The following is a 288,358-nucleotide window of genomic DNA, read 5'->3' on the forward strand; positions in this document are numbered from 1 at the left end:
CAGAGGGGAAGATTCCCTGGAGAAGGAAATGGCAACCCACTGGAAATGGCAATCCAGTATTCTTGCCTGGAAAATTCCATGGAGAGAGGAACCTCGTGGGCTACATCCATGGGATTGCAAGCATCGGACATGACTCAGTGGCTAAACCACCAGCAACAGCAGTGCCTACCTGACAGGGTTGTCATCAAGGTTAAATGAGTTAATATGTGAAAAGCACTTGGAATTGCCTGGCACAGGGAACATATGATGAAATGTTTTTCTCTCACTTCTTCCCCTTTCGCCTCCTCCTCTTTCTCCCCATCCTCTCCCCTCCTCCCTCTTCCTTATCCTCCAATTACAATTATCATCACCATTACGATATAATTACTGCTTTTTCCAGTAAAACAGAGCCTTGGAGCCCCACACTGTAGCTCCCTCCCGGGGTCACTAACAGTGACTAAGACTTCTGTGACTCAGCTGTGGTTTGGTGGCTGTGTGGGGTGGGGGGTAGAGCTGAGCCCTGGCAGACTGTTCTCAGGTACGAGGTCAGACCCTCCAGTGCTAAGGCTGAATTTGTAACCAATAAACGGGCATATGTTCATGAACGTGACCTTCAGCGCTCTGTCTCTGGGGTGGGAGGGCATACATACAAACTGACCATGGACCATGGTTCAGATTGTTTTTAGAATTTCTCTGATGCTTCTCCCATCACCATCTCAACCTGAATGAAGGTAATCACCCCTTCAACATTTTGGTGAGAGCGCCTGTTTTTACACATTAAACATAGCTATGCTGAGGTCTACAGGTGTGTGGTCAGACGCTCAGTTGTGTCCCACTCTTTGTGACTCCATGGACTGTAGCCTGCCAGGCTCCTCTGTCCATGGGATTCTCCAGGCAAGAATACTAGAGTGGGTTGCCATTTCCTCCTGCAGGGGACCTTCCCAACCCAGGGACCAAGCCTGTGTCTCTTATGTCTCCTAGGTTCTTTACCACTAGTGTCACAGTTATTTGTGTCCAAGCCTGCCTCTCAGCCTGGGTTGCGACCCCCTAAGGACAGCAGCCTCCTCTCACTCACCCCTGTGGCCTCACCCTTGTACAATGTCAGTGCTCCAGAAATCCTGGCTTCCTTGATGAATTGCATTGAACCTGACTTTGGGAAGTTCCTTCAGCACCCTCAGAGTCCTCTTCTGAATCTCCCTGGTGTGGGCAGTCTGTGTCCTTTACGGGTAGATATGGCTCTAAGAAAACACAGAAAGTAGTAATTCTACCCCAAGTTTGGTGAATGAACAGAGCAATGCCAATCCTGTCATATAAATAAATTTACAAGGCTGGGTTCCTTGCGCAGCTCTTAAGCCAGGTCTAGCTGCCATTTCGTTAGAAGCTTTCCAAAAAGTATCTCGAGCAGAGCCTTCAGAACAGGAGGGCGGAGTCCCAAGATCAAGACTCCTTTGGACGCAGCAGGCATTCCTGTGTGAAGCTGTAATGCTGAGATTGGCCACTAGAGGGAGGATGCGTTCTAGGCCCCAGGGGAGCCTCGCAGTTGCTCCAAGAACTTTATAAAGCCTTGCGGCCAGTGCAGCTGCAGTTCACGGCTCAGTCAGTACCTAGCGGAGCCGCTGGTGCCTCCACAGAACATCTCGAGCGCTGCCCGAGGCTGAACGAGGCCAGACACCAAGACAGGGACTCCCACTTGGTCACAAGGTTGAGTCTTGCCTCCTGATCTGATCCTCCTGGAGAAGTGACCCCCGAGACCCTGGGCACCGTGCAGTCTCTATGACTCCGTCTGGATTCGGCTGGCTGTGGGGACAAGCTCTGAGGGGCTGCCTGGGTCTCGGGGTGGGGACAGTGGCCAGCTCTCCAGCCACCATGGCAAATGCCAGGAACTGAGGGGACAGGTTCTGCAGCTTCACTGGGGGCACTCAGGTGAGTCTGGGCACTGACTGTCCTAGCACCTGGGCATGGCTTCTTAAAGGCAGCCGGAGGACACAGGGCACAGGTTTGGGCATCGCGTGGAGGTGCAGGTCCTGGGAGGGGAGGTTGTAACTGTCAGCCTGGGGGATCTGCCAGGTTTTCATCCATCTGTCTGGGCTGGTGAGTGTGGGTATTTGGGAGCCAGAGAAAGTGATCGCTTTAGTGGCAACTCTGCCTGGGTTGTGTCAGAGCTCCAGAGCCTCTTCAGGAAGCAGATGGTACAGGTGACAGTCTCTCCACATGTGTGGTGAATGTGTGTGCATGTGTGTGCCTGTGGGTGTGCCCAGCGGTGGAACGTAGGAAGGCAGAGCTTATTTATAAACCATCTGCACCTCTCTAGTTCTGAGTGATGCTTCAGATGAACTGAGTACAGTTAGAGGAGGAAAGGGCTCAAAACCTCCTTAGCAATTCTCTCTCCAGAGAGGACCTTGTTCACAGTGGTCCCTATCTGATTTTGAGGAGTTACGAGCCCTGTAGTGTTAAATGCTGGAATCCAGCAAGGATGGGCCCACCCCTCTGCAGGAAGAATTGAGTCCTGCTGCTGCCTGGAAGGGGGCTTTGAGAATTAAGGTGCGGCTCTCAGGTCTGGTCTGCATTCACCATTGCTTTCGCAAAGGGGTCCAAATAGCATTGTTTCTGGGACTACTAGGTGGGAGGGAGGTCGAGGGAACCCAGAGACCCCTGTACCAGGCTGCGTGGCAGGATCAGAAGATGCTGGGGGGCTGTGGGTGGTCACCAGGCTCCACCACCATCTTCCTACCTGCCCCATCCATACAGCCCTCCCACATGCCCTGTTCCACATGAGACTCACAGAGACCGGGTGGTTGGGAGGTGTGTCCTCCCTATCGCAAAGGCAGAGGCTGGATGTGTTAGCTGACGGACCAAGCTCCCCGGGGATAAGATGTGGTGCCAGCTTGGGACCCATGTCCTCTGAGCCCCCACTCCCCACAGGTTACTTTGGTGTCTACTCCCTGCCCAGGTTTCCATGGCACTGGCCCCCTCCCTTCCAGCTCTCTTAGCTCCAGGGTCCCCACCTGGCCCTCTTCCCTGCATCACCGTGGGACTGAAAGGTGGCCACCGAAAGGGACCGACACATGCATCCTGGCCAGAGAAGCCTCGTGCGGAGCCAGTGCCCTGGGTGGGGTTAAATGCTGGAACTCCTCCTCTCTGACATTCTTCAGTTCCTGCTCCTCTGGGCTTCACTTGGCTTATCTTTAGAATGGGAACAACGGACCAATGCCACCTGCCCCCTTGCAGTGCCCCTGGGAGGTGGGGAGCTCCTGATGGCGTACGATCTGTACAGTGTGGGACGAACACACACACATGCTCCAGGGGTGGGGGTGGAGGGTGGAGGCACTGCTCTATCATCACCACACTTGGCAGTCAGTTGCTCAGACTTGGCCCAAAGGCTATACAACCAATGACTGGAAGGTCTAAATTCCTGCCCCCCATTCCTCAAGAAAGAAAAACAGCCCCAAATAAAACCTGGGGCAGACAGAAAGCTCTTAGGTTTCATTCTCCAGTAACAAACATTAGCAGAGTCGGCTGAGCACTTCTCATCTCAGTGCGCACTCACATCTGGCCCCTCTCCCTCTCCCCCGCCCCCAGGCTGCAGCTCCACCAGCTGAGGGGTGTGGAGAGGGGGCTGGGAGGGGCCGCCCGACAGACACATTCCAGATAAGGGGCCCCGCCTTCCAGCTCTGGTCCAGGAGCTGATGGGCAGAGAGAGAAGGCAGAAAGGCAGATGGGGAAACTGGAGCAACCCCAGCTCTGCACCTCCTCCCCTGGCACTCGGTGCCCCCACAGGCTCTGGGTGGCAGCTGCTGTTGCCTTTGGCAGAAAGAGGGTTCCCCCTCCCAGAGGAGACACTGGCCTCCTGCTTCGTCGCTCCCCAGGACTGAGGCCAGAGGGTGGGGTGCCGCACAGAGGGCTCGTGAAATGAAGGCGTGTCCTCTATAGCTTAGCAGCAGTGGAGCCGCCTGGGGCCCCACCTCGAGGCCCTCCCTGGGTGGAGGACTTGGACGGATGGCCGGCATTAGAGACTCGAAAACTGGACATAATTGCAGCCCAGGAGAAGCTGGGTGCAGGGCTCCAGGAACCCCAGGGGGCAGGGAGGAGAGATGCTGGCAGGCCTGTGGGCCCCCCTCCACCCCTTCCTCCCAGAGGCTGGAGGAAAGGCCCGCAGGGTCTAGGAACACCCTGAGTGGGCCTGTGCATACAGGCATATGTGTGTACACGTGTGCAAGGCATGTGGCTTCTCATCACTGGAGGTCAAAAGCAGACACCCCATCGTCCCTCCAGGGCCAGTGGAAAGACAGGTGGATGGCCACTGTAGGCTCTGCCCTCTTAGCCCTCCTCCTATGACCCCGAGGTCATAGGTCCCTGAAAAGAAAGGTCAGGTCACGAAAATAGGGGATTTGTGTTTGCTGCGTCTGGCAGAGGGATCCAGCCAGCCTCTTCCTTCACTGTCCCCGTTTACTGGAATGGGGGTTGCCTCTTCCCTTCAGTCAGTGGCCGGTGTCCCCTTCCGGCCACCTGCCAGGCCCTACCCCCTCTCCCAGCCGGCTCTCTGGTCCTCAGGGTCGAGTTGGCTCCATGCTGGGCCAAGGACCCCCCCATCGTCCCAGGGCATTTATCTTCCAAAGAATTCACTGTTTAAAAGTGGATTTTTTTTTTTTGCTTCAATATCCACATAGCTATGGGCTTTCCTGGTGGCTCAGTGGTAAAGAATCTGCCTGCAGTGCAGGAGACCTGGGTTTGATCCCTGGGTTGGGAAGATCCCCTGGAGAAGGGCATGGCTGCCTGCTCTGGTATTCTTGCCTGGAGAATTCCATGGACAGGTGAACCTAGTGGGCTACAGTCCACGGGGCTGCAAACAGCTGGACCCAACTTGGTGACTAAACAACAACGACCTACAGAAAGAGCACCAGAACCGAAAGTCGACGTAAACGAATGACTGGAAATGAGCTGAAAGCAGAGGCATTTGTGAAATCACTGAGCGTCTATGCAGGAAAAGGATATCCAGTATTCTATGTAAATAAACACTTTGTGATCCAGCGCCACAAATGAATTCTTCTGATTATACAAAGAACGCAAACATATCGTAGAAAACTCCCAAAATACAGAGAACAAAACTAAACGCAAATCCCCACAAGCCCCACCAGATTCCTGCAACACGTCTCCCCCGGAGAAACCCAGAGCATCTCCGCATATAATCTCCCGTCGTGCACTCTGGAATGTATAGATATTGCAAAATGGGATCGTGTGGTGCTTGCTTGTGTAAACGGGGCTGGGTCATTTCAAATAGCGTGGCACTTCCCCGTGTCGAGGGGGCATTCCTGGAGTTCCACGGGGTCGACTCAAAGCCCCAGCCACCCAGGAGACCACCCGGACACCAGAGCCCTCTCCTGGTCTAGGGCTGCCCAGGCCTTGGTGTCTAGGGGACCCCACCTGCTCCCCAGGCTCCCACGGGGGCCAATCCTGCCTGTGGCCCTCTGAATCCAGCTCCTTTGACCATGCCATCCCAGCCAAGTTTGGGAACAGTTCTGGTTTTAGCTGTGTTGGTTGGTGGTCTCTGTACTCTGTTTCATGCCTAGCTTCCCCCCATTTCCAACACAGAGCAGAAACCCCAGTCTCCCTGCCATGCCCAGGACTCCAGAAGCTTGGAGAGGATTCTGTTTGGGTCAGGAGGTTTGGCTCCTCCCGGCCCCACTTGGCACGGCTCTCGGTGCCATGGACCCCACCAGCTCAGGGATCCAGCCCCACCAGAGCTATGAGAGGGAGAGGATAGATCCCATGGTCAGAAAGGTCAGGACTGTGACCGCTCCAAGCCAAGGAAGTTGAGGAGGGGACTCGGATCCTGGTGGCTGATGCCTGCCGATGAGGAAGGGTCCCTGTGTTCAGGCTCAGGGTCATCACGGCGATGCCTTGCTCTACAGATTCATTTCCATCTCCAACTACAGCTTATTCTCTCTCCCCTGTATCTGCCCTCTCCTCTCCTGCTGCAGGACGTGATGGAGAACAAAGCCATGTACCTGCACGCCACCGTGAGCGACCGTGACTCCAGCTCCATCTTTGAGGAGCCCTTTGATGGCAGGAGCTTGTCCAAGCTGAACCTGTGTGAAGATGGTGAGTGCCATGGGCTCGGTCTTGGCTGTGAGGTCAGCCCTGCCCGCCCCCACCCTCCCACCCCACCCCACACCGCCGCCTACTACCGCATAGGTCGAACTTCATGCTCAGAAAGGTCTTTCCTCATTCATGTGTCTCAACACACCTATGTGACCACAAAATGAGACCCATTTCACAGATGAGCTAGTGGACTCTGAGAAAAGCATTAGGCGTCACACAGCTCGGGCTTCCCTGGTGGCCCAGTGTTAAAGAACCCTCCTACCAATGTAGGAGACCCGAGTTTGATCCCTGGGCCAGGAAGATCCCCTGGAGAAGGGATTGGCAACTCACTCCAGTATTCTTGCCTGGAGAGTCCCCATGGTCAGAGGAGCCTGGTGGGCTACAGTCCACAGGGTCACAAAGAGTCTGACGTGACTGAGCAACTAAATGACAACAATCACGCAGCCCATCGGTCACAGAGCAGCCCCAGCACTGAGTCTCCTCACTCCTAGCCCAGTCCTTTTGCCTCTCTGCCATCCTTTCCTCTTCAGTGAGGCTGGGGTCATGCAAAAGGCAACTGAACCAAGAAGCTCAGACCCTTTCAGGTGACAGATCTTCAGTTCACTTCCCAGGGCTTTTGCAAGGAGGGCTGCATCTCTCCAGGGTGCTCATCCTCCCCCGAGACTAAGGCCCAGGTCCTGGTGCAGAAAGGGACCCCCTCTCAGTGCACTGTGCTGCATCTCTGGGGGCTAAAACCCTGGAGCAAATGGATGCAGTTTCCTCCTGAGGAGCTCAGAGCATCTTGCCAACAGCTGACTCCTCTGCATCCAACACAGAGCTCCACACTGCTGCTGCTACTGCTGCTAAGTCGCTTCAGTCGTGTCTGACCCTGTGCGACCCCATAGACAGCAGCCAACCAGGCTTCCCCGTCCCTGGGATTCTCCAGGCAAGAACACTGGAGTGGGCTGCCATTTCCTTCTCCAATGCATGAAAGTGAAAAGTGAAAGTGAAGTTGCTCCACACTGAATAGGTGCTTAATAAATGCTTGTTGCCTGCATGAACACACTCCTCTTTGCAGTTAGTATAGGAGAAGAGAGCTTCATCCTCACTTCAAAGATGAACTGAAGGAAACTCACGTGAGAGTTTTGTGAAGCTTTGTGATCAATGAGATGGAGATTGGCTATCTTAGTTAGGCTTCTGCAGGGAAACAGAACCAGTATGATGTCTACACTTATGAAGAGACCGATTATGAGGAATTGACTCACCTGGCTATGGAGGATGGGAAGTCCCATGATCTTCCCTCTGTAGGCTAGAGACCCAGGAAAGCCAGTGGTGTAGTTTAGTCTGAGTCAGAAGGCCTGAAAATCAGAGAAACCAATGGTGTCAGTCACAATCTGAGGGCCAGAGAGGATGAGATGCTATGTCCCAGCTCCAGCAAGCAGACGGGAAGTAAAAAGCAAATCCTGCCATCTTTTGTTGTATTCAGACCCTCCAACCCACACTGGGAAGAACAGTCTGCTCTGATTCCACCAATTCAAAAGCTAATCTCATCCAGAAACACCCTCAGAGACACCCAGAATGTTTAATCTGGGTACCCCACGGCCAACCAAGTTGACATAAAATCAACCATTCCAGACGCCTTCATTCAAACTTTCTCTCAAGCACTATGTTTCACTGTGCTCCACTCTGCCAGCTGCCTTTGTCTTGAAATTCCTCAAAATTAGAAATGACTCCTCATTCAGCCCCATCTTTCCTCCCACCAGGTGCTGAGAGCAGGGAGGGAAGATGGGTGGCTCAGGCAGGACTGGGGATTGTCTCAGCAGGGAGAGGGGAGAGGAGATCTGGGCTCCTTTCCAGGTGGTGCTAGTGGTAAAGAATCCGTTTGCCAATGCAGGAGACATAAGACACTCCGGTTTGATCCCTTGGTTGGGAAGATCCCCTGGAGGAGGGCATGGCAACCCACCCCTGTATTCTTGCCTGGAGAATCCCAAGGACAGAGGAGCCTGGTGGGCTACAGTCCATGGGGTCTCAAAGAGTTGGGCACAACTGAAGTGATTAGCACGCACACACCTGCCCTAGTAAACTTCCCACCATCAGAACTGTTTCTCTGGATTCCAGTTAACAGACACATTTTGAGGACCCACAATGTGTCAAGCTATGGGTTAGATGCCAGAGATGCTCCAGAGAGAAATTAAACCATTCTTGCCTTCCAAGGGCTTCTGATCCCAGTGGAAGCAACTGGCATGGAGAGTTACCCACCATGTAAAGGAGGTAAAAATATGTGATTATTAAAGTCAAGAAGGATGAACACCTTCTGGTAAAGGCCTTAAAGACTGAATATCATTTTATAAGAGAAGAGGTAGATGGGAAAAATATTACCAGCTGAGCTGCACTGAGATGGGCCAGTGTTTCTCTCAAGTTAATGACTCCTGGGAAGAGATGAAGGACCCTGGGGTGTTGATTCACTAGTCAGTGCTCAGCTGTTCCCCATCATCACATCCACAAAGGTCAAGGTGGCTTTTATATCCTTCAACTGCCCTCTCTCCCCACCAGCCCATCAATAGGCCTGGTTTGGCAAGAAAGAACTGGGGTACAGCTCAGAGGGGTAATTGTAGGACCGTGAGGGCCAGTATTGGGCACCAGTGGGGAAAGTCATGGCAGGGAGACCCTGGGGTGGGAAGAGGCCTGGGGGGCTGCTGTTGGGTCATCATTTCTCCTTCTCTTGACCTCTTTGTACCCCCCCCCCTTTACCGAACCTGGGATTTAAAAGGCCATTTGGGGCTTCCTTGATACCTCAGATGGTGAAGAATCTGCCTGTAGTGTGGGAGACCCAGGTTCAATTGCTGGACTGGGAAGATCCCCTGGAGAAGGAAATGGCAACCGGCTCCAGTTGCCTGGAATATTCCACAGAGGAGCCTGGCGGGCTACAGTCCATGGGGTTGCAAAGAGTTGGACACGACTGAGTGACTGAGCACGTGGATGAACAAAGACAGGGATCCTTGGAATCTAAAGGAGGCAGAACAAATCAGTTCTAAACCTGATTTGCACATTGTCTGGCTCTCCTGCACACTCATTCCTTACCAGACATGGGGTGGGGGCGTGAGGACTGGAGTATTGAGATGAAACAGCCACCTAAAAGCTCCTGGGTTTCTTGGATTTCCCCTTCCCTGTCATTTCTAAGAGGAAAATGGTGAGCTCTGACTTGGGGAAATTCAAGCCAGATTTGTTCTTTTTCCCCAGCACTTGGCTTCTTTGTCCCTCATCTCTGGAGAGGGAGGAAGGGGTGGGGCTGACAGGGGCAGAGAGAGGTGGACAGAGGTGAGGACCAGCCCGCCCCCCAGGCTTTGAGTAAATGAAAGCAGAGTTGCTGGGACTCCAAGTCCCTCCCTGTATTTTCCCCCTGAAAACAGGGAGGTGGGAAGAGAGGCAGTGCCTCCACTGGGCCCCAGGGATCTTAGGATCAGCGGAAGCAAAGCTGAAAAACTGCAGCCTAGATATTGAGGTAGTGTGTGTGTCTCTGCGACCCCATGGACTGTAGCCCGCCAGGGTCTCCTGGCCATGGGGATGTTCCAGGCAAGAATACTGGAGTGGGTTGCCATGTCCTCCTCCAGGAGATCTTCCCAACCCAGGGATTGAACCCCCGTCTTCTGTGTAGGACTCGGGCTTTAACGCAGGAGGGACTTTAAAGTGTTAGGCTGTACATGCCTTATTTTCAGGCACTGGAAACCCCTCCCCCTTCTCCTCCTTTACCTTTTTGTCCATCTGTCTTTTCCTCCTACCCTGCCTCCACCCCTTTCCTTCTGTTCACAGGCCAGGTGAGAAGGAAGCTGAGGGGCTATTCAGGCTGCAGCTCCCCATCCCCGCCATGACCCTCTCTGGCGTGGTGCCTCCCACATCCTTCCAGGCTCTCTCCCTTTCACCCTCAGCTCCAGGGTGACACCTTTGGGACCTCTCCATCCTCTGCACCCCTTGGCCGGGCCCCCTCTTAGGACCCCACCTGCCTCCTCCCTGTGTCTGAGCCCCACTGTGGACAGGAACGCGCCCAGGGCAGGGGCCTCATCACCTCTGGGTCTCCAGTGGGGAACTCACCTGTGTGGTTGGAATTCATGGGCAGGCTCACGGCAGAACGTGACCTCCAAGGTCTTCCAGCCAAACCCTCTCTGACCTTGGTGCCCACTGACGCCTCCCACGGAGGAGAAACCCAAAGAGAGGCTGTCTGGGCCTCGACCCCTCCTCCCCCAGCTCCCTCTGTGCCTGCCCCCTCCTCGCTTACCTCCATGGTCCAGCCTTTCTCTTCCCGCCTGAACCCCTGAAGCCTCTCCTGTCTGGCGCCAGTAGGCGGAGGGCTGGGCGTGGGTGATGTTTGGCAGGGCCTGGCTCCTCCACGGCCCTCTCCAAGGGCCAATGAGAGGTGTTAGTGTCAGAAAAATATTGCAGTCATGCTCACCCCGCGGCCTCGGGCCCTCCACCACGCTCCGAGCATCATCCACCGGCTGCAAATGGGCGGCCCGCGGAGGTAATGAGTTACACATGCGACGCCTGCAGCCAGGCCGCTTGCTGAATGTAGGGTCCGAACTCCCTGTTCCTGCGTCCCTGCCCCATAAAATTACATTATTCTCCTCGGGGAACCCCCACGTCCACTTTCTCAGCCATCAAACCTCCTCAGTTCATACGGCGTAGCTGAGGGCTGGCCGGCAGCCGCCCAAGGGTGGATTTCCAGGCAGGCCCCCAGCTATCTTGGTCCCGCCCCCTCCACAGGTTGGAGAATCAGGCACCCAGGCCGGAGAGCAGAGATGTTAACTCGTGCGGTGCCGCGGTGCGCTCAGCTCCGTGCGCGCTGACTCCGGCTGTGCTCACTGGGGCTGGTGGGCAGGTGCGATCCTGGGTGTCTCTGGCCCCTTTCTTTCCACAAGAGGGAGGGACAGCCAGGGAAGGTGCCAAGAGCCTGGAGAGTGAACTTCGCCCAGCCTAGGATCTGTGCAGTGTGTCTTCCGTTGCCCCTCCACGTCCACCCCCTGCCACTCAGCTATCTGCCTTGTGGGGAGCCACCGCAGCATGGAAGATGGGAGATTGGTGTGTTTATTTCCCAGATCCTGTCCTATGGGGTCACCTTGGGCTGCTGTGTCCTTCCGCCTGAGTTCACAGCTCCTTGTAACCACGCTCTCCACGTGGCTTTCTGCTTCCAGGCTCCAGAAAGTGCAGCCCTGGTGGGCTCTGAGAGCCCAGGACATAAGCCTGAGGACACCACTCTGGCTCTTGTGGGCGTCTCACACCCTTGGCTACACCTTTGCACATATTCCCTTTTTAAAATCCTGTGACATTCTCTGATTTGAGCGGGCTGTCTGCCTCACTGGGGTCCTGACACCCTCATCCTCAGTGTTCCCATCTGCAAAATGGGAATAATGTTACTCAGCTCTTGGGACCTTGGAGGAATCAGGTTATATAACCTGAATGAAGCACTTCGGACCTAGTACACCCTCAGTACACAGATACTTCACCTCCTTGCCCTTTGGGGAGTCCCCTGAACACCTTGGGGAAGTGGAGAAGGATGGGGGAGACAGAGAGGTCAGGAGCAGCGGCTGTCACCCAGGGTCTCCCAGGAAGCAACCATGCCACTTCTCAGAGACCCCCGGCCCAAACAGTGTTTTAAGGTTGGTTCCTCCCTTTTCTTAAAGAAAGCAGCGTTTGGGTAGTGGGCTTCCCCATGAAGCCTAGATACTCAAGGAAACCGAGCAATTTCTTTTAGTCCTATTCTCCAAATAGTAGAATCTGTAAGGAATATTCTGGGTCCCCAGGGCAGCTGGTTCTGTGGCAAGTCCGTGTCTGTCCACTCCCCACCTCTGTCAAAGTCACTAGGTCCCTGAGGTTGCCTACCGGAAGAGTTAGGGGTGTGTTTCATGGTCGCTGGTGGAAGCTGGCTTTGCTTCAGACCCACGGCCTTGCTTGCCCTGGGTACCTGGGGGCACGTATAACATCTCTAACATCCATAGTAGTCTGCCTCATCCATTACAGGATGGCCTTGCAGGGCGGCAAGAAGCACTGGCCCTGGAGTCCCAGGGACTGGGCTCCATGTCAGGCTCTGACACTTGCAGCCTGTGTAATCCTGATCAGGGGCTTCCCATGTATCTCAGGAGTAAAGAATTCGCCTCCCAAGGCGGGAGATGCAGGAGACCTGTGTTCGATCCCTAGGACAGGAAGATCCCCTGGAGGAGGACATGGCAACTCACTGTAGTATTCTTGCCTGGAGAATTCCATAGACAGAGGAGCCTGGTGGGCTACAGTCCACGGGGTCGCAAAGAGTTGGACACGACTGAGCACGCAGCATGCAACCCTGTTTGAGTTCTTAGCTCCCTCTCCTCTGTACAATGGAATAATAATGGCTCAAGACTCAGGGTTCTTGCCAAGCGACATGAGTTATTCCACATTTAGTCCTTGCAGTGCCTGGTGTATGCTGAGTGCTCCTAACCATTAGATCTTAGGTCGAGTGTTGTCGCAGCCTTTCTGTCTGCCTGGGTCCACCCTGGGGCCCACCCAAGGCGCTCCAGTTCCTCCTCATGCTCTATTTTCAGTCTTCAGGACAGAGAGCTTCCTCTCTTCCTCGTTCTAGGTTTATCTGGGGTTGATTCCTGGTGTCAGATAACAAGCAGTGTGATGGATGCCTCCTGGCTTTTCTCCATGTCTTTCCCGGACCATCGACCTGGCCTTCCTGGCCCCTGTCAGCCTGTCCATCCACAGTCATGCTGAACTGTGGGTATGTTCCCTCTGGCTGGCACTGCATGCCTTGGACTCATCCAAATGTCCCAGCACCCAGCGCTGTGTGTTGCCCATAGAAGGTATCTTTACTTGCTGAATGGCCATCCACATCCTTGTTCACCAAGCGCAGAAGCACCAGAATAAAGGAGGGCTGAGAGAGTTGAGTTTAAGACATAAGGAACTGGGACTTAAATCATCCAGAGAGGACAGGGTTTTATAGTGCTGCTGATGCAAACAGAAGTGAAAGATCTTGGGTCCTGCCTTCAAGGGGCTCAAAGTCCCCAGAAGAATTCGCCTGCCAAGACGGGAAACGCATTGACTGCTGACAGACCCTGCCTTACAGTGTGATTCATTCTCTAATGGCAGTGCAGTTAGAGGGGAGAATTTCACAGTCTACCTGGGGGAGAGAGGAAGTTCTCCTGTGACAAAGGAGTATGGAGGTGTGGACAGGAGCAGTTTTGGAAAGGCAGTGGGGTTCATGGTTAGTAGGTCCTGGTGAGATCAGGGAAGCCTGAGGGGATGGAGAGCACCGGGAAGACGGGAGGGGCAGCTCTCACTTGGGATGTGTGAAGTCGGGATTAAGAAAGGGCCTCGCTTATTGGTAGAGCCAATCAGAGTCTAGTGTGAGCCACATGAGCGATTCTAAATTTTCTAGTAGCCACACAAAAAGATACATCTGAAAAAAATTTAAATACAGGAACATATTTAATTTAATCCAATATATTCAAAATAGTTGGTTGGGCTTCTCAGGTGGTGTTAGTGGTAAAGAACCTGCCTGCCAATGCAGGACATGTAAGAGACATGGGTTCAATCCCTGGGTTGGGAAGATCTCCCGGAGGAAGGCATGGCAACCCACTCCAGTATTCTTGCCTGAAGAATCCCATGGACAGAGGAGCCTAGTGGGTTAGGTCCATAGGACTGCAAAGAGTCAGACATGACTGAAACAACTTAGCACGCAGCACACATTCAAAATATTATCATTTTGATTTGTAATCAGTGTAAAAGTGATGGAGATATTTGTATCTTCTTACTCAGGCTGAGCCTTCAAAATCCAGTGTGCATTTTTGCATTCCGAGCCTGTCTTATCTTTGGCCACATTTCAAGTGGGTCAGAAAAGATGTGACATCAGAAGAGAAAGAGTCAGAAGTGGAGGTTGAGAGACAGCAACAGTGATTGCAGAGAGGGGTAGGGGAGCAGTGTGCTCTAGCAATGAGGAAAAAGTGTACAGTCGTGTGATGTGGAAGCTGGGGCTTTTAGGAAGAAGAGAGAGAAGGTTCTGGAAGTAACAATGAGGAGCAAAGAAAAACACCCCCTGCACCTTTAGGTTGGTTGCATGAGCATAGGAAACAGAAATCTACACTTAAGAGAAGCAGGTTTCAGTTGAAACAAGGAAAAAAAAAAAAAAAATCTTCCAAGCAGAGGTTGGGGGAATCAGGAATTTTTCAGATGACTGGCTGTGAGGTCTGGGGCCACAGTGGGAAGTTTTCAGCAGACTGGGAGGGAGATGTTAAGGAGGATAAACAGGGCTGCCTGGGGATTACAGTGGGTGATGGGGAGCCCTGGGGCTTCATGGAGCTGGTAGAAGCCAGGACCAAGGCTGGGATGCTGGTCTTGTGGCAGAGCTGCTGGCAAAGCTGAATGTTGGTGATGGGGGTCTTGGCAGGAGTGCAGAGTCCTAGAACTCCAGCACCCCCTCCCTGGCGTGTGGGCCGAGGGAGGGAGGGGTCTTGTCCTGGAGCACCAGGAGCCCTGGAGATCATTTTGGCCTTTGTGGAGGCAGGAAGATCGGGGGAGGCCAGGGCAGGTGATGGGAGGATGGCAGGGTCCAGTAGAAGTGATGATGCAGTGTGATATGTGCAAACTACCCCAGTGCAATGGCTCCCCTTGATGGAGCTCGTGGCACAGGCAGGCACTGTGCCTGGGGCTTCAATACACCGTCTGCATTAAACCTCAGGTTGTATTATTAGTCCCAGTTTGTCAATGAAAAGATGACGTCTTAGATGAAGTTAATTGCCCAAAGTCACCCAGCTAGTCAGAGGCAGAGCCTGGATTCCAGTCCACAGCTGCCTGATCCTTAAAATCCTGCCCCTCAGCACAGCTCACCTGGTTCACTGCAGTTCTAGGACTCAGAGACCCTGTGCATTTAAGAACCAGGCTGCTTGTGGTGAAGGGCTCTGAGCGGATTCTTGGGAGTTTCAGAGGTGGAGCTGTCCTGGGTTATGACATAGCTAGGGCAGGGCTGTGGGAATAAATGGCTGTGATGCAGGAGACAGATGGGATGAATTATTCTAAAAGGTGCCGCTGGCAAGAAATAGATATAAACCCAAATAGGTTTGGACAAGAGCATAAGGACGGAGTCTTAAGTGGCTTTGGCGGGAAGCCTGGGACAGTAACCTCTATGGATATTAGGTCAGAAAAATGCCCCTCCCTCCCTCTTCACTACACCATCTCCTGGGGCTTCTGGAGTCCAACCTGCCCATGCAGAGTTCAGCAGGAGGATTGGGAAGACATAAATCCAGCCATGACGAGGGGGCCCAAAGAGGTAGGGTTGTCGGGGACCCTGCCCTGCAGACACATATGCTGGCTAACCTAAGATCCAGCCACAGAGCTGGTGGGGACCTGTGATGGTCCCAGCCTTCTGCATGGCGTCCTGAAGCCCACCTGCTCCCTGATGCCTTCCCACTTCCAGTTATCTGGCTTGAGGTTGAGTTCAAGTCAGGATAACCAAGATGTTCACAGTGGGCAGAAGAAACCCTGTCTTTAGGAAATCTTGTTAAAAGAGTCTATCACACAGAGTGAAATAAGTCAGAAAGACAAATATCGTATATTAACCCATATATGTGAAATCCAGAAAAATGGTAAAGTTGAATTTATTTGCAGGGCAGGAATAGAGACACAGACGTAGAGAATGGACTTATGGACCCAACAGGGGAAGGAGAGGGTGGGAGAGATTGAGATAGTAGCATTGACATTAATATATACACTTGGAATTCTCCAGGCAAGAATGCTGGAGTGGGTTGCCATTCCCTTCTCCAGGGGATCTTCCCGACCCAGGAATCAAACCTAGGTCTCCCATCTGCAGGCAAATTTTTTACTGTCTGAGCCACCAGGGAAGCCCCTAATATGTATGCTATCATGTGTAAAATAGATAGCTAGTGGGAACCTGCTGTATAGCACAGGGAGCTCAGCTCGATGCTCTATGATGTCCTAGAGCAGTGGGACGGGGGTGGGTGGGAGGGAGACTCAACAGGGAGGGGATATATGTATATATACATATAACTGATGCACTTTGTTGTACAGCAGAAACAAACCCAACATTGTAAAGCAATTATATTCCAATTAAAAATAAGAGAGAGAGGCAGCTCCAGGGACGGGGCTGGCTCTAATCTCGGAGATGCAACAGTGAGTGGTAGCGTGAAGCAAGATATTAATTTCTCTTCCTGGGAATTGAACCTGGGTAGCCTGGATGGAAACCAGGAATTCTAGCCATCAGATTAGCAAGGACTAGAGGCTAGAAGCTGTTTTTCCTGGATCTTTGCCACCAGTGAAAAATGCATTTATCCTGGAGGCAGAAACTGTAACCTGCCTGCCTGCTAAGTTGCTCAGTCGTGTCTGACTCTTTACCACCCAGTGGACTGTGGCCCACCAGGCTCCTCTGTCCGTGGGATTCTCCAGGCAAGAATATTGGAGTAGGTTGCCAGCCTCCTCCAGGGAATCTTCCCTACCCAGGAATCGAACCCACCTCTCTTACATCGCCTGCATTGGCAGGCAGGTTCTTTACCACTGGCACCACCTGAGAAGCTCTAGAAACTGTAAATGCAGGTATGAAGTTTATTATTAGAGACATAGCACACCAGCAAGTGGGAGAGAACATAGGACAATGGCTTGTTTAGTTAAGAGGCAGAAGCAAGGCAGAGATGCACTCGGAGAGAGAAAGGGTGTGGCGGTCCCCCTGGTGAGAAGGAGCCCAGTAAGGAGGCAGTTAAGTCATTTATACAGGGCAATTCTTCCGGGTCTTTGTCTTCCTTCAGGCCGATTATCTGGCTTCTTTTTCCACACCTGACCTAGCCTAGGACACTCCCTGGGTGCACACATACCCCTCGGGCAAGATGCATCTCAAAGTGAAGGCTTCTAAGAGGAGTCATTATGACCTGGTGTTATCCCTTGACTTTTGACCCACAAGGAGCCTTTCTGCACAAGTATAATGTCTCCCTTCTCCCAAAAGAGGAGGGAGCAAAAAATCCTTTAATCATTTACTCACTCAGGGTTTTGCCCCTCTTTGTCCCTGCCACAACTATTACTTTGACTTTTGCCATGACTGTCACCTCAACGTGTTTACAAGAGACAAAGCCTGGCTATCTACCCTGTTTCTGTTGTTACTTCCATTTCGGAGGGCAAAGAGGAGGCTGATTGTAAATGCCTTAACTGGAGCCCACCCATCTCAAGAAATGCTGACAGTTGTTAAGTATCCAGCCTGAAGATCACTTCTTCCTTCCCCATGAAATGCAAACAGGAGGCCAGTTGTAAATGTCTAACCTGGAGCCCATCTATTTCCTACATCAGCTTGGGTCTCCTCTCCTGGCACTCAGTGCAGGTTAGTTTCCATCATCCGTGGTCACCTTGGGGAGCACAGGGAATCCAACCAGTGGAGGAGGGAGTTGGAAGATAGACAGTGCCAGGGACAGGGGGCAGAGGGCAGCAGTCAGGTCGTGAGGTGCAGACTGAAGAGAATACTGAGCGTAAGGGGAGACAGGGCAAGCTTCCTGTCTGCAGCTTGCAGGAACCCTTTGGTTTCCACTTGCCCTGCTCTCCTCATATGTTGATTCATTCAGCACTCTTCACTTTTTTTATTTTTCAAACTTCTATTTTGCATTGGGGTATAGCGGGTGGCTCAGTGATGAAGCATCTGCCTGACAATGCAGAAGATGCACGTTCAATCCCTGGGTCTGGAAGATCCCTTGGAGGAGACCATGGCAACCCACTCCAGTATTCTTGCCTGGAAAATTCCATGGATGGAGGAGCCTGGTGGGCTACAGACCATAGGATTGCAGAGTCAGACATAACTAAATGATTGAGCATGAAATAGTCAGTTTTTAACAAACAACGTTGTGACAGTTTCAAATGAACGAGGAAGAACATATCCATTCTCCCCAAAACTCCCCTCCCATCCAGGCTGCCACATCAGACTGAGCAGAGTTCCCTGGAGCACTGTTCACCGTGAACAGCGTCTCTGAAAATGATCTTATAGTTTGTCTACAAGTAACAGTGAGCTTGATCTTGTCCCTTTGCCAGATAAGTTCTATCTTGGCATCTTAGTTCTCTGGCCCTTTTCTGACCTCAGTGTACTCTGCCAGATGTACGAATTCACTCCTTCCTTCTGGAGCTGGAAGGATGAAGTCCTTCCTGATGTCCAAACCTGGATGAAAGATGATGTCCCAACCCTAAGGGCGGCTATTAAAATGTAAATGTGACATCTGAAGTATTCTAAGCATTTCCAGGACATCCAAGGGGAGCTGCCTTTTGTGTGTAGGTTTATGGGGCTGGGGATGGGGGCCTCTGAAGGATGCTGACAGACTAAAGGTGAAAAGGACACTGTCACGCCAGGGGGTGGAAGAAAAACCAGCCTTCCAGGAACCTCAGCTTATAGGGTATGTCCTTTCCCTGCCCTCTGTGAATGGCCTTCCTGCTAAAGGCATTTTGTTTTGTGATCAGGAATATAAAAATGGTTGTTCTGGTTAAGTTTTCAAAGCCCAGAGTTATTTCTGGATAGTTTAGACCCTAGGGGGCTTCCTTGGTGTTTCAGATGGTAAAGAATCTGCCTGCAATGCAGGAGACCTAGGTTCAATCCCTGGTTTGGGAAGATCCCCTGGAGAAGGGAATGGCAACCCATTCCAGTATTCTTACCTGGAGAATTCCATGGACAGAGGAGCCTGGCAGGCTACAGTCCATGGGGTCGCAGAAGAGTTGGACACAACTGAGTGACTGAACAACAACAATTAAAAATACAGTGAAAAATAAAAGAAACAGCACAATACCTGGATACAAAGATGAATTGTGTGCAGAGAGGAAGCTGTTTCTTATCCCAAGGCCCCAAGATGTCAAAGTATCAAATACAGAAACTAGAAGACACATTTTTAATTTAATTTTGTTTGTTTTTAAGTTGGCTGTGTTGGGTCTTAGTTGTGGCACATGCCCCTTGGCATGTGAACTGTTAGTTCCCCTACCAGGGATCGAACCCACATCCCTGCACTGGAAGGTGAAGTCTTAAGCACCCGACCACCAGGGAAGTCCCTGAATACATGGTTATTGCAAAAGCCTAAACAATGGCTTGGAGGGCCCAGTGTATCTGTGTTCGTTTACTAGACTCTCTTATCTATGCACAGCCAACAAATGTTGATTGAGTATCTACTACATGCCAGGACCTGGGGGATCCAGAGATGAATCAGGGATCTCACAGACCCTGCCCTCTCGGAGCTGACTTAGGACAAATCTGTGTTTTCATTCATTGATTGATGAGTGTGATTCTGTTCCCATTATTGGCTATCTGATCATTGGCCATCTGCCAGTGAAGCTCTATACATGACAACCGTTGGTTCCAGCCCTTACCAGGGGGCAAAGGTTCAGTGGGTCTGAGGACAGTCATCTTTGCTCAGACCCAATAAACTTCCTTCAGTGGCCCAGTCTCTACTGCTTCCTGTGCGGAGGCCAGAGCGGGGATGCTTCGAGCCTGGAGGCTTCAGAGATGGTTCCAGTTCAATTCCATACAGGTGATATGGGCTGTGGCCTTAGGCTTCCTGTCTTTAAAACCAGATCCCCAAGCACCTACATGTCCATCGACAGAGGGATGGATAAAGAAGCTGTGGAACATGTATATAATGGAATATTCAATTCAGTTCAGTTCAGTTCAGTCGCTCAGTCGTGTCCGACTCTTTGCGACCCCATGAATCGCAGCACGCCAGGCCTCCCTGTCTATCACCAACTCCCGGAGTTCACTCAGACTCAAGTCCATTGAGTGAGTGATGCCATCCACCCATTTCATCTTCTGTCGTCCCCTTCTCCTCCTGCCCCCAATCCCTCCCAGCATCAGGGTCTTTTCCAATGAGTCAGCTCTCGCATGAGGTGGCCAAAGTACTGGAGTTTCAGCTTTAGCATCAGTGATTCCAATGAACATCCAAGACTGATCTCCTTTAGATTGGACTGGTTGGATCTCCTTGCGGTCCAAGGGACTCTCAAGAGTCTTCTCCAAGACCACAGTTCAAAAGCATCAATTCTTCAGCCCTCAGCTTTCTTCACAGTCCAACTCTCACATCCATACATGACCACTGGAAAAACCATAGCCTTGACTAGATGGACCTTTGTTGGCAAAGTAATGTCTCTGCTTTTGAATATGCTATCTAGGTTGGTCATAACTTTCCTTCCAAGGAGTAAGCGTCTTTTGATTTCATGGCTGCAGTCACCATCTGCAGTGATTTTGGAGCCCCCAAAAATAGTCTGACACTGTTTCCACTGTTTCCCCATCTATTTCCCATGAAGTGATGGGACCAGATGCCATGATCTTAGTTTTCTGAATATTACTCAGCCATAAAACATTATACGTCTGAGTCAGTTCTAGTGAGAGGGATGAACTGATACCTTGTTATACAGAGTCAAGTCAGAAACAGAAAAACAAGCATCGTATATTAACAAGCATCGTATATTAACACATCGTATGTATGGAATGCAGAAAAATGGTACAGATGAACCTATTTGCAGGGAAGGAACGGAAGCGCAGAGGCAGATAACAGACTTGTGGACACAGTGGGGAAGAAGAGGGTGGGATGAACAGAGAGAGTGGCATTAAAATGAATGCATTACCATATGTAAAACAGATAGCTAGTGTGGGAAGTTGCTAAGTAACAGAGGGAGCTCAACTCAGTGCTCTGTGATGACCTGGGGGTGGGAAGGAGGTTCAAGGGGGAGGGGACATATGTATACATAGAGCTGAAACTAACACAACATTGTAAAGAAGTTGTCTTCCAATTAAAATGAAACAGAACACCCCCCTCCCCACCCCCACCAGATACTTATATGGCCCTTCCAACTCAACTTTCCAACTCAACTGGTGGCAAGAGTTGGGGCAGTGAGACGGGTGGGGGTGGGATATTTAAGGTAACCATTCCTGCCCCGAGGACTCACCGATTCTTCAGACCAAGGCAGACCAGGGCAGGGGCTGGATGTTGCTCCAGCAGCCAGGAAAGAGTAATGATTTAAGTGTGGAAATAGCTGAGCCCTGGCCTCCACGTTGCAAATACATCATCAGATGATTTATTTCCTCTGATGAGATGCCAGGAGAGGAATTGGGAATCTTTTTGAGAGGGATTCCAGGGTCACTCCACTGGAGGAGCGTTTCTGGCCCCACTTTAGACCGAACCCTGAGCCCACTGTTGTTATATATATATACACATATAAGTTTATTTATTTATTTTCGGCTGTGCTGAGCCTTCTGGGGCTACTCATTGCAGTGGCTTCTCTTGTTGCAGAGCATGGACTCCAGGTGCTTGGGCTTCAGTAGTTACAGCTCCCAGGCTCTACAGCACAGGCTCAGCAGCTGTGGTGCACAGGCTTAGTTGCTCTGTGGCTTGTGGGATCTTCCTGGATTGTGGATTGAACCCATGTCTCTGCATTGGCTGGTGGATTCTTTACCACTGAGCCACCAGGGAACCCCAACCCTCACCTTCACTCCCTTTGTTGTTTTGGGTCTCTCGGCATTGACACAGCCTTCCTTCCAATCCACGTACTGCCCATGTTGGATAAGAGTACAGGCATCTCCCCTGAGCCCCAGGACCTCATTCTTTTCCTAGCCCCTCCCCTCCTCCTGGGTTGCGGTGACCAGCCAGCTTACCTTGACTGCCCTCTGTCCCCTCCCACCTGGCTTTCTCTCCCAGTCCCTCAGCCCTGGTTGCAAAATTATATGCACATCAGCCAGTCTCTTCCCACTGCTGCAAAATAAGCACACAAGCCCCTGATTTTCTCAAAAATTTTCATGCAGAGTAACTTGAGAAACAGATAGGGCCGGAGAAAAATAACAAATATTGCAAGGAAGTTACAAAATACCTCTACGAGTACTTGAAGAAACTGTCCTAGGTCATCATAACATCTAAATTGAATTAGCTCCACCCTCCCTCCCTCTCCCTTTCTTAGAAATGGGATCCCATCTGATCACACGGAATACTGTATTTTCCTTTGTCTCTCGCCCTCACAGGGCTGTCTGCCTCGAAGACTCAGGTGTGAGGGCCAGTGGGCCAGTTGGTGCTGGGTGCTCACCCGGACCCCACTGGTGGTGTGGGACCCTCCCAGACTCAGGTCCGGTGAAACTGCTCTGTCGGGTCCTCGCCTCACACCCTCCTTTATTGAGGGAAAGTAAACAGAGGTCCCCGTGAAAGCCAGAAAGCCGTGGTGGTTTCAAAGACAGAGGTCATTTGGGGCTCTCTATTACAATGAACAATGTGGGTGATGAGTAACCAAGTGAGTATGATGAAATCAGCCTTGGGTGGGTTTAACAAGATCCTTTGATGAAATGAGTGCCAAGGTCCCTCCCAGCCATAAAAACCTTATCTCCACCTGCTGTGTAGGAGCTGTGGGACCACAGAGAACAAAAAAGAAACAGGCTGTTTGTTGTGTGTTCCTGTGCTCTGCCGCTTTAGTCGGGTCTGACTCTGCGCCCCATGGACTGCAGCCCTCCAGGCTCCTCTGTCCGTGGGATTCTCCAGGCAAGAATGCTGGAGTGGGTTGCTGTGCCCTCCTCCAGGGGATCTTCCTGACCCAGGGATTGAACCTGTATCTCCTGCATTGCAGGCAGGTTCTTTACCCACTGAGCCACCTGTCTGTTGTTGCTGAAACTCAAGTAGGTGTCAGTTGAATCATTTCATTCTGTTTTATTTTATTTTTTTAATATTATTTAGACTCAGATTCTTTGGGAAGAAGTTAATACCCACTTTTTTTCTGTTTTTTTTTTTTAAATTTAAATATATATTAAAACATTTACAATGTTATGTTGGTTTCTGCCATACAGTAATGCAAATAATACCCACTTTTGGTCAAATGCAATTTGTGAGTATTTTTTCAAATGGGAGGCAAATAAATTCAAAATAACTCCCCAAATGCCTTAAAATTATAGTTAAGAAATTGAAAAATCAGGGACTTCCCTTGTGATCCAGTGGTTAAGACTTTGCCTTCCAATGCAGGGGGCATGCATTCAATCCATGATTGGGGGAACTAAGATCCCATATGCCCCATGACCAAAAAGCCAAAACATAAAACACAAACAATATTGTTAACAAATTCAGTCAAGACTTAAAAAAATGGTCCACAGCAAACAAAATCTTACAAGAAAAAAAAAAGATACTGAACAATCAGTTTTGCAAAGAAAGGCTAAATTGATGCAGGGGCTGCCTCAGCGTGCTTTCTCAGGCTCTCCCAGCCAGTATGAACAGAGGCAGGCTTTGAACCAGCCTGCTCAGAGCCCCATACCCATGTTTGTACGCCTGAGAGTGTCAGGAACCCTCACCTGCCTAATACAATACATCCTCCAGGAAACAAAGGCCCTGTGGTTCCGGGGCTCCCACTGACATCCGGACACCATCTCCAGACTCTTCCTCAGCTCAACTGTTTGGGGCTGAGTAGTTTTCAGATAAATTTTCCTTTTCTGTTCTTTAACCTTTGCTCCTAATCACCTCCCTGCCCTAAGCAGACAGTATTTTAACAAAAGCTCTTTAGGGTGTCCTCTTGTTCCCATGATTAAAAGGAATGCTTCACAATTTTAACCTCAGGGAATAATAGTTTTAGGCAACCCCCTTTTGTGTGTATCCTGTTAAAGAGAAATCAAAGTTTTAAAATGAAGCTCTGATAATAGTGAGACTTCATTGATTTTCCAAAAATATGTCTTCATGTTGTTTTGATAATGACAAATGCCTTACTTCAGAACTGGGTACCTGTTGCCATAGATATGTGATTTCATCATTGAATTGGAATTAAGACATCCAGGGGAACAGCTCAGGCTTCTAGATATCTAAGAAGAGCTATGCCTGATGATGCTACTCAGCCAGGATTAAGTGTCAATTCAGTTCCAATGAATTTCTCCCACAATTCACCTCTACAAGCACTAAGTAGCAATTCCAAATCATGGGTGAATAAGGAAAGCCAAGATTTTATTTTTTGGGACCAAAATTTTGCTCAAAAAATATCTTTTGCAGCCAACAGAAATGTGTCAACTATTTGCATACAGTAACTTTGAGAACCAGTCTTTGCACCAAAAATAAATGGATTACACATGTCTTTGTTCTTGCAAAGAAACTTATTGCAATGGTTCTGCTGTGTGCTGATTGATGGATAGGGAGATGAGTGAGTCTCAGGACACCTTTGGAAGACAAAAATGGAAATCAACAATTGTGAATAATGAGATTAGTACCAAAGGTAAGGGCAAGGTTCTGAAATGGTTATTTCAGTGGCACTTAACTTCAACATTCTACCTTCTGGATTATTATCTTGAACATACAAAAAAGTTTTGTTTTGCTTCTCAAGAAGAGAAGTCTTCTGTGAAGTACATCAAAATTCTTCCCCCCACAACTTTCACTGAACTGTGATTTAATTACTTTTACTAACATCAGTGACTCTCAGAATATGACTATATGCAAGACAGCAGTATTCAAAGTGATCTATGGGTGTGAATTTGCTGTTTTAATAATTAGATATGTCCACTGAGTCGGTGATGCCATCCAACCATCTCATCCTCTGTCATCCCCTTCTCTTGCCCTCAATCTTTCCCAGGTTCAGAGTCTTTTCAAATGAGTCAGCTCTTCACATCAGGTGGCCAAAGTACTGGAGTTTCAGCTTCAACATTAGTCCTTCCAATGAACACCCAGGACTGATCTCCTTTAGAATGGACTGGTTGGATCTCCTTGCAGTCCAAGGGACTCTCAAGACTCTTCTCCATTCTCCAACACCACAGTTCAAAAGCATCAATTCTTTGGCACTCAGCTTTCTTTATAGTCCAACTCTCACATCCATACATGACCACTGGAAAAACCATGGCCTTGACTAGATGGACCTTTGTTGGCAAAGTAACGTCTCTGCTTTTGAATATGCTGTCTAGGTTGGTTATAACTTTCCTTCCAAGGAGTAAGTGTCTTTTAATTTCATGGCTGCAATCACCATCTGCAGTGATTTTGGAGCCCAGAAAAATAGAGTCAGCCACTGTTTCCACTGTTTCCTCATCTATTTGCTATGAAGTGATGGGACCAGATGCCATGATCTTAGTTTCCTGAACGTTGAGCTTTAAGCCAACTTTTTCACTCTCTTCTTTCACTTTCATCAAGAGGCTCTTTAGTTCTTCTTCACTTTCTGCCATAAGGGTGGTGTCATCTGCGTATCTGAGGTTATTGATATTTCTCCATTAGTAATAGTGTAATAGGAAGACACTAATTTTTCCACTTATGAAGATGATAGAAAACTCCCTTCTTACATAAATTTCAGTTTAAAAAAAGTGGAATGAGGGCTTCCCTGGTGGTCCAGTAGTTAAGAATCCATCTTGCGATGCAAAGGTCACTGGTTCGACCCCTAATCGGAAAGATCCCACATGCCCAGGGCAGCTAAGCCCAGGAGTCACAGCTACTGAAGCCAGGGCGTCTAGAGCCTGTGCTCCAAAACAAGAAAAGCCACTGCAGTGAGAATCCCACACACCACAACAGTCGCTCCCATCTGCTGCAACTAGAGAAAGCCCCCATGCAGCAACAGAGACTCACAACAGCCAATAAATAAATTTTTTAAAATGGGGCTTCCCTGGTGACTCAGATGGTAAACAATCTGCCTGTAATTCGGGAGACCCAAGTTTGATCCCTGCATTGGGAAGATCCCCTGAAGAAGGGAATGGCAACTCACTCCAGGGTTCTTTCGTAGAGAATCCCCATGGACAGAGGAGCCTGGAAAGCTACAGTGCATGGGGTCTCAAAGAGTCAGACACGACTGAGTGACTAACACACACACACAATAGAGAAAGAAAATAATAGCCCAGGAATACTCAGCTCTGGCAAAATGGTGCAGGCTTCATGTGGATGTGGTGTGTAGAGTCTGAGAAACCATCCACTGACTGTTTCCAGCCAGCCATCAGGAAGCATGACTCCCCACTGAGATAAACAACTCTCCCAGCCTGGCATGCAGAACCCATTCTGCACATCACTTGGTACTTATTTTTGACTTGTTGTTTGCTGTTTTGAAGCCACGGTCTTCTCTAAGGCTCTTGAGCCTCCTTCTCTTGGCTCCTTGATCTCCTGAGATGACACCCTCCTTTCTGAAGGCCATCGAGAGGTGAAAAACTTTTCCCTTGATTCTCCTAGACCTTGGAAGAGCTTTTGCTTTGTTTTGGTGGTGCCCTTCTCTCTCTAGATCTGGTTTTGTGTGTGACCAAACAACTATGTTTAATAACTAACAGCTTTGTCTGGTACGTTCCTCAGAACTGTTCTCATATGGAGGAAGAAAGTTTTCAGTTTTCTTCTTAAAGTCAAATGCTCAGTCGCTCAGTCATGTCCAACTCTTTGTGACCCCATGGACCATAGCCCACAAGGCTCCACTGTCCATGGGATTCTCCAGGCAAGAATACTGGAGTGGGTTGTCATTTCCTGCTCCCGGGGATCTTCTGACCCAGGCATCGAACCCTCTTCTCCTGTGTCATCTGCCTTGGCTGGTAGATTCTTTGCCACTGAGCCACCTGGGAAGCCCCTATTCTTAAAGATGCTTACTCCTTGGAAGGAAAGTTATGACCAACCTAGATAGCATATCAAAAGCAGAGACATTACTTTGCCAACAAAGGTCCGTCTAGTCAGGGCTATGGTTTTTCCTGTGGTCATGTATGGATGTGAGAGTTGGACTGTGAAGAAGGCTGAGCACCAAAGAATTGATGCTTTTGAACTGTGGTCTTGGAGAAGACTCTTGAGAGTCCCTTGGACTGCAAGGAGATCCAACCAGTCCATTCTGAAGGAGATCAGCCCTGAGATTTCTTTGGAAGGAATGATGCTAAAGCTGAAACTCCAGTACTTTGGCTACCTGACTCATTGGAAAAGACTCTGATGCTGGGAGGGATTGGGGGCAGGAGGAGAAGGGGACGACAGAGGATGAGATGGCTGGATGGCATCACCGACTCGATGGACGTGAGTCTGGGTGAACTCCAGGAGCTGGTGATGGACAGGGAGGCCTGTCGTGCTACGATTCATGGGGTCACAAAAAGTCGGACATGACTGATCGACTGATCTGATCTGATCTGATAAACCTACATCTTAAAGTCATAGTTTTCAAATTTACAAATAAGATGATCAAGCTAGAGAAAAAGAGAAAATTTCAGCCATCTAGGAAGGCCTGGGCTTCAAAGCCTTGAGTTACTGCTCCTCCAGCAGACCCTGGGATGAGCTGCTGACACAAAGAATCATTGCCTCTGCAGTACCACACTTGGCTTGTGCCTTATCACCCCACTATACTACTTTATTCCACCTCTGCAATACTTATCTGTTTATACATCTTCTTCCCCTCAGATGTGAGCATCTGAAAGGCAGTGATTGCATCTTCATCTCTCATTCAGCACATTTTCTGAATGCCTGCTATATGCCTGTGCTGGTTTAGGAACTGAAAAGTTGGACATAAATGATGCTGACAAAAATCCTTCCCTCAAGCAGCTGCTGTCTTTGTGTTTCCCACTGTCTATCATAGTGTATTAGTTATCTACTGCTGCGGAACAAATTACCCCAAACCTTAGCAGCTTAAAGCAATAAAAATTTCTTGTCTCACTCTGTTTCTGAGAAAGCCATGGGGGTGAAAGGACATCTAAGATTTTTTTTTTTCAGATCCAAAATGTTGCTCAGAAATATGTGTATATACATATTTATAATCCCATATATTTAATTTATATATGTATAATCCTATCTGGCAGAAGTCTGGGAGCAACTTAGCTGGGTTGCCCTGGCTCTGGGTTTCTCATGAGACTGCTGTCGAGATCTCAGCCAGAGTGTAGTCATCTGATGTCTTGATTTGGCTGGAGAAACTGCTTCCAGACTCACTCACGTGGCTGTTGGCTGAAGGCCTCAGTTCCTTAGTATGTAGCCTCTCCATAGTGTATTCATGACATAGAGGCTGGCTTCCCCCCAAATGAATATTCCAAGAGAGATAAAGAGCAAGCAAGGAGGGAACAGCAGTGTCTTTTGTCTCATCTCAGGAGTGACACGCTATCACTTATGCCATATTCTATTGGTCACACAAACCAATCCCGGTGGAGTGCAGAAAGAGACTATGCAAGGGGGTGGCATCCTCTGGAAGCCATCCAAAGATGGCTTCCACAGCAGGACAGTGGATGCTTAATAAAAGTCTATTAGAGTTTTTACTGTTCATGGGTTTTCTCGAGGCAAGAATACTGGAGTGGTTTGCCATTCCCTCCTCCAGTGAACCACGTTTTGTCAGATGCAAAGAGCTGACTCATTGGAAAAGACCCTGATGCTGAGAAAGATTGAGGGCAGGAGGAAAAGGGAGCAATGGAGGATGACATGGTTGGATGGCATCACTGACTCAGTGGACATGAATTTGAGCAGACTAGCTTGGTTGGTAAAGAATCCACCTGCAATGCAGGAGACCCTGGTTTGATTCCTGGGCCGGGAAGATCTACTGGAGAAGGGATAGGCTACCTACTCCAGCATTCTTGGGCTTCCCCTGTGGCTCAGCTGGTAAAGAATCTGCCTGCACTGTGGGAGACCTGGGTTCAATCCCTGAGTTGGGAAGATCCCCTGGAGAAGGGAAAGGCTACCCACTCCAGTATTCTGGCCTGGAGAATTCGATGGACTATACTCCATGGGGTCGCAAAGAGTCAGACACAACTGAGCAATGTTCATTTTTCTTTTTCTGGGAGATAGTGAAGGACAGGGAAGCCTGGCATGCTGCAGTCCATGGCATCGCAGAGTTGGACACGACTTAGCGACTGAACAACAACAGAGATTTTATCTCAACAATCCATAAGTCAAAACCTTTACTTTTTTTTAGTAGACTAATTTTTAGAGCAGTTTTAGGTTTACAGTAAAATTAAGTGGAAACTACAGAGAGTTCCCACATGCCCCCTGCCCCACACATGCACAGCCCCCCTTACAATCAACATCCCCACTAGGGAGGTACACCTGTTACAACTGATGAGCCTGCATTGACATCATTATCATCCAAAGTCCATGGCTTACATTAGGGTTCCCTCTTGCTGCTCTGCATTCTGTGGGTTTAGACAAATGTGCAATGTTTTAGACAAATGTGCAATGATCTGCATCCGTCATTATAGTATCACACAGAATGGTTTTACTGTCCTAGAAGTCCTCTGTGCTCTACCTATCCATCCCTCCTCCTTTGGTGTCCACTGATCTTATTATTGTCCTCATAGTTTTGCCTTTTCCAGAATGCCATACAGTTGGAATGATACAGTAAGTAGCCTTTTCAGATTGGCATCTTTTACTTACTAATATGGGCTTTCCAGATGGTGCTATCAGCAAAGAACCAGTCTGCCAGTGTAGGAGACATAAGAGATGTGGGGGTTGATCCCTGGGTCGGAAAGATCCCTTGGAGGAGGGCATGGCAACCCACTCTAGTATTCTTGCCTGGAGAATTGCATGGACAGAGGAGCCTGGCAGGTTACAGTCCATGTGGTTGCAAAGAGTTGGACCCGACTGAAATGACCTTGCACACATGCACACATTTACTAAAAGGCACTTAAGTTTCCTCCATATCTTTTCATGGCTTGATGGCTCATTTCTTTTACTTTTATAAAAAGTCAAATAAATGAATATATTACTGACTGCATGGTTTCGGAGCGTTTTCAATTTTCCAGTAAACTTAATACTTTGAATGGTTTACTCAGTTAACATGCTGCTGCCATACTACATTAAAAATTAATAAATGTGTTTTGAGCAGATTTAGTAACTCGTCTTTACCCTATATTGTCTCCTGTCTTTCCCTTATAATCATATTCACTAGCCATCTTGCCAGAATCATTCAGTGGAGTTCTGCTTGTCTAACCATTGGTGGAAAATCTCTGTCTGAAACCCTTGTTCTGTTTAAAACAGATTTTGTATAATGTACAGAGTAATAGTTTGTTAAAAGGACTGAGCTGTCTCAGAGGAGGTTCTGTGTCGTGTGTGTTTGTGGACAAAGGGACCTGTCACCAGTGGCACTTATTAGACAGAAGCCTCAGGTAGAGGAGAAGGGAGCTACTCATTTTTTTTCTTAATTAAAAACAGTTTTTTGACCAGGCTATGCACCATGCAGGATCTTAATTCCCTGACTAGACATCAAACCTGTGCCCCCTGCAGTGGAAGTGTGGAGTCTTAACCACTGGACCAACAGGGAATTCTCTCCTCTTTTTTGGGGGGGGGAAAATTAGAACTGTATCATTGCAGTTTGACCCACTCTTACAATGAGCTAGAAACAAACATGCAACAACAAAACAAGATGCAAGTCTTCTTGGCTGTGTGATTTTTTCTCCCCTTATTCTGCCAACACTGAAAGTCAGCACAGACTTGACAATCAAGGGATGATGTTCTTATTAGTGGGAGTAAAGGAAAAGAAGCTTTGCCCTCGTAACTCATTGGTTTAGGAAAATGTTTTCATCCCTAGAGGAAGGAAGAGGTCCTGATTATTTTGTTTTCCTTCTCAAGCTGAAAAATTTCAAACTGAATGGCAATTAGCACTAACCCATCCCTTTATAAATCATGAAGTAGCCTCACTAGTCAATCCATGACTCTGTATTGTTGCCCTTAATCCTTTACTGTATTAATGCTCAACTTACTCAATAGACTTCCTCAAGCTCAGGCAGGAGAAGGCAATGGCACCCTACTCCAGTACTCTTACCTGGAAAATCCCATGAATGGAGGAGCCTGGTAGGCTGCAGTCCATGGGGTCGCACAGAGTCGGACACGACTGAAGCAACTTAGCAGCAAGCTCAGGCAAGGTATAATGTAGTGTTGTGCCTTAGTAAAAAAAGTTATGTGCAAAAAAAATTATATCAACATCTTTTTGAGAGAATAGATTCTTTTTATAATGAACATATAATTGTCCAGTGAAACTGGAACGGTTAACAGAATTTGGTTAAACTTAATTAAACCTTCAAGAGAAATAGGAAGGGGTCAAACAAAGCCAACGAATGGAGAAGCCCAAGATGAATTTGGGATAAACATAAAGATAATGGCGTTTCAGCCTGGGTATCTTCTGGTCCCTCCCGATAGCTAGGCTGGCATCCTTATCATCGTCTCAAGAGGAAGCAGGGCTTAGAGCAGGAGAGCTGATACTAATATTTAGGGACTTCCCTGGTGGTTCAGTGGTTAAGACTGTGCCTTCCAATGCAAGGGCTATGGGTTCGATCCCTGGTCACGGAGCTAAGATCCCACATGCCTTGGGACCAAGAAACCAAAACATAAACAACAGAAGCAATATTGCAACAAGTTCAATAAAGGCTTTAAATTAAAAAAAAAAAAAAAGTTGTGCAATACATGATGCTATGCCTATGTTCCTGAGGGAAATAAACTCAGGTTTCTGAAGGAAATAAACTTTTCTCTACTGAGTTGCAACTGGCCAGCCAGCTGTTCTCATTAGAAACAAACAAAAACAACAAAATGCTACAAGAAGCTGGCATATTTAGGAGCAAAACAGGTTATAGATAATACTGTGGGGGAAGAGATAGAACGTTCTGGAAAAGAAGATTTAGCGTACATTAGAAAAATGTATTTTGCGCAAGACTTAGTGGAAAATCAGTTTAACTCTTCAAAATTTGCTAACACTTGAGGGTTGACGAGAATGGTAATTGAATTTGTATTTCTCGACAACTTGTTCCAAGTTGTACCCGATGTTTTATGGAAGTATTGTGTAAGAGTTCTACTTAGCTGTTTTAGCAACAGTATTTTCAATAAAATAGAATAAATGTGTGGGAAAATTTTCTTCACCGAACAATACCTCTGGTGAGCTATGGCAATGCTACCTGATAGGTAGTAAGGAGCCCCCGAAGCACCTCCCTGGTGAACCCCAAGGTACCAAGGATCACAAACATCTCAGCATCTTTTTTTTTTATTAAATAAAAATTGGATATCTTTTGGCTGTGCCTCATGGCATGTGGGATCCTAGTTCCCTGATCAAGGATTGAATCTGTGTCCCCTGCCTTGGAAGCATGGAGTCTTTGCCACTGGACTGCTAGCAAGTCCTATCACAGCATCTCTACAAATGTTTTTTGAATACCAATTATTTCAACATCTGTTGTCAGCCTTTTTGGGCTCCCACATCTGCCTCCCTGTGCAATGAACAGTTCTCCAGTTGGCAATACTCTTCCTTGCAGGGGGTGGGGATTGAACATAATATGGGCATGTTATGAAAAAAAAAAAAAAAGCCCTCCATCATTTCTTACCTGCCATGCTGGGAGTCAGGGCAGGATGGCATCTCTTCCTCTCCACTGTCAGTCAACCGAGGAGGTGGAGATGGGTGAGCTTGCTGGCCTCTGTAGCAGTCGTCTTAAGGAGGGTTGAAGAATTCTCGTGGAAAGATGACCTGGAATCAGGACCTGGCATCCTCACCCCAGGGTCTATCCCTTACATTTGACAACCTTTATTAACTGAAGGGGTTGAATTAGACAATCCATGGGGTCCATTGTGCTCAGACACTCAGTCGTGACCGACTCTTTGAAGCTCCATGGACTGTAGCCAGCCAGACTCCTCTGTCCATGGGATATTTCAGGCAAGAATACCAGAATGGGGTGCCATTTCCTCCCCCAGGGGATCTTCCCGACCCAAGGATCAAACCTGCGTCTTTTGCATCTCCTGAGTTGGCAGGTGTCTTCTTTACCACTAGTGCCACCTGGGAAGCCCCAAGGTCCGTTAGAACTCTGGTATTTTGCTGTTCCATTTTGACCAGAACCCGGTGAGCCTTGAATAGTTTCACAGGAAGAAGTTCTGTACTATGTTTTCCTGTAAATCTAAACCCAAGGTTGTAAACTGGTGGTCAGCCCTGCCGTATAAATGTGTTTTGTTTACACTCCCTAGTGGTTTTTCCTTTCCTTTGTCTTTTTTCTCCCCTAATTAGTTGTCAACACATAAAAAAGGGAGATTTCTCTAAATAATCTCTGGCTTGTCTTAAAATTTTTGGACCTGTCAACACCTGGCCCTCATTCTGACATAGCCACCGCTTCCAGATGGGGCATGCACTGCTGGGTTCCCCAGGCCCACCTGGCCCACCTCCCTTCCCTGGAGTTTGCAACCTCTTTTTAAAATGCTCTCCATCTTCTCCTGATCACGGGGGACAATAACATTTGTAAAGGGCAGCCTATCCTAGCTTTCTCTGCTACTTGCACTGGCTCCAGGAGGGTGGGTTTGTATGGCCATGTGAGCTGTTGGGATGCCTTCTGGCTCGTTCATGAGCAGAGGTTGGGAGGAGAGAGAGAAGCTGAAAAGCTTATCACAGTTCTGAGATGCTCCCTACTATTCCACCTGCATTACAGATGTGCAGAAGGTGTGTGTGGTGACGGGAGGTGGGGGTGGGGAGTGCTGCCACATGAACATCCACATGCATCAGGGAGCGATGAGACAAAAAGAGCAAAGCAGCTTTGGGAATTCTCAAATGTCTTTTCCCCTCTTCTTCCTACCCTTCTTGTTAGGTCCATGCCACAAAGGACGAGCAGGTGGCTGCTGTACCCAGCTGGGCTCCCTGTCAGCCCTGAAGCATGCAGTCCTCGGGCTCTACCTGCTGGTCTTTCTGATTCTCGTGGGCATCTTCATCTTAGCAGGTAAGAGCATCCTTTGCCACCCTGGCCTTTAAGGAAGTGAGCAAGAGGTGAGAGCGGATGGGAAATGGGGAGTGGGAGCCTCTGCTGTTCATTCCCACAGTCAGGAGTCCAAACACTGCCCTTGTTAACATGGAAACCACAAAGGAATAAGCTGGCTGGTCTTTCTGACCAGGCATGATCCCGAGCAGCATTGCTTATGTCATGTTGGGTGAGTTGGATGTGAGGGTGAGAAATCTCCAAGTCCCAGAGCAGAGACCTAGCCACTCTTAAGAGGCTTCTGCCTTGTCCTGACTCATCGTGTTGACATTGCGCGTTACCCTGGGCCTCCCCGGAGCTCTGTGCTGTGGTTTGTACTGAGCAGGCTGGTTCCCCTGTCCTGGGATATGATGGAAATAGTTACAAGACACTTCATTGCTGAGGTTAATCAGGGTTGTGGTCAACTTGCTGCCCCTCTGTGATTCCTGGGGGTGGGATGAATTTGCCCCAGGTCAGCCGGGCTCTTCTCCCCAGTTTCTGCTTATAGAATAGGCTGGTGATGGTCTGGATTTTGGTCCACCTTCTCTAACCAGGAAGAAGCAGAGCTCATGGACTCAGGAAGGGATCAGGTGGAGGATCTCATACTTTGAGCATCCCAGCTCACACACAGGTCATCCCACTGTGATGGAGATGATGGGACACAGGCACGGAGGCCATGGTGGTCTCTCCTGACTCCCACCCAGAGGGAGGGATGCTCAATTCCCACCTATCTCTATGGAGATATGAAAGGCTTGACAAAGTGAGGCCAAGGCATCAGCTCATTTTGGCATCATTCATCCTACGTGAGTGCGTACTTTGTGTCAGATTCCATGCTAGGATCGGAGACACTGATAAATAAGACCCAGGGGCTCCCCTCCAGGAGGTCCCAGTCTAGGGGACAAGGCAGGAGCACAGAGGCAGAGTCCTGTCTCAGGGCAGAATGCAACAGGGACTATGATGGTGCCTGTGACATTGACACACAAGTGCTATGGTGATCCAGTGGATATGCAGACAGAGGAAGTGAGGGTGTTGCATGGAGATCCTGGTGGGGAGTGTGTGGGGGGTTAGTCAAAGAAAGTCTTCTGACAACGCAGAGCTGACTTGGAGTGCCGGGTGGAGTCCTTGACTTAATTCTTAATTCCTGCCCTTACCTCTGGGGCAGGAAAAGGGAGATTAAACCCTTGCAGATGACCCCTCAGGAGCGACCCCTGGTCTTGTGTCACCTTCTGTCAATGAGTCTAATCACTTGGACCCTGTGCTGGGATATTCAGTGCTGCCTTTGCCCTCAGATTTCCACACTCGGAGCAGAGGGTATCACTAGGGGTGGTATCTGTCTCATCAACCATCAACTTTGACCTGGGGGGAGCAGCCAAGACCAACAATGAAAGAAACTTATGATTCATCCCAGGGACCAAGAGATGATGTCCAGCCAAAGGGTTTTCTTTTTTTTTTGCACATGTTCTTGGGCTGCTCAGTGAGAGATTGGGATCTGGGTTTTGTGGGCTTGGCAGCCATGACCATAACAAATTTCCAGAATTTTTGGAAAGTGTTTCAGCGCAGCAGGAAAGCTGAGCTATGTTGTTACAACTACTCAGCTGAGTGAGAATTTTTAGGTGATGGAAGAGGGTCTAGAGGTGAGACCCAGGCTGGTGGGGACCCTGGGGCAGGTCCCTGGAAGGCCTGGGAGGCCTGGAAGGGCATCACCTCTTGGGCAGAGAAGGGTTGCTGGGGAATGAAGTTTCCCTTCTGGTGTCTGACAGGCTGCCAGGTGGGAAAGGGTGGGCATAGTTCTGTGTGGTCTCAGAGGGTAGAACTAAGTGAATGGGTGGATTTTGTAACGAGACAAATTCCCATTCAAAACAGAGGAGGGTTTCTAACCAGACAGGATACCCAGCTCAACACAGAGAGTTGTTGTTTTTTTTTTTTTTCTTCCTGTCTTGAAGTTGAATGGGATTTACGATGACCATTCTGGAAGTTTCGGAAAGGAAAGTGGTGCATGGTTTCCTAATCTCATGGAAAGTTTGCCTTGCTTCCTTAGTTATTCCGTGTGAAAACCTGGGGAGGATTTTGATCATCATAATTACCTTTGAACCCGAAGTTCATGAATACCATATTGCCTGTGGGGGATGAAGATTTAGGGGGTGGATTGGAACCAATCTGATGAAGCAGAGGGTTGGGCTTTATCTCTTGGCTCTGTAGCCTGGCCACTGTCACCTCCCCAGGTTCTTGTCTGGAGAATCATGTGGGCCTCTGGATGGGTTTCCCAGGTGACTCAGTGGTAAAGAATTTGCCTGCCAAGCAGGAGACTCACGTTCAATGCCTGGGTGGGGAAGATCCCCTGGAGAAGGAAATGGCAACTTCTTGCTTGGGAAATTCCATGGACAGTCCATGGGGTCGAAAAAGAGTTGGATACAACAACTAAACAATGACAACAGCCAATAAAGGACTACCGTCCCCAGCTACCTGTCCCTTGGAGAGGGGACTTAGGAATGTGATGGATAAGCCTGCAGTTCTTCAAAGGGGCTCTGCCTGAGCTTAGGTAGGAAGTTTCTTCCGATTGCCCTGATTGGAGACCTCCAGGGATGCTCCGTTTAAATCCCAAGGTGATGGGAGATTTATGGTTCAGAGTAAACCAGAGCTAGCCTGGCCTTCTGGTAGATGTCCTGCTGGGGCTGCTCCCTCTTTTGGGACAGAACATGTTCTCCAGTGCCCTGCAGAGGTCACCTGGCACAGGATGGGCCATGGACTGAATTGTGTCCCTTCCAAAATGTATGTATGAAGCTCTAACCCCCAGTGTGATGGTATTTGGACGGTGGGGCTCTAGGGAGCTAATTAAATTATGAGGATGGGGCTCTCATGATGAGATTGGTGACCATATAGGAAAAGAGGAGAGAAACACAGAAAGAGAAAGACAGAGATCTCTGCTAAGTGGAGACAGGAGACAGGGCCCTGTGAAGCCAGTAACAGAGCCCTCATCAACAACCAAATCTGCCTGTGCTTTTTTTTTTTTTTTGGCTGCCCTGGGTCTTTGTTGCTGAATGAGGTCTTTCCGTAGTTGCTGCGTGTGGGCTTCTCCTTGCATTGCAGAGCATGGGCTTCTCCTTGCATTGCAGAGCGTGGGCTTCTCCTTGCATTGCAGAGCGTGGGCTTCTCCATGCATTGCAGAGCGTGGGCTTCTCCATGCATTGCAGAGCGTGGGCTTCTCCATGCATTACAGAGCGTGGGCTTCTCCTTGCATTGCAGAGCGTGGGCTTCTCCTTGCATTGCAGAGCGTGGGCTTCTCTTTGTGTTGCAGAGCATGGACTTTAAGGACACACAGGCTCAGCAGCTGCAGACTGTGGGCTCTAGACCATGGGCTCAGTGGTTGTAGTGTACGAGCTTAGCTGCTCTGTAGCATGGAATCTTCCCAGACCAGGTAAAACTGGTGTCCCCTGCATTGGCAGTGAAATTCTTAACCACTGGGCCACCAAGGAAGTCCTGCCTACACTTTGATCTTGAACTTCCCGGGCTCTACAACTGTGACAAATGAATGTCTGCTGTTTAAACCACTGGCCTGTTATTTTGTTATGGCAGCCCTAGCTAACTAAGACAAGAGGAGTTCTGTTTGAACCAGTCTTAGGCTTCAAAACCTCCTCATTGACACAAAGCTTATACATCTGACAACTGGATGATAAAATCATCCACTGCAGTAAGTGCCATGTCTGAATACCTAGTGGATAATATCTCATTGTAGAACAAATGCTTGTTCTTACTTCAATATTACAAAATTAAAACCTCGTTACATAAATTATTACTCTTTTTTTAAAGGTTTTTCCAATGTGGACCATTTTCAAAGTCTTCACTGAATTTGTTACAATATTATTCTGTTTCATGCTTTGATTTTTTGGCCATGAGGCATGTGGGATCTTAGTTGCCCTACCAGGGATCAAACCTGCACCCCTTGCATTGGAAGGCAAAGTCTTAATCACTGGACTGCCTGGGAAGTCCCTATAAAGTAGTACTCTTATTAAACTTCTCATGGGCTTCTCTCAATTTCTTGGTTTATCCAAGTATTAAAAATTAAAGGCAAATACTATACCAGTGTTTATGCAACATCTCAGCATCCCCTCTCAGAAGGTTAATCCAGCCATTACTCAAAATTTGTTCTCAATTGAGCTTTCTACCCAATCTACCTAACTATCCGTACCCCCACCAGCATCCTCTTGGGAGCTTTCCTCTGATTCTCCCACATCATCACTGGGTTCTATACCCATGGGATTTCATCATTTCCCAAGGAACCAGCCATTCTTCCCAAATTCCTCTAAGTCTTTCTATGTCTTCAACTATGTGTATGTCTTCAACTCATTTTATTACCTGGACTGATGGTTCCCCTATTATGTTTCCATTCTGTTCTGGGTTCATGTTTTAGACAGTACAGACTGTCAGGCTTTAGGTTCATGAACGAGAGAATTGAGATTAGATGGTCATGTGGTCAGAAAGTCCTCCATTTAGCACTTTAGGGAAGATGTCCCCTGTGATGGAGTTCAAGGGTTAGAGGAGGTTCACCCTTATCCATGACTGTTGTGAGACAGCACTGTGATGATAAAGGGTGGTCATCAGGACCTATGTCTTCTTCCCCTTGTCTGTCACAGCTCCACTGAGAAATCTGAATTCCCATCACGGCAATGATACAGCAGAAAGGGGAACATCTGGGGATCTAGTCTGGTGGAAAGAGGGAGCGTTACAGCAATGCAGACTGCAGAGCTGTACCAGCAAGAGCTCCTGGTGAAATATGGGCTCCTCTCATGCCTTAACTTAATCCTTCCTTAACAGCAGCAGTCAGTTATTGCCATCAACAGCCTCAGGAAGTGCTTAACTTGCACGTGAGTGCTTAGTGAGTGCAGAGTAAGCCCTGGTGTCTTAGTCTGTTCAGGCTGCCATGACAAACTACCACAGACCAGATGGTTTAAAACGCAAGCATTATGGCGGGCTGTGGGGGATAGGCAGGGAAGGAGAAGGCGAGAAGAAGTATGAGAGAGTGGCACTGAAACATACGCATTCCCATGTGTAAAACTATTAGGTTGGTGCAAAAGTAATTTCGGTTTTGCATTGTTGAACTTTGCCACTTGATATTGGAACACATTCTTAAATAAATGTGGTTCTGTTATTCAAAAAAGAAGAAGAAAACAAATTAAACCCAAAGTAAGGAGTAAAATTTAAAAAAAAAAAAAAAACAAACATTAATTTCTCACCGTCCTGGAGGCTAGGTAGTTTGAGTTCAACGTGCTGGCGCATTCTGTCTGATGAGGGCTCACTTCTGGTTAAAAGATGGCTGTCTTCTTGCTGTGTCCTCATGTGGAGGAAAGAGCAAGGAATTTCTCCGGGGTCTCTTTTATAAAGGCACTAATCCCATCCAGAGGACCCCACCCTCATGACTTAATTATCTCCCCAAGGCCCCACCTCCTTGATGGTAATACCTTCACTTTGGGGGTTAGGATTTCAACATATGAATTTGGGAGGAACACAAACATTTGTCTATAGCTGGGGAATAAAAGATACAATTTTTGCTCTGGGAGGATTTAAAAACATAACACACACATGCATTAAAACAGTATGATGTAGTAGCTCACGCTCCATGCCAAATTCTGCAAAGGAGAGCCTGGTTCTGGAGAGCTAGAGGGTTGGGGCAGTGTCAGCTTGAGAGAGCTGAACACCAGCTGACCCAAATGTTGTTTAAACTGAGCACTCCTTTTCTTTTTAACTTTTTATATTGGAGTATAGCCAATTAACAGGGCTTCCTTGGTGGCCCAGGGTAAAGAATCTGCCTGTCAATGCTGGAGACATGGGTTTGATCCCTGGGTTGGGAAGATCCCCTGCAGAAGGCAATGGCAACCCACTCAAGTATCCTTGCCTGGGAAATCCCGTGGACAGAGGAACCTAGCAGGCTACAGTCCTTAGTGACTAAACAACAATAATAGCCAACTAACAATGTTGTGATAGTTTCAGGTGGACAGCAAAGGGACTCAGCCGTGCATACACATGTATCCTTTCTCCCTTGAACTCCTCTCCCATCCATGCTGCCACATAACATTGAGCAGAGTTCCCTTTGCTATAACAGTATAGGACCTTGCTGGTTATCCATTTTAATACAGCAATGTGTACATGTACACCCCAAACTCCCTAACTGTCCCTTCCTTACACCCTTCCCACCCAACCACTGCAACCATAAGTTCCTTCTCAAAGTCTGTGTGTTTCTGTTTTATAAATAAGCTCATTTGTATCATTTCTTTTTAGATTGTACATATAAAGGCATCATATTTCTTCTTCTTTATCTGACTTACTTCAATCAGTATGACAGTCTCTAGGTTCATCCATGCTGCTGTAAATGGCATTATTTCATTCTTTTTTTAAAAAATGTTTTATTTATTTATTTGACTGTGCTGGGTCTTTGTTGCTGCACAGACTTTTTCTCTAGTGATGGAGATTAGTGACTACTCTCTAACTGTGGTGCCCAGGCTTCTCAATACAGTGGCTTCTCTTGTTGCAGAGCAGGAGGGGCTCTAGGGCATGAGGGCTTCAGTAGCTGTGGCTCACAGGCTCTAGAACACAGGGTTAATAGTTGTGATGCACGGGCTTAGTTGCTTTGTGGCATGTGGAATCTTCCTGGACCAGGGATCTAACCCATATCCCCTGCATTGGCAGGTGGATTTTTTACCACTGAGCCACCTGGGAATCCCTATTTCATTCTTTTTTTTATGGCTGAGTGATATTCCATTGTATATATGTGCCACGTCTTCTCTATAGATTCCTCTGTCAATGGAAATTTAGGCAACTTGTCCATGACTTGGCTGCAATGAACACTGGGTTGCATCTCTTTTTAGATCACTTTGTTTCAAGCAAGTCTGTCCCTGAGTTTGCAATCAGAGAACAGTGTGCTCAGAGCCCATATCCCTTAATACCACAGATGACTGATACCATCATGCATCTTGGAATTTAAAGCGCGATGCCCTCAACCTTCCCTGGGACACTGGCAGAAATAGCATGCACAGTGCCATCCTGTGCTTCCTGTGAGGCTGCCCTTCAGGACCGTGTTTGTTCTGTCACGTAATGTCCATGAAGAGGGCCTGTAGAGAGAAGTTTCCTGTCTTAGTCTCAGAAGGAGAAGTACTTATCCTGAGGCATGAGTTTGTTTTCATCCGAAGGAGGCTGTGGATCTTAAAGTAGTTAAAATCACTTTCAGGGAGGTAGTTAATGCAAACTGAGAGCTGCTATCATCCCCTCGTAGGATGTGTGAATTTGTAGGCAATTAAAATGGGAACCTGGAGACCTTCATGGTCCACCCACAGCAAGTGTATTGACTTCCTGCAAAGTGTTTTTTCTGCTGGTCTCATTTTTGCCTTCATTTAGCGTCTCCAACTTTTTCTTCCTTTACATTGTTCTCATCTCCTGTTATTTAAGAGTATTTCACGTATCCTCATAAACTGCCTTAATCCTTTTTTGGAACAAGGTAGGGTGTTAGGCCCAGTTTGGTCTTTTAAAGATAATTCTGGGGACTTCCCTGGTGGTCCAGTGGTTAATACTCTATATTTCCAATGCAGAGGGTTCAGGTCTGATCCCTGGTTGGGGAGCTAAGATCTCACATGTGGCAAGGTGCTGCCAAAAGGAAAAAGCAATGATCTTACCTACTATATTCAGTGCTGCAAGTGCGTGTTGTCTTAAATATGTGAATGAGCGAATGAATGACAGAGACAAGGCAACTTGGAGGGGATCTTATTCATGCAAAAAAAGATGGTTTTTCTGTCTTAGCCAAGTATCTAAAGGACATGGAAAATATGGAGTTACTGTCCAAGACCATGGCTCATGGAAGACGTAGATATATAGGTATGTTATATTCAGATACACACTTCATGGTATCTACTGTATTGGCATCACAGCCTTCAGGGAGAATATTAGGATAGACAGGGTCATGCAGTACTTTATTCTGGTTAATGCCATGGACTCTGAAGCCAGCATGTCTGGGTTTGAATCTCCCATTCTCTGTTATCAGCTATGTTGCCCAAGGGACCTGAACTTTCTCTACCTGACTTTCTTCATTTGAAAATTAGAGAAATAATTATACCAGCCTCATTGGGTTGTTCAGTTCAGTCGCTCAGTCGTGTCCGACGCTTTGCAACCCCATGGAGTGCAGCATGCCAGGCTTCCCTGTCTATCACCAACTCCCAGAGCTTGCTCAAACTTGTGTCCATCGAATCCGTGATGCCATCCAACCATCTCACCCTCTATCGTCCCCTTCTCCTCCTGCCCTCAATCTCTCCCAGCATCAGGGTCTTTTCCAATGACTCAGTTCTTCACATCAGGTGGCCAGAGTACTGGAGTTTCAAACTCAGCATCAGCCCTTCCAGTGAATATTCAGGATTCACTTCCTTTAGGTTGGACTGGTTGGACCTCCTTGCAGTCCAAGGGACTCTCAAGAGCCTTCTCCAACACCACAGTTGAGAAGCATCAGTTCTTCAGCTCTCAGCTTTCTTTATAGTCCAGCTCTCACATCCATACATGACTACTGGAAAAACCATAGCTAGATAGTTTTGACAAGATAGACCTTTGTTGGCAAAATAATATCTCTGCTTTTTAATATGTTGTTTAGGTTGGTCATAGCTTTTCTTCCAAGGAGCAAGCGTCTTTTAATTTCATGGCTGCAGTCACCATCTGCCATAATTTTGGAGCCCCAAAAATAAAGTCTATCACTGTTTCCATTTTTTCCGCCTCTGTTTGCCATGAAGTTATGGGACCAGTTGCCATGATCTTAGTTTTTTGAATGTTGATTTTTAAGCCAACTTTTTCACTCTCCTCTTTCACTTTCATCAAGAGGCTCTGTAGTTCTTTCCTGCTTTCTGCCATGAGGGTGGTGTCATCTGCATATCTGAGATTATTGATATTTCTCCCGGCAATCTTGATTCCAGCTTGGGCTTCATCCAGTTTGGCATTTTGCATGATGTACTCTGCATATAAGTTAAATAAGCAGGGTGACAATATACAGCTTTGACGTACTCCTTTTCCTATTTGGAACCAGTCTGTTGTTCCACGTCCAGTTCTAACTGTTGTTTCTTGACCTGCATACAGTTTTCTCAGGAGGCAAGTAAGGTGGTCTGGTATTCCCATCTCTTGAAGAATTTTCCACAGTTTGTTGTGATCAGACAGTCAAAGGCTTTGGTGTAGTCAATAAAGCAGAAATAGATGTTTTTCTTAAACTCTCTTGCTTTTTCTGTGATTCAACAGATGTAGCAATTTAATCTCTGATTCCTCTGCCTTTTCTAAATCCAACTTGAACATCTGGAAGTTCATAGTTCATGTACTGTTGAAGCCTGGCTTGGAGAATTTTGAGCATTACTTTGCTAGCATGTGAGATGAGTGCAGTTGTGTGGTAGTTTGAACATTGTTTGGCATTGCCATTCTTTGGGATTGGAATGGGTTGTTAGAGTTAAATAAGCTAATATATATCTAAAGCATTTAGAAAAGTGCCTGGCACACATTAAACATGATAAAAGTAGGGGGAAAGGTGTGGGATGAATTGGGAGATTGGGACTCATACATATACACTATTGATACTATGCGTGAAATCAATAACTGGTGAGAACCGACTGTATAGCTCAAGGAACTCTACTCAGTGCTTTGTGGTGACCTAACTGGGAAGGAAATCCAAAAAGAGGGGATATATGTATACGTATAGCTGATCCACTTTGCTGTGCAGTAGAAACTAACACAACATTGCAAAGCAACTATACTCCAATAAAAAGAAAAACACAATAAAAGTAGTAGCTATTATAATTGTTACTATAGCAATACTACCCTTGGTGGCTCAGATGGTAAAGAATCTGCCTGCAATGCAGGAGACACAGGAGATGCAGATTCGATCCCTGGGTCAGGAAGATCCCCTGGAGAAGGGAATAGTAACTTCCCTTCTCCACTCCAGTATTCTTGCCTGGAGAATCCCATGGACAGAGGAGCCTGGTGGGTTAGTCTATGGGGTGGCAAAGAGTCAGGGATGACTGAGCGACTAATACACAAACAAAACGCAGTATTACCGCTGCCGCTGCTGCTGCTGCTAAGTCGCTTCAGAGTCCGACTCTGTGTGACTCTGTGCGACCCCATAGACGGCAGCCCACCAGGCTCCCCCGTCCCTCAGATTCTCCAGGCAAGAACACGGAGTGGGTTGCCATTTCCTTCTCCACTGTCAGTATTATTACTCTTGCCTTTTCTTGCAGTCAGTTAAGCTTAATAATATAAACTGAGAGTCAGAAAAACTTGGGTTTAGCCCCATTTCCTCCACTAACACCCTGTAATCGTGGGAAAAAATCACTTTGCCATCTGAACCTTTGTACACTCATTTACAAAATGAGCAGGTTGGACTAGATCAATGTTTCTCAAACTTTGACCGTTACCTGCATTAACAAATACATTTCACATGACAAGTAGTTCACACATATATTCATAACTGAAATAATCTTAAATGTGTGATGAATACCAATGACTTTTTATTCTATTCTGTTCACTTAGCAAAAAATGGTCACAATCCATATGTTTCTTTTCTGATCCACAAATGGGGTACAAACCTAAATCTGAAAAACAGTTGGCTAAAGGAGAGTTCTGCTGGTCTATGTGTCTTTCAAACATTCTATGACAAGAGTTATATTCTTTTCGGTATAAGGGCTTCCCTGATGCCTCAAAGTAAAGAATCCACCTGTAAGGCAAGAGATGCAGCAGATGTGGGTTCGATCCCCAGGTCAGTGAGATAGCCTGGAAGAGGATATGGCAGCCCACTCCAGTATTCTTGCCTGGGAAATCCCACGGACAGAGGAACCTGGCAGGTTACAGCCCATGGGGTCGCAAAGAGTCGGACGCGACTGAGCACTTCAGTATATGGATTTTGAGAGAAAATTTCTGAGTTCAAGTCCAGACTGTGTCTCTGAATGTATCTATAATCTTAAGGCAAATCATTTAACCTCTCAAATCCTCAGTTTCCTCTTCTATCAAATAGGATAACAATGGTACCTCCCCACTAGGACTGTTGTGAAGATGAAATTAATTCATGCATGAAAACTCTTAGTGCCTGGCACATAGAAAGTGATCAATAAACATTAGATATGATTTTGGTTTTACTATCATCATCATCGTCATTATTGGAACAAGCAGAGAGATTTTGCTGTCAGAATAGCAAAGGATTAGAAACCTCTTCATTTTGCCTGTTCACCCAGTGCCTTTGTGTATAGACAGAGGGAACTAGGCATGCCCAGTGCCGTAGGAGGCGATGTGCTCAGAGCCCACACAGTTTCAATAAACTCACTGGGGTAGGAAGCCTGGAGACCCTGAGGGACCCTGGACTTGCAAAGGCAACGATGGGGTCAGGATGCCGAGAAACAGAACAGTGTCTCCAGCAGTGCGGGTGAGCCAGCTCTGCAGTGCCACTTGGGAGCTGAGCCTTGGAAGGGGGTCTCAGGGGGATGCCGTGAACACCCTCCCTCCCAGGGCAGGAACCTCCCCCCTGACTTCCAGACAGAGGAGGCAGTGTGCTCTTCAGAACAGCCATGGACAAAGTCACCACAGCTCCTGCTCTTACGGACAGGAGCCACAGTCCTAGTCACTCTCGACTGTCCCATACTCGCTGTTTCTCATTTCTCTGGCAGGAACAATTCACAATGAGGCTCTTCCCTCACCCTCATGATTATTCTTCCGTGAGTTGAAAACACCAGGCTCAACAAGCCTCATTCCTTCAACAGTCATTCATGATACTTGGTTTGCAGACCTCTGTGAGATTCCCCGGTCTTGCACATTATAAGTTACAGCTTGTGTGCCTGCTGCTCCCCTTCTAGGCCTTCCCAGGTGGTGCTAGTGGTAAAGAACCTGCCTGCCAATGCAGGAGACATAAGAGACATGGATTTGATCCCTGGCTTGGGAAGATCCCCTGGAGAAGGGAATGGCAACTCACTTCAGTATTTTTGCCTGGAGAATCCCATGGACAGAGGAGCCTGATGGGCTACAGTCCATGGGGTCACAAAGAGTCGGACATGACTGAAGTGACTTAACATCATCTTGAGCATCCCCTTCTAGTACAAAAGAAAGCTCCTTCACGATAAGGCACTGTGCCTTGATTGTCTTTGCATTCCCAGGGCCTAGTGTAATACCCTGCACACATAGTAGGTGCTCATTTAATGTGTGGCCTAAACTGAACACCTTAATATAATGGCCATCCTTCCAACATGTGTGCATGCCCAGTTGTTCAGTTGTGTCTGACTCTTTGAGACCCCATGGACTGTAGCCTGCCAGGCTCCTCTGTCCATGGGATTTCCCAGGCAAGAATACTGGAGTGGGTTGTTATTTCCTTCTCCAGGGATTGAACCCGTGTCTCTTGTGTCTCCTGCACTGGCAGGTGGATTCTTTACCACTAATGCCACCTGGGAATACCACAGGTTTTAGTGATAAACAGAATTAGACACGGGACTGCTGGTGTGGTCTGGCCAGGACAGGGTGTGCTGGGCTGTGATCAATTTTGGTTTTGTTTTGGCCGTACCACATGGCATGTGGGATCTTAGTTCCTTGACCAGGGATCGAACCTGTGCCCCTTGTGGTGGAAGCTCGGATTCCTAACCCCTGGACTGCCAGGGAATTCCCAGATCACCTTTGATCTGGACCCTCTGTGTATGCTGATGTAGCCTAAATTTGCATGAACCTTCCTGGCAGTGACTCACTGTAACACATGACACCACCTCCAAGTGATGGAGTGCTGGGCAGTCATGAATAATCAGGTCCTCTGCCCACCCACCCCAAGCCCAGATTTCTCCAAAAATAAACGTTGCCTCCTGAGGGCTCCTCCATCCCACATCAGTTCAACTGGCTTTTGGTGGCTTTGTTGTTGCCTTTATTTAAATGCAGATCTTGTTAGTGATCCCAGTTCAATGTCATCACGCTGCTTTCTGCCAAGTGTTGGAGCCTGTTGGATGAGTTTGAATCCGGAGTCAGACTTCTGTCACTGAGCTTTGCCTTGCAGCAGTGTGTCATCAGTCATTTCTGGGCCAGCATCCCAAGCTGCTCCCCTCCCTGCAGCCTGCCGCCACGTGGATGGCTCCCAGGAAGACAGGACCCAAGGCATGCCAGCCCAGGCGCATGAGCTGCTGTCCCGTGAGGTGAGGCAGGGAACACTTCACAGACCCCCACCGACCTTCAGCCTTAAACCTAAACCTTCCCCTCCTGAGAGACCACCTTTCTTCTGCATCACACCTTGGGCTTCCCACCTTCTCATGATGTCAGGGCTCCCCTGGAAGTACTCCAGCCTCACCTTAGCTCCAGGGCAGAAGGATAAAAAGGCAGAAGAGATTTGACATCCTACAGCTCCACACAAGATTCCACTGGATGGGGGAACTTTATGTCTCTCTGACTCTGATGGAGGCTAACCATCCCTGAGATGAGAAAAGTGGGCCCCTGGGAAGGTCACCTACAAATTTGACAATATGCTGTCTCTATCTTTAGTCAAATTGTTATAATAATTGGATGGGACAGGGCAGAGGACCTGTCTCACCTACATCCCCTAGAATCCTTCTTTTAGATGAAGTGCCAAATCTAGCCACTGCCTGTTTTTGTCAATAAAGTTTTATTCACACACAGTTACACCCATTAATTTGTGTCTTGTCTACAGATGCTTTTGTGCTACCAGGACAGAGTTGAATGGTTATTTCAGAGACCAGGGGTTTCCCCGATGGCTCAGCAGGAGACACAGGTTCAGTATGTGGGTTGGAAAGATCCCCTGGAGAAGGAAATGACAACCCACTCCAGTCTTCTTGTCTGGGAAATCCCATGGACAGAGGAGCCTGGTGGGCTACAGTCCAGGGGGTCGCAAGAGTCAGACACGACTGAGCACAGCAACAACAGAGACTAGATTGCCTGCAGAGCTAAAGATAATTACTCCCTGGCCCTTTACAAAAGTTTGCCAACCCCTCCCGGGGCTTGTCCTGACCACTAGCAAACCTTTCATCGTTCGCTTCTGGGTTGTGCTTCATGGTTTTCAAAGAATTTTCGCATATGCAATGTCATCTAATCCTTCAAACAACTGAAGGACTCCAGAAAACAGTTCTCAGTATCTGGATGAGGAACCAAGCTCAGGGCAGTTGCCTGTGGACCCCCACCAGGCAGCAGGAACCTGGACCAGGACAGCAGACATGGGTGAATCTGGGACTGCTCTCACCCCAGATGCCAGCTTGTGGCACCACCTACTGCTCAGCGTCCAAGTGCACAGGGGCTAGAGGTGGACTGCCAGGGTACCGATCTTGGCTTTGCCATGTACTGTGTGACCTTGGGCAGGTTATTCAAGCTTCCTGAGTCTTAGTGTCCTCCTCTATAGAGTGGCAGTGGTACCACTCTCACTTAACAGTGCTGTGGTGAGGCTTATGTTAATCCATCCATATATTCTGCTTACACTAGCCTATGGCATGTAGTTATGAGTAAATATCATCAGTTCTGTTAAATGATTGTGATCAAGAATAATGCCCATCAACTGGGGAATTCCCTGGTGATCCAGTGTTTAAGACTTGCTCAGTCATTGCCCAGGGCCCAGGTTTAATCCCTAGTCTGGGAACTAAGTTCCCACAGCCACAGGGTATGGCCAAAAACCAACCAACCAACCAAAAAAACAAAAAACAAAAAAACCCTTCCCATCAACTGTACCACAATCCAGCCCTCATTTCACATGGTTCTGGAAAAGACTCCTGAGAGTCCCTTAAGACAGCAAGGAGATCAAACCAGTCAATCCTAAAGGAAATCATCCCTGAATATTCATTGGATGGACTGAAACTCCAGTATTTTGGTCATCTGATGAGAACAGCTGACTCAATGGAAGAGTCCTTGATGCTGGGAAAGATTGAAGGCAGAAGGAGAAGAGGGCGTCAGAGGATGAGATAACTGGATGACATCACTGGTGCAATGGACATGAACTTGGGCAAACTTCAGGAGATAGTGAAGGACAGAGAGGCCTGGCGTGCTGCAGTCCATGGGGTCCCAAAGAGTCGGACATGACTGGGCGACTGAACAACAGAAGTACAGAAAGTATTGAGAGATACTTGTGAATTGTTTTGATTTCTCTCCCAGAAGCCAGTATTGGAGGAAACTTTAGAGGCACTGTAACATAGCAGCCAGGTCTTGCTAAGAAAAGAGCTTTCTTATTTAAGCAAATAAGCCTGCTTGAGTAAGGCTATTGCTTCCTTCTGCAGCTTTTAACCCCCTCTTCATGGCTCAGTATTTGTACCTGTGAAGTCTACCTTTCCGTCTGCTTTCTGGTTCTATCTTCTGCTGTGCGTGCCCTGAGCTATCACGTAGATCTCATCACTAATTGATGACTAGGAGAGTGGTCTGGAATTGAAGCTGAGCCACTAGCTCTTGTTCTCTGCACTTTTGGAGAAAAGTTATAAACTCTGGGAATTTTTTGCAATGATTCTAGGCATTATGCCTCATCTGCCCCTGCCCAGGGGCTTGGAGCCCTCTGGCATCAAATCCAAAACAACAAATGCTTGTTCAGTGCCAACAGCGTGCCTGAGCACTGTGTTAGACACAGCAAGATGTCAAGAGGAATGAGGAGAGGCCCTGGCCATAAAGATTGTACCAACTGGAAGAGCAGATGTGCACAGATAAACTGTAAAACACAGCATAGAGCAAAGAACAAAAGTTTTGGAACCAGGCAAACCTGAGTTCAAATATCAGTTGATCATTTTTGAGTTGTGATCTGGGAAAATTATTTAAACCTCATTTTAAAAAAACATTACATTGGGGATAATAATGATCACTTGACTGCAGGCATGGAATTAAAAGACACTTGCTCCTTGGAAGAAAAGCTATGACCAACCTAAACAGCCTATTAAAAAGCAGAGACATTACTGCCAACAAAGGTCCATATAGTCAAAGCCATGGTTTTTCCAGTAGTCATGTATGGATGTATATGGATGTGAAAGTTGGAACTTAAAGAAGGCTGAACACAGAAGAATTGATGCTTTTGAACTGTGGTGTTGGAGAAGACTCTTAAGAGTCTCTAGGACTGCAAGGAGATCAAACCAGTATATCCTAAAGGAAATCAGCCCTGAATATTCATTGGAAGGACTGATGCTGAAGCTGAAATTCCAATACTTTGGCCACCTGATGTGAAGAACTGACTCATTGGAAAAGACCCTGATGCTGGGAAAGATTGAAGGCAGGAGGAGAAGGGGATGACAGAGGATGAGACGGCTGGAGGGCATCACTGACTCAATGAGTTTGAGCAAGCTCCAGGAGATGGTGAAGGACAAGGAAGCCTGGTGCACTGCAGTCCATGGGGTTGCAAAGAGTCCTTTGAGACTGAGCGACTAAACAACAACCAGTGTTATGAGGAATCAGTGAAATAACACATAAAGTGTCTTGCACGATTGATCCTGGTTTAGGGGCTCCCTTCTATTGTCTCTAAGAAATCCCTCAGAGCTGGGAAACTGAGTTTTTTGGCTCCAGCTGTCCTTCCAGCTGAGCAGCCCAGCATGGTCTGATGGCTGGCAGGCATCTCTGTGCTCCTTTGTGAGATCTTTTTGAGAGCAAACCAAAGGATGCAAGGAATTGGGGCAGTGTGTGTGCTCAGTCACTCAGCCGTGTATGACTCTCTGAGACTCCATGGACTGTTGCCCACCAGGCTCCTCTGTCCATGGGATTTCCTAGGCAAGAATACTGGAGTGGGTTGCCGTTTCTTCCTCCAAGCGATCTTCCCAACCCAAGGATCGAACCCCCATCTCCTGCACTGGCGGGAGGGTTCTTGCCCACTGAACCACCTGGGAAGCCTGTAATTAGGGCAGAGGGTGGGGTATGGCCCCTTTGTGTGTTCTCGGCTCGCCCTGCTTGGGTGGTCTCATTCCGCAGTCTCCCCTCCTCGGGAAATCCCTTAAGAGAGGCAGGTTGGGCTCTGCTCCAGCTTAGGGCACATGGGTAGCCTCTCCCAGTGATCCCTCACCACACTCCTCTCTGATGAGAGCATCACTCAGGGCTCAGCTGTCATTCTGGGGGCTACCTGGAGGCAGCTCTCCTTTTTCAAGATCTCCTCTCTATGTGGGGTCTTTGGAATCTCCACCCCGACTTAGCACCTGCATGAACATGGAGGAGGGCAGCGAAGGTGTCCGAAGTGACTTCTAGGAGGCGATGGTGCCAGTTCCGAGGGCGGAGAAGTCGGGAATCCTTCAGAGTCCTGGCCATGCTGAGTCACCCTGGGAGGGATTCCTTCTACAAAGTGCTTTGTTTCTCTTTCTTGCTGTTGTCAATGACAACAGGGTCTGGCCAGTTGTCCTTGGACTAACAGACTAATGTTTCAGCATATTATCTGCCAGGGTTTTGGAAAAAACACATCTTCCTGGGAGGAGCCGGGGGGGGGGGGAGGTGTTTCTGGTTTTACCAATTAACACCTGTCTCCTGCCCATTAGCAGCCCTGGAGCCTGAATAAACAAGCAGATTGCCTCGGGGAAATCAATGCCCTTTCAGGATCTATAAAAAGCAGGGAGTGCCCTTTGGCTCCGAAATCTACTGCTTGACTCAGTGCAATGATTTCAAAGGAAAACAGCAGGTGTCCAGAAGTCCTAGTATGTTATTCAGCATCACTCAAAACAGGAGAAACCTTGAATGTCCAACCTAAAGGGATTGTTTCGCTAAACGACTGTAAATCAACATAAAGGAATAGTACACAGCCATTCCAAATGATAACTATGAAGCAACACAGAGAAGTGTTTATGAAATCGTGTGTCAAGGGAGAAAAGACTGCCCAGTTGCATGTGTAGGCTGCAGTGCGATTGGGCAAGTAGATGTGTGCATGAAAGGAGAAAGGGTGGAAGGGAACTTGGAAGAAGGAAAACAACTGTGGTAGAGCGAGGCTTATTGGTACACATTCTTCTTTCCCAATTTCCTCTAATGTTGTTGGTGATTTAATAAAACCACCCTTTAAAAAAGCCACAGGAATCCTGTAACCCGGGGAACACAACACCCAGCTCCCAGCGTAGTTTTGACAGCCCTGGATTCACCAACACGCTCTTTTATTGTTGTTTAGTTGCTAAGTTGTATCTGATCTTTTGCGACCCCATGGACTGTAGCCCACCAGTCTCCTCTGTCCATGAGATTTCCCAGGCAAAAACACTGGAGTGGGTTGCCATTTCCTTCTCCAGGGGATCTTCCTGGACCAGGGATCTGGAGTCTCGTGCATTGGCAGGCACGCTCTTTACTGCTGAGCCACCTGGGATGATTAGGACAGAAGAAAATTGTCTGCACAGGCCAGAGAGAGAAGCTGTGGCTCTGGGTGGGTTAGTTTGCATCGGGTTGGGCTCTTACTATCACCTCTAAGGACTGGCTAGCCCAGGAAAGGGCAGTCTCTTCCCAGCCAGGAAGAGATGTCAGAACATTGAAATATACAGAAAATTAAACACATAGACAAGACACAGCCTCCCGTGGGGAAGAGGAAGGACCTGGCTTCCTTGGTCTCAGCTCACATGCACCAGTGCAGTGTCCCCAGGGATGGGGGGCACCACTAGTGGGGGGCACTCACGTTCTAGGCTGGGCTCTGTCTTCAGTCTCTCCTGGGCAAGTCAGCAGCCCCCCTTGGAGGACAGGTCTCCACACCATGGTCCAGCCTTTGGCTCTTGGTCTTAACACCACCACTAGCTGTATGGCCAGGGGTGGGAGGCCTTGCCCTGGGGAGCCTGGAAACCTGATCCTTTGGTTCATCAGTGATTATCAGCTGTTGGCTACCTAAACACCTATTCTACTCTTGAGGCTCTTTAGAGGTTATATCAGGGTCTCCAGGTTGATCATGTCTGGACTAGACCTTTGACATATTACCAGCTCGGAAAAGTTCCCCCAATCCCATGACTGTACCTGCTTTGTATCCACTTACCCCATCTTTCCCCTCACTCTTGTATTAAGGCTGCTGGTTTCTGTCACTCACCACTAAACCATGACCTGTTAGGGCCACATGTGAATACCTTTGAATCAAGCACACTAGATTTTGAAGTTACACAGACTTGGACTCTAGTCCCAATCTGCTCTTTTTCACTCTGTCACTTCTGGCAAATTACTTAACTTTGAGCTGCAGTTTGCTTCTTAGTGAGTGGTGATCCTAATGCCATCCTCCGAGCAATGTGGTGACCCTTGGATTGAGGCAGTGTATTGAAGCACCCACCATTTCTCTTGGGAGGAGTCCCAGTACACCATACATTATGGTAATTCTTGGCATGGCCCACATTATAAGCTATTTAGGCCATACTAACCTATTTTTTTTTTCTCTTAGACCTGAGTGCTCAAATAGGTATTTTGTAAGAGATCTAAAGTGTAGAGTGAAAAAGTTGGCTTCAGCTCAACTTTCAGAAAACTAAGATCATGACATCTGGTCCCATCACTTCATGGGAAATAGATGGGGAAACAGTGGAAACAGTGTCAGACTTTATTTTTCTGGGCTCCAAAATCACTGCAGATGGTGACTGCAGCCATGAAACTAAAAGATGCTTACTCCTTGGAAGGAAAGTTATGACCAACCTAGATAGCATATTCAAAAGCAGAGACATTACTTTGCCAACAACGGTTCGTCTAGTCAAGGCTATGGTTTTTCCAGTGGTCATATATGGATGTGAGAGTTGGACTGTGAAGAAGGCTGAGTGCCAAAGAATTGATGCTTTTGAACTGTGGTGTTGGAGAAGACTCTTGAGAGTCCCTTGGACTGCAAGGAGATCCAACCAGTCCATTCTGAAGGAGATCAGCCCTGGGATTTCTTTGGAGGGAACGATGCTGAAGCTGAAACTCCAGTACTTTGGCCACCTCATGCGAAGAGGTGACTCATTGGAAAAGACTCTGATGCTGGGACGGATTGGGGGCAGGAGGAGAAGGGGATGATAGAGGATGAGATGGCTGGATGGCATTACTTACTTGATGGACATGAGTCTGCGTGAACTCCGGGAATTGGTGATGGACAGGGAGGCCTGGCGTGCTGTGATTCATGTGGTCACAAAGAGTTGGACACGACTGAGCGACTGAACTGAAGAGATCTAAGTGGGGTTGATTGAGTGGGTGTATCCAGGGTATCTCTTATATTCCAGGGAAAGAGTCAGCATCAGTGTTTTGGGCATTGCTGAGATGGATGAAGTTATCACCACTTTGAGACCCAGGCTCCTGGCTTGGAGCCCCTGCCCTGCCCCCATACTTTAGAGAGCACCCCCCCACCATCCCTCTGCTGACCACATCCCTTCCCACAAGGCGAGGAATCCTGGGGACCAAGAGAACGTGACCGCCTGGAGCCCTTGACTTGTCCCCCCTGGTTTCTGCACCAGGGACCTGGCACTGAGAAATTTCCTGCCCTGAAGGCCCAGATCTCTTCCAGGACTTTTGGACCATTTGCTGAGGGCAAATCACATTGCTGGCCAGAGGGTGGCAAAGCCTGAGCTGTTTGCAGGTGTTGAGGGGATGGGAGGGTGGAATCAGGATGTTGGGGTGTCCCCAGGCATGGGCGTGAGGCAACACTGTGGTACAGGACCTCTTGGGGGTGGGAGGGTGAGCGTCCCCTCACTAGACGGGGGCCTGAACCAGGTTCCGGGAAGGCGTACACGTTCTCTGGCTCTTGTCAAAGCCCAGGCGTGGGTCAGTTAATGGCTACGAACGTGCTGGTGTCACTGCCTCAGACCCCAAGGCTGCATCCACTTGGCAGTGGCCGTGTGCTAAGCCCAGCCACTTCCTGGGGGCTCTGGACCTCCACTGGCCGCAGGGACTCTGCCCAGAGACAGTGGGAGCGGGATGCGGGGGGCGGGTAATGCTCTCAGCCCAGGCCTCGCAGGGAGGAAGGGTGCTCAGAGAGCCACATGTACTCCCTGGGCCTTCCAGGTCTCTGCTGGGGGCCCTGTTGATGCCCTCAGACTTGCGCAGGAGCAGCCTGCTGGCCCAGCTCTTGTTCTTTCAATGGCAGCTCTGCTCCCGTCAGCTGGGGCAGTGTCCACCCCGCCCCCGCCCCCCGTCCCTCTGCAGGAGCCGTGCCTGTGCCCATCAGCCGTCTTCACCAGGCCGCCTGCCGTGGAGGGTGCAGACCCAAAGCACTGCCAGGCTTCAGGCAGGGTGGCTCCCCTCTGGCTCCAGTCCCTGCGAGCGTAATAATTGGTTTCTCCCACGACGAGCTCTTTAATGCGCTGTGGTCAACGCGGAAGGGGGTGGATGATTTATCGGTTACGCTGCCCTCTTCTCGCCTTCTTTGCTCTCTGAGCTTTCACGTGGCAACTACGGCCTGATGCCCAGCTACCCAGTTTGTGGTGCCCGAAGCCCCCGCCTCCCCACACGGCAGCTGCCACCCTCACCACCACAGCCGCCACCACGTCACCATCACGCTCTATTTTACATCTGCCATTTCACTTGGTGAGGTGAAAATTGTCCCCATTTACAGATGAGAAAACCGAGGCTCATGAGACTGCTGGTTCCCACAGGTGGCTAAGTGTCCATTAAGTGTATTATTTATTTATGTATTTATTTTTTACTGTGATGTGCAGTGGCGGGGCGGGGAGGCCTTAGTTCCCTGACCAGGGATCGAACCCACGTCCCCTGCATTGGAAGGCGGAGTCTTAACCACTGGACCACTGGGGAAGTACCTTCATTAAGTTTAATTGGCACCTGTGGTAGGAGTCAGAGCTGGGCTCAGCCCCGGGTTTTCCAACTAAGAGCTCGTTCTACATGCCCGTGTGGTTTCCACCTGGCCCCCAGTGAGGGAAGGAAGCTCAGCTTGGAAGCAGAGTTCTGTCCACAGCTCAGGTCTCCCTGAATTCAACATTGCATCTCCACGGCTCACAGCCTCTGGGTAAGAAGTAGATAGAGAAACTGAGGCATCTGGTTTGAAGGGCAAGGAGGATGGTTTTCCACGAAGAAGGCTATTTCCAAGTCAATCCACAGTTCCATCCATTTGAAACTTGTTCCCATAGCCTGGCCATGCAGGGTTGTTTTTTTTTTTTTTTTTTTAATAACATCTGCTTTTCTAGCACACATTATACAAACAGATCCACAGAACGGGTTGTAACGTATCATAAATGACAGTAAAAAGCATGAACTCTCGAGGATGAATTTTAAAATTTTCTTGATAACACAGGGGGTGATGGAGACATTCTCGTTCCTTTCTGCAGCCCATTGCTTTTGATTTAACTAGGCGTTTGGACTGGAATAGTTGTTTTCCGCCCCCCCCCGCTCTCAATCTTGGAAAATGTCTCACAGCTGTAGCCGCCTGCTCTCAGCTGTTTGTTTTTCTTCCTTGGAGAGGGACTTGGGAAGGTTACCCACCAAACCCCAGGGGAAAAGGCAGTTTGAAGGCGTACCAACCCCGAACACGTGGGGCCTAGGCTGCACTCTGTCTCCCAATGAGCAAAAAAGCTGTTGAGGGGTCCTGACCGCCCCCAGAGTGGGGCTGGCTGCAGGCCCCTCCTCCTTTACATTTAACGGCAGAGAAGGTGGGGGAAGGGGAGAAGGTTCCAGCCCACGGGCCCCAGGCCAGGCCCTGAAACTTCAGTTGTAAAAGCTGAGCTGGGGCTGCATCAGTGGCTCCCAGTCGGCCCATTTATCATCTGGCCTTGGGTGGGACTGACCAGAGCCTGAGTAATGTTTGCCTGGGGCGCGTGTGTGGACCAGCGGGACACGCCCCTCAGCCCCACCCTCACCCCAGGGGACGGGTCCCCAGACCCATCTGAGGCTTCTTCCATCTTCCTGCCCCCACCCCACCCCAGCTCCTCTCTTTAATTCCCCTTAAGCATTTTTTAAAAATTGTGGTACAATAGACCTAAAGTAAAACTTAGCATCTCAACCATTTTAAAGTGTACGGTTCAGTGGTATTAAGTACATCCACATTGTTGTACAACCATCTCTACCATCCATCTCCAGATTTCTTCTCAAACTGAAACTCTGTAGCCTTGAAACATCAACTATCCATTTCCCCTAGCCCCTGCCCCTGGCTCCCACCCTTCTGCTTTCTGCCTCAACAGATTTCTCTATTCTAGGGACCTCATATATGTGAGATCTACAGTATTTGTCCTGTTGTGACTGGCTGATTTCACTTAGCACAGTTAATAGCCTCAAGTTTCATCCATTTTATAGCATGTGATAGGACTGCCTTCCTTTTTAAAAGGCTGAGTAATATTCCTTTGTGTGTGTCTACGTATTTTGATGCTGGGAAAGATTGAAGGCAGTAGAAGGGAGCAACAGAGGATGAGATGGTTGGGTGGCATCACTGATTCAATGGATGTGAGTTTGAGCAAGCTCCAGGAGATAGGGGAGGGCAGGAAAGCCTGGTGTGTTGCAGTCCATAGGGTTGCATAGAGTCAGACACGACTTAGCAACTGAACAACAAATATTGCTTTGTGTGTGTCTGTATATACCTTGCTTTCTGTTTATCCATTCACCTATCAGTGGATAGTTGCTGCTGCTGCTAAGTCTTTTCAGTCGCGTCCAACTCTGTGCGACCCCATAGACGGCAGCCCAACATGCTCTCCTGTCCCTGGGATTTTCCAGGCAAGAACACTGGAGTGGGTTGCCATTTCCTTCTCCAATGCATGAAAGTGAAAAGTGAAAGTGAAGTCGCTCAGTCGTGTCCGACTCTTAGTGACGCCATGGACTGCAGCCTACCAGGCTCCTCCATCCGTGGGATTTTCCAGGCAAGAATACTGGAGTGGGGTGGATACTTGAGTTACTTCCAACTTTTGGCTGCTGTAAGTAAAGAGTATGGGTGTGCAAATAACCATTCAAATTTGTTTTCAATTCTGTTGGGGGTATCCCCCAAAGTAGAAATGGCTTACCCTTTGGGTTTTTGTACTTGAAATTTCCACAAGACAGTCTGACCACCTGAGACCTCTGTTTGCTGGGAGAGACAGCAGAGGTTGAAGGAAATCTGAGAAGAAAACCAAAAGCCATGGAGATAATAAACTTTCATTCTCCCACATCTCTCAGCACAATGATGTCACTGAAATAGAAATGGGACAGGGTTGTTATTAGAAATGCAGACTGCCAGGGCTCAGTGTATGTAAGTCTCTCAGTCATGTCTGACTCTTTGTGACCCCACAAACTGTAGCCCACCAGGCTCCTCTGTCCATGGGATTCTCCAGGCAAGAATACAGGATGGGTTGCCATGCCCTCCTCCAAGGGATCTTGAACGCAGGTCTCCTGCGATGCAGGCGGATTCTTTACTATCTGAGCCACCAGGGAAGCCAGGGTTCATCCCATCCCTAAATCGGAATATCTCCAGGCTATCATCTCAGAGTGACTTGTGTGCGTCTGATTTGCAGCAAGTCTTAGAGCCATTGCCTGTGGACATTCCACTTACCCGGCTGAAGATGGTTAAAAGGACCTCGTGAGATCCTCTGTGGTCCTGAGCACACTTGGAGTGTGGATAACTGCCAGTCTGCCACACCGGGTGTACTGATTGCCAGATCCTTAGCCATAGCAGCCTGAACCCTCCCTGGTTGGGTTGTCTGCAACAGTCAGTTCAGGCTGCCATAACAAAATACCGCAGATCGGGTAGGTTAAACAACAAAAATTTATCGTCTCATGGCTCTGGAGACTGGAAGTCCAGGGTTAAGGTGATGGCAGGGTTGGTTTCTCTTGAGTCCTCTCTCCTTGGCTTGTAGACCGCTCCCCTCTTGCTGCCTTTTGAAAATTTTTAATTAAATTTTTTAAATTAGTGAATTAATCTTGACTGCCTTCACTTCTGCGTGGACTTTTCTCTAGTTGCTGTGAGCAGGGTGTGGGCGGGGCGCTTTATTCTTTAGTTGCCGTTGGAGCGCTTCTCATTGTGGTGGCTTCTCTTGGTGCAGAGCACAGGCTCTAAGGTGTGTGGGCTTCAGTAGTTGGGGCTTCCAGGCTCTGGAGCACAGGCTCAATAGCTGTTGAGCTTAATTACTGAGCTTAGTTGTTCCTCACTATGTGTGATCTTCCCAGACCAGGAATCAAACCTGCATCTCCTGCATTGTCAGGCAGATTTTTTTTCCCACTGAACCGCCAGGGAAACCCGCTGCCTTTTGACCAGGTCTTATGCCCCTGGTATCTTTCTTCTTAGGAGGACACAAGTCAAATTGGATCCAGGTTCCACCCTCATGGCCTCGTTTGAGCTTACCCCTTTACAAACCTTACCTCCAAATACAGTTAACATTCTAAGGTACTGGGAGTTAGGACTTCAACACATGAATTTGGGGGGCACAGATTTGGCCTATAGCACAATCCTTCCCTCCTTTATTCAATAGATGATTATTTTATTTTATCTCTTTTTTTTTTTTTTAGGGAAACACATGGAGTATTTAATGGGAGGGAAAAATAGTACAATACATGTTGTTAGACACATGGGCAGACTCAGAGAGAGAGAGTGGTATCCTTGTGGTGGTTTGAGTCACTTTTATGGGTCATTTCTTCCGGGTTTCCTCTGGCTGATCACTTTAAGTTGTCTGGTTCAGAGTCCGTATTTGGTACCTCAGTATCCTCCCATGTGTGTGTGCTCATCAACAGATGATTATTTTAAAAAATTTTACTTTGCTCAAACATAACAATACCATCAGAAAATAGGATAAAAATGACTCATAATTCTACCACAAAAAAGTCAATTATTTTTAAGCATCCCAGTTTTGATCCTTAGATATGTGTGTGTAGATGCTTAATTTTAAAGCAGGTGCATTCCCCACGTTGTTGCATGATAGACCTCACAACTGTCATTTTTAGGTCATCATCAAAGTCCACCTAGTGGATATACAACTAGGTAATTATTTCCTAAATGGATCAGTCACAACTTTCCCCAGTTTTTCACTCCTACAAATAAGAATACGATGAATTTCTTTGTGCTATTCCATTTCTCTTCTTTTGGACTCTTCCTCAGGGTAAATTCCCAAGTGTGAGATTATTGGACAAAGGATGTGAACATTTTTGTGGCTCTTGATACATTTTGCCAAATTGTTTTCCAAAAGTATTTGACACTGTCATCAGCAGCGTATAAACACACAAGATTTCACCCGATTCTCGCCAGCATGATGTAGCACTGTCCCACTATTTTTAGAGAGTTTTCATTTTATTTTACATTTCTTTGATAATGAATCATCTCATAAAGTGTTTTTATACATTTGATTATTAACTGTATCATCTCTTAAGAAACTGCCTCTTTAAGGCTTTTTCCAGCTTACCTATGTGGCTAAATAAGTATCTACTACATGCTCATGGGGGACTAAGGCAGTTTAAGGCTTAGTTCTTAACTTCCAGAAGCCTAAAATCAGAAATCACACTTATTTAGTCATTGCTGATTTCTTTGTACTCAGTCCACTGCTTTGCACATTTTGTGTGTTCAATAAAAATTTTGTTGCATGTAGTTTAATCCCAGATAATATGTTTATTTTTTTGCAGTTCAGAGATCTGTATTCCATTCAAAGAAATGCAGGCTCTGAATCCAAAAGGAGTCTGAATCCCAGAGAGATAGCCTGGACCTGATAATCTTACATGCATAAGCGTGGGGTCCTGTGCTCCAGCATAGGGAAGGTGTGCTTGACAGTAATTTTAAAGATTCAGGGTTTGAGGTTGGCAGAATGAGTAACTGTGTGATACAGCTGCTCATCAAAAGCTATTGCAATCAAGGCCATATTAATAGAGGTGCAATGTGTAGAATAAGGGAGGTGACAGTCCCATCTAGACAGCTCCTCAGTGTTTGCCCTTTTTGTTTCTGTTTTCAGTTTTTTATTTTGAAAATCATTTTAAACCTACATTGTATTATGAGTGTCTATGTACCCTTCATCGGAGAAGGCAATGGCACCCCACTCCAGCACTCTTGCCTGGAAAAATCCCATGGATGGAGGAGCCTGGTGGGCCACAGTCCATGGGGTCGCTAAGAGTCGGACAAGACTCAGCGACTTAACTTTCACTTCTCACTTTCATGCATTGGAGAAGGAAATGGCAACCCACTCCAGTGTTCTTGCCTGGAGAATCCCAGGGACGGGGGAGCCTGGTGGGCTGCTGTCTGTGGGGTGGCACAGAGTCTGACACGACTGAAGCCACTTAGCAGCAGCAGCAGCATGTACCCTTCATCTTGGTCCATCAATTGTTAACATTTTGTTGCTTTTCATTCTCTCCCTCATCCTCTCTCATTGTTATTACTATTTTTTTTTAATTGTAGAACCATTTGAAAGTAAGTTGTAAACTTCACCCCTAAATACTTCTGTATGAATTTCCAAGAACAAGGAAGTTTTCTTATATCACCACTTAGAGTTTTTACATTTAGAAATTTAGTATAGGAACAGTACAATCGTAAATATATAGTCCATAATTAACTTTCTTCAATTGTTCCAGTAGCTGAAGCTCCAACACTTTGGTCACTCAACGCGAAGAGCCGACTCATTGGAAAAGATCCTGACGCTGGGAAAGATTGAGGGCAGGAGGAGAAGGGGGCAACAGAGAATGAGATGGTTGGATGGCATCACTGAATTAATGGACATGAGTTTGAGCAAACTCTGGGAGATGGTGAAGAACAGGGAAGCCTGGCATGCTGCAGTCTATGGGGTCTCAGAGAGTCGGACACCACTTAGCGACTGAACAACATCCTTTATAGCAATTTTTTAAACCTACTACAGGATCCAAGCTTCTGCTGAAACTCAGCATCTTTTCACCAGGTGCTGAATTACAAACCCAGAGAGAAAGTTTTGGGTGAAGTAGAGAAGAGTAGCTTTTCTTGCTTTGCCAGGCAAAGGGGGCCATAGTGTGCTAATGCCCTCAAGACAGTGTGACCCACCCAGGGGCGGGCAGGGAGGAGGTTTATAGTGCTCAAGGAGCAGAGCGTGATCAGCTCATAGACAGTTCTCGGACTGGTTGGCATCAAGGTGAAGTTTCAGGCATCATCCACCCTCTGGTTTCAACTAGTCTAGGGTCCATGCTCCTGTGGTCAGCAGTTTTCATCTGGAGGGGGCGGTCTGCTTCCCGTAAAAACAGCTCAGGAATGTGTGTCAGACCTTTATATCTTTCAGGGAGCTGGGTGTTTGGTGACTCTGTTATGTGGCAGATTTATAGTCTAGATTATTACTAGTTCCTTGCCCCGACAGCTATTCTTTGTTTAAACATCTTCCCTTTTCCCAATCATTAACTCTCGAATCAGCATTTTACTTCAGAAGATGAGGATGCAGGGGCTTGTACAGTTTCAAATCCAGGACTACTCATTCAGTTACCATGTTCCTTTAGACTTTCTTTTCTCTAAAATAACTCCTAGCCGTTGATTGTTTTTCATGACAAGGATATTTTTGAAGAACACTGGTCTGTTGCTTAGCATAATATCTCTGTTTGAGTTTGTTTCTTTCTCTGTGATTAGATATCAGTTAAACATTCATGGCAGGACCATTTCATAAACCTTGCTCAGTGAATCCCACTGGGGGAGTATTATGTCATTTTATTCCTTTATTGATGATGTTAACTTCGATCACTTGGTTGAGGGCTTCATTTACTGTAAAGGTACCTTTTATTTCTTTTCTAATTCAAAGTCATGGAGACTCTTTGGTACTGTCTAGATATACTGTAGATATACAACAGTCTCTCACTTAATCATTTCATCATCCATTGATAATTCTTGCCTGAATCAGTTATCACGAATCTGGTCATAAAATGGTGTTTTCCCAGCCCACCCCAGTGACACTAGAGTGGAGGTAGACCCTAGAGTGCTGAGGTTGGCTTCAGTTCTGTGCCATCTTTCTTCAGTTATGAATTGGGATGTCAATAGCTCGATGTTCGCCATAGCAAGGGTATTTATTAATACACCTCAGAAGTTGGCAAGCGCTACAAAGTGGGATTTTTGCTTTTCCCTCGGAGAACTGGTTGTTAAACATTTACTGCAGGATGCAGATAAGCTGAGACACATTCAAAGGAGAATGGTTTTGGTGGTGAGGGACTTTGAAACCTTAAGGAAAGGGAATCTGTAAAACTATTATATTAATTTAAAAAAATAATAAAAGGAGGGACTTCCCTGGTGGTCCAGTGGTTAAGACTTCACCTTCCAATGTAGGGGGTATGGGTTCCATCCCTGGTCAGGGAACTAAGATCCCACATGGCGTGTGGCCAAAAAAACCAACAGAAGCTATACTGTAACAAATTCAATCAAGACTAAAAATTGTCCACATCAAAAAAAAAAAAAAACCTTAAAAACAAAAGGAAAGGGAATCTGTCTTCAAATATTAAAACGATGACCTTGTGGGGAATCTTTGTTATTGAGGAGAGAAGAGAACCCATTAACACCCCAGACACTGTGCATTCCCACCACTCACTCACCTTCCCGAGCAGAGCTGAGGGGCGTGGCACCAGAGGGCGGAGGTGGGTGGGGTAGGGGATGCTTCTCACTCTGATCTTGGAGAAAACAGTGTGGGTGCAGGTCTGCGAGGTGCAGAGGACGCAGAGCTCATGGCTCTCCTATCCTTGGTGGATAGGGTAAAAAGTGGGTACAGAAAAGTGGGTACAGAGTTCCTTCTAAGGATGAGGGATAAAGCAGGCTTGGGTGTCAAAGAACATGAAGACAGTTTTGAATAGCAGCTAAGGGGACTTCTTCCAGCCTACCAACCCACACAAGCAGATCGATGCCAGGTATATTCCAACAGCACAAGGATGGGCCAAGTCAGCACAGTTCTTCTTCTCTGAGGTCCAAGGGGTTAAAGCAAGGGATGGAGGGTGATGCAGCTGCCTGGGGTTTGTCGCTGATGAGTACAAAGTAGGAGAACTCCCTAGAGGCCCCAGGCATTTGAAAATAGTTCTGACTCCCGGTGCAGCCGGGAATCAGGCATAGCCGGAGGAGGTCGAGTTACCAGGATCGATCTGCCTATTGACAGTGGCAGGTCCCCTCTTGATGGGAAGCTGACAAGCTTGGTGGTGCTGGTGGTAGGAGACAGGGGAGTCAGTGTCCGATTTCTCTGGAAAGCATCCAGTGATTACCAGGTCCCAAGGGAAGCAGTAGGGAAGGGTCATCACCCTTTTCATCCCACAGGGCCCCAGTGGGTGAAGAACTGTGGGTTCAGAGTGCCAGTGAGTCACCAACAGGAGGAAGATGAGGGATAAAAGGTGTGTGGGACTGGATGTTACTGGTTGATGGTGGAGAAAACATTTCTTTTCACTTCCCTCAGTTCTTTATTTAATGTAAATGAGGCTTCCATGCTGGTAAAAAGTATAAGATCAGGTAAGGCACATAACAATGTTTTGTAAATGTCAAGCTCTATACAACTCTTCAAAGTACCATTATGACTGTTAATGTCAACTAATTTGATAATCAGGAAGAGAAGGCACCTAGAGTAAAGGGTTACCTGAATACCAATAGTGTGAATTTGAATAGGACTTCTCCATAGATCTGGGGTTTTCTTTCCACATGTTTGATTTCCTCAAATGAGGAAAACATCTACATAAAACACATACCAGAGTGCCTGGCCAGTCGTAAGTGCTCAATTAGAGTTTACCCTTATCTTCAATCTCACAACCACCTTCTGAGATAGATGTTGTTAATTCTATTTTTAGAGGAAACACTCAGAACAATGACTTCTCTTGTCTAAGAACAGAAAGTGAAATCGTGGACAGGATTCAAACCCAGGCCTTTGCACTCTTAAGTTTGATATTCCTTCCAATGACTTCTCTTGTCTAAGAACAGCAAGTGAAATTGTGGACAGGATTCAAACCCAGGCCTTTGCACTCTTAAGTTTGATATTCCTTCCTTTCTAATCTATGTGTGAGGATCCATCCAATTTTCAGAGTCTATGAAATCCTCAATCTAATTCCTTTATATAATCTGCACTTCATACTAAGATGTCAGTTTTTGAAGAACTGTATACATGAGGTGCATGCAGTGTTCTTTTTAAAATTATAATATGTTAAAAGTCATCATTAAAATTGTTCGCTTTTGTAGAAAAGACTCTGAACCCACATAATCCCACATCCTGATTGGTGATTGTCACTGGCACAATTTTCATATGACTCTTTCACAATACTAAATATTTTTGCAATACTAAAGATATCCAATCTCATCATGCAGGATACTCTGGGGACCAATTAATATTTCAAAATAATTCATACTCGTGGAGTAAGTGTTTTTAATTGGAAAAAATCTGCCTCTTTGGGTAAAATGCTTTTCCATTATTATCAGTGGTGATTCACATGGATGGATGGGTGGGTGGGTGAATGGGTGTTTGACCAAAAAAAGATGCACAACATGTGAGAGCTATGAGTTGTTTTATTTGGGGGCAAAATGAGGACTGCAGCCTGGGGAACAGCACCTCAGATAGCTCTGAGGGACTGCTCCAAAGAAGCAGTGGGGGAAGGTCAGTATATAAGATTTTGATGAAGGGAGAGTTTAAAATAATCAAGTCCTTACTTTCGAAAAGGTTTTCTGCGAGTCACGAGGAGCTGATATCACCATGAGGGATTTAGTGCTTTTCTAGATATGAGGTGATGCAAGGATTGGGATCATGAAACCAATTCCTAAAAATATCTATCTGAAGACCTGTGCCACCAGCTTCCCTAGAGCACAGAGTGCTTCACTCTCCACCCTGAATTCCCTTCAGGGCATGTTGAAGGTTGGCAGCTGCAGCAGCAAAGGGTTCAATCTCTGCAGGGGCAGATGGCAAATGCCCTTGGCAACCACCAGTTTATAGTTGACAGGTGGATGGATGGATGGGTGGGTTGATAACTTATTCTGGTTTCCTGGACAGTGGTGTGGTACCGTATCAATAGAATGAGATAGGAACTGGGTCTTGTGATATGTGAGCCCTAGCCCTGATTCTGCCACCAACTATTAGATGACCTGGGATATTTTCATATCACCTTTATCAGCCTTCGTTTCCTCTTCTGAAATTGAGAAGTACGTGATTCTTAAAGTCACTTTTAGCTCAAAGCATCCATGATCTAACTGTACCAGGGGTCCGAATTCTAAAGAACAAAGATACGAGATATCTGACACGTTGGCTGCAAATGTCATGCTCTGAAAAAGGAAACCCAATAAGTGCTGAGATTCCTGGCAAGTCTGGCCCAGATTCCTCACGTGCTTCTTTGTGAGAATAACTTCCAACCTCCTTAAAATACTCTGACAGGCTCAAGAAGCAAAGAAAGATGGATCTGAGGAAACCTGCCAATGGGAAGAGTTCACATCACTCCAACCAAAAGCCATGTGGAAACCCTAGGGGACTGATCCTGAGCTGTTTGAAAACAAGCACTGATGGAACAGATTGTCCAGAAAGATAGAAACACAGAAACATCCTCGCTGCCTTCACTGATTTTAGACGATAGCCTCATGTGACTGTTGCTGGGGAGGCAGGCTGGAGAGATGGAGGGGAGCATCAGGAGGGCCCCACTGGAGCCTGGGGATGATCCATGCATGGGATACAGAAGAAAGTCATATAGTCTTTTGCATTATTATCAGTGATAATTCACATGGATGGGTGGGTGGATGGATGGATGGATGGGTAGGTGGGCTGACGGATGGATGGATAGGTGGATGGATGGATGGGTGGGTGGGCTGACGGATGGATGGATAGGTGGATGGATGGATGGTGGATGGGTGGTTGGATGGATGGATGGGTGGATGGATGGGTGGATGGGTGGGTGGGTTGATGGATGGGTGGGTGGGTGGATGGATGGATGAATGGGTTAAATCTGGATTTGCCATTCACTAGTAGTGTTTTTTTGAACAAGCCACTCAATCTCTCTAAGCTTCATCTGCAGAACTGGGCATATAAACATGTCATGTATTCTTTTCTGAAATGGCCAGGTGGATGTGGCCCTGAGAGGAGACAGGTTCAGGCCGAGTTTCTTGTACTCACAGATACCAGAGACAGGAGGCATGCAGGCCACACAGAACCTTATGGGGAAGGGGGGTCAGAAGGCAGAAAACAGGAGTGAGGGGAACAGTCAGGCCCCAGCCTTTATTGGGGTTTCTGTGAGAAAGACAAGGCAGTTCATGCTAGTTTGAATAATTTTGGTGGACTGTGGGCTATAGACGTGTTCTCTAGTTGCCTTGGGACCAGCCTTGGGAAGATTGAGGCAGAGAAATGTTTTTTGGGGGCAGAGAAAAGAAGTGTGGCTCCAGATTGGATAGAAAAGGGATGCTCCCAGCAGGGCCCTTTGCATCTCTGAGAATTGGCCAGCTTCAGGAGGAGCAGTCTCTCCCCAGCCAGAAAAGTTTCTTAAGATGTCAGAATATCATAATATACAGAAAATAATTACATATACAGGCATACCTCAGAGATCATGTGGGTCTGGGTCCAGACCACCACAATAAAGTGAATATTTCAATAAAGTGCATCACAGGAATTGTTTGTTTTCCCGTGTGTATAAAAGTTATGTTTACACTATCCTGTAGTGTATTAAGTATGCAATGGCATTGTGTCTAAAAAAAACAATGTACGTACCTTAATTTAAAAATACTTCATTGCTAAAAAATGCTAGGACTTCCTTGGTGGTCCTGTGGTTAGGATTCTGTGCACTTCCACTGCAAGGGGAATGAGTTCAATCCCTGGTCAGGAAACTTAGATCTCACAATATGCATGGTGTGGGCAAAATAATAAAATAAAAAAATGCTAACCATCATCTAAGCCTTCAGAGAGTCATAATCTTTTTGCTGGCAGGGCAGGGGAAGGAGGGAGGAGAATTGAAATATGGCAAGAATCACCAAAAAGTGATGCAGAGACACAAAATGAGCAAATGTTGGGAAAATGACACTTGCTTGATGAAGGGTTACCACAAACCTTGAGTTTGTACCAAGCACAGTATCTGCAAAGTGCAGTAAAGCAAGGTGTGATAAAACAAGGCATATACACGCACATACAATGCAGGACACATCTCATCTGAGAAGCTAGATATTTGAATGGTAATCTCAAAGGATCTCAAAAGTTAAAATACATGTCAACACCCAAATTAAAAGATTGAAAATATTAATTTATTTTTGGCTGTGCTGGGTCTTCGTTGCAGTGCGGGCTTTCTTTAGTTGCAGCGAGCAGGGGCTACTCTCTACTTGCAATCCATGGCTTTCTTATTGCGGTGGCTTCTATCGTTGCAGACCACGGGCTCTAGGCACAAGGGCTCAGCAGTTGCAGCTTCTGGGTTCTAGAGCTCAGACTTGGAAGTTGTGGCCCATGGGCTTAGTTACTCCTCAGTATATGGGGTCTTCCTGGACAAGGGTTCGAACCCATGTCCTCTGCATGGGCAGGTGGATTCTTATCCACTGGACCACTTGGGAAGCCCAGGTTTTTATTTCTTTATAGCTATGTTCCACTAATAAGTCTTTGAGGGCCACTTTCTAGAAATAACTGCAATAAAGAGGCTTGGAAATCAACACCCACTTTTACTGTCTACCCTAGCTTCTTTCCAGTTAATCTCTAGTAAAGGCCTCACTTATATGGGTTAAATTGCATCCCCTCAACATTCAAGTGTTGAAGTCCTAACCCCCAGTACCCCAGATATGACTGTATTTGGAGACAGGCCTTTTAAAGAGGTGATTAGAGTCAGATGAGGTCACCAGGTTGGGCCCTAAATCAATATGATTAGTGTCTTTATAAGGAAAGGAGATTAGGACACAGACATGCACAGAGGGAAGGCCACGAAAGACACAGGAGGAATGAAGCTACAAGCCAAGGAGAAAGGCCTCCAGCAGAAATCAGACCTGCTGACACCTTGATCTTGGACTTACAGCCTCCAGAACTATGAGACAACTAGTTTTTAATTTCTGTGGTTTAAGCCACGCAGTCTGTGCTATTTTGTTATGGTAGCCCCAGCAAAGTAATATACCACTTATTTGTTTTTTAAAAAATACATTTTAAAAAGAAGGCAAATATAAGGACAGATAAAGGGAGTGTTAGGGAGTTTGGAATGGACGGGTACACACTGCTATATTTAAAATAGAACCAACAAAGACCTACTGTATAGCACAGAGAGCCCTGCTCAATGTTATGTAGCAGCCTGGATGGGAGGGAAGTTTGGGGGAGAATGGATACGTGTATATGTATGGCTGAGTCCCTTTGCTGGACACCTAAAACTGTCACAACATTGTTAATTGGCTATATTCCAATATAAAATAAAAAGCTTTTTAAAAGACCCATAAAAGGAAGAAAGGAAACAATAATAACAAAAAGCATACCCATGTATAGAATGATTTTTAGATCTGCTTCTCTCAGGATGGGGCTTCCCGTGTGGCGCTAGTGGTAAAGAACCCGCATGCCAGTGCAAGAGACGCAGGAGATGTGGGTTTGATCTCTGGGTGGGGAAGATCCCCCTGAAGAAAGGAATGACTACCCACTCCAGTATTCTTGCCTGGAGAATTCCATGGACAGAGGAGCCTGGCAGAGTACAGTCCATGCGGTCGCATAGAGTCGGACACAACTGAGTGACTGAGGACACACGCGTGCACCCCATCAAAATGCTGCATTTCCTGACATTGCTCGTAATGATTTCAGATACTCTGGCCTCTGAAGTGAGGGTCCTGGGAACAGCCTCCTCAAGAAGAGCCTTTTTCATCATAATTTGTCTTGGATCCCATTTCCACGGTCATCAAGACTGAATTATGAGAGACTCCGTTGGCTTGGACCACCAAAGGGAATGCCTGTGCCAGGAGCACAGAGTACCCAGCACACCTCTGGGGAAAGTAACCAACATATCGGTGGAGTTTTTCTTCCTCTGAGGTTGTGCCAGGCCATCCTAATGTGGATATCCATGGCTGTCTGCTGGCCGGCAGTCAGCCTCTTCTCCGTGCATCCCCCAGTTCAGAGTCTGTGCTCCTCCATGGGCCAGAGACAGGTCTGTGCATAAAGGCTGGGCATCTGGGTTGCACTGTTTCAGAGATGCCATCTGCATCCTTCATGCTTGTTTCTTGGATCCTGCCTGAAGGACCTAAAACTGGCCACTGGGCTTACTTACTTAGGGAGCCCTCTAGTCCCAGAACTGACAAAGGCCTCTGCACACAGGCATTCAGGACAGCACACCCATGTGGGTAAAGCATGTGGCCCTGGGAGCCACTGGTTGATGAGTCTTCTGGTGAACAGAGCATCAGAAAGCTCAGGCCACCTGGGCAAAGACGGAGCTTCTGGTGGTTTCCTTCTCAAAGGGCCTCCTGCTACTCTGCGCTGTGGCTGCAAACTCCTGGCTGTCTTCTGTGTGAGTGCAGGGGATGGTGGGCTGCGGACAAATAAGCCAGTCTCCAGCCTGTAGATGATGATCCAGGACATCCTGCTGAGTGAGCTCGGAGCGGGGACATGTGATATTGGGTAGGCCAGAAAGTTTTTCAGGTTTTTCCAAAACAGCTTACTGAAAAATCTGAATCAGATTTTTGGCCAATCCAGTACTTAAAAAAAAAAGTTAATAAGCTCACCCCAAATGTACCAGGGTGGCTCAGATGGTAAAGAATCTGCCTGCAATGCAGGAGACTTAAGTTCGATCCTTGGGTTGGGAAGGTCCCCTGGAGAAGGGGCCTCTGGGCTACCCAGTCCCATATTCTTCCCTGGAGAATCCCATGGACAGAGGAGCCTGGTGGGCTGCAGTCCATGGGGTCACAAAGAGTCAGGCATGACTGAGCAACTAACACTAACACTTTCAAACTTACCAATCTGCTGCTTTCCTCTTTGGATCCTTATACATGTCCTCTAATACCTCACCTGCCCCGTCTGCTTCATTTCCCCTGCCTCTGCCCTTCATTTGCAAAACACACATTCAAAAATAAAATAATCCAAAATTTCCAGAGAGTGAGAGCAGGGCAGTAAGCCCCAAGCATGGGGCCCTTTTGCATGTGGGGCCTTGTCACACACCACAAGGCTGGCCCTGGTTTTCTCCTACCTCTTGGAAACTGGGGAGCCCTAGTGAAAATGTGCATCACTTTAAGTGCTAAAGATCTACCGATAACCTTTTATGCAATTTGGAATGAGCATTATGGTCCAGTTTTAAATGAATTTTCTATTAAAGTCACATGTATTTAGATCTCAGGAAATCCAGCCGGGTGTTACGGACCTCCTGAAAGAAAGCCTCCTTTCTTGTCTCTTTCTTGGTGCTTAAATTGAGGTGCCTGACTTGCAGTTTCATTTCAGCCCCATCCTTTCCCAACTCTTCCCTCAATGTGTCTGCATGCGTGCTCAGTTGTGTCTGACTCTTTGCGACCCCAGGGACCCACCAGGCTCCTCTGTCCATGGGATTCTCTAGGCAAGAATACTGGAGTGGGTTACCATTTCCTTCTCCTGGGGATTTTCCCGACCCAGGGATCGAACCTTCATCTCCTTTGTCTCCTGCATTGGCAGGCGGATTCTTTTACCATTGAGACACCCGGGACACCCTTTAATGTGACGCTCTGTGAATTCTGACACCCACCTTCCTCCCATCAGCATCATGAGCCTAAATGAGGACAAGGCCAGGATGGCTGCATGGGACAGTGGAACAGCCAGGCAGGTCCAGCTCCTACTCACAGATGGTCACTGCGTCGCTTGAGTTTCAATTTTTGATCTGTGATATGGTGATATCATCTGCCTGTAGGCTTGGAAGGACCACACAGTTCTATGGCCCCTGACTGCATTCTAGAATCTGCTCCCTTCCTCCACCGGCCTTCTCCATCAGACTAGGATGCCAGTTCTCCATGCCCCGCACCCCCTGACACCCAAACCACTAACAAGTCCCTCTCACTTCTAAGGCTGATGCAGGACTTCTGCTCAGGTGGCCTGGAAAAAAGGGGGAGAGATACTTTCTGTTGTTTGTTTTGTGTAAGGGTGGGGCCAGCAGGGCCTTCATAAACCAAGCATCTTGAGCTTCCTTTCACTCTTTCCTACCTTCTCAAGCTCCTTCATCTGAACACAGGCAGAATTCCTACTTCACAAGTGTGCTGGGAAGATGAAACGAAGTCACTCCTAACAAGAGACTAAAGCTGTGTTTGGCATATTTTTGTTCCATCGCTAAGTTGTATCCAACTCTTTGTGACCCCACAGTCTACAGCACTGTCCTTCACCATCTTCTGGAATTTGCTCAAACTCATGTCCGTTGAGTCGGTGATGCCATCCAACAATCTCTTCCTCTGTTGCCCCCTTCTCCTCTTGCCCTCCGTCTTTCCCAGCATCAGGGTCTTTTCCAAGGAGTCGGCTCTTTGCATCAGGTGGCCAAAGTATTAGAGCTTCAGCTTCAGCGTGTGGTAGGTGCTTAAGAAATGTCATCTCCTAGCCTGCTCCCCCAAGTAGACTTTGGAGTTCAGTATGGGGCTGACCACCCCTGCCGCAGGTATGGAGGACAGAAGACTGGATAATGGGACAGATGACCCCAATCCATCCTTATTTATGCTCTGGCATCTCTGGCCTTCTCTGAGCCTCTTTTTTACCCTTTGAGGATATTAGGAATACTTGCAGCACTGCCTACCTCCCAAGATGAATTATATTTTAAATTAAGGGAGATAATGAGTGTGAAACTTTATACAAAGATAAAGGATTATTAACACAAGTGCTCAAGGCTTAGGTCGCCAAACCTCAAACAGAACACTTTGCTTTTCTTCCTCCAGCTCACAGGCACCTCCCCTGCTCTGCTGGCACAGTGGGTGTGTCTGATGTGTTTGGGGAACACAGCCTCTCTGGTCAGTCTGGAGCATCTTGACTTCACCAGCATATGATCATTTTTTAATGAACATAAAAGATGATTATGAAACAGGGAGCCAGCTCAGGGCTGGGGTCTGGGTGGGAAGACTGCAGGAAATGTGTTTGTGTGACTCACCTAGCCCAGGGTGTGGCCTGACAGATATTCATCCATCAATCAAACATTATTACAAAGTGTACATGAACACATTCATTAGGATTCAGCAATTAGTACTGAATCAGAATCTGAATTAGAATCCATGATTCCTGCCAAGCAGCCTAACTCCCACCTGGGTTTATGATGGGGAACTCACTACCTTTAAAGCTTATTCCCTATTTGTGCGTCTCTGTTAAAAAGTGTATTCTAGGGACTTCCCTGGTGGTGAAGACTCCATGTTTGCACTGCAGGGGGTGTAGTTTAGATCCGTAGCTGGGAAAAAATAAGATCCTGCATGCCACGTGATGTGGCCAAAAATAAATAAATAAGTAATAAAATAAATGAAAAGTTTATTCTGTGCTTTCCACCCTTTCAGTTCAGTTCAGTCGCTCAGTCGTGTCTCACTCTTTGCGACCCCACGGACTGCAACACGCCAGGCCTCCCTGTCCATCACCAACTCCCGGAGTTTACACGTCCATTGAGTCGGTGATGCCATCCAACCATCTCATCCTCTGTTGTCCCCTTCTCCTCTTTCCCTCAGTCTTTTCCAGCATCAGGGTCTTTTCCAGTGAATCAGTTCTTTGAATCAGGTGGCCAAAGTATTGGAATTTCAGCTTCAGCATCAGTCCTTCCAATGAATATTCAGGATTGATGGTGTCACAATGGGAGCTCTGAACCCTAATGACCTGAATCTAAAGTCAGTCTCCTCTGTCTACCAACTATGTGACCTTGTGAGTTACTCGACCTCTGTGTGCCTCAGTTTCCTCATTTGGAATATGAAGATCATAACAACACTTATAGGCTTATTATGGAATTAAATGCATTAATATGGGAAGTACTTAGAACATGTCTGGCACAGAGTGAGGACTTGGGAAATGCCAGTAATTATTGTTACTCTACAATTTATCTTCCCCTTTGTGAAAGTATGAAAGCTGAAGAATAGTTAGAGCAATTAAAAGTAAATACAGCAGGCAGAGAGATAAATGAACTGTTTGCATAAACATGAATTAAGAGAGTCACACTCAAGGAAGAATTGTTCCCTGTTGAGGACAGCAAACATCTGGAAGGGATTAAGTGGGGGTAAGAGGGGGTGGGGTAGTGTGAGCTGAGAACACACTGTGACTGCTGGAAGGAGAGAATTCATTTCTGGGGTGGGTAAGTGATCCCAAAAGAGGGAGGCTGCTCTGGGCTTCTACAGCACGACTGGATGCCCAAAGAGTATTTACTCTTTCAAATAATTTCGTTCTGATTAGACTGAGTACCTAAAATACCCATATCATTCATTTGAGCTAATTCATTAAATTAAAAAACCCAGAAATCAAATTGTAAAGATAGGTAGGTAATGCATTGCCTTGAGAAAGTCACTTCTAAAATGCAAATATACTAACATAAAATAACAGGCTACCATTTTGTATCTGGAGAAGGCAATGGCAACCGACTCCAGTACTCTTGCCTGGGAAATCCTATGGGCGGAGGAGCCTGGTGGGCTGCAGTCCATGGGGTCTGGAAGAGTTGGACACAACTGAGCGACTTCACTTTCACTTTTCACTTTCATGCACTGGAGACGGCAATGGCAACCCACTCCAGTGTTCTTGCCTGGAGAATCCCAAGGACGGGGGAGCCTGGTGGGCTGCCGTCTACGGGGTCCCACAGAGTCGGACACGACTGAAGCGACTTAGAAGTCACTTCATGGGATTTTCCAGGCAAGAGTACTGGAGTGGGGTGCCATTGCCTTCTCCGATCTGTGACATTAACCATATGAAAATTGTAATACTCAGTGCACTGAGGTTTTATTGAAACTGGCACATTTAAAAATCTATAATGTACATGTGTGTGCTAAGTCGCTTCAGTCATGTCCGACTCTTTGTGACCCCATGGACTGTAGCCTACCAGGCTCCTCTGTCCGTAAGATTTTCCAGGCAAGAACACTGGAGTGGGTTGCCATTTCCTCCTCCAGGCGATCTTCCCAACCCAGGGATCGAACCTGAGTCTCTTATGTCTCCGGTATTGGCAGCTGGGTTCTTTACCACTAGCACCACCTGGAAAGCCTATAATGTAATTACAAATAGGTATAACTTATGGGAAGTGATTTGGCTAGAATTTTTTTCTTTTCTTTTTGTGATTTGGTTGGAATTTTTAAGAGTTATAAAAATGTCTATAACTTTGGCTCTACTAATCCAGCTTCTAGGAATTTATTGGCAGGAAAAAATTCAAGAGAAGGAGGGACCTTTCTGCACTTTTTTTCCATGATTGAGAGTGGGTAAATTACCAGCATCTCCCTGATGGGCTCTTAGGCAGCCATCAGAAGGATAATTATAAAGGACAGATGGGGAAAGTGTGAAATAATCATTCACAAATTTAAAAAGCACAGGAATTGAATTATAAAGACTGGGTATGCATTTGGATGGAACTAGAAGAAAATGGAAAGGAAACCAGTGTTCTTTGTTGGAGGTTGTGAGATGGTGGAAGAATTTTTTCTTTCTTTCCTTTCAGTTTATGTTAAAATTGGTTGTGCAATGAAAAATGATCAAAGACTCAGATGGACTCTCTAGGAAGGGGTAGCTGATTGTCAACCTTCACCATATGGGCAAGTTTCAGTCCAGTTTTCTGAGAGAGACAGGGTCTCAGATCTGAAAGCTGGGGGCTGATGGGCAAGGCGGGTGGCCTCCCAGGGCACAGGGACCACCTGCAGAGGGAGGGAGGGAGGTGCTGGTGGGAGCTGGCGGAGAGTGGCTTTAAGGGAAACTGCCTCCTTCACGGGGTTGCCTCTGACAGGCCTGAGCTAATGAGCATTAAAATCAAGTACTTGCACTGTTCCTCTTAGTCATTCGCAATCCCAACGTTAAAACCAGAATCGACAAACCTAGTGTTTACTCTTTCTGATGAGCTGCGGTGTTTCTCTGAATCTCAGAGCATCCAGAGCACAGACTGACACTAGAATATCAGGCTTTCTGGTTTCCAACCGCCCTGTCTCAAATACTTGTCAATCAGTCTGGTCGAATATCAGACAAACACAATCAGGCCCTGGCCTGCGATGACTTCTTAGGCAGACAGTTCCTGTGGTTGCTTGGGTTGTGATTGCATCATGGATTCATTTCCCCAGAACCTTTACTTCTATTGACAACTCTTTTTAAAAAAGATTTCTTTATTTGGCTGCGTAAGGCATTATTTGCAGCAGGCGGAATATTTCATTGTGGCGCACGGGCTTTCTAGTTGTGGCTCAGGCTTAGTTGCTCTTCAGCATGTGGGATCTCAGTTCCCTGACCAGGGGTCGAACTCATGTCACTTGAATTGAAAAGTGGATTCTTAACCACTGGACCTTTCCAGGGAAATCCCTTGACGACTTTTTGACTAACTTTTCAGAGTAGTGGGGCATGAAGGGAACCGCTGGACCAGGAGTCAGGAAGCATGCCGTTAGGCAGATCATAAATATGCTCATGGCTTCAGTCTCTTTATCTGTAAAATGGGGAAACTTTTTACCAAAGACTGCCTAGACTCAAAATCAATGATGCAAGTCTGAAAAACTCAGTTTGGGCCATAGTAGAGAGTCTTCTGCCCAGAATGAAGTTGAAGACCCCTCTTCCAAACTTCGCCCAGTCTTTATACACCGTGGAAAAAACAAATTTAGATCAAACCCCACCCTGTAAGGGGATGCTGACACCCTGTTATGTGCAGAAGAGGTTAGCCAGGAGGTATGGACGCTCAGAAGCTAGTCAGGAGACAGCTGATGAAGGAACTGCTGACTTTAACCAGAAGCATTGTTACATAGCCAGGATGTGATCACTGTCTTTGAGATTCTGAAGAGCTGTCTTGTGGGAAAAGTAAAATTCACTTGCTTTCTGTGACCTCAGAGGGCAAAATCAGTGGTTAGAGAGTACAGGGCGGCAAATTTCAAGTCTGAACAGAATACAGAACATTCCAGCACTTAGAACTAACTGAAAGTGGAGAGAATGGGTATGAGCAGAGGTTGGGCATATGCTTTTCTTGGAGATTAAAGTGCTGAGTGAACACTTTAATTTTGTTGACTATTGTCATTTTTTTGTTTCTGGGTGTGCCATGTGGGATGCAGGATCTTAGTTCCCAGACCAGGGGTCGAACCCTGCCCCCTGCAGTGGTAGCACTGGATTGCCAGGGAAGTCTCAAGGGAGAATTTGAAGTGGGGCTCAAATGCTCCTCTAATGCTGTGAGCCTCTGAATGTAATCTGAGATGACTTACATCCTCCAGGGCAGCCACCATAAATGCTGTGCACTGGCAGAAGCATCAGCTCCAGCACCCACAAAACCACCTTCCTCAGTCCCAGCTTGAGGTTCAGGAAAGAGCTAGTGTATATGGATCCTCTCATCACTTGAACAAGCTGTGTACCAGATTCCCCAGCTCTCTCCATCCCAAGATTTCCAAGGCAGAATTCCCTCTGTGCCTCCTTCGCCTCCACCTCCTACTCTGCCCCACCCCCACTACTAGTTTCCATCTTTCTGGTGTGTAGATCAGAGAGGGAGACAAAGGTGTGGACAGTGCACAGCAAACAGACCAGCATTCCTAGACATCCCAGGATGTACCAGGGTTTGCTGTGTCCCTAAGTGCTCCATGAGCATGCAGGAGACACCCGATGCTAGATGATAATGACTCAGAGGCACGCCCCTCCCCTTCATATTGTGAACTAGCTGCTTATAATCAAGAAAAGGAAACCTCTTTTTCAAGAGAAAAGGGTGGAAGACCATTGAGGTGGTTGTTTGTCTGAGGAGGGAAATGCACATGTGCTAATTCACTCAGTTGTGTCTGACTCTTTGCAACCTCATGGACTGTAGCCTGCCCGGCTCCTCTGTTCATGGGCCCAGGCAAGAATACTGAGTGGGTTGCCATGCCCTCCTCCAGGGGATATTCTCCACCCAGGGATCAAACCTGAGTCTCTTATGTCTCCTGCACTGGCATACGGGTTCTTTACCACTAGCGCCATCTGGGAAGCCCCAGAGAAGGGAAGGTATGGATGTAAAAAGCATCTCCCCTAGCCTAAAGGGAATGGGATCCCGAATTGGGGAGTGGGAATTACCAGCGCTGCCCGGAGCCTGGCTGAGTCTGCTGCTGGCATGGTCCCTTTAGGTAGTTCCAGAGCAGACTTGGAGGGCAGCATCTGGGTTCCAGAGCAAGCAAGCCCTCTGGGTTGGAATCCTGTCTCCATGTCTTACTTGCTGTGCTGTCTGAGGCAAAAGTAACAGCTTTAGCCGTAAAGAGGGGTAAATAAGGGTCCTTTGCTGCTCTTTAGTTGCTCAGTCGTGTCCGACTCTTTGCAACCCCATGGACTGTGTAGCCTGCCAGTCTCCTCTGTCCATGAGATTTCCCAGGCAAGAATACTGGAACGAATTGCCATTTCCTTCTCCAGGGGATAAGGGTACCTCCCTTCTAAAGTGGAGAGGATGACACACAATATTGGAGGGTAAGCCTCGTGGAACTGCTGATGCCTGATCCTTTCCAAAATACAAAAAAAAAAAAAAAAAGAGAGAGAGAGAGACCGGTTCCTACGGATCAACCTCATCCATAGATAAGTCTGTGCGTGCATGCGTGCGTGCGTGCATACAGGCTAAGTCGATTTAGTCCTGTTGGACTCTTTGTGATCCCATGGACTGTAGCCCGCCAGGTTCCTCTGTCCATGGAATTCTCCAGGCTAGAATACTGTAGTGGGTCGCCAGGCCCTTCTCCTGGGGATCTTCCCAACTCAGGGATGGAACCTGCATCTTTTATGTCTCCTGAATTGGCAGGCGGGTTCTTTACCTTTCGCCACCTGGGAAGCCCATAGATGAGTCCAGGGGTTCCCAAACTCAACCGCATCTTATAACTACCCTGGGCTCTTTTTTAAATTCCAAAGCCCGGGTCACCTCCCAGACCCATCCGATCACAATTTCTACAGGTGGGATCCCTGGCCAGGTGATTCTCACGGGCAGACGTGTTTGGGGACCACACTGGCTGAACACCGTTTAGGGGATGTGTTAAGGCGCTGAGCCTTAGCCACTTCTGCTTTTCCTTCCTCTCGTTGAGCGTCTCCTGCCGGGGCGGGGGTTGGCGGAGGATCTCCGCAGCCGTCTCATCTCTCCACCTCCTCCTTCTCCTCCATCTCCGCAGTGTCCAGGCCCCGGAGCTCCCCGGACGACCTGAAGGCGCTGACTCGGAACGTGAACCGGCTGAACGAGAGCTTCCGGGACTTGCAGCTGCGGCTGCTGCAGGCCCCGCTGCAAGGGGAGCTGAGCGAGCAGGTGTGGAAGGCGCACGACGCGCTGCAGAACCAGTCGGACTCGCTGCTGGCCCTGGCGGGCGCGGTGCAGCGCCTGGAGGGGGCGCTGTGGGGGCTGCAGGCCCAGGCGGCGCAGAGCGAGCAGGCGGTGGTCTTGCTGCGGGACCGCGCGGCCCAGCAGAGCGACGCGGCGCAGCTGGAGCTCTACCAGCTGCAGGTGGACAGCAACCGCAGCCAGCTGCTGCTGCGGCGCCACGCCGGCCTGCTGGACGGGCTGGCGCGCCGGGTGGGCGCCCTGAGCGACGAGCTGGCGGACGTGGGCGGCGCGCTGCGCGGCCTCAACCTCAGCCTATCCTACGACGTGGCCCTGCAGGGCACGCGGCTGCGAGACCTGCGCGTGCTGGTGAGCAACGCCAGCGAGGACGCGCGCCGCTTGCGCTTGGCGCACCGGGGCTTGGAGCTGCAGCTCAAGCAGGAGCTGGCCGTGCTCAACGGTGTCACCGAGGACCTACGCCTCAAGGATTGGGAGCACTCCATCGCGCTGCGCAACATTACCCTGGCCAAAGGTATTCCCCTTTCCGCCACCCACCGGGCCCTCGGGGACTGCGAGGGCCCTTACCGCTCAGCACTTCTTCCCACATGATGCACACGACTCCCCTAGGCCTGGGAGTCCCACTCCCTCCCCAAGCCCACACCTCCTTTATTAAGTCTCGCCCTCAAAGACCCTGGAGTGTCCCATCCAAACGGATTATGTACATTTCCAGGCCTGCACAGGATAAAGGTCCTCCCTGCCACCCCGCTCCTCCCCCAAGACAGCACACACTCTGTTCACACCCCGAGCCATGAGAATGGCCAAGGGTGGCTCCCGGGGCCCTGGGTGGTCAGAGCCTTGGATGTACCAGCCAGAGCCTCCAAGAGTTTGGGGTTGGGGAGGAAAGCAGGGCTCAAACTGGGGGTAGGGGTGCTCCCCCAGTGTCCTGGTGCTTCCATTGTGTTGGGTTGCATCCCCGACATCTACAAGGCCTGCACTTGGCCAGCTTCAAGACCAAAGAGAGAGCCTGGAGTCAGCAACAGGAACATGGATGGTTCACCGGAAAGGGGAGCTGACAAGTCTGAAGCAAGGTTCTGCAGCGACTCCCCACTGTGTGTGGCAGACATCTGGCAGGTCCTGGCCGTGGTCTTTGCTCCTGGGGGAAGGGGAGATTGCCAGTTATAGGGGGATTTGATGTGGGGTGGGCTCATTGGTTACCAGGGAAACCAGCATAGGGGCATGCCCCTCACCTCCCCTTTGATAAACTGTCACTAGCTAGGGCCCAAGGCAAGTATGTAGGAAGGTCAATGATGTGAGTAGGTGTGGGTGAAGCAGGCATTGGTCAGGTGGGGGATGGACAGAGAGCAAGAGAACAGCCATCTTGGGTGGCCTGACCATACACAGGTGGAGCTACAAAAAGTGGGAGAATTCCAAATTTGAACCTGCTCTTCCAGGCTGTTATAAAGCCATAGTTCATCCAGGTAGAAGAACATATTTTATTTTCTTTAACAGTGTGTTAGCTTCAGTTTTCACTCTTACATATAATGGCAAAAATGTGCAGGCCTCCATTTGGCCTATTGCTCCAGGTCCACAAACATCAGCATCTTTACAGCCAACCTCCCTCTCTTGCAAACCTGACTGACTGCACCCCTACTCACCTCTCCCCAATTCCTTCCCACTGGTGTCCACCCTGCACATCATTGTCAGAGGCACAGTTAGTGAAATGTACTTTCCCTGCACGACCCGCTGCTCAGAACCTGCCATGACTGCCCCGGAGTCTGCCAGGTTCACCAAAAGTCCTTAGGCTGACAGTGGACAATGATAATACCACTTTGAACACCAGCTCTGTTGGGTACCAGGCCAAGTGTAACTCATAGAATGTCTTTTAAAAACAATCATGAGATTCAGGAAACTGCTCACAGTGGCAGTCTGGGAGGTGATGGGCCAGGATTCGAACCCCAGCTTTTCTGATTGCAGAGACGATGTGCTTTCCATTGCATCCTTGTCCCCAGCCTGTCTTTCCTACCTTCTCCTCCACCTGGTCCCCTGTACCAGGGTTCACTCTGCAGGGGCCAGTCGAGCAATGTCAATGCATAAAGTGACTTCGGTGTCAGGGCAATAGTAAGGGTTATGACAGGTCTGGCCCGTTTTGGCCTCGACATAGACAAGGTCTTCCCATTTTTTCCAGAGAAACCAGAAACATGGAATGTTCTAGAAATTTTTTAATTGTTTAACTCCGTGGGCCAAATACTACATATCTGTGGTTCCTGTATGGTCCGCAGACAGCCAGCTTACACCCTCTGCCCTGTGTGAAGCATCCAGTCCAGTGGGACATGTCTTGTCCCTGCCCTGGAGACACACCCCTCCTTGCCCACTCCCTTGGCTTTCATCCAGCCATTCCTCCCACTGCAAAGCCCCCTTCTTCTTCCTCCTCATCCAGACCCCACTGCTCCTTCCCATCTCACTCAGACCCACCTCCTCCAGGACCCCACTGGCCTCTCTAGTTCACTGAAGTCTCCCTCCTCTGAGATTCTGTATTTATCAGAGCAGAAAGTAGTCATGATGAAGACTTCTACTTATAATACTTTCCAAGTCCGGTTTATAATAATAAAACATCATTTGGTTTTAAAGTGGGTCCCCATCACCAGCTGTGAGCTTGTTTGAAGGCAGGGTTCACTGGAGAGCCAATAGGATTTCTGCAGAGAAGCAGCTGAGGCTCCAGGAGGAAGTACCTGGCTTACTCCAGGCCACACAATTAGAAATGATCCAACCTAGGGCTTTTGTTTTCAACAGCTTTAGTAAGGTATAATTTGCATGGCTTTCCTAGTGGCTCGCTCAGATGGTAGAGAATCTGCCTGCAATGCAGGAGACCTGGGTTTGATCCCTAGGTTGGGAAGATCCCCTGGAGAAGGAAATGGCAACCCACTTCAGTATTCTTGTCTGGAGAATCCCATGGAGAGCCCATGTCATCAGACAACTGGTTTTCTTTCTTGGGTGACTTTGGGTTTCACGTTTCAGAAATCAAAGAACAGGAGGCAGTGTGTCTTCTTCTAAATCCACACACCTGGGGTCTCAGCTTCTTGTTTCCTTGACCTCCCCAGTCTGCATGCTAAGTTGTTTTCAGTTGTATCCAACTCTTTGCGACCCCATGGACTGTAGCCTGCCAGGCTCCTATGTCCATGGGATTTTCCAGGCAAGAATACTGGAGTGGGTTACCGTGTCCTCCTCCAGGGATCTTCCCGACCTAGGGATCGAACCCACGTTGGGTTATGCCTCCTGCATTGGCAGGCAGGTTCTTTACCACTAGCACCACGTGGGAAGCACCACCCCAATCTGGTCAGTACTTAGTAATAGCAGCGACGCTGAATCATAACCTACAGTGAACCTACAGGTGAACAGACATTTTGTCAACTTTAATTTTCTACATGGACATTAACGATTGCTAATCCTCACATCCTACAAAAATGGTGTTACTGAACCCATTTTATCTTTTTTTTTTTTTGGCCATGCCACGTGGCATGTGAGATCTTAGTTCCCCAAACAGGGATTGAACCTGAGCCCCCTGCAGTGGAAGTGCAGAGTCCTAACCACTAGACTCCCAGGGAAGTCCCTGAACCCATTTTATAGTTGAGAAACTGATGAATTTCCCAATGTTTATTACAATTGGCAAGTAACAAAGTGACAAAGCCAAGGTTCAAAGTGGGTCTTTCTGGCTCAAAAAAAACATGTTTTTGTCACTAAGTATGGTACTTTCCAGGGCGGAGAGAGACTGGCTAGGAGCCATGAAGACAGAAGAGAGAGTGGTCCCTCAGGTCTATCCCTATATTGGGAGGTAGTCACTCCTGTTTGGGCTTTCCCGTGGGTCAGATGGTAAAGATTCTGCCTCCGATGCAGGAGACCCAGGTTCTATCCCTGGGTCAGGAAGATCCCCTGAAGAAGGGAATGGCAATCCACTCTAGTATTCTTGCCTGGAGAATCCCATGGACAGAGAAGCCTGGCAGGCTACAGTCCATGGGGTTCCAAAGAGTCAGACACAACTGAGTGAGTAACACTTTCAAGGGAACACTTTTCCACCAGGCACTCCCCCTCCCTTCCTCTTCCGGTCCACAGATGATGTCCCCGTGCTTCTTGCTGGTGCAGCCTCCTTGGCCTTATCGAGCATTTCACATTCTTAGTTTCTGAGTCCACTCTCCTTTTGGCTCAAGCTAAAACAGCTCCAGATCACCCATTTGCCATGGTTCTTCCAGTGGAATCCTCCGAGCGGTCTTTCTTTGGTTCTGAAACTAAGTTCCACCCTTGCTTCCTTTATACCGAAATTTCCTCTGAGTTCTGCCCAGGACTGCCTTGTAGTCTTCAAGCTTCACATCTTTTTAAAATTCGTATTTATTTATTTACTTTGGGCTGTGCTGGGTCTTCGTTGCTGCACCGGGCTTTGTCCGGTGTGGTGCATGGACTTACTGTGGTGACTTCTCTAGTTTCGGAGCACGGGCTCTAGAGTACGGCTCAGTAGTTGCAGCATGAGGGCTTAGTTGCCCCGTGGCATGTGGAATCTCCCTGGACCAGGGATCAAACCCCCTGAATTGGTAGGAGGATTCTTTACCGCTGAGCCACAGGGGACATCCCAAGCTCTGCATTCTTGATGGGCTGCTGGCTCTTCAGAGATGAGCACCATTTGGCCCCTGCCCCTCCCAGGACCTCCACTGTGCTGTATCTCCCTGTCCCTCCTCCCTCTCTCATGGTTGCTGGGGAAGTTGCTGGGGACCCAAATGGTGTGATTAAAGAGAGTTCCCTTTGGCATAGCGGAATATAATTACCATGTAACTGCAACAACACAAAACTCTACCCTGGCTTTTGGATAAGGGATTTTTAGCAGATAAGCTTTGCTGAATTTGTATATTGTGGTCTGAGTGGCTTTTGTTGACTAGTTTTGTTCAGTTCCACTCAGTCTTTAAACACAGACACACACCGCACACCCTCCCACTCTGCCTTTTCCTGGCTCAGAATCCACAAATGCTCCACTGTGTATATTTTTATATATATGAACTTGTTTATGTTATTCTTGAGCATGACCCCAAATGGTTGCATTCTCTCACTTTGTTCCACAGTTTTCTACGGGTTTTGCCTCTGGCTTGTCTTTTGTGTACATTCACCGTGGTGCCCTCTGTTTCCTGCTTTGCGTTCTCAGCACTGATCAGGACTGTTGAAATCTCTCTGCGGTGCTGAAAGAAGCAGAGAACCTAGATGATCAGGCAGGTGAGGCGTTCCAGGAGAAGGAAAGCTAACCAGAGAGGGGAGGCTCCCAGGAGGGGTAGTGTGTGAGCAGGGGCCTGACGGCAAGACTCTGCAGCCACGTGTTCAGCTGCAGCAGGCTCTGTTCACTACATGGATGTTCGTAGACTCCCAGAAGGTTAGAGTGACAGATGGGCTCTGAAATCAACTAGCCCATCCCTCGTTTTGTAGTTAAGGCCCTGGAAGCTCAGAGCAGAGAAATGACCTGCTGACATCAAATCCCCAGCCAGTGGCCCTGCTGGGCTAGAAAATTCATCTCTCAATTCATGAAAGCAAGTTGGCAAAGCATACTTATCTGTGGGCTGCTTTTTCAGGGAAAAAAATAGACCATCTAGTAGAGAGTCCCATTCAACAAATATTCATATGTAGGGACTGTGTCTCCACCTCCCCTCACAGCGAGTGGCAGGGGGCTCTATTGTTTCACCTTCCACATCCAACTCTGCTGGGAGGGGAATGGAGCAGATAATATTTGAATGAGCTTTCTTTTTTTTTTAAGAATTTATTTATTTTTGGCTACCCTGCGTCTTCTGTAGGCTCTTCGTTGCTGTGTGCAGTCTTTCTCTAGTCGCAGTGGGTGAGTTTCTCATGTGGCTTCTCTTGTTTGGAGCACAGGCTCTAGGGTGCAGGGGCTTCAGTAGTTGTGACACACGGGCTTAGCTGCCCTGTGACATGTGGGATCTTTGTTCCCAGACCAGGGATTGAATGCATGTCCCCTGCGTTGGCAGGCGGATTCTTAACCACTGGACCACCAGGGAAGTCCCTTGAATGAGCTTTAAGCTTCTCCTCGTTCACACTGTCACTGTCTCATCGTCTCTGTTTCATTGGAACAGGTCAGAGCACAGGTGAGGTGAGGTCCTGCTGGGACAGGAGGGGAATGCATGCTGTGGAAGTCATTGGTTGCACCCAGCCTTGCCCACTGACCCTTTGCCTGAGGCTCTGGGGAAAGCTGGCTTTGCAGGCTGGCCACAGCCTGGTGCATATACTTGGGGCCCCAGAGAGGGTGCACGAAATGAGGCTCGAGAGCTCACGACAGTGTAAAATGTCAGTGTAAACGTCAGTGACGAGAATCCGGAGCCCCAGTGACATCAGGGAAGTGGAAGCAGAGCCATTACTTGCGGGACCCCACCTCCAGCAGCCGGCCTGGGATTAGCATACTTCTGCTGGAGTGTTTACATTACAGTCTCGGGTCACTGTTCTCTGGCTTCAGGCCTGCCGCATCAGCTATCAGTGAACATTTGTTCTTGGCAGGTCATTGTCTAGATTCCAGCACCCACGGGTCCCCCACTGCATCTCTCATTCCAGGATCCGGGAAGGGAGAATGAATTGTCTTTCCCTTCCCGATGGCTGATCCTCAGAAGAATCCTGGTGTTTCTGCCCAGTGTGCATGCGTGCTCAGTCGCTCAGTTGTGTCCGACTCTTCGTGACCCCGTGAACTGTCACCTGCCAGTCTTCTCTGTCCATGGGGTTGTCCAGGCAAGAATACTGGAGTGGGTAGCCATATCCTCCTCCATGGGATCTTCCCGACCCAGGGATCGAACCCAGGTCTCCCACCTTGCAGGCGGATTCTTTACCATCTGTGCCACCAGGAGAAGGCCTTCTCCCCAGTCCCCAGATCCTTTGTTCTGAGCTGGAGATGCTTCCAGCTGAAGCGGCTCAGGGCAGTTGGGTGGGTGCAGAATTGCACTGGGGGGTGGGCTAGACCGGTGGACAGGCAGGGACCTAGGCATGGGACTGCTCTGCTCCCACTTCCCCTGTCCTCTGTGGCAGGAGCTGGGAGAAGAATGTTGACACCAGGCCAGAAGCACAGTGAGGGACTCTGGTCTGTTCCTATGATTGAGGAGAAGTGGACTCTGCTCCTCCTGTCCCAGCTTACCTCTTTTCCGACCTGCTCCAGTGATAGAAAAGATGAGATGGCGTAGATGGTGAGAATCTTAAAACTCATCCGAATATTACTCAAAGAAAATGAAAAAATGCATTTGCAGGAACATGAATGGGCCTAGAGATGATCATACTAAGTAAATCAGGCAGAGAAAGACAAATATCATATGATGTCACTTACATGTGGAATCTGAAGTATGATACGGATCAACATGTCTATGAAACAGAAACAGACTCAGAGATACAGAGGACAGACTTGTGGTTGCCCGGGGGAGGGGGAGGCAGGGAGGGATGGATTGGGAGTTTGGGATTAGCAGATGAGAAGTATTAGGTATAGAATGGATAAACAGCATGGGCCTACTCTGTAGCACAGGAACTATATTCAGTATCCTGTGGTAAACTGTAATGGAAAGTATGAAATATATCAGTTCAGGTCAGTCACTAAGTTGTGTCCGACTGTTTGTGACCCCATGAACTTCAGCACGCCAGGCTTCCCTGTCCTTCACTATCTTCCAGAGCTTGCTCAAACTCATGTCCATTGAGTCAGTGATGCCATCCAACCATCTCTCCCTCTGTCGTCCCCATCTCCTCCTGCCTTCAGTCTTTCCCAGCATCAGGGTCTTTTCCAATGAGTCAGTTCTTCGCATCAGGTGGCCAAAGTGTTGGAGTTTCAACTTCAGCATCTGTCCTTTGAATGAACTCCATTCATCTGTCCACTGAATATTCAGGACTGATTTCCTTTAGGATGGACTGGTTTGATCTCCTTGCGGTCCAAGGGACTCTCAAGAGTCTTCTCCAACACCACAGTTCAAAAGCATTGATTCTCTGATGCTCAGCTTTCTTTACAGTCCAACTCTCACACCCGTATATGACTACTGAAAACCTAACTCAGGATCTGACTACTCAGGACCTGACTTGATGTCATGTTCTCAGGAAGCCAGGCTGACAATCTGGAGCTTGCTTGGACTCCTCCCTTTCCTCTGCCCCAACCCCCTTCACGGCTCTCATCCAGGTGATTCCCGAGGCTTGTCTCTCCCCCCTTCCTCACTGCCTCCCTCATTGGGGTCCTCCCGGCCTCCCTTCCTGGCTCCAGCTTCTCTCTCTTACCCACTGTTGCTGTCTGATTGATCCTGTCAGTGTTCAGCCTTCTTTATAGTCCAACTCTCACATCCATACATGACCACTGGAAAAACCATAGTTTTGACTAGACAGACTTTGTCGGCATATTGTAAATATAAAAATATTATAGATATATAACTGAGTCACTTTGCTAAATAGAAGAAACTAGCACAGCATTATAAATCAACTATACTACAATAAAATTAAAAACAATGCTCATGCAGGGACCACTGGGATGGCTTACACCATATAGCAGCTTCCATGACTCCCCAGAAGTCATTCCTTGAATCTCACTCATGTGCTGGATGCTATGTGGGGCCCAGGGCCATGGAGAGCGGGGCTTTAGCCCCACAGGTAGGCCTCTTCTCCTTGGGGACCACAGTCTGAGAGGAGTGACAGTGACAGGCACGTGGATACAGAGTGGCCTGTCCAGTCTTGGATGCTTCCCTGGGGAATCTGTGCACAGTGATGCTCGTGGCTCCTCCCAGCTCTGAGATGTGGGGGTTCCGCCCTGGTGCCCTCTGAGATCAGAGGGGTGAGTGTGAAGGTGAGCTTCAGAGCTGAGAGCGACAGGCCTCTGAGAAGGGAAAGGACTTGGCTAGTATTTGGGGACACCATGAGGAGAAAGCTTTGGCTGAGGTGGAGGAGAGTTTGTATTGAGAAGCATCAGACTGTGAGTTTGCAGAAGGGGTCAGGTTGGGAATGATTTGCAGGAGTCTCCAACAGAGAGGGCTGCTCGTCGTAGTGTGAGGGGCTTCCGAGGGTTCTGAGTTCACCTGATTTTGATGGGATCAATTGGACAGCAACAGTGGGTCATTGAGAGAAGCTGGAGCCAGAAAGGGCTCCACCCCTATGAAGGAGACAGGAAGGAAGGAGGGAGAGACAAGCCTCGGGAATCACCTGGATGAGAGCCGTGAAGGGGGTGGGGCAGAGGAAAGGGAGGAGTCCAAGCAAGCTCCAGATTGTCAGCCTGGCTTCCTGAGAACATGACATCAAGTCAGGTCCTGAGTAGTCAGATCCTGAGTTAGGTTTTCAGTAGTCATGTATGGGTGTGAGAGTTGGACTGTAAAGAAGGCTGAGCATCGAAGAATTGATGCTTTTGAACTGTGGTGTTGGAGAAGACTCTTGAGAGTCCCTTGGACAGCAGGGAGATCAAACCAGTCCACCCTAAAGGAGATCAGTCCTGGGTGTTCATTGGAAGGACTGATGCTGAAACTGAAACTCCAATACTTTGGTCACCTAATGCAAAGAGCTGACTCATTGGAGGAGACCTTGATGCTGGGAAAGATTGAGGGCAGGAGGAGAAGGAAGTAACAGGATGAGACGGTGGGATGGCATCACGAACTCAATAGACATGAACTTGGGCACACTCTGGGAGCTGGTTAGGGACAGGGAGGCCTGGTGTGCTGCAGTCCATGGGGTCGCAAAGAATCAGGCATGACTTAGCGACTGAACAGGAACAAATAGCTCTCAAGAATGCATCACCAGCAGTCAGCGCTGATTTGAAGAAGTGCTTGGTCCTCAGAGCTCCAGACAGCCTGGCCCCTTGAGACCCAGACTGGCCACATTCCAGGCTCCTCTGAGTCAGCCTGGCTAGTACCACCCGAGGACACGACTAAGCCCTGGAAATCAGCACCTGCCTTTACTAGCCACCCTTGCTTCTTCCCAGTTAATCTCTAGTAAAGGTCTTCACTAACCACTTGCTGTTGTTGTTTAGTCTCTCAGTCATGTCTGGCTCGTCACGACTTCATGGAGTATAGCCCACCAGGCTCCTCTGTCCATGAGATTCCCCAAGCAAGAATACTGGAGTGGATTGCCATTTCCTTCTCCAGGGGATCTTCCCAACCCAGACATTGGCAGGCAGATTCTCTACCACTGAGCCTCCAGGGAAGCCCACACTAAGCACTTAGTTGTATCTTAAAAACTCTATCCACGTGTAGGATATTTTTAGAATCTGGCTCTTATTGAACTGGCAGGGGGGTTTCAGATGGGGCTATTCTAATAGCCATCCTCAGTAATCTCAGCATAGTTCTGATGAAGCATTTTGAAGAGTAGGGTACAAGTGGTCAGGGACAGTCTTACCACTCACAGGTTCTCAAGCCCATTTATATCCACCATGTCACTGAGTTCCCTTACTCCTCACTGCAAATACCTGAGGAAGGAATTTCTACTTAGATTTTACAGACCCAGAATTTGAACCCAAGATCTCCATCCTCAAATCCCACCTTCCAAGTGATGTCTGTCTCCTTGATGCCTCTCCATCAGAGTTAGTCCAAGAGATAGCATCCTGTTTTTGCCAGAACTACTGCTGGGAAGGTCCATGTGTTGGGTCACACCCACCTTGGAGTGAATAGAAGAAATGGAGGATGTGGTCTCTAGCATCAGTGACCTGGTTGAGCCCAGGGTGCTGAGTTTCCTAGGGCAGGAAGGAGGGCAGGAAGGAGCAGGGAAGAGTGAGAAGGGGTGGAGTGGTCTGGGGGCAGGAGAGGGTGACAGCCCTGTGACTGTGATGACAGAGATTCAGGAACTGCTGTCAGCAACCTTTGCTGCAGCCTTGACCTGGCCAGGGGATTGCTGGCGTGGGCATTATAAAGCTCACTTGCTTCTTCCCCCTCTCTTTCTCTGCAGTATAATCTTAGGCGTGTTCCTGACAGGTGTGGTGTCTCGGTCCTATTGTCTGGAAGCTGAGGTCCCCATGGCCAGTCTTACTTTGTTTTTCTTCCTATAAAAGAGGAGTGAAAGTGGATCAGTCGTGTCCGCCTCTTAGCGACCCCTTGGACTGTACAGTCCATAGGTTTCTCCAGGCCAGAGTACTGGAGTAGATAGTAGTAGTAGCCGCTCCCTTCTCCAGGGGATCTTCCTAACCCAGGGATCGAACCCAGGTCTCCCACATTGCAGGCGGATTCTTTACCCGCCAAGCCACCAGGGAAGCCCTGGTGAAGAGAGGAAGATGATTACAAACCGCGGTCCTCCTCACATGATCCATGCCTTGTTTAATGATTTGTGCACTTTTCAATTGTTGATTCCTTTTTTCCTCTGTTCTCATGCCATTGGATTCTTAAACCGCTGTCAACTTTGGTTAGGGTCTGAGGACAGTGCCAACTTTGGGAATGTATCAGTACATCTTGATCTTGGCTGCCTGGCTGTTTTGTGTGTCTTAACACCCTCTGATCTCATATACTCGTTCATTCGGCAAGTATTTATTGAGCAAGCATGACTGCTAGGGGGCGAGTATACATGTTTCGGTTTCCTAGGGCTGCATGGCAGAGCAGCACAACTTGGGTGGCTTTTTGTTGTTTACTCAGTTATGTCCAACTCTTTGCGACCCCATGGACTGTAGCCCACCAGGCTCCTCTGTCCATGGGATTTCCCAGGCAAGAATACTGGAGTGGGTTGCCATTTCCTCCTCCAGGGGATCTTCTTGATCCAGGGATCGAACCCAAGTCTCCTGCATTGGCAGGAGGGTTCTTTACCACTGAGCCACCAGGGAAGCCCCTGGGTGACTTGAAACAACAGAAATCGATTCTCTCACTGTTCCGCAGGCTGGAAGTCTGAGATCCAGGTGTGCACAGGACCATCCTCCCTCTAAAAGCTCTGGGGGAGGATCTTTCTTGGCCTCTTTCTCTACTTCTGATGTTGCTGGCTATCTGTGGTGTTCCTTGGCCTGTAGACGCGTCATTCCAACCTCGGCCTCCATGGTCACCTGGCCTTCTGCCCGTGTGTCTGTCTGTCAGGACACCAGAAATTGGGTTAGGACCCACCCTACTCCAGTCTGACCTCATTTTAATTAATTACAGCAGCCAAGACTCTCTTTTCAAAGAAAGTCGTATTCTGAGATCCCGGGTGGACCTGAAATTGGCAGGGACAGTTTGACCCAGCGCAGTACAGTTGGGGCATTTTCCTTGGTCCTCTTTTTTGTCTCACTGAGCAGCCAGAATGGAGAGTTTAGAATCTGGGTCTTCACAGCCAGTACAGGGATGCCAAGGGTGTGGTCCTGTCTCGGGGAGCTGGCCATTTTCTTGGGAAAAAGAGAACATGTACACTTGTGACTACAGGACATGGCAGTGTGGGATAAGCATCAGATTGTATCAAGGACATGTGTTCAAACAGGCCCTGCCCACATGTGGCAGGAATGATGGATCAGAGAAGGCTTGGCCACGAGAGTGGCAATGAGCAGCCTTGGTGGGGCAGGTAGTGATAGGAGATTGATGGGGAGGGCCCCCTGGCTCACCAGCCTGGGAATAGCAGGCTGCAGGGCATGAGGGACAGGTCTCTTCTGGGAATGATGTGACGTCTAGCATGATGAGCGAGGCCGGGTTGATGGGGCCAGACAGCCCTGAGCTGATCCACGGCTCCCTCACTCATTAGCTGGCTGTGTGGTCATCTGAACCCAGAATGTGTGGACTGAGTCGGATCACACAGGCTAGAATCCCTGCCATGCTGCAGCCTCACCGTGGAAGGAGGCCCCACCAGGGAGCATTTAGAAACCCCTTCTTCCATCCAGGTGCTCAAGCTAGAAATCTGAACCTGATCCTGGCTGCCTCCTCTGCTTTCACCTACATTAGTCAAGGTCTGTCTCTTCTACTTCTTAACAGCCACTGACATCCCTCCTCATGGCTACTTCCCTAATTCAGGGCTCCCCTACCTCTCAGCTGGGTGCAACCTCCTCCTTAGCCTCCCTGCCTTTATTTCCCCCTGTTCCCATCCCTTTTCCAACACCGCAGCCCGAGCACTCTTCCTTGTGTGCAGATCTGGCCACACTTGTATTTCAGGTCCCTCCTGTGGCTTCTGGTGCCCTCGGGGTCAAGTTCAACACTTGCACCAGGCCTCAGAGACCCTCTACTTTCTCATCCTTCTTACCCCATCATGTGTCCCCCTGGCTTCCAATCCTACCAACTCTCACAGATCTTTAAGCTCTTATGGGGATTGTTCTCTCTGCCTGAAACTTTCCCCTTTCACTGTGTCTTAGATAGTTAAGGCTGTTATAACAATACCATGGGCTTCCCTGGTGGTTCAGTGATAAAGAATCCAGCTGCCAATTCAGGAGACTTGGGTTTGATCCCTGAGTCGGGAAGATCCCCTGGAGAAGGAAATGGCAACCCACTCCAGTATTCTTGCCTGGGAAATCCCATGGACAGAGAAGCCTGGCGGGCTGTAGTCCATGGGATCACAGAGAATCAGAACATAGCAACTAAACAACAATACCACAGACTGGGTGGGTGGCTTAAAAGGCAGAGTTTTCCTTCTCACAGTTCTGGAAGTTGGAAGTCTGAGACCAGGATTGGGTTCAGATGCAAGCCTTCATCCTGGCAATGGCTGCCTTCTTGCCACATCCTCCTATAGCAGAGAAAGCATGCTTGCCAGTACAAGTGTGAGGAAGGGAGGGAGAGAGACTGCTCTCAGAGGTCTCTTCTTATAAGGGCACTAATCCCATTATGGGGCCCCACCCTCATGACTTCATCTAACCTTAATCACCTCCCAAAAGGCCCCAACTCCAAATACCATCACATAGGAGGGTAGGGCTTCAACACATACCTTTGATGTTGGGATGAGGGAGCCACAGACATTCAGTCCATAACACACTCCCACTCCTCCCTTTACTTAGCCACTTCTGTTCCTCCTTGCAATTTCACTGTGGATGTTACTTCTTCCAGGAAGGTTTCCCCGATTTCTGCCTCCCCCACCCACAACACACACACATACAAAGGTGGACTAAATAGAGCCCCATGTGCCTCCAAAGCATATTTTTGACACTTCCTTTCTGTAGGAGTGAGGGGTTTTTTTCTTTTTAATATTTATTTGGCTGCCTCGGGTCTTAGTTGCAGCACACGGAATCTTTCACTGTGGCCTGTGGGCTCAGTAGTTGTGGCCTGAGGGCTTAGCTGCTCTGCATCATGTGGAACCTTAGTTCCCTGACCAGGAATCAAACCCGTGTGGCTGCATCACAAGACAGGTTCTTAACAGCTGACCCGCCAGGGAAGCTCCGCGGAGGGGGTTTTTGTTTCCTCAGCAGGCGACCTGCTCCAGAAAGCCATCCTCTAACCTGAGTGCCGTTTGTCACCCTTTCAGGACCACCGGGCCCCAAAGGTGATCCCGGGGATGCAGGGAAAGAAGGCGAGCCTGGAATCCCTGGACTACCTGGACTTCGAGGTAATGGAGGCCCCGGGAGGGACCTGGACATACCAGGAAGGGAAGGAGCTCTCCCATCCATCCCTGACTTTCTGTTTTATTGTTGATGTCGGTGATGGGGCTCTCAGGACAGTCCCCAATTGACTCAGCTTCAGACGCCCTGTTCTGTTAAAAGACTAAGAGGTTGTTGGTGTAACGTGGTGTGTTTTAGTCTCTCAGTCGTGTCCGACTCTTTGTGACCATGTGGACTGTAGCTGTCAAGCTCCTCTGTCCATGGGATTTCCCAGGTAAGAATACTGAAGTGGGTTGCCATGCCCTCCTCCAGGAGCTCTTCCCCACCCAGGGATCAAACCCAGGCTTCCATGTAGCAAGCGGATTCTTTACCATCTGAGTCACCAGGAAAGCCCTGCTGTTAATATAAGTCAGTTAAAAAAATATTATAAGTTCTTTCTGATTTGGAAAGCTTAAAACATTTTTTAAGTAGTGTAACACTAAGATGGAGCAAATCCTTTTCCATAGAAAGTACCAGGATCTGAAGGACAAGAGTGCACAGGAGTCTTACAGCTCCCTGAACCCCAGGTCAGGGCCCCTGAGACCAGGATCATCAGAAGGAATCAAGGGTGTCCTCTGATCCAGAGCAACCCTTCAAGTATGCCACACCCCCTCGGCATTTCCTGGGTCCCCAGCACTTGACCCCTTGCTTCTGCGGAAACCACCCCAGTCAGTAGACACCCGTCCTCTCCTGCCCTCTGCTACCTGCCCTAGTGACAGCCTGGAAGGTCCAGTAGCTGACAGGGAGGGTACTTTGGGACCTTCTGGAAAGAATGTGTTCTCCTTAGATGCCTTGTCTCAGGAGTTCCTGTTCCATTGCCTTATCAAACTTTGCATCCCAGCCTGTCAATTCTGGAGCCTCTGCTGTGAACAGCATTTTTCTAGGAGAGTGTAGAGTCTTCTTGGGGCTTCCCAGGGGGCAGGAGACGAAGGAGACATGAGTTTGATTTCCTGGATTGGGAAGATCCCCAGGGGGAGGGCACAGCAACCCTCTCTGGTATTCTTGCCTGGAGAATCCCATGGACAAGAGAAGCCTGGAAGGCTATAGTCCATAGGTCGAAAAGAGTCAAACATAACTGAAATGACTGAGCATGCACACACTTAGAGTCTTCTAAGTCAGCAGTCCCCAACCTTCTCGGCACCAGGGACCGATTTCATGGGAGACAATTTTTCCTTGAACGGTGAGGTGGGGAGATAGTTTCGGGATGAGTCAAGTGCTTTAAATTTACTGTGCACTTTTTTTCTATTATTATTACTTCAGCTCCACCTCAGATCATCAGGCATTAGATCCTGGAAGTTGGGGACCCCTATTCTAAGTGATGTAAGAAAAGGGGAGGCTTATCAGGGGAAAGGTATCTGCTTATTTATGTCAGGAATAACACTTCCAAACCCTCTCCTTCCTAAATCTCTAAGGAGGCTGCAAACAGGGGAGGAGGCAGAGGCTGGTGGTGGAGGTGGAGCTCACAGCCTGGCCTTCACTCCTGGCCTCCGCCTCTCAGCGCAGCTCCCTAAAGTCAGAAGTTAAGGATCCTCAAGGGCTTCCAGAGCAGTCTTTTTCTTCCTCAGTCAGTGATGGGATGGGGGACCCCTGGGCATATCGTGCATGAGATTCAGAATTCCATGACAGCAGGGCTGTTGGCCTACAGGAATGTTATGTTAGGGGGCGGAGGGGAAAGGAATCAAGCCCTTTTCTGAGGTCTTTCCACCCTCTTGGGACCCTGGTCATTTGGTGTTTGCTGTAGAGAAATCATAAGTGAAAGGCAGATTTCTTCATGTCTTGGAAAAAGGTTAAAGAAAACGAACTAACATTCAAAGCAGGAAAGAACAATTAATTAGTTAATCAGAGTGCCCTGCTTTGCAGAGATAACTTTGGGCTTAGGTCAGGCCTCCAGGGGTGGAGGCCTCACTGGGTAAAAGCAATTGTTGACTTCTGGTCTCTATGGTGACCTGCAGCTGGTGTCACGGGCCTTGGGGCCAGGAGCCCTGGGGCCTGATAGATCAACAGCCTGTCTCACCCCAATTATTGAGCTTTTGGACTTCCTCCCTCCTTGTCAGCCTGCCATCCCCTTCTCTACACTTCCCTGTGTTTGTTGCAGGGAAGGGACCTTTCTATTTTTTTTTTTCTATGGAATGAGGAGTGATTTCCTCTTCTTCCTACCCTAAGTACCAATAAGCCCTTTTCATCCAGCATGAGATGAAGCCAACCCATTAGGGCTAAGATCCTGTCTCCAACAGTGTCTGCTGTGTGACCTTGGGCAGGTTGCCTCACCTCTCTGGGCCTCAGTTTTCTCATTGGTAATACAGGTGGAATAACACCTCAGATTATGGGCAGAATTAAATAAGATACTTAATAAAAAGCATTCAGGAAAGTGCCTGGCACATTCAAAAGGCTCAAGATTTTTTTGCAAATCTAAATCTCCAGCATAGGGAGAGCTAAAGAGAGCTCGCCCAAATGAGTTTGGCACCTCCGACCTTGCTCACAATAGACTCGGACCTTTCTTGGGGAGGGATCCAGACTCATTGGGTTAAAGGTGCTGACGGGGAGAGTTTGTGTTGGCCTTTTGAGGTCTGTTTTTGCAGCATCTTTAACTGAAAAAAATCAAGAAGCAGAGGCAACAGGAAGATGCATGGTTGAGCCAGACAGTGGTCACTGAGGGCCCTTCCAGTTCTGAGTCTGAGGCCCCAAAACTTTCTTGTCTCCCCTAGGTCTGCCAGGGGAGAGAGGGACCCCAGGACTGCCCGGCCCCAAGGGTGATGAAGGGAAGCTGGGAGCTACTGGGCCAATGGGCATGCGTGGCTTCAAAGGTAACACTGCATCTCAGAGCATGCTTGCTTACCACCCGCCCCTGAACACCAACTTGGGCACTGGACTATGGACTGGGCTCAAATTCTGGTTCTGCCACTGACCCGCTGAGTGACCTTGAGCAAGTCACTGAATCTCCTTAAGCATCTGCTTCTTTTCTTCCTTTTGGCCATGCCATGTGACATGCGAGATCTTACTTCCTGGATGAGGGATGGAACCCATGCCCCCTGCAGTGGAAGCGTGGAGTCCTAACCACTGAACCACCAGGGAATTCCCCTTAATCATCAGTTTCTGCATCCCCAAACTAGAAATCCTCATGATGCCATATTTCACAGGGCTCTCATGAGGGTTACATGGAATGCATATGAGTGAAAACGCAGTAAATTCTAAAGCACTATAGAAATGCAAGGGCGTGTTCCTGTGCTTGCAGTTCAGTGACGTAATGAGAGGAAACCGGGCCAGGAGAACAGAGACTGCAAACCCAGGCTAGCCCCTGCCCCCAGGACGGCCAGATTCCTTACAGTTTGTCATAGTCTTTTGGTCCCCCAAATAGTTAAAACTTTAAACAGTTCTCAGATTTCCACTGTCAATAGTGTTTCTTCTGACTTGTTTTCCTTCATGTTAATAGTCACCTTGTTCATTTTCAGGGGAGCCCATCTTTGCATGTTCATTTCGAGTCTCCAAACCTCCTAGCACCATTGCAGAAGAAATCTGACACTCTTTCCCTGGCCTTTGCCTCCTCCCTTGTTCTCACCCCACATCAAGGATGACCTGTTGATCTTGGATCACTGGGAATTTTTATTTTACTTTCTGCCTGGTGATTAAACAGACTGAGGTTTTCCTTCCTCTTATATCCACATTTTTAAAAATTGATTTTTAAAACACATTACAAAAGCAGCGCATGCTTACTAAAAACAATTCAACAATACAGAAATGCATAAAGTCTAAAGTATACAGTGAGTGCCCTCCTTCGTGGTCTCTTAGGTGCTTACTCTTCAGAGTAACTACTGCAAACGCTTTGGAGCACATCCTGCCAGACTTTTTTCCAAAAACACATTCATATTTACATATATGGTTGCCTTTGTTGTTGTTTTTTTTTTTTTTCCAAAACTTGGATCACACAAGGCATCTTCCCCTGGAACTTGCTGGCTTCCTTTTTTTCATGAGAGAATTTGCCATAAGCTTTTGATTTGTAGTTGATTTTCTGGAGGCACTTGGATGGAATCCCCTGGTCTTTTTAATGTCCCCTTGAGTGGTGTCAGGACCTTTCAACTTCTTTGTAGAGTGAGGTGTTAGCTGAGAAAAGAGCTTTGTTCTTTTAACCATATCCTAGGAAGGAAATGCCACAATTCCCTGGAAACTCCCTCGTGTTGTATAACCTCCCTCACCAAAAAATCTGCCCGATGTAGAACCTATGTTTCTCCTTGTAACTGAAGACCCTCCCTGCTTCCTTTTCTTCCTGCATGCTTATTAGAGCAACCTTGGATTTAAGCTTCTAAAATTTTGGCTATTTAGTAGGAATATCTTTTCTTTGTCTGCTCCCTATGGGATACCATGCACTCCTTTAAGTCCGTGCTGCGATGGTCCTCTGTGTTTTAATTAAGAGGGAAGGAAATGTCTCGGCTTGGTGCCCACCCACCCTGCTCCCAAGGAGGACTGGACAGACAGCATAACTGACTCAAGCTCTTACCCTTCCTGCCATACATGCCCTGCAGGTCTGCGGGCTCCTGCCTCAGCATTTCTCTGGTTTGGGGTTAATGTCTCCTGCAGATAAGACTTTGTTCACCATGTGGATTTATTTCCATTTCTAATGTGGGTTTTCCTCCTCTGTTCTAGGTGATCGAGGCCCAAAAGGGGAGAAAGGAGAGAAAGGAGACAGAACAGTGGATGCCAGTAAGGAAATTCTGTTGGGGTCACTGGATTCTGGGTCAGCACGGGTGTGGCTGTTGCCCCAAGCAGCCCCACAAGTTTTGGGGTCTGGAACATGGAGCCATTGGCCCTGACTCCAGTGTCAAAGAAGCTACCTACCTGCTCTAGGGCTCAGTTTGTCCAGCAAGAGAGAATTATACCCCAGGGGCACAGGCTATGTTTCCAGTGGTTGTATAAGGGTCTGGAGGCAGACTGCCCAGGCTTCTTTCTGGTTGCCTCACTACGTAATGTGTGCCTCAGTTTTCTCATCTATAGAATGGGAATTAAAAGTGTTCTTACATCATAGAGTCATTGTGAGAATTAAATGAGTCAATCCATGTAACTGGTGGTTAGGACACATGGTTAGGACTCAGTATTAATTATTAGTATCCTATGTAATACACCAATTCAGACAGACTTTCTCAAATCATCAGAGATGCTTGCTAAAATTCAGTTACTGACTTCATTAAAGAGCTTGACCTACCTGGGTGGTTATATGGGGAAAGGTGTTGAGGCTAAGCAGAAACCTGTTTGTTTTTTCCCTCTGCCACTAACTGAGCAGTGATGCTGGAGATTTCATTTGGCAGACCACTGAGTCCAGAAATGGATGTCTCTCCAACCAGGGTCCTTCCTACAGTGTTTACGAGGGAAGTCAGCTTATCTAGTTCTAACACTCTTTTCCAGGGCTTATTTCCATTATGAAGGGCTCCATGTAGAAACTTGGAGAGACTGCCAGAGAATAGCGAGCCTCCAAGCCAAGTTTCAACGAATAGAGTTTTCTAGCCAAGTTAAAAAAATGGTACCAGCACATAGTATTCTGGGGGCTCTGAAATCTACCATCTGGGTAAAGGCTCAAGCTGTTTACCCTCTTCTAAGGCATATGGGCTCTGGTGTGGGCTCTCCAGGAATCCAGGGCCTGGGGAAATGGACAGACACCACTCTAGATGCACACTTCGGACCCAGTGTGAGGGTTTCCTGAAGGCTGATCCTTGGTTTCAGTGGATCCTAAAAGTGACACTTCCATCCAAGCTATGCAGGGCCAAGAGACCTTGATCTTGAATAGTACCTTCTCCAAAGTTCCTGAACCTTTATCTTGCCTCCTACTTCCTCTGCCCTTTCCTTTCCTAGGACAGTGGTTAAGGATCCAATAGGAGAAATGTACGTGATAGCTTTTTGTCTCTCTAAAGCGATGGGTGTACCTGAGGACAGGTATGCCCATATCTACAGGGACTCCATACGCTCATCTTCCATTGCTGTGTCGTGCCAAGTTGCTTCAGTCATGTCTGAATCTTTGCAATCCCATGGACCATAGCCCACCAGGGTCCTCTGTCCATTGGATTCTCCAGGCAAGAATACTGGACTGGGCTGCTGTGTCCTTCTCCACACCTTACCTTGGATGCTGTAATCCACAGCAAACTATATACTTTCTAGCATTATCTAGAGTCCCTTTCACGGAGAAGGCAATGGCACCCCACTCCAGTACTGTTGCCTGGAAAATCCCATGGATGGAGGAGCCTGGTAGGCTGCAGTCCATGGGGTCGCTAAGAGTCAGATACGACTGAGCGACTTCACTTTCACTTTTCACTTTCATGCATTGGAGAAGGAAATGGCAACCCGCTCCAGTGTTCTTGCCTGGAGAATCCCAGGGATGGGGGAGCCTGATGGGCTGCCGTCTATGGGGTCGCGCAGAGTTGGACACGACTGAAGTGACTTAGCAGCAGCAGCAGAGTCCCTTTCAAGGACAGCCAAGGGCTTGACTGGGAGTGTCTCAGCTAGAAGAGATATGCTGGACCATGCAGGAGCCAAAAAAAAATGAAGGCAAAGGAAGGGAATCTGGATGTGATCTAGGATGTCAGTGATATATCTGAGTCACATTTCTTTGAGAGCTGGGCAAACTACTTTGTCTCTTGAACACTGCCTTGTACAGCTCTTTGCTGACTGTTGACTTTTGGTAAACAGTGCCAAAGCAGCTGAGAAGGACCCTGACATTCCCCTGTGAAATGGAGAAGTCCTGATGGGGTGGTGGGAAAGGAGGGACAGTGGAAAGATGACCTCTGAGAGGGATAGCAGAGACACCGCCCACCCAGTGCGTACCCACGGGTGCTTGTCAGACTCTTTAGCAGCTTCTCCAGCTGACTCAAGAGCAGGGGGTGGGCTGCGCTGGGTAAGCCTGGAAGAGCTGTGCGCTGTCAGTCACCATGCAGCCCATGGGGATGTTTTCATCTGTTTGCCTTGCCTCGGTGGGCCCAGCTGGGTGGGCTTTGCAGTGGGATTGGGCCCTGAAGCTGGGGGCACAATGTATAGGGGAATGGGTGTGGGACAGAGCTGAATCGCAGAGGTTGGGGGCTCCCCCAGGCATGGGCAGGGAGCCTGGGGGAAGGGCATCTAATCCATGTGGCCCTGGAGCCTCTATTCTGCACTCAGAGGCTGGCCAGCCCCTTCTCAGGCACTGCTGGTGTTCGTTTTTGCCCTGAAGGGGCTGTACCCTCCCTGGAGCCCAGAGCTCAGGTAGCTGCCCCCGACAGGACCCCAAAATGTCTCCATTGGTGATGGAGCAGGAAAGTGGGGTGGCTTTGCAGGTTCAACCCCATCGACAGGGGACTGTACATGCAGCATGCAAGGCATTAAAGACACACATAAGCATTGCAGACCCACCAGGCTGAACGGCCTTGTCTATTTCCCATTCTCAGAGGCCTGGAGTGGGGAGTAGAGACTCTCAGGGCAAGGAGCAGCGGCTGGACAGACACCCAGGCCTCAGCCTTCCCTGATTCTGGAATGAGAGGAAGGCCTCTGGTCTTTTTTTTGGCCGCACTGGGTCTTCGTTGCTGCACATGGACTTTTTCTAGTTGCTGCAAGTGAGGGCTACTCTCTAGTGTGGTGCTCAGGCTTCTCTTGTTGCAGAGCATGGGCTCTAGAGCGCATGGGCTTCTGTCATTGTGGCTCCTGGGTTGCAGAGCACAGGCTCAATAGTTGTGCACAAGCTTGGTTGCTCCTTAGCACGTGGGATCTTCCTGGATCAGGGGTGGAACCTGAATCTCCTGCATTGGCATGCGGATTCTTTCCCACTGAGCCAGCAGGGAAGCGTCCCCGCCTCTGCACCTTTTTTTGGTGCGCCTCAAAGCTTGTGGGATCTTAGGTCCCTGACACAAGGATTGAACTCACGCCCTTGGCAGTGAAAGTATGGAGTCCTAACCACTGGACCGCCAGGGAATTCCCAGGCCCCTGGTCTTGAAGACGAGGAGTGGGCTCCTTAAACAACTTCGAGGTGCCCCCACCTGGAGATAGAGGTGACAGGGCCTGAGGCTGAAGGAGGGCGATTGAAGCTCTTCGGGGCTGAGACCTGGGTCTTCCCACGGCCTCCACCCACCAGCCTGCCTCTGCTGATGCCAAACCCACACTGTAGTCAGACTCCTGGTTATGTTTCCACAGAACTCTGGTCCCAGAGGCATTCACTGGATCGCTGGGACTGAGGTTCTGGGGAGGGGCCAGGGGATCATCTTACAGAAAAGTGAGGAAAGTCTGATCCACGCTGAGTGCCTACTTCTGGAGGGGGGTTCTTAGTCATTCCTCCAGCCCAGGGCAGCCCCGCCATGAGTTCCCAGGGGTGAAAGAAAAAGTTCTCAGCCCAGGGCTCCACCTTCCTTAAAAAAGGATGTGGTAGAGGAGGAACCCTCCTCGAGGAACCCAGCTTGCCCCTGAGGCCTGGAACCTTTACCAAACACCTCCTACTCTGGTGGCACAGTGGTAAAGAATCTGCCTGCAATGTAGGATCCCCAGGTTCAATCCCTGGGAAGGGAAGATCCCCTGGAGTAGGAAATGGCTCCAGTATTCTTGCCTGGGAAATCCCATGGACAGAGGAGCCTGGTGGGCCTCAGTCCATGGGATCCCAATAATCCAAGATGACTTAGCAACGAAACCTCCACCACCACCTCCCACCTTTAACAGCAAAAAGCTAAAACTCCAGCAGGTGGGGGTGTTACTACATTAAAAGGATTGATGAGAAAAAACATAGACCCCTCCTCAGGTCAGAATCAGAATTTGAAGGTTTTCCTTTGAAGAAGGCATTATAGCAAAGACTTCTCAGGACCCATGTTTTAAGTCAATATTAAATTATTTTTCAGAACAAGATCTTGTATTTATTGATCCTTGTTTTGGCCTGGAGTCATAGGGTTTTAGAGTCTTAGGATTTTAGAGTCATAGGGGTTAGATGGTGTTTCAAACCATCTTCTCTTCCACTCCAGACAGCTGGACAGAATTCCCACAGTCTCCCAGCTAGGTCATGGCCAAAGTGAGGCTAAATAGAATGCAGAGCTTCTGATTTCTGCTTGATGAGAGGTAAAGGTCTTTTGTTGTTGTTGTTTGTTTGTTTGAGGCAAGGCTGGTACCATGTTTGGCTTTTGAGAGTTTGGCCAAGAACAAAAAAGTTAGATTTGCACATCTTAAGACAGGAAGACGTTTGTTTTACCCTCATCGATGGTCCATTTGCAAGAAAAATAAATAGTACTTTTGCAGCGAGGGAGTAAGTAAAGGATCTGTGTTGTTTAAGCCCCACAGTGTGGATTTCAAGCAGGATGTAAATTCAGATTGTTTAAAAATGTTTCCTCAATTAGGATTCACATGGGGAAAAGCATGCAGGAGGGGCCAGGGTGAATTCCAAGCCAGAGCTTAGCGATAGCTATCAGTAGCATCTCAGAAAAACTGAAAAATGGTTAACAGCTTGTGTGTGTTTTCAGTATGTAAGGAAGTAGGTTTCTGTGTGTTTGGCAGGGTGGGGAGCCAGTGGACACCCTGCTAAGTCACTTCAGTCTTGTCCAACTCTGTGCGACCCCATAGACGGCAGCCTACCCACAGTAGGCAGTAGAGCCTACTGTCCCTGGGATTCTCCAGGCAAGAACACTGGAGTGGGTTGCCATTTCCTTCTCCAATAGTGGACACCCTAGCATGCAGTATATAAGCTCAAAATAAGTTATCAGGATGGTGGTTTCTAGACAGTTCTTTTCCATCACTGCTGAGATGTCTCTGTCTCTGCTTTAACCAATTCTCAATGTTTTGTTTTGTTTTCTGGCTATGCCTCACGGTATGTGGAATCTTAGTTCCCCAGCCGGGGTTTGAACCCATGCCTCTTGCCGTGGAAACTCAGAGTCTTAACCACTGGACCGCCAGAGAATTCCCTCTATCTCTCTTTTAGGACCTGTGTGTGTGTGTGTGTGTGCATGCGCGCTCAGTCGCTTCAGTTGGATCTGACTCTTCAAGATGCTATGGACTGTAGCCCTCCAGGCTCCTCCATCCATGGGATCCTCCAGGCAAGAATACTGCAGTGCGTTGCCATGCCTTCCTCCAGGGGATCTTTCTGACCCAAGTCTCTTTTGTTTTCTGCCTTGCAAGTGGGTTCTTTACCACTATCACCACCTGGAAAGTCCCTCTTTCAGAATATAGGATGCAAAGACCATCCACTGGAGTCTGTGAATTGCCTTCCATCCATCCCTGTCTCTGGAGATGCCAGGGAACCTGTCTGGGATAGTGTAGCGCCAGAAGCTAGCATTCTTTCAGACCTGAGGGACTGAATTTGTTGCAATAATGCTTCTTTCAGACCAGACTTTTTATGTACACTTATATCTATTAGTCCAACTGTGTGCACATTTTATTCCTGGTGCAACTTTACTACCTCAGCAACAGCATGATTTGAAAGTAAACCACACTTCCAAGTTAAAGTAGGCACTCACTCAGGACTGCTAACCAACTAGCCCACATTTCACTTAACTCTCCAGTCCTATCCAGGAGGCATAAATCATGTGCCTGTTAGAGAGATAAGAAAGCTGAGGAAGAGGATAAGGAGCCCGCCCCCACCCAGCGGCATTCATCCGGGGCAGAGTCAAGACCCAGGACGGGTCTGGAGTCCACTAGCAGTCCATCTTGGATTCTCTTTGATTCTCGGATTCATTCTCTCTGGCCTTTGACCTGGGGGTCAGCATGGGGTCCTTGTGGGCCTCTCTCCTTAGTGGGTTTAATATGAAATTGCTAATTTCTTTCTTACCAATGCTCATTGTTTAAAATTTATTTTTATAATTGAAGTTTAGTTGATATAAAATGTCATATGTTATAGATGTACAATATAGTGATTCATAATGTTTAAACATTATACTCCATTTACAGTTATCCCAAAATATTGGCTCTGTTCCCAAGCTGTACAAAGCATCCCTATGTCATACCTAATAGTTTGTACCTCTTTATCCCCTCCCCTTGTCTCGCCCCTCCCCTCTTCCCTCTCCCCACTGGCAACCACTTGTTTGTTCTCTGTGTCATTGAGACTGCTTCTCTTTTGTTATACTCACCAGTTGTATTTTTTACTTATTTTTTTAGTTTTTTAAAAAAGTTCTCGATGTGGATCGTTTTTAAAGTCTCTACTGAATTTGTTGCAATAATGTTTCTGTTTTATGTTTTGGTGTTTTGGCCCCAAGGCATGTGGGTCTTAGCTTCCAACCAGGGATCAAATCTGCACCCGCTGCATTGGAAGGTGAAGTCTTAACCACTGGACAGCCAGGGAGATCCCTAGTTGTACTTTTTTAGAGTCTCAGTTACTTTTAAGAGACTTTTCCCCATCTCAGAGTTTGTTCTTTATTTCACCAAGCCCTCACTGTCTCACCTGCTTGGGGGCTTCTGGGATCGGCCACACTAAAGTCTTCATGCCTGGGATGGGGGCTCTGCCTCTGACAGCAACACTTCCCCCCTCACGGGCTTTTCCTGTTCTTCCTGACTGATTGTGTTCAGTTTCTGCCTTTGTTCATCCTTTCTCTTTATCCTCACATAGTGTCCCTGACAGAGGCAAACACCACAGAATGGTGGAGATGGAAAAGTGTTTTTTAAATGTTTCTTCCCTTCCCTTTATTTTTGGTGATTGAGAACACACGGAGATACAAAACTCACTCAGAAAAATTGTCTCGCGGCAAAGCAATGGTTTTTCCAGTAGTCATGTTCAGATGTGAGAGCTGGATCATAAAGAAGGCTGAGTGTCGAAGACCGGATACTTTCAAACTGTGGTGCTGGAAAAGACTGTTCAAGGGAACAGTCAGTTTCTTGAACAGCAAGTCTTGAGAGTCCCTTGAACAGCAAGGAGATCAAACCAGTCAATCCTAAAAGAAATCAACCCTGAATATTCATTGGAAGGACTGATGCTGAAGTTGAAGCTCCAATACTTTAGCCACCTGATGCGGAGAGCTGACTCACTGGAAAAGATCCTGATGCTGGGAAAGATTGAGGGCAGAAGGAGAAGGGGAGACAGAGGATGAAATGGTTGGACATGAGTTTGAGCAAATTTTGGGAGATGGTGAAGGACAGGGAAGAGTGGGGTGCTGCAGTCCCCGGGGTCACAAAGAGTTGGACATGACTGAGCAACTGAACAAGAAATACCACTTCGGGTGCTGGCTGGAGCAGAGTAGGCGACACTTGAGAGAGAAATGAGCACAAGGACGGAAGATAAGGAGTGCTGGGAACCTGGTAAGAACTGAGCAGACACAGGCGAGGCCTGTCCTGAGGGTCAGTAACCCAGCCAGCACAGCACAGAGCCAGCTTGGAAGGGAGTCAAGAGGGCAAGGGATTCGTCTCACTTCTGTCACAGAGAAAAGGTAGACGTGTGGAAGGAAAGAAATGCTTAGGGAAGAGAATGTCGGTTATTCACTTACTTAGCGAACATTTGCTGGGCCTTCGCTGGAGACCGGGCCCTGGCTGAGGGCCCCATGAGGAAGGCCTGTCCTCACCTTGAGGAGCGCAGAGGCCGGCAGTTGAGAGGGACACGCAACATTCCTCAGAGAGCATGGTGGGGGCTGTAGGAGACGAATGTACAGAGGGGGTCACTGGATGATGTGTCTCTGATCCAAGTCTTGAAGACCAAGTTGGTGTCCATCTGGGGCCTGGAGAAGGTGAAAGAATTCCAGGTAGAGAACCTCACGTAAAACAGCAGAGCACTGTCTGATTAACCCAAAACGTTCGGTGCAGCAACCTTGGCAGGAATCGAAAACTGAGGCCAGGAAGGCATCTGGGGATCCGTGGACAGGAGGTCAGGCTTGGTCTCTGGGCAGCCAGGATGAGCGGCAAGCAGCGTGTGAAGTGGCAGCAGTGGGAGGTGAACAGCCAGGTGGAGGCCCAGCTAGAGGCAGGACCCAGGCCGGGACATGAGCCCCAGCCGTCCACAGTGGCCCTCGGCATCTCAGCCGGAGCTGGCGCCCGGCAGGCTGGCTGTGCCCCCGACGAAAGGTCCACTTTGGGCCCAGGCTTCCCTGCTGCCTCTGCTCTGCTCTCACTGAGCTACTTCCCTTAGAGAAAATCCTGTTTTTCAGAATCCCCGATTTCCTGAGAAGGAGAGGGGACAGGCGGGCTGCAGAGCAGCAATCCTGAGATCTGAGTGCCCTTCTGACCCAGCCATGTGGCCTTGAGGTCACCCTCTGAACCTCTCCAACCGCAAGTTCCTCTTTTCTCCTCTGCTCTGTGCACAATCTGGCCCTGTCGGCATTCCGCTTTGCCAAGAGCCTGTATTAAGCTTTCCGAAAACAAATCCAGTGACTTTTCCTGAAAGCTTCCAGCGACCCCTTCCAGGAGAACTTCAGATTGCTCCATGCAGAAAGCCGGTCAGTTCCGATGAATCCGAGCCGCCCTTGGTTTGATGGCTTTGAATAGATCCAAGAAGCCTAGGAAAAACACGAAGCTGGGCTCCTTTAAGAAGCCAGGGGGTGAAGTGGGGGAGTGTGGTGGGAATAGGGGGGCTGCCTGAGAGCCTCTGATGTTCCCAGCCGAGAAAACAGAGGGAAGAGCTGAAGCTTGGGCCCTGGGGCAACGCAGCCCCCTTGGAGAATCTGAGATCTCACAGAGAATCAGGATGCTGGGAGGTCACTAACAGGCCCACTAGGATTTGTGTTCTGGGTTTCCCAGGTGGCGCAGTGGTAAGGAATCCATTTGCCAGTGGAGGAGATACCTGGGTCACGAAGATCCCCTGCAGAAGGAAATGACAACTCTCTCCAGTGTTCTTGCCTGGAGAATCCCATGGACAGAGGAGCCTATCAGCTATGGTCCATGGGGTCACACAACAGTTGGAGATGACGTAGCCGCTGAGCACACAGTATCTGTGTTTATTGCATGAACCATATTCAGCTGACACCCATCCTCCTGGGGGCCTGGAGGACCACAGCATCCCCCTGTCCTTGGCAAACAGCTGGTGGTTTCTGGGATCTGCCCTGAAGAAAACTTTTAGTAATACAAACCTCAGACCGAAGGTGAGTGAGGCATTTTCTACAAAAACAGTGCCTTGGAACCACTGTAGAATTGAAATTTTAGTCTTTGATGTGGGTTTTGTTTGAAGAAAGCTTTAAGTTGAGACATACATTAAAACCAGGAATGGTTAACGTGTTTATTGAGAAAGCAACTCAACCAAGTCAGGAATTGTTCGTAGTCCCCGTGACCCTGTACTCAGTCATCTTAGGTTGGGTGGTAAAGATGCTGGAGGCAATAGCTTAAGCCAGGGAGGTCCCACCACTGTGTCTTTTTGATGTAACTGGATCGGAGTTAGCTGCCACTGCGTTCGTTTCACGGCTGCACTTCCCCTCGTGTCCTTTGACCATGGAAAACTGCCTCAGGGATGTACTTGGAACCAATTGTTCAGATGGGCTTATTTCCCCTGGTGCTGAATTTCAGCCGCTCTTCCAAAGAGTGCTGCTGTGGAATTCTGAGGGAACAAAGAGGTAGGCAGAGCCTGTGGACACATCCCAGGAGGTCCTGTGGATGCTGTGGTCGGGGAAGGATGGCTGGTTGATTCACTGACTTAGAGGCTGGGTGAGTCCCTTGCCCCAGTGCCTCTGTTCCCACCAGGATCCTGGGGGCTTATATGGCGAAGCGAAGGGAAGCGAAGCGAAGTCGCTCAGTTGTGTCCGACTCTTTGCGACCCCATGAATCACAGCATGCCAGGCCTCCCTGTCCATCACCAACTCCCGGAATTCACTCAAACTCACGTCCATCGAGTCGGTGATGCCATCCAGCCATCTCATCCTCTGTCATCCCCTTTTCTTCCTGCCCCCAATCCCTCCCAGCATCAGAGTCTTTTCCAATGAGTCAACTCTTCGCGTGAGGTGGCCACAGTACTGGAGTTTCAGCTTTAGCATCATTCCTTCCAAAGAAAGCCCAGGGCTGATCTCCTTCAGAATGGACTGGTTGGATCTCCTTGCAATCCAAGGGACTCTCAAGAGTCTTCTCTAACACCACAGTTCAAAAGCATCAATTCTTCAGCGCTCAGCTTTCTTTATAGTCCAACTCTCACATCCATACATGACCACTGGAAAAACCATAGCCTTGACTAGACAGACCTTTGTTGGCAAAGTACTGTCTTTGCTTTTGAATATGCTATCTAGGTTGGTCATAACTTTCCTTCCCAGGAGTAAGTGTCTTTTAATTTCATGGCTGCAGTCACCATCTGCAGTGATTTTGGAGCCCAGAAAAATAAATTCTGACACTGTTTCCACTGTTTCCCCATCTATTTCCCATGAAGTGATGGGACCGGATGCCATGATCTTTGTTTTCTGAATGTTGAGCTTTAAGCCAACTTTTTCACTCTCCTCTTTCACTTTCATCAAGAGGCTTTTGAGTTCCTCTTCACTTTCTGCCATAAGGGTGGTGTCATCTGCATATCTGAGGTTATTGATATTTCTCCCGGCAATCTTGATTCCAGCTTGTGCTTCTTCCAGCCCAGCATTTCTCATATGTTAGAAGAACTCTTTACGGTGTATGTCATTGTCCCATTTAACAGATAGGGAAACTGTTCTGAGAGGTTAAATTACTTGCCTAAGGTAGAGCTAGAAAGTGGTGGACCCAGTGCACAGGCAGGATTCAATGATTTAGAGGGACTTCCCTGGTGGTCTAGTGGTTAAGACTCGATGCTCCCAATGCAGGGGGCATGAGTTTGATCCCTGGTCAAGGAACTAAGATTCTGCATGGTGCAGCAAAAACCAAACAAAACAAAAAAGAAAAAAGAGAGCAAGAGAGAAATGAAGATTTGGGGGACTTCCTAGGTGGCCTAGTGGTTAAGACCGTGAGCTTCCAATGCAGGAGGAACGTGGGTTTGTTCCTGATTGGGGAACTGAGATTCCACTTGCTGCACACCCAAAAATAAAAGAAAACTAAAAACAAAGAGCAAGGATTTAGAATACACAGATGGGGAAGCAAGCATTCCAGCCAAGCGTCTCAGACCTTGAACTTGAAAGAGAGCAGAATGGAGAGAGGAAACAGGGAAGGGTGGGGACAGTATGAACGAAGCCAGAGGGTGTGGAAGAGCCTTTTTAGGAAAGGCCAACAGTCTTTTTTCTTTGTTTTTTTTTTTTTTTTAAATTAGACTATTTATTTTGTATTTGGGTATAGCCAGTTAACAGACAGTGTGGTGATGGTTTCTGATGAACAGCAAAAGGATTCGGCTGATACATACACATGTATCATGTATATGTGTACATGTATCTGTTCTCCCCCCAAGGGCTTCCCTGGTGGCTCAGAGGTAAACAATCTGCCTGCAGTGCAGGAGCTGCAGGAGACCTGGGTTCAATCCCTGAGTCAGGAAGGTCCCCTGGAAAAGGGAATGGCAACCCACTCCAGTATTCTTGCCTGGAGAATCCCATGAATGGAGGAGCCTGGCTACAGTCCATGGGGTCGCAGAGTCGGACTTGATGGAAATGACTTAGCATGAGCACATTCTCCGTCAGACTCCTCTCCCATCCAGGCTGGAATGCCGTGTGAACATCAGCGCCTCCTCACTGTTACCTATGTAACAGAGTAGGGTTTTGGGATCATGGCCTTTCTCCTGGCTCTGCAGCTTTTCTTGCTAGTTCTAAAGGCCTGTTGACCCTCTCTGACCCCTCACTGCCCTTTGAGAAGCCCAGGAACAAATGCAAAGCAAAGGACTCCGCTCTCTGCCCAAGCCACCCAGTAAATTCCTACAAATCCAGTTCCCAGCAGAGCTTCTGTTAGCAACATCCTCCCGCAGTGATGGGAGTGAACCCCTGCTTCAGGACTGGGCAGGGAAAGCACTTCATTTATTATTTGATCAGACACATTTTTATTGAACACCTGCTAGGAGCCAGCCAGCCATGACTAGCATTGTTGTTCTTGTTCAGGCGCGCAGCCGAATCTGAGTCTTTGCGACCCCATGGACTATAGCCCGCCAGGCTCCCCTGTCCATGGGATTTCCCAGACAAGAATACTGGAGTGGGTTGCTATTTCCTTCTTCGGGGGATCTTCTCGACTCAGGGATTGAACCTGCATTTCCTGCATTGTAGGTGGATTCTTTGACTGCTGAGCCACTGCTGAAGCCCCACAGGGCATTAGAGAAACAAAATCAGCCAAGACAAACTCCTGGTTTCTAAAGATATGCAGTAGAGTTGAGGGGGCCAATGGGTGAGTCAACAGTTAAGAAAAAATAATCCAGCATAAAAAGGACAGTGATAATTGGGAGGTACTTCTGCTATTCTTTCTGCCCAGTAAGTAAACCCCTCCCTCAAGCAAAGACACAGTACAGTGACCTGTGGGACTGCTGGACTGGAGACCACGTGTGGTCACTTTATCACATGACCTTGAGGAAGTCACTTTCCTTCAGAGTCTCAGTTTCCTCATCTGTATAATGGGTATCATACCCACCACCCCGGAGGAGGACTGCTAAGATCAAATGAGACCTAAGAAAAATGCTTTGAGGAGGCATAAAGCACCATATTTAGAGTCAGTTAGGGTTCAATTCCTGGGTCCGGAAGATCCCCTGACCTTCCTGGGCATGGCATGGGCCTGGCAACTCACTCCAGTATTCTTGCCTGGAGAATCCCCATGGACAGAGGAGCCTGGCCAGCTATGGTCTGTAGGGTCGCACAGTTGGACACGACTGAAGCAACTTAGCATGCACGCCCACACCATTAGGAAATAGCATTTTATAAAGTGCACCCACAGGCCAGACCACAGTTTAAAAGCAATGCCCTCCAGCAGAGCCTGGCTGGAAATTCCTTAGGCTTGTGGAATGACTCCTGTCCTTCGCATACGGACCACATTTACCGTGGATGTCAGGGGAAAGAGCAGTGCCCTGTCTGGACAGCACAGAGCCCTCATGCTGCAGGCCAGCTGGGGGGCACAGAGAGTTCTTTCTTCACAGGGAAGAAAAGTTCAGCCTCCTTAAAGGGCAGCCGGTCTCGATTATCCCTGGGGCTCCGCTCTGCAGCTGCAGAGCATCAGAGCCTATTTTCCCAGCCCCACGTGTTTATTTCTGTTCCCCACAACCTCCTGTCTTTTGACTTGTTTTGCTTTGGCAGGGTCTGGAAGGCAAGATAAACACACCTAAAGGAGCTGTGAGATTTCAAGATTATGCCGGGTTTCCCCTCCTCTTGTCTCTTGAGAAGCAAAGTTCCCTGGACTTTTGGGCCCTTCTGATGCATATCCCAGCAGGGTCTGGGGTACTTAGAGATTGGTTCTGTTCCGGGAGCCCCTCATCCATTCATTCATCCAGTCACTCACTCACTTAGTACCATTTGTTGATGGCAGCATGTCAGGTTTCTGCCTGCAAGTGAGGCTACGAGTGGGAACCACAAGAATGTTGAATGCCTGTCTTCTCCAGAGCTGACTATGGTGGGGGCATGGGAGCTGGCTGAGCGAACGGTGCTAGGCGATTTCTCATGTGTGGGGGCCATGGGTCAGGGAGGCCCTCCTGGAGGAGGTGGCATTGATGTGCCTTACAGCAGGGGCCCCCAGCCTCCAGGATCTAATGCCTGATGACCTGAGGTGGAGCCGATGTAATAATAATGGAAATAAAGCACACAATAAATGCACTTGAATCATCCTGAGACCATCCCCTCCCTCCTCCCAGTCTGTGGAAAAATTGTCATCCACGAAACGGGTCCCTGGTGCAAGCGCATGGCAACCCTCTCCAGTATTCTTGCCTGGAGAATCCCCATGGACAGAAGAGCCTGGTGGGCTGTAACCCACTGGGTCGCAAAGAGTCAGACATGACTGAAGCGACATAGCACGCACGCCTGCACCATTAGGAAATAGCATTTTATAAGGCGCACCCACAGACCAGCCTACAGTTTAGAAGTGATGCCCTGCAGCAGAGCCTGGCTGGAAAAAGGTTAGGGACCACTGCACAAGACCCAGCTACTGTGAAGTTGTGTAGCCCAGGCTTTATCCTAGATCTGTCCCCTACAGCAGTGCTTTTAGCCCTGGCTGGACATTTACAACACCTGCCATCTGTTCAGAAATTTCCCTTCCCCACTTTCCCACTGGTTGATCTTTTTTTAAAAAAACTTTTTATTTTATATGGAGGTATAGCTGATTAGCAATGTTATGATAGTTTCAGGTGGACAGCAAAGGGACTCAGCCAACCATATACATGTATCCATTCTCCCCCAAACTCCCCTCCCATCCAGGCTGCCACATGACATTGAGCAGAGTTCCCTGTGCTAGACAGCAGGTCCTTGATGGTTATCCGTTTTAAATAGAGCACCTCCTGGTTGATTTTGAAGCACTCAGGTGATTCTTAGAGACATCCTATGGCCAGGAACTGCTGATGTCCCAGGCTCTTTCTCTTACTCCTAAAGACACGCTTTCCTGCAGCTCCAGAGGACTGCTGGGAGACAGATGAAAGGCACTTTTCGTGTGGAGAGGGAAATACTTGTCTTCAGTGTTCAGCCGGCTCTGTGGTTTGAAAATGAAGGGCCTTTGCTCTCCTCCCCGGCTCCACTTCGGAGCAGCTATGTGACCCTAGGCAAGTTATTTGACTCTTCTGGGCCCATTTCTCCTCTGTTCAGTGAAGGTCATAATGACTAACTCATGGAGCCGTTGAGAAGAGTAAATGAGCAAAGCCGTGGTTAAAGCACTCTGCCCCAGGCCTGACATGCCGCCCCATGCAGGCACTAGGTGTCCATGAGTTCCCTTCGTCATCCATCCTTGACTTGAAATCTCTCCCTGGCAGAATCCACCTTTGTTGTCGCTGAGTTTGGGATGGTTCTAAGCCAGGTGCAGACAAGCCCCATAGGCAGTGGGTAGTTCTAAAGGGTACCCTAGCTCTCAAAACCAGTTCCAAGATGATAGCTACTAGTTGTTAAACTGTCCTCCCAGGCCCACGGAGAGGCAGAATAATGCAGCCACTCCCTCGGCTGTGCTCCCACCAGATGCTAGAGAAAGACAGTCGGCATCTTGCCCCCTCAATTATAACCCTGAAACCCAAAGTAAATAGAGTAAAGTAAGGTAGGGAATAATTGGATGAAAAAAACCCTGGAGCCATCCAGAGATGCCAGCGCCCTGTGAGTGAAACCAGATGCAGGTTTTAAAATCCTGGAATGGATTCCCCAGAGATACTGTCAAGTTCCCTTCCATTCCCAGAGGCAGAATGAGCAGCTGTCAGGCCTGATACAGAGTGGAGAGGAATGCTGTATATGCAGTGGGAGAGGGGGGCAGGTTCAAGGCCAACATTGACATTCAATGCCAAGGCCAGGGCACCTGGGGTAGACCCAGCCTGCTTTGTCTAGGACTTTGCTTTTCCTACCTATATGTCTACAAGGCAAAGAGAGCAAGGATTTGTTTTGAAAACAGAATCCCTACATACTAGATTTGTGCTGGGAGCCCCCGAGTGGCCTCAGCCCTGGCTCACATTCCTAGACCTTTCCGGAGCAGACTTGCCTAACGAATCACATCCAGCTTGCATTAGTGAGTAGAAACTTGCTGACAGCAGGAGCCAGTCTTCTGCCTACGCCCCTGTCCCCCTCCCCTCCCAGGCTAAGAAGCCAGGAACTGAGCCCTGGGGAGAGCAGAGGAAGTTAGGAGGAGATTAATCCAATTGGAGGGCTGAGCCTGCCCCACCTCCCCCCCCACTCCCCAAGCAGCAGGCTTGCTTTGCAACAAGAGTCTCAAGAGTATATCTTGGGGACTTCCCCAGCAGTACAGTGGTTAAGACTCCATGCTCTCAATGCAGGGGGCACAGGTTCGATTTCTGGTTAGGGACTAAGATTTTCCATGCTTCACTGCATGGCTTTTTTTTTTTTTAAAAAAGGGATACATCCCTGATGGGGCCACTGGTACCCAAGCCATCTCCATAAGTCATGAAGGTGTCTCAGAGCTGACCACAGGTTGCTGGGCAAAGTGCAGGCTGGTGGGTGGGGCTCACAGTGATGGTTGTCCATGACGGGCCAAGTCCTTGACATGCGTACTTGCTCCCAACCATCACCATTTCCCCCAATGTAAGGAGAGGTAAGTAGAGAGCGGTCTCATCACGTCTTTAGTGGAGCCAGAATTGAAACCCTGTTTCTAAGTCCAGAATCAGCCTCATGCCACTCTCCCCTGCTGCCTCCCCACAGGGATCACCATGCTTCCCTCCATCTGAGTTCCCCACCCAACTCAACACCCAAGAGGCGAGTAGCTAACCAGCCCTTCGATGGGTGCATGGGATCACAGGTGCTGTCTATGGGCATTTTTGGTAACAAGGACCAGAGACTCACTGGGTCACTTCAAGTAATGCGGGTATATGGTAAGGACACCCAGGAAGACTTCAGAAGACTAGGGTTTGTAAGACTGTAGGCTTGCAGAGCTTGGAACAAGGTCTTTAGAATCCAAGACAGTTCTGGTGGCCTCAGGACCAGGGTTCATGTCTTCACTCTAGTGTCTCATGTCCAACATGGCTTATTCATTCCACCTTCCTTGCTTCTTTATGCTTCTGCTCAGCTCTCTGTTACCCCTTCTAGGTTTCGGCATTATTTGTGGTGGTTTGTTGTTGTTGGTCAGTTGCTAAATCTTGTCTGACTCTTCTCGACCCCATGGACTGCAGTGTGCCAGGCTCCCCTGTCCTTCACTGTCTCCTGGAGTTTACTCAAATTCAGGTCATTGAGTCAGTGATGCCATTCAACCATCTCATCCTCTGCCACCCACTTCTCCTCCTGACCTCAGTCTTTCCCACCATCAGGTTCTTTTCCAATGAGTTGGCTCTTTGCATCAGGTGGCCAAAGTATTGGAGCTTCAGCTTCAGCACCAGTCCTTCCAATGAATATTTAGAGTTGATTTCCTTTAGGATTGACCGATTTGATCTCCTTGTGATGGTTAGAAAAGCCCAAAGACACTGTGGCGATTACCTAGAAGAAGCTGCATGTGTTAAACAGTGGTGACATCTGTAACCCACAACTAAGTGTAAAGAAGTTGTTGCTAGAGGTATCACCAGAAAATGCAAAGGCTTCTTCATCCATATATCATATTTTGTTCTTCTTCATAGTCTGGCCTCATCTGTGCCTGAGGGGCCACCCTGTTTAACTGAGGGGCTAAGAGCATACTTGAGGTCTTGCTGCAGGAGGGTAGATGAGAGCCTCATTGTGAATCCCAAGAGTGGCCTGGGTAGTGGGCAGGGTCAGCAGAGCAGGTCAGAGAATGAGGAGGTGGGTTCCATGGTCTGGTCCTGCAGCTAGGCAGAAAGCTCCCAGCAGGGCTTAGAACTATTGAAGCGCTGGAAAACTTGCTGGTGAAATGATTGAACCCTTTGATCTGGGGAGAGAGCAAGGAGCCTACCCAGCCAGAAAGGGCCAGTCTCCTGCTCTGGGTTTCCTATTTCAGCTTCCTCTCCTGTGGTTAGCCAGCCAGACAAAAAGTGATGCTGTTGTTTGAGGTTGTGATGGAAGGGACTCTTCTCTGTCTGCTGCCTTGTATAAAAAGGCAGATCCTGGACTTTTCTGGTGATGTAGTGGATAGGAATCTACCTGCCAGTGCAGGGGGCACAGGTTCAATCCCTGGTCTGGGAAGATTTCACATACTGAGGAGCAACTAAGCCCATGCACCAGAGCTACTGAAGCCTGTGCACCTAGAGCCTGTGCTCTGCAACAAGAGAAGCCGCTGCAATGAGAGACCTGGACACCACAGTGAAGAGCAGTCCCCACTCACCACAGTTAGAGAAAGCCTATGCAGAGCAACAAAGACTCAGAAAAAAGAAGCAGAGGAGAATCTGTGACCCCAAATCTGGAGCTGTAGGGGAAACAGAGCAGTGGAGTGTCCCTGCTATGAGTGGTAACCAGGAAAAACTCTGCCCAGGACTTAGTGGCCAAGGGCTTGGGACAGGCTGTCAAGTTAGCAACTTCCCATTCATCCTCCAGGTGTTCAGTGAGGAGCGGTGCTCGGTGTTTCTCTTGAGCTCAGGTCTCCCAGAGCAGAGGTGGAGTGTGGGCAGAACTCTCCCTGCAGATAGCAGGGTGGGGAACCCAGTGGTGGTCCCTACTCTCCACCTGCAAACCGTGGGCACATGTCCAGGTAGATTCCAGTCTGCAGAGTAGACTGAACAAGAGAACAGATGTCATATCCTCTTCACTCAGGGGGTTCCCTTTGTGAATCAAACTCAGATATCCACTTGGGAACTGCTTGGGCACGGTGGGTTCTTCAGGGTTGCGTGCCAACATTTTGCTCAGGAAGGACTTCCTGGGGCTTCACTGCGGTGGAAGGTGAAGAAGGAAGTGGAGACCTGTTGGTCAAGGGCAGCTGTTAAGGGAAGTAACATGAAGTTGTGAAAGCGTGAGGACCTTTGTCCCCACCTGAGCCATCCCCTCTGTCTACTGGGTTAGGAGTGTCTGAGTTTTATTTTTTTAAGATTTTCTTTTTATGAGGACCATTTTTAATGTCTTTAGTGAACTTGTTACAATACTGCTTCTGTTTTATGTTTTGGTTTTTTGGCCCTGAGCCATGTGGGATCTTCGCTCCCCAACCAGGGATCAAACCCAAACCCCCTACCTTGAAAGGCCAAGTCTTAACCACTGGACCGCCAGGGAAGTCCCAGTGCCTGGGTTCTGAACAATCCGAACCACTGCCTTCCACCTCCCTCTACTGTCCTGTACAGAGAGAGGCATCTCCTTGACCCCAAACAGCCAGGCACACTCCATGGGGACCACTCTGGGTGGATGTCTAAGGAATTAGCTCGCTGGACTTACAGGAAGTATAACGGGGCATGTGGGGTGGGGGGCATTGGGCACAGGCTGACGCAGCCTCCTGGACACCGCCTCTCATTCTGTGGGGCTGACACAGCTGTGGGGTGAGCGCATTTCCCAGTGGTGGTGGTTTGCTTGGTGGGAAAGCGTTGCTCTAGGGCAGAAACTGCTGGGAAAAGGCAGAGTTTACACCCTCTGCCCACAGAAACCCAAACCTCTTAGCAAGTCGTGACGTTCGTCTCAGGCTGGAGAGGAAGTCAGCGTTGGCTTCACTGGGGGGTTCCCCAGGCGGATTCCCGGAGGTGGCATGACAGCTCGGCCTGGGTACGGCCTGCCTCTGGCCGCCCCTGTAGCTCTTAGGGCAAAGCAGGCCAGGCTTACTGTTCGTGGGACTGCCCCTTTAGACTGTCTGAGTCCCTCATTGGGGCAGTTAGCATCATAATCAGATCAAATCTCAGCTTATGGTTTTCCTCAGGGCGGTAGCCACAGGGATGTGCTCCTGTTAGGGGGAAGAAAGGATTAAAAAATTATAGCTTAGAGACCTCCCTGGCAGTCCTGTTCTTAAGATTTCACCTTCCAATGCAGGGGGTGTGGGTTTGATTCCTGGTTGGGGAGCTAAGCTCCCATATACCTCAAGTCCAAAGAACCAGAACAGAAAATGGAAGCAATATTGTAACAAATTCAATAAAGACTTAAAAAATGATCCACATCAAAAAAAAAAAAATCATAGCTTAGTGCTATGTTCCATAAGATGGCGCTAGATCAAAATTTGCCTCATTGATTTTTTTGGGACCTGCAGTGTCTGCTGACCCCGTGGGCAAAGGACTGTGTTCAGCCTCCATTGTAGGGAGAAGTCCTGGATCTGGGGGACCTGGGAACAAGTGACAAGGGACAGGCTTCAGTGCTTGAATCAACTCGTGTCTGGTGTCTGGGTGTGTGTGGGTTGGGGGACACACACATCCCTGAGACTGATGGGGGCTGTGACCTTGCTTGGCGTGTGGGGAGCATGGGGCAGAAACAGTCTTGAACTTGATGTTCTGAGCCCCATAATTATGGTTACCGTATGCTTCCAATGTTTTGAAGTTGTCCTGTTTCCAAATATTCTTTTGCCACTTCCATATACATTGAAGCCTCCTGGGAGCTCTAACATTTCAGCATCCAAGTGACACTTTCCAGATTTCCTTCAGCACTCACTATAATCACATGTCAGACCACATCCTTATTTTCTCATGTAGAATGTATGGTCATCGAACCAACAGCTTGAGTTCTGGGTCCAGAGCCCTGGGGTCATCCTACCGAAAGAAGAAGTCAGTGTGGGGAGTGAGTAGAAGACACGAAGGTGTAATAAGGAGGGTGTTGGAAACATTGGTAGCCATGATGCTGACTCTCCATTCAGGCTCCCAACAAAGTCACTGGCTGTGTCCACTAGACAGGACCTGCCCTCCGGGGTACATGCTATCTGAGTGTATTCATTTATGCCTGCTTTCACTGGGCCCAGCCTGGGCACGTCTAAGTACCAGGCCCTGTATCAGGCTATGTGACCTGGCCTCAGAATTCTCCCAGTGTCCTAAAGAGTCAACAGGCAACTGTTACATGAAGTGATAAGATATGTCCGCAGCAGGGGTCTTGGATGGGAATGGGTGACCACAGGAGGCTTTTTTTGGGAGATGTGACATCCAAGCTTGAGATTTAAAGGACGTGAAAATGTTAGGCCAGAGTACAGAGCAGCTTTTTTCCTAAGATACAGGGGTCCGTGTTCTCCCTCAGCTCTTTCAGGTCCCCACTCAAGGTCTTCCTTGTCTCCCCATCTGAAATGGCACCCCCTCAAGCTCCATTCCCTTCCTTGTCTTCTTGTCTATGATGGCACCTTCTACTCATCCCCTTCTCTGTCTCCAAGATGGTGCCTCCATGCTCCATTCTCTTCCTTGTCTCCCCATCCAAGATGGTGCCACCTGACCCTCCATTCCCTTCCCTGTCTCCCCGTCTAAGACGGTGGCCCCCACCCTCCACTCCTTTCCTTGTGTCCCCAGCCACACTGGCGCCCTCCATGCTCCATTCCCTTCCTGTGTTTCTGTTCTTGTCTCTGCACCATCACTACGTGGCCATAGTTATATTTGAATTTGTTTCCCAGCTCTGTGACTAGTCTCCTCCACTACAATATAGTCCATGAGGGCAGAGACTTTGTTCACGGATCTATCCATCGCTCCTACAACAGGACCAGGCTCCTAACAGATGGTCAGTCACTTATTTGGCAAGATGAAGAAGTGAGTACAGTGAGCGAGGCTAGCCAGAGCGGAGGATAAGGGGGCATCTCTGAACGTCAGCTGGGCTGCCTGTACCGCACCACACTTCTTCCTGTTATTTGGACCTTGAACTCAGCCTCGCCTGCTCTGGGATGCACAGCCTCCTCCTGCCACTCTCCCTTTACTGATGACCCCACACGGAGACTGCCATTGGCAGCCTCCTGGCCTGGCGTGGCCCACGGCCCACGGTGACAGGGTGCTGACAGAGGCGAGGCAGGTCTGGGAGAAATCAAGACTGACATTTCAGCCTCAGCCAACACGCCAGGGCCAGACGCCCAGTCCGGGCCAGGCTGTGTTTGTGGCTGCTGGCTCCAGGTTGGCTTGTCATGACGGCTCCTGGGTGGTGTCTCTGTCTCAGACCTGGCCTCTGAGTCCCGCTGTGCTCATTGTTTTCCATCTGGAGGAGTCTCTGCTCTCTTGCTCATTCTCAGCCTCTTCTGATAACCTGGCTGGAGTTTATAAACTCATGTGCAAAGAATAGTCAGGGATGACGGATGCATGAGTGCTCAGTTGCTCAGTCATGTCCGACTCTTGGTGACCTGTATGAACTATAGCCCACCAGGCTCCTCTGTCCTTGGGACTTTCCAGGCAAGAATACTGGAGTGGGTTGCCATTCCCTTCTCCAGAGGATCTTCCTGACCCAGGGATCGAACCCGCATCTCTTTCATCTCTTGCACTGGCAGGAGATTCTTTACCAGCTGAGCCACCAGGAGACACCCCAGCAATCCTCCTTATTGGTATTTACCCAAATGAATTGAAAACTTATGTCTATACAGAAACCCGAACATGAATGTTTGTAGCAGCCTTATTCATAATTCCTTCCAAGATGCCCTTCATTGGGTGAATGATAGTTAAACCATAGTACATCCAGACAATGGAACATTATTTGGTGCTAGAAAGAAATGAGCTATCCAGCCATGGAAAAAGGAGCCTTAAATGCATATTACTACATGAAAGAAGCCAATCTGAAAAGGCTACATACTGTATGATCCCAACTGTATGGCATTATAGGAAAGGCAAAGCTATGGAGACAGGAAAAAGATCAGTGTTTGCCAGGGGCTAAGGGGTGGGGGTTGGGATGAAGGGATGGAGCACAGAGGAGTTTTTAGGTAGTGAAACCATTCTGTAGGATACTATGTTGGTAAATACAGATGACACCACCCTTATGGCAGAAAGTGAAGAGGAACTAAAAAGCCTCTTGATGAAAGTGAAAGTGGAGAGTGAAAAAGTTGGCTTAAAGCTCAACATTCAGAAAACAAAGATCATGGCATCCGGTCCCATCACTTCATGGGAAATAGATGGGGAAACAGTGGAAACAGTGTCAGACTTTATTTTTCTGGGCTCCAAAATCACTGCAGATGGTGACTGCAGCCATGAAATTAAAAGACGCTTACTCCTTGGAAGGAAAGTTATGACCAACCTAGATAGCATATTCAAAAGCAGAGACATTACTTTGCCAACAAAGGTTCGTCTAGTCAAGGCTATGGTTTTTCCTGTGGTCATGTATGGATGTGAGAGTTGGACTGTGAAGAAGGCTGAGCGCCAAAGAATTGATGCTTTTGAACTGTGGTATTGGAGAAGACTCTTGAGAGTCCCTTGGACTGCAAGGAGATCCAACCAGTCCATTCTGAAGGAGATCAGCCCTGGGATTTCTTTGGAAGGAATGGTGCTAAAGCTGAAACTCCAGTACTTTGGCCACCTGATGCAAAGAGTTGACTCATTGGAAAAGACTCTGATGCTGGGAGGGATTGGGGGCAGGAGGAGAAGGGGATGACAGAGGATGAGATGGCTGGATGGCATCACTGACTTGATGGACGTGAGTCTGGGTTAACTCCAGGAGTTGGTGATAGACAGGGAGGCCCGGCGTGCTGCATTTCATGGGGTCGCAGAGTCGGACACGACTGAGCGACTGAACTGAACTGATGTTGGTGAATACATATTATACATTTGTCCAGACCATAGAATGGACAATACCAAGAGTGAACCCTGGTGTAAACTCTTCACTCTGGGTGGTTACGACATGTCTCTGTGTGTTCATAGATTATAAAAAATGTACCATTCTGGAGGCAGGTGTTGATAGTTGGGGAGGAAGCTATCCATGTTGGAGGTGGGGGGTGTCTCTACCCTCTTTCTTTTTTAAGTTTTTCCTTTTTTCATTTCATAGGATATCTAGCATCACCAAATGTAAAGGGAAAAGCCAGTTCTCACATTTTTATTTAGTGCTATAATTACTAAATTTGGATTTCACCTTGATCTTGAATAAAGTGATTAAATAATGATCAGCAATTAGCAAGAATTTATGCAATCCATGCAGAAATTTGTATTAGATTTCTATTGTAGCTGTAAAAAAAAAATTATAGAATGCTTCATGAATTCACATGTCATCCTTGCTAGTCTTCCCTGTATCGTTCCAGTTTCAGCGCATGCACTGCCAAAGCCAGCACTGTTCCTGCTTTTCAGTTTTGCTATGAACTTAAAACTACTCTGAAAAAAAAAAGTATTAAAAAAGGTGGAGAGAAGGGCAGGGGTGACACCATGGTTTCTGCTGGCTGCCTGCTTGGCCTTCACTGGAGCCCCAGCGTCCTCCCCACGCCGGGTGGTGATGAGGAGCCGGGGAGGGTTCCTGGGGGGCACTGCTGTGTCCAGGCTCGGGGGAGTGACCGTGACCCTGCGTTGCTCCTGGCAGGTGGCGTGGAGGCGGTGATGGTGCGGCTGGTGAACGGCTCGGGCCCGCACCAGGGCCGCGTGGAGGTGTACCACGAGCGGCGCTGGGGCACCGTGTGCGACGACGGCTGGGACAAAAAGGACGGGGACGTGGTGTGCCGCATGCTGGGTTTCCCCGGCGCGGAGGACGTGCACCGAACCGCTCAGTTCGGACAAGGTAGGGTGCCCACCAGAGGAGGACGTGGGGCGAGGGACCCGAGTCCTAGGCCTGCCCTCCCATCCGGGGTTCCCTCGACGGCAGTCCTGCCGAGTGCCACCCGGCCTCCACCTGGGTCCTTCCCACCCTGGGGGGCCCGCAGCCTCCAGCCATCCGTCTCCAGACAGTTCTGACCGTTAGAACATTCCTTCCTTCCCTCGAATTGGACCCCCTTTCTCTTTTTTGTCTCCTGCTGGCCTCCACTGTTGTGGACTGAGTGTCTGTGTCCCCCTACCCCATTCCTCCCCAGCCAAATCCATATGGGCTTCCCTGGTGGCTCAGTGGTGGAGAATCCGCCAGCAATGCAGGAGACACAGGTTCCATCCCTGGGTCAGAAAGATCCCCTGGAGAAGGAAATGGCAGCCCACTCCAGTATTCTTGTCTGGAGAATCCCATGGACAGAGGAGCCTGGTGGGCTCTAGTCCATGGGGCTGCAAAGAGTCAGACACGACTGCGTGACTGAACAACAACATATTCATATGTCGAAATCCTGACCCCCAATGTGATGGTATTAGGAGGTGGGGCCTTTGAGGGGGTGTCCAGGTCACAAGTGGAGCTCTCATAATGGAACCTTAGTAAAGAAACCTAAGGGTGCTCTGCCCGCTTCCGTGAGGACACACAGGAGCCTCCTAGTCTGAAGGGGGCTCTGCCTAGAACCTCAGCATCCGAGCACACAGGCACTCTGACCTTGGACTCGCATCCCCCGGATCTGTGAGAAATAAACATCTCTTGTTTACAAGCCGCCCAGTCTGGGCCCATGAAGACAATCGCGCTCACTGAAGCGCTCTTGTGAAATCTGTTGTGACAGCTGGTGGAGAGCAGCCGATTGACCCCAGCATCCTGGCCTCTGGACTGAAAGGCCCAGTGCGCAGGGAGTTCAAAGGGTCCAGCTCCACAGACGACAGCCCACCGGGGGCGAGAGCTTCCCCCCACCTGAAGCTGTGCCCTGGGTCTCAGCCTGTTTTCTGCAAGGAAAGCTGCCATCTTTGTTTGCAGGCGAAACAGAAGTGGGCAATCAGTCTTCACTTTCCCATTTTCGGCTCTGATGAGGACTTCTCCCTAATATGTGGAAGCAAGACGTTTTAGGGGGAAAAGTCATACATTCTTTTAGAAAAGCCGCACTAGGCCACTTGACTGTCATAGGAAGGGTTAGCCTAAAACTCTTCCATCCTCCCTTGATTTAAAAAAAAATGTTTTCTTTAATTATGAAAGTCTGATAACACTTTTACAGAAGACTTGGAAAATACAGAACCAGGTTATATATAGTTCTACTTTATTTTTTAAAGTAGATAAATTAATATGTTTAGTTGGAGTTTCAATATCAACCTCTCAAAAATGAATAGAACAAATATTCAGAGAAGTAGAAGGATATGATAGATCTGAAAAGCACTGTGAAACCAATTCAACATAATTAACATTTATACAATTTTCACACAAAAGTAAGATACAAATTCGAGTTCCCATAGAATAAAAACTAGGAGACACTGGAACATATCTGGTTTCCCTTATTGCTCAGACGGTAAGGAATCTGCCTGCAATGCAGGAGATCCTTCCTTGATGTTTGTATCCTACGGCATGAGGGGAAGCCCTACAATTGTCACTCAAGCCTTTTTAAAATTAATTTTTACCAGAGTGTAGTGGCTTTACAATGTTGTATCGATTTCTGCTGCTGCTGCTGCTAAGTCGCTTCAGTCATGTCCAACGCTATGCAGTCCCATAGACGGCAGCCCACTAGGCTCCCCGTCCCTGGGATTCTCCAGGCAAGAACACTGGAGTGGGTTGCCATTTCCTTCTCCAATGCATGAAAGTGAAAAGTGAAAGTGAAGTCGCTCAGTCGTGTTCAACTCTTCGCGACCCCATGGACTGTAGCCTACCAGGCTCCTCCATCCATGGGATTTCCTAGGCAAGAGTACTGGAGTGGGGTGCCATTGCTTTTTCCAATACATATACATATATCCCCCCTTTTTTGGATTTCCTTCCCATTTAGGTCACCACAGAGCATTGAGTAGAGTTCCCTATGCTATGCAGTAGGTTCTCATTAATTATCTATTTTATGTATAGTATCAATAGTCATATATATGTCACTCATGCTAAGTCACTTCAGTCTCGTCCAACTTTTTGAGACCTACAGACTGTAGCCCACCAGTCCAGGACAATCCTCTGTTCATGAGATTCTCCAGGCAGGAACACTAGAGCAGATTGCCATGCTCTCCTCCAGGGGATTTTCCTGATCCAGGGATCGAACCTGCAAGTCTTACATCTCCTGCATTGTCAGGCAGGTTCTTTACCACTGGTGCCACATGGGAAGCCCTTATATATGTCAGTCATAATCTCCCAATTCCTCCTACCTACTCCTCTTTCCTTCTTTGTATTCATACGTTTGTTCATTACATCTGTATCTTTATTTCTGCTTTCAATAGGATCATCTATACAATTCTTCTAGATTCCACATATATAAAAATATCGTATATTAATGCCACTGGAGTCTTTAAATCAGGCGGTGGAAATCCAGACTCGATTCTATATTTGCATCAGATTTGCACCATTAAATATGAATATGAAGTGGCTCAGTTGTGTCTGACTCTTTGCAACCCCATTGACTGTAGCCTGCCAGGCTCCTCTGTTCATGGGATTTTCCAGGCAAGAATACTGGAGTGGGTTGCCATTTCCTTCTCCAGGGGATCTTCCCGACCCAGGGTTTGAACCTGGGTCTGCCGTGCTGCAGGCAGACTCTTTACTGTCTGAGCCACCAGGGAAGCCCTAAAGGTGAACTGTGGCCTGACCTCCCCATCATTGTCCAGTAACTTAGGTCATGTGATATTTGAGACCTGGGCAGGTAGGCAGGCCAGGTGTTACTCACAGGTCCACAGAGGGAAATGGGGCCTCCTGTCCCAGCTGCACTTCCTTCTTCCCAGAGCAGCTTCTGGCTCCTTCCATGGGCAGGCACTAGGCTCAGCGCAGGGATGTGGAGTTGTCTCTGACAACATAGTCTCTGACCTCAGCATGTTCAGTTTAGGGGGAGGCGTATATGTTCACAGATTCTAAACAGCATGCAAAGGGCTCGCCTGCCCTGCCAACTGTGGGGCGGGGCGGGGCGGGGGATGCCCACCTCTCCTGGCAGAGGGCAGGTTGCGCCTCAGGTCCAGATGCCCCTCTGACCACAGATTCCCTTCAGAGAGGTGCCCAGACTCCTGACCCCAGTCGGCTCACCCTCAGCCTCACGGAGTCCCCCAGGCTCCCGGCCTCAGCCCCGCCTTCCATAGTCTCTGTTTCTCTTACAGATATGCTTTCTGTCCTTCCAGGCAGGACTGCAGACCTGTCCCTCCCCTTCCCCTCACCCACTCCCCTGTCCCTCCTCTGTTGAGTCCCTGGGTCCTACAGATTCTACCCGTGTCGACCTCTTGGGCCCTTGACTCCGTCCCCTCCTCTTTGTTCTCACCGTTCTTGCCTTAGGCACTCAGGCTGGGTAGAGCAGTGGCTCGGAGCTCAGGCTGTAGGTCAGAGCCTAGCTAGCATCCCATATCTGCCACTTACTGGTTGGTGTCCTGGAGCAGACTTCCTCACCTCCCCAGGCTTCAGCCCTCCCACTTTTGCAGGAGGATGGCAAATGAAAAATGAGATCGTGTATGGCAAGCAATAGCACAGCGCAGGCCCAGGTGCAGTCATTGGCTGCTTGTTGGGAGGAGGTGGGGCACCCTCCTGGAGCTCTTTCCCGGACGCCCTGCTCCCCACCTCCTCTTCCAGGCCTTCCTCTTCCTGCCTACCAGGGCTCTTTCTAAAACGGTCTCCTGCTTGTCACTCCCCTGCCCAACGCCCAGTGGGTGTTTACTGCTCTCAGGATCAAGTCTGGTTTCTCAGCTTAGTGCAGCAAGGTCTGTCCTAAAGTGCCTCACTCCTCAGCGGAGCATCCTTCAGCCACATGCACCCAGATGTGAGCTCTGAGCTCATACAGCTGTTTTCGATCTCTGTGTCCTATCGCCTGCTCTTCCTCAGGTTTGCAATACCTTTCCCTCCTCTTCACCTAGTTAATTCCTTTTCAGTTTATTTGCTGTTGTTCAGTCGCAAAGTCGTGTTTGACTCTTTGCAACCCCAAGGACAGCATTCCAGGCTTCCTTGTCCTTCACTATCTCCTGGAGTTTGCTCAAATACATGTCCAATGAGCCGATGATGCCATTCAACCATATCATCCTCTGTCATCCCCTTCTCCTCCTGCCTTCAAGCTTGCCCAGTCAGAGTCCTTTCCAGTGAGTGATAGGTACTGCATAAAGTGGCTCCAATACTTTGGCCACCTGATGGGAAGAACTGACTCATTAGAAAGACCCTGATGCTGGGAAAGATTGAAGGCAGGAGGAGAAGGGGACGACAGGATGAGATGGTTGAATGGCATCACTGATTCGATGGACATGAGTTTGAGCAAACTCCGGGAGTTGGTGATGGACAGGGAAGCCTGGCGTGCTGCAGTCCATGGGGTCGCAAAGAGTCGGACACAACTGAGCAACTGAACTGAACTGAAAGTGGGAGGGAGGAAGGAGGAACCGGAGGAGAGTGCAAGGAGAGAAGGAAGGAAGAAACTTTTGTGCCTGCAGAATCTGCATCCTCCCCAAGCCATACAAGAAACTGCCGAGCCTGGCATGCTCTTGGTGGTTTGGCACCATAAAACTTTTCCTGGCCAGGGCTCAATAATTAAATGATCAGTGTCCCTGGGAAAAAAAAAACAAGGAAAGACCCAAGTGAGAAAGACTTGGAGATGATTTTTTTTTTTTTAATTTTAAATTGGTCCAAGAGCTGTTGGAGAGGGAGGGAGTGCAGTTGGAGAAGATGGAAGTGATGGCTGGAACAGGGTCCAGAAAGAGATGGAGGGCGTGAGACCAGGGCAGCACCCAGGGAACTGGTCCTGGACCCACTGAGAAAATCGGTGAAACATGCAGACAGACAAAGGAGGTGAGGATGGGTACAAATGCAGGTGGATTTGTAGGTGGGGGGGATGGATGGATTGAGAATGTCCATTCTAATTATATTATTATTAGCATTTTTGCTCTTTTTTTCCTTAAGATCAAATTTAAATACTGGGAGGTAGCTTAGTGCAAGGGTCAGCAAATATTAAAGGGCCAGCCAGAAGTAAATATTTTAGGCTTTGTGGGCTAGATGGTCCGTCTCACAACTATTCAACTCTGCAGTTGTAGCACCAGAGTAACTACAGACGAAAGTAACTGCAGTCTACAAGGTAGATGTTCCAATAAAACTTTATTTACAAAAGCAAGAAGTGGGCTGAATTTGGTTTGCCACCTCTTAGTGATCCATAAAGTGCAGTGTATATGTGCTTCTGTAAGGAACAGGGACTAGACTGGCTGGACATCAGAGGTCACTATCTCCTCCTCCCGTAATAGTTGTGAGACAGGTCTGCTAACCTTTCTGGGGCCTCAGTTTTTCTTTCTCTTAAATATCTATTTGATAGCTGTCCTGCCTGCCTCTGTGTGGTGCTCTGATGGCAGCCCTTAGGGGTCAGTGTAACTCATTCCTTCTATTAATATTACTCTAAATAAACATGAAGCAGCTCAAATGTTAGTTCCATGAAGCAGAGATTTTTTGTTTTTTCTTGTTTTGTTTTTGTACTATTTTTAAAGGTGACTTTCCCTTTACAGTTATAACAGAATATTGGCTATAGTCCCCATGTTGTACAATACATCTTTGTAGCCTATCTGACCCCCAGTTGTTTGTACCTCCCAGTTCCCCATCCATGTGTTGCCCCTTCCCCTTCACTACACTACTACTACGAAGTCACTTCAGTGGTGTCCGACTCTGTGCGACCCCATGGACTGCAGCCTACCAGGCTCCTCCATCCATGGGATTCTTCAGGCAAGAACACTGGAGTGGGGTGCCCCTTCCCCTTCACTGGTACCCACTCATTTGTTTTCTGTACATATGCATTTTGTGGTATAGTTGTTAGTTTGTGGTGTTATCTTAGATTCCTCCTATACGTGATATCATAAAGTATTTGACTTTTCTGACTTATTTTGCTTAGAGTAACGCCCTCCAAGTTCATTCATGTTGCTGCAAATAGCAAAGTTTTGTTCTTTTCTGTGGCTGAGTAGTATCCCATCGTATATCTAATATATACCGCATCTTCTTGATCCACTCCTCTGTTGATGAACACTTCGGTTGCTCTCCTATCTTGGCGACTGTATAATTACAGTGCTGCTGTGAACATTGGGGTGCATGTATCTTCTTGAATTAGTTTTTGTTTCTTGTGGATATGTACCTGGAAATGGGATTGCTAAATCATATGGTAATTCTGTTTTTCGTTTTTTGAGAAACCTCCATTCTATTCTCCACCAATTTATATTCTTAGCAGCAGTGGGTTTTTTAAAAAATCATTTTCTGTTCACTCATGTAGCCCAAACACCCAGAATAGCACTGAGCATGGAGTAGATGCTTAAGTATTTCTTGAATGAATGAATGATGAGAATAAAATAAAATCTCTGCTTACTCATCCCAACCATCCCCTCACATTCCAACAGCCCCTAAGGCTCCAAGTGTCAGAAGACCTGGCCTCTGGTCCCAGTTTTGCCTCCATAAGATAAACCTCATCGTATAGCTTCAGTTTTCTGACTCTAAAGTGGGGGAACAGAGAACCCCCTTCCTGCTTCCTAATGGGGCTTGTTATGGAGTTCACAGAGAGAACCAGCATGGAGGAGAAGACCTAATCTAGAGAAGGGCTCTCAGACTCGAAGGCATGCTGACTGGTGGAGATGCTGTTAAGATACAGTGTGTTAGCCGCTTCAGTTGCGTCCGACTCTTTGTGACTGTAGCCCACCAGGCTCTTCTGTCCATGGGATTCTCCAGGCAAGAATATTAGAGTGGGTTGCGTGCCCTCCTCCAGGGGATCTTCCCGATGCAGGAATCAAACCCAGGTTCAGGTTCCACTGGGCGCAAGACTCTGCCATTGCTGATGAGCTCCTGGGTGATACTGACCTCCTGGTGCTCAGGCCACACAATGAGTGTCAGGTGTTAGCTCTCATGGATGTCAACTGACACAATGATTGGTACCTGGATTCATGAGAGTTCTAGCCTCTCTGACATGTGGGGAGCAGAGATGATCTGCAAGTTCATTGGCCCCTTTAGTGATGTCCCAATAACTGCAGATATGAGCATTGCTGATTTAACAACCCTGTCCTCATTTTCGGAGAAGGCAATGGCACCCCACCCCAGTACTCTTGCCAGGAAAATCTCATGGACAGAGGAGCCTGGTGGGCTGCAGTCCATGGGGTCGCGAAGAGTCAGACACAACTGAGTGACTTCACTTTCACTTTTCACTTTCATGCATTGGAGAAGGAAATGGCAACCCACTCCAGTGTTCTTGCCTGGAGAATCCCAGGGACAGAGGAGCCTGGTGGGCTGCCGTCTCTGGGGTCGCACAGAGTTGGACACGACTGAATCGACTTAGCAGCAGCAGCAGCAGTCCTCATTTTATTAGCTCTTCCATGACTGAACATTAGCTAGAACTCCCTAGCCAAACCCCAACTAGAGTTTGGAGTTTCGTGATCCTGTGTACGCATTAGGACTGGTAACCTTGGGCCTGTTTTGTATTTGTCAGTCTCCTTCATTTGCTGCTTTATTTGTTTTGGGTGTGACTAATCCCACGGAGCTCTTGGGTCTGCAACCTTTTCCTGGGTAATTTGTAAACTGATGTGTTTTCCAGGAGACATTTAATCTGAGAATTTTTGCTCAGCCTCAAAGGGCTTATTGTGTAAGAGGCACACTGTATCCGGCCAGGGAAGAGGCTGTGATGAACAAATAACATTAACAAGGACAGCAGAAAGAGATCTCTCCTCCCAGCTCTGTCCCCTAGTTCACTGCTCGGCAATCCCTTGAGCAGATACCGAATATCTCAGCATAACAAAAATATGTCCAAATCACTAAGTCCTTGTAATCAATTTGTTGTTGTTCAGTCGCTCAGTCATGCCCAACTCTTTGTCACCCCATGGACTGCAGCATGCCAGGCTTCCCTGTCCTTCACCATCTCCTGGAGCTTGCTTAAACTCATGTCCATGGAGTCAGTGATGCTATCTAACCATCTCATCCTCAGCCGCCCGCTTCTCCTCCTGTTGTCAATCTTCCCCTGCATCAGAGTCTTTTCCAAAGAGTTGGCTCTTTATATCGGTGGCCAAAATATTGGAGCTTCTTACTGGGCAGCAAAATGGTTTAGTTGTTCCCTGGATGCTCTTTCCCGTGCAGTCCAAGGGTGAGTGACAGGTTTTAAGGATTTTAATACTCAAAGAGTCGGACATGATTTAACAACTAAACAACAACAATACTCGACAATTCCTCTAAAAGGAGAGGTTGTCTAGCTGCCGAGTGACGGGACAAGGAGGCATGGTGCTAGGATCAGATGCTAGGATCCCTGAACTGCCTTTCATGTAGGGTTTTGGTGCATTTCAAAGCCCTTTAAAATATAGGAACTATTACTTCGTTTGGGCTTCCTTTGTGGTTCAGCAGTGAAGAATCTGCCTGTGAAGGCAAGAGACTTGGGTTCAATCCCTCGGTCAGGAAGATCCCCTGGAGAAGGAAATGGCAACCTACTCCAGTATTCTTGCCTGGGCAATCCCATGAATAGAGGAGCCTGGTGGGCTACAGTCCATGAGGTTGCAAAGAGTTGGATACTACATAGCGACTAAACGACAATTACCTCGTTTAACCTGCCCAGATTGACATGGTAATATTGGAACGCAGTTTCTGACCTTCAACCCCATGATTTTTGGTACCAGCTCTTGAACGTAACAAGTAAGTTTACCCAGTAGGTTCTCAGTTTACTTAGCTTCAGCACCAAAAGTCTCACGTCCTGGGAATCCCCTCCCACTTTTACAACAGAAATGGTCCTCCTGGATGGGCTGAGACTTGAGATTTGTCCTACTTGTTGTAAAGCCCTATTTCTGCTGTACCAGAGAAGGCGATGGCACGCCACTCCAGTACTCTTCCTGGAAAATCCCATGGACGGAGGAGCCTGGTAGGCTGCAGTCCATGGGGTCGCTAAGGGTCGGACACGACTGAGTGACTTCCCTTTCACTTTTCACTTTCATGCATTGAAGAAGGAAATGGCAACCCACTCCAGTGTTGTTGCCTGGAGAATCCCAGGGACAGGGGAGCCTGGTGGGCTGCCGTCTATGGGGTGGCACAGAGTTGGACACGACCGAAGTGACTTAGCAGCAGCAGTAGCAGTGCTTCTCAAACTTCAATGCAGGACCACTTGGTTCAAATGTAGATTCTGGTTCAGTAGGTCCTGGGCAGGGCATGAGGCTGTGTATTTTTAACAAACTCTGATGCTACTGATCTAGGATCACACTTTGAGTAGCGAAGCTCTAACCTAATGACTCCATGGGCGATGGGAGCCCTGAAGCTCAGGCAGCATTCCAGAGGGCTCCCGAGTGAGCTCCCACCATTAAAGATGTGGCTTGGCCATCAGCCCAGAGAACCCACCAGAACATGGTTGATGGCCCTGCCAGTTCATCAGTGGGGGCTCCAGGTGACTTCTCCCCTCCCCGCTGACCTCTCTGACCCCAGACAAGCCCTCTCCACTCCCTTGAAGCCTCACCCAGCTGACCTATTCCCTTGACGTTCATTGAAGACCTCAGTGCCAAGTCTGTGTGTCTTGAGACTCGGGTATAATCCTGGGAAAACCAACTAAAGGCTCCCTGTATGGGCACCTTCAGACCATCAGGTTGGTCCTCCTAAGAGCTGAGTGAACAGGGCAAGGTGAACAGGTGGGCAAAACTCAGCTGGATTGTCTTAGGGACCTTGTATTCTGGGAACTGGCCTAGTTTGTTACTGAACTGTAACCTAGCTTATGCTTACGGATGCTTCCGCCTGTCATAACATATATGTCTGGTGATATTGTTAATTTCTGAGATCTGCTGTCATTCCAAGGACCACTGTTTGACACTCATTGTGTGAGACTATCAGCTTTAAATTTCAAAATACTGGAGGTGATGTTGACACTGAGATATTTGGTTATGGGGTGCTGGATCTGTCTGAGTTAGATCTTTCTGACATTGTCCCTCTGATGATGTCTTGTCTGAATATTCAGCAGCAAAGGCTGTAAGATACATCTCAACAGAGGGGACTTCCCTTGTGGTCTAGTGGCTAAGACTCTGTGCTTCCACTGCAGGGGGCACAGGTTTGACCCCTGGTCAGGGAACTAAGAGCCCACAGGTTATGTGGCATGGCCAAAATCTCAAAAGCTGTTAAGCATCTTGTATAAAGTGTGGGCCTGAGAGGCAGCAAGACTTGGGCTTGAGTTCAGACTCTGCCACTTACAAGCTGAGCAACCTTGCACCAATTGCTTTCTGAACCTTAGTTTTTCCGTCTAGAAAAAGGGTTATTCATGCCCATCTCACAGCACCACGGTGAGAATGGACGAAGATCATATGTTTAAGAAGCCTGACACATAGGAGCTGCTCAGTGAATACCAGCATGGTTATTGTTTAGTCGATAATTTGTGTCTGACTCTTTGTGACCCCATGGATTGTAGCCGACCAGACTCCTCTATCCATGGGATTCTTCAGGCAAGACTACTGGGGTGGGTTGCTATTTCCTCCTCTAGGGAATCTTCCTGACCCAGGGATTGAACCCACGACTCGTACATCTCCTGCATTGGCAGGTGGGTTCTTTACCACTGAGCCACCAGGGAAACCCATCCTCACTGTCCATTATTTTTATTCTGCTTTCAAGAAACTGAGCCTAGAGAAGACGTGTTGGTCTTGGTGGAGTGGAGAAGGCAGGGGGAACCACTCGGTTAGAGAATTGACAGCAGAGCTCGGGACAGACAGCGTGCTCCCGTCTGTCCTGCACTCCTGCACCTCTGCTAAGACATCGTGTCCACTTGTCTCCACAGGCACAGGGAGAATTTGGATGGACGATGTCGCCTGCAAGGGCACCGAGGAGAGCATCTTCCGCTGCAGCTTCTCCAAGTGGGGGGTGACAAACTGCGGGCACGCTGAGGATGCTGGCGTGACGTGCAAGAGACACTAACAGTGGGCACAGCCCGAGGTCCGGGCCCAGCTGCTGAGCCTCCTTCCTGCATTCCTGGGGTGGGGGCAATGCTCGGGGATCCCCTGGCCACGCCTCTGCCCTCCATGCCCAGCCTAGCACCCCCAGACCTCTGTAATTTCCATCCCAGGACCACGGTGACCTGTCACCCTCCTCCTCTTGGACATCTATTCCAAAGCACAACTCTGGGATCCACTGCCTGTCTCTCCCTTCCACCACGGTTCCTGCATGGAGCCCTGGTCGACTGGATCGCCTTTTTCCAGAGTCTTCTAAACACCGTGCCCTCAAGGCTACCTGTCCATGTTCTCTGTGGTCTGTGAGTTACAGATGGATCCTGGCGACCAATGCAGCAGTGAAGATGGGTAGGAGGCATCCCAGGTCGATTACTCTGCAGATCATTCCCAAACCTCAGGCCAAGAGTTTTGACCAGCAAGAGACGATACTGAGTGATTCACCTTCCCCTCTTTCCTCTGCCTCTGCACAGCGTTTGTTAGTTTGGGAAAGTGACATAGAGGAGGGGCGGCTCTAGGAGTGAGAGGGAGATGCCAGCCTTCTGCAGGAACCAGTCTGGATTCCAAGAAGGCAAGTGAAAGGAACATTTACTGAGTGACTGCCATGTGTGCTACATAATATCTTGGGTGCTCAATTCATGTATCACTTTGCAGCACTCCTGCAAGTCATGCTGGCTTGGGTACCACTTGACCTCCAGGTAGCACTCGACTGACCCATTCACCTAGCCTATCAGTCAGATGGAGAATGAGACCATTGTTTCGACCTGAACTCTCATTATGTCTTTGCTTAGACTCAAGCAAGAAGCTGGGGTGCAGCACAAGTTGACTAAAAGATTACATACTCCAAATCCCATAGGGTATAAGTTCAAGGTTGGATGTGACTGGCTTCCAAGGCAGCCATCCACATAGGAGGATGGATTTAGAGGGTGACATGGGAGCTATCTGGGCTAAACCAAGGCCAACCCTCAGTCATCTGGCAATCAGGATTAAAGCCACGTTGCCTGTGTCTCAGAGCTATCTGGAGGCGATGATACAGAACCTTCCAGGCCTCTTTGGGTGTCATCCTGTGGTCAAGAAAGCACATGTCCTGATGGAGCCTATAAGACTGGAAGGAAATGCGGATTCCCTACTACATCTAGGGGAAGAAGAGGCTGTGGGCCTCTGGGAGCCCTCAGTCTGCACCCCTTTCCTAGTGATGGGGAGATCAGAGTCTGCTTTTGACATGAGGAGCAGGTCATGCTGGGCATTTCTGTGTTCTAGGCCTGGGGAGCTTCATGGTAGCAAGTGAGCATAGGCCCAGAGACCTTGGGGGAGTCACAGACTCAGACACGCCTCAGATCACAGTCACCTGTCCTACGTGGTGGGCGTCGCCTGCCTGGGGAACGCGAGGGCTGGGACCCTCTGGGGATGAGACCAGCAAAGCTCCTGGCTGACAACTAAACCAGTACATGCTATTGGTTGTTCTTTGCTTATAATATGCTTATTATCTGCTATGTTTACATAACATGCATGTACTCATGCATCTTTTCCCAGAGCCAATACATGTATGCATATATGAACACGGCACTCTTTACTACATAGCTCAGTACATCGCAAAGTTTGCATTTTAAAAAAAGAAAATACTCAAGGTGGAAGAATGTCACATTAAGTGAAATAAATCCCTAAGTTTGTTCTGACAAAGAATCCAGTTATCCCAATGAAGACCCATGTAACTTTCTTACCTGGTCTTTTCATTCGGGAAAACATAAGTCTTGCTTTACATCAATGAAAAACCATGGTGATATGTGTTTGAACTTTAAAAGCAAAGTCTACTAGTTTACATTCCTACTTAAAGGGACGTGGAAATAGCCATGATCCTGTATTTCAGGGACTAAAGGAAATTAGGCCAGGCCTAAAATACATTAGACCTTTTGTAAGAATTTCAATAAAGCTGAAAATATGATGCTAACAAGTTTCCCTCACATTTTTTCTCATGAAAACCCAGTGAGCATGGGAAGGGGGCGGGCAAAAATTGGATAGGTCTGATCATTTTTCAGCAGGAATTGGTAGAATGGACAGCTTATGAGAAGCTGCCTTAATACTTCCAGAGGACGATAAACATAGTCTAGACCAAGAACTTGATGGCATATGAAGTCTTAAGTTACCTATTAGGTAACCTAAGGAAAGGGTCTCAAGCAAAAGAATGATAATCAAGACCCAGCTTATAAGAGAATTGCTTTTGTATTCCTAAAAGAAAGTCCACCTGTCAATTTCTCACTTCTCCAGAGCTGTTGGCACAGACAGTAAAGAACCTCCCTGTAATGCAGGAGATCCAAGTTCGATCCCTGGGACAAGAAGATCCCCTGGAGTAGGAACTGGCAACCCACTCCAGTATTCTTGCCTGGAGAATTCCATGGACAGAGGAGCCGAGTGGGGTCACAGAGAGTCAAACACAACTGAATTCTTACTTGGGGATGTGCTTTCATCCAGAGTTCCATTAACACAGAAGAAGACCACCCAAGGTCTGAACCCCCCAGTGAGAAGCAGGAGCCCCCAGGCCCAGGACCGGGCAGTGTGTGGGGTGACCTGGGTCATTGGGTAGTCCCGGTCACATGCTCATAGCTGCACCTCCGGGAGAACCTCATGGCCCCAGGCTGGCCGTGGGCCCTAATAATTTGCCAAAGGAGATCAAAAAGTAGACTTTCTGGAAACACACCAGAGGCGTGGTTTCCTCCTCTAAAAAGCCAGGTGATACCCACCCCCAAAGAACTGTGGCTCCCACTCTATGTTCAGGCTATGTGGAGAAGGGAACTCCTCCCCTCGAATGTCTACAAGGCCCCAGGTTTCCCTGGTCTCAAATACCCGAGAACCCATGGTGCCTACATGGGTTGTAGTCAAGCCAACAGCTGTGGTGGGTTTGAGTCACAAAAGAAGTTACGGCACTCTCCACCACAGTCACCTGGGGGCTTCTTCAGCCTCATTGTTTCCTGACGGTTATTCTGACATTTCTATGAGATGTCAGCTGTGTGAAGCACCTGTCTTTCTCTTCTTGGAACAGCTCTCCCTTCAGCCCTCCACGGAACACCTTTCCCATCCCTCCTTTTCTCTGCTCCTCCACCTTTCGATTCTGGGAGCTGAGTTGAGTTCTGACTGAGGGAAGCTTTGTCACTGAATCCTCTTCACCAGCTCACCCCCCAGTGAGAACAGGCTAAGGAGCTTTCCAGGAGGACTCTTAGTCCCCTAGGGTAGTGGTCTCCAATCTTTTCAGCACCAGGGATCAGTTTTGTGGAAGGGATCAATTTTTCCACAGACTGGGGGGAGGAGGTTTCAGGAGGATTCTAGTGCATGACCTTTATTGCGCACTTTATTTGTATTATTATTATCTTGTGATATATAATGAAATATATACAGCTCACCATCATGCAGAATCAGTGGGAGCCCTGAGCTTGTTTCCCTGCAACTGGATGATCTCATCTGGGGGTGAGGCAGTGGCAGCCGCTCCCTATTGCTAACACCACCACCTCAGCGCCACCTCAGATTGTCAAGCATTCGATTCTCACAAGGAACATGCAACCCATATCCCCGCCTTGCATAGTTCACAGTACACTTTGAGCGCCTATGAGAATCTGACGCCTCTGCTGAGCTAATAGGAGGTGGAGCTCAGGCGGTAACCGGAGCAATGGGGACCCGCTGTAAAAACAGATGAAGCTTCACTCGCTCACCCACCGCTCACCTCCAGCTGTGCGGCCTGGTTCCTGGCAGCCACCCGCCAGTATCCGTCCATGGCCCGGGGGACTGGGGACCCCTGCCCTACATGGGGACCTCCCACCCTAGCTGGAGGGAACTTGAACAATTCCCAGCTCACTATGAGCTCTGCTCTCAGTGCTTTCCTCAGAAATTGTTCTACCCAGCCTCCCAGGGTTCACACAGATTCAGCAGACAACATGAGGGAACCCTGTGCACTTTTCTGGAACTTTCTTTACGTGGCTCCCTAGTCTCAGATGCTGTGCCCAGCAAATTCCAGCCACCTTGGCCTTCTCAACCTCCAATTTCTGTCTCCTCACCTCATCAAGTTTCAGCAGAGAGCCTAGGCCAGTGCAGGCTGACCTCATGGGCTGTCTTTTTCTCAAGGAGCACAGACTTGTGCTGCTGTTGCTGCTGCTAAGTTGCTTCAGTCGTGTCCGACTCTGTGCGACCCCATAGATGGCAGCCCACCAGGCTCCCCGTCCCTGGGGTTCTCCAGGCAAGAACACTGGAGTGGGTTGCCATTTCCTTCTCCAATGCATGAAAGTGGAAAGTGAAAGTGAAGTCGCTCAGTCGTGTCCGACTCTTAGTAACCCCATGGACTGCAGCCTACCAGGCTCCTCCATCCATGGGATTTTCCGGGCAACAGTACTGGAGTAGGGTGCCTGAGGTCTAAAGTCTAAAGATACTTTGTCAAGTATTTTGACTCCCTAAGTCGTGTCTGGCTCTTTGCGATCTCATGAACTGTAGCCGGTCAGGCTCCTCTGTCCATATGATTTCTCAGGCTAGAATACTGGAGTGAGTTTCCATTTCCTTCTCCAGGAGATCTTCCCAACCCAGGAATTGAACCCAGGTCTCCTGCAGTGCAGGCAGATTCTTTACCACCAGTGCCACCTGGATCCAAGTCTTATTTTCACAAGTTATTAGATGAACTTCCAGCTTCAGGACCATCACCTATAACTCAGAGTATCCTACATGCCTTATGTTACAAATATTTTTCGAGAATATATTAAAAGGGTTTAAAAAATCTAAAGGGTTATGCAAATTGTTTTTGTTCAGTCGCTAAGTTGTGTCTGACTCTTTGCAGCCCCGTGGACTGTAGTACTGCAGGCTTCCCTGTCCTCCACTATCTCCCCGAGTTTGCTCAAATTCATGTTCATTGAGATGCTATCCAACCATCTCACCCTCTGTCGCCTCCTTCTCCTTCTGCCTTCAGTCTTCCCCAGCATCAGTCTTCTCCAATGAGTTGGCTCTTTGCATTAAGGTGGAAAGTTTTGGAGCTTCATCTTCAGCCTCAATCATTCCAATGAATACTCAGGGTTCATTTCCTTTAGGATTGACTGGTTTGATCTCCTTGAAGTCCAAGGGACTAATATTTATATAATAACATGGAAGACTTTGACCTTTGGTTTACTGGAAAGATGGTCATTATAATTTAAAATTTTAAGAATTGATCGAGACAAGACGAATACCTTAATAAATAAATTCTGGGACCAAAATAAGTATAGTTCATTATAGTACCATATTGTCAGGGTATCCGCCACAGATTTATCTGCGTTGTCAAGGAAACACAGAATTTGGGTTTTTTAGAAATTCACTCTATGGGAGTCTGCTCATGAGACAGAAGGGCCTCTAGGTCCAATTCTTTTCTGGAAGGGCAGACAATGAAGTGTCTGTGATGTGAACAGCTTCAAAATACATTTTGCAGCCCATTTCTCCAGCTTTACTGAGTAACAGGCCAGAGTGTACAGGAACTTGAAGGGCAGAACAGACAGGAGAAATGGGAATAAAAACTTTCTGTAGTTCCCGCCACTCTAGAAAGCCCACTGTTAGCTCTCTGGTGACATCTGCAGGCCAACAAGAGAATGACACATTTGAAAGCCTTCCAGGAAGAATACACCCTCTAGGGTCAAATCAGAGAAGGCAATGGCACCCCACTCCAGTACTCTTGCCTGGAAAATCCCATGGACAGAGGAGCCTGGTGGGCTGCAGTCCATGAGGTCGCCAAGAGTCGGACATGACTGAGCGACTTCACTTTCACTTTTCACTTTCATGCATTGGAGAAGGAAATGGCAACCCACTCCAGTGTTCTTGCCTGAAGAATCCCAGGGACAGAGGAGCCTGGTAGGAGGCTGTCCATGTGGTCACACAGAGTCGGACATGACTGAAGCGACTTAGCAGCAGCAGCAGCGGGGTCAAATCAACCAGATTATTCTAAAGCCGACTCTAACGTGCATAGGAATCACCTGGGGATTTGGTTTAAACTCAGATTCTCATTTAGTAGGTCTGGTTTGGACCCAAGATTCTGAAGGTCTATTTCCTGGGTGATGCCCAAGGCTGCCTGACCACCTCACCTGTCAGGCAGCATTGAATGTCAGAGTTGGGAAGGGTATCAAAAGTCATCTGTTCAACCTCCTAATTTGACAGGTGAGGAGGCATGAGAGCAAGGGGAGAAGGCAGGCACCCCCACAAATATAAGTAATGTAGGATGTTTCATTTCTCTCAGTCTGCCTTCCATGTCTATAATAATAAACTACATGAGCTCAGAAAGGTTTTCCAGCTCTTATGCTTAGTGATGACATTACTTGCTCAAGGCCACAGGTCTAGTCTTTGCCTCTTCTGACGAGCTCAAGAGATCAGGTTGGATGGCAGAGGCCCCTGAAGGTTAATCCAATTACCAAGTGCCTTGGGCATAAAGATGGCTGTTTTGTATAATTGAATGATTTTTTTTTTTTTTCTTTCCTGTTTCTCCTTGACTTCCTTGTGCTCCTGGCTGGGAAAGTAACTAGTTCTAGATGAAGTAGAAGATGTTCCTGGTTTCCAAATGAAAGTGATATTTTCCAGATGGTAAGAGACCAGTCCAGATTGCAGAAGGGGAGTCCAGGGTCAGAAATCACAGAAATTCTACTGTCATCTCTAGCTGCAGTTACAAAGAAAGGGCAACTCCCAAAACAGTTGCTTCGGCACATCGCCCACCAGGTTACAGCAGGGCTACCTCACCCTGAGCCTCCTGTTCCCCAGTGCACCCACCTCTCCAGATTCTGTGGACCCCCTTCCCTCCCCCACCCAATGTCACAGTTGCTCCCTGTAGCTGTGCTGTGGGGAAAAACAAACAGGACTGTAGATTTTTAATTCAAGGACATTTGGAGACAAATCCAGCTAACTCTGAACGACATTAGGTGTCCTTGGTCCAAGTTTTGGAGTGAATTACCTTAAAAAAAAACAAACAGCTGACGCTGCATTTTTCAATTCAAGGCCTTGGAGTGAATTACCCCCAAACCACGATTAATTGGCAGAATATGAAAATAAGCGCTGACTCATGGAATTCATTAACATTACCATTTAAAGTAATAGTTCAGCTATATGAAATTAGAAATGCAAGAAGTGGACACTTGTGTGTATGATCTGGCATGGAGTAGTGGAAAATTCCCTGAGTTGGGAAACAGAAGATAGGGGATTTATTTCTGAATCTGCCACTTACTAGATGTATGTCCTTGGGCAAGCTATGTAGCCTCTTTGGGACCCAAATTCTTACATTTGTAAGATGAAAGGACTGTGTTAGATGGTCTCTGAGTTCCCTTCCAGCTCTGATTTTTTTCGACCTCAAAACCTGTATGCTTGTTTGCTTGCTAAGTCGCTTCAGTTGTGTCCGACTCTTTGCAACACTATGGCTTTGCAACCCTAGCCCGCCAGGCTCCTCTGTCCATGGGATTCTCCAGGCAAGAATACTTGAATGAGTTGCCATGCCCTCCTCCAGGGCACCTTCCTGACCCAGAGATTGAACCCACATCTCTTACATCTCCTGCACTGCAGTCGGATTCTTTACTACTGAGCCACAGAGGAAGCCCCCAAGCCTGTAAAGGTTTTAGAAATTCTACGAAGAAGAATGCTAGTAAGGGCTCTCTTACACCTTAATGTCACACACACAACTGTCTCTCCTGCTCAGGAACTGTATATACAGTCATCCCTCGGTATCCATAGGGAATTAGTTCTAGGATCTCCCATGGAGACCAAAATCCAAGAATGCTCAAGTAGGTTATATTAAATGGCGTAGTATTTGTATGTAACCTACACACATCCTCCCAGATATTATAAATCATCTCTAGGTTACCTATAACACCTAATCCAATGTAAATGCTATGTAAATACAGTTGACCCTTGAACATCTTGGGGGTTAGGGATGCCAACCCTCCTTGAACTAAAAAATTAGAAGTGAACTTGACAGTGAGCCCTCCATATTTGAAGTTCCACTTCTGGAAATTTAACCAACCTTGGGTTGTGTAGTACTGTAGTATATATTGAAAAAAATTGGTGTGTAAGTGGATCTGCACGGTTCAAAGCCGTGTTGTTCAAGGGTCAACAGTAGTCGCTGGTTTGGGCAGATTCAAGTTTTGCCTTTTGAAATGTTCTGGATTTGGGGGGAATATTTTTCACACATGGTTGGTTGAACTGCAGACTCCAGAAATTCAAAGGCCCACAGATGCAGGTCAACTGTACACAGCTAGTTGTTTGTCATCTAGGACCTTGATCATATTCAGTTGTGTTTCCTTACCGTGTAGTAGGACCTGATAAATGTTGAGTAAAATGTTTAATGAAAGGAGTCAAGTCTTAAGTTAGAACTTTAAAATCCTGGCAAGGCTTAAGAACATAATTTTCTTGGTCATACTTCCAGTTACTGTCCCACGTGACTCCTCTTTAAAGCCAAATGTTACGAGATGACAGCTGACTCCATTTCCTCTCTTCCTCCTGACACCTACCCCTTGAGGGACACTGAAAGAGTTCAAAGCTCACCAATGATTTCTGTGTTCGAGTGACATTGTGAAATGTGCTCACTTGGTCTTGGCACTGGTTCCTGGGACAGAGTTCCTAAAACCCTTGTAATTTCCCTGTGATGAGGATAAGAGGGGAGCTTAGAGACGAACTGGGAGAAGGCAATGGCAACCCACTCCAGTACTCTTGCCTGGACAATCCCATGGACAGAGGACCCTGGTAGGCTGCAGTCCATGGGGTCGCTAAGAGTCGGACACGACTGAGCGACTTCACTTTCACTTTTCACTTTTGTGCATTGGAGAAGGAAATGGCAACCTACTCCAGTGTTCTTGCCTGGAGAATCCCAGGGACAAGGGAGTCTGGTGGGCTGCCATCTATGGGGTCGCACAGAGTCAGACACTACTGAAGCGACTTAGCAGCAGCAGCAGCAGGAGAGACGAACTGAGAGAGTAGCACTGACATACATATGCTATTATGTGTAAAACGGGGAGCTAGTGGGATGCTGCTATACAGCAGCGGGAGCCCAGTTTGGTGATCTGCAATGATCTGAAGGGGTGGGATGCGGGGGTGGGAGGAAGGTTCAAGAGGGAGGGGATATATGTATACCTATAGCTGATTCACTTTGTTGTACATCAGAAACTATTACAATATTGAAAAGCAATTATACTCCAATTTAAAAAAAAAGGATAATTTGCTTGAATAACCATGCTTCCTTAAGCCAGCCAGTTATTTGTGGCCAATCAGTGCTGACCATCATCTTGGATGATCATCATCAATAAAAATAAACCCTTACATGTGCATAGTATAAGCTAAATGAAGGCAGCTTTACGTGTTATCTGATTTGGCTTTTGTCATTGCTCTGTGAGGTGGTTACGGCTGTTATAATTATGAGTGTGTAGTTGGAGCCATAGAGGCACAGCCAGTTTAGGTACATTGCCTGAAGTCACATCGCTGGTGCTAGCATCTGAATTTTTGTGCCTCCTTCCCAGATTCGTATGTTGAATCCATAATGCATAATTAACTTAGTGGTATGAAAAGGCAGTAGATGTGTCTGGCAAATAGAATCTAAGGTAAGAGGCAATTGTAGTGATCCAGGAGAGAGAACAGGGTTGTGGAGAAAGGAAATAGCTTTAGACATGGACAATGAGGGCCCTCCCTGGTGTCCAGCGGCTAAAACTCTGCGTTCCCAATGCAGGGGGTCTGGGTTGGATCCCTGGTTAGGGAACTAGATCTCACATATTGCAATTAAAGATCCCACATGCTGCAAAAAGACCCAGAGCAACAAAATAATTTTTTTTTTTTTTACAAATAGAAAAGGATGGTGAGGACCAAATTCTAGATATATTAAGAAGAATTGATAGGAGTTGACTGGCTCGAGGTAGAAGGTGCAGAAGAGGTTTCTGAAAGCATCAACAGAAAAACATCAGAGAAGGAGCAATTCTTTCAATATGGAGGGAGTGGATGGAGGTGGGAGGAACACACAGATTCAGTTTGAGTCGAAAATATGAGCTAAAAATGGGGTATATAGGTTTCCCACAAACACTTGTAATACAATTCGCCCACTTAAAGTGTACAATTCAATGGTTCTTATTCTCTTCACAACATTGTGAAGCCATCACCACAATCAATTTTGTAATATGTTCATTGGTCCCAAAAGAAAGCCCATACATTTTAGCAGTCACCCATCTTTCTTCTATTTCACCAGACTTAGGCTACCGCTAACCTCCTTTCTCTATAAATCTGTCTATTCTAGACATTTTGTAAAAATGGAATCATGTAATGTGTGGTCTCTTGTGACTGGCTTCTTTCACTTAGCATAATGTTTTCAAGGTTTATCCACGTTGTGGCATGTGCATTTCATTTCTTTTAAATTGCTGAATAATATGCCATTGTGTGCATAGACCACTGAGCTACGTATGCTCAGTCATGTCCGGATTCTTTGCAACACCATGGACTGTAGCCTGCCAGGCTCCTCTGTCCGTGGGATTCTTCAGGCAAGAATACTGGAGTGGGTTGCCATTTCCTCCTCCAGGGGATCTTCCCAACCCAGGGATCAAACCTGAGTCTCTTGTGTCTCTTGCATTGGCAGCTGGATTCTTTACCACTGCGCCACTTGGAAGACTACAAGTGATACCTACTCATCAACTGATGAGTGTCTGTTGTTTCTACATTTTGATTCTTAGAAATAACGCTGCTATGAATATTTGCACAAGAGCTTTTGGGTGGGCATAAGTTTTCATTTCTCTTGGGTTTATGTGCGGGAGTGGAATTGCTGGGCCATAAGATAACTCTATGATTAAACTTTTGAGGACGTGCCAAACTGTTTTCCAACGCAGGATTTCTACCAGCCGTGTATGAGGTTTCCAGTTTCTCAATCTCCTTACCAATGTGTCGCTGGGGCTGATGAAAACTTCTGGTGGCCTACCTCTCCCAGGAAGATACCATATCCCTTTAGTAAGAGTTGGAAGGAGAAGGAGCCCTGTGTCCTTGACTTCACCTTCCTGGAATAGAGTTTCTGTCGCACTGATCTGGAAGTGGGGAGGAAATGGATGAGTCATGGTTCAAATGCTACAGACCCTCACTGTTCTTACCAAATTTTACTATGTTTTCTTAAATAAGTATTTCTTTATGTTCTGTATACCCTAAGGACAATTTCCAGAGACTTTAAATGTTAGGATTTAAAGAATAATTTTCACTAGTTATGCTTGTTTTGCTGGAGGCTGCAGAGCATTTTTCACTGTCATCCTGGAAGAGGAAACCTAAATGTGTGTAATTTAGAGCTGCCTAAGACTGTGGTAATTTACATGCAACATGGAAAACTGTTACACAGGGAACATGTGCTCTATGAAATTGACTTTGAGAAACACTGATGTAGGCTAATCAAGCTCTGCAATAAATGGGAAATTAGATGAATTTGAAAGGGATAATATTTAATTATTAATGGAAAATATATTGACCGCACCCCGTTCAACAGTGGGATATTTTTATTTTTAACAATTTAATTATTTGTTGTATTTGGTTGCGCTGGGTCTTTGTTGCTGTGCAGGCTTCTCTCTAGCTATGGCGAGCAGGGGCTACTCTTTGTTGCAACGTTCAGACTTCTCATTGCAGTGGTTTCTCTCGTTGTGGAGCATGAGCTCTAGGGCGCATGGGCTCAGTAGTCGCAGTTCCCTGACTCCAGAGCACAGGCTCAATAGTTGTGGGGCACAGGCTTATTGCTCCAAGGCATATGGGATCTTCCCAGACCAGGGATCAAACCCCTATCTCCCGAATTGGCAAGCAAATTCTTTACTGCTAAGCCACCAGGGAAACCCCAGAATATTTTGATTTTTACTCTCAAAAGGAAAATCATATTTATCTCCTTCCATAAATTATGTATAACCAAAACACTCCAGTACCTAATACCCTTACAGGCAAAGACATTCTAGAAGTTTCAGTAAACCACCAGATCCTATGCCTCTGAGTTTCACGGATCAGTTAATTTCCAAAAAATATCGGGAGGCTGTTTTTAATATTTGCCACATAAGGACATCTTTGAAAAACCATTTACACAAACCATTAACATTTCAGATCTGAGAGGGCATTTGAACATCCATAAAAAGAAGAATGTCATAATCAAGATTATGAAGGAAAATCTTTTAAATAGAATGCATTTAGCCTTCTAAAATGTCATTTATTCCCCCTTTTTAGTCTTTTAATGGTGGTCCTGTGGAGACATTGTTACAGACTGATTAGAAATTTGGCATTTTGGAACCATCAAAATTTGTAAGCTGAACAAAGAAAAATGGCAAATTTAATGGGCTCCCTTCTTTTTGCAAGGCAGTGCTACCCCAATCCTACATTTGGACCTAGACTTAATTCCTATCCATATGGAAAAATCAAAATAAACTGAGTGAATAGTTTTTTTTTACCAAAATATTTAATAAACAGTTTTCTAAATACATAGCTATTAGATATTTACATCTTTTCTATTCAAGTACTTGTCAAAGAAACTTGGAAAAGGAGAAGATTTAAAAGACAATAGTATGTATTAACATATGTAAAATAGATAGCCAGTGGGAATTTTCTGTAGACTCAGGGAACTCAAAGGGGATCTGTAACAACCTAGAGGGGTGGGAAGGGCAGGGAGGTGGGAGGGAGGTTCAAGAGGGAGGGGACATTGGTATACCTATGGCTGACTCATGTTGAGGTTTGGCAGAAGCCAACACAATACTGTAAAGCAATTTTCCTTTAATTAGAAATAAATACATAAAAAAAGATAACAGAATGTACATTGACATCAGCCATAATTGGAGATTAAGTGTTCTAGATACTGTAATTATTGAATGGGGAAGTAAGAGGGGGTATGAGATGTCATATTTACACAATTTTCAGAAATAGAGCTATTTTGTAAAACAAGGAACACTTACGTTCGTTATTGTAAGGGTTAAATCCCAGGGTGCTTTTCTGTTAGCATAATATATCTCTGAAACATTCTCCTGCCCTTGAAGCACAGTACAGCTGCTCTGGGCTCGATCCAATTTAGGCTAATATCTCTGTAATTCTTTATACGGCTAATAAAGTCTTTGGAACCTTCTTACTGTGATTAAACACTAACTAAGGCCTTGCCAAAGACACTTAGCAAAGAACTGGCATTGTAGGTTTCCAGTAACAGAATGACCACGGGCAGTCAAAGCAATGATCAGAATCAAATCCTCTGGAAATTATGTCACATTTGAAAATAAGCAGTTGGCATTCATTTCTGGCACCGTGGATTTTGTGGTCGATGCATCCCCCGCGCAGTGTGTGCTGGAGGTGAACAGAATATGTCACTGGTGCCTCCTTTTCCATTTTGAATTCCATATTGCTTCCCCAGAGAATCACGAGAATTATTTCTCTCTCCTTTTTTCCTTTTCATAAGAGGTATCAGGTAATCCACTCATCCCACAAATTATTTGGAAGATGAGGAAAAGCTCGGGCAAAGCAAAATAACTTCCAAACCAAATAATGTGTCTTTTTGTCTCTTCTTCAGAGTATGAAATGTTTTTAAATAAATAACAATTCTGGAAAAAAATCTCCTCCCTGGACTTTAGAGTTGGGGAACAGAGCTTAGCTTCCTTTAGACCCAAGGAACTCTGGCTTGATGACATCCTATGCTTTATAGATCAGAATGGTCCTTTCCTAAAGCTTTCTTTCTGTCTGAGCAGACCTACCTGCCTTAAAAGTCAGTACATTCAGGGTTTGCTTAGCTAAAGGGTTTCTGTTGTAGATTACTGTTGACCAGTTGCCTCATCCTGGAATCTGGATTCTAGATTAAGCTTTGGTGACTGGTCCATAGGAAGGTTCATAAGCAAGAAGGGGTTCTAACGTGAGAGAATCAGAAAATCTGGATCACAGATGTGTGTTGAAATGCAGGTTCAGGATCTAAAACTGAGATGATGCGGTTGATTGTCAGGGAATATACGAGGCATAGTCAGGGAATATACGAGGCATAGTCAGGGAAAGAAGAGAAATGAAAAGTGTCCAGGAAAAACTCATCCAGTGTGTCCTGGACTGACCCATCTTGTCACAAAGCAAGCCCAAGAGAGGACACTGTTCTTCCGCAAATGTTTCCCAAGGAGTAATAATGGTTAGACCTGAACCAGGGATACAAAGATCAAGGAGAGACTTTCAGGACTAAAAAATGAGAAAGTAGGCACATGTACTTGCTTTCACTTCCTCCTCTAGGTCAGAATACCAGAGTGGGTAGCTGTCGCATTCTCCAGGGGATCTTCCCAACCCAGGGATCGAACTCAAGTCTCCCACATTGCAGGCAGATTCTTTACCAGCGGAGCCACCAGGGAAGCCCAAGAATACTGGAGTGGGTAGCCTATCCCTTCTACAGTGGATCTTCTTGACCCAGGAATCGAACTGGGGTATCCTGCATTGCAGGTGGATTCTTTACCAGCTGGGCTACCAGGAAAGCTGGGGGGAGAAGGCTATGGAATTTCCCGAAAGTTTAGGACCTGGTGGCAATTATAACTTTTGAGAGGGAGGGGAGTTGTGAAGGTGTGGCTAACATTGGAAAATTGGTTGCAAGTCTGTTTAAGGAACAGTTAGACCTAGAAACAGTGACCAAACCAAAAGCAACGTTCATCCCTAGCACCCAGATTGTGGTATTGAAATATCCTTCTTTAAAAAGAAAAACTTAGGGTCTTTTTTGAAGAAATGGCTGATACCAAGTCGGTGGCAAGAAATGTACAAGATGAATCTAAAACATTTTGTCGTATTAATTGAAAATGAAACTGGGAAAAACCATTAAGGTCATGTAAACAGGAATCAGGAGTCGATTTGAAAAGACTGTTGTTTGTTGTTGTTTAAATGCTAAGTTGTATCTGACTGTTGTGCAACCCCATGGATTGTTGCCCACCAGGCCTCTGTTCATGGGATTTCCCAGGCAAGAATACTGGGGTGGGTTGCCATTTCCTTTCCCAGGGGATCTTCCCAACCCAGGGATCAAACCCAAGTTTCCTACTTTGACAGGCAGATTCTTTACCACTGAGCCACCAGGAATATATTTAACAAAAGACATGAAAACCATAAGGCATTGCTGGGAAGACCTAAAATAATGGAGAGGTATACTTTGTTTATAAACATGAAGACTCAATATTACTAAGAAGTCAAATTGCTCTATGGATTCAACACAATAGAATTAAATACCAACACTTTTTTTGTTTATACTGCTAAGATAATTCTGAAATTTATGTGAAAAATCAAAGCACCTAGTATAGTCAAAACAATATTGAAAACAAAAAATACAGTTGGAAGATTTCTACTACTTGATTCAGAGACTCGCTATATAGTATGCTAATCAAGCCAATATGATTTTGTCATAAGGACAAGCAAACAGATCAAAAGAACATATTAGAAAGTTCAAAAATATAACCATATATATACTGTCAATTGATATTCAACAAAATCACGAAGGGAAAAATCTTTTCAATGAACAGTGCAGGAAGAACTGGAGACGTATATGGTGGGGGTTCAGGTGGGATGGGGGATGAACTTTGACCCCATCTCCTGCAATACCCAAAAGTTGAAATGACTATAAACCCAAATTAAAAGCTAAAATTGCACTGTGGTGACCTAGAGGGCTGCAACTGGAGGGGAGTGGGGGTAAGGTGAGAGGCAAGCTCAAGAGAGAGGGGATATATGTGTACTTACAGCTGATCCATGTTGCTGTGCAGCAGAAACCAACACAACACTGTAAAGCAATTATCCTCCAACTAAAATTTTTAAAAAACTTTGAGAGAATTTGTAATGATATTTCTATTTTTAATGCACTAAAGCTAAAGATTTTTATTTCACAAACTAACATTCCAGGATTAGCTTTCTAAGAACTCTGTACCTGTATATTATAACAACCTATACACTGCAGGAGTTTTTAACCATCCAAAATTGAGATATCACTAAGTTACGGAATTTTACTACTAGAGAATCTATACTATCATTCGATCTTAGATGACTTGTGTTAGATAACATATCTAAGTGCTTAGTATTGGGAAAATATTAGGAGATAAATTTTAAGTTATAGATTTAGAGTGGCCTTGATAATTTATTTAGTACCCTGATCTGGAGTAAATTCTAAGGTATCTAGCATAGGCCCAGAGAAATATTCAAAAGAACTGACAATGGGAAAATAAAACTGAAGAAGTGAAGGAAAAAAAAAACAAAAAACCAATAAAGCTAAAACTATAAAGCTTCTAGAAGAAAACTTGGGACTTCCCTGGTGGTCCAGTGGTTGAGAATCCACCTGGCAATACAGGAGGCACAGGTTTGCTCCCTGCTCTCAGAAGGTCCCACATGCCTCAGGGCCACGAAGCCCACGTGTCACAACTACCGAAGCCGGTGCTCTGTAACAGGAGAAGCCACTGCAATGGGAAGCCTGTGCACTGCAACAGAAGAAAGCCTGCATGCAGCAGCGAAGACCCCGTGCAGTGAAAATTAATAAAATTATTTTTTAAAAAAGAAAGGACATAAAAAGCACTAACCATGAAACATTGCTAACTTTGACTTCATAAAAGGTTCAAAAATCTGTTCATCAAAAGATGTCAAGAAAATCAAAAGACAAGTCAAAGACTCGGAGAAAATATTTACATTACATACAACAAATGAAATATTTGTGTGTCGAGTATATAAATAACTTGTACAACTCAGTAATAAAAAGACAACCAACCCAACTGAAAAAAGGACTAACCATTTCAACAGACACTTTGGAAAAGAAGTAATATGATTACCAGGCATATGAAAGGATGCTCAACATTATTAGTCCTCAGAGAAATAGAAAGTAAAAGCACAGTAAAATACCACTTTGCACTAGAAATAAAAGCATACATTGTGAGTGGGAGTGTAAAATTGGAAAAATGGTTTGGCAGTTCCTTATAGAGTTAAATGTACACATGCTCCATGACCTAGAAATTCCAGTTTAAATATTTATCCAAGACTAATGAAAACATATAGCCACAAAAAGACTTGTGCAAGAATATTTATAGCAGTTGTATTCACAAAATAGCCCCAAATTAGAAACAGCTCTAATATCCATCAGCAGAAGAAAACAAGAACAAATTGTGACATATTAATTCATTAAAAAATAAAAAAGTACATGTTGTATGGCTTTTTTTATATGAACTTCAAGGATGAATAAAACTAATTAGATGATGGAAATCAGAATAATTGTTACCTATGAGTAGTGGAGATTAATTTTGACTGCAGTGTTTATTACCTAGATGTACTCATTTGTGTATTGTGTGTGAAATAAGTGAAAATTTTCAGCTGTGTATATAAAACCTATGCATTTCACTGTAGGTGAATTTTTTTTTCTTTTTTTTTTTGGCCACATTCCATGGCATGCAGGATCTGAGTTCCCTCAACAGGGATCGAACCCATGCCCCTGCAACTGAAACACAGAATCCTAACCACTAGACCACCAGGGAAGTCCTATGTATGTGAATTTTGATTCAACACACATTAAAATAAATATATTGTCCAAAGTAGTCTTTTTTGAAAAAGGAACTTGCAGAAGATGCAAACAAAAACAAAACTAAAAACATGTCTTCAGTCTTGATCTGGCCTGAAATTTATAACTCTATTCTATTGGATTTTTAGGTCTAAACCACAAGGTGAACTCAAGGTGCTGTCCATTCAGCATAGTGGATGCCTCTCCTGGCTTCCTTGCCTCCCAGCTCCCTGCCTGTCCCCCACCTCAGAGGAGCAATATCCCAGCAAGTCCTTTTGGCTTTTTTCTCCTTTGACCAGGTTCCGATAGTCTTCTTGAGGGACTAACTTCCTTTTGTTTTGGTGATAGGCCTCTAAAGGCCTCACAATTTCTACAGATTGAAGTGTTAATTGCTCAATCATGTCTGACTCTGTGGGATCCCAGGGACTGTAGCCTGCCAAGTTTCTCTGTCCACGGGATTTCCCAGGCAAGAATACTGGAGTGGGTTGCCATTTCCTTCTCCAGGGGATCTTCCCTACCAGGGATCAAACCCGGGTCTCCTACTTTGCAGGCAGATTCTTTATAACTGAGCCACCTAGAAAACCCACATATGAATACGTGATTTTTTTCAATTTTTTTTAACCTGGCCTAGGATCACTTGTTCAATGAATAACTGAATGAATTGATCCACTTCTGAAATTTACATGAGCAGTTCTTAGAGTGAAACCCCTATTACCACTCTCAGGGGAAAGCCTCATCAAAGACCACTTAAGTTCAGGCTTATAATCTAAATAAATAAACAAGTGAATAAATAAAAGCTCTTTCCCTCTCTCCCTCCATCCAGCAGTCATTTTAATAAGCTACATACCTAGCTTAGGACTGTTCTCTGGTTCAGGATTTGTGCTGAAAATATTAATAGGTACATGAAGACCTATAGGTATTGAGGTCTTGGGGGCCTTTTCCTTCTGATATCCATCTAGCTCTTCACCCGTAGAGCAACCATTAAAAAAAAACAACGATGTATCATGTTGCTGGAAAAGTGATTTCTGGTTAAGGGCAGCCTGGTGGTAACAAGCTCTGGGCTTGTTTTTATGGCTCTGTTTCATGGGATTTAATATATGGTACGTGTGTACAGCCCGACCAGCTTCTCCATTTAACTAGATCCCTAGAGGAAAGGGCCTGAACCTATGATTTTCTTACGTCTTGAGAACATCTGGTTTTTTCTCTTAGTCTATTTAGTATATGCTGTTGCCTTAGTGGCAGGATAATTTCCAACAGCATGCCGTAAGCAGGATTTGCATTTCATCTAAACTCTCTATGCATTCCACATAGGTATTGGGTAGTTGAAGTGTAAACCACCAAAACCTCTTTCCTGTTTCCCACTGTATTGATTCACCCTAAGAGGCTGAGAATCAAAATGTTTTCTGGCTGAATTCGAAAGCAAAGAACATGGGAGAGCAAAAACAACAGCAGGGTGCCGAAATTGTGGCCAGATGTCAGAACCAGCTCAGAAGTCTTACACAATCACTGAGGATGGAATACTCATCTTTGTTAGGCATTAAGTAGGCGTCTTCCCTGAGGGAAGGTTCGAATTCCCTGTTCCATCTTCCCAGTGTCCTGGACCACAATGGAGGAAGGAACTCATCAATTACAGACCACTCAGATCCCAGCACATGTTTCCAAAGCACTTCTTGTTTTTCAGGCCCCATATTCCCAGAACAAGCAAAATTTCATTTCTTGTTGGGTGGTAGGAAAAGTCAGAGCTGCAAGTGGAAATCTTTAGCCATTGAGGATGAGTAAAGGCTGGTGGAGTTCAGTCTTCCTAACAGGCAGTTGTGTGGAGGGCTTCCCAGCTCCTACTCTGCTCCAAGCTTGCAGCTGCACTCCCGACCCCAGATCCCCAGTGTTAGGAAGCTGCTCCAGACAAAAATATTACCTCTTAGAGTTCACCCATATTCCTGTTCTTATTTTCTGTCTCTCTCTTTTTTTAAAAAAAATTATTTATTTATTTTTGGCTGCAAAAATAAGTATTTTATTCTTAGTTGCAACATGTGCTTCTTGCTAGTCATGACCTGTGGGCTCTGTAGTTGCTACGCGCAGGCTTAGTTGCTCCACAGCTTGTGGCATATTAATTCCTGGATAAAGGGTCAAACCCACATCCCCTGCATTGAAAGGCAGATTCTTAACCACTGATCCACCAGGAAAGTCCCTGTTTTCTCTTTTCTATCCTTAAATGTTTCCAGCTCGTGATCACCATCCATCTGAACTGACACACCCTTTTGCTGTCCTTTGAGGGAGCGGGGAGAGACCAGAGTATGAAGCCAAAAGTAATTAAACTGTAATAAGACGTCATGTTTGCCCAGCAGTTTAGCTTTTTCCTACTTCCACAGGTGCATCCATGAGGCAGATGATAAAAAATTAGACCAAAGGTGGTTTCTCCATGACATTCAGTGGGAAGGGTCATGGTCAGAAACATTGTCTAAGAGGCAGCAGGCTTCAGCAGGTGTTCGGCCTGTTGTGGAATGAAGAGTATGAGTGAGGTGACGAGGGGATAACCCGTCCTTTGCCTCTTCCAGCTTCTGGTGATTGTCAGCATTCCTTGGTTTGTGGCCACAGGCCACCTCTTTAAGTCAGTATCCTCAAATCTCTCTCTGCTCCCTCTTCACACTGCCTTCTCCCCTGTGTGTCTGTGTCAGTCTCCTCTGCTTCCTCTTCTAAAGATCCATGTGGCTGCATTTAGATCCCACTGGATAATCCAGGATGATATCCTCATTTCAACATCCTTTAACTTAATCTAATCTGCAAAGACCCTATTTCCAAAAGAGCTAATATTTACAGATTCCAGAGATTTAGAACCCCATGTCTTTGGGGGCCAGTCCCTTGGACAGCCAGATCAAACCAGTTAATCCTAAAGGAAACCAACCCTGAGTGTTCACTGGAAGGACTAATGCTGAAGCTGAAACTGCAATACTTTGGCCACCTGATGCAAAGAGCTGACACGTTGGAAAAGACCCTGATGCTGGGAAAGATTGAAGGCAGGAGGAGAAGGGGACAACAGAGGATGAGATGGTTGGATGGCATCACTGACTCAATGGACATGAGTTTGAGCAAACTCTGGGAGATGGTGAAGGAAGGAAATCTGGCATGCTACAGTCCATGGGGTCGCAAAGATTCACACATGATTTAGCAACGGAACAACAACAGCAACATTCAGCCTGTTACAATGTCTTTTGCCCATTTTCAGACTGGATTGATTTCTCAACTGCTGAATTTTAGGAGTTCTTTATGTAATAGTCTAGAATTAAATCCTTTTTGGACATGTGGTTCACAAACATTTTCTTCAGTTCTGTAGCTTGTTGCTACATCTTCACAGCATCTTTTGCAGAATTAAAGTTTTGTAATGAGGTTCAATTTATTGATTTTTCTTTTTTAAAAAGTTACTTTTTTACTTATTTGACTGTGCTGTTTCTTAGCTGCAGCACATGGGATCTTTAGTTACAGCATGCAAGCTCTTTGTTGCGGCACAAGGGAATCTAATTCTCTGACCAGGGACCGAACCCTGGCCCCCTGCATTGGGAGCACAGAGTCTTAGCTACTGCAGCACCAGAGAAGTCCCAAGTTTTCTTTTTACAAAGCATACCTTTAATGTTGAGTCTATAAACTCTTTACCTAGCCCTTTGTTCTGAAATTTTTCTTTAAGTATCACCAGTGTATTTCTAAATTTTTTATAGTTTTGCTTTATACTTTTTTTCCCTAAAAGTTTTATTTTTCTTGTTGTTTAGTCTCTGTGTCTGACTCTTTGCAACCCCAAGGACTGTAGCCCTCCAGGTTCCTCTGTCCATGGGATGTCTCAGGCAAGAATACTGGAGTAGGTTGCCATTTCCTCCTCCAGGGGGAATTGATTCCCAATCCAGGAATCAAACCCTCATCTCCCACATTTCAGGGGGATTCTTTACTACTGAGCCACCAGAGAATTATATGCTTTACATTTTGTATTTTTTTTTTTTCTGTAAGTTTTATGTTTAGTATTTTACATTTAAGTCCATATTTTCCTGGCTGTTTGCCAGGATGGGTTTTATTACACAGTTGTGAAGATTTCTTGGATACTGTGGTGGACTGTGTTACTGTTTGTGTTATGTATCTTCCCTTTATGAGCTTTCTATATCTGTTCCCATTGCCAGGCAGGAAACTAGGAATGTCATGTTCAAGAATATCCACTGTAACTCTGATCCAGGGGTCAAGAGACCACCACTGTCACTGCAGACATCTTTCAACGGCTACAGAGTGAGTGACCAGGTACCAGAACACAGCTGCTGAAACCTCAGACTCCACAACTCTGCTTGCCATGTGATGTAGGTGAAAGGATGTGGAAGGGATTCCATCTCACTTCTGCGTTTCAAATCGCACCCAGTTCATCTCATTGACAATTTCCAATTTACCAGCAGAGCCCCTCACTGTGTCCAACAGGCTCCAACACATGGGAGTTTTAGGGGGATGCAAACATTCAGTCCCTAACAGCCAGCAAACACTGATTCAGGGGCCATGGCTAAGACATTTAAGTTGCCAGCTCAGACCGGATTCCCAGACAAATTGGCATTCTGTGTCACTGAAGGAAAGATAAATTCTCTGTGCAACAGTGTTTATCCATCTTGTCATTCTCTCGGGTATTCACCGAACATTTCTGAGCACTCATCTACGCAGGCAGGAGAGGGCTATGGAGTTGACATTCTAGTGGAGGAAGACAGAAATAGAGAGAAAATTCCATTGTACTGGGGTACGTGTTGGGATAGGGAGAATTGGAAGGCATTCTGGGATCATAGAGGAGAAATCACATAGACTGGGGCCATTAGAGTGTGTCCTGGGGCAGGCAGCACTTAAGCTGAGAGCTGATGGATGAGTAGATGCTGAGCCAGTCAGAAAGGGCGGGAGGGCTTTCCTGGCAGAGGGGGACTCATGTGCATGTGGTGGAGACATGAGAAAACACGTGTGTTCCAGGAACTACCTTAACTCAGTATAAGGGGAGACCAGATTCAGAGCTAGAGGAACCCAAGCTAGAGACACTCAGTCAGATGCTAAGGGGAGGTATTTTTCACTCTGAACTTAATGAGGAACGCTGAAGGATTGCAAACAGGGGAGTGCCATGACCAGATTTACACTTCAGGAAGATTAATGAGGCAGCAAAGTGGAAATCAGGGATTCCTAGGTGGCACAGTGGTAAAGCAACAGATGCTGGAGATGCAGGTTTGATCCCTGGGTCAGGGAAGATCCCCTGGAGGAGAAAATGGCAACCCACTCCTATATTCTTGCCTGGAGAATCCCATGGACAGAGGAACTTGGTGGACTACAGTCCACAAGGTCGAAAAGAGTTGGTTACGACTAAATTGACTTAACATGCACACAGTGTGAAAATCAACAGGAAGAAAGGAGTGACAGGAAGAAGGGGGGCAAATTAGGAGTCATCAATAGAGACAAGTGAGAGTTTATAGTCCCAGGTGGAACGGGGAGGAGGACAGAGATTTAAGAGATCCATGAGGAAGAGTTGTCAGAACTTGGATGGATAAAGGAGAAGAGAAGCTCCGGGCTCAGGCCTTGGGGACAGATGGAGGAGCCACTCACTAAAACTGGGACGCAGAAGAGCAGCACCAAGATGGGTGTGGGGTGGGGGCCTCAAGTGCCCTTAGCTGTGGACCCAGTGGCTTTAGGATGCCAGTACAGCACCCTAGGGACATGTTGACTGGTTGGATACACAGATAGAAGAAGAACAAATTCTGAAATTTTCTTTTCTTTTCTTCCTCTCCCCTAAACGTTCTCATCATTCTTCTAGCCAATCAGCAGTATCCATATGGCCTCAAAGAAAATTGAAATGCAATAGCAGTAGAAAAGAGGGGAAAAAAATTAATATCCCTCCCCCCACCTTTAAACTAGGCTCAAAAGGGGAGGCGATGAAAGGAGCAGAAGTTTAAGTTTATGCCATAAAAAGATGAGGATGCAAATGTTCCTTTGTGCATAACCAACCAAGAATCAAATACAGAGTTTGGGTCTCTTTTGCCTAAGCCAGGGAATCCAGGCCACTTACACTCTGGGAGAAATTACCGATTCAGGTTGGAAACTGTTTCCTATGACGACTGACTGGGGTGCAAGATTTTGAGATTAATGATTACATTTTACAGGCAATAACATTAAGCTTGTGAAGTTCAGATGTTTCTTCTGATAATCTCTGGAGGTACTTTTATAGTTACAAGATGGGGAACAGGATGGTTATAAGTCTTTACCCAGGGACCTTCATTCCTGTGACTATTTTCTGCTTCATCTTACACCTGTGTCAATATCCTCATCTCCCTAGGGTTTCTTTGCACAGGCAGTGCTTAATTAAGGCGCTGTCAGGCTCTGGCTTTATTAGCCATAAGAACAGAAAAGAGAGACTTGTAAAATTGTAGAACTTAATAAAAAGCATAGCAAATTATAGGCATTTTTAAAAAGATGATGAGGTGTGTATTATGCCTCCGCAAAAAATATCAGAATGAGAATAGAGGGAAGGTACTTCCCAGGTGGCTTAAATGATAAGGAATCCACTTGCAAATGCAGGAGATGCAGTTTGATCCCTGGGTTGGGAAGATCCCCTGAAGGAGGAAATGGCAATGCACTGCAGTATTCTTGTCTGGAACATCCCAGAGGAGCCTGGTGGGGTACAGTCCATGGGGTTGTAAAGAATGGGACGTAGCTGAGCAACTGAAAACACACACAGAAAGTGACCATCTCTGCTTAGGAGAGGGTGGCCAAAAATGGGAGGGCCCTGAAGGTGGAGACGTGTGTGTGTGTGTAAGATGGAAGAGGTTTTGAACATGTTTGTTAAAGAGGAACTCTAAGCTCGAGTTCAAATCCTGACTCTACCGTCTACTGGCTCTGTGACTTTAGGCAAATTACTTAACCTCTCTGTGCCATTTGGGTTTCCTCATTTGCAAAAAATGGGCTTTACAACTATAGTTACCTACATTATAGTCTCCTTTGTATTGTGTTGTGTGTGTGTTTCTTTCTTTGGACACTTCCCTACCCTTCCCTCATCCCCCTCTGCCTAAGCTCCTCCTGAGCAGGAGGGGGCTCTGGTGACTTAATCATCTTTGTGTCTCTTTCAGTGATTGCTATAGTATATCTTCTGCAGTGGGCATTCGATACACATCCGGCACATAGTAGGTGCTCTCTGGGCTTTCCTGGTGGCTCAGACAGTAAAGAATCTGCCTGCAATGCAGGAGACTTCCGTTCGATTCCTGGGAGGGGAACATCTACCGGAGAAGGGGAAGATGCTATCTAAATATTTGTTGAATAAATGAACACATTCCTTTGTAGCTCAGCTGGAAAAGAATCTGCCTGCAATGCGGGAGACCTGGGTTCGATCCCTGGGTTGGGAAGATAACCCTGGAGACGGGAAAGGCTACCCACTCCAGTATTCTGGCCTGGAAAATTCCATGGACTGTATACTCAGTCCATGGGGTCGCAAAGAGTCAGACACTACTGAGCGACTTGCATTTTCACTTGAAATGAAGGTAGTGGTTTCAAGAGGTAGCAAAATTTCTGAGTATCGATGTTTCTTCTCAGTCAAAAACGATTGCTACTCAAGACAAGTGCATTTTTAGTTACACTGTTTCAAGGCCAAATTTGTAGTAAAAAAGACAAAAGAACCATCACACATTCTGGGCACAGCGTTCGTAACTGGGAAAGGATTTCAGCCTAAATACAGGCATACATTTTCTTTTTAATTGGAGTTGTCCCTCTGAAGGGCTGACAGTGGCTGTAAAAGTCAGTTCGTTTCTACCTTTTATTTGGCTTCAAAGCATCCCTATTGGGTAGTAAGGGAGAAGGAAATGGCAACCCACTTCAGTATTCTTGCCTGGAGAATCCCAGGGACAGAGGAGCCTGGCGGGCTGCTGTCTATGGGGTAGCACAGAGTTGGACACGACTGAAGCGATTTAGCAGCAGCAGCAGCAGCAGTGGGTAGTAAGGTGGGATCGATAAACAGAGGGGAAAGGCTGAAAAGAACAGGAACGGCGAATCCGGCTTGGTGTGTCCTTTGCGCCGCCCCGTAGTTCGCGATCGACGTAGGGGCGGTGCGTGCGCTATTTTGAAAGCCCGGCGGGTTCCCGTCGGAACTACGGTTGCCGAGTCCGTGTGTTGGCGGGTCGGATCCCACCCCCTCACCCCAGAGGGGCGCGGAGTGTTGGGGGCTGCTCGGGACCAGTTTTCAAGACAGCCTTTCCCTGGACATCTCGTCGTCCCACCTCGTGGCTCTGGTAAGGAGAGAGATTTTAGGGAACCTGCCGCGAGTGGGCCTGGCCGGGTGTCCCGCGCCCCTCGAGCCGCGGCCTCTTTGCTTTTTTGACAACTTGGGGCCTGGAAGGAAGGTGGAAGACGTTGGGAATATGCATTAAACTGGGAATTATCTTAGGAAGCATCTTGGCGACCCGCGTGCGCATCAGACTTACGGGGTACGGTGGGGATTCGAAGAAAGAAATCGCTCTTTTCTCAAATCAGAGCTCGACACTACTTTTTATGGAAGCCCGCCAGGGTTCTCTGTCCATCGGATTCTTCAGGCAAGAATACTGGAGTGGGTTGCCGTTTTCCCCTCCAGGGGATCTTCCCGACCCAGGAATCGAACCTCCTGCATTGGCAGGCAGATTCTTTACCATTAATGCCACATGGGACGCCCAGGTGCTGTTTATTAAGGGATATTAAGTGGCTCTATGCAGCATTTAAGCAAATGTTCTCTCTTCCTCCCAGTTTTTTATGGACAATCCAAACGAGCTTACAGACAGGTAGTAACAGTTTGCTTTACAGTAAATCTAATACAAAACCAAACCTTTTTTCAAAATAATAGTTAATTTTTTAATAAAAAGGATTTTAAAAGAAATGTTACAGAAGGAAAAAGAACCCTGTATTAACTTGCTTGTGTATACAGTATGTACATTGTATTTTATAGATAATTTTAAACTAATAGTTTATTGAGATGTAATTAACATATCATGAAATTCACTCTTTTGAAAGTGTACAGTTAAGTGGTTTTTGGAATAGAGTTGTGCCGGGGTCCAGCCCCGGTGGATCCAGGGAATTCGAAGCGGGGCCGGCGTCTGCGAGGATCAGGAAACAACTGCTTAATTAAACGTTAATTAAGGATATAAACAGTAATAGAATAAGGACAGCTCAGTGAGGAAATTGAGTGGAGAAAAGAGGCTGAATAATTTAGCCAGAAGGTGAGAGAAAGAACGACATGGGGAGACCAAGTTTCGGTGAACAAGGCCTGCACTTTATTTTCCAAAGTAGTTTTTATACCTTAAGTTATGCATATAGGATAATGGGGGAAGGGGTAGAGTCATGCAGTAAGCCAGGCTTTCTTCCTGCAAACTTCTCATATGCAAAAGTTTAGGTGATTTGCATCATCTTCTGGCCCAGAGGCCTATTAACATTTTAAGACCCTTTCTTCAGAAAACTTATTTTTCTCTAAAGGCGACTAGTCAGGTGCCACCCTCCAAAAGCATTAAAGTTGCATTCCTATAGGGCAAAGGTGTGGTGGGCTACCACAAGAAAAAGAATTAACTCAAGGGTCCAAGGTTACAAACATTAAAATTACTACTTACACCAATCATATTAATCAATACACTGCCAGGAACACAGCAGGTAAGGGATATGGAAACTTAGCAGCAAACATTGGCCCAACAAGTGAAAAACCCTTCACCAATAAAATTTCTAATCAATCTTTTAACTACTCAAAGGAATCTGTGTTTAGACAGTTTAGAACATCTCCTGCCTCTCACAGTTGGGAGGCTCTGAACAATCACATGTGGCCGGAAAAACCTATTCAGGCAGGCTAGAGGATTTCCAAAGGAGTTTGTAGGTTGAAACACTGTCACACCCAGGAACTTTATTAACTGGAGCTGTAAGTTAACTCTCTTTCTAGAGAGAGGTAGTGGGGGACAGGCCCCCCGCCCCGCCGCCCCCCGAAAAGTCAGAGGTGTAGGTGAGAACACAAAGCAGAAAGTAGGCAGACTCTGGTTTTGGGGGTAGATGCTCGAGAATTTCCAGGGGGACTCCTGAGGCTCGATCCCGCCCTTGCGTATGCCGAGCCTCCTTCCTCATGACCTTTGCCACGGGCGGAGTTCCTCACTCTGGCTCCTGGCAGTGATAGACTTCCAGTTGAGCTATTCCAGATCCTGAAAGATGATGCTGTGGAAAGTGCTGCACTCAATATGCAATATGCACTCAATATGCAGTATGCCGGCTCCCGGCAGAGTTGAATATATTAAACCACTACCTAATTTTAGAACATTTTCATCACCCCAGAAAAGATGGCATACACCCACTAGCAGTCACTCCACATTCTCTCTTCCCTTCAGCCCACAACAACTAAACATTTATTTTGTCTGTGGATTTGCCTGTTCTGGATATTGTGTGGAAAAACAATCATATATGTGGCCTCTTGTGTCTGCTTTCTTTCACTTGGCATAAGGTTTTCAAGATTCTTTCATGTTGTAGTATACATGAGTACTTCATTCCTTTTAATGACTAAATAATATTCCCTATGTAAAATATATACTCTGTTGAATAATATTTTATTGTGCGTAGTATTGGAGAAGGCAATGGCACCCCACTCCAGTACTCCTGCCTGGAAAATCCCATGGATGGAGGAGCCTGGTAGGCTGCAGTTCATGGGGTTGCTAAGAGTAGGACAGGACTGAGTGACTTCCCTTTCACTTTTCACTTTCATGCATTGGAGAAGGAAATGGCAACCCACTCCAGTGTTCTTGCCTGGAGAATCCCAGGGACGGGGGAGCCTGGTGGGCTGCCGTCTCTGGGGTCACACAGAGTCGGACATGACTGAATCGATTTAGCAGCAGCGGCAGCAGCAGCAGTGTGTAGTATATGCCATATTTTCTTTATCCATTCATCATCTGATAGCTTTTTCTGTTTCCTTTTTTTGGCTATTAGGAATAATACTGCTTACAAAGCCAAGCTCTTAAAAGCATATAAAAGATCTGTTAATAACTACTCCTGGAAAGTGTGGGAGGGTACGAGGTGATTTTCTTTTTTTTAACCAAGTGCATATATTATTTTAAAAATAAATAAAAATCCACAATCATTAATAGCATGACCTTGGGTATGTAATTTTACTTATCTTTAATTTTAGTTTATCTTTCTCCCTCTCTGGGTTTCAGTTTTCTCATTGTAAATACAACTGGACTAAATATTTGTCATGGTCTTTTTCAGTTCTCAAATTTTTTGTAAATAAGTGATAGTATTATAGGAATTTTTTCTTCATGAATGAAAGATGTATTCTTTATAACTGCAGTGTACCTTTCTATTCATTTTTATCATAGGACTTTAAGCAATTATTACAATGGAAGAAACCAATAATTTCAAGACACCAAGCAGATTATCTGAAAAAAGGAAATCTGGTAATCTATAAAACCTTCCTTCATTGTTACTGATATCAGAAATGTCTTCATAGTATTATAGTTAAATCCTTTCATTGTTATCTGTCACACAAGAACAGTTTTAGTATAAGTCATCTTTATAATGTTGATCTCAAGAAATAAGACTTCTTTTATAGGTCAGAGTTTGGTCATCTGTGATCTAATTTTATTGACATTCTAGCAGATTTGTAGGTTCTCCTAGGTGAAGAAGCAACTTAACTTGAACCTCAAAGGAACCACTTTATCTTTCCCCCTCTATGTATGGGAAGGGTATTTTCCAAGGCAATTCAGTAGACAGGGTAATCTGTCACTTCAATTTGACAAGCCCTTTGGGCTTCATTTTGTTGTGCTGCAGCCTGAAAGTGTTTCTAAGCAGTAAGTTAGGGCAGTGATAGGACTCATCTCATTAGTTTCTCTCCTCTCAGAGTTCATAGTCCTGCCCTGCCGATTGTCAAGTATGTGAAAACCATTATATTTTGTCAAATTTTCTGGTTGTTCATGGCAAAAGGGCAATCCAAGAGCAGTTAATTGTTCATGAGCAAAAGTAGGACTGCTCTATCTCATTTCTTTTAATAACCTTATACTACTCTGTAATATAGATATGCTATAATTATGACTCTAATGATCACTTAGGCTTTTCTTTTTTTTTTTTTTGTAGCTACAAAAGCAGATCCCACTATTGGCATGCATGCACGCATTCACGTGTGTATATGGTATCTTTGGCTGCATGCCGTAGCGCAGGCATTAGCAAACTTTTTGTAAATGGCAGATAGTAAATGGTTTAGGCTTTGTGGGTCACATAGGAACCCTTTTGCCATCGTCTTCTTCCTTTCTTCTTTCTTCCTTGCCTGCCTCCCTCTCTTCTTTCCTTCTTTCCTTGATTTTTGCCTAAATTAGTCGTTACTGTGATTGCCGAAAAATGATATTAATAACTTTTTTTCTTTGTGGTGCTTTGTATGTGTCTCTGTCTCCTGAAGTCCTGTTTACTATCTCCAGAAGGCTCAGCTCCTGGAGAAGCTGAAGGTGTGTTTAGAAGGGAATGTTCCAGGAAGAGTTAGAGGTTTGGAGTCCAGACTGATATTATCAAGTACACTGAATCTGTCTCTGTTTCCCCTGTTCTGGCTCCAGAGAAATAAGACAGTCACTGGTGAGACAGCTGCCATTCTGTGTAGTTTCTTTTTTTTTTTTTTTTAATTTAATTTTATTTTTAAACTTTACATAATTGTATTAGTTTTGCCAAATATCAAAATGAATCCATCACAGGTATACATGTGCTCCCCATCCTGAACCCTCCTCCCTCCTCCCTCCCCATACCATCCCTCTGGGTCGTCCCAGTGCACTAGCCCCAAGCATCCAGTATCGTGCATTAAACCTGGACTGGCATCTCGTTTCATACATGATATTTTACATGTTTCAATGCCATTCTCCCAAATCTTCCCACCCTCTCCCTCTCCCACAGAGTCCATAAGACTGTTCGATATGTCAGTGTCTCTTTTGCTGTGTAGTTTCTATACCTTGAATTCTCTCATCTCCAGGATCTTGTCCCTAATTGTCTTTGTTCTAAGGCCTCCTCGGTTTTTTTCTTTTCTGGACATGGAATCTAGTTCTTCTGTTTTGAAACCAGATTTGAATTCTTGACTCTGTAACCCTGGCTTCTTTAGCAGGTTGCTCTCTGGAATCAATTCCATGATAAGAGTTGTGCATAAATGCCTTGATGAGGGTGTGTAATTGAGAGGAGTGTAGCTGGTATGACACTGTCTTTTCTACTTTGAATCTGCTCTTAAGGGTGATCTTGGTATTGGCTTGATTCGAAGTCATCCTCAGGTTCTGATCTTTTCTGGAGTCAGTTCTAGCTCTTTGATTCTGAAACCACATCTGGATTCTAGGCTCTTCAGTGTTATTAAAGGCAAGTCTTCATTTGGTAGCGTAATCTGGATAAGGGTTTTGGTTAAAAGTGTTGATAAGGGTTTTCCATTGACCTGTGAATTTGATATAGCTTCTGTCTATACTTTGTTGCCATGGTGTTAGAGTTGTCTTGGGCCATGTTGGAAGAGAGTCATGAAGTCTAAGGATTCAACCAAGAGACTTTCTTTATCTGTTTTTTTAACAACGCTTTTAAAATGTAAAAATCAATTCTTAGCTTATGGGTCATATAAAAACAGGCTGTTTTGCTGACCCCTGTTTAAGTGTTCCTGTAGAATAGAGCTCCAAAAGTAGACTTGGTCAAAGGTATCCATTGAAAGTTGGGACACATAGTGTCAAATTGCTCTGCAAGACTTTGCCAGTTAATTCCCTTAACAGTGATTTATTGAGAACGTTAGGATGCATCTGTGGAGCTCTTTTCAAATACTAATTTTATTTTTTATTTCTCTTTCTGACATTTAGCATTATGTTTAACTCCATGTATAAATATTCCTGCCTCTCCATTTATGCAGAAGCTTGGCTTTGGTACTGGGGTAAATGTCTACCTTATGCAAAGGTGAGTATAAGATTTCACGTTAACATTTTTACATGGAACCATAGTTCCACTGTACGTGGAGACAAAAAGGAATGTGAACATGCAAATATTTAGACCTGGGGTATGTTCATATTTTTGCCAGAGCTCTACCTGGTACATCTTTCTCCTAGCTTCCTCTTAATGGGTTATTAAAGGAGAGGTAATTTGTAATTTTTCCTTGGCTTGTGTAGGAGGGGAAAAGGACACAGAAAAGGGATTCCTGTGTGATAATAACACAGGATTCTCAATAAGAAAACTTCAAAGAGGATACCAGTGTTGGGAGATATCAGTGACTATTAATCCCTTCTATCTGGAGAGTTGCCTTCTCAGGATATTCTCTTCTAAAGAAGTAATATTTTTATTTATGTCATCATTAAGTGAGAAGGGCAGATACCTGATTCTAAAGTAGGAAAATTGTATTAAAAGAAAAATGGAATACTAGAATAGATGCTTATAGCTAATAATATTACATATGGCAACAAACACATTATTACAAAGTTGTTTCTTTTATTCATTATTCTGTACCTAGTTTCATGTTTATTAAGTGGCAAACAGTTATGTACTGTTTAGTGCTCCCTAAGAATTAGCCTGATTAGTCCAAGGCAGCATATCATTAGCTTTTCTAGGTTTACGTTGTTTCAAAGAAATACTTCCTCAAGTAAAAAGCTGGTGAATCGAGACTAGTATAGCAGTTATATGTAAGTGGGTCTTCTTGAAGTGTCTTCGCAGCTTAAACACCCCCTTTTGTGTGTTTGTCTGCTGTTAGTTTTTTGAACTTCCATTTTTTAATGTCTAAAACTCTGGCTTTAAGTTATTTTGAAAGAAAAAACTTATCACAATTTCGTGGCTAGTCTCATTTTTTCTTCCTTAAAAAAGTTTTTTTAGAATGTGAAGTGTGTTGTTAGCAAAGTTATACTGTATGTGACTTAATTAGAAAACTTCATTGGAAATAGCAGTTCCCGCCTGACCCTCCCAGTCCTCAATGTGGCTCTGTTAGCTTGGGATTTTCCTTTATAGTAGCCTCAGTTCAGTTCAGTTCAGTTCAGATGCTCAGTCGTGTCCAACTCTTTGCGACCCCATGAATCGCAGCACGCCAGGCCTCCCTGTCCATCACCAACTCCCGGAGTTCACTCAGACTCACGTCCATCAAGTCAGTGATGCCATCCAGCCATCTCATCCTCTGTCATCCCCTTCTCCTCCTGCCCCCAATCCCTCCCAGCATCAGAGTCTTTTCCAGTGAGTCAACTCTTGGCATGAGTGGCCACAGTACTGGAGTTTCAGCTTTAGCATCATTTCCTTCCAAAGAAATCCCAGGGCTGATCTCCTTCAGAATGGACTGGTTGGATCTCCTTGCAGTCCAAGGGACTCTCAAGAGTCTTCTCCAATACCACAGTTCAAAAGCATCTATTCTTCGGCGCTCAGGCTTCTTCGCTAGATTTCCTTTGCCTCTCAGGTGAATTGGATCCTCTATTTTTCTTGTTTCATGTCTTAGTATTTCTTGGTTTCCATCTCATTCTGGTTGAAGACATTTGTTAGTGCCCCATGAAAAGCAGAAGATACATTTTTGAGAATTTACTTTTCTAAAAATGTTTTCATTTTATGCTTGTACTTGAGTGGCCTTTTTTTGTTTTTCTGGGTTAGAATTCTCATTCAGAAGTATGTTCTCCCCAGAATTTTGAGAACATTGTTCACTGCTGCTGTTGAGAATTCTGAAGCCCCTCTGACTGCTGAGTCTTTGTGTTTCTGTTCTATGTTGTCTCCTCCTCCTGCTGTCTTATAACCTTATATGGTCTTTTGTTTGTCACCGCTGTTCTGCATTTCACAGTGACATGCATGGGTATGGCCTCTTGGAGCCTGAAAATTCCTATTAAATTTTTGAGAGGCTATTTTTAAAAATTACTTTGTTGATCATGTTCACCCCTTTTTATCTGTCCTCTGTCTTGGATGTGGGATTTACTGGCTTAATCTTTGATCTACCTTTATTTTATTTTATTTTTGGTCTGTTTTTCTATTTTCTCTTTTGTTCTATTAATATTTTCTGGGAAATCTTCCCAACTTCATTTTCTGATACTTCTATTTAGTTTTTCATTTTTGTCTATCTTGTTTTTAGAAATTATCTGAAAGTTTTCCTCTTTAAAAAAAATATAAATTTATTTATTTTAATTGGAGGCTAATTACTTTACAATATTGTAGTGGTTTTGCCATACATGGACATGAATCTGCCACAGGTGTACATGTGTTCCCCATCCTGAACCCCCCTCCCACCTCCCTCCCCATCCCATCCCTCAGGGTCATCCCAGTGCACCAGCCCCGAGCACCCTGTCTCATGCATTGAACCTGGACTGGTGATCCGTTTCGCATATGATAATATACATGTTTCAATGCCATTCTCCCAAATCATCCCACTCTCGCCCTCTCCCACAGAATCCAAAAGACTGTTCTATACATCTGTGTCTATTTTGCCGTCTTGCATATAGGGTTATTGTTACAATCTTTCTAAATTCCGTATATATATATATGTGTTAGTACTCTTGCCTGGAAAATCCCATGGACGGAGGAGCCTGGTAGGTACCAGTCCATGGGGTCGCTGAGGGTCGGACACGACTGAGCGACTTCACTTTCACTTTTCACTTTCCTGCATTGGAGAAGGAAATGGCAACCCACTCCAGTGTTCTTGCCTGGAGAATCCCAGGGACAGGGGAGCCTGGTGGGCTGCCATCTATGGGGTCGCACAGAGTTAGACACAACTGAAGTGACTTAGCAGCAGTAGCAGTAGTATACTGTATTAGTGTTTTTCTTTCTGGCTTACTTCACTCTGTATAATAGGCTCCAGTTTCATCCATCTCATTAGAACTGATTCAAATGTATTCTTTTTAATGGCTGAGTAATATTCCATTGTGTATATGTACCACAGCTTTGTTATCCATTCGTCTGCTGATAGAGACATCTAGGTTGCTTCTATGTCCTGGCTATTATAAACAGTGCTGCGATGAACATTGGGGTACACGCATCTCTTTCAATTCTAGTTTCCTTGGTGTGTATGCCCAGCAGTGGGATTGCTGGGTCATATGGCAGTTCTATTTCCAGGTTTTTAAGGAATCTCCACACTGTTCTCCATAGTGGCTGTACTAGTGTGCATTCCCACCAACAGTGTAAGAGGGTTCCCTTTTCTCCACACCCTCTCCAGCATTTATTGCTTGTAGACTTTTGGATCACAGCCAATCTAACTGGCGTGAAATGGTACCTCATTGTGGTTTTGATTTGTATGTCTCTGATAATTTACTCCTTGGAAGGAAAGTTATGACCAACCTAGATAGCAATTCAAAAGCAGAGACATTACTTTGTCAACAAAGGTCCGTCTAGTCAAGGCTATGGTTTTTCCATTAGTCATGTAGGATGTGAGAGTTGGACTGTGAAGAAAGCTGAGAGCCAAAGAATTGATGCTTTTGAACTGTGGTGCTGGAGAAGACTCTTGAGAGTCCCTTGGACTGCAAGGAGATCCAACCAGTCCATTCTGAAGGAGATCAGTCCTGGGTGTTCTTTGGAAGGAATGATGCTGAAGCTGAAACTCCAGTACTTCGGCCACCTCATGCGAAGAGGTGACTCATTGGAAAAGACTCTGATGCTGGGAGGGATTGGGGACAGGAGGAGAAGGGGACGACAGAGGATGAGATGGCTGGATGGCATCACCGACTCGATGGACGTGAGTTTGAGTGAACTCTGGGAGTTGGTGATGGACAGGGAGGCCTGGCGTGCTGCAGTTCATGGAGTCGCAAAGAGTCAGACACAACTGAACAACTGAACTGAACTGATAATGAGTGATGTTGAGCATCTTTTCATGTATTTGTTAGCCATCTGTATGTCTTCTTTGGAGAAATGTCTGTTTAGGTCTTTGGCCCATTTTTTGATTGGGTTGTTTATTTTTCTGGAATTGAGCTGCAGGAGTTGCTTGTATATTTTTGAGATTAATTGTCAGTTCCTTCATTTGCTATTATTTTCTCCCATTCTAAAGGCTGTCTTTTCACCTTGCTTATATTTTTCTTTGTTGTGCAAAAGCTTTTAGGTTTAATTAGGTCCCATTTGTTTATTTTTGCTTTTATTTCCAATATTCTGGGAGGTGGTCATAGAGGATCCTGCTGTGATATATGTCGGAGAGTGTTTTGCCTGTGTTCTCCTCTAGGAGTTTTATAGTTTCTGGTCCTATGTTTAGATCTTTAATCCATTTTGAGTTTATTTTTGTGTATGGTGTTAGAAAGTGTTCTAGTTTCATTCTTTTACAAGTGGTTGACCGGTTTTCCCAGCACCACTTGTTAAAGAGATGGTCTTTTCTCCATTGTATATTCTTGCCTCCTTTGTCAAAGATAAGGTGTCCATAAGGCTTTCTGTTTTGTTCTATTGATCTATATTTCTGTCTTTGTGCCAGTACCATACTGTCTTGATGACTGTAGCTTTGTACTAGAGCCTGAAGTCAGGCAGGTTGATTCCTCCAGTTCTATTCTTCTTTGTCAAGATTGCTTTGGCTATTCGAGGTTTTTTGTATTTCCATACAAATTGTGAAATTACTTGTTCTAGTTATGTGAAAATACCATTGGTAGCTTGATAAAGATTGCAATGAATCTATAGATTGCTTTGGGTAATTTTCACTATATTGATTATTTCAATCCATGAACATGGTATATTTCTCCATCTATTTGTGTACTCTTTGATTTCTTTCATCAGTGTTTTATAGTTTTCTATATATAGGTCTTTTGTTTCTTGAGGTAGATATATTCCTAAGTATTTTAATGGAATTGTTTCCTTAATTTCTCTTTCTGTTTTCTCATTGTTAGTGTATAGGAATGCAAAAGATTTCTGTGTGTTAATTTTATATCCTGCAACTTTACTATATTCACTGATTAGCTCTAGTAATTTTCTGGTGGAGTCTTTAGGGTTTTCTATGTAGAGGATCATGTCATCGGCAAACAGTGAGTTTTACTTCTTCTTTTCCAATTTGGACTCCTTTTATTTCTTTTTCTGCTCTGATTGCTGTGGCCAAAACGTCCAAAACCATGTTGAATAGTAGTGGTGAGAGTGGGCACCCTTTCTTGTTCCTGACTTTAGGGGAAATGCTTTCAATTTTTCACCATTGAGGATAATGTTTGCTGTGGGTTTGTCAAATATAGCTTCTATTATGTTAAGGTATGTTCCTTCTATTCCTGCTTTCTGGAGGGCTTTTTTTTTTAATCATAAATGGATGTTGAATTTTGTCAAAGGCTTTCTCTACATCTATTAAGATAATCATATGGTTTTTATCTTTCAATTTGTTAATGTGGTATATTACATTGATTGATTTGCAGATATTGAAGAATCCTTGCATCCCTGGAATAAAGCCCACTTGGTCATGATGTATGATCTTTTTAATATGTTGTTGGATTCTGTTTGCTGGAATTTTGTTAAGGATTTTTGCATCTATGTTCATCAGTGATATTGGCCTGTAGTTTTCTTTTGTGGCATCTTTGTCAGGTTTTGGTATTAGGGAGATGGTGGCCTCATAGAATGAGTTTGGAAGTTTACCTTCCTCTGCAATTTTCTGGAAAAGTTTGAGTAGGATAGGTGTTAGCTCTTCTCTGAATTTTTGGTAGAATTCAGCTGTGAAGCCATCTGGTCCTGGGCTTTTGTTTGCTGGACGATTTCTGATTACAGTTTCAATTTCCATGCTTGTGATGGGTCTGTTAAGATTTTCCAACATAAAATCTTGGAAAGTTGTACTTTTCTAAGAATTTGTCCATTTCTTCCAAATTGTTCATTTTATTGGCATATAATGCTGATAGTAGTCTCTTATGATCCTTTGTATTTCTGTGTTGTCTGTTGTGATCTCTCCATTTTCATTTCTAATTTTATTGATTTGATTTTTCTCCCTTTGTTTCTTGATGAGTCTGGCTAATGGTTTGTCAATTTTATTTATCCTCTCAAAGAACCAGCTTTTGGCTTTGTTGATTTTTGCTGTGGTCTCTTTTGTTTCTTTTGCATTTATTTCTGCCCTAATTTTTAAGATTTCTTTCCTTCTACTAACCCTGGGGTTCTTCATTTCTTCCTTTTCTAGTTGCTTTAGGTGTAGAGTTAGGTTATTTATTTGACTTTTTTCTTGTTTCTTGAGGTAAGCCTATATTGCTATGATGCTTCCCCTTAGCACTGCTTTTACAGTGTCCTGTAGGTTTTGGGTTGTTGTGTTTTCATTTTCATTCGTTTCTATGCATATTTTGATTTATTCTGTGATTTGTTGGTTATTCAGCAGTGTGTTGTTCAGCCTCCATATATTGGAATTTTTAATAGTTTTTCTCCTGTAATTGAGATCTAATCTTACTGCATTGTGGTCAGAAAAGATGCTTGGAATGATTTCAATTTTTTTTGAATTTACTAAGGCTAGATTTATGGCCCAGGATGTGATCTATCCTGGAGAAGGTTCCATGTGCACTTGAGAAAAAGGTGAAATTCATTGTTTTGGGGTGAAATGTCCTATAGATATCAGTTAGGTCTAACTGGTCTATTGTATCATTTAAAGTTCATGTGTCCTTGTTAATTTTGTTTAGTTGATCTATCCGTATGTGTGAGTGGGGTATTAAAGTCTCCCACTATTATTGTGTTATTGTTAATTTCCCCTTTCATACTTGTTAGCATTTGCCTTACATATTGTGGTGCTCCTATGTTGAGTGCATATATATTTATAATTGTTATATCTTCTTCTTGGATTGATCCTTTGATCATTATGTAGTGTCCTTCTTTGTCTCTTTTCTCAGCCTTTATTTTAAAGTCTATTTTATCTGATATGAGTATTGCTACTCCTGCTTTCTTTTGGTCTCTATTTGCGTGGAATATCTTTTTCCAGCTCTTCACTTTCAGTCTGTATGTGTCCCTTATTTTGAGGAGGGTCTCTTGTTGACAACATATATAGAGGTCTTGTTTTTGTATCTATTCAGCCAGTCATTGTCTTTTGGTTGGGGCATTCAACCCATTTACGCTTAAGGTAATTATTGATAAGTATGATCCCGTTGCCATTTACTTTGTTGTTTTGAGTTCGAGTTTATCCACCCTTTCTGTGTTTCCTGTCTAGAGAAGATCCTTTAGCATTTGTTGGAGAGCTGGTTTGGTGGTGCTGAATTCTCTCAGCTTTTGCTTGTCTGTAAAGCTTTTGATTTCTGCTTCATATTTGAATGAGATCCTTGCTGGGTACAGTAATCTGGGTTGTAGGTTTTTCTCTTTCATCACTTTAAGTATGTCCTGCCATTCCCTTCTGTCATGAAGAGTTTCTGTTGAAAGATCAGCTGTTATCCTTATGGGAATCCCCTTGTGTGTTGTTTGTTGTTTTTCCCTTGCTACTTTTAGTATTTGTTCTTTGTGTTTGATCTTTGTTAATTTGATTAATATGTGTCTTGGGGTGTTTCGCCTTGGGTTTATCCTCTTTGGAACACTCTGTTTTCAACTATTATTTCCACAAGTATTTTCTCATGGTCTTTCTTTTTGTCTTCTTCTTCTGGGACTCCTATGATTTGAGTGTTGGGGCGTTTAACGTTGTCCCAGAGGTCTCTGAGGCTGTCCTCATTTCTTTTAATTCTTTTTTCTTTTTTCCTCTCTGCTCCATTTATTTCTACCATTCTATCTTCTACCTCACTTATCCTATCTTCTGCCTCCATTATACTACTGTTGGTTCCCTCCACAGTGTTTTTGATCTCATTTATTGTATTATTCATTATATACTGACTCTTTTTTATTTCTTCTAGGTCCTTGTTAAACATTTCTTGCATCTTCTCAATCCTTGTCTCCAGGCTATTTTTCTGTAACTCCATTTTGTTTTCAAGATTTTGGATCATTTTCACTATCATTATTCGGAATTCTTTATCAGGTAGATTCCCTATCTCTTCTTTGGTTTGGTGGGCATTTGTCATGTTCCTTTACCTGCTGAGTATTTCTCTGCCTTTTCATCTTGCTTATATTGCTGTGTGGTTCCTCTTTATTGTGGAGGTTCCTTGCTGTGGATGCGGTTGGATGGGTGGCTTGTCAGGGTTTCTTGGTTAGGGTAGCTTGTGTCGGTGTTCTGGTGGGTGGAGCTGGATTTCTTTTCTCTGGAGTGCAATGAAGTGTCCATTAGTGAGTTTTGAGATGTCTGTGGGTTTGGTGTGACTTTGGGCAGCCTGTATATTGAAGCTCAGGGCTATGTTCCAGTATTGCTGGAGAATTTGCATGGTGTATCTTGCTCTGGAGCTTGTTGGCTCTTGGGTGGTGCTTGGTTTCAGTAAAGGTATGGAGGATTTTGATGAACTCTTATCGATTAATGTTCCCTGGAGTCAGGAGTTCTCTGGTCTCTGGTGTTCTCAGGTTTTGTACTTAAGCCTCCTGCCTCTGGTTTCAGTTTTATTCTTACAGTAGCTTCAAGACTTCTCCATCTGTCACTTCCAAAGTGGTTCCCTCTTTTTATTTTAGCTTCTGTTTGCTGGTCTCTTCAGTGTCTAATTTCCACCCTGACACAAGGGGGCGATGGTGGTCACGTTTTTAGGCTCACTTGTTCAGTAGTGCTGTGGGGAGGGAGGAACACTGCAAAGCAGTATCACTGGCGTGTGTGGGGAGTGCTGGCAGTGTTTCAGCCGCACTGGGTTTGCCCCCGCTCACGGCGTGTATGCTTTCACGGTCTACACTTCTCAGGCTCTAGGTTGCTCTGCCGGGAACCGTCTTAGGCCGGCCCTGGGTTGTATGCATCTCCCAGGTCTTAGCCGCTCAGGTTCAGGTTTTCGGGTACTCCACAAAGGCGCAGATCGTTTGGGCCTGCGTTTTGTGCCCGTCCCAGGTCCGAGCAGCTCAGGTGACCAGGTGCTTGGTGAGCGCAGTCACCCCCAGGTGGGGAGGGGGTGTGTCTTATTGCCTCCCCCGTCCAAGCTGCTCGGTTTTCTGGGTGTACAACTGGCGTGCCTTCTTAGGTGTGCCGTGTATCTCTTCAGGGGAGCTGATCTCTGGCTGTGACTCTCTCAGCAGATGTCAACTGTCCAGAATCCCAAGAAGTCTTGGTTAGCAACGAAGCCTGCTTGCAGTTTGGTAGAGGATGCCTCTCTGGGGCCGTGATTGCCCGCTTCCAGCTCTGGCTGCCCTCGCCTGCCTGTCTCCCGTGGGGGATGGGCTGGTCCATAGCTGGCTAGGTCTGCTCAGTCTTTTGTTCTGAGCGGGTCTGGCAGTGTCTTAGGTTAGGGCTTTTCACAGGATAGTTCTCTCTTTTTTGTCTCTCTCTCTCTCTCTCTCTGGCCACGGTCTGGGTTGCTGTCTCACCTTAGTTCCCTTAGATTGCCCTCAGGGCATTCAGGCCCGGTCCTTACCCTAAACAATGCAGTCTGCGGCTCCCTGTCCAATCCCTGCTTGCTAGTGGTGGATGTGAGCGTCTGGGATGCTTCTCTGCTGGGAGTTGCCGTTAGGCATGTAATCTGTGGGTTTTAATTATTTATTTATTTTTCCTCCTGGTTATGTTGCCCTCTGAGATTCCAAGACTCGCCAAGGACCCGCTGGTGAGAGTGTTTCCTTGTGTTTGGAAAGTTCTCTCTTTTTTTAAGACTCCCTTCCCGGGACAGATCTCCGTCCCTACCTCTTTTGTCTCTCTTTTTATCTTTTATATTTTGTCCTACCTCCTTTTGAAGACAGTGGGCTGGCTGCCTTTCTGGGTGCCTGATGTCCTCTGCCAGCATTTAGAAGTTGTTTTGTGGAATCTGCTCAGCGTTCAGATGTTCTTCCGATGAATTTGTGGGGGGTAAAGTGGTCTCCCCGTCCTATTCCTCCACCATCTTAGGACCACCTCTCAAGTTTTCCTTTTTAAGATGGCATCCCATGTCTTGTGGGGATGCTAGACATGTATATCTTGAACCTGGATGTTGATAACACAGGTGTGTTCAAGTGTGAAAACTCACTGAGCACTGCAGGCACATTTGGTCATGAATTGCTCTGTTGCTACATAGACCGCAGGTTCTCAACTGTGTCAGTCTACCTCAGGCTAAATACCTTCTGCTTTTTCCCTTTCAAAGTCAGTCTTCAGTCTTCAAACTGAAGTTTTATTTCAGTGGTACCTGAGAGGGATCAAATTTATATGTGTATGTTCATTTTAATTCAGAGTATATATTATTTACTGTTAAATTTGCATTGCTGGATTAAACCCAACATAGTTGTGATGTATTATTATTTTTTAATAAACTGATAGAATCATTTTGCTATTGTTTAGAATTTTTGCATCTGTAAGTGAAATTGGTTTGTGATTTTTCTTTTTCTGTTGTCCTGTATGATTTTTGTCCCTTTTCATTCTATTCCCTGGAATGGTTTGTATGAAATGGAATGATATGTTTCTTTACAGTTTAGTAAACTCAACTCTAAAATTATCTATGTTTTGTATTTCTTGTGGGAAGATTTTTAAACTCTTGATTACGTTTCTTCTTTTATCAGCTTTCTTAACTTTTTGAAAGAATTTGTCCATTTTACCTTTTTATTGGCTTAAAAGCTCTAGTATTCACTTGGATATTTTTAAAATCTCTGTTGTATATGTCCCCATTTTTGTTGGCAGTATTGTTTGTGTCTCCTTTTGTTTTTTCCTTGTGCAGTCTCAACAGAAATTTGCCCGTTGTATTAGCATTGTCTGTGAACCATCTTTTGCCTTGGCAACATTTTATTCAGATTTCATAGTAATATCCTTCTCATTCTGTAACCTATAGGTTAGGATAGGATGTAGGTAGGTTAGGGCATATGGAAAAGGTGAAGATGGACTCGCTCACTGAGTTATAAATAATCCAGAGCTATGGGTACCCCTTGAGACTTGAAAAATACATTTTTATATTAAAAGAACATGGAAGAGGTTATTCCCAAATGCTATTGTTATCTAAAACTGGAGGTTTAAGAATAGTTTAAGTAAACTTATGCATGATAGATGTATATGAACTGAGAAATCTAGTGATCCTTTGAATACATGTATTCTGATGTTAAAAAAAAGGTCCTGCAGTCACAGAGCTGTGCCCATGAGCTAGTATAGAGCTGAACATGATTTCTTGGTTCCATCTCGTTTTATGTTCTTATGGTTGAACTTTGCAATCTTTAACTTTTGAGGCTCTTTGGCTTGTGCCGAAATGCTGCCTACATTTTGTTCTTTGTAATTGGCCATACTCATAAATGCCTACCTTACGGGGTGAACAAACCTTTCCCTGACTTCATGTCACCTGTTTGTTTATTTAGGCCTCAAAACAGGTATACCTTAAATGTTCTTCAACAGCTGCATCTTCCTAGAAAATAGACAATTTACATTTTTTTTCCTATTAGTATGTTTATTATTTTCTCCCTAAATATATGTATATAGTGAGAAGTATATAGGATGAATTGTTTTGTCCATTAGAGGCATAATATTTGTTGGTAAAAAACAGTCTGTTATTTGCATGATTACACGCGAGCCAAATGTATTTTGTACATTTTTTCTTTAAATTGTTTCTTAGAAATTAATGTTTATTACTTTAACATTCTATAATTTATATCTGGTACATATAGTTAAATGCTTTTTAAGTAGTTGGTAGTGACATGATTGAGTGAAAAAATTAGAAAATACTATAGAAATTTTTGAAGTTTAAAATCTATAACATTTTGTCTTTTTCCTTCTAGTTTTCTCTTTTTAACCCTTCCTTTCCAAAGATATCAGACTTCTCTTGTAATCAGTAGATTTATCAGCTGTATGTACACAGTTATAAAGGATATATAACAGAAATGTTGATAGTCTAAAATATTTCCAAATTAAAAAAAGAAAACTAAAATACTCTCAAAGTCTTTTTCAAAATGTGGAAGTTCCTATTAGTCATTTGAACTGTATTATGGTTATTAATCTTTCTGTACATTTTTGGTTACTTATTTTTTAAGATCTCCAAGAGGTTTGTCTCATTCTCCTTGGGCTGTGAAAAAGATTAATCCTAGATGTAATGATGAATATCAGAGTATGTATCAAAAGAGACTAACTGATGAAGCTAAGATTTTGAAAACACTCAATCATCCAAACATTATAGGTAAGTTCACATATTACTTAATAACAGTATCTAGTATAGTATCTTATTTATCTGAAATGGTTTACATAAAATCTTAACTGCTTTCACTAATAATAAGTGAAGAAAGGTGTGATGGAGTTTGGCAAGAATCCAATTAATGTGAACATTGTGAAATAAAAATTAGTGGGACTTCCCTGGCGATCCAGTGATTAGGACTCTGTGCTTCAACTGCTGGGGAGCGTGGGTTTGATTCCTGGTAAGGGACCTAAGATCCTATAAGCCACCTGGCTTGGCCAGAAAAAAAAACAGTGTATATTTTTAGATGCAGCAAATTTGGAAAACTCAGCAGTGGCCACAGGATTGGAAAGGTCAGTTTCCATTCCAATCCCAAAGAAAGGCAATGCCAAAGAATGCTCAAACTACCGCACAATTGCACTCATCTCACATGCTAGTGAAGTAATGCTCAAAATTCTCCAAGCCAGGCTTCAGCAATACGTGAACCATGAACTTCCAGATGTTCAAACTGGATTTAGAAAAGGCTGAGGAACCAGAGATCAAATTGCCAACATCTGTTGGATCATTGAAAAAGCAAGAGAATTCCAGAAAAACATCTATTTCTGCTTTATTGACTATACCAAAGCCTTTGACTGTGTAGATCGCAACAAATTGTGGAAAATTCTTGAAGAGATGGGAATACTAGACCACCTGACCTACCTCCTGCGAAATCTGTAAGCAGGTCAAGAAGCAACAGTTAGAACTGGACATGGAACAACAGACTGGTTCCAAATTGGGAAAGGAGTATGTCAAAGCTGTATATTGTCACCCTGCTTATTTAACTTATATGCAGGGTACATCATGAGAAATGCTGGGCTGGATGAAGCACAAGCTAGAATCAAGATTGCTGGGAGAAATATCAATAACCTCAGATATGCAGAAGACACCACCCTTATGGCAGAAAGCAAAGAAGAATTAAAGAGCCTCTTGATGAAAGAGGAGAGTGAAAAAGTTGGCTTAAAACTCAACATTCAGAAAACTAAGATCATGGCATCCAGTCCCATCAGTTCAGTTCAGTCACTCAGTCAAGTCCGACTCTTTGCGACTCCATGAATTGCAGTGCGCCAGGCTTCCCTGTCCATCACCAACTCCCGGAGTTCACCCAAACTCATGTCCATCGAGTCGGTTATGCTATCCAGCCATCTCATCCTCTGTCGTCCCCTTCTCCTCCTTCCCCCAATCCCTCCCAGCATCAGAGTCTTTTCCAATGAGTCAACTCTTCGCATCAGTTGGCCAAAGTACTGGAGTTTCAGCTTTAGCATCAGTCCTTCCAAAGAACACCCAGGACTGATCTTCAGAATGGACTGGTTGGATCTCCTTGAAGTCCAAGGGACTCTCAAGAGTCTTCTCCAACACCATAGTTCAAAAGCATCAATTCTTTGGCTCTCAGCTTTCTTCACAGTTCAACTCTCACATCCATACATGACCACTGGAAAAACCATAGCCTTGACTAGACGGACCTTTGTCGGCAAAGTAACGTCCTCTGCTTTTGAATATGCTATCTAGGTTGGTCATAACTTTCCTTCCAAGGAGTAAGCATCTTTTAATTTCATGGCTGCAATCACCATCTGTAGTGATTTTGGAGCCCCCATAAAGAAAGTCTGACACTGTTTCCACTGTTTCCCCATCTATTTCCCATGAAGTGATGGGACCAGATGCCATGATCTTCGTTTTCTGAATGTTGAGCTTTAAGCCAACTTTTTCACTCTCCTCTTTCACTTTCATCAAGAGGCTTCTTAGTTCTTCTTCACTTTCTGCCATAAGGGTGGTGTCATCTGCATATCTGAGGTTATTGATATTTCTCCCATCAGTCTTGATTCCAGCTTGTGCTTCTTCCAGCCCAGCATTTCTCATGATGTACTCCAGTCCCATCAGTTCATGGCAAATAGATGGGGAAACAGTGACAGACTTTATTTTTGGGGCTCCAAAATCACTGCAGATAGTGACTGCAGCCATGAAATTAAAAGACGCCTGCTCCTTGGAAGAAAAGTTATGATCAACCTATATAGCATATTAAAAAGTAGAGACATTACTTTGCCAACGAGGTCCGTCTAGTCAAAGTTATGGTTTTTCCAGTAGTCATGTATGTGAGAGTTGGACCATAAAGAAAGCTGAGTGCCGAAGAATTGATGCTTTTGAACTGTGGTGTTGGAGAAGACTCTTGAGAGTCCCTTGGACTGCAAGGAGATCCAACCAGTCCATCCTAAAGGAAATCAGTCCTGAATATTCATTGGAAGGACTGATGTTGAAGCTGAAACTCTAATACTTTGGCTACCTGATGTGAAGAACTGACTCATTTGAAAAGACCCTGATGCTGGGAAAGATTGAAGGTGGGAGGAGAAAGGGATAACAGAGGATGAGATGGTTGGATAACATCACTGACTCAATGGACATGAGTTTGAGTAAACTCTGGGAGTTGGTGATGGACAGGGAGGCCTGGCTTGCTACAGTCCATGGGGTCTCAAAGAATCTGACACTACTGAGCAACTGAACTGAAGTATATATTTAAAACTTCATAGGAATAGATACAGTCATTATGCTATTGGTACCATGGAGAATTCAGGAATGTAAAGTCTTCATTTGTGTAATCTCCTTTTTTCATTTTTAATGTAAGTAAGTCTGGTGAAACCATTATATTTAGGAAGGCATAGAGTATAAAACGGAGAAGGCTTTGGCACCCGACTCCAGTACTCTTGCCTGGAAAATCCCATGGACAGAGGAGCCTGGTGGGCTGCAGTCCATGGGGTCACTAAGAGTCAGACACGACTGAGCAACTTCACTTTCACTTTTCATTTCCATGCATTGGAGAAGGAAATGGCAACCCACTCCAGTGTTCTTGCCTGGAGAATCCCAGGGACAGGGGAGCCTGGTGGGCTGCCGTCTGTGGGGTCGCACAGAGTTGGACACAACTGAAACGACTTGGCAGCAGCAGCAGCAGAGTATAAAAACATTTCAATTTGTGATACTGTTGGCCAACACTGAAGACATTTGAAATTAGATCTACTAAATAAGTTTTGTAAGCACTAGCTGTTTCATTTTGTGTTTGACAGTGTTGATCCAGATCTGTTTTCAGTCACATTATTGTAAAAGAATGAAATACTTTTGTTCTTTCCTACTCCAGTAAGAAAATGACGTATTTTCTTTAAGGTTACCGTGCTTTCACTAAAGCTAGCGATGGCAGTCTGTGTCTTGCTATGGAGTATGGAGGTGAAAAGTCTCTGAATGACTTAATAGAAGAACGAAATAAAGATAGCCGAGATCCTTTTCCAGCAGCCATAATTTTAAAAGTTGCTTTGAACATGGCAAGAGGGTTAAAGGTAACTATGCTATTATGTTTTGAATGAGTTTTGTGGAACCTAAAAAAATAAATACTTTATTTACAATGTTGTGTTTAATTTCTGCTGTACAGCAAAGTGACTCAATTATACATATATCTCCTTTTTCATATTCTTTTCCATTGGGGTTTATCACAGGATGTTAAATATAATCCCCTGTTCTTTACAGTAGGACGTTGTTGTATATCCATCCTATATATGGTAGTTTGCATTTGTAACCCCAAATTCCCAATCTTTCCCTTTCTCACCCAGCCTCCCCCTTGACAACCACAAGTCTGTTCTCTATAACTGTGAGTCTGTTTCTGCTTTGTAAATAAGTTCATTTGTGTATTTTATATTCCACATATAAGTGACATCATATGGTATTTGTCTTTCTGACTTAGTATGACTAAGTCCATCCATGTTGTTGGAAATGACATTGTTTCATTATTTTTAATGGCTGAGTAATACTCCATTGTGTGTGTGTGTGTGTGTGTGTGTGTGTGTGTGTCTATGTCTGTTCATCTACTGATGAACAGATACTAATATACCTAGTTACAAGGTGAATTTTTTTTCCCAAGAGAGGGAGTTGCCTTAAATCTTTATAGAATCTTTCATATTGAAGAATGTACTGTTTTGATCAACAAAGTATTGTTAGAGGCCTTCACACCTTCACATGGCCTGAAATAATCCAAGTCAGGAAGTTTTGCTTATAGAGATTGCATGTTAGATTTAGTTAATTGGACTGTTGTTTAGTCATTATTCCTGGGGGTGTATTCTAACCCTCTGTTGCTGTAAACAAGCCTTTCAAAGATTTCTTTGTGGGATGTTATTAGACATTGTGAATATACATCTATAGTCAAATGAAAAAAATCCTCTCAGGGTTATACAAATAAACTATTGTATCTTTGAATTAGACATACTGTTAGAGATAAAAATTCTGTATCCTGAATAACTTAAGTAATCATGGCTCCAGAAAATTGTTGGATGACTCAGAAAAACAGATTATGTAATGTAGTGATGTCAAGAATTGCATGTTGAGTTCAAATAAAATTGATTCATGAAATGTAAAACTGGAAAAAGGCACTATTTCTAAATATATATTTTAATATTTTATAGAAAAACATTTTAAATAGGTTGGATAAGCTAATAATTTGAATCATTTATTTTAATTGTGTATATATAATGGAATTAATAAATTACATTATAAATATATTTGAGCATATTCAATTTATGGTTAGCAATATTTAAATAAGCACAGTAAGTGTTCCAAGTTCAATACCAAGAATTGTTTCTGCATCTTTTGCAGGCCCAGGTCATAGAGTGTAGATGCCTAAATGCTGATGAATGAAAAAATAACTTTTGTAGGACGTTTTTGATTATGGATGAATATTATCACTTGTCATTTCTAAGAAAGGGTTAAAATATAGCCTTAGATTACATTACTGCTTCCTCTTTTCCTTGTGAAGTATGTGTAGCATTATCTCAACAATTTGTTTGAGATAACTGTCATTGTGAAGTTTAAAAAATTATTTCTAAAATAGTTGTCCATTTTATAAAATTGTAGTATATTTTGAAATCTGCAGTATCATCTTTGATGTATAAGTATGTGAGGTTGGTTGGAAAATTAAAAGTTGGCTTATCTATACATAGACATCAATTTCCAAAGAATCTTTCAGATTTCTGGTCAGTATGGTAGACTAAGAGATAGCGTGGGATGGTTCCTTCTCTAGCATCAAATAGTTTGAAATGATAGACACAAGTCTGCATGTTAGGCAGGGAATTCAGGTTGTTGTTTTGTTTGAAAGTTATATACTTTTTTATTAGTTTCTATTTTTTCTCAGATATTTTAAATTTTTCACTATTTTAGTATCTGCACCAAGATAAGAAACTGCTCCATGGAGATATAAAGTCTTCAAATGTTGTTATTAAAGGCGATTTTGAAACAATTAAAATCTGTGATGTAGGAGTCTCTCTTCCATTGGATGAAAATATGACTGGTAAGCAGAATTCTAATTTTTAAATGGTTTCTGTACAGTTTTTAAGTTTCTATTACATATTTAAAAATAACAAGTTCACATTCTTCAAAAATCAAAAACTATTAATAAAAAGTGTATAATAAAAAATATCCCTTCCTTTCTCTGTTCTGCTCAGCCTCCAGCCCCTTCCCTTGCTACATACACAATATAAATTATTGGTTTCTCATTAGTATATATTTTAATTGAAGAAACGTGGAGAAGTGTCTCTAACCTGCTTTGGGATTTTTAAGTAGTAAAAGATCTGGGAGTAGAAAATACAATTTTTATAAGGTTTTATAAAGAAATTGATTTAGCATCAGCATAATGACAAGATTTGGGAAACTGCTAGAAGAAAGTGGAATGGGAGCAGGAAAGAGGATTTCTAACTAAGGCCAGTCTTCTGCGTTTTGCCCCTTGGCCCAGCCTACCTCATTCTTCTCTTTTATTGTGAATACTAACCATTCTCTTCTCAGGGAATTTAAATATGTTCTTTCTTCTTCTTCTTTTTTTATTTTTTACTACATTCTTTTTTAAAATATTCTTTTGTATTATGGTTTATCTAAGGATATTGAATACAGTTCTCTGCTGTACAATAGGACCTTGTTGTTTATCCATTCTATATATAAAATGTTATGTGGCTAACCCCAATGTCCCACTCCATCCCTTCCCCAACCCCCTCCCCCTTGGCAACCACTAGTGTCTTCTATACCAATGATTCTGTTTCATAGGTAGGTACATTTGCCTCATATTTTAGATTCCACATATAAGCGTTATCATGGTATTTGTCTTTTTCTCTTACTTCACTCAGCTTGATAATCTCTAGTTGCGTCCATGTTGCTACAGATGGCATTATTTCTTTCTGTTTTGTGACTGAGTAGTATTCCATTGCATATATGTACCATGTCTTCTTATCCATTCGTCTGTCAGTGGTCATTTAGGTTATTTCCGTATCATGGCTTTTGTGAACAGTGCTGCTGTGAGCATGGTGGTGTATGTGTCTCTGTGAATTCTATTTTGGTCTGGATATATGCCCAGGACTGGGATTACGGGATCATGTTTTTAGTTTTCCTGAGAAACCCCCATACTGTTTTCCACAGTGACTATACCATCTTACATTCCCACCAAAAGTGTGGGAGGGTTCCCTTTTTTCCACGTCCTCTCTGGCATCTGTTATTTGTAGGCATTTTAATAATGGCCACCCTGAACCCGTGTGAAGGTGGAACCTCATTGTAGCTTTGATTTTCATTTCTCTAATAGTGCTGTCCATCATCTTTCTTTCCATGTGCCTGTTGGCCACTTGTATTGATTTGGAGAAATGTCGGTCTGTTTAGGTCTTCTGATCATTTTTCTATTGGGTTTGTTTTTGTTATTGTTGAGTTGTATGAGCTGTGTGTGTGTTTTGGAAATCAATCCCTTGAGTTGCATTGTTTGCAAATATTTTCTTCCATCCTGTGGGTTGTCTTTCATTTTGCTTATGATTTTTGCTGTGGAAAGCTTGTAATTTTGATTAGGTCCCATTTGTTTATTTTTATTTTTATCACCTTGGGAGACTGACCTAAGAAAACATAGATATGATTTATGTCAGAGAACGTTTTGCCTATGATCTTTTCTAAGAGTTTTATGGTGTCTTATGTTAAGTCTTTAAGGCATTTTGAGTTTTGTGGTTGGTGAGGGGGTGTGTTCTAATTTCATTGATTTACATAGAGCTGTACAACTTTCTTAGCACCGCTTGCTAGAGAAACTGTAGGGAATTTAAGATATGTTCTTGATGAGGAACAGAGCCAAAATCCAGAAGCCTCAAAGAAAACCACTGCTTTCAACATATTATTTAATAAATAACATTTAAGTTTGCCTCTTTATATAAATATAAGGGGTGTGTGTGTGTGTTAGTCGCTCAGTCATGTCCGACTCTTTGCGACCCCATGGACCATAGCCTGACAGTCTCCTCTGTCCATGGGATTCTCCAGGCAAGAATACTGGAGTGGATTGCTGTTCCCGTCTCCAAAATATAAGGTATAGGGGAGGCTAATACTGTTTAGAACTTACGTACATCTTAATTTCCAGTTAAAGTCTATAAGTTGAATTGAAGGAAAACACCAAGATAAACAGATTCACTTCCTAATAATGTCTGTAATCAATAAAGGTAGAACTGGATGAACCCTTAGGCCAAATAACTGGTACGAGGTTATAACTTCAGCAAATAAAAGGAGAAATTGTCAAAAAGAATAAAAATAAGATTTTAGCATAATTGTCTCAATCATTAATAGATCTAATAGACAAACTAAGATGTAGCAGATCTGAGTAAATAGTAAGTTCATTTTCTATGCATTAGAATATTTATTAAAATTGACTAGTTAGGTTACAAAAGAAAACCTCAAGTTACAAAAGTAGGAATAGGCTAAAGGCTAACAAAGGTCCATCTAGTCAAGGCTATGGTTTTTCCTGTGGTCATGTATGGATGTGAGAGTTGAACTGTGAAGAAGGCTGAGCACCGAAGAATTGATGCTTTTGAACTGTGGTGGGAGAAGAGTCTTGAGAGTTCCTTGGACTGCAAGGAGATCCAACCAGTCCATTCTGAAGGAGATCAGCCCTGGGATTTCTTTGGAAGGAATGATGCTAAAGCTGAAACTCCAGTACTTTGGCCACCTCATGCGAAGAGCTGACTCATTGGAAAAGACTCTGATGCGGGGAGGGATTGGGGGCAAGAGGAGAAGGGGCCGACAGAGGATGAGATGGCTGGATGGCATTACTGACTCGATGGACGTGAGTCTGAGTGAACTCCGGGAGTTGGTGATGGACAGGGAAGCCTGGCGTGCTGCGATTCATGGGGTCGCAAAGAGTTGGACACTACTGAGGGACTGAACTGAACTAACATTCATTATCTTCAGAGCTATAAATATATAAATTCATGTACAGTTGGAAATAAAAACTCAGTTTTTTCAGGCATTTAAAATATTTGTAAATAGTTCTTAGCTGAGAAGTAGTGAGATTCCAGTTACATACTATTTAGAGAATAATGAGAATGTAAGAGCAAATCAAAACCTATTTGATATGGTCCAAAAGCATTCAAAGGAAAACACTGTCATTATTTAACCTTTATGAAATTGAGTTTTCAGCTGAAATTAGAAAAAAAAAATGAAACCATAAAAGAAAAAAGCAGAAATGAATTAAAGATCTAAAAGTTTTGCAATATCCCAGTATGATCTATGTTATTTTAGAACATGTCAAAGAGAATGTAGAGATTATCCTTGAGGATACATGTTCAAACACAGCCAGGAAAATCCTGTGAAAAAGTGTTGAGTAGGAATTTTCTTGACGAGGTGTTAAGTATTATGAAACTGTAGTAATTAAAGCAGTGACACTAATGCCAAACTAGACAGAAAATTTCAACATAAGAGTCAAAAGATAATTCCCAAATGTATGAAATTTGTTATATGATAAAGGTGACATTTTTGTATTAGTGGAAAAGAGGTAGTTGAATTAGTAAATGATGGTATCGGTTTATTTTAGAGAAAGTTGTTTTCTGTTCTCACACTCTAATCTCTGTAGATTGAAGATTTTTTAAAAAGTAACAGAAAAAATTGTTGGTAAAGATAATGTTGGGCTTAAGGAGGACACGAGAGGTAGAAACCACTTTTTAAAAGAAGTCATGACTACTAAAAAAGTCATTGAAAACTTTCCCCATGCTAGTATGAACAAGAGTATAGGCCAACATACTCTCATGCACTGCATAGAAGTCGTAATTTATCATTCAGGTTAAGATCAGTTTTGCTAGGGTAACATAAACCCTCAAAAACCTCACTACCTTAAAACAGGCAAGGCTTATTTTTCAAGCTGCATGTCCACTAGGCCTGTGTTCCACTCCATGTCATTCTCACATTAGGACCTGACATGCTAGGATGTCTGTTGTATGGAATAATGCCGTCATTGTGCCCATCATTGTGTGGACGGTGAAAAAGCTCTAGAGCTGCACTGTCCACTGCAGTTTTTTGGTTGTTTAGTCACTCAGTCGTGTCCAGCTCTTTGTGACCCTATGGACTGTAGCCTGCCAGGCTCCTCTCTCCATGGGATTTTCCTGGTGAGAATACTGGAGTGGGTTACCATTTCCTTCTCCAGGGGATCTTCCTGAACCAGGAATTGAACCCACGTCTCCTGCACTGCTTTACTACTGAGGTACCAGGAAGCCTGTCTACTACAGTAGCCACTAGCTGTGTATGGCTATTTAAATTAATTAATATATTAAAAATTCTTTAAATTCATTTTCTTAGCCACCTTAGCCACATTTCAAGTGCTCAGTAGCTATGTGTGGTTAGTGACTACCATACTGAGATAAAGAACATTTTTATCATCACCAAAGTTCTGTTGTACAGTGCCACCCTAGAAAGTCTTGCCCTGACAATTAAATGCTTCAGTTCAGAAGTGACACAAGTCACTTCTTTCACAAGTCACTGCCCAATGGCTTCACCCCAAAACACGACAGGCCAGAAAGTGTGGTCCTTCTGTGTGTCTAGAAGGCAGTCCTTCTGTGTACGCAGATGGTGAGGAATAGCAATAGTAATTACCAGTGTGTAGCCTTTTCAGAGGGCAGTTTAGATATATGTATATTCTCTGAAAAACAACCCTTAAAAATGTTTATGCCCTTCAGTCCTGTCATTCCATTCCCAGGAATACAGTCCAAAAAAAAATAATTGGGCAGTATGGGTATTTTTTACATTAATCTGTTACATTAATTTCTGCAAAAGTCAAAAGCTAGGACTAGGCTTACAGACGGAGAAGGCAATGGCACCCCACTCCAGTACTCTTGCCTGGAAGATCCCATGGACGGAGGAGCCTGGTAGGCTGTAGTCCATGGGGTTGCTAAGAGTCGGACACGACTGAGCGACTTCCCTTTCACGTTTCACTTTCATGCATTGGAGAAGGAAATGGCAACCCACTCCAGTGTTCTTGCATGGAAAATCCCAGGGATGGCGGAGCCTGGTGGGCTGCTGTCTATGGGGTCGCACAGAGTTGGACACGACTGAAGCGACTTAGAGAGAGAGAGAGAGAGGCTTACAGAAGAGTTGTAACAGAAGAATCAAAAGCCATGCAAGCTTGAAAATAACACATACTAAAAATAGCAACAGTCCCAGTAAAAATGCTAACACCTTAGATTTTCACTGCCAGGCAGCATCAGGCCTGTACAGCCATGGACCCTGTGTTTGTGCTTCCTTGAAGGTAAATGTGATGGCATTTACTGTCAATAAATAAAAAGTTAAATTAAAAATTTGATTTGGCTTTCTTAATAAAGTATGATATCACTTATATGTGGAATCTTCCCCAGTGACTCAGTTGTAAAGAATCCGCCTGCCAATGCAGGAGACACAAAAGACAAGTTCAATCCCTGGGTTGGGAATATCACCTGAAGAAGGAAATGGCAACCCATTCCAGTATTCTTGCCTGTAGATTAGCGGCCTACAGTCCATGGGGTCAGAGAGTCGACAGGACTGAGCAACTGAGCACACACTTGTGAAATCTAAAAAATGAACAAGTGACTGTCACAAAAAAGAAATAGATATGGAGAACAAACTGGTGATTACTAGTGGGGAGAGGGAAGTAACAAGAAAAGGATAGGGAATTAAGAGATACACACTGCTGCTGCTGCTAAGTCGCAAGGATACACTGCTATTGTTCAGTCGATAAGTCGTGTCCGACTCTGCTCCCCCATGGACCGCAGCACACCAGGCTCCTCTGTCCTTCACTGTCTCCTGGAGTTTGCTCAAATTCATGTCCATTGAGTCGGTGGCGCTATCTGTCCATCTCATCCCCTGCTGTCCCCTTGTCCTTTTGCCTTCAATCTTTTCCTGATGAAAAGTCCATATGTTAATGATGGTAATTTCTGGGTTGATTATGTACCAAATATTTTTAATACTAAGTATAGTCAGGCACTGTGCTAGGAACGATATACAGGAAAAAAGGACACAGTCCTTACCCTTTAAAGATTCCTAATCTAGATGGAAGGTCCCTCAGCAGCCACCTTGGTTATCTGATGACTGTTGCCGGTATGGCAGTGCTTAAGTTCAGGTAACCCTTATTTTACTTAATAATGTTGCCAAAGTGGATAGTGATGCTGGCAATTCAGATGTGCCAAAGAAAAGCCATGAAGTGCTTCCTTTAAGTGAAAAGGTGAAAGCTCTAGACTTAATAAGGAAAGAAAAAAAAAATTGGATGCTGAGTTTGCTGAGATCTACTGCAACTTCTATCTGTGAAATTTTGAAGTAGAAAAAATATTCACACTAGTTTTGCTATTACACCTCAAACCTTAAAAGTTATGGCCATAGTGTGTGGTAAGTGCATGGTTAAGAAGAAGGCACACATTTACACAGTAAGATAATTTTGAGAGTGACTACATTCTCATAACTTTTATGATAGTATATTGTAATTGTTCTATTTTATTATGTTATCTTTGTTGTTACTCTTATAGTGCCTAATTTATAAATTAAACTTTATTAAAGATGTGCATGTATAGGGGGAAAAAAAAATATATATATATGGTTTGATACTGTCCTTAGTTTCAGGCATCCACTGGGGATCCAGGAATGTATCCCCCAGGGATAAATGAGAGGAAGGGGGCTGCTACACCAAAAAGGATAAAATAATTGAAGAATAAGTCAAACCAAAAGTCTGACCTTTTTATTGAACACCATAAAACTTCATTGAGAGCATTAAGATGTTAAGTGAGAGATCATGATTATGGATTGACAATACTGTTAAGATGTTAATTCTTCCCAGATTGATCTAGTGATTCAATCTAATCCCAGGTTCAGCTAGAAAGCTGACCTTCTCATGAAAATTGAGGTGTTGCCTCTTAACATTTAAATGGAAACACGAGTGGACCTGTGTCGTTCCTGGGCAGAGAAGCTTTAAGGGCCTCTGTGTAATTCCACCTGTCCGTTCTTCCCTGATGTAACAATCCTAGATTCAGGGAAGTGGTCGGCTTTCAGCTGAAAGACAGTGTAGTTTGAAAAAGGAAGAAATGGAGGCACAGATTTGGTGATCTGCTAGGTGATCTGCTCAGGGTCACAGAGCTTGCACAGGTCTTTGAACCCGGGTGAGGCAGTCTGGCTCAAGTCTGTCTACGTTTATACCCCTTTCTAAGAGAATTGCTTTGGAACAAAGGTTCGTCTAGTCAAGGCTATGGTTTTTCCTGTGGTCATGTATGGATGTGAGAGTTGGACTGTGAAGAAGGCTGAGCACCGAAGAATTGATGCTTTTGAACTGTGGTGTTGGAGAATACTCTTGAGAGTCCCTTGGACTGCAAGGAGATCCAAGCAGTCCATTCTGAAGGAGATCAGCCCTGGGTGTTCTTTGGAAGGAATGATGCTAAAGCTGAAACTCCAGTACTTTGGCCACCTCATGCGAAGAGTTGACTCGTTGGAAAAGACTCTGATGCTGGGAGGGATTGGGGGCAAGAGGAGAAAGGGACGACAGAGGATGAGATGGTTGGATGGCATCACTGACTCGATGGACGTGAGTCTCAGTGAACTCTGGGAGTTGGTGATGGATAGGGAGGCCTGGCGTGCTGCGATTCATGGGGCCGAAAAGAGTCGGACACGACTGAGCGACTGATCTGATCTGAAGAGAATTGTTTCTCTACACCCTTGCCTACGGACTAGCTTTTTGAATACTTAACAATCTGATAGAGAATACCTGTTTTTATGAGGTTGAATGTATTTTCATGTTTACTGGCTATATTTATTAACCTTTAAACTACCTGTTAAATAACTTGCCCATTTTTCTTTGGGTCGTTTGCCTTTCTTAGTGGTTTCTGGTGCTTGCCCTTTTGATCAGTTTGCGTCTCTTACTTGTTTCAGTGACTGACCCTGAGGCCTGTTACATTGGCACTGAGCCTTGGAAACCTAAGGAAGCTCTGGAGGAGGATGGTATTATTACTGACAAGGCAGACATATTTGCCTTTGGTCTTACTCTGTGGGAAATGATGACTTTATCTATTCCACACATTAATCTTCCAGATGATGATGATGATGAAGGTATAACTACTTATTTTTAACATAAATCCCAATCTCTCAGTTTGAACTTAAGAATAATTTATAAATTGGGGCTTCCCTGGTAGCCCAGATGGTAAAGAATCTGCCTGCAATGTGGGAGACCTGGGTTCTTCCCCTCCAGGGAAGATCCTCTGGGATCTTCTTAAACTTTAAGAAGGGAATGGCTACCCACTCCAGTGTTTTTACCTGGAGAATTCCATGAACAGAGGAGCCTGGTGGGCTACAGTTCTTGGGGTTGCAGGGTCAGACACTGGTTTAATCTCATACAAATGAGATGTAGATTGAGAACAGGGAGATAAATTGAGAAAATCCAGAGGAGCAAGAAATTACCTTAAAAACTCCTCTTGCCTGAGAAAATGATTGGAAAGGTACCCTAGTAAGGGGATTGGGGTGGCTAACCTTTAAATCCCTGACAATAATTGATTTACACCATGGCAGGACAGTTGAAGAGACTGCCTGTGTAAAATGAAAAGCATATTGGATGATGAATTCTTATTTCAGAACAGTGAGTTTGAGCAGTTGCTAAACTTTTCCATGATTTAAATTTTTAATTTAAATTTTAAGTTAATTGATTTTAATTGTTTCTAACTCCTTCATGAGCAGATAAAACTTTCGATGAAAGTGATTTTGATGATGACGCATACTACGCAGCTTTGGGAACTAGGCCACCTGTTAATATGGAGGAACTGGATGAAACATACCAGAAAGTAATTGAGCTCTTCTCCGTATGCACTAATGAAGATCCTAAAGACCGTCCTTCTGCTGCGTGCATTGTTGAGGTTTTAGAAGTGGATATCCTGTGATCAACTCGTACCCATGACTGCTGGAGCCTCAAGTATGGCTCATGTATATAGCCGTTCTGTTTACCATGATACATTTATGTAGTTATTATGATGATCCATAATTATTAGATGGCAGTGGCCTATTTTAGGACCACAGATAGCACCTTATTAACATTTGAACAACTGTTTCTATTATAAAGGTAGTTCATGTATGCTTATGTTAATAAACATTAGAAATTGTAAAGGGTTTTCTATAAAGTTTAAGAAACTACTAAAAAATTTGAACTTGTTTATATAGATTTAAAATAGTGCTATAAAAACTTATGTCTAACAATTTGGGCAGAGTGAGTTTTATTCATGATCTTTCTCAGATGTTCTCTCTTAATGGATCTACTGAAATGAGCACTTTGTGTATTACAGAATAAGTCTACATTTCCTTACCTCTTAAAACCTTTTGCTGGCCTTTCTTGGTTGATGTGCTTATTAAATAGGGTCACTGAGACCAGAGACCTGGGATATGGCTCACAAGAGGAGTTCCCTGGTACATCCAAACATTTTTGGTTAAGGCTTGTCTTGTTCCAGAGCTTTGGTTTTTGCTTTAATTTGTTGAATGAATATTCTGTACTGGTATCTTTAATATTTTTATTTACTGATCTATATCTTAAGCATATCACAGTATTGGTGTAAATAAAACTCTAATAGAACAACATGGAATAAAGGACATGTCAGTTACCCGAAGGTGTGTTATCCTATTTTGTACTCCCTTGTATTGAGTCTTGTCATTAAACTTATTGAGTGTGAGTGTTGTCATTAAACTTATTGAGTGAAAGCAAGTTTTTCCCTCTTTCTTGGCCTTATTTTGTTAATCTGTAAAATGAGAGTGATTTGAATCCTTATTTTCTATCTGTGAGCCACATCTCCCTGGGATTTTCAAGTACTGAATTGTGCTTGTGAATCTACTGATACATCTAGGGTAAAAATTACTGTGATGTAGGGGATCTTAGATTAAGAACCACTGCACTCTGGGCTTTAAACAATTCTGGAATTCAACAGAAGGTTCCTTTTAGTATGAGATTGTACCAAGCAATACTATACAGATCATTAATGGCTTATCTTCTGTAAAAAGATCATTAAAGTGTCAAGAAAGTGAATGGAAAACTACATATAAAAAGCATGCTGCTGAAGTTGTGCTTATGTTATAGTCTCAAATGCTACATGAGAAAAGGCCGAAAAATTGGTGAGCTAAGAATCTAGGAAAAACTAAGATTCCTTTCCAATACCAAATAAATGAGCAGAAATTTTAAAACAAAACCTATCATAGAAAATAGAAGACATAATAGGGTCAACAATGCCAAAAGTTGGGTCTTTATCAGGTCTCATGTAGAAAGCAAAAAAGACATGTCAAGACAGAAACATCACTGCAGATCCTAAGCATACCCAATCTCATTCATAAATGTGAAAAATCCCAAACAAACCCAAACTGATAATATAAAAAGGAAAAACTTCATCAAGACCAAGTTGGATCTATTTCAGGAAGGCTAGCCATGAAATTAAAAGATGCTTACTCCTTGGAAGGAAAGTTATGACCAACCTAGATAGCATATTGAAAATCAGACATTACTTTGCCAACAAAGGTCCGTCTAGTCAAGGCTGTGATTTTTCCAGTGGTCATGTATGGACGTGAGAGTTGGACTGTGAAGAAAGCTTGAGTGCTGAAGAATTGATGCTTTTGAACTGTGGTGTTGGAGAATACTCTTGAGAGTCCCTTGGACTGCAAGGAGGTCCAACCAGTCCATTCTGAAGATCAGCCCTGGGATTTCTTTGGAAGGAATGATACTAAAGCTGAAACTCCAGTACTTTGGCCACCTCATGCGAAGAGTTGACTCACTGGAAAAGACTGATGCTGGGAGGGATTGGGGGCAGGAGGAGAACGGGATGACAGAGGATTAGATGGTTGGATGGCATTACTGACTCAATGGACGTGAGTCTGAGTGAACTCTGGGAGTTGGTGATGGACAGGGAGGCCCGGCGTGCTGCATTTCATGGGGTCGCAAAGAGTCGGACACGACTGAGCGACTGAACTGAACTGAGGTTGGTTTAACATTTAAACAACCATATTAATATAAGAAAAATCAAAGGATGGAATTTTGATAAAGTTCAGAATCTTCAAGATGTTTAAAGGAGTCTGAGAAACCTGGGGACAGAAAGGAACTTCCTTAATATAAGAAAAGGGCCCATATCTAACAAAATCTATAGTAAACATCATTTTACACTAACTTTGGCCACCTCATGTGAAGAGTTGACTCATTGGAAAAGACTCTGATGCTGGGAGGGACTGGGGACAGGAGGAGAAGGGGACGACAGAGGATGAGATGGCTGGATGGCATCACTGACTCGATGGACATGAGTCTGAGTGAACTCCAGGAGTTGGTGATGGACAGGGAGGCCTGGCGTGCTGCGATTCATGGGGTCGAAAAGAGTCGGACACGACTAAGCAACTGATCTGATCTGATAGATTGGAAGTGAGCATTCCACTGAAAGTCATATGTTGATAACTAATCCCCAATGTGTTTGTATCTGGAAGTGGGGCCTTTGGAAGGTAACTGCAAGAGGGTGAAGCCCTCACAAATGGGATTGGTGCCCCTATAAAAGAGATGTGAAATAAAATTTGTATTGTATGGCAAGACAAAAACAAAACAGAATGTTCTCTGCTCTTCGGCTTCTCTCCGTTCCCCTATGCACTATGTACCTGGCATTATGCATTGACCAAACCTCCCCATCAGCAGAAATACCTGCCTAGACATAAAGATGGCTAACAGGCACATGAAAAGGTGCTCAACATCCCTAATTAGAGAAACTCAAAACTACAATAAGGTATCATCTCATGCAGTTGAGAATGGCTGCTGCTGCTAAGTCGCCTCAGTCGTGTCCGACTCTTAGCGACCCCATGGACTGCAGCCTACCAGGCTCTTCCATCCATGGGATTTTCCAGGCAAGAGTACTGGAGTGGGTTGCCATTGCCTTCTCCGTCAGAATGGCTATCATCAAAAATCTACAAATAATGCTCAATAATTACATAAATGCATAAATAATACATAATGCATAAGTAATAAATGCATCAATAATCTACAAATAAATAGAGAGGGTGTGGACAAAAGGGAGCCCTCTTACAATAGGTGGGAATGTAAATTGGTGCAGCCACTATGGAGAACAGTATGGAAGTTCTTTAAAAAAAAAAAAAGATTTACCACCTGATCCAGCAATCTCACGCCTAGGCATATATCCAGAGAGGGCAGAAACTACTTAAAGACAAGCACCCTAGTGGTCACTGCAGCACTATTTACAATAGTGAAGACATGGAAGCAACATATATGTCCATCAACAAATGAATGGATAAAGTATATATATATATCATTTTATGGTATATATTCATATATGAAAGCCATAAAAAACTGAAATAATGCCATTGGCAGCAACATGGATGGACCTAGAGACTATCATACTATGTCAAAGAAGGAAAAATATATCACTTATATGTGGAATCCTAAAAATGGAACACGTGAACTTCTTTAAAAAACAGACACAAAATACAGATTTATAGTTACCAATGGGGAAAGGAAGGGGGATAAATAAATATGAAGTAAAATACATACTCCTATATATGAAATAGATAACAAACAAGGACTTCTATAAAACACAGGAAGCTATATTCAATGTCTTGTAGTCTATAATGGAAAAGAATCTGAAAAATATACAACTGAATCACTTTGCTATATACCTGAAACACTGTAAATAAAGTGTGGGAAAGTTGCTCAGTCGTGTCTGACTCTTTGTGACCCCATTAACTATACAGTCCATGGAATTCTGCAGGCCAGAATACTGGAATACTGGGTAGCCTTTCCCTTCTCCATGGATCTTCCCAACCCAGGAATCAACCCCAGGTCTCCGGCATTGTGGGCAGATTCTTTACCAGCTGAGCCACAAGGGAAGCCCAAAATCAAGTATACTTTGGTAAAATAAATAAAATGGGAAGAAAGATTTAATAAAAAGTAAGAACTAACACCCAAAAAAGATGTCCTTTTCATTATAGGGGACTGGAATGCAAAAGTAGGAAGTCAAGAAACACCTGGAGTAACAGGCAAATTTGGCCTTGGAATACGGAATGAAGTAGGGCAAAGACCAATAGAGTTTTGCCAAGAAAATGCACTGGTCATAGCAAACACCCTCTTCCAACAACACAAGAGAAGACACTACACGTGAACATCACCAGATGGTCAACACTGAAATCAGATTGATTATCTTCTTTTGCAGCCAAAGATGGAGAAGCTCTATACAGTCAGCAAAAAGAAGACTGGGAGCTGAGTGTGGCTCAGATCATGAACTCCTTATTGCCAAATTCAGACTTAAATTGAAGAAAGTAGGGAAAACCACTAGACCATTCAGGTATGACCTAAATCAAATTCCTTATGATTATAGAGTGGAAGTGAGAAATAGATTTAAGGGACTAGATCTGATAGAATGCCCGATGAACTATGGATGGAGGTTCATGACACTGTACAGGAGACAGGGATCAAGACCATCCCCATGGAAAAGAAATGCAAAAAAGCAAAATGGCTGTCTGAGGCGGCTTTACAAATAGCTGTGAAAAGAAGGGAAGCGAAAAGCAAAGGAGAAAAGGAAAGATATAAGCATCTGAATGCAGAGTTCCAAAGAAAAGCAAGGAGAGATAAAGCCTTCCTCAGTGATCAATGCAAAGAAATAGAGGGAAACAACAGAATGGGAAAGACTAGAGATCTCTTCAAGAAAATTAGAGATACAAAAGGAACATTTCATGCAAAGATGGGCTCAATAAAGGACAGAAATGGTATGGACCTAACAAAAGCAGAAGATATTAAGAAGAGGTGGCAAAAATACACAGAAGAACTGTACAAAAAAGAGCTTCACGACCCAGATAATCACGATGGTGTGATCACTGACCTAGAGCCAGACATCCTGGAATGTGAAGTCAAGTGGGCCTTAGAAAGCATCACTACAAACAAAGCTAGTGGAGGTGATGGAATTCCAGTGGAGCTATTTCAAATCCTGAAAGATGATGCTGTGAAAGTGCTGCACTTAATATGCCTGCAAATTTGGAAAACTCAGCAGTGGCCACAGGACTGGAAAAGGTCCGTTTTCATTCCAATCCCAAAGAAAGGCAATGCTAAAGAATGCTCAAACTACTGCACAATTGCACTCATCTCACACGCTAGTAAAGTAATGCTCAAAATTCTCCAAGCCAGGCTTCAGCAATATGTGAACCATGAACTTCCAGATGTTCAAGCTGGTTTTAGAAAAGGCAGAGGAACCAGAGATCAAGTTGCCAACATCCGCTGGATCATGGAAAAAGCAAGAGAGTTCCAGAAAAACATCTATTTCTGCTTTATTGACTATGCCAAAGCCTTTGACTGTGTGGATCACAATAAACTGTGGAAAATTCTGAAAGAGATGGGAATACCAGACCACCTGATCTGCCTCTTGAGAAATTTGTATGCAGGTCAGGAAGCAACAGAACTGGACATGGAACAACAGACTGGTTCCAAATAGGAAAAGGAGTACGTGAAGGCTGTATATTTTCACCCTGCTTATTTAACTTATATGCAGAGTACATCATGCGAAATGCCAGGCTGGATGAAGCCCAAGCTGGAATCAAGATTGCTGGGAGAAATATCAATAACCTCAGATATGCAGATGACACCACCCTTATGGCAGAAAGTGAAGAGGAACTCAAAAGCCTCTTGATGAAAGTGAAAGTGGAGAGTGAAAAAGTTGGCTTAAAGCTCAACATTCAGAAAACTAAACTAAGATCATGGCATCTGGTCCCATCACTTCATGGGAAATAGATGGGGAAACAGTGGAAACAGTAGCTGACTTTATTTTTTTGGGCTCCAAAATCACTACAGATTGTGACTGCAGCCATGAAATTAAAAGATGCTTACTCCTTGGAAGGAAAGTTATGACCAACCTAGATAGCATATTCAAAAGCAGAGACATTACTTTGCCAACAAAGCTCCGTCTAGTCAAGGCTACGGTTTTTCCATTAGTCATGTATGGATGTGAGAGTTGGACTGTGAAGAAAGCTGAGTGCCGAAGAATTGATGCTTTTTAACTGTGGTGTTGGAGAAGACTCTTGAGAGTCCCTTGGACTGCAAGGAGATCCAACCAGTCCATTCTAAAGGAGATCAGTCCTGGGTGTTCTTTGGAAGGAATGATGTTAAAGCTGAAACTCCAGTACTTTGGCCACCTGATGCGAAGAGTTGACTCATTGGAAAAGACTCTGATGCTGGGAGGGATTGGGGGCAGGAGGAGAAGTGGAAGACCGAGGATGAGATGGCTGGATGGCATCGCTGACTTGATGGACATGGGTTTGAGTAAACTCCGGGAGTTGATGATAAACAGGGAGGCCTGGTGTGCTGCGATTCATGGGGTCGCAAAGAGTCGGCCACGACTGAGCGACTGAACTGTACTTGAACTGACTGAATGACATTATCAATGTGTAGATTATTTTAGAATTTTTTTATATACTTTTATGTGACAAAAATAAAAATTTATTTTGGAAACAAATTTCTAATCAAAATAAAATACTATTAAAGAAATAAAGTTGCAAGATTAGAAGGGGGAGCTCTCATGCATGCCCTATTAAGACAGATGAGCCCAACAAGAAGCGGACTTTCTCTCCTAGCAACTGCTTAGCCAATGAGACAGGGTCACAACTCACCCAGCGCTAAGTGCAGAACTGTTTACTACTGCCCTCCCACTTCCTCTTTCTCTCTTTTAAGAGTTCTCTCCATGTTTTTGCTGAGGACTTGAACATGGTCAAATATGGCTGCAGACCCTGAATTGTAATTCTTTGCTGATCTTGAATAAACTCATTTTTGCTAGAAAGCTATGTGGCAGTCTATTTGTTTTAGGTCAGCAGCTGCTATAAGTATCTGTGCAGGTTGTTGTGTAGATATAGTTTTTTTATAAAGAGCATGTACTACTTTTACAACCACAAACTAAAATGAAAATCAGTGCATTCAACTGAATAAGAGAATAGAAAAATAATACAGAAAAGAATTTTAATTGATTCATCATAAAGGCATCGAGCAAAATAATGTTAATGAAGTTTTAAAATATTTCAGACAATTTTTAAACACAGCAGTACAGAAACTAGCATTAAAATGTTTGGAAAATTTACACACATTTTAACACTTTCACAGTCTTTTGAGAAACCAAACTTTAAAATTTTAGAACTATTAACTTAAAGGCAAATAAAAGAATGTAGAGGAACAGATTCTACAGAGTTATGACCTGGACACTACTTCCCTAGAGTCTTACTGCCAGAGTGAAGCTACATGACTTTATAATAATAAAAAAAGCTGAATAATTCTGTTTTTCAAAGTATCCATGAATTATATTAGAAAAATGTATCCATATTTAGGTATATTTACATAAAGTCATCATGTTCTGTGGCCCATCAGCCTAGACATATTTATTAACCTTGGTTCTGTTAAATTTTAAATCTGTTAGGTTTAAAATCTAACCATATGAATCATCTAATCCAAATGGGTATCCATTTTGTTAGACACCAATCACCAGTAATAAGTTCACTAAAGAAAAGTAGCACAAACACCAAAAATTAATGACAATAGTGCAATTACAAAGTTTAATTATTTCTGAAGTGTGCTTTCTGAATAATGATTTTTAAAATGAAAAGTATTTAGCTATAAATTCTGTTCTATACAAAAGGACATCTGTCCCCGGTACAAATTGGGAATTCAGAATACTTTAACTATACTCAAACTGAGTTGCTACAGCCAAGTACCTATAAAATGAGAATTTTGTGTATGAAATCAGGAGTTACTTTTAAAAAATGGGGATGGAAATTTGCCTATCTTTAAACTTTCTGATCAGGCATGAAGTAATTCTGGCCTCAAAGTTTACTTTATAAATAACTGGTCAAATTTCTGTGAAAAACCAATGTTCTTACACAGAAGAGAAATAATTTTCCAGCTATAGCTACAAAGTTTCATAATTAAGGATTCAGAGTGCTAGCCAGTATACATTAAAGATTTTTCCTTTCTTTGTATCCCTAGATACTTGCTATTTGTTAAATAGTTTGTATTTTATGATAATAGGCTGTCAGAACTCATTCACACAGTAACTGTTCTATAGTTGAAATTGGTTTCAATTATTAAAATTGTATACAAGGAAATTAGGTGTGTTGCAGTACTTGGTTGCAAATAACTTGCCATCTGGTGTTGGGTCAGAAAATGCTATTTCATTAGTGCTGAGAAAACAGCCAAACATGAAGCAATTCCTAAAAAAAGAGGAAAAGACAATTTAACAATGGAACCAACTTTAAATTTTGATTAAACATGAGCACAGTATTTTAAAGCAATCTAGTTAAAAAAACTTCAATCTCTTTGTTTTTCAGTCACTAAGTCGTGTCTAACTTCTTTGCGACCCCATGGACTGTAGCCCTCCACGCTCCTCTGTCCATGGGATTTCCCAGGCAATCCTGGAGTGGGTTCACATTTCCTAATCCAGGGGATCTTCCTGACCCAGGTATCGAACTCTTGTCTCCTGCACTGGCAGGAATGAGTTTTGTTTTTTTTTTTTAAAACCACTGAGTCACCTGGGAAGCCCCTCAATCTTTTTAAATATTCTTAGTTAAAATTATTTTATTAAGTGGTAAAATGACTCAATGTCTTATATTTCAGGGGGTGGAAGTTTAATGGTATCATTTCACAGGTGAGAAAACTAAGGCCCATAAAAAGTTCTGCTGAGAGGCAAAGAGAACCATACAAACCATCCAGTTGACTCTAGGTGATCCATGGTAATAATAAGCTACTGATATGAAATAGTATTGCTAATTAAAAGCCACAGATAATTACAAAAAAAATATAACACCAACAATTTTAACCAATAACTATCTTCTTTTTAACTACATCACACATTCAGAGCTTTAAGAAGGCAAAACCTAATTTTGCCTTTTGACTACATTTTGACTGCATTTTGACTACAATTCTCCTTGATCCAGCTCAACTGGGATTAAAAGCAATAAAGTGAAATAGCTGAAAGAATTCAACAAAACTGAGGGATATTCTATGAAATAACTGGCCTTAGTCTTTAAATTCGTCAAAGTCCTAAAAGACAAAGAAAGGCTAAGTAACTTACAGGTTAAGGAAGATGAAGACTAAAGAGATATTATGACTAAAAGCAATGTGTAATCCTGAAGAGAAAAAAAAAAAATGATATGAAGGGCATTTGAGACAAATAACAAAACTGAAGTATGAACTATACTGCTGCTGCAAGTCGCTTCAGTCGTGTCCGACTCTGTGAGACCCCATAGACGGCAGCCCACTAGGCTCCGCCGTCTCTGGGATTCTCCAGGCAAGAACACTGGAGTAGGTTGCCATTTCCTTCTCCAATGCATGAAAGTGAAAAGTGAAAGTGAAGTCACTCAGTCGTGTCCGACTCTTAGCGACCCCATGGACTGAAGCCTACCAGGCTCCTCCATCCACAGAATTTTCCAGGCAAGAGTACTGGAGTGGGGTGCCATTGCCTTCTCCAATGAACTATACATTAGATATTAAATATCCTAAATTTGGTAACTGAGCTGTTCTTATGTAAGAGAATATACTTGAACATACTGAAAAACTAAGGGGGTAAAGAGGCATATTATATGTAACTTACTTTAAAATAATTCAGGAAGAAAATAAAAAAGAATCTGGACAAAGATACTGAGGGTGTTCTTTTTACTATTCTTCCTATTCTTTCATATGTGGAATTACTTCAAAATAAAAAAGAATTGGATTCAATGAGAAGTTAAGATATCCGCTTCAAGTATACTTACTATATAATTGAATAAAAAGTGTATTGCTATATATACTAGACTCCAAAGCAAAATATTGATTAAGCAGTTCTCTTTGCTTCATGAATGATGGTATGAGCTACAGAAAAAGTATTATTAGATCTGTGGCTTTGAGTCCTAACTCTCCTTTTACTATCTCCATCAGTGTAATCTGTACTAATAATCCTATCTGAGCCTCAGCTGCTTCTGATGCAAAACAATTAGGAATAATACTGTTCACTTGTGAGGATTTAAAACATACATTGTCTGTAGAGAGAGATGATTAGGCTCCTCACATACAGGAGAGCTGCCAATTACGTTACCTGTATCTCCAACCCAAGTGTGTGAGAAGATATGTTCTCAAATGATTGTTTTATATTTCTCCTTTGCAACTTTATTTTTATCACTGCTTACAATCCATTGCCTTAGTATTCAAAGTATTACCTATATACCAGCAATGTTCAGCATCAGCCAAGAGCTTGTTAGAAATGCAGCATCTCAGGCCCACCCCAATCTACTGAATCACACCTGCATTTGAGCAAGATCCCCAAGTTGGTCACAGGCACTTTCACATTTGAGAAGCACCGGACTACTGCCTGGTAGAACCAGGTTAAATACTGGTATTCTCCATGGCCTTCCGTGGTGGCTCAGATGGTAGAGTGTTCCTACAATGCAGGATACCTGGGTTCAATCCCTGGGTCAGGAAGATCCCCTGGAGAAGGGAATGGCTAACCCACTTCCAGTATTCTTGCCTGGAGAATCCCACGGACAGAGGAGTCTGGCGGGCTCCATGGGGTTGCTAAGAGTGGGACAAAACTGAGTGGCTAACACACACACTTTCTCTCTCTCCATACCAAATTTATGTATCGCAATAAAAAATAAAGAAAGTGGAGGTTATTTCACAATTAACTACAAACAAAAATCTTCATAGACACCAACTTTTCTCACTGCTCCCCTTTTAAGGTATGTGTGAGTGAGAGTTCTCTTATATATGTTAGATATACTGGACTTTTACTAATTAGATAAATGATTTATAAATAACTATTCTCTGGGTTGTCTTGCTAATTCACTTTTACATTTAGTTACATTTGTGTTACAGTAAGTCTATTAATCATCTAGTCACACATCAGTAAACATACAATTTCTACAATTCTTTTAAACCTCTCTTTTGTTTTTATAGGTTATATTTATTTAAATTAATTTTACATCTGTTGAGTCAAAAAGTTGGACTTGTATTTTCCATTTGTTTGCCTTCTATTTCCTAGCAATTTATCTTTACTTTATCTTATTAATGTGTTGGTCTATAACAAAATCCAGTCTTTGACTACAGGTAGTTTGAAAAGCAATGGTCTAGAATATTTCACACTTGGAATACTGTATGCAAAATTGAATACACCTAGTACTTTTTTTTCGTTTCAGTGTCAGCACTCCCTCAGCCTGACTTTGGTAGTATTTACACAGACCAACATCATTCCCTTTGGCTCATGAGTGAGGAAAGCTTCTGGGAGAGCTAACCTGGGTCTGACCAATTGTACTTCTTACCTGAGCGTGTCTACCAGTCGTCGTGCAATGCGCTTTCTTCTTTTCAGTCTGAAGACCCAGATTCTACTTATCCCACACACTGCAGGTTCTGGTACATCTGAACATTGCCAAGCCCTCTGACATTCTTTAGAGCTTGGGGTTTCTGGGCCAGTTGGTTCAGACAGGACACGGAAGGCCTGCAGTGATGCAGAGGCATTAGAGCTAATGGTACAGCTGAGTTCACATTTCTTTTTAAACAAAACCTAAGTATCTAAAATAAATCTTATTCCACCTTCACAAAAATGTTTAAGTTCTTTGCTATTTCTTGAATTCTTGCCCAATTATATTCACTTAATGCAGAAAAATGATAGTAGTGTTGAGATATTCCCACATACTAGTGTATTATACTGGAGAAGGCAATGACAACCCACTCCAGTACTCTTGTCTGGAAAATCCCACGGACGGAGGAGCCTGGTAGGCCGCAGTCCATGGGGTCGCTAAGAGTTGGATGCGACTGAGCGACTTCACTTTCACTTTTATGCACTGGAGAACATGGCAACCCACTCCAGTGTTCTTGCCTGGAGAATCCCAGGGACGGGGGAGCCTGGTGGGCTGCCGTCTATGGGGTTGCACAGAGTCAGACATGACTGAAGCGACTTAGCAGCAGCAGCAGTGTATTATACCAATGTGAAATTTCCTTCTTTTATTGATTTAAAAAAATGATAAAATTCAGACTCTTAATAAAGCACATAAGCTTCTCCCATTCTTTCCATCCTAAAGTGTATATAAGATACCCTAAAAAAATTAATAACACTAAAGGTTTTTGCATATAAACTATGAAATTGGTATTTTAATTCTTATTTTGAAATCATTGTAGATTCAGAGGAAGTTGACAAATGGCACAGAGAGGACGTGTATCCTTCACCCTATTTCCCCCAATGGTTACATCTTCCATAATTGTAGTACAATACCAAAACTGAGAAGTTAACATGGGAACAATGTGGGTAGGACAGTTCTGTGATAATTCATCATATCTGAATATTGATTTAACCATCACTACAATCAAAATATAAAGCTACTACATTATCATGAAGCTCTTCCTCTTGCTACTTCTCTATAATCACACCCATTTTCTCCCCTCCACCATTGCTAAGCCGTGCAACCACAATCTGTTCTCTCTAAAATTCTGATATTTTGAGAATATCATATAAATGGACTCATACAGCATGTGATCTTTTGAGAATGGCTCTTTTTCACTCAGCAATATGCTCTTGATAACCTGTCCAAGTTGTTGCATATATCAACAGTTTGTTCCTTTTTATTGCCAAGTAACATTCCACTGTATGGATATACTAGCGTGTTTAATCAATCACTTACTGAAGGACACTTTGGTTGTTTCCAGCTACCGGCTATTACAAATAAAGCTGCTACAAACACTCAGCTACGGGCTTTTGTGTAGACATAAATTTTCATTTCTGGAATAAATGCCCAGGACTATGATTGCTGAGTCATACGGTAAATGTATAATTAATTTTTTAAGAAACTGCCAACCTGTTCCCAGAGTGGCTGTAATATTGTACATTCCCTCCAACAATGAATGAAAAAACCTCATTTCCCTGCACCCACACCAGCATTTGCTATTGTCACTGTTTTCCACTATAGCTGTTCTTAGGTGTATGTGAAACTTTAACTTCCATCAAGAACACTTTGCTTTTGAAATGAGAATGAACAGAAGAGTACATGTAGGAGTCAGTTGGCTATACAGATCTTCCTCAACTTACAAAGTTACATCCTGATAAACATAGGTTATAAGCTGAAAACACTATACCTTGAAAAGAAGTGCATTTAATACACCTAACCAGTGAACTTTATTTTTTTGGGCTCCAAAATCACTGCAGATGGTGACTGCAGCCATGAAATTAAAAGACGCTTACTCCTTGGAAGGAAAGTTATGACCAACCTAGATAGCATATTCAAAAGCAGAGACATTACTTTGCCAACAAAGATCTGTCTAGTCAAGGCTATGGTTTTTCCTGTGGTCATGTATGGATGTGAGAGTTGGACTGTGAAGAAAGCTGAGCGCCGAAGAATTGATGCTTTTGAACTGTGGTGTTGGAGAAGACTCTTGAGAGTCCCTTGGACTGCAAGGAGATCCAACCAGTCCATTCTAAAGGAGATCAGCCCTGGCATTTCTTTGGAAGGAATCGTGCTAAAGCTGAAATCCAGTACTTTGGCCACCTCTTGTGAAGAGTTGACTCATTGGAAAAGACTCTGATGCTGGGAGGGATTGGGGGCAGGAGAAGGGGATGACAGAGGATGAGATGGCTGGATGGCATCACTGACTCAATGGACGTGAGTCTGAGTGAACTCTGGGAGTTGGCGATGGACAGGGAGGTCTGGCGTGCTGCGATTCATGGGGTCACAAAGAGTCAGATACGACTGAGCGACTGAATTGAACTGAACTGAACCTGCGAAACCTCATAGTTTAGCCTAGCTTACCTTAAATATGCTAAGAATGCTTACATTAGACTACAGTTTGGCAAAATCATCAAACACAAAGCCTGATTTATAATAAAGTGCTGGAACTTCCCTGGTGGTCCAGTGTCTGAGACTCTGAGCTCCCAATGTAGGGGGCCCGGGTTGAATCCCCGGTCAGGGAACTAGATTCCAGATGCTACAACTGAGAGTTCACATCCTGCACTGAAGATCCCTCATGCTACCACTAAGAGCTGGCACAGCCAAATAAATAAATATAAAATTGATAATTAAAAAAAAGGAAAAAAAAAAGCGCTGAATATCTCATGTAATTTACTGGATACTGTACTAAAAATGAAAAACAAAATGGCTGTATGTAGAGAACGGTTGTTAAGTATACTGTTTGTTTACCCTTGTGATCGCCTAGTAGACTACAGCTGCCATTCTTTGCTGCTGCCCAGCATCACAAAAGTGCATATGGCTAGCCCAGGAAAATATGAAAACTTGAAGTAGTTTCTGCTGAATGTCTATGGTTTTCACACCATTGCAGAGTTGATAAGTTGTAAATCAGAGACAACCTGTATTGTCTATTATCACTACATAAACAGCGCACTTAAGATCAAAGAAAGAAAAGGCCAAATTGATTACTTTTACAGTCCGTAATACAAACCAACTGCTTTTCTTTCTCTACTCATATATATGTATGAGATGAAAAGCAGAAAAAAACAAAAAAGGAAAATAAGAAAAAGATGGTAGAAATGAAGGGGGAACAGGGAAAAGGGAGGCATCTATAAAAATGAGTAAGAACTGGAGAAGGAAATGGCAACCTACTCCAGTGTTCTTGCTTGGAGGATCCCAGGGATGCGGGAGCCTGGTGGGCTGCCGTCTATCGAGTCGCACAGAGTTGGACACGACTTATAACATCCAGCTGAAGACTAGCAGAGGGGTACTCTTTCTGCCCCCTTCTGATGCCTATGTCAGAAGCTTTCTCTGTCTTCTTTATACTTTAATAAAACTTTATTACACACACCCACACAAAATGAGTAAGACCAATTTATGCTAGCATCATTTCAAGATGTCTTAAAACAGGTAAGTATTTTTAAAAGTAAAGGGACATAAGTGTGGGATATTACAAAGTCAGGTTAAAAGAACACATTTGAGCTATAATTCTCTCTAGCTTAAGACTACTCTGTAAGCTCCTTGAAGGGCAAAAACTATTATCTCTATTTGAGAAGAAGGGTTGGCAAACATTTTCTGTTTGGGACCAAACTGTAAATACTTTAGGCTCTTTGGGCCATGTGGTCTCCGTTGCACCTACTCAACCCTGCCACTGTTGCACAAAAGCAACCACAGATAATATGAAGAGGAATGAGCATGGCTCTGGGGCAATAAAAATTTACAAAAAAGAGGAAGGCCACACTTAGCCCATGGGTTATTATTTGCTAACTCCTCTGCCAGAACACTGCTAATTAGTATCCAAAGTAGATTCTAATTACCAGACAAGTAACAACCTTTCCAATTTCCTATTGATGGGTGGGGCTGTGCTCCCTCCCTGTTGTTTGACCTGAGGCCAAACTATGGTGGAGATAACGAAGATAACCGTGACCTCCTTCAAAAGGTCCCCTGCTGCACTGCTGTACTCAGTTCGTCCAACTCTGCAGATCACCACCAATCCAGCCTCTGCAGAGACTCCTGGACACTTACATGCAAGTCTGGGTCAGTCTCTTATGGGGTCACTGCTCCTTTCCCCTGGATCCTGGTGCGCACAAGGTTTTGTGCAAACAACTTTGTTTGCCCAGTCCTGTTTTAAGTTCTGTAATCAAATCCCACTGGTCCCCAAAGTCAAAATCCCTGGGGCTTCTCATTCCCTTTGCCAGATCCCCAGGTTGGGCAATCTGTTGTGGATCCTATAACTTTCTTAACAGTGAGAGAATTTCTTTGGTGTAATTGTTCTGCAGTTTGTGGGGCGTCTGCTCAGTGGCTCTACGGTGGGGTTAATGGCGACCTCCTCCAAGAGGGCTTATGCCACAGGCTGTGTGACCCAGGTCTGCGGCACGCAGAGCCCCTGCCCCTGCAGCAGGCCACTGCTGACCCGTACCTCCACAGGAGACACTCAAACACCCAAGGGCAGGTCTGGCTCAGTCTCTGTGGGGTCTCTGGATCCTGGTGCGCACAAGGTTTTGTTTGAGCCTTCTGAGCGTCTCCGGTGAGTATGGAGTGTGCTTCTAAACATGATTTCACCCTTTCTACCGTATTGCTGGGGCGTTTCCTTTGCCCTTGGACATGGGTATCCTTTTTTGGTGGGATCCAACATTCTCCTGTCGATGCATGTTCAGCAGCGAGTTGTAATTTTGGAGTTCTCGTGGAGAAGATGAGCGGATGTCCTTCTACTTTGCCATCTTTACTGAGCATGGCCCCACCCATCAGAACAAGACCCAGTTTGCCCCACAGTCAGTTTCTCCCATCAGGAAGCTTCCAAAAGTCTCTTATCCTTATCCATCAGAGCGCAGGCACCCACAATGAAAACCATAATCACAGAAAACTAATCAAACTGATCACATGGACCACAGCCTTGTCTAACTCAATGAAACTATGAGCTATGCTGTATAGGGCCACCCAAGATGGACAGTTCATAATGGAGGGTCCTGACAAAACGTGGTCCACTGGAAAAGGGAATGGCAAACCACTTCAGTATTCTTGCCTTGAGAACCCCATGAACAGTATTAAAAGGCAAAAAGATATGATACTGAAAGATATGATACTGATCTCCCTAGGTCGGCAGGTGCCCAATATGCTACTGCAAATCAGTGGAGAAATAACTCCAGAAAGAATGAAGGGATGGAGCCAAAGCAAAAACAACACCCAGTTGTGAATGGGACTGGTGATGGAAGCAGGGTTCGATGTTGTAAAGAGCAATACTGCATAGGAACCTGGAATGTTAGGTCCATGAATCAAGGTAAATTGGAAGTGGTCAAACAGGAGATGGCAAGAGTGAACATCAACATTTTAGGAATCAGTGAACTAAAATGGACTGGAATGGGAGAATTTAATTCAGATGACCATTATATCTACTACTATGGGCAAGAAACCCTTAGAAGAAATGGAGTAGCCCTCGTAGTCAACAAGAGAGTCTGAAATGCAGTATTTGGGTACAATCTCAAAAACAACAGAATGAACTCTATTCGTTTCCGAAGCAAACCATTCAATTTCATAATAATCAAAGTCTATGCCCCAACCAGTAATGCTGAAGAAGCTGAAGCTGAACAGTTCTATGAAGACCTACAAGGCCTTCTAGAACTAACACCCAAAAAAGATGTCCTTTTCATCACAGGGGACTGGAATGCAAAAGTAGAAAGTCAAGAGATACCCAGAGTAACAGGCAAAAATTTGGCCTTGGAGTACAAAATGAAGCAGGGCAAAGGCTAACAGTCTTGCCAAGACAATGCACTGGTCAAAGCAAACACCCTCTTCCAACAACACAAGAGAAGATTCTACACATGGACATCACGAGATGGCCAACATTGAAATCAGATTGACTGTATTCTTTGCAGCCAAAGATGGAGCTCTATACAGTCAGCAAAAAGAAGACCGGGAGCTGACTGTGGCTCAGATCATGCGCTCCTTATTGCCAAATTCAGACTTAAATTGAAAAAAGTAGGGAAAACCACTAGAGCATTCATGTATGACCTAAATCAAATCCCTTATGATTATACAGTGGAAGTGAGAAATAAGATTCAAGGGATTAAGTCTGAAAGACAGAGTGCCTGAAGAACTACGGATGGAGGTTTGTGACATTGTATAGGAGGCAGGGATCAAGACCATCCCCAAGAAAAAGAAATGCTAAAAGAGAAAACAGTTGTCTGAGGAGGCTTTACAAATAGCTGAAAAAAGAAGAGAAGCTAAAGGCAAAGGAAAAAAGGAAAGATATACCCATTGAATGCAGAGAACAGCAAGGAGAGATAAAGCCTTCCTCAGTGATCAATGTAAAGAAAGAGAGGAAAACAATAGAATGGGAAAGACTAGAGAGCTCGTCAAGAAAATTAGAGATATCAAGGGAACACTGCATGCAAAGATGGGCACAATTAAGAACAGAAATGGTATGGACCTAACAGAAACAGAAGATATTAAGAAGAGATGGCAAGAATACACAGAACTATTAAAAAAAGATCTCATGACCCCAGATAACCACGATGGTGTGATCACTCACCTAGAGCCAGACATCCTGGAATGCAAAGTCAAGTGGGCCTTAGGAAGCTTCACTACGAACAAAGCTAGTGGAGATGGAATCCCAGGTGAGCTATTTCAAATCCTAAAAGATGATGCTGTTAAAGTGCTGTACTCAATATGCCAGCAAATTTGGAAAACTCCGCAGTGGCCACAGGACTGGAAAAGGTCCGTTTTCATTCCAATCCCAAAGAAAGGCAATGCCAAAGAATGTTCAAACTACCACATAATTGCACTCATCTTACACACTAGCAAAATAATGCTCAAAATTCTTTAAGCCAGGCTTCAATAGTACATGAACCATGTACTATTTTCCAGATGTTTAAGCTGGATTTAGAAAAGGCAAAGGAAGCAGAGATCAAATTGCCAACATCCACTGGATCACAGAAAAAGCAATGGAGTTTGACAAAAACATCTACTTCTGCTTTATTGACTATGCCAAAGCCTTTGACTGTGTGGATCACAACAAATTGTGAAAAATTCTTCAAGAGATGGGAATACCAGACCACCTAACCTGTTCCTGAGAAATCTGTATGCAGGTCGAGATGCAACTGTTAGAACCAGACATGGAACAAGAGACTGGTTCCAAATTGGGAAAGGAGTTATGTCAAGGCTGTATATTGTCACCCTGCTTATTTAACTTCCATGCAGAGTACATCATGTGAAATGCCGGGCTAGATGAGGCACAAGCGGGAATCAAGATTGCTGGGAGAAATATCAATAATCTCAGATATGGAGATGAAACCACCCTATGGCAGAAGGCAGGGAAGAACTAAAGAGCCTCTTGATGAAAGTAAGAGGAGAGTGAAAAACCTGGGTTAAAACTCAACATCTTCAGAAAACTAAGATCATGGCAACCGGTCCCATCACTTCATGGCAAATAGATGGGGAAACAATGGAAACAGTGGCAGACTTTTATTTTGGGGGGCTCCAAAAATCACTGTAGATGGTGACTGCAGCCATGAAATTAAAAGACGCTTGCTCTTTGGAAGAAAATTTATGGCCAACCTAGACACCATATTAAACAGCAGAGACATTACTTTGCCAACAAAGGTCCATCATAGTCCAAAGCTATGGTTTTTCCCAGTAGTCATGTATGGATGTGAGAGTTGGACTGTATAGAAGCTGAGTGCCGAAGAATTGATGCTTTTGAACTGCGGTGTTGGAGAAGACTCTTGAAAGTCCCTTAGACTACAAGGAGATGAAACCATTTAATCCTAAAGGAAATCAGTCCTGAATATTCATTGGAAGGACTGATGTTGAAGCTAAAACTCCAATACTTTGGCCACCTGATGGCAAGAACTGACTCACTGGAAAAGACCCTCATGCTGATAAAGACTGAAGGCAGGAGAAAGGGATGACAGAGGATGAGATGGTTATATGGCATCACTGACTCAAGGGACATGAGTTTGAGCAAGCTCCAGGAGTTGGTGATAGACAGGGAAGCCAGTCCAAGGAGTCACAATAAGTTGGACATGACTGAGCGATTGAACTGAACAACCATTTTGCCAATATATTAACCTGCAGTAAGCCACATGTTCAATAACTGAGCTTGCTTAAAATACTATACTTTATAGTTCAAGTATATAAAAGACTTATATGAACTTAAGACTGACTAATCCTGCTGATATAAGCCAAAATATCAGACATAATAGAAATAAATGACTTCAATTATCTAGATGGTCAAGGATATTTTAGAAGGAAAATGATCATTAATGGTAGCCTTCTTAAATGCTTGAGACTTCTCCTGACTACTTCATTTTGCAATTTGTAAGACAGCATACCGTACCTGTTTGATGGGCTCTGCAATTAAACACCCAACTACTTTCTTTTCATCAGAGATAAAGAGCAAGGTTTTGGTTTTGTTTGGATATTTGGGAACAACTTGCTGGAAGCCCAATTCATTATCAACAAGTTCCTGGACATCTTCAACCTAATGATGTCAAAAACCGAAAGAGATAAATTTGTTTTTAAAAATATAACAGAATATATATATATATATATATATATATATATATATATATATATATTTACACACAAAAGTATGCTTATCAGTTTAACCTCTTTAGTCTCTATTTCTTAAATTTTCACAACCCCCAAATTATTCCACTACTGAGGAATGTTTCTGCCACTTCGGAAACAGGGTTTTAAGAAACTATTTTAAACATCACTTTCAGCACCCTTGAGTGGAACAGGGAGTAGGAAGATTCTGTTTCAGCTTTATCCCTTGTCTACTGGGGCGAAACATCCAGCCCGAGAAACAAAGGCAATACCAACCTAAGAATTAGACCCTGGAGCTGTTAATTTCTCAACCTTATAAAGTTTATTTTTCACAAATGGAAGATGTAGGCAAGCAATACAATATGGACTCTTAATCTGTTTTCTTTAATCTCTTTTTGACACACCTTTACTTGTTTTGTAAGTTTAATTTTGTATGAACTACTTTGAAAGTCATCCTAACACCTGTACCAATGTACAGTGATTATCTATAAACAAAGGTGTTTTATATAATACTTCAATATAGGTCGATTTTTTGGTGGAGAATGGGGAGAGTAGAAGGAAAACAAAGACTGAAAAACTAATATTGTAAAGCAACTATACTTCAATTTAAAAAGAAAAACTAATGTTTCATACCTTTCTGATAGCATAACTCGGGTCACGTGGCAGGACCAACACAATTTTCCCATCCCAAAACTCTGCTACAACACGTTCTTTTTTCCAGCCCTGCCAAAGGGGGGAAGAAAATCACATTTTGATCTAAAGTGGAAAAAAAATTAAATAATGTGGTCTGGAGAAGACAAAAAAGATGAACAAATGAATGATATAAAAAAGATAAAATTCAACTACGTGAATGTGGCAAAGGAAATAAAAGATGACTGAAACAAAGCTCCTGTCTTCAAGGGGCTGACATACTGTTGGGAGACAAATAATCTATTATAAAAGAAAGTGAAAGTTGCTCAGTCATGTCCGACTCTGAGACCCCATAGTCCATGGAATTCTCTAGGCCAGAATACTGGAGTGGGTAGCCTTTCCTTTCTCCAGGGGGATCTTCCCAATCCAGGGATCAAACCCAGGTCTCCCGCATTGCAGGCAGATTCTTTACCAGCTGAGCCACAAGGGAAGCCCGTTATAAAACAAGACGAAGTCAAATAAGAGCCCCTTGTAGGAATACAGAGAAAAAAAACCATGAATTAGCAGTGTGAAAGTGGGGGAGGGGCAGGATAAGAAGAATTTTAATAAATCAGGCTAAAAATATTATGAAGGCATGAATTATAAAAACATGAAAAACGGGGATGCATTTGAGTAGCAGGTACAATCATAAAGATAAGGCCAACAACACGCTGTATATGGAGTAGGAAGGTATTTCATGAAGGTGCTTCATGAAGAGCAAAGAAATACCCTGGAGGAGTCAAAGAAAGCTGTTTTTCTAAGGTTATCTAGAAAGAAGAAACTGGAGTGAGAAAAGGGGAAACTCCTCAAGTCTTTGAGTTTTCTACCATGACTGCTCATCTCTGCTCCAAAAGCTAGAGGTAAGGATGCACGGTGTTCATTCAACCAAGAGCAGTAACTTCTCTTATATTAGCACGTGAAGTTTGAAATGGCACATCTATTAAAACTAAAATACCATCAGTCTCAAATATTAAACACACAACAAAATTACAGATGATAAAATATTTCTGGATATGTAAACCTTTCTATATTTAGGCAAAAGGAATGTCTCTTTTAAAGCATTTTCACTTTTAGAACAAATGGAAACAACCTTTTTTTTTTTTATACTTACTGTATATTTGATTCCCTCCACAAATCGGTGGTGATGCTGAACATGCTGCAGTTCGTCCTCGGGGTTGGAAGCAGCGTAGATCATGCCACAGGACTTACACATGGTGGCTCCGAAATGTTTCTGACCTGCATCCTACAATTGGAAGAGGGAAAATAGCCCATCTAAACACATCACAGATAGCTCTACATTTAGTTCATGTAAATTTGTCCATTCATTCAAATTTGTCCTTATTTTTCTTTTATGCTGGTATAGGTGAAACATAAATGAAAGTCTGGTTACTCTTTCTCTCTACCCATCAACAAAATAGAATGAGAAGAGCCTAACATGCCATCGTGATAAAAGTGAAATTGCCTCTTTGAATGGACAGCAGGAAAAAAACACACCAAGATTCTTTAGCTGGACCCATAGTTCTAAGAAGGAATAAGATGAAATCATAAATATTATAGCTAAGATGAAAAATGCAACATCCTTACTAAGCTCTTATATGAGAGGCCTAAAAAAGCCTTATTTCAAAGAAGCAGAGCAAAATTTCAGGACTTATATAGCATTAGATAGCATTTTTTCCTTAAATGGTTAGGAAAAATTAATTTAAATTAAATATTAAATAAATTAAATTAACATATTAATAAAATTAAAAAATAAATATTAAAATTCTTTTCCCCAAGAGTTGATGAAAATTAAGTACAATGCATAGTAAAAGTTCAAGAAAAGCATTGATAAATTAATAGAGAATTCAGGGATATTCAGTGTCAAGGTTTATTAATTCCTATTCGGTCTCAAGGCACTACTTAAGGCTACTGATAACACCAAATTTTGAACTGTCTATATAGGTGTTTGCAAATTTTCTGCCAAGGGCCAGATAGTAAACATTTTAGGCTTTGCATGCCACATACGTTCTTCTCCTTTTCTTCCCAACCTTTTAAGAATATAAATGCTATTAGCTCAAAGGCCATGGTCCAACTTTGGCCCACAGGTATCATACGCCAAACCCATATCTAATGCAGTGTAGCTCTTCTCGTTAAGTCTTTTTGATTCCGAGACAACTCATTCATCAACATTCTACTAAACTGCCAGCACTCCCCAACACTATCTGTTCAAAAATATCCTTGACTAGCTTTAAATGCTGCCACAAGAGCAAAGGTAGCATTTACAAACTCAGAACATCTGTAACTCCTGGTAACTAGGCTAAGACCACACGTCAGACTTCAGGTTCTATACATGAGACCCACGTACAGGAGGAGCTTTGTTTTAAATTTACTCACAATGATGAGCTGGTCTTTTGTTTCTTTGTTTGAATCTCTGGTATTAGTACTCTTCTGTATGTTGACTTGTTTTAAGAAGTTAGTAGATGTGGTGGATCCCACAGAAGACTGTTCTTCAACTAGAGATCTTGAAATAGAAAGGTGGTAATTGTTATTTAATAATTTTAACATGTTTGATAAATTATAATGAAAAGAAAACATATGTAGATAACATTTGCAGAGGACTTTGCAATTTTTAGTGCTTTCTATCAGAAATAACTTGAAGTAATAGGGCTAGAAACAATGAGAAGCCTGAGGCCCACTCAGACAGGATCCGTAGTCAACTCAAGATAAAGTAACTAGGGAAGAATGATGGAAAGACTCAAATTCCTGTCTTCTAACTCCAAGTTCAAAGGATTTCATCTATAGTATCAGATGCATATGGGTTTCCTAGGTGGCTCACAGGTAAAGAATCCACCTGCTAAGCAGGAGATGCAGGTTTGATCCCTGGGTCAGGAAGATCCTCTGAAGAAGGAAATGGCAACCCACTCCAGTATTACCTGGGAAATCCCATGGACAGAGGAGCCTGGGGGCTACAGTTCATGGGGTCACAAAGCATCAGACATGACTTACTGAGTAAACAACAGCAACAAATCAGATGCATATACATAGGATTTCTTCATAAGTTGATGTCACCTTTAAAAATTAATCTTTTCTTGCTTTTTAAATCTTAAGACAATATTTACCCATGCAGGCATAAAGATATTCATGGAATGCCACAGCAAATAAGTAAACACTATACTGGATCTCACAGACCCACAGGAAGTCAGTCACCAGCAACCAGCATATTACAATCCAACAACTTTTTACTGGGGCATGGGGAAGTGAGTGAGCTGCTGCTGTTGCTGCTAAGTCGCTTTAGTCGTATCCGACTCTGTGCGACCCCACAGACGGCATCCCACCAGGCTCCCCGTCCCTGGGATTCTCCAAGCAAGAACACTGGAGTGGGTTGCCATTTCCTTCTCCAATGCATGAAAGTGAAAATTGAAAGTGAAGTCGCTCAGTAGTGTCCGACTCTTAGCGACCCCACGGACTGCAGCCTACCAGGCTCCTCCGTCCATGGGATTTTCCAGGCAAGAGTACTAGAGTGGGATGCCATTGCCGTCTCCGGAGTGAGTGAACTAATACACACCTAAAACAGCACCCTGCTGCTGGTGCTACTAGGTCGCTTCAGTCATGTCCGACTCTGTGCGACCCCATAGACGGCAGCCCACCAGGCTTCCCTGTCCCTGGGATTCTCCAGGCAAGAACACTGGAGTGGGTTGCCATTTCCTTCTCCAATGCATGAAAGTGAAAAGTGAAAAGTGAAAGGGAAGTCGCTCAGTCGTGTCCGACTCTTCGCAACCCCATGGACTGTAGCCTACCAGGCTCCTCTGTCCATGGGATTCTCCAGGCAAGAGTACTGGAGTGGGGTGCCATTGCCTTCTCTGCACCCTACTAGTCTCAAATTCTTAGACAAAAAACAATTTAGCTGGATAGATGTTGAGGCAATCTTTTCCCTTTAGGAGACAACGCTGGGGCTGGCTTATAGAGGTTGCAAACTGGAGCCTATAGGCCAAATCCAGCTACCAGATATTCTGATTGGCTCACACAGAGTTTGGATTAGCTACGAATATTTTAAAATCTAGAGATTTCACTTAAAAATGTGTATTTCCAATATTGCAAGAGACACTGGAAGATCATTAGACTTGTTCACCAAGGAATCTAAGAGTTGGAGCCACTGGCACAGGCTCTTTTAGATGGAGTGTGCTTCTCCAGTTGGCTGCAGTCTCTGTAGGCACTAAGTTTATAACCCTTGCCTTACAATGAAATGACTTTCTTCCAAGGATCAAAGAAATAGAAATCTCTAGAGTAGAGGCAAGGGGGTGTGGGTGGGGGAACAAGTACCCAAAGCAAGAAGTTCAAACAGAAACTCACATTGATAAATAAAAAAAAAAAAAACTGGAAAAATACCCTATGTAATGCTTTATGCTAACCCAATCTGTCCTCTTATCATCTGACTAGAAAATAGCTTTTATAATGACTTGACAAACCTATGGTGAGAAATATATTTCACATCATGACCAATGCAGATACACATACATAACTGGGAAAAAAGATTCACCAAATACACTTACTATGTGAGAGATGTATTATTCCATTAAGGAAAAAATGCTAGATGTGATGCCCTTAAATTTTTATTGATGTGACAAACTATCAATACTAATAATACCAACAATATAAAAAACACTTATCTAGGTCACTGACTCCTCTATGCCTTATACAACCTTTGCTAAGTAACTCAGCACTTCCCATCCTTGCAGGCATTTTTACTTCTAGCCTAGCAATGTTAACACTTTATTATACACATTTGTTTAAATGTCTGTCCTCTTCTAACCATGACTTCCTTGACAGCAGAGCCATGTTGTACTTATCTTCACATCTCTAAAATTCAGTGTAGTTCAACATCACACAGTATTGTATAAATGTTCGCCAACTGTAAGAGTACAAACCCAGACAATCTGTGATCTACCTAAAGTAAAAGTCAGAGTAAGCCACAGGAAACTGATGATATCTGACTTTTTGGGTCCTACCTAATGAGCAAATTTCAAATGATTCAACCAAGTCTCCTAACATCTCCCTGTGCTAGGTTAGTTTACACACTGTTAGCTGATTGTGATAGGTTTTTATCCTCAATAAATAGAAGACAGATGAGAAAAGGGAAAGGTGAAAGAAATTAGGAATATGGTCTCTGAAGGGGAAAAGCTACCCACCCGACCAATCTCCAAGACAATTTATGGTGAGATGCCCTAAGAGCAGGAAAACTTTACTAGGAAGTTCCCTGCTCATTATCTTCAGATGTTTATCATCAAACAGGGAAAAAAGAAACAAAGCTGCTTACTGAGCAGCTCCCTAGAGAAGGAAATGGCAACCCACTCCAGGACTCTTGACTGGAGAATCCCATGGACAGAGGAGCCTGGTGGGCTATAGCCCATATGGTCTCAAAGAGTCGGACACAACTGAAGTGACTTAATACTGCCTAGTGAGGTGTTCAAACTGTTAAGAAACTTCGTTCTCAGAGCTTTTTTGCATATACTTATAAGCACCCATGCCTCCCCCAGTTCCAGTTTTAGTTTTGAGCAGGATAGTGTGTAGCTTCAGCTGGAAATTATAACAGCATTGAGTTGCTGCAAGTTACTTATTCCTCTGGCCAGTCTCCTCATCTGTAAAATGGGGTAATAATGGTATCCACACCATGAGATGCCAAGTGCCCATTAAACATGAACTATTATCAGTATGTTATCACACAAAGGAGGCAATACAGCCTAATGGGCTTTGATTAATCATGGATTCTAGTCCTGGCTTTGTCATCTAAGAGCTGTGCAACTGTGGCTGAATTACAAGGTTTTCTCCGCTGCAAATGGTAATAATGATATCAAGCTTCTGGGTTGTTGTGGGGATAAGTGAAAGAGTGAATATAAATTATTATGGGTCAGGTATTATACAAAAATTGAAGAAATTACTGTTATTCCAGCCCATAAAGGTCTTTTCCTTCTCTTAATTCTTCAAGTTCTTATGAAGTTTCTATAAGAGGGTCTAATTTCATCTCCTATTCTAAATATTTCAATGGGGAAGAGAAAAATGCTCTCCAAATTAAATAGTATATGAAAAAAAGAGAGATCCAATGGACTCATAATTAAACCTTGAACATTAAAATAAGAGCAACCCTTACCTTTTTGTGTTGACTGAAGACATAGTGAAGATAGGATAGACAATGGACTCAGGAGAAACTGGTAAGGGAAAAAAGTGAACAATAATTTGTATCCCAGAATAAACTTAAAGCTTTAAAGCATAAGATTTTCAAGATTAATAAAACAAAAATACTCACAATACTTGATTTTAAGACTAACAGTAATTAAGACAGTACGGTATTGACAAACAGATCAATGTAACAAAATAGAGCCCCAAAACACCCACCACCTATGCACGTATAGTCAACTGATTTTTAACCAAGAAGCATAAGTTAATTCAATGGCAAAAAGATAGCCATCAAATTATGCTGGAACAATTTGACATCCATATACAAAAAAATGACAAAACTCACATAAATTTAACTCAAAATGGATCACAGATCTAAATGCAAAATGTAAAACTATAAAACTTCTAGAAGAAAATTCCACATGAACCTGGGTTTGATAATAAGTTTTTATGTACATCACCAAAAGTACTCCAGTAGCAATAGGCACATCAAGTCCAGAACCTGGTTTCCAAATAATATTCCCCAACAGAAGGGACCATGGTTCCTTGGAGAAACGGCTGAGTCTAGGACTAGGTTAGGGAAAATGTAAGAGGAGCCTATTGCCTTTTGTAGTGCCAGAAAGTAATAACGAAGTGCTCAAAAAGCAAAAGAAGGGGACATGTCAAAGAGAACTGACCCAATGGTCAAAGCTGGAACAATATGAATGACAGAACAAATCATGTAGTATTAGACTTTAATCCCAAATATAAAATATTCATGAGTGCATACTGGTGAATATTCAGGAGTCTATTTATTTACTTACAAATTGAGTACATAAATGGGAGAGAAGAGATAACTCTTCCTAACAGAAGGATTCCAAATAATATATGTGAAAATTTCCCCCTCCAGGAGATGAAGCTTAATCCCCATCCCTCCCTGAAAGGGTAGGCTAGACTTAACGACTTACTTCCAAAGAACAGAGTTTGGCAAAGGAAAAAGGGTAACTTTTACAGTGGAGAAATTGGGCAAACCTGACCAACCAAGTGATAGAGATTAAGTTAACATCATCTATAATGTCATTTGGACATTGCACCCAAAGTGGTGAGAATGGCATTCACCTCAGTGGCATTCTTCCTCCAAACCTATAACCCTGGTCTAACGATGAGAAAAACATCAGACAAACCCAGGTGCAGGAACATCCTATAATATAACTGGCCAGTACTCCTCAAGAATGTCAAGGTCATGAAAACAAAGAAAAGACTAAGAAAATGTCACAGACAAGAGGAGACTATGGAGACTCGGCAACTAAATACAGTGTGATGCCTAGGCTGGGTCCTACAACAAAAAGGGGATGTTAATGAAAAAAATCAGTCAATTCCAGATATAGCTTAGAGCTTATTTAATAATATACCAGTAATTAGTTTCTTAGTTTTGACAAAAGTATAATAGTCGTACAAGATGGTAACACCACCTTACCTGTCTCTGAGAAACCTACAGGTCAAGAAGCAACCAACAGTTAGAACAGGACATGGAACAAAGGACTTGTTCAAAATTGGGAAAGGAGTATGACAAGGCTGTGTACTGTCACACTACTTATTTAACTTCTGTGCAGAGTACATCATGTAAAATGCTGGGCTGGATGAATCACAAGCTGGAATCAAGACTGCCAGGAGAAATATCAACAACCTCAGATATGCAGATAATACCACTCCAATGGCAGAAAGTGTAGAAGAACAAACAAGCCTCTTGATGAGGGTCAAAGAGGAGAGTGAAAAAGCTGGCTTAACACTCAACATTAAAAAACTAAGATCACGGCATCTGGTCTCATCAGATAAATAAAAAGAGGAAATAGTAGAAGCAGTGACAGATGTTATTTTATTGGGCTCCAAAATCACTACAGATGATGACTGCAGCCATGAAATTAAGACACTTGCTCCTTGGAAGGAGAGCTATGACTAAACTAGACAGTGAATTAAAAAGCAGAGACATCACTTTGCCAACAAAGGTTTGGTTAAAAATATTGTTTTTTCCAGTAGTCATGTATGAATGTGAGAGCTGGACCATAAAGAAGGCTGAGCACTAAAGAACTGATACTTTCAAAGACTCTTGAGAGTCCCTTTGATTGCAAAGGGATCAAGCCAGTCAATCCTAAAGTAAATCAACCCTGAATATTCATTGGAAGGACTGATGCTGAAGCTCCAATACTTTGGCCACCTGATGCAAAGAACAGACTCACTGGAAAATAAGACCCTGATGCTGGGAAAGACTGAGGACAGGAGAAGGGGAGACAGAGGATGGGATGGTTGAATGGCATCACTGACTCAATGGACATGAGTTTGAGCAACTCCAAGAGACAGTGAAGGAAAGGGAAGCCTGGAGTGTTGCACTCCATGGGGTCCCAAAAGAGTTGGACCTGACTTAGTGACTGAACAACAACAATAGGGTAAATGGGGTAAGACAGGTACAACTTTTCTGTAAATCTAAAATTACTACAAAATGAAAAGCTTATTTAAAAAAAGAAAAGAAGTGGGAGTTCCCTGGTGGTCCAGTGGTTACGATTCAGTGCTTTCATTCCCATGGCCTGAGTTCATTCCCTGGGTCCAACCTCTTACTTGAGAGATCTCTTCCCTAGATCACACTTAATCACTGGCAGACCCAGACAAAACCCAAAACTCCTGATTTTGGGTGCCCTCTTATGGCTTAGTGAATTCTGCTTACAATTGGGCTTTGATCACAGATATATATATTTTTCACTCCCTCCTATCATTTGGGGTAAAAGCATAGGTATGATGAGAACACCTGGCTCTAGATAGCTTAAGTAACTGGGCCATATCTCACAGACCAATTAATCAGAGTATTTTGTCTTAAGTTCTCCCATAAATTCTCCTTGTCTCCTCCTCAAAATGCACTGCACTGCTTATCATAGAAAACAGTGTTACCGAGAGCAACACAAAGTCACGGATACTGAATATTTTAAAAAGCCAAAATAGTATTGTATATAATTTCATATTGACACATGTAATGAAGCATTATTACATGAAAAAAACTCATTTTGAGAAGAAAAGTTCTCTTACTTACCTGCTTTGTTCTCACTGAAAGACTCCTCTGAAGGACAACTTTTATTTTCATCAGTTTTACATTTCCTTGAAGAAATGACTTCATCTGATGCATCCTGAAAATAATGAGTAAAATTAAAGAAACCTATAATTCTTAATCATCACACATTTAGCCAATGAATCCCAAGAGATTCGTTTCTAAAACACAATATGTATTTTCATCATGAATTACATTTCATAATGACTTTAAATCCTCAATTTTCAGTTTGTTTTAAGGAAAATTTCCTCTGTATTTACTAAATGTAATACTTTTAAAGTAAAGTATTACATTTATATAGAGTGTGCATATTTAAGTTTATAATTTGTCATCCTGTCAAAAATGTATTATTTCCTGATAAAGATGACAGAATGAAAATCATAGAACAACCTGTCTACAAAAATAAATTGAACAACAGAAAAATCAGTAAAAATGGCAAAAATTTCCCTAGGAGCCGCCAAACTGAAAAGAGCCAACCCTTTGTCACAAGCTTTAAAAACAGGGAGCAAAGGAGAGAAAAACATCCTGGAGTAGTTGGAGAGGCTTCTAACTCCCACTTTTTGGATAGTAGCAGGGAGGTGGGAAAAACAAAGGAGAAAAACTTGTTACAAATTTCAGTAAACACTACTTATTTGATGAGACTTAAGAGAACATACAGCTTGGGGGAAAAGGAAAAAACTTTTGATTAAAGAACTCCTATTCAAAATCATAACTATCTCAGAAGAATGGGGGACAGGCCATCAGTTTGCCATTTCTCAAGGCTCCACAGAGTTGGGAAAAGGTTATGCACGCTCTAATGAAAACAGGATTTACCCTTAGCTGTGCTGTGCTTGGTTACTCAGTCCTGTTGGACTCTTTGCAACCCCATGGACTATAGCCTGCCAGGCTCGTCTGTCCTTGGGATTCTCTAGGCAGGAATACTGGAGTGGGTTGCCATACCATCCTCCAGGGGATCTTCTCAACCCAGGGATCAAATCCATGTCTCTTATGTCTCCTGCACTAGCAGCCAGGTTCTTTACTGCTAGTGCCACCTGGGAAGCCCCTAAAAACACTAATTATCAAATAAAAGTTTCTCTGAACCACAGTCACGAAGGAACTTAAATAGCTACCTCCATAATACCAAAACCATAATACCATATTACCAAAAAAATGATGGTAGGCTTCATTAAGCCAAAAAAGGGAGGAAAATCCTATTTTTCTACTCTGCCTCAAAATTCTTTATAATTATGATAGTATATGGCTTCATAAAAGCAGTCCTCCAGACTGTAAACAAAATTTTGTTCCCATATGGCAGTAATCTCAGGGAACAAAGTATCAGGCTACCACTTGACAGGTCTTCATTTCCTTCCACTAAATCAATGTATGGAAACATATCTAGATCAGACCAGTTTGCTGCTAATTTTACTTACTTTGTAAACATTTAAGTTTGCAGTTACCACTGTCAATGTTTTTTCCTGTCTATCAAGTATTACCAAGTATATTGCTAAATGGAACATGTTCTTGCTTGCCTAAGCCATAAGAGCAATTCTACTAATTATTTATACTGTTTCTGACAAAAAAAAAAAAAAAAAAACACAACTGTATCTTGACAGGGGTTTTAGTTACATGGTATGTGAGTTTATCAAAATTCAGACTATATATCTGCACAATTCACTGTATATAGATACATGTCAATTAAAAAAAATAAGGGGCACCACTCAAGCTAAAATTAATTCTCAATCCATGTGTGTATATTGGGGGGGGGGTCTTCTGCATTTCTCATCTTATTAGCCTTCTCCATGTCTATTTGATAATGAAGAGACAGTCTTGTTAAAACGACATGATGATTTCTCGGCAACATTTCTTTCTTTTCTGAGCTTCATTTTAAGGGACTAGCTACACACACACATACATACTTCCTACCTACATACATACAGATATGGTTTTCCCTGGTAGCTCAGTCAGGAAAGAATCTGCCTGCAATGGAGGAGACAGGGGTTCGATCCCTGGGTTGGGGAGATTCCTTGGAGAAGGAAATGGCAACCCACTCTAGTATTCTTGCCTGGGAAACACCATGGATGGAAGAGCCTGGCAGGCTACAGTCCCATGGGGTCACAAGAGTCAGACATGACTTAGCAACTAAACCACCACCACCACCATATACAGAGAGAGCCAACTTAGTTTTAGAAGCTATGAATTTCCATTTACCTTTATTAATTTCTCTTCACTTTTACTTCTTTCACTCAACAGCTCAACGTTCAGTTCTTTTTCTACTAACACACACTTTGGCGCTTGCCTTGTCTCAAACCTTCTTTCATTGACAGTCTCTCCATCAGACTCTTCAATAACTTCTGATTTATTTTTCTGGGTGAGTCCCAGTAATAGCTTATCTTCCAGGGATGATTTTCTCAATGAGGGCTTTTTCCTACTAACAAAAAAAGCTGCTCCACCCTGGAGGGTAACTTGTGGTTTGACCTTCTGGCTTAGAACTCGAGGAGCATTCAGATTATTTTCAGCTGAGTAACAATTATTCTCCACAGTTGGCTTATAGGTCACTCGGTACTGCTTGGAATTTTTAGAATTCTTTGATACAGGCTTGATGCATTTATATCCCACTTGACACTTAGCAGTTAAACTCTTCTGTGGTTTTTTGTTCATCTTCTTGGAGCAGACTGGTTTTCCTTGCATTTTTTCTGTCATATAGGAATACGATTTATCCTCATTATTAGTTTTTAGACCAATGGATCTACTCTCTTTTATCAGCTTTCTCTCCAATGGATTGAGGTACCACTTATCTTTGTTGTAAAAGGATACAACAGACACAGCAGATTTAAATGGTGAACCTTTATTTGCAGATGGCAATCCATTTTTAGTTGTTCTGAGTGGACTTGAAATCAAATGGCCTTGTTGAGAGCAATGAATCTTTCCTTCATTTTTATCACTGGTTTGGCAAATGTGCTTTTTATTAGGTAATGGAAATACATTTTCAGTGAAGTCCAAAATTAATTTCTTTGATGGAATATCTGATAATGGGCTATGAAAGGAAACAGTCCATTGATAGTTATTTTGGTTCGGTTTTTATGTCAATTTACTACTAAGCAATAAACAACTTCACCTGGAAGGCATATTAAAAATATATCTCCAAAAGCATCTATCTACATACACTATTAGATTAGCAGTAGGAATTCTCAAATTCTGTCTTTACAAAGTATTTGAGTATTTTTCAAAACTAAGACCCCAATAATGTTTGTGAAAACACTTTACAAAGAAGCTTTGAGAAATGTGTGTGTGTGTATGAGTGTTTTAAAACCTATTTCTAAGTTTTGGCCATATACTCTGAAACAAGTTCCCTAAAATGATTAACTATACACAATAAACTGACCACTTAGGGCCTGTAGTTTATATCTCTGGTATAACATACACAGAGTACACAGCTTTCTAGGATTGCTGTGTATAATAGGATGATCACCTATTATATGCAAAACAGCATGTTAAATATTACATGAGAGAGCAGAAAGAAGCAAGGTAATAAAAGATCTGACACATATTTCCAAGGTAACAGGTAACATAGGTAACAGCCCTTTTTCTGATTCCCTCCAAAGGCACTAAAGAATTAATTATAAAAGCTTATATTATTTCCAGACTAGAATTAGAATATAAAGTATTACTGTAACTACAAGGAGTAGGAAATGAAAGAATGGAAATATTTAGACATAGAAGAGAAGATAAAAAATATTTAAGACGGTAGATTTTTTTAAGAATTTCCACTCAGGATGAGACTTACATGTCCTGGCTCAAAGAGCACTGCTTCCTTTTTGTTGGCGTTAAAGTTGACATCCTAACTCCTAAAAGCAACAGAACAATAACCAAATAAATCCAATGTGTATAAAAACTGCTATATCAAAACTATGATTTATAATACTGAAACAGTTCTCAGATGGGTGATGGTCCATTAAGATAAAAAAAAAGTTGTTTTTTTTTTTTTTAAAGCAAATTACTTTGATAAAGGTTTAAAGCATGAAGGGAAAAAAAACAAAAACAAAACACTACCTCACAAAGAAAGTGAAGTCTCTCAGTAGTGTCCAACTCTTTGCGACCCCATGGACTGTAGCCTACCAGGTTCCTCCATCCATGGGATTTTCCAGGCAAGAATACTGGAGTGGGTTGCCATTTCCTTCTCCAGGAGATCTTCCCCACCCAGGGATTGAAACCGGGTCTCCGGCACTGTAGGCAGACGCTTTACCGTCTGAGCCACCAGGGAAGCCCCTCCACTAATTAAGCAGAGACAGTACAATTTAATTTAAGAAGGAACAGTACAAATTTCAAGCTGGAAAATGGTCCTACCAAAGAGGAAGGATTTTACCCCATTTCAGGACACACTTTCCCGACTTCAACAGCCTGATGAATTCATCTCAAGTTTAATCACTCTATATCCTGGGCAGCTGTCCTTCCCATAGCCCTCACCACCCGCCTCCCCCCAAATCCCAAAAGCCCTCCTGCTGTTAGATGCTCTAGCCCTAGGCTTCCAATCCACCCTGCACTTCCTTGGTATCCATTTTGCGTATTTTCTCTTCTCGTCTTTGGCTTGACGGTCTTTCCCTACAGGCTGCAGGTACAATGAAGGCAGAGACCATCTCTAACTTTTTCATCAGAAGCCAGCAAGAAAACAGGGAAGCATAATTCTCTCACATTTTATTAGCTGAGGAGCCGCTTGTTTTCTTATTTACAAAATACTCTGACCTCCTAAGGCTGCGAGTAATAAACACAATGACGCATGTTAACTCTTGAGCAGATGGTATGTTGCTCAATAAATTTTCCCTTCCCCTTCCTTTCGGATCAAGTGTATTTTTAATACACAAGCATAACTTTCAAGTTATACAGAAAGACCTGAGTCTCTGGAAATTCGTGTCGAGCTGCAGCTTTAAAGATCTTTCTGAGGCTGAATAAGGAAAGACAGGAGAGAAAAGCGACCCTGTCCCCACACGCTGTCAGGGCAAAAGGGCGAGAAAACTCAGCGTCAGAAAGATGGAAACCAGGAGACCTGGAAGCGCGTACACCAGCTCCTCGCTCTGGTCTCCAGCCTAGAACGCGCCAAGCACCGAGCAAAAAAGCTCTCTTCCTTTGACATTCATCCCCACGTTCCACAGAACCTCCTGATCCCCTGGTTCTTCCACATCACGCCTCGGCCCCACGCAGCACTTACCTGGTAGCACCTCAGACAGGCGACCTCTCCTCAGCCGAGCCCGTGGTCCCCCACTGTATTCAAATTCTCGCGCGCCAGTCCAGGCGGAAACCGCTGCGTTCCGATTCGCCGCTTCCCAGCTTCTCCAAGGGCAGGCTCGACGATTGGTTGTGCACCAGCGCTTGCCCCGCCTCTTAGGAGGTGGTCTCCAAGAGTCTCCCGCCCTTGCAAGACTGAAACCTCTCCCCTGGTGGAAACCACGTCTTCCAGAACCCGTTGGGCAGCGCCGGGCTCCTGTCGGGAGGCCTTACCTAGGTGCATTCTGGGAGTTGTAGTTTTCCGCAGAATGAAGGCGTTCTCTGGTACTGGACATATTGAGGTCACTTGCTGTAAGATTTTTTTTTTAATAGCAGCCTAAGCTTACTCCTTGGAAGGAAAGTTATGACCAACCTAGATAGCATATTCAAAAGCAGAGACATTACTTTGCCAACAAAGGTCAGTCTAGTCAAGGCTATGGTTTTTCCTGTGGTCATGTATGGATGTGAGAGTTGGACTGTGAAGAAGACTGAGCACCGAAGAATTGATGCTTTTGGACTGTGGTGTTGGAGAAGACTCTTGAGAGTCCCTTGGACTGCAAGGAGATCCAACCAGTCCATTCTGAAGGAGATCAGCCCTGGCATTTCTTTAGAAGGAATGATGCTAAAGCTGAAACTCCAGTACTTTGGCCACCTCATGTGAAGAGTTAACTCATTGGAAAAGACTCTGATGCTGGGAGGGATTGGGTGCAGGAGGAGAAGGGGACGACAGAGGATGAGATGGCTGGATGGCATCACTGACTCGATGGACGTGAGTCTGAGTGAACTCCAGGAGTTGGTGATGGACAGGGAGGCCTGGTGTGCTGCGATTCATGGGGTCGCAAAGAGTCGGACACGACTGAGCGACTAAACTGAACTGAAGATTCTCAAGTTACTTTTCACATTTGAAGCTATAATGTTGGCGATCAGTCGCTAAGTCGTATGCGACTCTTGGAACCCGATGGACTGTAGCCTGCCAGGCTCCTCTGTCCATGGGATTCTCCAGGCAAGAATACTGGAGTGGCTTGTCATTTCCTTCTGCAGGGGATCTTCCCGACCCAGGAATCCAACCCAGGTCTCCTTCATTGCAGGCAGATTCTTTACCGACTGAGCTACGGTTACTTTTTTTTTTTCCCTAGTGGTGTTAGGGGAGAAGGCAATGGCGCCCCACTCCAGTATTCTTGCCTGGAAAATCCCATGGACGGAGGAGCCTGGAAAGCTGCAGTCCGTGGGGTCGCTGAGGGTCGGACACGACTGGGCAACTTCACTTTCACGCATCGGAGAAGGAAATCGCAACCCACTCCAGTGTTCTTGCCTGGAGAATCCCATGGACCGGGGAGCCCGGTGGGCTGCCGTCTATGGGGTTGCACAGAGTCGCACACGACTGAGGTGACTTAGCAGCAGCAGCAGCAGCAGCAGTGATGTTAGGTGAAGCAATTAAAAAAATTTTTTTTTCAAGTTAAATAAAAAATTAAATCACGGCAGTAACATCGACATGCCAGGTATTCATGAATGTTTTAGTATTTTATTTCATTCACCACAGCCTATGGGATATGTACCATCATTCCCATTTTATAGAGAATAAAACTGAGGGCCTGAAAACAATTATTATTCATAGGACAGTGTAGATTCTTCCTTTGGAAAGCCCAAAAGTTCCTAAAGCACTCGTTTGTTATTAGCTACGTTATTTTGTGTACCACCTCCTAGTACACTCTCTGGCACATTTCTTAGTTCTAAAAAATTCAGTTAAGTGATGCGCTTAACTTCACATAAGAAGATAATAGAAATAATCAGGTTAAAGCGAAATGCTGATGCGAACTGAGTCAGATCATTCCCACTTTACAGCCGGAAGATGTGAGGTTCCCTCAGCCTCCTAGGTAACAGATGGCAGATCTTGGATTTAAAGGTGGAACAGTACGAGTCCAAACGCAGAGAGGCATACTGCCTCCGGTGAAACTATCTTTAATTCTGGAGTGTTCACCACGTCCTAAACCTTTTATACCTATTAACTTACTTACCCTTGGCAAAATAACCTGTTTATTAACCGCTCCATTCATACTCATTTTGCAGCTAAGTGCAGCAACCGAAAGTGCCCAACAAGTGATAGAGCTAGAATGAAAATAGTGGAGGAATTTGGGTTCATTTAAAATTTAATGAGCTTCTATACTAAGTTCCAAGTACCGTGATTAGTTCAGTGAAAGCGTAGCCGTGAAGAAGGCACAAGGTTTCTACTTTCGGGGAGCCCAGATGCGGGTGAAAAGCGACAAATGAAACCAACCTGATAGCCCACAGGGTGGAGGTTCTAAAAATAAAGCCAGGCAGTGGCATTTCTCTCTTAAGATAGTTCCCCGCATCGTTTTCCACCCACCAATGCTCCTGCCTCCATCGTCTTCCCTTTAACCCCCAAATAAATTGAGTTCCGAGGGCGCCGACACCGCCTCCTCAGCAGAATTGGAGATGGCGCCGGCGACAGGCGTTATGACGCGACCCGACGTCAGCCGGAAGTGCGTGGAGCAGTTCCGGGGAACGCGGCCTCCGCGCTTCCGGTATCCTGAGCTTCCAAGTTTGAGTACTGCTGCTGGGCGCTGTAGTTGTCCCACCGCCGCTGGCATCATGGTGTTCTACTTCACCAGTAGTAGCGGTGAGTGGTCGCCGAGACCTTCCGGGTCCCTATCTCGACTGTGGGGCTCCGAAGCCGGACCTCGAGGCCACCGCTAGCCTGGTCCTTAAGTGCCTTCTCGGCAGTGAGTGCCTCTTCCCTCGTCCTGATGGTCTCTCCACCGTGTCCGTCCCAGTCCTCCCAGTGTGCCTCCTCGTCAGTGCCTGGTTTGGGGGGAGGGAGCGTAGAGGGTCCATCCCCAGTGCTCTCTTTGCCTCCGGTCGGTTTCCCTTTTCCCTTCAGAAAGACCTGTCGCTACCTGAAATCAGGCAGTTCGTGGACTTATTCACACTACCATCGTGAAGTCTTCTCTTCCCCACCCACCCCCGTAACATTTAATCTTGCTGCTCTCTGGTAAGAAAGGAGACACCTGCCAACAACTCTGCCTTACAGAAAGGGCGCCTTACCCTTCCAGGAAAGGGTTATTGGGTTTGGATGCTACCGAAAGACTGGAGTGGCGAGACATACACTCATTGGGCAGAGTTAATGTCCCAGATTTTGAAAAGTGACATGATAGTTTCTGATTTGTCTTTGGCAGGCAAGAAAAGGGTGTGTTTAGTCCCCAGGAACTGCGGTGTCTTCGTTTCTCTACTTATATTTTTCTCTTTGCCTTAAATCAACCCCCTAGCTAGCTGCTCCTCCCCAGAGACAGCCCTCGCCTATCTTTTCCAAATGCCTTTCTTTCCTTGTTCCCACCCCAGGATTGCTTAGGTATATCTCTTGGGGGAATCCCCTTAACACAATGTATACGTTCAGCATTGCACTTAACATATGATGTTAAACTTTTGTCTGCTTGAGATAGAGTGTAAGCCCGTTGAAGGCAGGTATAGGCTCTCCTTGTTCCGCTAGCATAGTGCCTGGCTCTTAATAGGAACTCAATAAATACTTACTGAATAAATGAATGCTATTTTTTGACTTCTGGCACACTCTATTCTATTGCTACTCTCTGCCTACTTGTTAAAGGTGAAATTTAAGTGAAACTAGCAATAGTGGTTATGTGGGTTTGAACAGGGTGGCACTTGCTCTTTAGAGATGAGCAAGTTGAAGCCCAGGAAAGTTGTAACTCACAGAGCCCTCCTCTGCTACTCCGTCACACTGTCACATCTCATTTTTCTCACTAGTTTAGGCTTCCACAGTGTGCTATTAGCCATTTCTCTGTTTCCGTGGACTTAGTTTTTTCTTATCCATATTATTAAAATTACTAGAAACAAAATTCAAACTAGCCTGAAAAATCATTCTAAGTTCCTAATTGCATTTTTATCTGCTGTCTGTCCTGTTCTGCCCCTCTGTCATAATATAACAGAAGCATCTTTTTGTAGCTTCTCCACTCACAAGAGTCCTTGACAACATAGTTATCCATGCAAGTCCAACAATGGAATGACAAATATAGGCAGGGCATGTTGTTGTCCTTCTTTAGTTGCTAACTCCTGTCTGACTCTTTGAGACTCTGTGGACTGTAGCCTGCCAGGCTCTTCTTCCCAGGCAAGAATACTGGGGTCAGTTGCCATTTCCTTCTCCAGGGGATCTTCACTGACCCAGGGGTCAATGTCTCCTGCATTGCAGGCAGGTTCTTTACTGAGCCACCTGGGAAGCCCGAGGCAAGGCGTATAGGTACTAAATGTATTTTACACAGGCTACGTTATTCTCCTTAAAGCAATTCTAAATTCTTTGAGTGCCAGTCATATATATGGAGATGCCCCTAATAGAGTAGAGGGCTTCAGTTGATTTGTGGGTCATTTTTTTCTCATGGGCTTCCATTGCAGCATCAGAACTGCTTCCTGTCGGAAAAATATTTGGCCTCTTAGGTCTAATAAATCTACAATTGTGCAGCTTTTAAAATTGCAGAGTAATATAGTAGTAAAATTTTTTACATATTCCAGTATGGAAAACAATTTGAACATACAGAATCTTCAGGAAATGACTTCAGATAGATAGATAGATAAGCTTTTCAACCAACTGATGGTTTACTGCAATAAAACCCCCCTTTAAAAAAAAAAAAAGTGGGCTGGAAATCGCAGTAGAAAATTTTTGCCTTCTCTTTTAAAATTAGTATCTCTGATTAAAATCTGCTTATTCTTTCATGCTCCCATAATAGATTAAGAAAACAATAACCTTGCTGTATTTTCAGTGTCAAATTCAAGACCCTCTGATTTATGGATTCCTGCACATTAGTGCATTAAGCATGTTAAGTTCACATATGTTTTTAGTACCTTTTACCAGTGTCCTTCTCAATATAGACGGTTCTGTAAATTATGAAATTATCACAACACCTCAAAAGTTGGGTTGATTGCTACACCTGAGTCAGGAGTCTTCAAGACAACTAGTTCTCTTACTAATTACATTATTTGGGTGAGAGTTACAAGAGTACTAGAATAATTCAGTTTACTCTTCCTTTATCCCTCTAACATGGAAAGGGAAAGTTGCTCAGTCATGTCTGACTCTTTGTGACCCCGTGGACTATACAGCCCATGAAATTCTCCAGGCCAGAATACTGGAGTGGGTAGCCTTTCCCTTCTTCGGGGGATCTTCCCAACCCAGGGATTGAACCCAGGTCTCCCACATTACAAGCAGATTCTTTACCAGCTAAGCCACAAGAGAAGCCCAAGAATACTGGTAGCCTTTCCCTTCTCCAGGAGGTCTTCCCAACCCAGGAATCAAACAGGGGTCTCCTGCATTACAGGTGGATTCTTTACCAACTGAGCTATCAGGGAAGCCACGGAGGAGAGCTTAATTCAGACTTCTTACTCAGAAGTCATGCTTCTTTTTAAAAAAATTTTATTTTCTATTTTGACATTTCAGTCTTTTGGAAAAGTTACAGGAATATTAAAAGATTTCCTTTATAGCCTTCTCTCAGATTCCCCAAATTCTAACATTTTTACCACATATGCCTTATCTCCTTTTCCCTTCTTCTTTTTCCACGTTTTCCGTCTCCCTTTGCCCCACTCTGTCTCTCTGCACACACACAAACACACTCACAGGTTTTTTTTTTTTTTTCCTGAACCATCTGTAAGTTGTGTCTTACCCCTAAATACCTCAGGGTATTTTTCTTAAAATCAAGAATATTCTGTTATCAGAAGGCATTGTTCACTATCCAAATTAGGAAATTAACATTGCAGTGATACTATTACCTAGTCAGCAACTTATATCCAGTTTTCATCAGAGTCCTAGTAATGAACTTATCACAAAAGAAACCTGCAAATTAATTGTTGCATTCTGTTGTCATTCATTGCTCTCTGGAGTCTTCTGATCTGGAGCAATTGTTCAGTCTTTGTCTCTCATGACACTGTCTGTTGAAAAATTATTCTGTAGAATGCCCCTCAGTTTGGGGTTGTAGCAGTTATGTTATTAACCACCTCATTTTATAGGTCCGCCATCCATTATCTGTCATTCTCTTGGCAGAAGCTTAGCTAGCTTGCCCTGCAGAGACAGCTTTGTTTACTTCAATCATTAAAAAAAAAAAAAAAAACACCTTTTTTTCTGATTACAAAAACCATCTATATATTTTGTAAGCAAGTAGGTAAGGTCACTGTTAACAGTTAAATATATATGTATCCTTCCATAGTATAAAGAAAATGGGTGTGTGTATTAGAAACATAGGTAAGCATGTTTATATGTACAATTATTATTTTTTTTTACATATTGAATCTTACTGTTTATAGATAGCACAGAAATACTGTTCTGCTAGTTATTCACCTACTTTTTATTTTTAATGGATCCATGGCATTTTGTTTATGTGTTCTATATTCTTAATTAACGCCTGTTCAGTTTGTATGAAGAGCTTCATTGCTTGGTGAAGTGTTAATCAGTAGGGTATGTACTCTTGGTGGTGACATTATAGGATCAAAAGGGTGTACAAATATAATAGCTCCCCAAGTGAACATCTGAAACACTTTTTAGTTGTCCTGCAGTTGGTATTTGTCCAAAGCTGTGCAAAGGGCTTATCAGGATAATATAATACTTAATTATAGACAGATCTGTCAACTAGTCAATACAAACATTCTCTCCTTTCAGACTTCTCTCAACTACTTCCAAGTACTTAGGGATGGTAGTCATCATAACTGCTCACTAAAGGAATTGGGAGTCTTCTGTTCCCAAGAAGGGCAACTATGCTTGATCATTTAAGGAGCTTTTCATTTGGAAAGTACAGGCAACCCTGAATTTACGAATCTACAAATGAAAGAGTTCAGAGGTCCACTTAATAGAGTAGTTCCAGCTCTGGAGCGACAACTAGCAGACCACCTAGCCCAACCTTAACACCTGTCAGCCAGGCTTTGTAGACAGAGACCCAGTGGCTGTTAATTCAGGAGTCTAGATCCAAATGGGGTCTAACAGATTTTGGTAGACTAGCTCAGAAACTCAGGACCCCGTTAGGATTTCAAAACCTAACTGATGGCAGATGGAGGAGCCCACAGCAAAACACACTAGCTCAGGAAAGCCAATGTCATTTCTAAGGTAAGCCATACCCGGAATATCCAGTTTGATTTAGGGTAGGAGTTAACACTGATTTCACATTAGAAATCACTATAAAAAGAGATCTTTAAAAAAAAAAAAAAACCAATCCCCAGAGATTTGGATTTGGTTGGTCTTAAGTGGAGCTGGAGCAAAATTAGGTGATTCTATAAACAGGGTTCAGTGTCACTGATGAGAAGAAGCTTGAGAGCCATGTTGCCCCTGAATGTGGTAGGGAGCCAGGTATGATTTGCAGCACCCCTGGAATGCAACTAAATCAAATCATGGAAGATAAACCTTACCTAAGTATTGGAACCTATTTTTAAATGGTTGAGGTGATGAGTTTGGGTGGTTTTTTGGGAAAAAAAAAAAAGTACATATATATATATATATATTTTTTGAAGAAAGCAAAAGTAGATGATGGAACTAGAATTGCATTGTGCTACCTCCCTGAGAAAGTAGGAAAGCAGCCATTTTTAAGAGGATTGGTCAACGTTTTACAGATTGTCAGTATTTTAGACTTTGTGAGCCACATACGGTCTCTCTAGCTTATTCTTCTTCATTTTGCTTCTTTCAACCCTTTAAAAATGTAAGAATCATTATGAGCTCAAGGGCTGTCCAAAAACAAGGCTGGATTTGGCCTACCAGCCATGTTTTGCCAACCCATCATAAGCATTTGTCCCTTGTTTTTCCCACCAAATAGGTGTGTCTGTAATGATGTTATCTAACTATGTCTTATTTTTGTTTTGTCTTAGTTAACTCGTCTGCTTACACTATTTACATGGGAAAGGATAAATATGAAAGTAAGTTTTCAAAAGCATTTGATTTTAAAATTTCCAGCAGGTAAGTGTTAATTGCCTATTCTCTCCATGGTTTGTTGGATGAGTTTTTAGTTAACTACTATAACCCATTAGAAGGAATTCCAAATGATTAATTTTCTTATAATGTAGTTGTATCAAGTGATAATTGAGAGAATTAGACCATTTGTTGCTGATTAGGAACTTACATAGTTTTGTGGTATCATTTGATTTATGGGTGATAGGAATCAGAAGTTAACCTTTGCTAGTTTTCATCAAATAAAAATAATCTGTGGCTTAGACTTTTGCAAAGATCCTTTTCTGTACATTTTTACCTCATTTGAGAAACATATCTTGGTTTTTTTGAGGCAGAAGATGGTTCTTTTTGAGTTGAAATGTGAACAGTGTTTTGAAGCTTTCTTGACCACTCTCACACATATATCTATATCTTTTTATCACACAGACACATCTATCACATAAAATGTATATAACATTATAATTATGATGATGTGGTAGTTATATAACAATATAATTATAAATCAGATCTATACAACTGTTTTGAACTCTGCTATAATCATAAGCAGACTCAGTGTAAGCAAGACTATCACATCCTAGCCAAGAGAAAAAAACCGTATAGCATAACTCATTTTTAAACAGTTTTTCCTTATAATGAATTTATGCCATTGACTCTGGGTGTGACTTAATGGAAAAGCAGTGTGCAGTGTATTAAAACTTGAGTTTTATATTTCTCCTTGTAATCCATGAATGTCCTGGGTAAATTTTCTCATAGCATCCTCCTGATGAACGTAACTAAGGATGCTGCTGATACCTCCCTGTATTACACTGAGCAATAAGGCACAGGTATATCTCCCGGAGTTTGCTGAAACTCATGTTCATTGAGTCGGTGATGCCATCCAACCATCTCATCCTCTGTTGCCCTCTTCTCCTCCTGCCCTCAAGCTTTCCCAGCATCAGGGTCTTTTCTGATAAGTTGACTCTTCACATCAGGTGGCCAGTGTATTGGAGCTTCAGCTTCAGCATCTGTCCTTCCAACAATTATTCAGGGTTGATTTCCTTTAGAATTGACTGGTTTGATCTCCTTGCAGTCCAAGGGACTCTGCAAGAGTCTTGTCCAGCACCACAGTTTGAAAGCATCGATTCTTCCGCACTCAGCCTTTATGGTCCAAGTCTCACATCTGTATGTGACTACTGGAAAAACCCTAGCTTTGATTATACAGACCTTTATTGGCAAAGTAATGTGTCTGCTTTTTAATATGCTAAGTTTGTCATAGTTTTTCTTCCAAGGAGCAAGCATCTTTTAATTTCATGACGGCAGTCACTGTCCACAGTGATTTTGGAGTCCAAGAAAATAATATCTGTTACTGTTTCCACCTTTTCCCCATCTGTTTGCCATGAAGGGGTGGGACCAGAATAGGGGTCAGTTTTTCTGTGAACCTAAAACTGCTCTGAAAAATAAAGTCTGTTAAACAAAAGCAATGCAAAATGAGATAATATTAACAGCAGACATACAGAGAGTAAATGTGATCAGGGAGAGCCAAGAAGGCTTCTTAGAGGAGTGGGTTAAAGTGGACTGGCTAGATTGTGGAATCCTTTAAACCTCAGTTGTAGGAATTTCTTTCTATAGATATAAATCTAGATACAGAGTTTACACCTCCGGATGTAAATTTAGATTCTACCCGGACCCCATTGGAGTGGTATTTCACTGTTGTTAAAGTATATGTAGGAAAAAAACCTGTCGTGTAGGACATTTTTTCCCCAGGTACTTTTAGAGTCACGCACTCTCCTAGTCTGCTGTTAAAATGGTATCACGTTTTTCAGGTGCTATGTTCTCTACGGTGCCTAGCACATCACATTTACTTCTAATAGTCTTGCTGACTTCTGACAAAGGACTGGATGGAACAAAAAGGAATTTTAAGTTGGACAGTTTTCTTTCAGTAAAAAAAGCTTTCTGATGTGTTCTTTATTAGCCAGCAGGTGTCACCAGGGAGCCAGACATTGCCCAAATGAAAAGAAGTTTTTATAATTTCCTTTTTCTCATCTTTCTGATTATTTGTTGGAGGTTTGCTCAACTTTTTACTTGCACTTATAGAAAAGTCTTCAGAAAACTCAAGGTGTATGCATTTGCTTAAAGTGCCCTCATCCGAGAGGGTACTCTAGCATCTTTTTGCTTTTCTGGACAATAAATACCTCATTCAAGTTAGGTAGATTATACTTGAGTACATTTTAAATCATCATATGTGAATCACTTTGTTTACCTTTTTTTATCTTTTTATCTAATATCAATACCAAGTAATGCTTCTGTATTAAACACAGTTAGTTACTAATTATTGATATGATTCACTGGAGGTATATATTGAAATAAAATATACACACATGGGAATTCCCTGCCAGTCCATTGGTTAGGTCTCTGCACTTTCTGCTGTGGCCCAGGGTTCAATCCCTGGTTGGGGAACTGAGATCCCACAAGCCATGTGGTATGGCTAAAAAAAAAAAAAAAAGCATACAGTTTAAACAAATACTTCACCTTTGTTCACTTCACCTTTTGAACAAATGCTTCATGATTGTAATTGTTCAATTGTAAAACCTGTTAAAAGTGTTTTTAAAAAAAGAAGGTTAAGTGAAATATGCTAAAGTTTACTGTAAGTTGGGAAGGGAAAAAAATACCAGTCTTTTCCACAAAACTTTTTCTCTCTCTTAATGAAGAAAAGAGTAATTCAAAAAGGCTTTGATGATGGAAAATTAAAAAAAATTTTTTTGAACAGTTTTTGTTTTATTTAAAAATTATTTATTTTTTATTGAAGTATAGTTGATTTAAAATACTACTTAAGGGAATTCCCTAGCAGTCCAGGGTTAGGACTCAGCACTTTCATTGCCAGAGCCTGGGTTCAGTCGCTGGTTGGGGAACTAAGATCCTGAAAGCTGTATGGCATAGCCAAAAAAAAAAAGAACCAAAGAATAATTTTAAAACTGAATTAAAATTTTAAAAATAAATATTATATTAGTTTCATATGTACAACATAGTGATTAGGTATTTTTATAGATTGTACTCCATTTAAAGTTCTTACAAAGTAATAAAATTTAAAGTTATTACAGCTATATTTCTCTGTGCTGAACAGTATATCTTGTTGCTTATTTGTTTTTTCTTTGTTCTCTTCTGTCTCTGCAGATGAAGATCTGATAAAGTATGGCTGGCCTGAAGATATTTGGTAGGTAACAAATTTTGGTTCTGCTGTTTACAGATCGTTATTTACTTTCTGAGACTTGGCCAACCACCTGACTCCTGTGATTAAAACTACAACTCATGGTTTGCCATTTGTTTATGACTGTTCAGTGGTAAAAAGCTGACCACCAGCTCCCTTCACTTATAAGTACCACGTTAACTGGGAAGGAGGCCTCAGAGATGGACCTCAGGCCTGACTGAAAAGGTCTTCAGAACATAGGCTTACTTTTACTGCCTGTGTGTCTCCTCAGAGTAGGTGGCTGAGACCGCCACACTGAAGCCCCAGAGATCTCCAGATCTGTCACGCAAGAGATAAGAATGATTATATATGTTATGTAGTTACCTGCTGTAAGGTTTGGGGCAGACATACCTGCAGAGAAATGATTACATATTCAGATGCACTATGAGAGGCAATTCACAACAGCCTTTTACCTGACATTAAAAGAAAAAAAGTAAGTGGAAGAGAAATGTCCAACATTCAGCCTACATCTCCCGGAGTGCACTTACTGAACTGGTGTCTACAGATGCCTGATACCCATTTCAACACTCTGAATATTAATAATCTTGAGATTTAATGTCTTGTTGGAAGTGATTGACTAGTACTTCCAGAAGCTATTTGAGGTCTGATGTGAGCTGGCATAGCCCTAAATTTCAAGACCTGTTCCAGTTCATAAACCATTAATCCTGGAAACATTCTGAGGCATACAAAAAATGAATGAGTTAATCTGCATTCCAGGGCAGATTTTCAACCTGGGTCACCTTGACGTAGACTCTGGAACTGAACCTCTGGGAATGTCAACATCTGAGTTTATACTAGGAAACCTCCTATAGTGCTTGGAAGCAAAGAATTTTTCTAGGATTAAATGAGAATGGAACTAAACTCATTTTTTAAAGTCTTTATTGAATTTGTTGAAATATGGCTTCTGTTTTATGTTTCTGTTTTTTTTGGCCGTGAGGCATGTGGGATCTCAGCTCCCCAACCAGGAATCAAACCTGCACCCCCTGTATTGGAAGTGCAGAGTCTTACCACAGAAGTCCACCATGGAAGTCCCTAAATTCTTTTTAAACAAAGGAAAATAGAAAAAGTGTGTGTTTACTGTCTCCAGACTCCCTGCTACTGCTACTGCTAAGTCACTTCAGTCGTGTCTGACTCTGTGCGACCCCATAGACGGCAGCCCACCAGGCTCCCCTGTCCCTGGGATTCTCCAGGCAAGAAAGAGTAATATATCCAGAGACCCCACTTGAAGAAGTAAAATTACCCAACTTTGGGTGCTCTGCATCTCTACAGTCTCAGGTCAGGGATGCTCATATATTCAAGTTTCTAGTCTCTGTATTCAGTGATTAAGCAGGGAGAGGAAAGTAAGCGGAAGAGAGAACTAGGGAACTAGTGGGCATAATTTAAACTTGGAGTGAGCATTTGGGACGTTTGTTAAGGAAGCTTGCTCCAAATCGTTTACAGAGCTGACGTTTTTGTTTGTTTTACACTTCAACCAAAGCCCTGAATATCTGTACATTTCCCCTGTGCTTTGTAGAGGTGTACCTATAAGCCTGAAGTTCAGGTAGATCAGCAGTGGTATTGCTGTGTGTGTTTTAGTACTTTGCCTGCCTGTGTATGAACCCAGTATATATATATGTTGAACTATATGTGTATTTCTACTGACAAAATTCCACATCAGGGACCTGTAAGGGAAGTGAGAATACAGTCAAGCTACTATGGGTATGTAGAAAAGAGTTGTTGTAAATAGAGAACTTTAAATTGGAATGGGAGAAGTTTTCTCAATTGAGCTTGCTTATGAATGGGGTATTTTTCTAACATCCTAAAACAGGGTAGTAAGATATAATTTCTAGATTTTCAAGAAGCTTATTTTCTGGCTGGACAGTGCCGAGCAGAAGAAAATCAGTAGGAATCTCTTACATGAGAATGCAAATGAATAAATGAACCTGAAGAAGGAAAATAAACCAAGATGTTATGTTCATTTCTGGCTGTCAGTATTTGTGAGGAGTAAAAGCTAGAGTCATCATAGACTGCCAAAAAATGTGTAAAACTGTTTTGTATTCAAAGTCACTAGCAAGATGCTTCACCTTTTTGAAGAGGGCATTACAAACAGCATAATCTTGACCTTTAAATAGAATCACACTGTCTACATCTTGGAGTGGGTATAAATGTGTAACCATTTTCAGTTCTAAAAAATTCTTTAATGCTAATAAATTATCTAGAGAAATATATAATGGGCTGTGATGTTGTTCCCTTAAAATTTTATTGAACATTCTTCAGTCTTGAAAGGACTAAGGAAGAGAAGACTGAAGTTAACAGAATCAGGAGTGACAGCTGTGTGTTACCATTGTTTGCTAGCATTCTGAAGTCATCTTTGGGTGTTGGGAAGAGAGATCCACCTCATTTGGTGATTTCTAAAGGTGAATAACTTAAAATCCCCAAATGTTGGGTTATGTGAAAAAAGGACATTTTAAAAAGATTTAATTAAATTAATGAAAGATAGAACCTTAATGAAAGGTAAATGCAGGACTTTGGGAGTAAGAGGGCTTTCTAATACTTTTAGGACAACATCATAAAGGGCAATCACCATGCTTTCCCAGGAATTGAGTATTAGTGTCATTGTTAGATGTAAGGCTAAATGAATTGGGTTTTGGAGTTTTTTTAGTTTTGTTTTTTCTTTTAAAATTAATTTTTACTGGAGTATAGTTGCTGGATGAATTGCTAGTCTGACCCCTAAAGGGTCCACTTACTGCTTCAGTCCTTACTTGACTCTTCTGTCTCTGATTGACATCCTCTTTGGATTGTTTTGCCATTGCTTGAAACTCAGGATATCCCAAACCAGACCTGTCATCTTTCCCAGCCGGCTCCCTCTGCAGCTGTAAGATGTGTCTGTCAGTGGTCCTACAGCTTTCCCAGGCTTGCAGCCCTGGAGTCTTGATGACTTCTTTCATTCCCTTCTCTTCCCTCCTAAAATTCCTTTCCCATGTTTGTATACATCCCATGCTTCAGCCTGGGACCCTCCAAATCTCAGTTCACCAGTGAATCCTTGGGTCACTGATAGCTCTTTCTCACTTGGTCACTGATAGCTCCTTCTCACCTGAAAAATCACACTTCCTGGGCATTTAATGTTCATCACCTCCTGTACTCATTTTGGCACTTAGTCTTGCACAGCTGCAGAACTCTCCATGTTTTTCTCACCTCTCCCAGTTGAAAGTGAGCCCTTTGGAGGTGGTTGGCTGTGTTTTCTGCTCACCATGGTGCTCAGCATGCAGTAGGCAACTGAATTCACATTTTTGGCCTGAAGTGCTTTCAACGCAGGTGGCATGAGGAGATGGATATTCTTGTACCTCTTGCTAAAAGTGGTTTTCATTCTTTGTAGGTTTCATGTGGACAAACTCTCTTCGGCTCATGTGTACCTTCGATTGCATAAGGTAACTGGATTTAAACATGGATTCAAAATTTTTTTCTTTAGTGATGAGCATCCTGTCTTGTCCTCTGTCCTTTTTTTTTTTGAAAATAAATTGCTTAGAATAATAAATATGTACAAAAGTCTACAAATTAGCTGATGAAGAGATGTCTTCCCCTCACCTAGGAAATCACTAAGGGCAAATCTGGTAACTTGAGGTTTGGAAGGGGAGCACAGCACACGTTTTCCAGCTAGAAGCACTGTCTTGTCCCGCCAGCTGAGGTGTGCTGTGTGTCACCTCTGCTCTCTCCCTGTCATTTCAGTTGACACTCCCGGACTTCCTGTCTTCTTCTGGGGAGATCACATTGTGGTTCCTCTTTCTTAGACTGGTGATTCTCCTGTCTCACCAAGGGCACATGTACCTGTTACCCGGGGCTTCTTCAGGAGGTTTAAAACAGCATTATCATAGTAAAGGGAAAAGATTCCATGTTCCCTAGTCACATAAAACTGTTTTTCTAATCTGTCTTTATATCCATGTATTTTGTATAGTTGAATCATAGGGTATAGATAATTGTTATGTGGAGTTGGTGATGGACAGGGAGGCCTGGCATGCTGTGATTCATGGGGTCACAAAGAGTCGGACACGACTGAGTGACTGAACTAAACTGAACTGATATTTATTTTGGGATGATTTTAGATTTATAGAAAAGTCGCAGAGGTAGTACGAGTTCCTGTACACGCCATGCCCAGTTTTCCCCACTGCTAACATCTTACATTACCATGGTAGGTTTGTCAGAACTACGGAGCCACGGGTGCAGCACTGGTCACTAACCTCTGGGCTCTGCTTCGATTTCTACAGTTTTTCCATTAACGTGCTTTTTCTGTTCCAGTATCTGGCCCAGGATCCCACACTACATTTTAGTTGTCGCATCTGCCTAGTCTCTGGTCTGTGACAGCTTCTTACTCTTTCTCTTTTTGTCATGACCTTGACAGTTTGAGAAATACCGCTCAGGTAGTTTATGGAATGGCACTCAGTATGGGTTTTTCTCATGACTAGACTGGAGTTACGGGTTTAGGGAAAAAGTAGCACAGAGGTGGAGTGCTCTTATCCCATCATGTCAGGGGTATGTCTATTCACAGGACTTAGCACTAATGTTGTTAACCTTGGTCTTCTAGCCAGGGTAATGGTTGCCGGGTTTTTCCACCAGAGAGTTGTATTTCTCCCCATTTTCATACTTCATTATTTGGAAGCAAGCCATAAGTCCATCCTGTACTCAAGCAGGGAGAGAATAGAACTAAGTCCCACGTCCTAGAGTAGGGAGTATTTGCATGTATTGTTTGGAATTCTTCTGTAAAGATTCGTCTCTTCTCCCCCATGTATTTAATGTATTCATTTACTTATATCAGTATGGACTGTGGCATTTTATGGCTAAAATCGTCCCTGCTTTTTGACTCTTCCACCTCAGCTCCTGTGTTCCTCTGACATGCTCCTGTCGTTTTGGTTTTAGAGTCCTTCCTTACTTTCTGACTTTCCTAGATGCTCCAGGCTCATGTATTTTCCCTGCTCCAGCCCTAGAATCAGCCATTTCTCCAAAGAACCTTGGTTCCTTTTATTGAGAAATGGTATTTAGAAACCAAGACCTGGACTCTGGGAGTGCTCATTGCTACTGGAGTGTCATTGCTTCTAGGCCCTCTCATGTGACAGAGCTAGGAAATATGTGTATATATATATATTAATGGCAACCCACTCCAGTGTTCTTGCCTGGAGAATCCCAGGGACGGGGGAGCCTGGTAGGTTGCCGTCTATGGGGTTGCACAGAGTCGGACATGACTGAAGCGACTTAGCAGCAGCATATATATTAACCCATGTTAGTAATTTGTGTAAATAATTGTTTCTGTACCTACAGTAAGCGAAACATGAGCTCCTACTGATGTCTCTGGTGAATCCATTACTGTGGGGGCCTTTCTCACCTTCCTTCCTTGCTCATCTGTTATTACTTCATTCTTAGACAATGGGAAAGGAGACCTGGCTCCCACCATCATTTGCTTATTTGAATCCAGTCTATGTGGAAGTGGTTTCAGATTTGGTGACCTGTATACCCATAAGAAACAACTTTGGCAACTAGAGTACAGTGTTTATGTGCAATTATTTTTGGTTCTGCCTTACGGTTTCCATTCAAAATGCTGTTTTTCAAAGTTACTTGTAAGCTGCTTTCTCTGCGATGCCTTGCAGTGACATTTGTTGTGCACTTAGATTCTCTCGTCTCAGTCTGCATTCCTCCTTGGCATCCCCTCGTTGATTGTATTACGTGACCATGTTATTTTTATATTTATTGTTTTGACTGGCTGCTTCGAGTTGACAGTATGCCACAGTTAATTTGAAAGCTCCCTGTCAGAATATAAGTTGTTTACAGCATTCAGTATTATGAAACCCCAACAAGAAATGTTTTTTATGAACTATTTCCTTTTCTTCTTTTGATTTTTTTTAAGCGTATTATTGGGTCAAAAGATATAAACATTTTAGTAACTCCTTTTATGCCAGATTTCCCTTTGAAAATATTGTGCTTATTTAAAATGCTACCTGATATGTATAGGTTTTCCAAAAACGTTTTGGGGTTTTATAACTTAAGAGCAACCTTTTGACTATTTTAATTAAAAAAAAAATAATTTCATTATGCTGATAATATTTACTTCTCAGTGTACTAACACGATAAAACATGCTACCCCACCTTTACTTATTCTGCTTGTGTTTTTGAGAACTGTATTGTAAAAAAGAAAAAAAAAAGTTTGTGAACTCTGTGCTGGAACAAAATTCTGAATTTTCCTAGGCAACTTCTTGCCATTCTGAAACTATTTTAAGTTTAGAGAAAATAAAGAATGGTGTTCCCAGCTTTCCTTTTGGTTCAGATTAAGTTTTTTCCTTTGGATTCTGCTGTGTCAGAAAATGGAAATAATGGTGATCGTCCCAAGTTCACCTTACCACCAGTTAGTACTTGTCTGAACAGGAGTTCCATTTCATTTTCTTTTGGAATCCCTTAATTGTGCTCAATAAAAATCTGTGCTCCTAAAGGAACTTCTGCCTGGTTGATGTCCTGCAGTAAAGGCCATCAGTTCAGTTCAGTTGCTCAGTCATGTCCGACTCTTTGCGACCCCATGGACTGCAGCATGCCAGGCCTCCCTGTCCATCACCAACTCCCGGAGTGTACTCAAACTCATGTCCATTGAGTTGGTGATGCCATCCAACCATCTCATCCTCTGTCATCCCCTTCTCCTTCTGCCTTCAGTCTTTCCCAGCATCAGGGTCTGAGTTTCTGCTTCAGCATCAGTCCTTCCAATGAACATTCAGAACTGATTTCTTTCAGGATGGGCTGGTTGGATCTCCTTGCAGTCCAAGGGACTCTCAAGAGTTTTCTCCAACACCACAGTTCAAAAGCATCAATTCTTCAGTGCTCAGCTTTCTTTATAGTCCAGCTCTCACATCCATACATGACTACTGGAAAAAGTAAAGGTTGTAGCCCTTTGTATTAATTAGTAGGTACCAAGTAAGCGTTGGAGATGCAGTGAGACTAAATAATTCAGAACCTAGACTCTGGAGCTGGACTGCTGGCTTCAAATCCTGGCTGTGCTCATACCAGCTGTGCACCTCTGAGCAAGTTATTCAGCTGTGCCAGTTTCCTCTGTAAAAGGGAGCTCACAGCCCCTGACTCACTGGGTCATTGTAAGGGTTAAATGAGCTAGCATGACTGAAGTTTTGTGGTTTTTTTTTTTTTTTTTTGCTGCACCATGCAAGATCTTAGTTCCCTGATCAGGGATCGACCCCTTGCTCCCTGCATTCAGAGCTCAGAGTCTTAACCACTGGACCACCAGGGAGGTCCCAACTAAAACATTTCTAATAGTGCCTGGCACTTGCTTAGTGCTATGTGTGTTTCTTCTTCTTTTTTTTTTGTCAATTTCAGGTGAATTCAACCCAGGCTTTAAAGCTTATGGATATTCATCAAGTGTTTGGCTTTTTTTCTACACTTCTTTGATTTTTTGAAAACCTATAGAAAAGTCTCACTTATCAAGAGGTTTCTTATCTCATTAACACAGATGGCACAAAGCCTACAGTCAAAATTCTGGCCTTTACCTTAGACTCCCCATGTGTTTTGTTTACTCTGACTTAATGCATAATACTAAGCCAAATGATTTTATTTTATTTGGTCTGCTCATATTATTAGAAATAGCAAAACAAGAAGAGGGGATTGCTTCAGGAATAGCAATAGCTTTAGGTAGTAAGAAGGACCATTGGTACATAACCTGATATTAAGGGCCAAGATAACATTTCCACAAAAACTCCATAAGCACCGTACTCTGGGGCCAGTTGTTAGAGCATGACTTTAATCCTGGGTTCATCCCTCAGCTCTGACATTCACAAGACATGGAGGATCTTGGCCCAGTTACTGAACCTCACTAAGCTTCATTTTTTCATTGGTAAGGTGAGCATAATAATACTATCCATTTCATATGTCTGTTTACTTAGTGCTCCTACCATTCAAAAAGTGAATATTCCTAAAGCGGTTCCTAATTTGTTCTTTATTATTCATTTGATGTGTTTAGTATAGGGTCAGTCAGCGTCTATGAATGTTAGAAGCCCCTGACGGCATCACCATCACTATATTGTAGCCTAGTGTAGTGGTTGATATTCATGATGATGACATTGTGTTAATCAGGTTGGTAAATTCAGAATCTTGTATTTAAGTGAATAAGTCTATTCACAGGATGAGATAGGGTTTAAGTAGTTACACTTAAATCACTTATTTTTTAGTCAAAATTTAGGTATTTGAGAGATTCCCATTTTGAAACATTAAGGGGAAAAAAAAATAGAACAAACTTAATTTTTCAAATAGTTAGGTAGATAAAACATTTCACACCTGGACAGAAGTGCTTCTGTAATCCCATGCCTAACAGCCAGTGCTGAGCTGATTTCCACTAGCTCTTGCCTCTGACATATTTTTGTTCTTTTGGAATGGTTTTGCTATTCAGCTTTGACTTTGATACTGTATCTGTAAAGTGAATGAATCGATATTTTTTTCTCCCTTACGGTGGAAGGTTATATGTAACACACCAGGAGCTTGGTTCCTGACTAAAGCTGAGGGTAGATGACCTACCAGATGATTTGAGACCCAAAACTGTAAGATGCCTCATGTGTGTGTGTGTGTTTTAGTCTCTCAGTCGTGTCTGACTCTTTGTGACTCCATGGACTGTAGTGCGCCAGGCTCCTCTGTAGTGCGCCAGGCTCCTCTGCCCATGGGATTCTTCAGGCAAGAATACTGGAGTGGGTTGCTATTCTCTTCTCCAGGGATCTTCCCAACCCAGGGATTGAACCCAGGTCTTCTGGATTGCAGGCAGGTTCTTTACTGTCTGAGCCATTGGGGAAGCCCTTGAGAGGGATGTCTCTTGAAAGGGAGGTTATAGGGACCTCAGCTAAGAAATCTTCCCATTCCAAAAACAGACACCACTTTTCCACAAGGTTTCTAAAATTATGAATGAGAAGAAAGAAGGAAAAAATTACTCAGACATAAAAACGCTTAATATTTTGGTGGTTTTATTTTCATACCCTGTTTTTTATTTACCTATTAAGTATTAGTATTTTCCATATTACTGCCTTTTCTTAAACATTTCCATAATTGACTTTATTTTTCAGTGTCTTGAAATACAGTTGAAGATCCCCTTGCTTTTAGTAAAATTGTGCCTAGTAAGGTAGCAAAGCCCTATAAAAGTGTTCCATTATTGCTCAGAAACAAGGTGGTGGGCCATTTGGTTTATTTTTGTGTTTCAGGGAGAGAAAATAGAAGATATTCCAAAGGAGGTGCTGATGGACTGTGCCCATCTTGTGAAGGCCAATAGCATTCAAGGTCAGTTTTCCTAGAGGTGTTTTCAGAACTCACACCACTTTGTGTCTGAAATGGATTACATCATAGAGAACATGTTACTGACTTTGGCTTGAGTCTGGAGAATAACATGTATATAATATGCCTTTCCCCTGTTTTGTTGTTTAAGATGGCAATCTCGCTACCTGTCAGAAAACTGAAGACTAATCTCATGGCCCGTTTCAAGTCTTTTTTTTTTTTTTTACCCTGTTTTCTTTCCCTTGAATAGAAACTTGTCTAGACTTGCCTACCCTTAAGATTATTTGTGAAAAGACTTTTGGAAATTAGGTTATATTAAAAGCCAGGCGACAGATGTGTCTCAGGTCTTTATTTGTAATGTTGTTGGATATCTTTATTTTCATTATTTGTTACTGTTTTCTTGGCCAAAAAGTTCTTTGGAGGTTTTCCATAAGGTGTTATAGAAAAATCCAAACGAACTTTTGACCAACCCAATACATTCTAGAATTCAAGTCTCCCATTTGCTCTTTCCTACTTTTTCTTTCTTCTCCCCTTACAGACTTTTTTCTCCCTATGAATTTTACAGATATCAAATACACTGATCTTGTCGTCTCCCAGAGAATTTTAAATAACTGGTTTGGGGTGATAGAATCAGTATTTTTATAGTGCTCTCCAGATGTTTCCAATGTGCAAAGAGTGTTGGGACAATCCGCATCTGTGTTTTAAGTAGGACCTGTAATACTGGGCTTGGTGCCTGTTGGGTTCTACAGTACAGGATTTAATTTTTCAATGGTCACTGTAGGTCAAGAAGGGCAATTAATGGAGTGGAGGTGGCAGTTATAAAGGAGTGTAGGGAGATGGTGTTCTCCTGAGAATGATTGAGCTGATGGACTAGATTTTAGTTGTAGGACATGGACCTAGATACGGTTGAGGTAAGTTTGGGTTCCTTTGAAGTTGAGGGCCGATCCAGAGGGAGGAGAAAAAATATGGTTTACATAGAAGATAAGCATGGGGCAGACACAGAGCTGACAGCAGGTTGCAGAGGTCAGTGATTACTGGAAAAGAGCTGGAAATGAGCCCCTCCCGTACCTTTTAGCTTGCGGATCTCACGCAGGCAGCTTTCCTGGGTCAGGGGCCTAGCCAAAGAAACCGGAAATCTTGTCCCACTCATTTTCAGCTCCATAAATCATTAAATTGTAATTCATTTTAGGACATTCCATTTTTATGAGTAGAATCAAGTTGCTAAGATTTCCAGGTAAGATCTCTGGTTACTGAAATAAAAATAATAAAAATTGAGACTGTCATCATCCTCTTGCCTTGTGTGTTCCAACCTCTTTCACGTATTCTTGTCCCCTTCCCACGCCTCTGGCTGGCAGAGGCAACTTTGTTAAAGGAGCCTTGGCCTTGTTATTCTTGGCCCAGCCTCTTTCTCCTTAATCCCTTTGTAGTTTACTAGTTCTAGAGAAAACAGAAAAGAGAAGTCATTGAATCACTGAATCGTTAGCCTCTCCTCTTCAGCCTTCCACAGGGATGGCTCACTTAGCAGAGGAAGGAGCTGAGCCCAGGCATCTCACTATCAGGAGTTAATAGCAGAGGATGCTGAGGAGTGAAGAAGATTGTCTTTGCTGTGGGATTTGCTGAGTGCACTCCATCTGTGTCACTTTGTCCTAAAAATATTTTCCTCCCTGGCTGACCACCTCCCATGCTCTTTGTCCTCATGGAATCTGGTCAGCCTCTTCTTTATTCACTTTATAATCTCTTGCCAGATTATACTGTCTGAAAGCCTGGACACTTTCCATGACACCCTACACCTTGTCCATACAGTTAAATCCAGACTTCCTACGCTGGCATTTAAGCATCTCAGATCTTACCACAGACTCTGTTTCCCTTCGTATATTTCACACTCCAGCCAAAGCAAATATCTGCTGTTTTCCTACCTTGTGCCTTTGCTTCTATTGTTCCCTCTGCCCTCAATGTTATACTCCTGCTCAGTCATCACATGTCTGGATCCAAGCTAAGGCTGAGGGTTGACACAGTAGTTATAATAGTAAGATCTGCTACTACTGCTGCTGCTTAAGTCTCTTCAGTCGTGTCTGACTCTGTGTGACCCCATAGACAGCAGCCCACTGGGCTCCCCCGTCCCTGGGATTCTCCAGGCAAGAACACTGGAGTGGGTTGCCATTTCCTTCTCCAATACATGAAAGTGAAAAGTGAAAGTGAAAGTGAAGTCGCTCAGTTGTGTCCGACTCTTAGTGACCCCATGGATTGCAGCCTACCAGGCTTCTCCATCTGTAGGATTTTCCAGGCAAGAGTACTGGAGTGGGGTACCATTGCCTTCTCCAGTAAGAGCTGCTAACATTGACTGTTAATTACATGCCTGGCACTGTGCCAGAAACATCACACATTATTCATTTGTCAACTCTACTGAATTAAGAACGTTATTTTCATTTTATAGATGAGGAAGCCAAGATTAAACCAATTAAGAAATAAGGAACTTCACCTCTCCTGTGGAATCTTTCCCTTTTTCCATCTTTGAGTGACCTCTGCCCTCCCTGAACTGCCTTAGCGCTTTACCTGTATCTTTCCATATCACTTGACGTCTCATTTTACTTGAACTTATTTATCTGACTCAACAGAAATGAGTTCAAGCAAACTCCAGGAGATAGTGAAGGACAGGGAAACCTGGAGTGCTACCCTTCATGGAGTTGCAAAGAGTCGGACGCAACTTAGTGACTTAACAAAAAAAAAAAATGTATTTATCTGTCCTCTTTTAATCTTAGAGGACAGCATCCATTGTCTGAGCCATGTTTCTGTCTCCCACAGTGCCTTGCATGTGGAGATTTTTTTAGACTTAATTTTGAAGAAAATTTCAAACCTGCAGAAAAGTTGTAAGAAAAATACAGCTCTCATCTGCCTTTCATTTAGAGTCAAGAATTTTTCCATATTTGTTTGCTCTTTCCCTATGATATACTCAATGGTTTTTTGTTCTTTTTTTTTAGCTGAACCATTTGAAAGAAAATCACAGCCATCACAACCATTCAGTGTGTCCTAAGGACACTGCCTAAAGTAACTGTGTTACAGTGTTAAAGTCAGGAAATGTAACGTGGGGAGAATACCATTACCCACTTCTGTCACTTTATAGCATCTCTTTTTCCTCACCCAGGATCCTGTATTCTATTCACTTGGCATGTCTCTCTGGTCGCCTTTAATCTGGACACTTCTTTGTTTTCAGGACTTTGACACTTTTAGAGTGGAGGCCACTTTGGCCTCCTGATGCTTCCTGTTCAGTAGGTTCAAATTTTCTGGCAGGAATACTATGCAAGTGAAGCCTCCTGCATTACAGTCAGGAGGCACCTGCTGCCAGTTTGCCTTGTTTTTGGTGATGTTAACATTGATCGTTTAAATAGGGCTGTGTTCCCCAGATTTGCCCAGTGTATGTGGTCATTGAATATAAACACTGACATGTATCACCATCAGATTCAGAAGGACCTCCGGGAGCACTGGACCAGTGATTAAACTGGGATTCTTGGAGCTGCCTGGGAGGCGGTTGGCGTGGAGGGGCGCATGAAGTGGGGGTGGTGAGGGCACAGGAGGCGTGAACAGGGCTCCTGCCACCCCTTTTATCCAGAGCATCTTTGCTTTGACTACTTTGACATGTTTTCTTTGGTGAAAGACGTTCCACTGCTAAAAGAAACAAACAACAGGAACGCTACTAAACGAGTCCAGCCTCCTCATATTTCAGACAAGATTCCAGGAGCCATGGGGACTTGCCCAAAGTGAACCAGCTGGTTTGTGGTATGCCGGGTAGGATTCTGTCTCCTGAGTTCCTTTATCTTGCTGCTTAATCTTCATTAGGTCAAGGGCTCCTTTGAGAATCTGAGAAAACCTGTTTGGTCCTTTTCTCTTTAAAAACACATACAGTAAATGTTGTTCAACTTTAGAAAGCCTCAGAGTCCCTGAAGCTGATCTCTAGACCCCTGCTTTCCATTGGAATACTTTAGCTTGAATTATTTGTGGCCTTGACCATTTGTCTTTGTAGGGGGCTTCTTTTTTAAAAAGACAAAATATTTTGTGGTTTGAAACACTCTGTGGCCTGTTTATTCTCAGCCTTTTCCCCTGTCGGATTATGGTGACTTAATCATGGGTGTGGGCACGCGTTGCTCAGCGTCCCCCTGCCCGCATGCTGAGGACAGTCTCTTTCGGCAGGCTGCAAGATGAACAATGTGAACGTGGTGTACACCCCGTGGTCAAACCTGAAGAAGACGGCCGACATGGACGTGGGCCAGATTGGCTTTCACAGGCAGAAGGATGTGAGTGTGCCGACACCGGAAGCGGTGGCGCCCTCGTGCTGAGGGGCGTCTGTCTCTGCTGTCCAGGGCTCTGCATGTCTGTTTCCTAAAGGGAGTCCACTTGGGTGGCAGAGGAAAGCTTCTGCCCTATTCTGAGGGGGAGGAGAGAGCCATAAAGATTAAGTATCTTTTTTCCTACATCTCCCTCAAAGGTGAAAATTGTGACAGTAGAGAAGAAAGTGAATGAGATCCTGAACCGATTAGAAAAGACCAAAATGGAGCGGTTCCCAGACCTAGAGGCAGAGAAGGAATGCAGAGACCATGAGGAGAGAAATGAGAAGAAAGCCCAGATTCAGGAAATGAAAAGGAGAGAAAAGGAAGAGATGAAAAAGAAGAGGGAGATGGACGAACTTAGGTATGCTGGAGCTAAGACACTCACATTGACCTTGGACAAGTTCTCACTGCTGACTTAATTGGGAATTAACCCTTAGGAATGAATGGTAGATTTAATTTGTGATACATGTACCAAAAAAGTTACTGATTCCTTTGGGAAGGGTATAGGATCAACATGAGCTGTCTTGCCCTGTCCTGACCCAGTTTCCTTGGAATACTCTGGATTATTAGCAAGATTGTTCAGCCAGAATGGAGGTATTATGATCAAGCACTGGTATTATCGACATGCACATGTCCCTGTTGGGAGTTCTGCTAAAAATAGGTTGCATGGTCTTATTTATAATACCGTATTCAAGTGGAGAAATCTGGAAGTGTTACCCCAAGTTATAGCCTGCCAGCATGAGACAGACTATTGCAGAGACTTAAACATTCAGTTTGATGTAGAATTGTGAGTCTCTCTTGTGTTGTGAACGAAAGAACAATTAGCAACACCATCGGTTTAAAAAATGTGTGGAATTTTGAGTGATGCATGATTTAGACTATTCTTTTTGTTTTCAATGTGTGGTGGAAAATTGAAAACATACCTTTTTGTGCATTTTACAAATCTACCATAATTTTGTTTAGAAACATAATACTGTATGTTAGAAATATGAAAAAAAGTGAAAGTGTTAGTAGCTCAGTTGTTTCCGACTCTTTGCCACCCCATGGACTGCAGGGACCCCATGGAGAATCCAAGCAAAAATGCTGGAGTGGGTTGCCATTCCTTTCTCCAGGGGATCTTCCCAACCCAGGGATCAAACCTGAGTCTCCTGCATTGCAGGCGGATTCTTTACCATCTGAATGACCAGGGAAGCTCCCTTGATAATGTCACTTAATTTACTTAGAATATTTAATAAGAAAGGTTAGCTAACATGTTTGGATACTTGTCATCTTCCCAATACTATGTTGTGCTTTACTGCATTATCTCATTTAATCCTAACAATAGTCATGTGAGGCAGATATTTTTTATCATCTGCATTTTGTAGAAGAGGAAAATGAGAGACTGAGTAACTCACCCAGAGACATGCAGCTCATCTCAGTCTGCTTCTCAGTCTCATACACACTGTTTCCACTCTCTTCTGCCCTCTCTTCAGTCTGTTTCAGAGTTTTAGTGAAACTCCAACAACAAGCTCTAAGCTCAGGTTTGTTTTATAACCTGTCAGTGCTAGAATCACTTTAATTTCTGTCTTTGACTCTTTGACCCAAGAGATCCAATGCTATGCCTACAAAATCTTTTCATTCTAAAGCCCTTCACTTGCCTTTCTGACATGGCAAATACCATTAAATTTCACCAACAGTGGATTCATTTATTTGGACCATCTGCTAAGAAACGTCTGCTGTGATAGCTGAAGAAATTGATGTTTGAATCTTTGGGGAATTCTGCAGATAAAGTGAGAAGACATTCTCACCCTGGACGGTATCTACAGTGCTTCCAAATGGTTTCAGGGAGGAAGTCCTTCATAGCCTCATATCTTGGTGATGCCCAACTTCTTCCCAATTCTAATGCCATTGTTTAGACTCTAAACTCCCTTTTTCAACTTTCTGAATGAGAATGGCAATCAGATTTTCATTTCTAATTTCTATCAGGAGAATAAAAAAGGATGGAATTGCCATTGTAAAGTCTAGGTTCTTTAAGCTCTAGTCAGGAGTCTATCCATCAGCCTTTAGCTCAGAACAGAGCAAAACCCACGACACAGAAGGCACCAGCTTCCTTCTCAGATGAGAAGAGCAGCAGTCCCTAAAGACAGAACTCCATCTTGTTCTTACAAATACGTGCTTTACCTACCCTGTCCTCAGTGTGCAGAAATTCCAGTAATCTGATACTCTGAGTAGGTCTATGTAAAGATCATTCTTTGAGGTAGTTTTCTTAAAGAAATGTTTAGATTGTTGGGAGAACGCCGAACAGTGAAGGTTATACCAGTATATTTTGTTGTTGATCAGTCGGTAAGTCATCTCTCTGTGACCAGCACACCAGGCCTCTCTGTCCATCACCAACTCCTGGAGTTTACTCAAACGAGTGTCCATTGAGTCGGTGATGCCATCCAACCGTCTCATCCTCTGTTGTCACCTTCTCCTCCTGCCTTCAGTTTTTCCCAGCATCCGGGTCTTTTCCAGTGAGTTGGTTCTTTGCATCAGGTGGCCAAAGTATCAGAGCTTTAGCATCAGTCCTTCTATTAACCATTTTATTCATTTACACAATAATGAAAAATTCCTCTTATTTAGACTCCACATACTAATTCTCACTTACCATCTTGTTCATTAGCTCTTTAGAATAAGTGTGAGCTTTTTGGCTCACACTTGCCCTATAGGTTAACATCTAATGGGATTTTTGTGTAGAGAATCTTTGTGTAGGGTTACCTGTAGAGAGGAAGCCTTGAGTGACATGTTCCTTCCTTACCTGCTGTGCTGTAAGCCACACTTAGAGTAAGGATGTAGCAGAAGAAACGTAGCCTAGGTTCTGAAAGTAGTCGGAGTCTTAGAAGTGACCTTGCTTGGAAAGTGAGAGAAGCAAAACAGCTCCTACTCAATTTCATGTGGATTTTGGAGCGCCCTTAAACAGGTACCTGTGAGTCTCCCAGGGGACACCGTCGTTTATTGACACACACTGGAGAGGAGTGTCTGTAGTTCCCCCGCAGTGTGTCCAAGTCAGTTTCATCTCCGTAGTTGGATTCCTGGTCATAGCCTGCTCACCTGCTCTGTTAGAACCTTGCATAACTTAACTTGGCTTTTGTCATACTGTAACAAACTTTTATTAACATTGAAGTCTAGCTCACCATGTAAACATTGAAACTGGAAGGAATAAGCAGCAATCAGAAAAGGAGTCAATAGAGAAGTGTGTGACAGATCAGAAAAGACCAAGGGTAGGACCTCAGTCTATCTAAGGTGGGGATGTTTCAGAGTTGGCAGCTTCAGAGATCAGAGTTGAAGCCCAAGGTTCAAGTGATTGAAGTTAGAAAAGAACAAACCCCGGTGAGATGACAAGTCACAGCTGCTGCTGCTGCTAAGTCACTTCAGTCATGTCCGACTCTGTGTGACCCCATAGACGGCAGCCCACCAGGCTCCCCCATCCCTGGGATCTCCAGGTGAGAACACTGGAGTGGGTTGCCATTTCCTTCTCTGATGCATGAAAGTGAAAAGTGAAAGTGAAGTCGCTCAGTCGTGTCCGACTCTTAGTGACCCCATGAACTGCAGCCTACCAGGCTCCTCTGTCCATGGGATTTTCCAGGCAAGAGTACTGGAGTGGGGTGCCATTGCCTTCTCTGCAAGTCACAGCAGAGATGCTCTTTTCTTCAGAAGGCCCTCAGCATTGCTAGATACTTGGTAAATGTTCATGAAATACTTGCCAGCCAGAAAATCTTACTTAAAATGTGTTTTTTTTTTTTTCTTCTAGGAGCTATTCATCACTAATGAAAGTTGAGAATATGTCTTCAAATCAGGTACATTCAAGTTATTCACTCTAATTTTGTGCCTTGAAATAACTCACTGAGTTTGTAATGATTGAGTTTCTGGCCAGTGTTGGTTGACATGTTGTGGCTGGCTTGACAATGGTTTGGCAATGATTGAACACTCAGGTGGATTCTATTAGACACTGCCCACCTTCCCTGTGGACTTCATCACGTGTTTGTTTTCAAGAACTTTTTCATTCCCTGTTTCCCTCTTTTCCGGCAGGCATGCCAAAAATGCCTTTATTTATTAATGTTCTATAGTAATGTGACTGCAGATTCTATGTTTTAATTGAGTGAGGACAAAATTATCATCTTCAGTTAAAGTAAATGAAAGATCTTAACTGTAGTCTAAGCACCAACATTGGTTGTCTTCATGTTCCTCAGGACCTAAGATAGAGAAAGATGGTGATCCACATTATAGTGTAGAAGGGGTCTTCTTAGCATCAGCAAGCACATCATTATTTTATTGGAACTGTGGCAGGGACTTACTGTCCACAAGTGCTGTCTTGCCCAAAATTTATTTTGAAGTGGCTGGAAATAGCATAGTTAGGCCATTATTAAACAGTCTGTGCAAAAAAAAATGAAGTTAGACAGGTGTATTTGCTTCTGTGTTGTGTGTTTATAGTATAGCATATGATGCTTTAGATGTGTTGTCCCTTGCACTGGGCACTCTTTGCATGTGGCTATTTAAATTACATTTAATTTGATTTAATTTAAAAACTCAGTGTCTCAGTCACACTAGCCACGTGTGTCTAATGGCTATGCTCTTGGATGGTATAGAAGTAGGTCACTTCCATGACAGAAAAAAATACTGTTAAGCAACACTGCTTTAGATGCTTAGAAATAACAGAACTTAAGTTTCCTTAAAGGTCACCTCACCAAACCCCATATTCAGTGCGTGAATTGTAATTGTAGGATTTTCCACCTTGTTCGTCTGTAAATGTCCTTCTAAAACTTGATGAGAACAGTAGTCTTATTCCTGTCCCTTTGGAGAACTAAAGTTATGGTGCTCCTTTATGAGTCAGAGATGTACCTTTATAATTTATTCGTGAAAAATTCCAGAGTAGTATTAGGTAATTAAATAGAGCCTTGACGTTGAAGTTCTGAGGCTTGAACTGCCATTTACTAATTGGATAAGACTAATAAAGTTACTTAACCTCTCCGAGGGAGTATTCATCAGCAGTAAAGAGAGACATATTATCTCATGAGGCTGTTGTAGAATTTAAAGAAGGTCATGTGTGTGAAAGTTCCTCCTTGACTTAGACAACTCTATGAATATAAACAGTCATTATTATTTCTTATCCATATAGTCCTTGGTTGTTATTTATCCACGGAGCATCAGTATCAAGAGATGAAGTGTATTTAATCCCTTCTGGAAACTACTCTGAGAAACAGTTTAACAGTTGAGCAGAAGTTGTTAACATAACCCAGGTCTGATGTCTTTGCTATGGTTGTTGTTGCTATTGAAGTTTTCTGTTATTTAGAGACAACTTCCCAGCAGAAATCTGGCATGTATATTGTGTATGACCTTAGCCATTTTCATTATGGATTTTCAAAGTTTGGATGTTGTTTTGGAATTAAGAAACACATATACACACACAAATATACATCTTTGTATAGACACTACCCGATGAGTGACATGTTAAAAGTTCCAGGATTAGAAAGTCAGGTTTGTAGACCAAAGGATTACTAATCTTCCTGCCTTTCCTCTCCCTCCGTCACTGCTGCTGCTATTCCCATGCCGGAACCAGGTTCAGATTTCAGAGGAAGTTTTGTGCTGGGTGTTTCTGTTCTCTCACAGTGCAAGGACTCACGTAGCTCTTCCTCCTTCAAAAAAATGGACTTTCATTCTCCTTGTAACCATCTTCTGTTAAAGGGACGCAAACATTTTTGAATCCACAGCTTGGTCAGTTGATTTTCAGCCAAAGACTGGTGTTTACCTAAGACACAACTTAATTTTTAACTTAGCTTACACAAGTTCATCAGGAAAAATATTAAGTCTTCCACCCTGAGGTTAGTTTTAATTTTGAGTTTTTGCTCTCCTGTTTAGAATAATTTTTTTCCATCTATCATTTCTTTCTAATTTCTAAATTTGATATCAGGAACCATGGACCGTTTCTTGTGACATTTTATTTGCTTATCACTTTTTAAGTGGATGACGAGAAACCTGTTTTGCTCCACTGAAAAGCATGTTGACTCTTGTTTAGTCACTAAATTGTGTCTGACTCCTTTGTGACCCCATGGACTGTAGTCCACCAGGCTCCTCTGCCTATGGGATTTCCCAGGTAAGAATGCTGGAGTAGGTAGCCATTCCCTTCTCCAGGGAATCTTCCCCCAAAATATTTTGACTCTTAAAGGGAATCTAAAATACAGAAATTGTCCAAGTCAAGTCTTGGATTGCAGCTATATATTTAAAAGTTACTGTAATCCCCAAAAAACACAGATCCCCTGACACATGGGAACTCCACAGATCTAACTCATAGGTTTTATTGGGAGTAATTCACTTTGATTGGCACCAAGCCACATTATCTTAGTGAGTTTTGGAGACACAAACATCCTCAGATCATCCTTGGATTTCAAGCTGACCTTCGAAGATATAGGATGACTCTTTCAACATCTCTGATACTATTATTTCAGTGTAGAACTCTTGGGCAGTCAGAGTTCGTGTGCGTGGATAGACTATAAACAGTAGTTTGCATTTTGTATAATTATCCAAGGCATTTTCACTGTGGCCTGAATTCCTTGTGCTAATTGAAGCGGGCACAGAGAAGCCTGCTGAATGGAAATCAAGCCAGACTTCCCAGAAACCACTGTTTTCTACCTTTTCCCCTGTTTCCCTGCCCATCTTTAACACAAGCTATTAAGGAGAAAAGCATGTTGCGTACCTGTAAGCCTAAGTCCTCTCCCTCTCTATCAAGGCAGGTATAAAGCATGGGAAAGAGAGAGAAGCCAAAACAATGTTGTGTTCAGGTTACGACATTTTCACGCAAATGTACCAGAACTCACAGTATTAATGAATGTTGGCGTCCAGAGCAGTTGTCTTAGGGTATGCAGTAGCTCAGAAAGCAACTTCACAGTGAAAGTCGCTCAGCTGTGTCCAACTCTTTGCAATGCTCTGGACTTGAAGGAGCTGTCAGGCTCCTCTGTCCATGGAATTCCCCAGGCGAGAATACTGGAGTGGGTTGCCATTCCATTCTCCAAGGTATCTTCCCGACTCAGGGATCGAACCCAGGCCTCCTGTGTTAATTGCAGGCAGATTCTTTCCTGTCTGAGCTGCCAGGAAAGCCCAGAAAGGAGCTCCAGGGTTCGCTTTTGTGCTTGGTCTCCAGGGCTTGTCTATACACAATAAAATCAGTCCTTACACAGGTACCACTGCCATGTGAGGATTTTTTTTTAACAAAAACTTGGCAAGCCAGCTAACTTGGTAACTAGCCTGTAGCTTCTGGATGACTGTTTCCATTTTAAAAAAAAGAGAGATGCCACCTTGCGAAATAACAAATACATGATACCCTGAGGCCCAAAATAATGGAATTTAGATGAAACATATTTTTGCATATTTATAGCTTTGTTGACATTAAAACATCGAGGCAGTATTTGTTTTGTTTCATATTGTGGCCTGTTTGTTGAAGGAGGAGTCATGTTTTCTGCACCCTATAGTAAGTCATTGGGCCTCACTTCACAGTCTGGAACTCATTGGTCTCTCATTGCCGGGCAATCCAGGCCATGTAGTGATGACACCTTAGAGAACATAGCTGCTCTTGTCGCTGTTCTAAACAACTAACATTTTAAGATAGAGAAGAAATGATTGAATTTAATTATTTTTTAATTGAATTCTATAGTTCATCATAAGGAAGCTTGTTACTTAATACTCTACAGTTTTTAAATTGAATTACTTATTTTGAAGGCTTTTATGGTTTCACTGTTTTGTCTCTTACAGGATGGCAATGATTCAGACGAATTCATGTGAATGGAGGAAAGGACCTTTTAAAGATGTGAATTTGGGGCAGTGTGCAGAAGTTTTCATCTATGTTCTGAGTCATAAAAAAACAACCAACCAAAATTCTGCCTTCATAATATTCTACAAATATTACCAACTTTGGAGTTTAAAAAAAGTGTTCCCTTTTTTGCTGTCAGCAAAGGATCAGATGAGTGTATATGTGTATATAAATGTGTATACAGTATAGTTGGACTTCAGTAGAGCATATCACTTTAGGAAAGTGAAAATATTTTTGCCAGAACATGCCTTGGAACCTCACGAAAGTTGGCCGCCCCTGTTCTTGGAATAGACTCTAGAACGAACCAACTCTGGAAAGTATTTCTATTACTGCGGTCTGTCCTGAAAACAGATGTCTTGAAAAGCTCCTCATATTCTTAAAATAGTCTCAGTTCTGTTAAGAAGAACGTATTGATGAGCAATATAAGTGAATGTTCCTCTCACCCCTGACTTCCTGGTTAAGGAAAAAAAAAAGATATGGGTTTTGAAAGTGATAGTGATATTTTCAGAAGATAACTGGCTTCCCTGGTCATGTCCCATTGTGCCATCCGAGTTTGTTAATGGATCTGCCCTCATCTCTCAGCTTCTCCAAACTTCCACCTGCTATATCCTTCCTTTTCCCATTGAGAGCCTCCGCCCAGGCACCATCAGACTTAAGAAAAAGAATAGTCGATGTTAATCAGATTTGGGCCTTATGGCAGTTTTTACCTTAGCCCCAAGTTGTATATTACAGCTTCCGGCTCCAAAGTCATTTCTCAGCATTGAGGGAAGAAACAGGAACGAGTGCTCTGTGAATTCCTTTGAAGATGTAGGTTACCTGGTTTCTGTCTTGGGATGTAGCATAAAGCCCAAGTCTACTTGGCAGTTACGGTTTAGAAAGACTAAAGCATGTCACTTGCCAGCCGAGTAGTTTGTTATTTACTTTGAAATAATATTTATTTTGAGTGGTAATCCCGGAGCTCAGATTCCTCAGTTGTAGACTCAGTAACTTAATAGGTAACAGTCCTGCTCATCTGAACCACCTGTCTTCCAGGGTGACTCTGAATAGAAGAGAGATCTCTGTGACAACCTGTAAAGCAACCGCTGTGGAAAGAGACAAAACAATGAAAAGGAAAGACACAAAGTCTGTGGGTCAGAAGGCAGAGAGGTTCACACTTTAACCCCACCCAGAAGTCTTCAGCTCTGTTCCAACCCAGCAAAAGCGCCTCCTCCAACAGATCCTCTACCTGTAATAGTGGAATAGAAACAAGACTTATTTCTGTTTATCCCAAGTTGGTGTGTGGGGTTGAACTGGAAAACGTCTTGGGCCAAATTCTGAGAGGGTGCAGAAGATGAACGCATAGATTAGTGATTATCTCTGTATATATGTCTCATGACAGCCCAGAACTCTGTGAGTTGGAAATGTAACAATAAAGACTCATTTTTATTTGGGAGGACAGTAATCTATAACTTCTTAGAATTTGCTCGTTAGTTCCCTCCCCAAGCTGGTTCTTAGGGTAATCAGGCTGTGAAACCCTTCTCTGTCACGTGGGGCTTAATCTGACAGGTTCTCCAGGGGTGATCTTCCTCCTTCACTGACAGATGTGTCTGTCCCAGATGCCCGTGGGGGCCAGAGTGGACGACCTTTCTCAGGCACCTTCTTGATTCAGTGTAAATCAGCAACTGTGCTTCTTCAATCAGATAGCCCTCCCACCTGGTGACTGTAAATGAAGTGCTGCAGCTGTCTAGAGTGGGGAGACTGCCTCTGGCATTGCCTATGTAACCTCATCTCTCTGCCCCATGTTACAGCATATACAGGAAGAACTTTGGAAGAATACATCTATTTTTACTGTAGTGTGAGAGATCCTGGGGTCCACATGGTAAACTCTTAGCTGACACTGGTTTCAAATCCCTTGCCCTCGACCCTTTCTAGCTGCTCTTTGCTGATTGCCCCTCTTCCCCCTCTTTCTGTGCGATGGGCAGGGTTTTTGACCAGCTCCCATGGCCCCAGAGGAAGCATCCTCTTTTTCTTCTGAGAACATTGGCTCAGTGCCAACAGGTCAAACTGTTGGCATTGAAGTCATCTCATTTCTGGCTATTGGCATGTTCCCTCAGCTTTTTATAGGAAAATTCCAGACTGTTGGCATTTCTGTAAGCTGTGCCCTTGATCAAATCACACACCGTGAGCATTTCTCTTTTCCACTCCGCCTCCAGTCTCCCTGCTCCGATCTGTGTGCAGGTGAGGGTCACATGATTATTTACTTAACAAACTGTCGTATTCCTGTAGCTTGAGAAGTTATTTCTTATCCACCTTTTTTGACCTGGAGTCACAATCTTTTGGGCAAGGAAAGTTTGTCACAGTGCATGGGATAGAACAGACTTTAGGGAGTTGACCAAAATAGGGAAGGTTTTGACCTTTGCAAAGTAGGCGCTCAGCTGTGGTGGATCCCCTTCAGTATCTGTTTTTGTTGCTGTGCTGTGTTGAACATTGTCTAAAGCCCAGATTTTGGTGAACCTTTGAACTGTTCCTTCCACTTGGGAAGGAAGGTGTGAGCCACACATGTAGCAAGATTAGAGAGGGAAGTAGGTTCTGGCCTCTTTTTTAAGACCAAAGCTGTTCCTCCCACATTTGTATCCATCAGAGACAGAAAGCTCTCGTCTTCCAGGCTGGATCAGGTTATGGGAAAAACTGAGCAGGATGGAGAAATGGAAAACACGTTCCAATTTTTGCTGACCTGTGGTCTTGAAAGCCTGTTTTTCTCTGTTTGATTTGAAGGACAGCGTTGTGAATAATAAATCCCACACTCAGAATGATCACAGTAGAGTGAGTGGGCAGCATCTTGATTCTGAAGTAGGCTGGGAAACAGTCCAGCTGTACTCAGCACTGTAAAATTAGAAACTTCAGTTCCAAGCTAAATGTCCATCTTGACCCATCTAACTCCAGGGAGTGTGTAAGAGCTGGGAAATGAGGACAGCACATCCGGTGCCCCAGCAGGCCACCGTTCAGGGTGGGCTTCATGAGAGCCCTTTCCTGCCTGGTGCACGGGGGCCCAGCACAGGGCAAGTGACTTGTGTGCATCATGTCATTTCATGTTGAGTATGAACGATGCCACCCATGTACGCGTCGTGTTCTGGATGAATGACATGTAAAATAGAATAAAAGCTTATAGTTTGAGAAGAACCAAGTGTGCGTGTGGGCTTTCACTTTCCTTTCCTCCATGACGCAGTCTCATTGATGGGCTGTGTGTACTTTAGACAAGTAGGAAGAAGGAGGTTCTTGGCTACATGGGATGATGCCCTTCGAACAGTCAGTTTTGCTCTTTAGCAGGAAGAAGAGAACAACGTAGAGCAAAGGGGAGATGCCCAGGGATTTCAGGAAGAGAACTGAAGACCTCGTAGTCTCGGGGCTGTGATCTCCGTGCACCAGAATGTGAAGTCTACAACTCAGTTCCCCACCCCTCTAGATTTCCTAGGGGTCTGCCTGAGACCCGGACCCCTGGATGAGGTGTGAACTGAAGACTTGTTGGAGTGGTACCCTTGATGAATGTGGTAGCTCAGGGCCAGTGCTCTGTTAACAGAGCCAGCCCTTCTGAGATCCTGTGTTGTCACTGCTGACAACACACGTTACCCAGTGTGTTGGCAGGAGATATCAGGGTAGGAGGAACCACAGAAACAGACTTCTTCTCTCCCAGCTGTAAAAAGCATATTTGACTTCTTAAATGTTTATTAGAGCAGGGGCCCCCATTGAGGAAGTCCAAGCACAGACTGGAAAAGGATTTCCAGACACACAGCATTTCAGAAGGGAGTGAGTTTATTAGAACAAAACGTGGGCTCCGTGAGTGCAGTAGGCTTAATTTGGAGTCAGGAATCCTGTTAGTGATGGTCACAGGGGCTTTTGGCAATGATTACAAAGAGGCTTAGTCAGCTTTGGAGGTGACATTGGTTCTGGGCTCCACTTATCTGGCCTTGCACCTGTGTCCTTGGGGCAGGACTCAACAGCCCCCAACCCCTGGGATCTAATGCCTGGTGATCTGAGGTAGAACTGACCTAATAGAAATAAGTGAGGGGCTTCCCTTGTGGCTCAGCTGGTAAAGAATCTGCCTGCAGTGTGGGAGACCTGGGTTCGATCCCTGCACTGGGAAGATTTCCTGGAGAAGGGAAAGGCTACCCACTCCAGTATTCTGGCCTGGAGAATTCCATGGACTGTAAATAAACTGCACAATAAATGTAACATCCTTGAATCATCCCAAAACTATCCCCCACCCCACCCCATCCTAGTCCAAGGAAAAGTCGTCTTCCGTGCAACCAGTCCCTAGTGCCAAAAAAGGTCGAGGACCGCTACATTAGAGGATACTGGGTTCTGTTTCTTACTAGTCAAGACAAACCTGCATTCTTTTGGTTTTAACTGCCTTAGCTACTAGAATTCTGGGGTTTAAGTTTTTGAGTCAGTCAACCTATCTGAGGAATGTAGGTGGAAACAGAATTTTCACATAGAGAAATGTAGATTCATTTATATTCTTCAGTTCAGTTCAGTCACTCAGTCGTGTCCGACTCTTTGCGACCCCATGAATCGCAGCACACCAGGCCTCCCGGTCCATCACCAACTTCCGGAGTTCACTCAGACTCACATCCATCGAGTCAGTGATGCCATCCAGCCATCTCCTCCTCTGTCGTCCCCTTCTCCTCCTGCCCCCAATCCCTCCCAGCATCAGAGTCTTTTCCAATGAGTCAACTCTTCGCATGAGGTGGCTGGACTCAAAAGTACACAAAATACTGATACCTAACACTGTGTGTTAACCATGGCTTACCATTAGAATATACACACCCCTGTTTTTCTGTCTCACAACTGATTGCTTCGTTCGTCTTGCTGAATTCACGGTATCAGTTGTTGGAGGGATGCCAAGCTCTCCACCTTAGTGATGGTAACTACAGCTCTGCACTCTGCCGGATGAAATAAGAAACAGGTCTCTGTGTTGGCAAGCGCCAATGGGCCCTGACTAGGCATTTTCTGCCTTTGTTGACAGCCAAGGAATGGAGGCTGGGAAATGAACGCTCACCCTGGAATCCCATGTAGCTTTTGCTAGTTCCCAACCCTGGTGAGTGGGTGTCAGTATTTAAGGGTTAAAAAAAAGGGAGGCGGGGAGGAATTCTCTAAACTCAGTATTGTTTTTCAATCCCACATCAGCCCCATCCTTTGTAACCACTGCATTAAAAATATAAGATTAATGGCCTGACATTTTACATCCTGCCTAGATGAAGCCTTAGATGTCTGCGTACTTGCTGGTGTTTTGGTTTCTGCCTCAGCGGTTTGCCTTGTAAAAAGAAGGTCAACATTTGCTTATGATTTCTGGGATATGCTTATGAGAACAGGATCTTCCAGGTGTTGAGGGCTAGTCTGTTGATCTTGAACCATTTTAGCTCTTAGTCAAAATGCAGGGTCAACAGGTTAAAATTACAGACTGAGAAATATAAAGGGAAAATATTATTCGAGGCAGTGGTCTTCTATCCAGCTTGGCCTTACCAGAATTGTCTTCAGTTATGAAGCTATTGCTTCATTATATTATTCAATACATCCCTTCAGAACTCTGAAATTTTTGTTCTTTGGTTAACATAGTCAGCACCCAATAAGGTTTACATAACTTACTCCAACAATAGAATGGGAAAGACTAGAGATACCAAGGGAACATTTCATGCACAAATGGGCACAATAAAGGACAGAAATGGTATGGATCTAACAGAAGCAGAAGGTATTAAGAAGAGGTGACAAGAATACACAGAAGAACTGTACAAAAAAGAGCTTCATGACCCAGATAATCACCATGGTATGATCATTCACCTGGAGCCAGACATTCTGGAATGCGAAGTCAAGTGGGCCTTAGGAAGCTTCACTATGAACAAAGCTAGTGGAGGTGATGGAATTCCAGTTGAGCTCTTTCAAATCCTAAAAGATGATTCTGTGAAAGTGCTGCACTCAATATGCCAGCAAATTTGGAAAACTCAGCAGTGGCCACAGGACTGGAAAAGGTCAGTTTTCATTCCAATCCCAAAAAAGGCAATGCCAAAGAATGCTCAAACTACTGCACAATTGCACTCATCTCACACGCTAGTAAAGTAATGCTCAAAATTCTCCAAGCCAGGCTCCAACAGTACTTGAACCATGAACTTCCAGATGTTCAAGCTGGATTTAGAAAAGGCAGAGGAACGAGAGATCAAATTGCCAACATCCGTTGGATCAGCAAAAAAAGCAAGAGAGTTCCAGAAAAACATCTAGTTCTGCTTTATTGACTATGCCAAAGCCTTTGACTGTGTGCATCACAATAAACTGTGGAAAATTCTGAAAGAGATGGGAATACCAGACCACCTGACCTGCTTCTTGAGAAATCTGTATGCAGGTCACGAAGCAACAGTTAGAACTGGACATGGAAGAACAGACTGGTTCCAAATAGGGAAAGGAGTATGTCAAGGCTGTATATTGTCACCCTGCTTATTTAACTTATATGCAGAGTACATCATGAGAAATGCTGGGCTGGAGGAAGCACAAGCGGGGAGCAAGATTTCCTGGAGAAATATCACTAACCTCAGATATGCAGATGACACCACCCTTTATGGCAGAAAGCGAAGAAGAACTAAAGAGCCTCTTGATGAAGGTGAAAGAGGAGAGTGAAAAAGTTGGCTTAAAACTCAACATTCAGAAAATTAAGATCATGGCATCTGGTCCCATCACTTCATAGCAAATAGATGGGTAACAGTGAAAACAGTGTCAGACTTTATTTTGGGGGGCTCCAAAATCACTGCAGATGGTGATTGCAGCCATGAAATTAAAAGACGCTTACTCCTTGGAAGACAAGTTATGACATCACTCTATACAGACTATACAGACAACGAAAGTCTGTATAGTCAAAACTATGGTTTTTCCAGTAGTCATGGACAAATGTGTACAAATGCAGGACATAAATAAGGCTGAGAACTGAAGGACTGATGCTTTCAAATTGTGGTGCTGGAGAAGACTCTTGAGAGACCCTTGCACTGCACAGAGATCAAACCAGTCATTCCTAAAGGAAATCAACCCTGAATATTCATTGGAAGGACTGATGCTGAAGCTCCAGTAGTTTGGCCACCTGTTGCAAAGAGCCAACTCATTGGAAGAGACCCTGATGGTGGGCAAAATTGAGGGCAGGAGGAGAAGGGGGTGACAGAAGGTGAGATGGTTGGAGGGCATCACAAACTCAATGGACATGAGTTTGAGCAAACTTCAGGAGATGGTGAAGGAGAGGGAAGTCTGGCGTGCTGCAGTCCACGGGGTTGTGAAGAGTTAGACATGACTGAGCGACTGAACAACAACAAAGGGTAAAGGAAACATACAGACCCTCCCTCGCTTCAGCGTGCCCTCTCCTTCCTCCAAGCAGCTGTGAATTCCATGGATCTCCCAGGATTCGGAGTTGGGAAGAATATTTAAAATGTTTTCTTTGATATGAGTAGGAATTCAGAATTTGAAAGGAAAAGAAGGGCACAGGTGTTTTAGAGCAGTGAAACTCTTTGGATAGTACTCTAATGGTGGATACACCTCTTTATACATTTGTCCAAACTCAGAATGTCCAGCCCCTAGCGGACCCCAGAGTGAACCCAACTGTAAACTGTAGACTGTGGGTGATAATGACAAGTCCTGTAGGCCCATCAACTGTAGCAAATGTACCCTCTGGTGTGGGAGGGTGTTGATAGTAGGGGAGGCTTTGGGTATGGGTGTGGGGGCAAGAAATACATGGGAAATCTCTGTATCTTCTCAATTTTGCAGTGAACCTGAAACTGCTCTAAAAACTAAAGTCTATTTAAAAGAGAAAAAGGGTATAGAATGATAAATGTTCCCAGTTCCCCTTCTTGGAGGCAACCAGTAGTACCAGTTGGGTTTTGTTTTTTTTTTTTTAATTAAAGGCAAATGTCTAAACCTGGACTTAGCTCAATCTGCCTGCTTCTTGGACTGGATGCAGCAGGAGCTCAGCGAAAGGTGGTGTGTGTGTTTGGTGTGTATGTGTGTAGGGGTGTGTGTGGGCAGGGGTGCTTCTCTATGCTTTTGCCTCCTGGGGCATTTAATCCAAAAGAAAATGCCCAACCCCTTCCCAGAGTCACCCCTGGCTGGGGCCGAGGGAATGGTCAGGAGCTCAGAAATGGAGAGGAACAAGAAGGTGGGCAGTGGCCTGGTGTCCTTCCCCATGAAACAACCTCTGCCGGGACAAGGAGGTACAGGATGGGTTCTCTCTCAATGAACTCATGTGTTCTAATTAAAATCTGACCTTAGTGGAGCACAAACAAAGGAAATGAAGACAGCTTCTTCACCTCGGTTTATGCTTGGGGGTGGGGAGGAGGTGGGAACAGGACTGACCTCAGGCGTCTTGTGATGTCAGCACCCCAGCCCCTGCTTTGGTTCTCTGCCCTTAATACCTTAGCCACCCGCTGCCCCAGTGCCTCCGCTTACTGCTGCAGAAAGGATGGCGGGGAAGATCCAGTGTGGGTGAAGGAGGGGGAGCCATTCACCCTTTTCATCCTAGATCTTACTTTTAGGAGTGTGAGTTTTAGGATATAACTCAGTTCCTTTTCTGTGTGACTTACGGCAAGTCACATGTCCCCTCTGGGCCTTATGGTACCCAGGGGAAAAGGAATAGGAGCACAGGAAGGCTCTAAATCCTAGCTCTGTGGGGGGCAGGCAAGTGATGGGACTGAGGGCCGCTGGAGTGGGGTGGGCAAGTGTGTGCACAGCACATGTGGGTAGCCCTTCTAAATGGGCGGGGGCTGGGGGGGGCGGCGGTGCTGCTGCTCAGCCCCACCTGAGAGTTGTCACGGGGACATTGAATTCCATAGGATAAGCCAATGAGTAACCGATTCATTGAAGGTTGAACTTGGCAATGTAGGGAAAAAGAAGGGGCTTTCCCCTCCTCCCTGCCCCCGCAAGATTTTGGTGTTTTTTTGATGTGGCCCATGTTTAAAGTCTTTATTGAATTTGTTACAATAGTGCTTCTGTTTTATGATTTGGTTTTTTGGCCACGAACCATGTGGGATCTTAACTCTCCAACCAGGAAATGAACCCACACCCCCCCTACATTGGAAGGCGGAGTCTTAACCGCTTACCCCACCCACCAGGGAAGTCCCAGGGCTTTTTATCTTTATCATTTTCAACAATGGTTTGATTTCCCTACCATTGGTGGATACTTCGGATGAATAGGCCAGATTCTGTGATTTCTGACCCACTTCCCAGGATAGGAACAGTTCCATCTTAAAATGGCAATTTCCTTTTATGTATTAAAAACTCCAGTCTTACATAGAATGGATAAACTAGGTTCTACCACATAGCACAGGACACTATATTCGATATCCTGTGATTAAACCATAATGTGAAAAAAATATGAAAAAGAATGTATAGATATATATAACTGACTCTCTTTGCTGCACAGCAGTAATTAACACAACATTGTAATTCAACTCTACTTCAAAAAAAAAATTTTTTTTAAATTCCAGTCTCATTTAAATCCAAACTTTAATTACAAATAGGATTCCAAACTTCAGCCCACCTTCTGATTCACGTCTGATTCTCCCCTCTGCCTCTTCCAACTTCTCCATCCTCCCCTTGCCGCCAGCAGCCAGCTCCTCTAGGGGTGGGGCCAAGGCTAAAAAGACAGATTTTAGGAGGCTTTCTTACCGCTTGGTCTTCCTCTATAGTAGCCAAGAGGAAGGGGATATGCACCGTTGTAATCTGGCTATTGGAGTGTCTTGCAACTAGAAGGTGGATGTGCTCAACTACTTACTGCTCTCAGTTTTGAGACTTCACAAATATCCAATAGCAAATGACATCACAAATCTCATTTTCAGTCAAATTTCCAGATGTGTATATGAGAGCTCAAAATTATTCACCACTGCTGGATCCAATCAGACCCGCCCATCACCTATGGGCTATCAGTTTGAAGGTTTTGGGTTAGAAGAGTTCAAAGGTCTCTTCCTTAGAGAGCAACAGTTAAGGAAGCAACAGTTAGAACTGGACATGGAACAACAGACTGGTTCCAAATAGGAAAAGGAGTACGTCTAGGCTGTATATTATCACTCTGCTTATTTAACTTCTATGCAGAGTACATCATGAGAAACGCTGGACTGGAAGAAACACAAGCTGGAATCAAGATAGCCAGGAGAAATATCAATAACCTCAGATATGCAGATGACACCACCCTTATGGCAGAAAGTGAAGAGAAACTAAAAAGCCTCTTGATGAAAGTGAAAGAGGAGAGTGAAAAAGTTGGTTTAAAGCTCAACATTCAGAAAACGAAGACCATGGCATCCAGTCCCATCACTTCATGGGAAATAGATGGGGAAACAGTGGAAACAGTGTCCGACTTTAGTTTTGGGGGCCCCAAAATCACTGCAGATGGTGACTGCAGCCATGAAATTAAAAGATGCTTACTCCTTGGAAGGAAAGTTATGTCCAACCTAGATAGCGTATTGAAAAGCAGAGACATTACTTTGCCAACAAAGGTCCATCTAGTCAAGGCTATGGTTTTTCCTGTGGTCATGTATGGATGTGAGAGTTGGACTGTGAAGAAGGCTGAATGCGGAAGAACTGATGCTTTTGAACTGTGGTGTTGGAGAAGACTCGAGAGTCCCTTGGACTGCAAGGAGATCCAACCAGTCCATTTTGAAAGAGATCAGCCCTGGGATTTCTTTGGAAGGAATGATGCTAAAGCTGAAACTCCAATACTTTGGCCACCTCATGCAAAGAGTTGACTCATTAGAAAAGACTCTGATGCTGGGAGGGATTGGGGGCAGGAGGAGAAGGGGACGACAGAAGATGAGATGGCTGGATGGCATCACTGACTCGATGGATGTGAGTCTGAGTGAACTCCGGGAGTTGGTGATGGACAGGGAGGCCTGGGGTGCTGCGATTCATGGGGTCGCGAAGAGTCGGACACGACTGAGCGACTGAACTGAACTAAAGGTCTCTTCCAGCCCTCATCATCTGTGAATTTATGCTTTTCCTAGATTTAGTAAGAGGCACTGGAAGTCATCCAAGCTTTTCCCCTTATAGGAAGGGTCCCTCCCCGGAAGGAATTCTGGGTGTCACGTTGACACCTCCAACAACCTGGAGAAGCAGGAGGTGAAGGGAAGGGCCAGCAGGTGGCAGGAGAGAATAGCACAAGTCCCAGCTTCCATCCATCAGTTGTGATTCCGGGGATCACTCTGAGCCCCTCTTGTGTTCTTGCAGCTGGATGGGAGGTTGAAACAGGACCTCAGGAATCTCTCCAGCACCAAGAATCTGGAAGCACATCTGGAAAATTGATGTTTCTGTTGGTGGTAATAGGGTCTCAAAGCCTTTGGCCATTGAAATCTGAGAAATGCAAGGTACCAATACCATTTATTGATTTTATATTTTATATATTTTTAAATTTAAATTTATTTATTTTAATTGGAAGCTAATTACTTTACAATATTGTATTGGTTTTGCCATACATCAACATGAATCCACCACGGGTGTACATGTGTTCCCAATCCTGAACCACCCCCCTCCCACCTCCCTCCCCATACCATCCCTCTGGGTCATCCCAGTGCACCAGCCCCAAGCATCCTGTATCCTGCATCGAACTTGGACTGGTGATATGTTTCTTATATGATATTATACATGTTACAATGCCATTTAATGGTTTTAAAAGAAAGTGTCTGTCAACCAGGACCTACTGTATAGCACAGGGTACTCTGTGTTATGTGGCAGCCTGGATGGGAGGGGACTTTGGGGGAGAATGGATACATGCATATATATGTATGGCTGAATCCCTGTGCTGTCCACCTGAAACTATCACAACATTGTTAATCGGCTATACCCCAAAACAAAATAAAAAGTTTTAAAAGTCATGGAATAAAAAAAATAAAAAGGAAGTGGTTGTCAAAACATAAGGCTTATATTTGAAAACAAATCTGTCTTATTTTAGAATCAGCCTCTTGCTTACCTTCCCAGGCATAATGCACAAGTCTCACAGAATCATGAAACTGCATAGAGTCAGAGCCTGTGGCAGTTGCAAGGGACCTGAAAGGTCATTTAAACCAATCACACTCTTCTATGTCCTTTCCAACTACCTGTTAACAGAACTCTCCCAGGCTCTGCATGAATGCATCCAGAGATGGGAAGCTCATGACCTGTCAAAGCCATCTGGCTATTAGAAAGTTACCTGATGGAGCCTCACAGTGGCTTCTACATCATTTTGTCTTCTGGAGCCTACCTGGGCAAGTTGAATTCCTCTTCCATATAACAGCTTGAAAGGTTTGAAGACAGCAGTCAACTACCCCCGTGAATCCTCCTAAACTCGTATTAGCAGGAAAAGCAGGCATCTGAGGACAGACAATGACTCTTCACATCTCCTGGGTCAAATTCCCTTCCTCCCAGGGAAAGAGCAGTTCCTCGACTGTGCATGGTCATTGGCCAGGACCCCAGTCAGTGGCTTTTGATTACCTGAGTCTTTGACTTTCATTATCAACTAAGTCCCCTAACTCTTCCATACATCACATTGATTAGACTATTAGAACTTTGGGGTAGTTTTTTAGACCAGAGGACTGTAGATTTATTCCTTTCAAAAATTTTTTTACTGTAAAATGTAACAAACACTCAAAAGAATGCATTCATTTGCAAAGATAATATAAATACTATGTTTCATCACCAAGGGCTTCCCAGCTGGCACTAGTGGTAAAGAACCCATTTGCCAATGCAAGAGACATAACAGACACAGGTTTGATCCCTGGGTCGGGAAGATGCCCTGGAGGAGGGCGTGGCAACCCATTCCAGTATTCTAGCTTGGAGAATCCCATGAACAGAGGAGACTGGTGGGCTACAGTCCATTGGGTCACAAAGAGTCAGACAGGACTCAATCAACACCCCATCTCCCAAGGTAAGAAATTACAAAGTATCCCCTACAGACCCTTTGTTCCTTTCCCTGATCACGTCCCCTCTTCCCTTCCAACTTTCCTGGCTTCTCTGATGATTATTCCATTGCTTTTCTTCATGGTTTTTATCTCCTACGTGTATTCCCGAAAACAATACACTGGTAAGTTCCACCTATTTTGAACTATATATAGAGGAATCTTATAGTGATTTTTTTTCTATGACTTGCTTCTTTCACTCAATATTAACGTGTTTACTTTTCCCTATTAAAGATATCTTGTTACAGTCCAGTTAATTCTGGCTTTAATTATTCCCTCTAACATAATTCCCTTTATAGATATTATCTACGTATTTGTAAGTATTCCTTCTATATTATCATCCAAAAAATCTGGGGCAGTATTGAATGGGTACGTCTCAGGGTAGTACCTTCAGCAAACTTCTAGAAACATACTTTCTGACTGAGATGAATCCATTATTTAATACTCTTTGAGTATACTCACCCAGTAATGAATTCTCCTAGTTTTACTGTAATTCAGACTTTATTTTTCTACTTGCTCAGATGATTATCAAAAAACGCCTTGCTACTATATATAAAATAAACAGTAAGGACCTACTATAAAGCACAGGAAGCTATATTCTGGGAAAGAATATATATATATATATATGCTGAATGACTTTGCTGTACACCTGAGACTAACACAACATTGTAAATCAACTATATCTTAGATCTTAGTTTAAAAAAAAACAAAACCTTACTTGAAATCCAGATAGACTATATTTATGGCATTTTCCTGATCTACCAGTTCAGCAACCTCATCAAAATGTGTATTGGTTCCAAGTAATTGCTCTACTGCTTTCTAAATGGCATAAAACAGTCTTGATTTTTATATTTTTGTATGTGATTGAGAAATCTCATATGCAGGTCACGAAGCAACAGTTAGAATTGGACATGAAACAACAGACTGGTTCCAAATAAGGAAAGGAGTATGTCAAGGCTGTATATTGTCACCATGCTTATTTAACTTCTATGCAGAGTACATCATGTGAAACACTGGGCTGGAGGAAGCACAAGCTGGAATCAAGACTGCTGGGAGAAATATCAATAACCTCAGATATGCAGATGACACCACCCTTATGGCAGAAAGTGAAGAGGAACTAAAGAGCCTCTTGATGAAAGTGAAAGAGGAGAGTGAAAAAGTTGGCTTAAAACTCAATATTCACAAAATTAAGATCATGGCATCCGGTCCCATCACTTCATGGCAAATAGATGGGGAAACAGTGGAAACAGTGACAGACTTTTTTTGGGATGGGGGGCTCTAAAGTCATTACAGCCATAAATTAAAAGACTTGGAAGAAAAGTTATGACCAACCTAGGCAGCATATTTAAAAGCAGAGACATTACTTTGCCAACAAAGGTCTGTCTAGTCAAGGCTATGGTTTTTCCAGTAGTCATGTATGGATGTGAGAGTTGGACTATAAAGAAAGCTGAACACTGAAGAATTGATGCTTTTGAACTGTGGTGTTGGAGAAGACTCTTGAGAGTCCCTTGGACTGCAAGGAGATCCAATTAGTCTACCCTAAAGGAAATCAGTCCTGAATATTCTTCGGAAGGACTGATGCTGAAGCTGAAACTCCAATACTTTGGCCACCTCATGCGAAGAACTGACTCATTTGAAAAGACCCTGATGCTGGGAAAGATTGAAGGCGGGGGGAGAAGGGGACGGCAGAGGATGAGATGGTTGGATGGCATCACCAACTCAATGAACATGAGTTTGAGTAAACTCTGGGAGTTGGTGATGTACAAGGAGGCCTGGCATGCTGCAGTCCGTGGGGTTGCAAAGAGTCAGACACAACTGAGCGACTGAACTGAAGTGAACTGTTGAGATTGATGGCAAGGTCACCAAGCCTATACTTGTAGGAAATTACCTCGACTTTGAAAAACCAGAATTATGCTTTCTGATCTGTTGCTTTCCATGATTTCTTGAAGTCCACAAACAGCACCAGGAGACCTCCCTTCAGTTTTCAGTACCTGGAGCGCCTTTGACCTGGACCAGGAAGTTAGACTTGGAGAGACTCAGAGGCAGCTAATCCCCAGAGATAAGAAAGGCATGTTTACTGCAAAGAAGAAGACAAAGCTCTTAAAGACTGGCCTCCAGAAAGTGGTAGGTGAAGTAATTTTAAGAAATTGGCAGTAGGAGAGGTATTAAGAATTTGAGGGTGAAAGGCCAAGGTTGAGAGAGTCCCAGGGTAATGAAATGCATGTTTTTGTGAAAGGCCAAGGTTGAGAGAGTCCCAGGGTAATGAAATGCATGTTTTTGTGGGAAAGGGATCAGATTGTGGAAAGGAAGTAGCAGAGTTAAAATGATTTTGTAGCTGGTCCATTTAGCATGGAATGATAGCTTTCTTCACCAGTCAAGGGCCAGGAGGGGAGAGAAAGAAGACAGGACAGTTTGGGGCTGAGGGGCAAATTGAGATGAGTTAAGGCCATTGGCAAGGGCTCCTTCCAAAAGGCTGACACCATCCAAAAGGCTCCAGCCCCCAGGGGAAGGAAATCAGATGGCATGAAGATGGTGTGGCTGGGTGGGGCATAGGAGGGAGACGGGACAGGTGGTATGATTGGGGGTCTGAGGAGAGGTGAGTGGGTTGTGGTTATGGTAGGAAAGGGAAGCCACCGAGGGGCCAGGTGTATGGACACGCTGAGTAGGTGATGATATGGACCGCGGAAGGGGTGCTTCTTGCTGCTGAGGTTCACCCCAGGGAGTGACATCAGTAGGGTTGGAGCAGGCTCAGGTGAGGCCTCCCCAGGCAGGTGAACATCGTGGACTAGATCAGGGCACATGGCCCATGTTTGGTGCCAGAGCTGCTGGAGGTAAGGAGTAAAGGACAGAAATAGATGGCGTGAACTTCGGAGAAGGAGCAGAGGACGGTGATCGGCCTGGAGGCTGCCGTACGGGTGGAGGCCGAGTTCCCTACATGGCCATAGAGCGGGACAGGAGTGGAAGACGCCCCCAGGGGACAGGGGATAGCCACTTTGGCTAGGGAGGAGGGCGAAAGAGAGGAAGGGTTTGAGAGTGAACGAAAATTCATTCTCGGAGGCACAGCCGGAAGGTCACGCTTGTTGCCAGCAGCTCTGGGAGTCAGGTTTTTAGGAGTGGGGTGGGACCCATAGGTGAGTGTCAGGCTGTGACAGTGGAGCTGGTGGGTTGTTTTTCAAGGAGCGCTCTGGATAATATCGATGAAGGCATCAAAAGTTGGGAGGTCTGTGTGAGGACCAGCAGTGATGTTGCTAAAGCCTTAAACTCCCCTATGGGATAGTCCACGAATAGGATCTTCCTTCTAGAGAGGTGGAAGCCCAGGGTAGATGTGAGCAAAAACAATGAGGGCTCTGCACCCAGGGCCTGTCTGGGTCTTCATTCAATTTCATGTCCACAGAGCACCTGCCTCAGTGGGTGGAGGTCATTATCAGGGAAGGTCACTCACTCAGCACAATTCCTCCAAGTTTTCCAGAGCAGACAAAAATGTATGAGACCTTTAAAAGCAGGGATGGGTGGGACTTCCCTGGTGGTCCAGTGGTTAAGACTTCGCCTTCCAGTGCAGGGGCCGGGTTCAATCTCTGATTTGGGAGCTAAGAGCCCACATGCCTAGCGGCCAAAATACCAAAACAGAAAACAGAAGCAATGTTATAACAAATTCAATAAAGACTTTAGGGGGAAAAAAAAGGTTCACATCAAAAAAAGTCTCAAAAAAAAAAAAAAAAAAAGCATGGATGGGCTTCCAAATTCAAATAAAAACCAGCACACGAATACATGTTTAACTGATGTCTACAAATGTAGTACTGGTTGTCATCCTTGTGCTTGCTGCTGCTGCTAAGTTGCCTCAGTCATGTCCGACTCCATGCGACCCCACAGACGGCAGCCCACCAGGCTCCCCCGTCCCTGGGATTCTCCAGGCAAGAACACTGGAGTGGGTTGCCATTTCCTTCTCCAATGCATGAAAGTGAAAAGTGAAAGGGAAGTCGCTCAGTCGTGTCCGACTCTTAGCAACTCCATGGACTGCAGCCTACCAGGCTCCTCCGTCCATGGGATTTTCCAGGCATGAGTACTGGAGTGGGGTGCCATTGCCTTCTCCGTCCTTGTGCTTAGATATAGCATATAAACATTTCGTTTCAAACTCCTAAGTTAGCAATGTGCATTGATGACTGAGAAATCACACCCAGCAGCAAACTATTTGAGTTAACAAAGCCAAACAGCATCTGAATCATGCCTGAATTGAGATTTGAGCTCCAGAGTCCTGAGTGTGCTGGCAAGACCCCCAGTCTTGCTGACTTTTATCATCAGAGGCCACCACTGATCCAGTTGTCATTACCAAAGGTCAAAACTGACTGCCAAACCCCAGGGCCTTTATATGCAATGAACCAGCCCCAGCCCCATCTTTGGGGGCTTCCCAGATGCTGCTAGTGGTAAAGAATCTACTTACCATCGCAGGAGATACAAGAGACACGGATTTGATCCCTAGGTTGGGAAGGTCTTCTAGAGTAGGAAATGACTACCCACTCCAGTATTCTTGCCTGGAAAATCCCATGGACAGAAGAGCCTGTTGGGCTACAGTCTAGAAGGTCACAGAGCGTAACACAACTGAAATGACTTGGCATGCACCCATCCCCATCTTTGCTTTCTTTTTAAGTTTTTTCCTTTTTTTTCTTTTAAATCTCTTGCTTTATTTTTCTCCATAGCACTTACCACCATGTGCCACAATGTCTAATTTTTGTATCTGCTTGTTGGGCTCCATTCCACATAGTTGCCATACAGTCAGGGGTTTTTGTTAACTCTGTACCCTAATATCTAGAACAGTGCCTGACTCCTCATGGCCTTGCAGTACAGATGTGCTTAATGAATGACATTTCCCAAAATGAAGAAAACACTTCACTTTGTAAAAACAACTTCCAAATTTTACACAGCCAAATATATATTTAATGGGTTTATGTTCAATTAAATGGGCTTCTCTGGTGGCTCACTTGCTAAAGAATTAGCCTGCAATGCAGGAGACCAGTGTTGGATTCCTGGGTCAGAAAGATCCCTGGGAGTATGAAACAGCAACTCAGTCCAATAATCTTGCCTCGGAAATCCCATGGACAGAGGAGCCTGGTGGGCTGCAGTCCATGGAGTCACAAGAGTCAGACATGACTTAGCAATTAAACCACTGCCACCAGCATGTTTAATTAAATACATTTGTTTAATGTGAGATGGACTAGAGTTTCCAAAAAAGAGAACAAGGGCTTGATTGACTTTTCAATGGCCTTGTTCCTGAAATGATGAAGGAATAAAGCTGGAAAGTACCTTAGAGATCAGCCAGAACAGAGTTATGCCCTGAACGGATTATTCAGGGCAGAGACTGGACTAGAATCAGGGTCCTAGGCTTATACTTACTCTTTCTGCAACCCACCCCCACCCCACCCTACAGTGAGGGGAGGATGTGGTGTATGTCTTAGCAGAGAAAGGCTCACCATGAAACCAATGTTGTGTAGGGTCAGCTCACTTGCACAGAGCCCCTTCCAAGGTCTGTGTCAATTTTTGCATTTGTAAGGTTATATTCTTCCTAAAGAGGCCCTCCTGGTGGATGGTATCAGCTTCAGACTGCCTCAAACTGAGATCTACCAGTTGTAGGCACAGACAGAATGGCCTAGGCTCATCCCCCACTCCTCTCTGGTACACACATCCATACATGATTGAACTACCTCCCAGGCCCTACACTTGGAGAACAATACAAGATTCCCAACCACAGCTTAGAAAGGACCTGCAGGGACTTGACTGGAGAGGTTGAAAATAGGCCTCTTGGAGAGGGGTGGGGGTGGGAGTGGGGGGGCGGCGAGGGGGTGGAGCACGAGCAGAACTCTCTCTTCTTCCCAGAGGAAGGGGTGACACCTTTGGCATTGCTGGAGAGACCCAGGAAGGGACAGGCCCTGACTAGTGCTGGGATTAAAACAGGAGGGAACTGGGCAGGGTACAACTTATAAAAGAATGATGTAGTCCGGAGGATATGACATAAACTGGTGAGAGCCACTGAGGCCCAAGGTGCTGGAAGATTCAATTTCCAGGAGACCTTGAGCCTCATTATATACTCATTGCAGTATATTAGCATATGCTAAGTGGCACACCCAAGGGCGCTATGACAGTTCCAAGACTGACAACAGAAGGCCAAAAAGTGGGTGGTGGCCCAGTTCCTGGAGATCCTTGTCCCTTCTCCAAGGTGGTTGGAGTAATCCTCCCCTTGTTAGCCTATGAAATTACCCAGCCCATAAAAACTAACCACCCTGTGAATCTGGGGCCATTCTCACCTTTTGAGATGGTCCATGCTCAGATGGAGCATGTATATCTTGCTTAATAAATCTTTTTACATACAGACTTACTAGGTCTACAGTAAGTGATAAATGTTACATAATGGTGAAATATCCAATATATATTGGGAGGGCTTCCGTTGTGGCTTAAGTCATTAGGATTCTGCCTGCCAATGTAGGAGACACAGATTCGATCCCTAGTCAGGGAATTAAGATCCCACAGGGCTCGGAGCAACTAAGCCTATGCACCACAACTATTGAGCCTGTGCCCGGAGCCCAAGAACCGCAACTACTGAGCCCATGTGCCACAGCGACTGAATCCCGAGCACCTAGAGCCTGTGCTCTGCAACAAGAGAAGCCTCCACACTGAGGAACCCTCATAATGCGACTGGAGAGTAGCCCCTGCTCGCCGCAACTAGAGAAGACCCTGTATAGCAACAAGGACCCAGAACAGCCAAAAATAAATAAACAAATAAAATTATTTCTTAGATTTATAAATATATATTGGTAGATACTGGGTAGTTCCTCTCCAAAGACATTGTATGGTTTTTGTGGCTTTTCAATCCTTTCCTATGAAAAGGACTAACTTTTGGGACCTCTCTCTTCTATCTTCCACCCATCCTGTTCTTTCTGCCAAAAATTATTACCAACTGAAATCTCTATTTTCCTTCTAGAAGGATATTAATCGCTCAGTTGTGTCCAACTCTTTGCGACTCCGTGAACTTTAGCCCACCAGGCTCCTTTGTCCACAAAATTCTCCAGGCAAGCATACAGGAGTGGGTTGTCATTTCCATTTCTCCCTCTAATTATCCCTAAGATGAAAAAAAAAAAAAAAAAGAAAAGAAACTAACAAGCATAATATACAACTGCATTTTGAGTTGGAGGTTTAACCACACTGAAAGTAATTACTTTAAACTACCTAAAACACAGTAATTTGATTGTACAACCTGGGTAGCGTATTGAAAAGCAGAGACATTACTTTGCCAACAAAGGTCCATCTAGTCAAGGCTATGGTTTTTCCAGTGGTCATGTATGGGTGTGAGAGTTGGACTGTGAAGAAAGCTGAGTGCCAAAGAATTAATGCTTTTGAACTGTGGTGTTGGAGAAGACTCTTGAGAGTCCCTTGGACTGCAAGGAGATCCAACCAGTCCTTTCTAAAGGAGATCAGCCCTGGGTGTTCTTGGAAGGAATGATGCTAAAGCTGAAACTCCAATACTTTGGCCACCTCATGTGAAGAGTTGACTCATTGGAAAAGATTCTGATGCTGGGAGGGATTGGGGGCAGGAGGAAAAGGGGACGACAGAGGATGAGATGGCTGGATGGCATCACTGACTTGATGGACGTGAGTTTGAGTGAACTCTGGGAGTGGGCATGGACAGGGAGGCCTGCTGCTGCTGCTAAGTCATTTCAGTCGCGTCCGACTCTGTACGACCCCATAGACGGCAGCCCAGCAGGCTCCCTCGTCCCTGGGATTCTCCAGGCAAGAACACTGGAGTGGGTTGCCATTTCCTTCTCCAATGCATGAAAGTGAAAAGTGAAAAGTGAAAGGGAAGTCGCTCAGTCATGTCCGACTATTAGCGACCCCATGGACTGCAGCCTACCAGGCTCCTCTGTCCATGGGATTTTCCAGGCAAGAGTACTGGAGTGGGGTGCCATTGCCTTCTCCCACAGGGAGGCCTGGTGTGCTGCAATTCATGGGGTCACAAAGAGTTGGACACAACTGAGCAACTGAACTGAACTGACACCCTTAGTGGGAAATACCTTACGATAAAAAGAACTCACTTCATGGCAAACAGAAGGGGAAAAAGTGGAAGTAGTGAGTTTATTTTCTTGGGCTCCAAATGACTGTGGATAGTGACTGCAGCCATGAAATTAAAAGACGCTTGCTCCTTGGAAGGAAAGCTATGATAAACTTAGACAGTATATTAAAAAGCAGAGACAACACTTGGCCAACAAAAGTCCGTGCAGTTAAAGCTATACAAAATGGCTACCCAACTCCAATATTCTTGCCTGGAAAATCCCCCTGGAGAAAGGAGACTGGTGGGCTACAGTCCATGGGGTCTCAGAGTCGGACAGGACTGAAGTGACTTAGCACAGCACAGCACAGCACAACCCAATAAATAAATAAAGAGTGCTTGTGAGGCTCAAATGTCTGAGAAAATACGTACAAAAGAGCCTGTATGTAGAAAATGATATGTAAATGTAAGGCAAGATTGCTTTTATTTTCAAACCCTTCTCCTAAACGGAATTTTTCTTGGCCCAAAGCTATAAGAATATAGGAAAAACGAGTATGATGGGATTACTCAAGCCTAAGAGAAGTCTCTCTTTGATTTCTGCAGCCACATACCACTGAACTTGCTGACCCAGGGATCTTGATATCTGTGTCCTAGGGTGGACTGCCTGGACCAGTCCATCAACCGCAGTCAGGGAGAGAGGTCTGGAGGGAGGGAAGGAGGGAGAGTTTGGGATGGGATCTTGTCCAAGTGATGAAGCATTATGAGTCAGAGTTGGCTGGAACCAGGCATCAACACTAGGTTGGCCACCCAAATGCCAGCTGTGTTGTCTGGCTCCAGTCCTGTGCCGACATCCCATGCCTCTGGCATATTTTGGAGGGGATTTTGGGAAGCCAGGCAGCTGCCCATCTGACACAGAGAGCTCCACTGCTCCTCTGGGTCTGGGGGAATCCTAGGGTGGGCAGGTGAGTCTGAGCTGGACTCCATGGGTCTTAAAGCACCTGCTGCCCCAGCCCTGAATCTCAACCTGTCCAATGAGGTACATGGTTGGAGCTTCCTGGACTGAATGGGGTACATTGAAGAGAAAACCTGGGTGGCCCGAGGGGGTGTGTGGAGACCACAGTACTGTGGGCAGGAGGCTGGGCCCTCGACCAGTCATGCTTCTTCCTGGCCTAGTCACTTACTCCTCCCTGGGCCCCAGGGACTCTAGGTCTTGAGTCGGGCCCATAAACCTTTTGTGAAATCTTCTCAGTGACTCTGATGATCATACAGGTTAGAAACCATGCACTTGAGGCTACACTGGTGGTCCAGTGACCGACTCCATGCTCCCAATGCAGGGGGCCCAGGTTCAATCCCTAGTCAGGGAACTAGATTCCATATGCAGCAGCTAGCATTTCACATGCCACAATTAAAGATCCCACATGCCAAAACCTAAAAAAAGAAAAGATCTCATGTGCTTGGATCAGGAATATCCCTTGGAAGGGAAATGGCAACCCACTCCAGTATTCTTGCCTTGGAAATTGAACAGAGGGGCCTGACATGCTGCAGTCCATGAGACTGCAAAAGAGTTGGACATGATTTAGCAACTAAACAACAACAAAAACAAGCCATGTGCCACAGCTAAGACTTCACATGGCGAAACTAAAAATCTCACATGCCACAATGAAGATCAACGATCCCGAGTTTCGCAACTATTACGAAGACCTGGCACAGCCAAATAAATACATAAATGTTTTTTTAAAAAGAGAAAGAAACCACATACTCCTCCAAATGGTCACTAAATCATCTCACTTTGGTTTTTAGAGTCTGTTCCTGCCTGATCTTCTGCTTTTCTCTGAACTGTGTTCATTTAATTAAAAAAAAACAAACACCCATATATATGGGAAGTGCATATTCAAGTAGGGGAAGAAAGGAAAACTGACATTTCTTAAGGAGGTAGTCTGTACTGGGTGCTTGAACAAGGTCACCTCTGTGTGGCCTGCCCGGAAGACAACTGTAGACTATAGATGAACTTTCAAATAAGTTGCCTTTCTCCCTCTTCCTGACTCTGAAATGCAAGGGTCACTCTGCTAGGGAGCTCCTCACACTCTAAGAGAGGGAAATGAGATGGGAACTTACATTTAGTTTTTGGCTTTTTTGTTTACATTTAACTTTTTAAAGCTAAAGCAATGTATAAAAGGAATATCTGTGTGTGTTTTTAAAGTCTGTAAATGAAAAATAGTGAGAGTTTACCTCTCACCACATTCCAAAAATTGTCCCCTTACCCATCACCCACATAACCAACTTTAGTGTTTTCTTTTGGCATTTATTTCTATAATATGAAGATTACATGTTTATACTGCTTTCTCTCAGTTTTAGACAGTGTATTTATTGATTTTTCTGTTATGATAATATATGAATATGAGCTTTCTTCCCACCACCTACCTGTTGTATTCCCATTCTCTCAATATAGATGAATCACTATTTTTTATTTTATGGCAGTAATCAGGGTTTACATCATTAAGAGTTTATAAAGCTTGTTTATGACAAAGTCAAGTGGCACACTACGATTGCATTCTTTTTCCAATATAGGTTTTGTTATTTTTTTTCCTGGAGTTAATAATTGCTCTTCTTTTACTAGCATAATTTTCCATACTTCCGTCTTTTTTTATTGGACGATGCTGGGTCTCAGTTGCAGCACGTGGGATCTAGTTCCCTGACTAGGGGTTGAACCTGGGCTCCCTGACTAGGGAGCACAGAGTCTTAACCACTGGGCCACCCAGGAAGTCCTTCCATACTTCTAAGAGCTCCATCATATAATCAACAGTATTGTTTATGTTCTCGAGTCTAGGTGTTTTCTAGAGAGCTCCTTTTCAGAGCCCTTCATCCTTCTCCAGTCTGGACAGGTCACTCCCTAGGTGTGCTGTTAAAGTATCCTTTTAGATGTCTCTTCACTACTCCTCTGAGTTGCAACTTCATTTCTGGGAACTTGTGACTGATTCTGTCTGAGTTTACCTTTTTGTTTTGCTGATACCTATTCTCCCATAGTTTCCCAAGACAATGTGAATGGAACTGAATTTTCTGAGTCTTTGCATGTTTAGAAAACATTTCTGCTCTCACACGTGGCTGATTGATTAACTGGGTACAGAAACACAGACTGAAAATAATTTTATGTCATAATTTTAAGATATCAATACATTTGATCAGGAGAAGTCAAATGTCATTCTTATTCCTTTGTGTGTAATTTTTTACTTTATTCTATCTCCAGAAGCTTTAAAATTCTTGGCTTTATGCTTGGCGTTCCGGAATTTTTGGATCAAAGACCTTTAGTTTAGGTTTAAATCTTTCAAAATTTTTTGTTCTTGTCCCTTGGCAGGTTCTTTTAATCCTATGAATATAGCCCTTAATTCTTGGGAAATTTTCTATATTATTTATTTGATAATTTCTTCTTTTTCATTTTCTCTCTCTCTTTCTGGAATTTCTGTTAGTCTTTGAACCTCTTAGGTTGATCCCCTGATTTTCTTATGTTTTCTCTCTTATTTCTTATTCCTATGTTCTGTTTTCTGGGGAATGTCCTCAATATTATCTTCTAACCCCTTAACTGAATGTTTTATTTTATCTGTTAATTTCCAAGAGCTCATTCCTGTTAAATGATCATTCCTTTCTCATAGCACCTGTTCTTGTTTTATGGCCTCTCATGTTTCTATGAACATATGAGATTGGTTGTTTATATTTAACGATGAAAAACTACAAAAGTTGATCGGAAACTCTGTGTTGCTTATCACTTTAAAGTGACTGGGTTGAGACTTTTCCATTTCTTTGGAAGACTGCTCCCTCTGAATATTAGTTATCTGGAGGCTCTTTTCTTAAGGACTGTTCAGTTTCTCTAAAGAATCCTGTTTTCATGTGTATGTGTGTGTATGTATGCTCAGTCATGTTCAACTCTCTGTGACCTCATGGACTTAGCCCACCAGATTCCTCTGTGCTTGGAATTTTCCAGGCAAAAACACTGGAGTGGGTTGCCATTTCCTACTGCAGGAGATTTTCCCAACCCAGGGATCAAACCCGTATCACTTACATCTCTTTCATTGGCAGGCGGATTCTTTACCACTGTTCCACCCGGAGAAAAGATTCCCATCAGACTGTCAATTGATACTTCCTTTTCAGCCCTGAATCTCACCCCTACAATTTGGTGCCTGGAGTCCCCAAGTTCATAACCTCTTCTGTTCTCTTTCTCCTAAGAATAAATCCTGTCTCATGCCTAAGGAGTAAGAATCTGGCTGCTCGTGTTCTGAATGTAGGTAGGTTTTCTACTTATGTCCCCCTTTTCCCCCCATACCTCACCTTACCCTCCTTCTTCAAGTTCTGAGCTTCTCCAAGGCCTATGAAATGAACTGGTTCTTTTCTCATAGATTCTCAACTAGAACATTTCTCCTCCTCCTTGATGCTAAAATAGTTACCACACCTCTCAGCATCCAAGCCTCCTCTTCTCCTGCAAGATCCATTCAGTCCCCCAGTTCCGCTGCTTCTTCCTCTCAAGACCTCTCACACTTCCCAGCCTTCTTTCCCCTTCTCTGTATTACCACCAGCACTAATCTCAGCTGCTCCTTCCTGGGTCTGCCAAGGTCCTGCCATAGCCTCCCAGCAGCCAAGTGCCTGTGATAAAGGACAGAAGCCCCAGAAGGAGGCAGTTGGGGTCAACCTCGTTCAGTCCCAGGCTGAACCTTCCTTCCCTCCTCAACCCACCTCAGCACTCATTTTCTCTACCTCTGGTACCCTGAGGGACTCAGACCATGAGGATTTTCATGGCAATGGCGGGAGGGAGGAGTGGGGGTGGAATGTGCAATTAGGAAGCAGGAGGGAGGCAGCCCCCTGGCACCGTCACTAATTGCTCCCTTAAGGAGCAGAGGTATGGGTTCTATTTTGGCCCAATTCAGAGGATATCGCCCTCTGGGGAGCAGTCTGGGGCTGAAAGTTCAGATTATTTTGCAGCTTTTGCAGCAAACATCCACTCAGAACACATGATGTCACCAAAGATGGCTTGATTAGCCTGTAGGGTGCTGGCAGCAAAGACACCCCACTCCCATATCCAGCATGTCTTCCCTCAGTAGGGAGACAAAAACATTCATTTCAAAGCAGGAATGGGCTCCCGACGGGAGCTGGCCCAGCGTCGTGTGTGTGTGTGTGTGTGTGTGTGTGTGTGTGTGTGAGAGAGAGAGAGGCGGGGGGGAGAGACCCAGAAACCAGAGATGGGAAACAAACCCCACACAGGGGCTGTGAAAGGCATTGATGAACAATCTCTGCAGCTATAACCTCAGCCAGTTCAGGAAGCTTTCCCCCAAGTCCAGCTCAGCCCAGGCTCTTTACTGTTGACCCAGAAAGTGAAGGGGCCCCCGGCTAATGTTTCTTCTGCTCCTCTAATGCCTTATTCTTTGAGAACCCAGCACGGAGCCCCAGGAATCTGCGAGGGGAATGTGAACTCTTCATGTCCATACCTTCTGGGGCTTCGCAGATGGTGTGAGTGGTAAAGAATCCGCTTGCCAATGCAGAAGATGCAAGAGATGCAGGTTCGATCCCTGGGTCGACAAGATCCCCTGGAGGAGGAAATGGCAACCTGTTCCAGTATTCTTGCCTGGGAAACCCCTAGCGCAGAGGAGCATGGCCACACATTTTCCCTTTCTCCCTTCCTTCATCCACTCCTTCTCTTTTTCCTTCGATTCTTTCCTCATTCTGCATATTCCTCTTTATCCTTTTTCTTTTCCTCAGCTTCTTCTTCTCATCTCCTTCTCATGTAAAACTAGTAACATCTAACATTTATTTATCCGCGAGGAGGGGCCAGCCCCTCATTTTGCTAAACACCTTATGGATTGTGTGTCATTTAACAAAATTTTTTTTCTTTAAATGTTTTACAAGAGTAATCCTTGCTTGTTGTAAAAAAAAGAAAAAGAAAAAAGAAAGAAAGAAAGTGCAGGTAGACTAAAATAAAAAAAAAAACAAAAAACTTAAAGTTCCCCTCCATAATCACATCTTTGACGTGGTGGTGTATGTTCTCCCAGATTTTGCTGTAAGAACGTGTGTGTGTGTGTGTGTGTGCGCACACCATCGTGTCTGACTCTTCACAACCCCATGGACTGTAGCCCACCAAGCTCCTCTGTCCTTGTGGTTCTCCAGGGAAGAATACTGGACTGGTTTGCCATTTCCTCCTCAAGGGGATCTTCTTGACCCAGGGATCGAACCTGCATGTCTTGCATCTTCTGCATTGGCAGGCGGATTCTTTACTATTTGCGACACCTGAGAAGCCCACTGTAAGAATGAACCCTTCCAGATCTACTAGGAGATTCTTTAGAAGTGAGGAGTCTGCAGCTGAAGCTCGGCTTTGAGTGAATCACAGCCCCTTGGCCTTCTACTGGGGGCTCAGTATCCCCAGGCTGTACCTGCATCTTAGGAAGAGGCCTGGCCCTGCCCGTTGGTACCACATCCAGGTCGAGAGACCAGATATTCTCTCAAGAAAGCTCCAGCCTGTTCCTTTAGCCACCATTCTGAGGATCAGACCCAGATTCCTGGTGTGGCCACACACCTCCTCTGATCCCCTTGAGCCACCCTGACTTCTTGGCTTTCACTCTTTCTGCCAAGCCCTTGGCAACAGCAGGGCTCCTTGTTCCCTCCACCTGCACCAACAGGCGGAAAGTGCTGGCCCAGCACTGTGTCCACGTGCTTAGCGTCCTCTGCCAGGCCCAGGCGCACCATGGACCAAGTGCCCCGGGAGGCTCCTCTTTGGGTGGCTCGGGGCTGTCTGTTCCCCGGCGTGTTACAGCCAAGTTTCCATGGCCCTGCGTGCAGGGACCAGGGGCCAGGCCTGTGGGTGTGGGCAGCCTTGGGTTCCACGTGGGTTCTGGACAGGAAGAGCTTTCATGTGGATGCCAGCTGGACTCCTGAGCCCTGGCTGGGCCCGGAGGAGGGAGAGCTGCAGCGAGAAAAACACGTTGTGTTTGGGAGTCGATTGGTGGGAAGGAAGGATGGAGAGGCAAAGCGTTTGTCCAGGCCGAGAGGACAGAGACCAGTGGGAAATTAGAGCCTCTTCCACTGAAGAAGCGGCCTTGGCAGAGACCTGGGGAAGGAACGTCTCCCGGGTGGGGATTTTCAAGCCTGCCTTTGCAGTCTCCTTCTCGCTGAGCCTAATCAGGTCAAGCGTCCAGCTCCCGCTGCCAGACAGGATGGCATTGTTTCAATCCCCTACTCACACCCCTTCTCCCCTCCACTGAGAACTGAGTTCTGACAAAGGAGGCCCTGAGGAACGGGCCTGGGAGCGCAGAGCCCAAGGTCTGGGGAGGCGGGTCACTCCCTCAGTCTCCCTCCTCCCTACCGTTGGTTATTTTTCTGCCCCGGGGACTTAAGGAGGAAAACAAGGCTGCCTCTGGAAGACCTGAAGGCTGTTTTTGTTGACATAAAGGCGCTTTCTGAGCAAACTGCTCCCTGAAAGGTCAGCCCTCATCCCAGGCAGCCTGGGACTCAGGGTGGGTTTGGGAGGTGTGGGGAGAGAGGAAACCGCGGGCCACTTGGGGTCAGATGACTTCACCAGAGTGGGGAGGGGAGCTTCCTGGAGATGGGGCCCTGGGAGACTCCCGAGGCTCCTTAAAACTTAAATAAGGCTTGTTTATCTGTCTTCCAGAACACCCCGCAGCGTGGCAGAGAGGCCAGAGCTGTGGGCAGGATGCAAGTGAACCTGGCATCTGGGCCTGTATCCACTGCCTCTGGCTTCACCTCTCGGGGCCTCAGTTTGCACGAGGGCACCAAGTTGAAAAACCTTGAGGGACTTCCCTGGTGGTCCAGTGGCTAAGACTCTATGCTGCAAATGCAGGGGTCTGGGTTTGATCCCTGATCAGGGAACTAGATCCCACATGCCACCACTGAAGATCCTGCTTGCTGCAACGAAGACCCAGCACAGTCAAATAAATAAATAAAAACAAATATTAAAAAGAAGAAGAAGAACTTTGAGATCCCCTCAACCCAAACATTCTAGGTGTTCAGCGGAAGTTTTCTGAGTGTACACCCTTATGCCTGGCATAAAGCTAAACCCAAGGTCCCAGGTAAAGTGATCAAGAGACCTGGTTTGCCTGGGATTCTCTCAGTTTTAGTACTGAACACCTGGAGGCTTGGTCGGGCTAGCCCCACACCTCAAGCAGCTCGTGATCTGGAAACAATGACAGTGGTATAATAGCATGTGACGAGGGGCCAAAGGAAGAACATACAAAGGCACACAACTCAGTGGAGCCACAGGCAAACTCTTAGAACCAGAGCTGGGAAATTTTACCATGATGACATCTGTGAGCAATTAGGAGCAATGGGTGGACTTCTTTTTTAATCAGCTGTATTGAGGTATAATTTATACACAACACAATGTACATACTTCAATGTACAATTCAACTGGTTTTTAACAAATATATATATATTTTAACATATATATATATATAACAAATATATATATCCATATATTTATATATCCATATCTATATCCATATATATATGGGCTTCCTTGATTGCTCAGCAGGTAAAGAATCTGCCTGCAATGCAGGAGACACAGGAGACTTGGGATGGATCCATGGATCAGAAAGATCCTCTGAGGAGGGCATGGCAACCCATTCCAGTATTCTTGCCTGGAGAATCCCATAGACAGAGAAGCCTGGTGGGTTATATCAATATAGAAAGTGTTAGTCGCTTAGCTGTGTCCAGCTCTTTTGCAACCCCATGGACTGTAGCCCGCCAGGCTCCTCTGCAGGATTCTCCAGGCAAGAATACTGGAGTGGGCAGCCATTCCCTTCTCCAGGGGGTCTTTCCAACCCAGGGATTGAACCCAAGTCTCCTACATTGCAGGAAAATTCTTTACCATCTGAGCCACAAGGGAAGCCCTATCCATATATAAATCCATGTAACTGTTACACCTGTGAGATATCTGCATTGCTCCAGAAAGTTTCCTGGTGCT

At 44.7% G+C, this 288,358-nt stretch overlaps 4 protein-coding genes, 1 long non-coding RNA gene and 1 pseudogene across 9 annotated transcripts; 3 read left to right on the forward strand and 3 right to left on the reverse strand.

Moving 5' to 3' along the window:
* The first annotated feature begins 1,544 nt into the window (after positions 1-1,544).
* SCARA5 (scavenger receptor class A member 5) lies at positions 1,545-134,971 on the forward strand. Its single transcript, XM_061425063.1, has 9 exons — positions 1,545-1,902; positions 5,958-6,078; positions 33,491-33,619; positions 78,480-79,154; positions 92,975-93,055; positions 95,792-95,890; positions 97,725-97,781; positions 121,733-121,927; positions 132,855-134,971. Exons 2-9 carry the CDS (start codon positions 5,964-5,966, stop codon positions 132,989-132,991), a joined length of 1,488 nt encoding a protein of 495 aa, XP_061281047.1. The 5' UTR covers positions 1,545-1,902; positions 5,958-5,963; the 3' UTR covers positions 132,992-134,971.
* On the reverse strand, positions 121,397-121,490 carry LOC133253530 (U6 spliceosomal RNA; annotated as a pseudogene).
* A 23,602-nt stretch (positions 134,972-158,573) lies between the features above and the next one.
* PBK (PDZ binding kinase) lies at positions 158,574-191,485 on the forward strand. 2 transcript variants are annotated; one of them, XM_061425066.1, is made up of 8 exons: positions 158,574-158,751; positions 161,830-161,907; positions 164,311-164,404; positions 176,318-176,460; positions 179,641-179,810; positions 181,678-181,807; positions 189,676-189,852; positions 190,474-191,485. In XM_061425066.1, exons 2-8 carry the CDS (start codon positions 161,850-161,852, stop codon positions 190,671-190,673), a joined length of 972 nt encoding a protein of 323 aa, XP_061281050.1. In that variant the 5' UTR covers positions 158,574-158,751; positions 161,830-161,849; the 3' UTR covers positions 190,674-191,485. The 2 variants fall into 2 exon arrangements, with proteins under 2 accessions (XP_061281050.1, XP_061281049.1); XM_061425065.1 differs by having other exon boundaries at positions 158,580-158,751; positions 190,471-191,485.
* Positions 191,486-198,309: 6,824 nt separating this feature from the next.
* ESCO2 (establishment of sister chromatid cohesion N-acetyltransferase 2) lies at positions 198,310-226,520 on the reverse strand. Of its 2 annotated transcripts, none has more exons than XM_061425067.1 (11): positions 225,822-226,520; positions 224,403-224,463; positions 222,827-223,652; positions 220,625-220,718; positions 217,541-217,598; positions 213,790-213,916; positions 212,528-212,659; positions 211,381-211,470; positions 210,536-210,679; positions 202,069-202,244; positions 198,310-198,990 (listed from the first exon to the last, which is right to left on the reverse strand). In XM_061425067.1, exons 2-11 carry the CDS (start codon positions 224,453-224,455, stop codon positions 198,858-198,860), a joined length of 1,833 nt encoding a protein of 610 aa, XP_061281051.1. In that variant the 5' UTR covers positions 224,456-224,463; positions 225,822-226,520; the 3' UTR covers positions 198,310-198,857. The 2 variants fall into 2 exon arrangements, with proteins under 2 accessions (XP_061281051.1, XP_061281052.1); XM_061425068.1 differs by having other exon boundaries at positions 222,827-223,311; positions 225,822-226,519.
* Positions 226,521-228,379: 1,859 nt separating this feature from the next.
* Positions 228,380-261,609, forward strand: CCDC25 (coiled-coil domain containing 25). 3 transcript variants are annotated; one of them, XM_061425069.1, is made up of 9 exons: positions 228,384-228,515; positions 233,738-233,785; positions 236,967-237,006; positions 240,395-240,446; positions 246,240-246,315; positions 250,495-250,598; positions 250,790-250,992; positions 254,401-254,446; positions 258,393-261,609. In XM_061425069.1, exons 1-9 carry the CDS (start codon positions 228,488-228,490, stop codon positions 258,420-258,422), a joined length of 627 nt encoding a protein of 208 aa, XP_061281053.1. In that variant the 5' UTR covers positions 228,384-228,487; the 3' UTR covers positions 258,423-261,609. The 3 variants fall into 3 exon arrangements, with proteins under 3 accessions (XP_061281055.1, XP_061281053.1, XP_061281054.1); XM_061425071.1 differs by lacking the exons at positions 250,495-250,598; positions 250,790-250,992 and having other exon boundaries at positions 228,380-228,515; XM_061425070.1 differs by lacking the exons at positions 228,384-228,515; positions 233,738-233,785; positions 240,395-240,446 and having other exon boundaries at positions 236,987-237,006.
* A 6,326-nt stretch (positions 261,610-267,935) lies between these two features.
* Positions 267,936-268,404, reverse strand: LOC133252453 (uncharacterized). Its single transcript, XR_009737935.1, has 2 exons — positions 268,162-268,404; positions 267,936-268,084 (listed from the first exon to the last, which is right to left on the reverse strand). It is a non-coding gene; the product is annotated as an uncharacterized LOC133252453 (long non-coding RNA).
* Between the last annotated feature and the right edge of the window lie 19,954 nt (positions 268,405-288,358).

This window comes from Bos javanicus, chromosome 8, assembly GCF_032452875.1.
Source record: "Bos javanicus breed banteng chromosome 8, ARS-OSU_banteng_1.0, whole genome shotgun sequence".
In the NCBI taxonomy this organism is placed as follows: domain Eukaryota; kingdom Metazoa; phylum Chordata; class Mammalia; order Artiodactyla; family Bovidae; genus Bos; species Bos javanicus.

Excerpts from the sequence above, each read along its gene's own strand:
- SCARA5 (XM_061425063.1), top strand. The coding sequence starts at position 5,964 with ATGGAGAACAAAGCCATGTACCTGCACGCCACCGTGAGCGACCGTGAC. Across the intron at positions 6,079-33,490 it reads GCTGAACCTGTGTGAAGATG|GTCCATGCCACAAAGGACGA; the intron begins GTGAGTGCCATG and ends CCTTCTTGTTAG. Across the intron at positions 97,782-121,732 it reads AGACAGAACAGTGGATGCCA|GTGGCGTGGAGGCGGTGATG; the intron begins GTAAGGAAATTC and ends TGCTCCTGGCAG.
- PBK (XM_061425065.1), top strand. The coding sequence starts at position 161,850 with ATGGAAGAAACCAATAATTTCAAGACACCAAGCAGATTATCTGAAAAA. Across the intron at positions 164,405-176,317 it reads AATGTCTACCTTATGCAAAG|ATCTCCAAGAGGTTTGTCTC; the intron begins GTGAGTATAAGA and ends TTATTTTTTAAG. Across the intron at positions 189,853-190,470 it reads AGATGATGATGATGATGAAG|CAGATAAAACTTTCGATGAA; the intron begins GTATAACTACTT and ends CTCCTTCATGAG.
- ESCO2 (XM_061425067.1), bottom strand. The coding sequence starts at position 224,455 with ATGTCAACTTTAACGCCAACAAAAAGGAAGCAGTGCTCTTTGAGCCAG. Across the intron at positions 220,719-222,826 it reads GTGAAGAGAAATTAATAAAG|GATGCATCAGATGAAGTCAT; the intron begins GTAAATGGAAAT and ends CATTATTTTCAG. Across the intron at positions 210,680-211,380 it reads CGAGTTATGCTATCAGAAAG|GTTGAAGATGTCCAGGAACT; the intron begins GTATGAAACATT and ends TGACATCATTAG.
- CCDC25 (XM_061425069.1), top strand. The coding sequence starts at position 228,488 with ATGGTGTTCTACTTCACCAGTAGTAGCG. Across the intron at positions 233,786-236,966 it reads GGGAAAGGATAAATATGAAA|ATGAAGATCTGATAAAGTAT; the intron begins GTAAGTTTTCAA and ends CTGTCTCTGCAG. Across the intron at positions 250,993-254,400 it reads AGGGAGATGGACGAACTTAG|GAGCTATTCATCACTAATGA; the intron begins GTATGCTGGAGC and ends TTTTTCTTCTAG.